This window comes from Mercenaria mercenaria, chromosome 6 (genome assembly GCF_021730395.1).
Source record: "Mercenaria mercenaria strain notata chromosome 6, MADL_Memer_1, whole genome shotgun sequence".
NCBI lineage: Eukaryota > Metazoa > Mollusca > Bivalvia > Venerida > Veneridae > Mercenaria > Mercenaria mercenaria.
This window is the reverse complement of record NC_069366.1, coordinates 28,691,677-28,980,034: the sequence shown is the minus strand read 5'-3', so window position 1 is coordinate 28,980,034 and position 288,358 is coordinate 28,691,677. Positions and strand designations below refer to the sequence as shown.

General features: G+C 35.4%; 4 protein-coding genes across 13 annotated transcripts; 1 reads left to right on the top strand and 3 right to left on the bottom strand.

Annotated features, from left to right (window-relative positions):
- Positions 1-18,152: 18,152 nt before the first annotated feature.
- Positions 18,153-22,404, bottom strand: LOC128558110 (uncharacterized). The gene is made up of 2 exons (XM_053546955.1): positions 21,984-22,404; positions 18,153-20,401 (listed from the first exon to the last, which is right to left on the bottom strand). Exons 1-2 carry the CDS (start codon positions 22,319-22,321, stop codon positions 19,066-19,068), a joined length of 1,674 nt encoding a protein of 557 aa, XP_053402930.1. The 5' UTR covers positions 22,322-22,404; the 3' UTR covers positions 18,153-19,065.
- A 38,118-nt stretch (positions 22,405-60,522) lies between these two features.
- On the top strand, positions 60,523-260,844 carry LOC123549315 (adenylate cyclase type 2-like). 9 transcript variants are annotated; one of them, XM_053545483.1, is made up of 29 exons: positions 60,523-60,602; positions 74,910-74,973; positions 76,106-76,163; positions 144,655-144,844; positions 175,914-176,290; positions 180,837-180,977; positions 193,559-193,915; positions 195,827-195,976; positions 197,120-197,256; positions 198,955-199,066; positions 206,697-206,824; positions 207,857-208,015; positions 208,561-208,699; positions 209,704-209,733; positions 211,800-211,946; positions 216,768-216,832; positions 217,346-217,429; positions 232,407-232,583; positions 233,647-233,731; positions 237,508-237,633; positions 238,166-238,261; positions 239,038-239,201; positions 239,750-239,834; positions 241,085-241,237; positions 249,836-249,985; positions 250,745-250,846; positions 251,235-251,349; positions 252,538-252,662; positions 253,152-260,844. In XM_053545483.1, exons 4-29 carry the CDS (start codon positions 144,805-144,807, stop codon positions 254,358-254,360), a joined length of 4,653 nt encoding a protein of 1,550 aa, XP_053401458.1. In that variant the 5' UTR covers positions 60,523-60,602; positions 74,910-74,973; positions 76,106-76,163; positions 144,655-144,804; the 3' UTR covers positions 254,361-260,844. The 9 variants fall into 9 exon arrangements, with proteins under 9 accessions (XP_053401458.1, XP_053401461.1, XP_053401459.1 ...); XM_053545486.1 differs by lacking the exon at positions 209,704-209,733; XM_053545484.1 differs by lacking the exons at positions 60,523-60,602; positions 74,910-74,973; positions 76,106-76,163 and adding an exon at positions 99,797-100,009.
- LOC123557259 (uncharacterized) lies at positions 102,815-107,648 on the bottom strand. Its single transcript, XM_053546732.1, has 4 exons — positions 107,364-107,648; positions 106,702-106,824; positions 106,353-106,459; positions 102,815-106,021 (listed from the first exon to the last, which is right to left on the bottom strand). The coding sequence occupies exon 4, from the start codon at positions 105,761-105,763 to the stop codon at positions 102,815-102,817; it is 2,949 nt and encodes a 982-aa protein (XP_053402707.1). The 5' UTR covers positions 105,764-106,021; positions 106,353-106,459; positions 106,702-106,824; positions 107,364-107,648.
- A 6,590-nt stretch (positions 260,845-267,434) lies between the features above and the next one.
- LOC123549317 (protein O-linked-mannose beta-1,4-N-acetylglucosaminyltransferase 2-like) lies at positions 267,435-276,837 on the bottom strand. Of its 2 annotated transcripts, none has more exons than XM_045337307.2 (3): positions 276,594-276,837; positions 270,896-270,999; positions 267,435-269,676 (listed from the first exon to the last, which is right to left on the bottom strand). In XM_045337307.2, the coding sequence occupies exons 2-3, from the start codon at positions 270,980-270,982 to the stop codon at positions 267,826-267,828; spliced, it is 1,938 nt and encodes a 645-aa protein (XP_045193242.2). In that variant the 5' UTR covers positions 270,983-270,999; positions 276,594-276,837; the 3' UTR covers positions 267,435-267,825. The 2 variants fall into 2 exon arrangements, with proteins under 2 accessions (XP_045193242.2, XP_045193243.2); XM_045337308.2 differs by having other exon boundaries at positions 276,598-276,837.
- Between the last annotated feature and the right edge of the window lie 11,521 nt (positions 276,838-288,358).

Here is a 288,358-nt window from a genome sequence, read left to right as displayed (position 1 = left end):
GAGCTAAAAATAGAAAAACCTTTAAACGAATTCTTCTCATGAACCGCTTGATGGATCTTCATCAAACTTGGTCTGTAGCATCATTATAAGGTCCTCTTTCAAGTTTGTTCAAATGGGGGTTTAAAAGGGGCCGCTAGAGCGAAAAATAGAAATACTTTTAAATGACTTCTTCTCATGAACTGCTTGATGGATCTTCATCAGATTTGGTCTGTAGCATCAGTATATGGTCCTCTCCCAAATTTGATCAAATGGGGGCACTTGACCCCTTTTAGGGGCCGCTAGAGCTAAAAATAGAAATTTGTTTAAATGACTTCTTATCATGAACCGCTTTATTGATCTTCATCAAACTTGGTCTGTAGCATCATTGTATGGTCCTCTCCAAAATGTATTAAAATTTGGGCATTTGGCCCCTTTTAGGGGCCGCTAGAGCTAAAATAGAAATACCTTTCAACGACTTCTTCTCATGAACTGTTTGATGGATTTTCATCAAACTTGGTCAGTAGCATCATTATAAGGTCCTTTCTCAAGTTTGTTCAAATAGGGGCACTTGCCCCCTTTAAGGAGCCGCTAGAGCTAAAAATAGAAATACCTTTAAACAACTTTTTACCATGCACTGCTTGATGGATCTTCATCAAACTTGGTCTGTAGCATCATTATATGGTCCTCTCCCAAGTTTGTTCAAATGGGGGCACTTGGCCCCTTTTAGGGGCCACTAGAGCTAAAAATAGAAATACCTTTTAAACAACTTCTTATCATGAACTGCTTGATGGATCTTCATCAAACTTGGTATGTAGCATAATTATATGGTCCTCTCCCAAGTTTGTTCAAATGGAGGCACTTGGCCACTTTTAGGGGCTGCTAGAGCTAGAAATAGAAATACTTTTAAAAGTCTTTTTTAATTTAAAATTAAAAAAAAAAATTAATTCTTTTTTAAATTTTAATACTTTTTTACACGCAAGATCTAATTTGGTCAAAGTCGGCCTCAGGTGAGCGACTTAGGCCCACTTAGGCCTGTTGTGTACATAACTTGTTTGTATGACTATTCTTAAGGTAAGTATGATATTTTGTACGTGAGAAGCCTCTTGTAAGCATTATTAAGATGTGTCATATAGCCTGTTATTCAAGTAATTAGAGCTTAATTTAATTCCATTATGCTATGCACTGCAAAGAAAAAAAAGTTAAGAAAAAAATGTACATATATATAGCAATTGGTAATCCGCCTCTTCCAAATGTGGATCACTGCTGTGTACTAGTCCATTAGCAGGGCTCCGGAAATTTTGATAACTCAATCGGTCCGAAACGAAAATCGTGACATCGGCGCTACCCCCCCACCGCATTCCCAATATTACATATTTTGTAAAACGTGATAGAGTAAAGAAATAAGCATGTCATGCATTAAAACTAAGTTACCGGTCACCACGAGTTACCATACAATGAAGACAGTGTTTCAGTGTTATGTGTGATCGTTACTTTGTTTAAATTTCGATGTTTTTCCTGCTTTCCTGCAGAGATAAAATTGCCGGCATTGACACCGTGTACGTAACTAGTCTAAAAGCCAACGCACGTGACTTTGGTACCGTATACACGGCAGATACTTTGTGATGTTTCCTCATTCTTTGACGGAATTCTATAAATTACAATGCGTCAAAGTGAATTACACGACATATATTCTCTGCTAAACAGCCTCAGTATTTTAAGAATACTCTGCCGCGGACCGAATGTGTATGTTATGTGAACGCTGAGATCGAATTTCCCCGCATGTATAGTACCAAAGGGTCACGCGGGTTGGCCACGCATATTTCATTTCACTTACGTTGTACTTCAATAAGCAACTACATTATAGTTATATGTCCTCTTCTGATGTAAACAAAATTTCATTCTGAAACGTTTTTTAAAAGACCAATTTGATAAACAGCGCCACTTCGGTTTTCTTTATCATTCATGTTTGCCGGTCCATTTTTTTCTTTTTCTTTTTTGTACAGTCGGGTTTCAAAGACGATTTTCCGCACTTGTTTCAACTTGAGCCCCAACAAATGAATCATGTAATTTTTTCAAATCAAGTAATTATAAAAAATATTTTTATCGTTTTTTCGTGTGATGTCTTTTTAAATCAAAGACCTATAATGTACATGATTAAATGCAGTGACCATTTGTTTTTTACCCGTGATAAAACATAACCTTTTTAAATAAACCATCCGGCGGATTCTAAATAAAAGAAGTGGATCCCCGTCGAAATGATTTGGATCCAGTCAGAAACATTTGGAAACCAGTCAAAAATGTTTAATACATGGCAGTCGGCTGTCTGCTAACATTAAAGGATGTGCCGCGTGAGCGCTGATTGCGTCACGTGCTAATTACGGACCGATTATCAAAGTGACAATCAGACTGATTGACACGTTTATTGATTATCTGAGGGTGCGACCAACAATTTCCTGCTTGGCAGGTGATCGTGTATTGAGATATCAGACCGAAATTTATACTTTTGTCCATTTTTACGGGACCGATTTTTTTCATTTTTTCTCTTCACGAATCGGTCTGAAAAGTCAAAAATCGGTCCAAAACCGACAAACCGGCAAATTTCCGAAGCCCTGTCCATTAGTATACAATATTGTACTCAACACTGTTAAATAACATCATTATATAACATGAGCAAGAAATCAAGACGACTTGTTAAATTGCTGGTGGATGTATGAACCAGAATCAGTGACGTGGCTTCCTAGAATATGTTGTTACCAATAAATTTTGATATACTCAATAGATGTATGAGAAATATAGGTATGTTTGTAATACAAATTAAAAAAAAAATAATGAAGAAAAAATCATAGATCAAGCCTTTTGTCTAGTCATTTTGAAAAAGAGTGTATTCTTTAATGTAAATGACAAAATCTGAGATTTAGACTTTGTCATCATTTTGAAAAAAAAATGTCAACAAACAGTGTTACAAAGGGAAGCAATTCAAGATCTACTTTCATGTTTTCATAATTTTTGTTTTCTCTCTCTTTGCATAATTATATATTTTATAAAAAGACAAATGTAATCAACTTGTAGTTGTTTGCTTTTTATCCCCCACCGATGAAATCGGGAGGGGGGTATTGAAATGGCATTGTCCGTCCGTGTGAGCGTCTGCAGCCATTTCTCAGTAACTACCAGGTAGAATTTTATGAAACTTAAAATAAACATGAACCAACATACTGTGATGATGCCCGTCAAGTTTTTTATGATTGGTCAATTTCCTTTAGAGTTATTCCCCTTGATTTAATGAAAAATGCCCAAAAATGTCCGTCCGCAGCCATTTCTCAGTAACTATCAGGTAGAATTTCATAAAACTTGAAATAAACATGCAGCAACATACTGCAATGATGCCCGTCAAGTTTTTTTTTTTGATTGGTCAATTTCCCTTCGAGTTATTGCCCTTGATTTAATGAAAAATCCATGTCTGCAGCCATATTTCTCCGTAACAAGCTGGTAGAATTCCATGAAACTTGAAATAAATATGAACCGACATACTTCGATGATGCCTGTCATTTTTTTTTAATTGGTCAGTTTTCCTTAGAGTTATTGCCCCTTAAATTTTAAAAAATTTACAGATTTGTACATAACAAATCAACCAATTGGTAGAATTCATTAAACTTCTTCCATTCTTTTCTATGAACATTTATTAGAAACATGTAAAGTTATGTACCCACACCGGGTCACCACCTTGCCTTGGTCCCCCCCCCCCCCCCCCCCCCCCCCCCCCACACACACACACAAAAAAAAATCATTCTTGTTTAGTATTTTTTTTCAAACCGTCCATGAATATTTATCAACATGCAAAGTTGTACCGTTCCCCCACCTTACTCCTCCACCCAGCCCACCACCCCGATCATGCATCATCTTGCACCCCCAACCCCACACCCATTTTTTTTAGCTCACCTGTCACATAGTGACAAGACAAGGTGAGCTTTTGTGATCACCCTTCGTCCGTCCGTCCATCCGTCAACAATTTCTTGTCTGCACGATAGTGGTTTCATTTATGATTTTATTTTAACCAAACTTGCACATAACTTGTATTACCATAAGATCTCGGTTCCTTTCTTGAACTGGCCAGATCCCATTATGGGTTCCAGAGTAATGGCCCCTGAAAGGGCCAAAATCAGCTATTTTGACCTTGTCTGCACAATAGCAGCTTTATTTATGATTTGATTTTTACCAAACTGGCACACATCTTGTATCACCATAAGATCTTGGTTCCTTTCTTGAACTGGCCAGATCCCATTATGGGTTCCAGAGTAATGGCCCCTGAAAGGGCCAAAATCAGCTATTTTGACCTTGTCTGCACAATAGCAGCTTTATTTATGATTTGATTTTTACCAAACTGGCACACATCTTGTATCACCATAAGATCTTGGTTCCTTTCTTGAACTGGCCAGATCCCATTATGGGTTCCAGAGTTATGGCCCCTGAAAGGGCCAAAATCAGCTATTTTGTCCTTGTCTGCACAATAGCAGCTTTATTTATGATTTGATTTTTACCAAACTTGCACAAAACTTGTATCACCATAAGATCTTGGTTCCTTTCTTGAACTGGTCAGATCCCATTATGGGTTCCAGAGTTATGGCCTCTGAAAGGGCCAAAATCAGCTATTTTGACCTTGTCTGCACAATAGCAGCTTTATTTATGATTTGATTTTTACCAAACTGGCACACAACTTGTATCACCATAAGATCTTGGTTCCTTTCTTGAACTGGCCAGATCCCATAATGGGTTCCAGAGTTATGGCCCCTGAAAGGGCCAAAATTAGCTATTTTGACCTTGTTTGCACAATAGCAATTTCATTTATGATTTGATTTTAACCAAACTTGCACACAACTTGTATAACCACAAGATCTTGGTTCCTTTCTTGAACTGGCCAGATTCCATCATGGGTTCCAGAGTTATGGCCCCTTAAAGGTCCAAAATTAGCTATTTTGGCTTTTGCAGCCATATAGAGTCTTCATTTATGGTTTTATTTGATACAAACTTCTAAAATATCTTCAACAACAATAAATCTTGGATTCCATGACAAATTAGATCCAGGTAGGTTCCAGAGTTATTTTATATCTGATTACCTCCCCTGATTGTAGTCAAAATGGATTTATATCAGTAAGTACTTATAGGACTTATTTGAAATTTCATTGTTGTCATTAGTTGGACTGAGCCAATCAAAGTAGATAACTATGGACTGATTTTATGTCAAATTACCTCCCTTTATTTCAAATTAAAATGGGTATATCTCCGTAACTAATGAAGATAATGATCTGAAATTTCATTTATGTCAACAGATTTATTTGGCAGTTTCTTCTTTTGATCACTTACAATAATTTTCTTTTAATTACTTCCCTTTTACGTTAATATAAATAGCTTATTTTAGTAACTTTTTTACTATTGGCTGTAGGGAAAAATCGAGACCAGTTTTCTATGGTACAACATGGATGGTACCTCCAATTTTTAGGTGTATTTTGACATATCTGTACCTTGTAAGAATTTTTTTTTTCTTTTTGGTTAGATTTCTTCCCTTTGTTGTTCCTGTCCTTTGAACTTAGATATTTTTTCTGAGGACCTTCTTGTCCTCAAGTGCAATGATAACAGGTGAGCGATATAGGGCCATCATGGCCCTCTTGTTTTTTGTTTTTTTCATTTTTAATTTTACGTCAATATTTATAATCAACATGTGATACTTTGTACCCCCCCCCACCTCCCCTCTCCCAACCAAAAAATAGCATTCATTTTCTGTTAAATTGATTTTGACTAATGAAATTATTTGCTTCTTAGTAACATCCTTAACTTCTTCCTGGATTTATTTTTTGCCAATCCTCACCACAAACCCTTTCGGCGAGGGATACCAATTCATCGAATTTGCTTGTTATTATTACTTTTAAAATTCTTTCTTATGAAATAAAAGCAGTAAAATAGATGACACAAAACTGACTTCGATAACTTCAGTATGTAATTTAGGAGTAAAATAAAGATAGCAACTGCATGAAATGTTAAAAGATACAAAGGCATTATTATGTAATGAAGTGTTTTTATAAATTATTTCTGTGACAGTTACCATGTCAAGTAGGACAAGAGGAAGTGATGACAGGTAAGTTCCTCATCAGTGCATTTTAAAATAATGTTAACATTTTTAGGATGAAAATGATAAAATTTAATGTTTGTTTGGAAAATTTAAGCAACAATGGAAGTCTTGTTTTAATCCTAACTCCCTGCAACAGAAGGTTATTCACTATCTTCAAAAATTACAACATTGGTGCAAAGCAACACAAATGTTAAAAAATGTACATCTAGCAATTGGTAATTTGCGTCTTCCAAATGTGGATTATCACTGCTGTGTATTCGTCCATTTGTTAACTTTCCTTATCTATTTTTTAATGTAATCACATTAGCATACTTCTGAAAAAATACTCTAATCAATACTGATAACAAATTTATAAAATGAAACTGCTTTTATGTTAGCTACGGCAGGTAGTTTTAAACAGGAAGAAATAACTTCCTATAGTAGTAAGAAGAAAATAAACACCAGTACTATTGTCATCTTAAGTGTCTGCATCCAGGGAGAACAGTACTGCCATTTTTTTTTATATGTTCAAATTAAGTTTTGAGATCAGTCTAAAGAATACTGCTTTGCCAGTGGTCAGTTTCAATATTGTGCTCAACTTATCAGATGCTGGAGTTCTTAGACTGGTATTCATACTATGTTTATAAACTCAGACTGGTGTAAGTGAATCAAGCTTTAACATATACAGAAACAGGTAAATGTGAACAAGTCTTGCATTTGCCTTTCTATTCTCTCGAAAAATTGTCCCTCCCCCTTTGTCAGGCTATTTTTTAGCAACTGACTGGAATTCAAGGAAATATCATGAAAAGAAAATACCCGCATATTTTCAGCAGATTCAAGCCAGTTTTGTGGAATTATGGTGAAAAAGGTAGTTTTTAGCTCGACTATACGAAGTATAAGGAGAGCTATCCTACTCAACCCATCAGCGTCCTTCCGCGTCCCCACCTTGGTTAAAGTTTTTTTACACTTTCTCTTTTTTCTTCTTATCTCTGTAACTACTGGATGGATTTGATTCAAACTTAAAATAGTTATTCCTCATCATCACCCACATCATCTGACATAAGGGTCATAACTCTTGAACCAATATTTCATGATTTATTCCCCTTTTCACTTAGATTTTCAGGTTAAAGTTTTGATGCACTTTCACTCCATCTCTGTTATTACCAAATGGATTTGATTCAGACTTAAAATAATTGTTCAACATCATCACCCACATCATATGACACAAGGTGCATAACTCTGGCACAAATATTTCATGAATTATTCCCCTTTTTACTTAGAATTTCAGGTTAAAGTTTTGATGCACTTCCACTCTATCTCTGTTATTATTGAATGGATTTGATTCAAACTTAAAATAGTTGTTCAACAACATCACCCACATCATATGACACAAGGTGCATAAATCTGGCACCAATTTGTTATGAATTATTCCAACTTTTTACTTAGAATTTCAGGTTAAAGTTTTGATGCACTTTTACTCTTTCTATTTTATTACTGAATGGATTTGATTCAAACTTCAAATAATTGCACAAAGTGCATAACTCTTGCACCTATTTTTCATGAATTATTCCCTCTTTTTACTTAGAATTTAAGTTTAATTTTGTTGCCCTTTCACTGTATCTCTTTTATTACTGAATGGGTTTGATTCAAACTTAAAATAATTGTTCCACATCATATGACACAAGATGCATAACTCTTGCATCAATATTTTATGAATTATGCCCCCTTTTTGCTTAGAATTATACTTATATGGTGTTTTGATACACTTTATCTTTATCTCTCTTATTATTTAATATTTTTGACACAGACTCAAGCTATTGTTCAATATCTTCATCCACCATTGGAGTCATTAAACACTCCAGTGACAGCTCCAGTTTCCTCAGATGTGCCCAGTTTCACTATCCTGCATCAAAATAGTCGATCATGCTTTCTCCTGTGACAGCTCTTGTTAAATTTGTCCCTACTACTTCTACCATATTATTGGTAGATTTTAATTGAAACCTCATGGGAATGATTGGTATGAGGCCTTGTGTGTGCAAGGCCTGTCCCAGTAAATCGTAGGCATTTTGAATAAGTCATTTTTATTGATGCCCGGTTAAAATTGTAACATATACATATAATTTGTCCATTTCCAAGAAAGCTTTATTATCAGTTAATAACTTTACAACAAAATGTTTTTGAGTTTTCAATACACAAGGGTGGCAGAATCTATATGGTGCAACAGCATAGAATGTGCAATCCCAAGACGCATCTTCAAACAATAATAGCAATGCAATGTTGTCAACATATTCTTTAATGTTCATATATTATGTTAGGGCATAAAATATTCTGCCACCACACTTCAAAATTTCAAATAAATGACATCAGATGTTGAACTGTGCTTGTTACACACAAACGAGTGATCAACCTCTTCTTGTAAAATGGTTATTTGCATACATCCTTGTAAAATGGCCACATTGGAAGATGCCCTTGCTCACTGTATAGTCGTCAGATTGATATACTTTGAAAAAGCTTCAGCATGTAGGTAGGAATCAGAATGTTTCATGGGCACTCATTTACCAGTGGCATCACAGACTATCAATGAGACATTCAGAAACAACCTGAATGCAGACAGAGGGCAATTGCAAAAATTAGCAAAAATTACAGGACTAACAGCAACTGCTTACCAACAGTTTACATGGATACAAGTGTTACCTGGTGATGTGTTCCCTGACAGTGAATACAGTGAGTGTTTTAAGAAAGTTTGAACATAAAACTTCATGCTCCGCTTTTTTGTAAATTCATTATTTTGAAAGTTATCTCATTGTAATGTTATACATTAGATGAAAATCTTGTGAATTGATGAGAATTCTTGTTTTTTTGTCACTGGTTTTGTCTACAATGTAACTGGATGGCTCTCATTTATTACATGGAGTTTTACTGAGTTATGGCTCTGTGATATATAGCTGGACTATTTAAAGAATAGTGAGAGATATTCTACTCACTGGCCCTAGGTGCCATGCCTTGGTCAGGGTCATAAGAAACCATTGCATGTATTGCATTGAAACTTCACACAAAGCATATTAGTCATCAAACCTGCTGAAATAACCAAGTAAGATAACTCTTGGTTGATTTTGGTGGAAATTATGATCCTTTTTCCACTTTGTAAATTCGGTCAAAGTTTTGCCTGCAACCAACTATCTAGCTCTCAGTAACAATTATACGTGTTGGATTGAAACTTTACTCAACACCTACTGAAATAACCAAGTTTGAGAGCTCTTGGTTGAATGTTATATGAATCCTGGACCTTTTTGACTTAGTTTTTTGGTGCAACTAAGTTTCAAGCTGTATATATTAGTATTAACTTCATGTATTGGATTGAAACATCACACTATGCTTCCCTGTCATCAAACCTACTGAACTTCTAACCAAGTTAAATAACAGTTGGTTGAATTTGATGTAAATTATGACCCTTTTTGAATGACAAAATTAGGTCAAAGTTCAGTGGGCAGCTAAGTATCAAGCTGAATCTCAGAAACACCTATATGTATTGGATTGAAATTTCAAGCAATGATTCCCAGTCATTAGTCCTCTAAAATATGGGAAGTTTAGGAGTTACTTGCCGAGAACAGGTTTGTACAAGTACAGAATCCAGGAACACGGGTTAGGTTAACTGATATGCAGTATGCTGGCACCATAACTCTATTCAGCTTTTTGTGGGCACTGTCCATGTGTCAGTCAGTTCGAATGGTGTCATGCATACCTCAGGAGTATTTGACCTAGAGTTGTCAAACCTCAAAAGATTGTTAATTTATTTTGCATATATATATATATATATATAGTTATTTGATCCAAGTACATTTTATTTTTAAAGAGAAGTAAACTATACTATGTATAGTGTGTAAGATATATGTATTATGACTTTTCCATAAGTTAAAATGCACAGAATTTCATTTTTTTTAAGGTCTGAATAACACCAACTTCCGAGGAAAAGAAAAGCTTTGACCTAATGGGCAATTTACATGCTGCCATGAAAATCCACCTTCCAGCTGACAACATGTAAGAACAACAATGTTAATTTATTATGAAGTATATATAATGAAAGCTTTATTTACTTACACGAGATGGATTTGGTTACAGAATTATATGTTTATTAAAATGAGGACTTTGTGGGGTACACTGAGACATTTTTTCTTACAAATATAAGTGATATTAGAAAAATATGTTTTACGATTTCGTACAAAAATGTATGCTTTACATGTTAAGGTATTCCTTACATTATAAATGTAAGTGATATTAGAAAAATTGTTTCAAAATTTTAGACAAAAAATACACATTGGCAAATGAAGCAGAGATGAATATACTGTGAGATCATTAAAATTCGCTGGCATGAAATTTCGCGCAAACGTGAAGAAGGACTGTTTAGCGCGGGCTTAAATTCGCGCATTTTCAATTTTAGAAAGGAGAAATATAATCAAAAAATAATATTAGCACGGTCTTAAATTCGCGCATGTGTCCTAGCGCGAAATACGCGTAAATTCGTCCCACGCGAATAAAAATGATTTCACAGTATATATATATCTATTGGAAATGTTCCAGGAACCAGCAGATATCCAAAGTTTAAAGAGGTGAGTCTCTTCTATTAATATTATTATGAATGTCTGAAAAGGTAAGTTTAATACTATAACAGCAGACCAAACTATGTTTTATCCTTCTCCCTTTAGATGGTGTCTTAATAACTATATAATTAAGGGGACAATACATACAAGAAAAGCAAAATGGGACACTATACTGGCAAGATGTTTTTAAATACAAATTCGAATGGTTATGTTTCATAGTCAGTCCTATTAGTCATAAACATTCTGTCAAACTCAAAAATGCTGAATGATGTTTTATCTTGGGGATGAACAGTAATGTTGTCATCGTGGTGCCTGTAGGCATAGTCATTGTAGTCTATGGATGTTTTTTGTTCACTGCCATCATTTACCAGTCCTGTGGACGAGCAGTAATGTGGTCATTTTGGTGTCTATATTTATTCACTGCCATCATTTACACTTATATTCTACTCTGTAAAAGTGTAGTAAACTGCCTTAGTAAGTCGGACATTGTAATTCACATGTATAAATTAATGCTTATAAGAATCTTTAGCTTACAGGTTACTAAGTTAGTTCTAGTTCACAGGCTGTCTAGCGTCCCTAAAATTCCTACTTTTTCCTATTTTTTTTCAATTTGGCTAAAATTCCTATTTTTTTTAAAAAATCAAAGGAAATTCCTAAAAAGGCCCTATTTTTTCACAAAGATTTCTAATTTTTTAACTTTTTTGCAATTATCAAAAAGAGAAAATGTTTTAAATGTTGTTTAAAAGTTCTTCTAATTCAGAAAAATACAGCCAACAATAGCTGAAAACAGTGGAAAGCTGGTAGACGTCTTTTCTGTAAAGCACTATTTGTGAGTTACTTTTATGTCAATCACATAAAGGTAAGCACATTACATGGTCTTTAAAGTCCATATTTTAATTTGAAAATTCCTAAATTTAGCCCTAAAATTTCCTTAAAATTGTACCAAATTCCTAATTTTAGCCCTATTTTTTTGTATAAATTGCCCTAAAATTAGCCCTAATTTTTTGTCAGGGTATGCTAGACAGCCTACTGTTCAGTTTTGATAGAAGTTTAGATGATACATTTAATTGTCTTGACACTGGTAAAAATATAACACGGTAATGGAATTGCAATAATTTGATTTTGAGGGTGCACAGTTAGGACAAGCCTAATCATCTATAAGGTCCTACTTGTACACACACAGGTCAGTTGGGAGAGCAAAGATTTATGGATTGCAGGGTCTGAGTTCAATCCCTGGTGCCGCAAGGTGTTTGTTCACCATGATGATTTGGTAACAGATGTGTCAGGAGTCATTTCATCCTCCACCTCTGAATCATGTGGAGAAGTTGGCAGTTATACTGACAGAGAACAGGTAAGTACTGGCACTGAACCCATTAACAACAGGCTTAACAGGAAAATATTCCAGTGAGGAACGTAAGTATAGTTCTTGCATGCAGGTTCTGTTGTCAGTTTTGTATCAAACCCGGGATCTGTCCAAGTTAAATGTTCAATCCACAGGCTGTTATTAGTCCCCTACTGGTTGAAAACCAGTTTCAGGGACTGTAGGAATGCGCTTTTCTGTCCGTCTGTCATTCCGTCCGTCCGCAATTTAGTGTCCAGTCCATAACTCTGTCATCCATGGAGGGATTTTAATATTACTTAGCACCAATGTTCCCCATGATGAGACAATGTGTCATGCACAATTTTCAGACCCCTACCTCAAGGGTCAAGGTCACACTTGGCAGTCAAATGTTAACATGGCATGAACAGGGTCTGTTTCGTGTCCGGTCCATAACTCTGTCATCCTTGAAGGGATTTTAATATTACCTGGCACAAATGTTCTCCATGATGAGACGATGTATCATGCGCAAAACCCGGACCCCTAGCTGAAAGGTCAAGGTCACAATTTGAGGTCAAAGGTCAGCAGAGCTTTTTTCCTGTCCATAGCTCTGTCATCCATGAAGGGATTTTAATATTACTTGGCACAAATGTACCTCATGATAAGAGGATGTGTCATGCACAACTTTCAGACCCCTAGCTCAAAGGTCAAGGTCACACTTGGCAGTCAAATGTTAACATGGCATGAATAGGGTCTGTTTCGTGTCCGGTCCATAACTCAGCCATCTATGAAGGTATTTTAATATAACTTGGCACAAATGTTCCCCATCATGAGATGACATGTCTTGTGCAAAAACCTGACCCCTAGCTCAAAGGTCAAGCTCACAATTGGAGGTCAAAAGTCAATAGGGTTTTTAGCTCACATGTCACAAAATGACAGTGTGAGCTTTTGTGATCGCGCAGCGTCAGTTGTCCGTCGTCTGTGCGTCCGTCCGTGCGTCCGTGTGTAAACTTTTGCTTGTGACCACTCTAGAGGTCACATTTTTCATGGGATCTTTATGAAAGTTGGTCAGAATGTTCATCTTTATGATATCTAGGTCAAGTTAGAAACTGGGTCAACTGCGTTCAAAAACTAGGTCAGTAGGTCTAAAAATAGAAAAACCTTGTGACCTCTCTAGAGGCCATATTTTTCACAAGATCTTCATGAAAATTGGTCAGAATGTTCATCTTGATGATATCTAGGTCGAGTTCGAAACTGGGTCACGTGCCGTCAAAAACTAGGTCAGTAGGTCAAATAATAGAAAAACATTGTGACCTCTCTAGAGGCCATATTTTTCATTGGATCTGTATGAAAGTTGGTCTGAATGTTCATCTTGATGATATCTAGGTCAAGTTTGAAACTGGGTCAGCTGCGGTCAAAAACTAGGTCATTAGGTCTAAAAATAGAAAAACCTTGTGACCTCTCTAGAGGCCATACTTTTGAATGGATCTTCATGAAAATTGGTCTGAATGTTCACCTTGATGATATCTAGGTCAGTTTTGAAACTGGGTCACGTGCCATCAATAACTAGGTCAGTAGGTCAAATAATAAAAAAACCTTGTGACCTCTCTAGAGGCCATATTTTTCATGGGATCTGTATGAAGGTTAGTCTGAATGTTCATCTTGATGATATCTAGGTCAAGTTCGAAACTGGGTCAACTGCGGTTAAAAACTAGGTCAGTAGGTCTAAAAATAGAAAAACCTTGTGACCTCTCTAGAGGCCATATTTTTGAATGGATCTTCATGAAAATCAGTCAGAATGTTTACCTTGATGATATCTAGGTCGAGTTCGAAACTGGGTCACGTGCCTTCAAAAACTAGGTCAGTAGGTCAAATAATAGATAAACCTTGTGACCTCTCTAGAGGCCACATTTTTCATTGGATCTGTATGAAAGTTGGTCTGAATGTTCATCTTGATGATATCTAGGTCAAGTTCGAAACTGGGTCAGCTGCGGTCAAAAACTAGGTCATTAGTTCTAAAAATAGAAAAACCTTGTGACCTCTCTAGAGGCCATACTTTTGAATGGATCTTCATGAAAATTTGTCTGAATGTTCACCTTGATGATATCTAGGTCAAGTTCGAAACTGGGTCACGTGCCGTCAATAACTAGGTCAGTAGTTCAAATAATAAAAAAGCCTTGTGACCTCTCTAGAGTCCATATTTTTCATGGATCTGTATGAAGGTTAGTCTGAATGTTCAACTTGATGATATCTAGGTCAAGTTCGAAACTGGGTCAACTGTGGTTAAAAACTAGGTCAGTAGGTCTAAAAATAGAAAAACCTTGTGACCTCTCTAGAGGCCATATTTTTTAATGGATCTTCATGAAAATCAGTCAGAATGTTCACCTTGATGATATCTAGGTCAAGTTCGAAACTGGGTCACAGGTCAGTAGGTCAAATAATAGAAAAACCTTGTGACCTCTCTAGAGGCCATATTTTTCATGGGATCTGTATGAAAGTTGGTCTGAATGTTCATCTTGATGATATCTAGGTCAAGTTCGAAACTGGGTTAGCTGCGGTCAAAAACTAGGTCATTAGGTCTAAAAATAGAAAAACCTTGTGACCTCTCTGGAGGCTATACTTTTGAATGGATCTTCATGAAAATTGGTCAGAATGTTCATCTTGATGATATCTAGGTCAAGTTTGAAACTGGGTCATGTGCCATCAATAACTAGGTCAGTAGGTCAAATAATGAAAAAACTTTGTGACCTCTCTAGAGGCCATATTTTTCATGGGATCTGTATGAAAATTGGTCAGAATGTTCATCTTGATGATATCTAGGTCAGGTTCAAAACTGGGTCACATGAGGTCAAAAATTGGGTCACTATGTCAAATAATAGAAAAAAATGACGTCATACTCAGTTCAAAACTGGGTCATGTTGGGACAGGTGAGCGATTCAGGACCATCATGGTCCTCTTGTTTTCCTGTCTGGTCTAGAACTCTGACATCCATGAAGGAATTTTAATATTACTTGGCATAAATGTTCCCCATGATGAAACAACGTGTCATGTGCAACACCCAGAACCCTAGCTTAAAGGTCAAGGTCACACTTAGAGATCAAAGGTTAATGGGACATTTTTCTTGTCCGGTGTATAACTTTGTCATGCAAAACAGGATTTAATATTACTTGGCACAAATGTTCACCACTATGGGAGGGAGTGTCATGCACAAGAACCTGGTCCCTAGGTCGAAGGTCAAAGTCACACACAGATGCCAAAGATCAGATACAAGAATGACTTTGTCTAGAACACTTCTTCTTCATGCATGGAGGGATTATTATGTAACTTGGCATAAATGTTCACTATCATGAGACAGATTGCTGTGCGCAAGAACCAAGTCCCTAGGTCTAAGGTCAAAGTCACGCTTAGATGTCAAGTGTCAAATTCAAGAATGACTTTGTCCGCAGCATTTCTACTTTATGCATGGAGGGATTTTGATGTAGCTTGGCACAAATGTTCACTTACTTATTACAGGCCATAGGGAAAAATCGAGACCAGTTTTCTATGGTACAACATGCATGTTACATCCAATTTTTAGGTGTATTTTGACCAATCTGTACCTGGTAAAGATTTTTTTGTGGACTTATATGGATTTTTTCTTTTTTTTTTACTATAAATAACGTTACCTTTTTGATAATTGGCCAAAAATGCTATATGAAAACAACTATAGGGTTTAATATATACAAATTTTAATCCAAGTCTTTTGTTTATAACATACTATATATATATAGTACAATATTGTTTATACATCATTGACAGATATCAGTTCATTATGCTATACTGCAGAAGAGAAAATTAGGTGCCTTCCAGTAGGGGACTTTGTATTGCATGGCAATACTTCATTCACTTTAAGAAGCTGACATAAGTACTCAGGTTCTCAAAAATTTAATGTTCAGGATGACCGAACTGACTTAATTAGTCAAGAAAAAGCCAGGAATAATTTTAAAACCACTTTCTGGGTTATTTCTAAGTGTTTTTTTAGCTCACCTGTCACAAAGTGACAAGGTGAGCTTTTGTGATCGCGCGGTGTCCGTCGTCCGTGCGTACCTGCGTCCGTGCGTCCGTAAACTTTTCAATGTGACATCTCTAGAGGTCACATTTTTCATGGGATCTTTATGAAAATGGGTCAGAATGTTCATCTTGGTAAATTCTAGGTCAAGTTCGAAACTGGGTCACGTGCCGTCAAAAACTAGGTCAGTAGGTCTAAAAATAGAAAAACCTTGTGACCTCTCTAGAGGCCATAATTTTCAATGGATCTTCATGAAAATTGGTCAGAATGTTCACCTTGATGATATCTAGGTCAAGTTCGAAACTGGGTCACGTGCGGTCAAAAACTAGGTCATTAGGTCTAAAAATAGAAAAACCTTGTGACCTCTCTAGAGGCCATAATTTTCAATGGATTTTCATGAAAATTGGTCTAAATGTTCACCTTGATGATATCTAGGTCAAGTTCGAAACTGGGTCACATGGGGTCAAAAACTAGGTCAGTAGGTCTAAAAATAGAAAAACCTTGTGACCTCTCTAGAGGCCATATTTCTCAATGGATCTTCATGAAAATTGGTCAGAATGTTCACCTTGATGATATCTAGGTCAAGTTCGAAACTGGGTCACGTGGGATTAAAAACTAGGTCAGTAGATCTAAAAATAGAAAAACCTTGTGACCTCTCTAGAGGCCATATTTTTCATGAGATCTTCATGAATATTGGTCAGAATGTTTACCTTGATGATATCTAGGTCAAGTTCGAAACTGGGTCATGTGGGGTCAAAAACTAGGTCAGTAGGTCTAAAAATAGAAAAACCTTGTGACCTCTCTAGAGGCCATATTTCTCAATGGATCTTCATGAAAATTGGTCAGAATGTTCACCTTGATGATATCTAGGTCAAGTTCGAAACTGGGTCACGTGCGGTCAAAAACTAGGTCAGTAGGTCTAAAAATAGAAAAACCTTGTGACCTCTCTAGAGGCCATATTTTTCAATGGATCTTCATGAAAATTAGTCAGAATGTTTACCTTGATGATATCTAGGTCAAGTTCGAAACTGGATCACGTGGGGTTAAAAACTAGGTCAGTAGATCTAAAAATAGAAAAACCTTGTGACCTCTCTAGAGGCCATATTTTTCATGAGATCTTCATGAATATTGGTCAGAATGTTCACCTTGATGATATCTAGGTCAAGTTTGAAACTGGGTCAGGTGGGGTCAAAAACTAGGTCAGTAGGTCTAAAAATAGAAAAACCTTGTGACCTCTCTAGAGGCCATATTTTTCAATGGATCTTCATGAAAATTAGTCAGAATGTTTACCTTGATGATATCTAAGTCAAGTTCGAAACTGGATCACGTGGGGTTAAAAACTAGGTCAGTAGATCTAAAAATAGAAAAACCTTGTGACCTCTCTAGAGGCCATATTTTTCATGAGATCTTCATGAATATTGGTCAGAATGTTCACCTTGATGATATCTAGGTCAAGTTTGAAACTGGGTCAGGTGGGGTCAAAAACTAGGTCAGTAGGTCTAAAAATAGAAAAACCTTGTGACCTCTCTAGAGGCCATATTTCTCAATGGATCTTCATGAAAATTGGTGAGAATGTTCAGCTTGATGATATCTAGGTCAGGTTCGTAACTGGGTCACTTGCGATCAAAAAATAGGTCAGTAGGTCGAAAAATAGAAAACCTTGTGACCTCTCTAGAGGCCATATTTTTCACGAGATCTTCATGAAAATTGGTGAGAATGTTGACCTTGATGATATCTAGGTCAAATTTAAAAGTGGGTCACGTGCCTTCAAAAACTAGGTCATTAGGTCAAATAATAGAAAAACCTTGTGACCTCTCTAGAGGCCATATTTTTCAATGGATCTTCATGAAAATTGGTCAGAATTTTTTATCTTGATGATATCTAGGTCACATGTGCTCAAAAACTAGGTCACTATGTCAAATAATAGAAATAACGACGTCATACTCAGTTCAACACTGGGTCATGTGGGGATAGGTGAGCGATTCAGGACCATCATGGTCCTCTTGTTTATAATTCTAAGTGCTGCATTAATAAATCTAATTGGTATTCTACCACTTTGACTATAGATAAGAAAAATCACACATTCTTAAGTAAACACCTAAGAATAAATCCAGTTTTATAAATTTATTTTTAATCTCGCTCATAAACACACATTCATAACTGCAAAGTTATAATACATAGGTATATTATATACAACACATTGAAGATAGAAAATATGATGGCAAAACATGAAATATGCATTTAGGAGCAAGTACTTGTTTCTACAGCAGCTCAGTCCAGGGTGGGAAAGTTATCAATATCAACCAGATTAGCATGAAACTTTCACCACAGTTGCATAATGAGATGCTCCCTAAGTCAGTGTCTTTAAAACAGTGCAGAATAGTATATTCACAAGGTTATGAACAAAGATATTTACAAAAAGCAAAACCCAGGTTTACCTCACATACCGTTGAAACTAAACACATTTACAAAGAAAATGTAAAACTAGATTAAAACTATATCATGTCCTGAATTAACAGAAATCATAAAAGATGATTGTTTAATTGGAGAACTATTTAAAAGACATTTGATACATTTTCCTTTGATGAACAGGAACTTCTTTTTAAAGCTATTTACATTTGTAGAAGTTTGTATGATTTCTGGAGTGAGGTCCAACAAGTAGGTTATGTTCTTAGAAATGTCTCATGATATTGATTGTTAGGTGGGGGTAATTCCTTGAATATCAAGAACAATACAGGATATTTTTTTCACTTCATTTTTGTTATGTTTGATATCAATGTGTATTTTATGCCTAAAAAATTAAATGATTTTACAGTTATGTAGATTCTTTAAATTGATATAATTTTGTTGCATCCATGTGTGCAACAATTGTTTTGATAGTATATTCAAGTAGCAACAACTAGTAAAAAGGCTCAAAAGAGGACACACATTGATGTGATGGACTAATAAAGTCAAAATGGCAGGGAAATAGGGAATGGATTCAGCTAAACACATTGATTGTTTTAATTTCCTGTATACTGTATCAGATTATATCATATACTTCAATGTTGTTATCATGTAACCTACAGATGATCATCTTGGTCATTTGCTGATTACAAGCAACAACTTGACATCCACGTTTTCCATCATCAGGTTTGATTACCTCCCCAATAAGTTGTCCTGTAGGTCCAAACTGCAGCACATTGCTGCTACCTGCGGAGGCAACAAGCAAACTACCGCTGCTGGTCTGAAATATTCCACAGGGATTTTGTAACTCTGGACCATTGAATTTCCTGACAACCTGTCCATTATTGTCTAATATGATGAGTCCATTATTCAAGCAAGTAATATACATTTTGGAACCATCCTTATTGACAGCCAGTCTGGGTAGATTAAATTTGAACTGTCCTGAAGGGTCCATACTGATGCATTTCAGCTTTCTGCCTGATACACTGTATACGTAAACTGATGTATGCTTGTCTGAAATGTACAGATTGCCATCTGCATGGGCCAGACCACGACATTCAAAGTCAGTTTTTATTTCATTTGTTTTTCTCATTTTATTGCTGTGGGAAATAAGATGAATTTCTTTTTTCATATACACACTCACAGCAACTTCCTGCTTATTGATGGGACACACTTGCCACGAAAAGCAAGGAAGATCATAATACTCCCTAACAGTGTAGGAGGAACTGTCTAAATGTTTCAGCTTCTTGTTGTTGTTATCACACAGTATTAATGATCCATCTTCCAGATAGCAGACAGAGGTAATATTACAGACATGTGTATCTGATGGAATTTTCACCGTAGGTGTCTTTTTATTTTTTGCTTGAAGCAGAGAATCTTTCTCTGCTACTTTCAACAGCATATTCATTTCTTTCAGCATTGGCAGTATTATCTGATCAGGGATGATTTTAATATCTTTCCTATGAAATCCAGCTTTACTGTCCTCTACACAGGCTTTAGCATTGCGAGCAACTTTTCTCCCCTTCTTTCCATTAACAAACTCCTGGGAAACATTACTTCTAGCTGATGCATATTTATCTTTAGCTGAAGTAATACTAGCTTTATTTTTCAGCAACAGTTTCATTCTGTCTTCTATCTCTTTTATCAGTACTTTGTATCTATTCTCTGTATCAGCTACAGAGTTCTGCTCTATTTCATCAAGCCTGGCATTAATTTCTTGTCTAAATTTTCTGATTTCTTCAATTGAATCTGCCTTGCTTTTCAAGATTTGTTGTCTTTCTTGTTGAAAGTCGTCAAGGTATTCATCTAAGATCTTGGCAGAAGTTTCAAGTTCCTGTTGAATGTTCTTTGGATTTACTATTCTTGCATTATTCTGTATGAAGTCTGGTATGTAGAAAATATCCTGACATAACCTGAAAAATAAAACAGTCTATTTTAGATACCTTTAATTTTTGTATACCTGTTTTTGCCCTAAAGATCTAGTGTCTGTACGTTTTATACAGCCATTAGGTCTATCAACATTTGAGTACAGTTGAACTTGCATAAGTGGCCACTTGTATTAAGCAGCCGGTCAGATAACTTCCCAAACTGACTTTTTATTATCCCCTTCCCAAGGTGGAGGGATATAGTTTTGGCATCTGTCCATCTTTCTGAACAATAGTGAGGACTTGTTTTTTGAGTACCAAGGACAATAGGTAACATTAAATTCATTCATTCCATACTACTTACTGGGTACTTTCTGGAACTTGTTTGGTACTTTGTAACAAAAGAAATACTCAATAAATGTAGGCTTGTAAAAATGTCCATCTGTTTGTCCTTCTGAAGCCATATTTATGACAAGGTTTGGAGTATTTGCATAAAACATGGTAGAAATGTTAACTGCTTAAGAGAAATGCAACCCTGCAAGTTTTGGCCAGGTTGCCTTAGTAAGACAAGATTTATGGTCCTTTTTAAATAAAAATATATTACATAAATAGTGTTTTCATTCCATTTTTGTACGTCCAGAGTCATATCTCAGATATGGTTTTAATTTAAGGATTTCGATAAAACATCGTAATAATATTAATTGTAATTGGGAAACATAGTCCTGCAAGTTTCAGTGAAATTGCTTAAGGAACATACGAGCTATAGCCCTAGTTACAAATAAAATGTTTTCTATGTAGGGTATGTCTTTGCAAATTTAATGGCAATTCTGACGCCCATTTTTGCTATAGGATATTGTTATCAAGCTAAGAACATATGTAACTTGGATGCAGATGTACTATATGCATTCTTGTCACTGGGGTCAAGGTCAAGGTCGCTGTCACTGAAGATAGAAAAATTTATTTCTGCTCAATAAATTCAGTAAGGAATAGGGTGCTGAATTTAGGAGGCTTGTATGGAGGGTCAAGATCATTGTTTATACTAAAATAGAAAAATGGTTTTCTCACAATAACTTCAGAGCAGACCAAACCTGGTAAATAGGTGTTTATGAAGACCAATGTTTTTGTTTGCATTTTGGGTAGCTTGGGTCAAGGTATTTGTTACTAAATATAGAAAAATAGTTTTCAATGAAATGAGTAGCTTTCATAGAGATCAAAATTCAATTGCATTTAAGTGCCCTTTTTAGAAAAGAAAGCTTTTTCAAGGCTGGAACCTTTATCCCGTTCAGTTTGGAATACCAATACCAATTCACTGATTTTGTTTGTAAGCAGCCACCTGCCTTAAAGCAGCCAGAATGTGCAGCTTCCTTGTTGGATGCTTAATACTGGTTTGAGTGTATATTGTAAATGATGTCAGCATTTAGGCAGCAATTAAAAATGAATGTTACCACAAACCCTGAAGAGAAAAGAAATAAACAAAAAGTATTCAGAATTTTGAAAACATGTAGTGAAGCAGCATACTAAAAAGTCGTTTAGTTTGGAAATAAAACTTTTTGGTTTGACAAAAATGGTTATTATGGTTATTAAGATGCAAATGTAAGAACTGTGACCAGTCTTATAAAAAATAAAATACCTGTGTTCAATAGCCATACATGTTGAACAACCAACATCATCGTGATTCTGGCAGTACATATCTACATGTTTATGACTGTGTTTGTCGCATCTTTCTGTTGGAACTGGTGGCTGTTTACCAGTAGACATTGACTGAAACTGGCCCTTACCGAGAATCTTATGCCCAGTCAGTAATGGGACATCATCGTGAACTTTGACACAGGTTAAACAATAGTAGTCACCACAATCAACACAATATTTTTCGGCTTCTGTATTTTTTCCTTTACGTTTACACACTGTACAAAGTAAGTCAAATGTTTCATCTGATAATCTACATTTGTCACTTCCTCCAGTAGCCATTTTGCCTTGGCTTATTAAAGTTTATCCCACAATGTTCTCATGTCCAAAATACAGTGTAAAATAAACTGTTATCACCTCCAATTGTGTTTATCATCTACGATCATGTGATTCATATGATTAAAGATATATCAGACCGAAGTCCATATTTGAAAATATGAAAAATTAACATTTTGTTTACATGTGTTTGGTTCTCAGACGAAATGATGACCATGGTTGGCATTGTCACCACGGTTTTTGATGGTTTAACGTGGTCAACCATTAAATACCATGGTGAAAACATGGTCAGGATCATGGTCAGCCATGGTCAACCATGGTAAGATAAGAGAAAAGACGATCAACAGTTTGACCATGGTCTACCATGGTAATTTTTTTTCCAGCCATTGTTGACCATGGACTACCACGGTCATGTTAGTAATTTTCACACTTATCAAGTTTTACAATGCACAATAGACACCTGACTGCATTTTGGCTCCAAAGGTTTTCTAGTTTATAGTTTTCCTGCATTTATAGACAGATTCAAAGGTAAACTTTCATAGTCTGACTATAATTTGTTGTCATCTTAGGAATTTTATGACAAATAAATGACTGACTTGCAAAAATAGATATACACTGCAATTGTCATGTATTTTCATGATTCATTTTCAAATTCATATTTATAAAATTTTTGATAGTCAATAATCACCACGGTCGACCATGGTCGTGGGCATTGGTCGACCATGCTTGACTGTGGTCCACAACCACGGCCGACCATGATTTTTGACCATGGTCTGATACAATGTTTAATGACCATGGTGCCAATTACCACAGCCATGGCCAACCATGTTAAACCATTGTCCCATGACCATGAACAACCATGGTAATAAACCGTCAGTTTCGACTGGGTTTGTTCACCAAATACATGTATAGCACAGCTTGAATGTGTACTGCCTTTAAAAAAAAATGGAAGTTGTTTTAAACGTATGTTGGGTAGACATTTAATTGTGAATGTAGCTATACAAAAACAGATTTATGTATTTATGAATTAATTCATTTGATGAAGATTTTTAGCTCGACTATTCATAGAATAGTAGAGCTATTGGACTCGCCCATGCGTCGGCGTCTGCGTCCGCATCGGCGTCCACGTCCCAATTTGGTTAAGTTCTTGTATATAAGCTGGTATCTCAGTAACCACTTGTGGGAATGGATTGAAACTTCACACACTTATTTACTGTGATAAACTAACTTACATTGCACAGGTTCCATAACTCTATTTTGCTTTTTTACAAAATAATGCCCCTTTTTCGTTAGCTCACCTGAGCACAAAGTGCTCAAGGTGAGCTTTTGTGAACGCCCTGTGTGCATCGTCCGTCCGTCCTTCTGTCGTCAACAATTTGACTGTTAACACTCTACAGGTCACAATTTTGGCCTAATCTTAATATAACTTAGTCAGAATGTTACCCTCATAAAAATCTTGGACGAGTTCGATATAGGGTCATCTGGGGTCAAAAACTAGGTCACTAGGTCAAATCAAAGGAAAAGCTTGTTAACACTGTAGAGGTCACAATTTTGGCCCAATCTTAATGAAACTTGGTCAGAATGTTACCCTTGATAAAATCTTGGATTACTTTGATATTGGGTCATCTTGGGTCAAAACTTAGGTCACCAGGTTAAATCAAAGGAAAAGATTGTTAGCACTCTAGAGGTCACAATTTTGACCCAATCTTAATGAACCTTAGTCAGAATGTTACCCTCAATAAAATCTTGGACAAATTCGATATTGGGTCATCTGGGGTTAAAGACTAGGTCACCAGGTCAAATCAAAGGAAAAGCTTGTTAACACTGTAGAGGCCACATTTATGACTGTATCTTCATGAAACTTGGTCAGAATGTTACTCATGATGATCTCAAGGTCCAGTTTGAATCTGGGTCATGTAGGGTCAAGAACTTGGTCACCAGGTCAAATTAAAGGAAAAGCTAGTTACCACTGTAGAGGCCACATTTATGACCTTATCATAATGAAACTTGGTCAGAATTTTAATCTTGGTGATCTATAGGTCATGTTTAAATCTGGGTCAGGTGGGGTCAAAAACTAGGTCACCAGTTCAAATCAAAGGAAACGCTTGTTAACACTCTAGAGGCCACATTTATGACTGTATTTTTATGAAACTTAGTCAGAATGTTAATCTTGATGATCTTTAGGTCAAATTCGAATCTAGTCATGTGGGGTCAAAAACTTAGTCACCGGGTCAAATCAAAGGAAAAGCTTGTTAACACTCTAGAGGCCACATTTATGATGTATCTTCATAATACTTAGTCAGAATGTTAATTTTGATGATCTTTAGGTCTAGTTCGAATCTGGGTCATATGGGGTCAAAAACTAGGTCACCAGGTCAAATCAAAGGAAAAGCTAGTTAACACTCTAGAGGACACATTTATGACCTTATCTTAATGAAACTTGGTCAGAATGTTAATCTTGATGATCTATAGATCATGTTCAAATCTGGGTCAGATGGGGTCAAAAACTAGGTCACCAGGTCAAATCAAAGGAAAAGCTTGTTAACAGTATAGAGGCCACATTTATGACTTTATCTTCATGAAACTTAGTCAGAATGTTAATCTTGATGATCTTTAGGTCAAGTTCAAATCTGGGTCATATGGGGTCAAAAACTAGGTCACGGGGTGAAATCAAAGGAAAAGCTATTTAACACTTTAGAGGCCACATTTATGACCATATCTTAATGAAACTATCTTGATGATCTTTAGGTCAATAAGTCAGGTGAGGGATACAGGGCCTTCATGGCCCTCTTGTTTGGTTAAGGTTTTGTATGTAAGCTGGTATCTCAGTACTCACTAATTGGAATGGATTGAAACTTCACCCACTTGTTCACTGTCATGATCTGACATGCACAAAGCAGGTTCCATAACTTTATTTTGCTTTTTTACAAAATTATGCCCCTTTTTCAACATAGAAATTTTTGGTTAAATTTTTGTATGTAAGCTGGTATCTCAGCATCCACTAATGGGAAAGTTTTGAAACTTCACACACTTGTTCACTGTCATGATATGACATGCAGTGCAAAGGGTCAATAACTCAACTTCGCATTTTACAAAATTATGCCCCTTTTTCAACTTAGGAGTTTTGGGTTAAATTTTTATATGTAAGCTGGTATCTCAGTACCCACTAATGGGAATGGATTGAAACTTCACACATTTGTCCACTGTCATGAGCTGATAAGCACTATTTAGGTTCCATAACTCTATTTTGCTTTTTTACTAAATTATGCCCCTTTTTCGACTTTCATATTCATTCAATCGACAAGGCTGTTGAATAGTCGAGCGTTGCTGTCCTCTGACAGCTCTTGTTGTTAAGTTACAGTACCTAAAGAAAAAAAAAAAAAAATTCAATTTGTGTAAAGATGCACATTGGATATCTTTAAATCAGTGTGAAATCAGCTGTTATCACCTTCTATCATTTGATTCAAATGATTAAAAGTCTGAGTATCATGTTCTGAATAGATTATTTTTTCTTTTTTAGCTCACCTGAGCACGAAGTGCTCAAGGTGAGCTTTTGTGGTCGCCCTGTGTCCGTCGTCGTCCGTCTGTCCGTCAGTTGTCCGTCCGTTGTCAACAGTTTGACTGTTAACATGCTAGAGGTCACAATTTTGGCCTAATCTGAATGAAACTTGGTCAGAATGTTACCCTCAATAAAATCTTGGACGAGTTCGATATTGGGTCATCCGGGATCAAAAACTAGGTCACCAGGTCAACTCAAAGAAAAAGCTTGTTAACACTCTAGAGGTCACAATTTTGGCCCAATCTTAATGAAACTTGGTCAGAATATACTTTCCATAAAATTTTGGACGAGTTAAATATTTGGTCATCTGGGGTCAAAAACTAGGTCACAAGGTCAAATCAAAAGAAAAGCTTGTTGACACTCCACAGGCCACATTTATGACTATATCTTCATGAAACTTGGTCAGAATGTTAATCTTGAAGATCTCAATGTCCAGTTTGAATCTGGGTCATGTAGGATCAAATACTAGGTCACCAGGTCAGATCAAAGGAAAAGCTTGTTAACACTCTAGAGGTCACAATTTATGACCCAATCATAATGAAACTTGGTCAGAATGTAACCCTCAATAAAATCTTAGACGAGTTCAGTATTGGGTCATCTAGGGTTAAAAACTAGGTCACCAGGTCAAATCAAAGGAAAAGCTTGTTAACACTCTAGAGGCCACATTTATGACTATATCTTCATGAAACTTGGTCAGAATGTTAATCTTGAAGATCTCAATGTCCAATTTGAATCTAGGTCATGTAGGATCAAAAGCTAGGTCACCAGGTCAAATTAAAGAAAAAGCTAGTTAACACTGTAGAGGCCACATTTATGACCCTGTCTTAATGAAACTTGGTCAGAATGTTAATCTTAAAGGTGGATAATCAGATTTTGGCCATGTAACGGATTTGTTCGAAACTTTAGCATCTGATCATTTACACTCATTTATGTTCACTTAATACAAATCAGATTTTCACTGGAGGTATTTTTAAAATTTCATTTTCCTATCCTGGTTGCCCAACCAAGATAGAGTTATTTTATCATAAGTATAAATTTGATAAACATACTTTGCCTAAGGAAATGTATAAATATTAGACATATTGTAATATATTTGTAAAATATTTGCATTAAAAATTATGTATTTAGATGGAATTCATTAGAAACACAAGTTTGAAAAATTATTATTACCTCCCTTTGCTTATCTTGGTTGCGCAACCAAGATAGATTGGAAATAACTGAATTCAGAAGCTACACACAGCTTTTAAACTTGCATTTTGGTTCAGATTGTTCAATAGTTGATATGTCTATCAAATGCAAATGTAAAACTAGACATTGTATCGAAATAAAAAGAAATACCCAGCTTTTTATACACTTTCATATTAAAGGGGAGTAATTACAAAATTTTATAAAAATAATAAAATATACATTTCAAATAGGAATCTAACTCTATGTAATCGGTCTTTTTGTTCCTTAAATAATTCTCTACCAGAATATACAAAAAGTAAAAAATGTCATTAAATGTTGTTTAAATGTGATTGACCACCTTTAATGATCTATAAGTCAAGTTTAAATCTGGGTCAGGTGGGGTCAAAAACTAGGTCACTAGGTCAAATGAAAGGTAAAGCTTGTTAAATTTTATGACTGTATCTTGATGAAACTTAGTCAGAATGTTAATCTTGATGATCTTAATGTCAAGTTTGAATCTGGGTCATGTGGGGTCAAATCAAAGGAAAAGCTAGTTTAACACTTTCGAGGCCAAATTTATGACCATATCTTAATGAAACTTGGTCATAATGTTAATCTTGATGATCTTTAGGTCAGTAGGTCAGGTGAGCGATAGAGGGCCTTCATGGCCCTCTTGTTTGTGTGTAAATTTATTTTAACCATACCTCAGTAAAAAGAACCTGAAGTATACAATGGGAATGTTATTTTTAGCTCGACTATTCTAAGAATAGGGGAGCTATCCTACTCGCCCCGGCGTCAGCGTTAGCGCGAGCGTTGGCGTGAGCGTCACACAAATGTTAAAGTTTGCGTACCACCCCAAATATTTTCAAAGTCCATTGAGATATTGCTTTCATATTTTGCATGCTTGTTTACCATCATGACCCCAGTCTGTAAAAAGGAGGAGGAAACTCTATCAAGCATTTTGACTGAATTATGGCCCATTTTCGACTTAAGATATTTGAATAAAACTTGGTATGTATGTAGCTTATATCAAGACAAAGGCTGGGATTGATTTTGGGGTTTCTGGGGTCAAGGTCAAGGTCACTGTTACTTAAAATAGAAAAAGGGTTTCCGGTCAATAACTTAACTTAGGAATGAGCTATCATGATGAAACTTGGTGTATAGAAAACTTATATAAAGTTGTAGCTTGGGATTGATTTTGGGGTTTCTGGGATCAAGGTCAAGGTCATTGTTACTAAAAATAGGGTTAGGGTTAGCATATCTTCTACATGCATGGAGGGATTTTGATGAAAGTTGGCACAATTGTTCACCATCATGAGACGGAGTGTCATGCGCAAGAACCAGGTCCCTAGGTCTAAGGTCAAGGTCACACTTAGAGGTCAAAGGATACAAGAATGAAAACTTTGTCCGGAGCATATCTTCCTCATGCATAGAGGGATTTTGATGTAACTTGGCACAATTATACACCATCATGAGACGAAGTGTCTTGCGCAGTTCCCTTTTTAAGATTAACTTCCCTTAGTTGTTACTATAAATAACTTATATTGTAACTTTTTTTATAATTGACCGTAGGGAAAAACCAAGACCACTTTTCTGTGGTACAACATAGTTGTTACTTTCTAAATTTAGGTGTATTTTAAGGTATCTCTACCTGGTTAGGAGTTTTTTTGTGGACTTAGAAAAACAAAAGAATTACAATGATTACTAAACAACCACAAAATTAAAATAACATCTGCAAATACAGGTGCTAGAGTAAAGAAATTTCCTGTGACGGGCGTATATTGTGACATTCTGGCACTCTTGTTTATTCTTATGAAAAGTGTTGAAAACCTGGTTTCGTGGCATTGCCGCGTTTCTTGTTTACATTTCTTTATAGATGCCTAATATTTAACCAAACTAAAATCTTATTCATCCCTGCTTACCTAACCTGTTCTGCAGCCATTTGCCTTAAGCAATAATTCAGCTTACTTTCAAATTTGACTTTTGTTCCAATTTCAACTTGCCTTAAGTAGTCACTAGCTTTAAACAGCCAGATTGTGCTGCTTCCGTGGTTGGCTGGTAAACGCGTAAATAAGATATATCATGTTTAGCTGTGCATTATTAAGGATGACTTTATGTGGAAAAAATTGCACAAGTAAGAACTTTCAGTGTGAACAGACCGTTTAGTTAACCCGATTTTTGAGTCGGCTAAACGCTGTCAAGCATTTGACGAGTCCTTGCTATCGCCCGATTTCTCATTCTTAAATGGCCTTACAACACAGCGAAGTGATGTAGTTCCATTAGATTGTTTCTAATTTCAAAGAGTTCATTGATCGAATGAAGTTCATTTATGTCAATCCTATTTGCTATGACCAATATACGATGTAATCTGTCATATTTATGACTTGTAATTGTGCAATACTCGAATAAAGCCACGTATTTTCTTCCGCGGTAACTCATTAAGCATAAACACGCATAACGATTCTGCAGGATTTGGTAATACATTTGCGCATATGATTATGGTGACGAATTTTATGCCCTTTTGTCACAAAATAGCAAATATGATGTTCACAAATTCAAATAAAAACTGCATATTAACTTATTAGCCAAATTATCCATTTGTTACCCTGTCCGTTTCAAAAAATAATCTTTAAAATCATTGCGCAAATAACAAATTTATTGCGCTGTACATTTTATGAATTGCACAGGCTTACAAAGCTTGCATAACATCCAGCGAAAGACAAAATATAGTTCCAGAACATACTGCTAGTAATTTATTGAGTGGGTACCTCTGAAAGCATTTGAATGTCTCTTATCAAAGAGCTTACCACATCGATGAAATTAAATTATGACAGCTTCATTTTAAATGACCCGAATAAGATATGTGCAGTACGTTAATTCTACCGCGAGACTTCACGGATGAATCCTAACTACATTCTGGACACTTGTCGGCGAACACGCGTGACCTGTTTATAACAACGCTTCTACGAGTTTGCGTGGGTTGAATTTTGCAGTCAGTAAACGGATAAATTATCGGAAGAAGAAGCTCTTACTGGTTTGTTTAGTTACTACTGATATTAAAAATGATTTTATTTCTTATTTTTCGAGAAATAAACAAATCGGCGAAACATTAAATTGTGTTTTCTTGTAGTTTTTGAAATCGAAAGTAGATTGTCTATGTTTGGCTGCTTTGACGAAACGAAACAACGTTTTTATGAAAATATTTAAATAAGAGGTAATTTAACCGTAAACTTCAATGTCAGATACTGCCAATACTGCTAAATGTCATCGTATCATCACAATTTGTAAAATATATTGTTGAAACTGGAGAAAAGTGTAATCGTATCCGGTTATAATATTTTGGGTAAATATCTAGCTGTGTTATGAAATTTTAACATTCAAGTAACATACATGATAGATATTATTGTAACAGAAATGATTCTAGAATTTATTTTTATTACACCTACATATAATCTATATCAGACTCATATTCTAGTCCTGAGGCATGATCTGAAAGTAAAAAGATGAAGTGACAGTCATACTTTGGATATTGTAATACTAGAAAGAATCTAGGTAATATTTAGAAATTGGAACAGAAGATTTTCAGTTAAAATCGCACCAAAGGCTGTATCAAGGGTCTACATATTCAAAAATTTCTTGTGGTAATACCCCAAACCCTACTTGCAGGAGGGGGTATCCTCCCACACCCTTCCCCCATATTGCCACTTTACAGTTTGATACATTTGCCCTTTTACCACCTGCCGCAATGCCCATTTCAAAATCTGACTGCAATTTAAAGCGGAAAGAAACACCCCTCCCCACACCCACCCTGCTACCGACCACGTAAAAATGGCTCAAACATTTTTCTGCCCAGTCTGGGCCTGTCTGTCTACATGAATCAAAATGGATAATTGAAAGTGGATGGACTTCGGGATAACAGACATGATTTTTAAGGGGTTAACAAGTCTGAAATAGAATAAATGATAGTTTTAACTAAAAAAGAACTGCATTTATTAGTATCGGTTACACTATATATTGACACTCAGCAACATTTACATACATGTATCTCTAAACGCAAAAGTAAGTATACAATGTACTTTAAATTGACATCACTTATAATATGATTGAACAATACCTAACATATGACAAGGCTATCGCCAGGCCCATTATAATATCTGTAAAATATCAGTTCTTTCGTCCATCCGTTACAAATTGTATGTGGCAATCCGCGCTGTAAAATTTTAATATTATAAATTGTCATATTCAAATTTTATCATGTGCGAATATATACCAGCCGATAATAATTATTGCCTCTTTTGGCAATGCCGGAGGCAAATGTTTACTGGAAAAATATATAAAGTCATGGGCAGTATCTTAGTGTCAGCTGTCAAATTGTAGTTTGTACTTTCAACATTTTTATTTCTGCGAACCACTCTTCAATTTTAGAGAAATATATTGGGTTTAAATACTTGTATAATGTCAATCAAAGTTTTACTAGGCATCGACCGAATGTTCATTTCATTTATTGTAACAAAATCTCTCTTTAGTTGGGGAAAAAAACTAAAAACAAACTGAAACTGGTAGACTATACTGTCAGTACATCAATCATTAGCCGACTCAGGCCCTTCAGGCCTTTGATTGTTATTATACCCCCACAAAACGAAGTTTGGGGGGTATATAGGAGTGAGCTTTTTGGTCGGTCGGTCCGTCTGTCTGTCGGTCTGTCGTTCCGTTGGTTTTCATGGTTTCCGGATGATAACTCATGAAAGGCTTGACCGATTTAAACAATTTTTGGTACACAGTTGTAACATCAGAAAATACAGGTCACATTCCACTTTGGGGTCAGTAGGTCAAAGGTTAAGGTCACAGTGACTTGAAACTGTTAAACGATTTCCGGATGATAACTTGAGAACGCTTGGGTCTAAGATCATAATTTTTTATACACAGGTGTAACATGGTAAAATACAGGTCAAGTTTGACTTTGGGGTCAGTTGGTCAAAGGTCAAGGTCACAGTTACCCTGAACAGTAAAACGGTTTCTGGATGATAACTTTAGAACACTTGGGCCTAGGATCATAAATTTTGGTACACAGGTGTAACATTATGAAATACAGGTCAAGTTTGACTTTGAGGTCAGTAGGTCAAAGGTCAAGGTCACAGTGACTCTGAACAGTTAAATGGTCTCTGGATGATAACTTGAGAACGCTTGGGTCTAGGATCATAATTTTTTGTACACAGGTGTAACATGATAAAAATACAGGTCAATTTTGACTTTGAAGGTAGTAGGTCAAAGGTCAAGGTCACAATGACACGAAATAGTTAAAGGCCAGTCTGGTGTAGGCCCTACACCCAAATTGTAGGAGGAGCTTCCTAAAAATATGTGAATGTGAGTGAGGTCAAGAAACGGTCAGTTTGCTCCTTCCAGGTGAATCAGCTGACTGACCCTGATAAAATATATTAGTAGAGTATTTGATCCCTGTTGGTCAGCTACAAATGTACATTAGGTCAGAGGAAGTATTTATAATTTACTGCTGGAATTTAGGTGATTGAAGAAAAAATGGAAGATGCATAAGTGAATTGTGTTACTCTTAAACTCGTTGAATAACAGTTGAATTCTAAACATTGAAGGCATTTTAGTTGTAGTGTACAAAGAATCACTTTCAGGACTTTCTATAATAAGATATCTTCTGGATTTAATTGGTACATGTATATTATTTAACTTTATCACATTTTGTGATTAGAAGTGTGAATAGTCTTTGATATAGACTTGTGAAATGTTAAAAGTACAACATATTCACCCACTGTAAACATCAGTAGGAATTACAGTAACAAATCTGAACTAATTTAAACAATAGTAGCATGATACATATCTTATGAATTTGTTTTTTGACAGAGTAATAGACTAGGGTCATTCATCCTTTTTTTTTACATAATTTATAATTACCATTGATTATCTAGAATATCACTGGAACTGCAAGATTAGGCGTAAAAAAAAAAATTGTTTGTTTCCGGTATCCCGACCTACCCTAAATTTTTGGCCCGACCCTAAATGTTTTTATGGCCTTGAAGAATATTTTTTTCAACTTTTTAACAAAAAGATGCAAAACTGCACTTTTTATGCTTTAAACATGGCCAGTGATGTTAGAAATCAACTTACTGATGCTCTAAAGGCATAACCCCCTTATTTGTAATCATTTTTTGACAAATAAATAATTTCCGAAAAGTTTCCCTTAATAAAAAAATCCAAAAAAAAAATATTTTCCGACCTACCTACCCTAATTTTTAGCTCACCTGAGCAATGCTCAGGTGAGTTTTTCTGATCGCTCGATGTCCGGCGTCCGTCGTCCGTCGTCCGTCGTCTGTCGTCTGTCGTCTGTCAACATTTAGCTTGTGTATGCGATAGAGGTTGTATTTTTCAATTAATCTTCATGAATATTGGTCAGAATGATAACCTTGATGAAATCTAGGCCGAGTTCGAAAATGGGTCATCTCGGGTCAAAAACTAGGTCACTAGGTCAAATCAAAGAAAAACCTTGTGTATGCGATAGAGGCTGTATTTTTCATTTAATCTTCATGAATATTGGTCAGAATGATAACTTTGATGAAATCTAGGCCGAGTTCGAAAATGGGTCATCTCGGGTCAAAAACTAGGTCACTAGGTCAAATCAAAGAAAAACCTTGTGTATGCCATAGAGGCTGTATTTTTCAATTCTTCTTCATTAATATTGGTCAGAATGATAACCTTGATAAAATCTAGGTCGAGTTCGAAAATGGGTCATCTTGGGTCAAAAACTAGGTCACTAGGTCAAATCAAAGAAAAACCTTGTGTATGCGATAGAGGCTGTATTTTTCAATTGATCTTCATGAATTTTGGTCAGAATGATTGCCTTGATAAAATCTAGGCCGAGTTCGAAAATGGGTCATCTAGGGTCAAAAACTAGGTCACTAGGTTAAATCAAAGAAAAACCTTGTGTATGCAATAGAGGCGGTATTTTTCAATTGATCTACATGAATTTTGGTCAGAATGATTACCTTGATGAAATCTAGGCCGAGTTCGAAAATGGGTCATCTGGGGTCAAAAACTAGGTCACTAGGTCATATCACGTAAAAACCTTGTGTATGCGATAGAGGCTGTATTTTTCAATTGATCTTCATGAATTTTGGTCAGAATGATTACCTTGATGAAATTTAGACCAAGTTCGAAAATGGGTCATCTGGGGTCAAAAACTAGGTCACTAGGTCAAATCAAAGAAAAACCTTGTGTATGCAATAGAGGCTGTATTTTTCAGCTGATCTTCATGAAATTTAGCCAGAATGATTACCTTGATGAAATCTAGGCCGAGTTCGAAAATGGGTCATCTGGGGTCAAAAACTAGGTCACTAGGTCAAATCGAAGAAAAACATTGTGTATGCAATAGAGGATGTATTTTTCAATTGATGTACATGAAATTTGGTCAGAATGATTGCCTTGATGAAATCTAGGTCAGTTTTGAATATGGGTTATCTGAGGTCAAAAACTAGGTCACTAGGTCAAATTAAAGAAAAATCTTGTGTATGCGATAGAGACTGTTTTTTTCAATTGATTTTTATGAAATTTGGTCAGGTTGATTGCCTTAATGAAATCTAGGTTGAATTTGAATATGGGTCATCTGAGGTCAAAAACTAGGTCACTTGGTCAAATCAAAGAAAAAACTTCTGTATGTGATAGAGGCTGTATTTTTCAGTTGATCTTCATGAATTTTGGTCAGAATGATTGCCTTGATAAAATCTAGGTCGAGTTTGAACATGGGTCATCTAGGGTCAAAAACTAGGTCATGTCTAAGAAAATGCTTGTTTTATTGCAAGAGACCAATTTTTTGGTCCAATCTTAATGAAAATTGGTCAGAATATTTGTTTCCATGAAATCACTAGGTCAAACATGTTTTACACTGTTATGGAGTGTTTCTTAGGTGAGCGACCTAGGGCCATCTTGGCCCTCTTGTTTTGAGCATGTTACCGGAAACAAAGATTTTTTTTTTTTAGGCCTTATCAGTAAAGTAGCCAGTGTGATAAATCACTATTGAGTATAACAAGTGCCTTGTTACCTGACATGACCTGTGTGTTTACATTTTCCTGCTGACTGCTCTGCTTTATCACATGACCAATGTCAGAGCTCAGATTTCAAATTTCAACTGTCAAATTTTCAAATTCTTGTTATTTTGCAATCAAAATAACTCCTATGAGATATTTTTGTATACCTTAAATTTAATATCTTTAAATAGATTAGAACTTAGAGAATTGATGAGGCAAAATATATTTAATAATTTTCATTATTATTTGAGTTATTTAGAAAAAATTGTCAAAAACTGAAGGATGTCTGAATGGTTTTTGAATATGCAATGATTGACATCTTGTGGGTGGAGCCTTTCCTTTTATACTGAGCCCTGGGGTTTAAACAGTTTCTGGATGATAACTTGAGAACAATTGGGCCTAGGATCATGAAAATCGATAGGGAGGTTGGTTATGACCAGCAGATGACCCCTTATAATTTTAAGTCAGTAGGTCACAGGTCAAGGTCACAATGACCTGGAACATTTTAAATGGTTTTCAGACAATAACTTCAGAACTAGGATCACGAAACTTAATAGGGAGGTTGGTCATGACCAGCAGATGACCCCTATTTATTTTCAGTTCCAAAGGTCAAAGGTCAGAGTGACCCGGAACATTTAAACATTTTCCGGACGATAACTTGAGAACGCTTGGACCGAGGATTATGAAACTTAACAGGAAGGTTGATCATGACCAGCAGATGACCTGTATTGATTTTGAGGTCAGTAGGTCAAAGGTCAAGCAAGTTCAGCTTTGACATTGGCTTAGGTCTGTGACAAGGCCATATTGTGGGGGTATAATTCGTCACTTCTGTGACAACTCTAGTTCAAATTGTAGTATTGTAATCTCATCCATTATTTTTATGCCTAAACCTCCCCCCACCCCTACCCCCCTTCCTGGGGGGCAGCATATAGTAATTTCAATATCCTTCCATTTGTTAGTTTGTTTATGCCGTTTTCGTCTCTGGTCTGTAACTTTGTGATTTATTGATGGATATCAAAAAGACTTGGCAGTATGACATGACGATGTGTCATCTGCAAGAACCATAAATCTACCCAACTCTGTTGTTCAAGGATGGATTAAAAGAGAACTTTGCAACAATGATCAGCATGAAAAACAAAGTATGTCATGCAAGAACATTAGATCAATTTCTCTTACTTCTTATACGCCTGTCTCTGAAAGAGCGGGGCATATTATGTGAACATCTACAGCGGGCGGCCGGCAGGCAGGCGGTCGGCGTCCAAAGCATGTCCGCTCTCTAAGTCGAACAGTTTTCATCTGATTTTTCGCCAGACTTGCTGAAAGTGTTTGTGGGCATAATATCTCGGCCAAGTTCAATAAACAGCAAAATCGCCCCAGGCACTCTTGGATTATGGCCCTTGAATTAGGCAAAGTTCGATGATGGGCATATTTTGTGACAGTCTGGCACTCTTGTTTTAATTGTTTCCCTTTATTGAATGTCCATCCGGATTTCCTGTCTGGTCTCTAACTTTGTCGTTATTGGATTGATTTAAAAAAAAATGGGCAGCAGTAATCAGCATGATATATAATGTTTCATGTGCAAGAACCATAACTCTACCTTTCATCCTTTTTGAGTTATCTCCTTGTATTGAATGTTCTTGTCCAGGGCATCAGTCTAAAACTACTGTAGGGAATATAAGCAAGTTGCACACAATGATAAAATATATTTAGAGGAAGTGTAGTGTACATTGACCTTAACTCTTCCAGACTTATTTTGTCAGTTATCTCCCTTATTGATTTTCTTTATATGATTCATATTTGAACTTAGTATTATTACACTGAATAAAAGAACACATTTTGGAGACAGTTTAAATATGAAGACTGTCTCAGACTTAAAACACTGATATGACATATTGGGGTAATAAATGGAAAAATGGAAAAACGATGAAAAGCAAGTATTGGACAAGCCTTATTCCCAAGTTCAAATGATTGGGCACCAACAAGGTATAGATATACACTGTCTTTCATCTACAAAATCCTACTTATAAAATACATTATTGTACTGGTATCGGACCTGTATCCGAACAGTACCAGTATCCGAATTCTCGTAATTTCTCCTTTCATATAACCCTTCATAAAGGGAGTACTATATGATTTGGAAGGCTGTTTCACAAGCAAGCATCGGGCGAAATTTCGTTCATCAATGACAAGTGTTTACAGAGAAATTCTACATTCTTTATTAAGAAATCAACTTTCTGTTTTGTTTACATCTGAGGGATTCCACATGACACGCATGCGTGGAAGACAAACACATGTTAGTCCAAATCCTGGGAGGTAAATCCTGAGCTTATGATTTGCACTCCGTTGTAGAATTACTCTCCCTTTATTATTGGATAAAGTATTAAGGAAATTATATTGCACTTGCATCACATGGGTGTTTAGTAACAAGGTAGAGTGCTGGCCTCAGGTGTGAGAGGTCGTGGGTTCAAAATCCAGTCAACTCTTAAAATTTTTATCTTTTTTTTTTTTTTTTTTTTACTTTTTTTTTAAATATATATTAACACAGCTTAGAGACTTAAAGTCTATATAAAACTGCTATATACCGAGAGTACAATGTATACAGTAATCAAATAAACTACTGTCTACAAGCTAGACAAATACACAATGTGAAAGGTGTTTGTCTGAAGTGTTACATAATATGATTATACAGGTGCTGTACGATACTGTACATAACGGAACGGAAGATAGCCACACCCTGTACGATTTATGGGAAAAAGTAGTAAAGGTTAATTACATAATTTAAAATCAAAGTTATAAAAGATTTTCAGTCACAATAATTTTAAAGCTGCTTACAAAACCATTTGTCGGAAACTGGTACTGTAGATAAACCAATTAACGTTAATTAGACTGCCCTTTCGGAGCCCCTGTTTTTGGACGCATGCGCAGATAAGGCCGGTATTGTTTACATCCTTGCAAAGAGTAAAGACTAGGGTTTAACAATTTGTAGATTATTTTTGTAAACAATTTGTATTTAAAAATAAATATAATGAAAACCCTCATTTTTTATCAGAAACTGGGCTGAAACCAGTAGCCCCCTCCCCCACAAAAAAGCAACAAAAAAAACCAAAAAAAAACTTTGGGCATGTGACACAAGTAATATTTGTACACTTTTTTTAGACATATTTTAGGTCTGCCCTATGTGTGTAGTTTTCATCTTTGGTTTAAGATTTTTCACAAGCAACATAAATAAGATTAAACAAGCATTTAGTAAAGTAAAATGTTATTGAAAGATTGACGAAACATATACCAAGATATACCCAGATATTACATGTCCGGTACCACTTCCATTCAAATGAAGCAGTATGGAGGGGGTGCACTTTTAAAGTTTACTCTAAACAAAAATGTTACCATTAATGAGTCAGGCATCCGCCCGCTTAACTCAGTAGGGAGAGCATTGGTCTACGGATCGCGGGATCGCAAGTTTGATCCCTGGGCAGGGCGAATGTTCTCTGTGACAATTTGATCAAAGACATTGTGTCTGAAATGATTCATCCTCCGCCTCTGATCATTCATGTGGGGAAGTTGGCAGTTACTTGCGGAGAACAAGTTTGTACTGGTACAGAATCCAGGAACACTGGTTAGGTTAACTGCCCGCCGTTACATGACTGAAATACTGTTGAAAAACGGCGTTAAACCAAACACAAACAAACAAAATTAATGAGTAAGTGTGCAATACATATATTCAAGGTCAAACGAAGAACATATGGACATTATGACCCTCTTGTTTCTATCTTAAGTTGACCTGGTTCAGATCAGGGTGAGCAATTGGTATAGGTTGATGGTCTGGTGTGCATTATCCGTCGTCCAGCATTCACATTTTGCATAAACATATTTTCTTCTGAAAATACTGTTCAGAATTACACCAAACTTGGTCTGTAGCATCCTGGCAAAGCCCACTCTCCAGTTTATTAATCCCCCGCCGTGGCGGAGGGATTATAGGAATGGTCTGCGTCCGTCCTTCCGTCCGTCCATCCTTCCGTCCGTCCTTCCGTCCTTCTTTCCGTCCGTCCTTCCGTCTGTCCTTCCGTCCATAACAAAATCGTGTCTGGTCCATATCTCCTAAACCCCTTGAAGGATTTTCATGAAACTTGGGTCAAATGATCACCTCATCAAGACGATGTGCAGAACCCATGAGTCAGCCTTGTAGGTTCAAGGTCAAGGTCACAACTCAAGGTCAAAGGTTTGAGCCTGCCATTTTGTGTCCGCTCTATATCTCATAAACCCCTTGAAGGAATTTTATAAAACTTGGGTCAAATGATCACCTCATCAAGACGATGTGCAGAACTCATGGGTCAGCCTTGTCGGCTCAAGGTCAAGGTCACAACTCAAGGTCAAAGGTTTGAGCCTTCCATTTTGTGTCCGCTCTATATCTCCTAAACCCCTTGAAGGAATTTTATCAAACTTGGGTCAAATGATCACCTCATCAAGACTATGTGCAGAACCAATGAGTCAGTCATGCCGGCTCAAGGTCAAGGTCACAACATAGGGTCAAAGGTTTGAGCCTTCCATTTTGTGTCTGCTCTATATCTCCTAAACTCCTTGAAGGATTTTCATCAGACTTGGGTCAAACGATCACCTCATCAAGGCGATGTGCAGAACTTATGAGTCAGCCATGTCGGCTCAAGGTCAAGGTCACAACTGAAGGTCAAAGGTTTGAGCCTTCCATTTCGTGTCCGCTAAACCCCTTAAAGGAATTTTATAAAACTTGGGTAAAATGATTACCTCATCAAAACGATGTGCAGAAATTATGAGTCAACCATGCCAGCTCAAGGTCAAGGTCACAACTAAGGGTCGAAGGTTTGAGCCTTCCATTTTGTGTCCACTCTGTATCTCCTAAACCCCTAGAAGGATTTTCATCAAACTTGGGTCAAAGGATCACCTCATCAAGAACTCATGAGTCAGCCATGTCAACTCAAGGTCAAGATCACAACTGAAGGTCAAAGGTTTCAGCTCTGTATCTCCTAAACCCCTTGAAGGATTTTCATGAAACTTGGGTCAAATGATCACCTCATCAAGATGTTGTGCAGAATTCATGAGTCAGCCATGTCAGTTCAAGGTCAAGGTCACAGCTAAAATCAAAGGTTTACCCTTTCACTATCCATAGCAGTGGCGGGGGATTTAGCTGTCCTTCAGACTGCCTTGTTCAAATTGTTTCACTTCCATATGAACCTTTCTTGTGGCCATTACACCTAAAAATAGAAAAAAGCATTTAAACAGTGTCTCATTGACCGCTTGCTTTATCTTTATCAAACTTGACCTGTAGGATTGTTATGAGGTCTTGTCCCAAGTTTGTTCAAGTGGGGGCACTTGGTCCCTTTTAGGAAAACAGAAATGCCTTTAAAGGACTTCTTCTCATGAACTGCTTGATGGATCTTCAATGTCCTCTTCCAAAATTATTCAAATTGGGGAGTAGGCTTCCTTTTTGGACAACTAAGGGTTATAAAAGAAAAACCTATATGAAATTAAGTCTCGTGAACCTCTTGATGGATCTTCATCAAACATGGGTTGTAGCATCATAATAAGGTTCTCTTCCAAATTTATTCAGGTTAGAACACCTGGCCCATTTTATGGGCTGCTAAAGCTAAAAAAATAAGGATACTTTTTAAAAGACTCACTCTCTGGAACTACTTGATGAATCTTCAACTATGGCTTTAGTATCTTTGTAAGGGTCCTCTCTCACATTAAATTTTGTTCAAATGGTTCTGCATGGTCGCTTTTAGTTCTCTTCAGGTTAGTGAATTAAATCTACTTGGGCGTGACTTTGACCTTGAATCCAATTACCTTGAGGAATACTTTAGTCTCCAAGAAAGGTAACATTAGTTGCAGTTTCTTGGCAAGAATTGAGCTATGTCATTTGCAAAGTAACTCATAGTAACACAATAAGTACTGAAAATCCATTAAATGATTAAAAAATAACTTCTTTCAATATTGCACTTATACAATTAGAGCCATAAAGGGAGGTGATCATAAACAATGGATTCAATAAGACTTTCAACTATACTGGTTCGAGTCGTAAATTCGGACACTTTTTGCGGTTTTTCATAAATATTTCTTTCTTGATACAATTGATTTGTACAAAATTTCTACCATATGTGCTTTAATACAAACAACATTGATTGTTATCATTAACGGCCGTTTACAGTATGGTAAACAATAAAACCGTGCTTAAAATAATGGACAGGTATAGCCTCCACATTTTACCTTCTAGAGGTTGTAAATATTGGGCCACTTTTTAGCTCGACTATTCGAAGAATAAGTAGAGTTATCCTAGTCACCACGGCGTCGGCGTTGGCGTCACACCTTGGGTTAAGTTTTTTCGTACCAGTCCACATTTTGACAAAGTCTTTTGAGATAAAGCTTTGAAACTTTCAACACTTGTTTACCATCATCATGGCCAGTTATAGGCAAGAGCACATAACTCCATCAAGGATTTTGGCTGAATTATGGCCCCTTTTGACTTAGAAATCATGGTTAAGTTTTTCATACCAGTTCATATTTTGACAAAGTATTTTAAGATTAAGCTTTGAAACTTTCAACACTTGTTTACCATCACCATGTCCAGTTATAGGCAAGAGCACATAACTCCATCAAGGATTTTGGCTGAATTATGGCCCTTTTTGACTTAGAAATCTGGGTTAATATTTCGTACCAGTTCATATTTTGACAAAGTCTTTTGAGATAAAGCTTTGAAACTTTCAACACCTGTTTACCATCACCATGTCAAGTTATAGGCAAGAGTACATAACTCCATCAAGGATTTTGGCTGAATTATGGCCCCTTTTGACTTAGAAATCTTGGTCAAGTTTTTTGTACCAGTTCATATTTTTTGTAAAGTGTTTGACGTATGGCTTTGAAACTTTTATCACTTGTTTAGTATAATAGTCTCTATCTGTAGGAAAGAGAACATAACTCTGTCATCTATTTTGGCTGAATTATGGCCCTTTTTGGACTTTGAAATTGGTTCTGTTTTCATACAAGTCCATGTTTTGTCAAAACTATGTGACATATGGCTTTTAAACTTTGAAGACTTGTTTATCATTATGATTTCCATCTGTAGGCAAGAGTACATAGCTATTTTGACTGAATTATGGCCCTTTTTGGACTTTGAAATTGGCTCATATATTGCCATTTAGTGCAAGACTTATCGAAATCAAAGTAATACAGGAACATTGTTTGTCTAATCTATTTATTTCTTCTGTCTGAATATCCGTGGAAATATTTTGACCCCATTCTTCAATCAATTCTTCGAATAGTCGAGCGCGCTGTCATCAGACAGCTCTTGTTGGTTATATGTTCAACATTGTCTTGGAAAAAAATCAATGCTACAGCCAAAATCGTTCTCTTTTTAACAAACTGCAATCAATTTTCAAAAGCATACCTCATTGGAAGTATTTGCCAACAGAGATTTGAAAAAACGCCTGTCATCCTTCTCTCACCAGCATGACATAGTTTAATTTTTACGTCACTGTTTATCACACAGTCTAGCATAAAACTGCTGTTCTTGTCCATTTTTGGGGGTGTTTTAACAGGACAGTAAAGAGATTCACACGCTAACATGCTGTTATAACACCTTTTTATATATGCGCGTTCCGTGGGAAAGCATAAACATATCTTGGCCCCAAAACAGATAATTCAAAAGGAAATGACGTCAACGTGAAAAAACAACGTAGACATTGAAATTCAATGATGCTGAGGGACAATATATTCATTTACTAGGTTTTAACGCGTTTCATGCTAGTTAGCGCATGTTCAAAGCATTTTCTTTTCGTGTTATAAAGTTTAGATTTTAATTAACCCTTGTCGGGCCTGGTAAATTTCGTCTCACAAAATGCACTGAGATACATTCATTTGTTGACAAAAATACAAGTGTACGGGACTACGCATTTCTAACCGGAAAGATATGGTACGATGGTGAAAACGCGATGGCACGATGGTGAAACAACGATGGTTCGATGATGATAACACGATGGTGAAAACACGATGGTACGATGGCGAAAACGCGATGGCACGATGGTGCGATGGTGAAAACGCGATAGTACGATGATGAAACACGATATTACATCTACATTTCACCATCGTACAATCACATTCAAAGACGCTTTACATATAGCAAACGCAGCCACACAGGGCGCGAAATTCATCCTCTACTAGTACAGACACAGAGCGATCTGACCGGAGGGACAGAGTGAGATAAAGCCCCCCTGGTGTATAGCACCGATACACGCAAAGCTGTCTTTCCTGGGAAGAACCAGTACAGGCCTCTTAGTCAGGTGGTAGACACTCAAGAGCATTTCAGAAATTTCCAGTTCCTGGACCGGGATTCGAACCCCGGACCTCTGGATTGGCAGTCAAGCATGTTACCACTAGACCACTGGCCCACCTTTTGATTTATCAACAAACAGACATATTTTATGGTTGTAACAAAACTTGTAGCTGCCAGATTTTAAACAAAGGCTTTATGAGTGTGTCAATGAAACTTACAGGGCAGCATTTTCCTGTAGCACTTAACATTTCTACATTTCTACCCTGTTATATTAATTAAAATTCTCTTATTCATATCATAGATACGACTCCAGACGGATGAAAAGGCGGAATAAAAAACAATAAATTATATATGTGAGCTAAAGATAAGTACTAAGGACAATACCTGTTGCCTTCATCAGGTAATCTGACTAAAATTTACAGAGCTGAATTTCACTACAGCAATTTACATTTCTGCCATGTTTCATTGAAATCCTTTAAATAATGTATAAAATATAGCTTCAGCTGGATTGAAAATGGAATAAAAACACTAAATATCTACTTCATATTAAAGTACATAGGGCCATAAATCTTATCTTCTTCAAGCAATCTAACTAGCACTTGCTGGGAAGCAATTTCCTGTAGCAGTAAACATTTCTATAGAGATTTATTGAAATCCTGCATACCATGTCTAAGATATGGCTCCAAATGGGTGAAAATTGGAATAAAATACCATAATTATATAATATTACAGAATGAAGGACAGACAAGGCCAATACTGTATTCCCCCTCCTGACACAAATCTTAAGGTTAAAGGTCAAGGTCACACTTAGAGGGCAAAGATAAAAAAGGTTACATTCTTGCCAGTTCAGTATATTCAAGACCCCTGGAATGGTTTTCATTAAAGTAGCATCAGTTCTAAACCTCATGCAGATGACGTACAGCGTGCATAGCCCATACAAAGTCCAAGGTCAAGGTCACACTTAAAGGTCAAACATCATCTAGCTTAGATTTGTGTCTTCTCCATAGCTTCTTAACCATTGGAAGGATTTTCCTGAAACTAGAATCAGTTGTTAATCTCATCAAGTTGACCTGCAGAACACACAAACCAGGTCACAGGGTCCAAGGTAAAGGTAACACTTGAAGTCAAGTATCATGATATCAAAATATTACCTTCCTTGTATCAAAGCAGTGTCTGGGAATATTAATTGCTTTTCTCAGTGATAGCTCTATTTGACAAGTGACACTGTAAAAATTGCTCATGAATATAAACCTGATTCCATTATCCAGGGTTTTTTCTCTCCGACAGCTAGGGATTCCGTCTGGATCCTTCATCTCAGCATATCTCTTTCATTAAAAATGCTACATTTTGGTCCATTAGTGTGAAAGAAAGCCAATCTTTCTGAAAAACATGCATGATTTCACAAAACTTCAGTATTTCCTCATGGAAGTAGCAACAGTTTACATTTCCTGGTTCTTCCCTAATCAAAGTGACCCATTGTTTTCATACCCAGGCATTTAGCGGCCAGGGACCTAGATGTGTAATTGGTTTTCTTAATCTAGAATTATATGGAAATTTCTCATGAAAATGTCTCCACCACATGAGAAAAGGAAGAAGGAAATGTAACAAGAACTGATCAGAAGTGTCTCACAAAGCAAGATGGTGGGCGGCAGAATGGAGCAGAAACATACAAGACCTCTGTGCTGTGGCCGAGACATAAATTTGCCAGTATCTGATACTGGAGATCTTGTGTAGTTACAGAACGAGGATTACAAGTATATAATGAGCTTTATGTAACGTAATTAATAAATGAACCTGGAATGTTCAAGAATTAGTTCTTTCTTTGGATGATTCCCTAAAAATCAAGAGTGCCCCTTGAGTCAAAGACCTGAGAGTCCTTTGGAATCCTTGGAAAAACATGTTACGCTGAACCCTGTTCTCACAACCTGTTTTGATGGAATGCTTGAAACTGTCACATAATTAACTTGTAGTACACTCAGTCCGACACTCGATCTGATACTCAACTGGAATTTCCTCCTGTTCTACTTGTTAGAATTTCCAACCAAGAACAATCTCTATCTCAGTGGATAAAGTTCAGCAGAACTGGTTGACCATGTACAATTGGAGAAGACAACAAAATGCTTGTAATGATTTTCTATGGGCAAGTATAAATAGTAATTACACTGAGCCCTGTAACTGCTTCCTAGTCAGTTTTATTGGATTTATGATAAGATGGTTCAAGTTGATGACACAGTAATAGGCTAGAAATTTCTTCTCTCTGTTGAATATCTAGATTGATAAATAGGCATGCCATATAAGGGTCCTAATATGTGGACATAAATTTGTCCTGTATTTTGCACTTTTATGTTTTGCTTAAATGGATTCTATGAGGTGTGTCAGTTGGCAGATCATGTTGTGTGTCAGACAGTTTGTGAATAAGCTGGTTTATCATGTTGTGAGGTTTGCCAGTAAGTTGGCTAATCATGTTGTGGTTTTTATCAGTACATTGTCTAATCATGTTTTGAGGTTTGTCAGTAAGTTGGCTAACCATGTTGTGAGGTTTATGAGTAAGTTGGCTAATTATGTCTCCCACCACACAGTGGTGTGGGAGACATATTGATTTACTCCTGTCTGTGTGTGTGTCTGTCACAAATCTTGTCCGCACTCTAAGTCGAACATTTCTCATCCGACCTTCACCAAACTTGAACAAAATGTGTTTGACCATAAGTCCTCGGCCAAGTTCTATAACTAGCTAATTCAGCCCAGGCACTTCGGAATTATGGCCATTGAATAGCACACTCTCGTGTTCTATAAATAGAACATACAGCAGTTATACCATAATGCACTGCGCAAATTGCGGACAAGGGAGCATTTTCTGTATATAAGATAATCATCAGCTATCTGGGAATTAAAAAAGTAACATGCCACCTGTATAAAATTGTCGCACCTGTTAAGTGAATAAATGAAAATATAAATAACTTACTAAAGAAATATATTGGAACGAATGTTAGGAATATACAAAATATATAGATATATTATTTTAACAAGACGATTCAAAGCGGCCTACTAAGCAAATAAAGAGCACTATTTAGAAGCATGTAGTATGCATATATTACCCCATATTATACTATTTAAATCTTGCATCAGAAGAATGGTTTACAGTCTTAATAACAAATTATAGTATTTTCGAATGCGACACACCGAAGAGCACTTGTAGTTGAAACTTTTAATGCTAATCATTTTGATTCATGACGTCCAAAGAATGTACCAGCAGAATTAAAAACATAACTCATATAACTACATGTTTTGTTTTTTTTCACTTTAAACAACTGATTCACACAACACAAGACGAAAACTCATTTATGTTCACGATGTCAGTAGTCGGTGTGGATCTGTCAAATATTGCCTTTTTAAAAATACATATATATATATATGCATGATTTGGTAGAAAACAATGGTGTTGCATTAGATTCGAACATTATTTATTAAATTATTATCAGACAACATCTAAATATTACTATCAAAAGTCAAATATCTTTAATTTATTATGTCACACTAAGGGGTCATTTGTAATAAAACACAACATATGTATATCACAGAGGTGTTAATTGTTTCAACTGAATATGTGGCCGAAAATAATAATGTGGATGACAGTTTACATTAAAATATATACATGTTGTGTATGTTGTTCATCACATTTAAAAAATTTCAATGAATTTAAATTATACGATCATAAGATTTCTTTTTACATTCACAGATAGATCTGTTAAATTAAACAATTAAAACGGAAGATTTTTTTACGAAAATATAATGTTAATATAATGACGGTAACTAAGAAGAACAATTTGGATATGTGAATACATTTTTGTTTTAAATAACGCTTTCCATTTGGTATTGATACATTTTTCTGAGTTATTCTACTTTTTATAAATATTCTTTTTTAAAACTGGATGTCTCACAAAAAGAACAGAATTATTTAATAACATCATCCATCCGAACATATATATTAATGAAAAAGCGTTAAATCTAACATGGATATAAAATAAAGAGATTCTCGGCTAGTTTAGTGAAATAAAAAGTGAACAAAAACATTTGTGCACGCTAAAAACCTGAACAAAAATAACGAAATAAATGCAAAATTTATGGTTACTTATTCTATATTGTACAATGAATGCACTGGTTGTTTGTCCGCAAATTGAGTGCTGTGATAGCAGACCTTATCGGTGATGTCACAGATCCTTACATACGAGAGTGTGCTTTTACTGAAAATCGGCCTTTTTATTCTTGTCCGCACTCAAAAAGTCGAACATTTCTCATCCAATCTTCACCAAACTTGAACTAAATGTGTTTGACCATAAGTCTTTGGCCAAGTTCGATAACTAGCCAAATTGGCCCAGGCACTTCGGAATTATGGCCCTTGAATTACCAGAAATCGGCTTTTTTACTCTTGTCCGCGCTCTTAAGTCGAACAGTTCTCATCCGATCTTTACCAAACTTGAACCAAATGTTTTTGACCATAACTCCTCAGCCAAGTTCATTAACTGGCCAAATCGCCCCAGGCACTTCAGAATTATGGCCCTTGAATTACCCAAAATCAGCCTTTTTACTCTTCAAAGGTATATTTGTAGTGAGTAAACAATATATAAAGACTGACTTACTATTTAGATGATTAGACAGTTGTGGGAGACATTTTTCTCAAAAGCAGCTCTAGTCTTGTTATATGGTTGTCAGTAAATTGGCTATTTAAATCACGTGAGGTTTGTAAGTAAGTTGGTTAATCATGTGGGGTTTATATGTAAGTTTGCAAATCATGTTTTGAGGTTTGTAAGTAAGTTGACTTATCATGTTGTGGGGTTTGTCAGTAAGTTGACTAATCATGTTGTATCGTTGTCAGTAAACTGGCTAATCATGTTGTGACGTTTGTCAGTTTGGTGACTAATCATGTGAGGTTTGTGTGTAGATTAATCATTTTGTGAGGTTTGTCAGTAAGTTGACTAATCATTTTGTGAGGTTTGTCAGTAAGTTGTCTGATCATTTTGTAAGGTTTGTCAGTAAGTTGACTAATCATTTTGTGAGGTTTGTCAGTAAGATGGCAAATCATGTGGGGTTTGTCAGTAATTTGGCTAATCATTTAGTGAGGCTCGTCAGTAAGTTGGCTTATCATGTTGTGAGGTTTGTCAGTTATTTAGCTAATCATGTTGTGAGGTTTGGAAGTAAGTTGGCTTATCATGTTGTGAGGTTTGTCAGTTATTTAGCTAATCATGTTGTGAGGTTTGGAAGTAAGTTGGCTTATCATGTGAGGTTTGTCATTTATTTAGCTAATCGTGTTGTGAGGTTTGTAAGTAAGTTGGCTAATCATTTTGTGAGGTTTGTCAGTTATTTAGCTAATCATGTTTTGGGGTTTGTAAGTAAGTTTGCTTATCATGTTTTGATAGATAATTCTTGGTTGAATTTAATTCAAACTTGGACCAATTTCAACTATGAAAATTTTGTAAGTTTTGCAAACAACTAACTATTAAGTTGTATTTAAGTAACAACAACATGCATTGTACTGAAACTTCACACAATGCTTCCCATCCATCAGACCTACTGAAGTAACCAAGTTAAATAACTCTTGGTTGAATTTAATTCAAATTAAGGCTCCTTTCAGCTTAGAATATTTTATTTAATTTTTGCATGTAACTATCGAGCTGTATATCAGTAATAAAAACATGTATATGTACTGGATGGAAACTTCATGCAATGCTTTGTTAATCCCCCGCCACAAGTGGTGGGGGGGTTATAGGAATGGTTTGCATCCGTCCTTCCATCTTCCATCCTTCCGTAACATTTTGTGTCCGCTCTGTATCTCCTAAACCCCTTGAAGGATTTACATTAAACTTGGGTCAGATGATCCCCTCATCAAGAACTCATGAGTCAGCCATGTCAACTCAAGGTCAAGGTCAAAGGTTTGAGCTCTGTATCTCCAAAACCCATTTTAGGATTTTCATGAAACTTGGATCAAATGATCACCTCATCTAGGCGATTTACAGAATTCATGGGTCAGCCATGTCAGTTGAAGGTCAAGGTCACAGCTCAAGGTCAAAGGTTTACCCTTTCACTATCCATACCAGTGGCGGGGGATTTAGCTGTCTTTCAGACTGCCTTGTTATAAAATAACATTTTACATAAATCTTGCCAAGTTATGCCCCTTTTTCATCTTAGAAAGTGTCCAGTAGTCGATGCTGCTGTCTTATGGACAGCTCTTGTTCTAGAAATACAGAGGTTGAAACAGTCTGATTTTATGTTTAAGTTTGTTTTCATTGTCAACTAATGTAATTTAGACACAACTATGCTATTGCTTTCATATGGATAACCAAATTTGCATAATCATGTACCTTATTTACATCATGAAGTATGTCCAGGGTTTTTTAGGAGATGGTTTGTTTAAGGACACAATTTTAGTGGATTAATAGTGTAGAGGAAACATGTAAAGAAGTAACTTCAGTACTGAAAACTACTAAACCATTTGAAAACCTTATTCTTTTGAAATTAGGTTTCTTCCATTAGAAAGAAAATCGAACTACCTTTAAATAAAAAGTGACTTTAGTAAAAAGTAATTTCCTTTGTTAGTAAATGTAGAAAACTTGAGTTATTTATTGTTTAATCTGATGACTGAGAAACCCGCATATAATTATTACTTACTAACTTGATCTTTATCTTGCGCTGCACAAAAGGCCATCACAAAAGAGCATTAATGATGCTTGCCCTTGTACTTGACCATGAAACTTCATCTCATTGTCTTTTGATCTTCTCCAATATCTTCTGGTCATCCCCTGTTTCTTCTACCTATTGGTTTCCATCCCATGGAAGCCTTTCGTATTACTGCCTCATGCACATCCTGTGTACATGGCCAATCCAAATCCATCTCCTGTGTAAAATCAATAGAAGGTGGCAGCATTGTGTTTGACCTGCCATAGGTTTCTTTGTTCAAACTTGTGCCAGGGCTTTTCATCAGGAAATTGGGAAGAGGCCCTGACCTTTCAAATTGGGAAATTCATACGCAATAATTGCTCATTTTGGGAAAAGAGCATTTTATTGAAACAGGGTCTTTTTTTCCTTCTGCAAAAGTAGTATGTAACAAAGGACACAATGTGGTGGTTTCCTAATCATAAATGAACTCATTGCTTCCTATTTGTGAAATATAATTGCCCCCCCCCCCCACCCACCCCCCAATTTTTAGGCCCCTTCTTTTGGGGGAGTATATAGATTTGCCCTTGTCCGTCAATCCTTCCGAGAATGTTATGTCGCACCTAACACCAAAAGTATTTGACGTAGAGTCACAAAACTTTACAGCAATGTTGGTCAGCATGTTTAGTTCTGCACCTGGGGTTTTGCATCCGGATTCATTCAGACATGTAGGAGTTATGGCCCCTGACTTTGTAAAAATTGGTCATTTTAGTGTTTTGTCGCACCTAGCTCCAAAAGTATTTGACTTAGAGTCACAAAACTTTACAGGAATGTTGGTCAGCATGTGTAGTTATGCACCTGGGGTTTCACGTCCGGATTCATTCAGTCGTGTAGGAGTTATGGCCCCTGACTTAATTAAAAATTGGTCATTTTAATGTTTTGTTGCACGTAGCTCCAAAAGTATTTGACCTAGAGTCACCAAAGTTTACAGGAATGTTGGTCAGCATGTGCAGTTATGCACCCGGGGTTTTGCGTCCGGATTCATTCAGTCCTGTAGGAGTTATAGCCCCTGACTTAGTTAAAAATTGGTCATTTTAATGTTGTGTCGCGCGTAGCTCCAAAAGTATTTGACCTAGTGTCACCAAAGTTTACAGGAATGTTGGTCAGCATGTGCAGTTGTGCACTTTGGGTTTCGCATCCGGATTCATTCAGTATTGTAGGAGTTATGGCCCCTGACCTAGGAAAAAATTGTGTCCTTTGTCATGTAGTGGGGGCATCTGTATCCCATGGACACATTTCTAGTGTTTTTTTTTTACATTTTGGGAAGTTCCTCTGCCACAGTTGGGAAAAAATGACCTTATTTTCAATTGGGAAGTGGCTGAATATCGGCCTCTGTTATATAAGGATGAAAAGCCCTGAGTGTTTACCAGCAGATCTGTAGTATGCAGGCAAGGGTATCTTGTTTGAAAGACATCACAGCTTTTTGCATATTAACTAGCTTTGGAAACCCTGTCGTTAACATCTTTCTCTGAGTTTCCATCTATGGTGAGCTTACGGCCAAGGTGTAAAGTCCTTCTAGTTTTCATTTATTGTAAGCTTACAGCTGAGGTATATAAATTTCTTCTAGATTCAGTCAACAGTTAGCTTGCTGCTGAGGTATATAAATTTCTTCTAGATTCAGTCTATAGTTAGCTTGCTGCTGAGGTGTACAAATATCTACAGTAAACTTGCTGCCAAAATTCCCTCAAAAGTATAAATACTTTGTCTATCTCAGTGTTGCAACCAGGACAGATTAATTCCAAAGCTACATGCTGTTATAAAACTTGCCTTTTGTTTCAAGTAGTTGAAATATCTCAATTTTTTATCAGTTGCAAATATAAAACTAGAAATTATATTATAATCTAAAGAAATAGATTATATTTTAAATACTTCTATATTAAAGGGAGGGAATAACAAAATTTTATAAAAAGTAATGAATTATATATTTCCAGTAGGGATCTAACTCTTTGTAATAGGTTTTTATGTTCCTTAAATAAATCTGTAACAGAACATATGGCAACTGAAAAATGTCATACATTGTTGCTCAAATGTGATTGACCACCTTTAATCATTACGAACAATAAAAACATAAAAAAAACAATGGGTCATGGCATTTGGAGACAATTGTACCATATTTTAAATTTGTTTGTAAAGGTGTTTTTCATGTTTTAAATAAAGGTCAAGTTAAAAAAAAAAAGGTGTTCGTAATATATTTTAAAATCTTAGTTTGGTACCTTTTTATCAAATGAATACAAGGAAATATTTTAAGATTGGATAAAAAAATACATGTTTAGATGTCAACTAATGAGTACTTTTCATTATTACTGAACTTTGAATTTGATTGGGAGTAAAATCAAACAGGTGTATTAGTCAGGTTCATCAGACAGGGAGTAGGAGGACAGTTCAGTATGTCAACATATCAAATATATATATATATATATATATAAGGTCAATGTAACATTTGATGAGAATGTTACAGAAAAAATATATTTCCTTGTTTTCTAAATTTGTAAAAAATCTTGCTTCATCCTTTGTTGAATAGATTTAAGCATGATACCAATTTTTGAGCTTCATGTGCACTATTCATTGCCAAATCAGAATTTATCATATTTGTGTACACAGGGTCTGATCCAAATATATAATTGCCATGATATTCAATGAACAAATGAAAACGTGCTTTGGGAACATTTTTTAATGAAGAATTTTGCCAATTAAGGAATACTGAAACCAAATCAGTTTATTTATGTCTCCCCCAGGAGACATATTGTTTTTGCCCTGTCCGTCCGTCCGTCCGTCCGTCCGTACGTCACACTTCATTTCCGAGCAATAACTGGAGAACCATTTGACCTAGAACCTTCAAACTTCATAGGGTTGTAGGGCTGCTGGAGTAGACGACCCCTATTGTTTTTGGGGTCACTCCGTCAAAGGTCGAGGTCACAGGGGCCCGAACATTGAAAACCATTTCTGATCAATAACTAGAGAACCACTTGACCCAGAATGTTGAAACTTCATAGGATGATTGTACATGCAAATTAGATGACCCCTATCGATTTTGGGGTCACTCCATTAAAGGTCAAGGTCACAGGGGCCCGAACATTGAAAACCATTTCCGGTCAGTAACTTGAGAACCACATGACCCAGAATGTTGAAACTTCATAGGATGATTGGTCATGAAGAGTAGATGACCCCTATTGATTTTGGGGTCACTCTGTGAAAGGTCAAGGTCACAAGGGCCTGAACATGGAAAACCATTTCCGATCAATAACTAGAGAACAACTTGATCCAGAATGTTGAAACTTCATAGGATGATTGGTCATGAAGAGTAGATGACCCCTATTGATTTTGGGGCCACTCCGTCAAAGGTCAAGGTCACAGGGGCCTGAACATTGAAAACCATTTCCGATCATAATTAGAGAACCACTTGACCCAGAATGTTGAAACTTCATAGGATGATTGTACATGCAGAGTAGATGACCCCTATCGATTTTGGGGTCACTCCATTAAAGGTCAAGGTCACAGGGGCCTGAACATTGAAAACCATTTCCGGTCAGTAACTTGAGAACCACTTGACCCAGAATGTTGAAACTTAAAAGGATGATTGGTCATGCAGAGTAGATGACCCCTAACGATTTTGGGGTCACTCTGTGAAAGGTCAAGGTCACAGGGGCCTGAACATTGAAAACCATTTCCGGTCAGTAACTTGAGAACCACTTGACCCAGAATGATGAAATTTCATAGGATGATTGGTCATATAGAGTAGATGACCCCTAATGATTTTAGGGTCACTCTGTTAAAGGTCAAGGCCACAGGGGCCTGAACATGGAAAACCATTTCCGATCAATAACTTGAGAACCTCTCGACCCAGAATGTTGAAACTTCATATGATGATTGTTCATGCAGAGTAAATGACCCCTAATGATTTTGGGGTCACTCTGTTAAAGGTCAAGGTCACAGGGGCCTGAACATTGATAACCAGTTCCGATCAATAACTTGAGAACCTCTCGACCCAGAATGTTGAAACTTCATAGGATGATTGAACATGCAGAGTAGATGACCCCTATTGTTTTTGGGGTCACTCCGTTAAAGGTCAAGGTCACAGGGGCCTGAACATTGATAACCAGTTCTGATCAATAACTTGAGAACCACTTGACCCAGAATGTTGAAACTTCATAGGATGATTGAACATGCAGAGTAGATGACCCCTATTGATTTTGGGGTCAGTCTATTAAAGGTCAAGGCCACAGTGGCCTGTTCATGTAAAATCATTTTTTGGAAATAACTTGAGAACCACTTGACCTACAATGTTGAAACTTAATAGGATGATTGGACTTGCAGAGTAGATGACCCCTATTTATTTTGAGGTCACTTGATCAAAGGTCAAGGTCACAGAAGCCTGAACAGTGACTTGAGAACCACTAGGCCAAGAGTGTTGAAATTTAGCGGGATGATTGGACATGCCAAGCAGATGATCCCTATTGCAGCCAACCATCAGTGTCTCTTTGACTTTTGCTCCTGACCCCTATTGACTTCTTGCCTATAGGACTTTGCATTGGGGGAGACATGCGCTTTTTTACAAAAGCATTTTCTAGTTTTATATTGAAATTTAAGTCTTGTGTTGATTACTTAGTAACCACTGAAATGAGAATAGACAGTGTAGAATAGAAATGAAATGTACAAATAATATATTATTATTGCCTTATTTTGAAGTTTTGGGTGTTTCCATGGAATCTAAATGGAGGTTAAGGCTGTCTAATGATATTTTAACTAGACACCTGTGTTTCCTACTTGACAGGAAATCAAGGGATGTAATTACATGTCCTGAATCATCCAAACTTGTTTTAAAATATTTTCTTTTGTAGGCAGGTGTCAAATGGTAAGCTCAGAAGACAGGATATCACTTTGGTTAGCTCAGAAAAAAGAGTATGACATTGGTAAACTCAGAAGAAAGAAACTCAGAAGAAAGAACATGATATTGGTAAGGTTACTGTCTTTCTGAACTTTCGTTTCCCTGGCCTGAGTTAGAGAAAAGTTAATCCCCTGAGGATCTGGTGAAGGAGATAAACTATTTTATATATAAGCAGCAAAGAACAAAGCTTTCTATGTTAGGTCTTCTATTTCAATCTCCTTTTCCATAACAAAGTTTTTTGTTGATTTCTCTTTAAATATAAGACACTACCATTCATATTACACATTGTTCGAAATGAATTCCAGGGATAGTCATAGAAAAGATTTTAAATTTTCAAAATACATAGACTTGTTTTTATGCCCTCAGCATCTACTGATGTGGGAGGCATATAGTGATTGTCCTGTCCGTCTGTCCGTTCATTCATCCATTCGTCCAACTGTCCGTACGAGGTTAACCAAATGGTACCGTTCCATCTAGCATCAATACCCCTTACTAGAATGACTTGATACTAATGCAGATGTAACCTGTGACCATTCCTCATCTTCAGACATCACCTGACCTCAGTTTGACCTTGACCTTGACCTCATTTTGGACTTAGGTTGCTTTATATAGGCCATCTCTTGGTTAACCAAATGGAACCATTTCGTCTAGCATCAATACCCCTTACAAGAATGAACTGATACTAATGCAGATGTAAACTGTGACCATTCCTCATCTTCAAACATCACCTGACCTAAGTTTGACCTTGACCTCGTTTTGGACTTAGGTGCAAAATCTATTGACAAGGATGCCACCGGGGGCATCAGGCATTTATTGAACGCAGCTCCTTGTTTAATACATCATTAAAAAACATTTTTGCAGGAAAATTTTAGCTGTTATAGACACAAAAATGGTCCCAGAAATTAAATTTCAGTTCTATTTGTTGTTGTTTTTTAGCAAAATTTTCCTCTGAAAGATTTCATTGGCCATGATACATTTGGAAAATACATTTCTGGTAATGATAAGATGTTATTTAACATATGAGCCATGCCATGGGAAAACCAACATAGTGGCTTTGCGACCAGCATGGACCCAGACCAGCCTGCACATCTGCGCAGTCTGGTCAGGATCCATGTTGTTCGCTTTTAGAGCCTACTGCAATTAGAGAAACCGTTAGTGAACAGCATGGATCCTGACCACACTGCGCGGATGCGCAGGCTGGTCTGGATCCATGCTGGTCACAAAGCTACTATGTTGGTTTTCTCATGGCACGACTCAATTATCTTAAGATTGAAAAAAAAATCCTACTACAACTTGAGAATAGATTTAAAAAAATACAGGGTTAGAATTTAACAGTTTTTTGCACTTGCAATTTTTTGCGAGTTCAAAAAATGGTTGCAATTTTGTTCAACTGTTTTGGGCAGAAACAATACTCTGTCCGCCATAACACTACTGGTAAGCATGTGTAATACAATACACAGTTTTTCCACAAATATCATGTGCGCGCATACCTGTAGTTACCGTGTTGCGTAATCAAAATCTCCAAACAGTCGACACACTATGTAAAAATGTCATCAATCGGTGCATACTGTGTGAAACCTCAACATTAAATGCGTACTTACAGCAGATTGAAACTGAAAATTAAAGAAATTAAAACCATCATAATTTCTACTTGAGATTTTGCACTCTCAAAATTTTGCAAGTTTGAGCAAAAGTACCTCGCATTTTTCAAAATGTATTTGCATTTTACGAGTATGCGAGCTTAAATTCGAACCCTGAAATAGTGCAGAAATTTACAAAAGTTGGTGGATAGAAAATAGGCAGTATTTCTTTGTAAAAACGCAAGACAGTTTTAGATGTTGTCTGTATTTAGAAACGCACTGAAAAGGTTTTCTCAGAAAGTTTTTTCCTGCATGTGACCCAGTATAACAGTAATTAGTTAGCTGTACTTTGAACCATTCTCATAAAATATCGACAGATAATGCTGCTTCTTTGATTCTATATATTTCATAGAGCTTTTTGCATTGTTTCAAAAATTATGATGTTCTCATATCTCAATACCACTCCTTAGAAACCTAATAAATTTGATTGTCTCTCTTTGTCTGGTGACTTCAAAATATAATATAGGAAGATTTAGAAAGATTTGTGCTTTCATATATATATTAATCATCTGAAATTTATTAACAAGAGTTTGATTTAAAAGGCTATTGATTTATACAAATTTGCTTTTTATGATGAAATAATTGTGTTGTTGAAAGCTTTTCATGTGTTACCTTCCCCAAGATACAAAATAGAGACTGCACATTGCATGCATGTCTGTTTGGTTTTCCATCTGTTTAGCTTTCTGACCATCAGTCATTCCTGTCCACTTCATATCTTCCTAACACCCCCCCCCCCCCTCCGCAGAATATTTTCATGAAACTTGCTACAATCATTATCAAAACAATCTGCAGAGCAGTTACCCAGGGCACTGAGTCCAAGGTCAAGGTCACACTTGAAAGTCAAAAGGTCAAATGGCTTGACTTCCTGTCTGTGCATTATTATCTAAACTGTTTCGAAGATTGTCATAAAACTAGCATCATTTGTTGATCTCATCTGAACTAGCATCATTTGTTGATCTAATCAAAATTTAATGTGCAGAGCCTATAACCCAGGTCACTAGGTTCGAGTTCAAGGTCATACTTGGGGGGGTCAAAGGTCAAATAGCTTAACACTGTGTCTGCACCATTTCAGTAAACTGCTTGAAAGTTTACATTAAACTAGCATCAAATATTGACTTCATCAAGACGACATGCAAAGCACATGACCTGGCTTTCTAAATCTAAGGTCATACTAAGAGGTTAAAGATCAAGTAGCTTAAACAAAGAAGTATAAAATAAGAAGTATAAAATACACAGAATGGCAACAGGAGATAATCTTGCGTAAGCTTGTGTCAGCGCATTATCTTATTGAAGCGTTTGCTGACTTGATCACTCGTGATCAGATCAACAGACGCTTATTAAAGTATTACACTGGCGATACGGCAGGCACGTAATAAACTGAATCTAGTCCAATTTTCAAACAACAACAGTACTGTTGATTTCTCAGACTTCCAATCATAAATTCATTCCTTACCCGTGTAGAAAATACTATTAACATTAAAAAGACACCATTATCATTATAAACAAATGATCTGATAGAAAGTTTTTCACGACACAAATTTTGATCCTTCTGCTGTCTGTTTCATACACAGGTAAAATGAGATCTCATTCAGTTCCCACGTGATGTTGGTGAGATTTGCTCTCTATGCCTTTCAAGTTGTCGGTCTATTTATTTTTATAGCTCTTTGGCTTAAATTTGTGTCTGCTCCGTATCTTGTAAGTCACAAGAATGAATTTTATAAAATTAATATCAATTGTAAGCATTATCCAGATTACATGTAGAATGCACAAGTGAGATCACTAAATCCAAAGTCAAGGTCACACTCAGAAGTCAAAGATGAAATAGTTTAAGTTTATTTCTGCTTCATCTCTTTTAAACCGCTGGAATAATTTTCATAAAGCTAGCCTCAGTTGTTGGCCTCATCAAGACAACATGCAGAATGCACAACCAAGGTCACTGGATCCAATGTCAAGGTTACACTTGAAAGTCAAAGGTCATGATGTCAAAATTTTTACTTTCCCTGTATCAAAGGGATGTCTGGAACATTAATTGCCTTTAGTGATAGCTCTAGTTATATGTATTACTAAGGATTGAGGCAATGAATTGAAATCTTCAGCAGTACGAGACCGAAATGGAGGAAGAATAGCAATGTTAATCATGTTGTTTTGACTTAAAAGCTAACTCACAACCCTTGTCCTTCTAATGAATTAAGTTACTGCTTTCTCTTAGATTCATGTGGGGAAGTTGGCAGTTACTTGTGGAGAACAGGTTTGTACTGGTACAGAATCCAGGAACACTGGTTAGGTTAACTGCCCGCCGTTACATGACTGAAATACTGTTGAAAAACGGCGTTAAACCCAAAACAAACAAACAAATATTTTCTCTTCTCTGTGCTTCATTACTGCAAGACTTAATTTCTTTCGAAGGTCAGTAAATGATCGAGAAAGCTTGCAGAAAGTTGTTAGTTTTCCCTGGTGCCTGCCTATGACTTGTATAATGTCTACCTTGGATACCTGGGATATTCCTCTGATTGGTTACCATAGTTGGTATGACTTAAGAATTAGATCGATATTTGATGTATAAAAATTTGAACATCACCAAATCATAGAAAGAAAGAATTGTTTTACATGGAAATTGAACAGCTTATAAATTAGGTATATTAGTCTAGAAACCGACTTTCAATCAACTGATTGATGCTTGAATTCCTGAAAAGGGACCTCATTAAGGGTCCACCCTTCTGGACAGTGTAGCGCGTTTAAAATCTCACCATTTTCAAAGAGATGTTGCAAATCTTCGTTTTGATGCATTTGCAACAATGTACGAGTGCTAAAATGTTGCAAATGGCAATCTGTCAAATACATTTGGCGTACCAATAGAAAAAAATAAGTGAATCAATGAAAAACTTACATATTTTATTTTTCAGTTTTAGTACTGTGACTTTCTATTTGTCCATAATAGGCAAAATTTCACAGTTTTTCGTTAATTAATAAACAAATGAACACACTGACTTTCGTGATTTCATAAAAAAAGATATAATGAACCGTAAACTGAATGTCTAACAATTATTGGTAAGTGAACAACATGTTTACCAACAATGTCTGTCCAATACGTGTTTAAACTTTTTGTCCTGTTCTGTCTCGAACATCAGATATTCTCAAGAAGTTGTCCCCCTTGAAAAAAGAATTCCATTTGTAAAGAAATAAAATAAACAATTTTCAAAATGTCTGAAAACGATGTTTAACCAAACAAAATTTCAGCACTCGTACATTGTTGCAAATGCATCAAAATGAAGATTTGCAACATTTCTTTGCAAATGGTGAGATTTTTAAAGGAACTACTCTGTCCAGAAGGGTGATCCCTAAATGTGGTCCTTTTTCGGGAACAGTAAATTGACAATTGTTTATTAGAATATTGTACTTATTTTATATGCTGTGCAATTTTCATGTAAAACAACTGATTTGGTGATGTTCAAATTTCAAAACGTCAAACATCCACTAACATCATTACCATATTCCCCCAGAATAAATGCCCATAGGGGTGTTTATTTAGATGCACAATTAAAAACTATATGATTGTTTTAATATGCTGAGTTTATATTCTCTTTAAAGCTATAAATTAATCATTTATAAATGAATTTTTGGATTGAATAATGTTGAAATGTACTGGTAACAAAATTGTTCCTTTTTTTCCCCTTGAAAGTAGGGAAGGGGTGTATGTATAATAGTGGGAGCATTTAATAGTGTGTAAGGGCCTTCATACTGCGTGACCTGACTTATTTTGGGTGCAGTAATTACTGTTGTGTATAAAGTTGCGCAATTGTGAAAACTGCTTATGGTGAATTAAATTACAGGTTTTTAACGAAAAACAGGAAATACGATAATAATAATAATAGCATATTCTATTTCATTTGGTTGACATTTATTGTAGGCGTTTTTAGAGTTTTTATAAACTTTAAGTTGAAAAGTAGAAACTTCATAGAAATGGATATTATCTCTCGGGTTAGTTCATAAAGTATTAATTTTACTCTTACAGTAATTTTGCGTCTTATTTCATTCATTTAAAAAAAAAATTATCAAAGATTTGCGTGACCGGTTCAGACCAGGTTTTATGGCTCATCAGAGTAATTAGAATAGCATATTAATCCCATACATGTGCAAGTTTTATGGACAGTTCATGAACTGTTCAAGAATACAAGTTCCTGAAATGTGCATGAACAGTCCATGAATGACAAATGGTTGCATTGTTCATTAAGAACAGTTCATGAACCTGCATACTTTATAAATAGGCAGTTATACTTTGTACATAAGATATATAAAAAGACTGTAGTGTTTCAAATAAAGTACAGATTATCTTGTAAAAATGCAATAATATTTCACAAATACACAAAAAAAAATCTTATTTATAAAATATTGCATTTTCATGAAATACAAGTCATAGAAATGAAATGATAATTTGTTTTTATGTAATGATAAATTGTTTTTATGCAATTATACTTTGTATTTTCAAAATAATATTTCATTTTTACAAGATAAAAAGAATGTAACATTTAAAATAAAAGTGCTATGTTCAAATATTACATCTTTTTATCAGCCAGCTTATTCAAGATCTCCATTTCACACAGCAAGTTACAGAATCTGTATAAAATTATGTTAAATAATTTTTACATACATAATCAGACATTTAGACATATTTAAATGTAAGGACATTTTACTGTTGTTCATTACCTGCAAATTCACTTCAATTTTATTTCACTTATATTTATTTTGTAAAAAATTCAAGAATTTTGTTGATTAAAATGCCTTGTTTACATGACCTCCCATGTAGCCAAAAAAAAAAGAAAAAAAGCTGAACAAATTGTTTTCAACACAAATTCAATACTAAACAATTGTGTTATGTATGTAAATAAATGAGAAGTTTTCCCTGGATTAAGTAATTGCCTTGCTTGTATGTTGCCTTAATTTGATTGAGTTTGGACTTATTTGATGGTTACTTGCATGTCTGTGTTATTTGTGGTAGTGGTGCGGGCGTTAATGTAATGAACATTTTATGTAAAATATCTGGGGATGTCATAATTTGCCATTAATTAATTGTAGGAAGTGAACTTTGCGAAGTAAGTAGGAACATTTTTTGTATGATATTCTATTTGGAAGAATGATTACTGATAAATTGAGTAAGTATTTAGTATTAGTATAGTTGGGATTGCTTATGTCCTCATAAACATATTAATTTTGTTCTTCTTATTTCAGTAAAGTTATTTTTTTTTTAGGAAATATAATCCAATATAAATCTTGTATTTTCATAGGATAATGTTATATACTATTGTCTGTAAATATTTACCTGGCAGTCGTGAGTATTCTATGTTTCCTTCAATAAATTTTTAGTGTCCCAACCTAAATAGTGATATTACTATTTATAAATCAGTTCTGAAATGACATCTTGACATGTAGGCAGATAGCTGTTTTGATTCAAATTTCTGGTTATAGGTTCGAGTCTTTTGTCCTGCCCTATCCTTTTTTTTTTCAACAGTAAAATTGACAGCTGGGAAAATCCATGTTTATCTTAACTTTTGATGGTTGATTTAATGAAAGCAATACCCTAATATTTATCATTCATTTGTATGTACCTTTTAAATGTATGTCGATCTTTACCTGTTGTAGAAAATTTCAACCAATGTTTTATTGTTTATCTTATGCATTTATTACTAGTAATATGTTGTTTGTTTGTTTGTTTGTTTGTTTTGGGTTTAACGCCATTTTTCAACAGTATAGTAATATGTTGTAATAAAGATGTGAAAAAACAGAAATAATGAATTTAATTGAAAATACAATTGGAACTTTTGAGTACATGTGTTCCCTGTTCACACTGTGAAACTTTTGATCCGAGTGCAAGTGTTCCCTGTTCAAACTATGGAACTTTTGACCCAAGTACAAGTGTCTTCCCAGTTCCCTCTATGGAACTTTTCATCCAAGTACAGGTATTCCCTGTTCAACCTATGAAATTTTTAGTACATGTGTTCCCTGTTCCCACAATGGAACTTTCGATCCAAGTAAATATGTTCCCGGTTCCCTCTATGAAACATTTGATGCAAGTTCAAGTGTTCCATGTTCACACTATGGAACTTTTGACCCAAGAACATATGTTCCCAGTTCCCACTATAGAACTCTTTACCCAGTTACATGTGTTCTCTGTCCACACTATGAAATTTTTGAGTACATTCTGTTCCCTGTTGCCACAAAGGCACAGTTGACCCAAGTACATGTTCCCTTTTCCCACTATAGAACTTTTGACCCAAGTACAAGTGTTCTGTATTTCTCTGTGGAACTTTTGACCCAAGTACAAGTGTTTACTGTTTGCCTTATGGACATTTGACTCAAGTACTAATGTTCCCAATTCCCACTCCTAGTCTGTGTGTTATCTTTTTCCACTATTGAACTTTTGAACGAATTGCATGTTTCCTGTTCCTTGTGCGTTCCCTGTTCAAACAGTGGAACTATTGACCCAAGAACATGACTGTGTTCTCTTTTCCCTCTATGGAACTTTTTACCCAAGTACACACTAGTACCACTATGGGACTTCAGACCAAAGTACAAGTGTTCCTGTTACCACTATGGGACTTTAGACCAAAATACAAGTGTTCCTCTTACCACTATGGGACTTTAGACCCAAGTACAAGTGTTCCCTGTTCTCACTATGGAATGTTTGGTCCTAGTACACGTGTTCCCTATTCACACTTTGGAATTTTTGACCCTAGTACAATTGTTCCCTGTTCCAAGTATTGAACTTTTGACCCAAGTGGAAGTGTTCCTATCCCACTATGGCATTTTTGCCCAAAGTACATGTATAAAGGTAATGATTGTCTTGGTAAACTTTTGGCCAAAGTACATGTGTAAAAATTTAGTGTTTTATGTCTCTTATTAAAAGTTTGACCCAAATACAAATGTTCTCTGTTCCAAATATGGAACTTTGACTGAAGTACATGTTCATGCATACCGTACTTAGTTTTCCAAGTTCCATATTTAATTTTTGACCAAAGTTATTGCTTAGAATGTAGGTGTTCCTTGTACCTGTTTTAAATTTTTTACCAAAATACATGCCTTAGAATTACATGTAGGTGTTTCATGTTCTTGATGGAACTTTTGACCAATGAACATGTTTAAGAATTACATGCTTCCTGTTTAAATACTAAAATATGACACTTTTGAACAGAGTTCATGTTTATGAATTAGATATTTCATACTCCTTATGGAACTTTTGACCAAAGTGCATGTTTTCAATTAGGTGGTGTTTTTTTTTTTGTTCCTATGACACTTTCGGCCAGAGTACATGCATAATAATTAGGTGTTCCATGAGAATTTTTAACCAAAGAACATTATCTACCAAGATTGTGCAGATTATTCTAATTTGTTAAAAAGCATAGCTGTCTGAGAGTTATAAATAGAAAAATTTACAAACACTGACTCCTGCTAAATTTTTACTGATATCCCTTTAAAACATCATTTAATTTAGTTTCATTTGTTTTTAATGGATTTTCCTCAATGGTTGCATATAGATCCATTGAAGTGTGTTCTCCACCTGTATTGCAAGTGGAGAAGTTGGCAGTTGTTATTTGCTTATTTAGAATGCATTAGAAGGGCTGTTAACCTGAAATACTGTTGAAAGCCAGTTTGTGCTCATTAATTCTACTATCAGCAATACCACAAAGTATGAATGATGGAGTGAATTATCTCTTTATTATCTATTATGTTTTCCCTGTCTTGTCACTGCTACAATGTTTACACCTTCAACACAATTATAAAATATATGTTGCAGAGTTTAATCAAAGTTACTCACATAGCAGACTCTAAGTAAGACTTTTTAAAGTACTTCTTTAGCTGATTCTTAACATTTGAATTTTATATTGAATATTTCAACATAATTGATGAAAAACTGACTTTTGCTGAAGAAACCCCTACTTTCATTAGAACCCTGTAGAATCTCACTGATAACTGGGTTCTGCAAAACACCTCAACAGGTATAGGGGACTACTGGCTCAAGCACCAGAGCTGACTTGAGAATTTCTTATGGTCCCGGCCGTTTCCTTATACAGTTGAAACTAGATAACTCGAACTTGCTTATCTAAAAAGTTTTGATATCTCGAAGACATTTTCAAGTCCCATACCGAAAACTTGTGCACAAAATATCATTTTAAGTTGAATTTCGGTTATCTTGCAGTAAAATGTTCCGTCCCTTGGAATTTTAGTTACTGGGTTTCAACTGTATTTTGTATGTTCAGATAGCTTGAAACTTTGGATAACTCTCAGCATTTTGTTTATCACTTTGCAACTTCTAGGGAATTGTTTTTTACTCCCATTAAAAAAAATCAAATAGAAGATATTACATAAGAGTCTTTTCATATTGAATTTGTTAAAGAAGTTGAATAAAATAATAAAATGAGAGGTTCTGCTGAGCATTTAATTATTCTATTAAACTTGTTTATTAAATTCCATGTGTAATTTTCTTTTTACCACATGAAGAAATATCAAAATTTCTTGTTTCTTTACCTATTATAGACCAAATCAGTTTGACCTTTTATATAAAAGTTGGTCATATTTTGAACATTAGAATAAGAGTTTTTATTTCTAAACTATTTTAAAAATGCCAAATCAAGAAAAAAAGACGACCGCATCAGGAATCGAACCAAGACGGCTGAGTAAAGAAGTTTTCCACTGTCGCTACCAATAGAGCTATGGAGGATTTAGTGCGTAAAATATGCGTATTTATAATCGAGGCAATTTACCTCGAGTAAGGCGTTACAAACGCTTTTCGATTTTCACCATAAAAATGAGTAAAAACAACTAATTCTTATGTGTTTCAGTAACATATAGTGTGTTAGTAATTTTAAAGTTTCAAAGCATTCATAAGAACTATAGCATTAATTTCCAGATATCTAACAAAAAATATTTTTTTTATCGAACTTTTGGTATAAGGCGTCGGGGGTGAGTGGTGTCGTTCAATAACTATGTGTGCGAGCTGTCTTAAAGCTTTCCACTGTCTCTGCGCATGCAATACTGTCTTCCAGTCTATTCCAATCCTGCACTGCCTTAATAAAGAAAGAATGTTGTATTGATCTTAATTTGTGTTGTTTACTTTGTAACAGTTTGAGTGGTTATAACAAATTTTTTCTGCAATGTTCGAACTGATGCTGTCACTTATGATTTTGAGACGTATTCGTCTTCTATTAAGTACGGGTGTAAGATAACTATTTTTGTCAATTGCCGGCACCATACCTATAATGATTTTGCAGATAAAAATTAATCTTGTCTGTTGTCTTCTTTTCTGCAGGCTATCCAGGTTGAGTCTTTGTAACATGTCAGTAACACACCCACCTTCTCTGGAGTGATAGTCTTTTGAACCTTGCCGCGTGGCGTTGAATTTTTTCTAGGGAGTTGATATCCTTACATAGTAGGGATCCCAGATAACTGACCCATACTCAAGTGTAGACCGAACAAGTGAAATATATGCAAGTTTCCTACAAATTAAAGTTTACCTCAAATGAATTAATGAGACATAACTCTATTATGATAATATACAATTGTCTAAGAATTTATGTGAATGAAGAATGAATGTTTTTGTAATAAATGTTATGTAAATAATTATTCGGTGATTTATTTTTCCTGACTTTCACAGACAGCAAAAATAGAAAACACATTTAACATTGTGCCACAATTTTCTATCTGATGTCAAAATGCATACAATATTTGACTGTTATTTCAGACATTATGCATATTAGATAAAATGTCAGCGGAAAGTAAATAATATTGAGGCAAAACAAATTATGATTAGGTTCTCAAGCATGTTTCAGTTTTATTTTTGTACTGGCTCGACAATGGTGACAAAGTGCTAGGGTGACCTAAGTTATCATGTAGAAATATTAAAGAAACTTGTGAAGCTGAATGTTTCAACTTGTTGTTTTACTGTTTAATGAAATACATTACAAAGAGAAAACATTTTCAGTATCAGTTCTTAACACCAGCTTAATACTGTGAAATCATTTTTATTCGCGTAGGACGAATTTTCGCGTATTTCGTGCTAGAACCGATGCGCGAATTTAAGACCCTGCTATTATTATTTTTTGATTATATTTTTTCATTACTTTATTTGAAAATGCGCGAATTTAAGCCCGCGCGAAACAGTCCTTTTTCACGTTTGCGCGAAATTTCATGTCAGCGAATTTAAATGATTTCGCAATAGATGCTGCTTAAATTACTTAAGAAATGATTCATAGCAAAAGAGTGTTTTAACACTATTATGCAGGATGGGCGGTTATACGTTGGGCATAATAATTTCACAAGGGCGCAGTATAAATTGTGTTAAAACACGGTTTTGCTATAAGTTATTTCGATTCTAATATGGCCATAATCTATAACTGTAGCGTTCTTTCTTGGTCGCAACAAAAACATTGACGTCACTGCATGTTAACGTGACGTCATTCTAGCGTAAGCGTGTTTTAACAGAGATAAGTATATTAGAATTTGTAATAATACCACAAGTAAATTAAGCAAACAGTACTAAAACAACCTGTGAAACAGATTATATGTCTTTGTGTTGTAATACATTATAACTATATAAAATTTCAGTAGATATATTTCAAGTAGATTTGTTTAGACCGATCTCTGACATGTTTTCTAATACTACATCTCCTTTGAATTATTTACAGTGTTTTATCACGTTTTCACTTCAGATGTTTCCTTTGCTTTTCGAAACCTCTTTCTCATTGACCCTACATTTATTGCAACTCAGTTATTGCCCATGAACCCTTTCAATGTTTTCCACTTTCCCATAGTTGCAGCAAATGTGAGTTTGATCCCCTGGTGGGGCATATGTTATGATTTGATAAAAGACATTATGTCTGAGATCATTCGTCCTCCACTTCTGACTCATGTGGGGAAGTTGGCAGTTACTTGTGGAGAACAGGTTTGTACTGTACAGAACACAGGAACACTGGCTAGGTAACTGCCCACTGTAACGAAACTGAAATACTGTTGAAAATTTTCATGTTAAACCCAAAACAAACAAACAAAAGAACTGAAATATGGTACTGCTATAGTTTAAAAACACTTTCCAGGAGTCCATTTTCTTCTGACTTCTGTTTGAGTTCTTAAAAAGATCGCGTATATATCCTCTACATGAATAATCTAGAAATTTCCTAACACATTTCTGTCAGGTTCTGAAACTTTCTGGTGAGCATAAATGACATGAGCTTTGTCACAGTCAACACAGTAAAAGTGCATGTGTTACAAATGTCTTGGCTGTCTGAGCTGATGGTGAAAATAGTATCTAGTGTCCTATATGCCGTTTCCAGACTGCAGATGACATGTACATGTACCCTTCCTATGTATTGGTGCCGTACACATCCTGGAAAAGCTTGTAGTGATCACCTTCACCTGCAGATTCCAGTACAACTCTTCAGTGTAAAACAAGAAGGTTGTTGTTTCAAGACAAGAAAAGAAACATAGGTTTTCCCAAATTGCAATTAACCTCTGAGACTGACATTTATTAAACTTGAACTGCTGTAAACATGCGATATTTTTATGATCACAACCAGATGAACATTATAAATGTCTTTTCGTTTAAAATCCAAATGGTTTAAGACGTGCTCAATAGACTTAAAATATAGCTACAAAAAGTGACCTTGGCTTTGACGCTGAAACTTGCATCTGTACATTGTCTTGCTTTACTGTGAACATAATATTATGTGTCAAGTTATTTCAAATTCCTTCATGATATACAGTATGAGGAAGATGTTATTCATTTTTGATATGAAGAACATATGATAAACAAAAACAGATAGATTTTGGCTTGAAAATCTTGAAACAAATATACAGTAACTGATGTCTTATTTTATATTTGAAATATTATATTACTTTTGCTTGAATTGGAGAAGCAGACTGTGGGAGCTTGATGCAACCTTTTTCACGAAAGTTGCAAAAATATCAACCAGCATAAATTTCAATGTCATTATAGTCTAGTAAGGATAAACAGACTTGGCTTTGACTATTAAGTTTTCTCCGATTCACGAATATTTCCACTCATGAAACATCTGGAACTGGCAATTCTCGAAAATTTTGACCCCCAAATATATTCACTTATACAGTTTTCAGTGTATACATTGTCAAAGTCTTTATGTCATGGTCTACCTACCCTGTTTTAGGTGCTAAATTTTCTGGGAACACTATTGAATAGTACTGTCCAAACTGAGTTACAGGAAAATCTGTTTCAAAACTTTGAAAACTTATTTTGCAGTCATACTGAATATAGATTTTGAAATTTTTGGAACAGTTTTCCAAGTGTTGTATAAATCAAGCCCATTCCAGGCAATGTTCAAGTGTGTCTGTAATTTTATTGTACACCACTAAATCATTCATAATCTTTTCTCTGTCTATATCATACTGTTCCTGTAGGGACTGTTTTTGGAAAGCATTCATAAGCACATCAGATGCAGTTGATGCAGACGTCTTTGGAATGTTTGAATGCTCTGGAAGAATGAGTTGCTAGAACTAGTAGACATTTCAGAGAACACATCATCTACATACAAAATTGAAAATCTACCAAAGGTAGAGACAACATTAATCCCTTTCATGTAAAAGTCTACAAAGTGAAAACTTGATGCCTTAGAAATACCAATCTTGGCAACAGACAAACAAAACTTATCAAGATGTATTCGGATGGACCTGAGTTTAATCCCTTGTCTAGACAATGAGGTTTGTCTTCTGGTGAGCAGCAGGAACAACATGTACACTGGTCCATTCAGCTGATGATCTATCATCATGTCATGACTTATCGTTTTAACAACTTGGATAATTTTGCTAATACTGGCATCATTTTTGTACCTCACTGTGATGGCATTGCCTAGGTCACTAGGTTCAAGGTCAATGTCATACATAGGGGTAACAGTCAAATAGCTTAGCTTTGTGTCCATTCGGTATCTTATTGAGCTGCTGGGATGATTTTTATAAAACTAGCATCAATCATTTGCCTCATCAACATGACATACAGAGTGCACAACCTAGATCACTAGGTCGAAGATCATGGTCACACTTGAAGGTCAAAATTCAAATAGCTTAACTTCATGTACACTGCTTATATATTGTCTGAACTGCTTTAAAGATTTTCACAAAACTAACATTAATCGTTTACCCCATCAAGACAACACATAAACCACAAGGCCCAGGTTACAGTCTCCAAGGTCAAGGTCCCATTTGGAGGTCAACTATCAAATAGCTTAAATTTGTGTCCTTTCCATGATTGTCTTCTAAACAACTAGAATGATTTCCATAAAGTTAGCATCAGTTTTTAACCTCACTCAGACAAGGTGCCCATTACACAGATCACTAAGTCTATGGCAAAGGTGACACTTGAAGGTCAAAGGTCCAGTACCTTTACTCCATGTCCACTCCATATTGTCTCCACCACTTGCAAGAATATTATAAAACCAGTGTTATTTTTACCTCGTCAAAATGACATGCAGAGCACAAGACCCAGGTAAAAAAAATCCAAGGTCCAAGGTCACCCTTAAAGTTCAGAGATCAAACAGCTTTAATTTTCGACCACTCCAGATCTTCCAGACGACATGCAGAGTTTACAACCTAGGTCATTAGGTTCAAGGTCAAAACACACTTAAAGGTCAGCCATAGGTCAGATAGCTTAAATTTGTGTTCCCTCCATGCTGGAAGGATTTTCATAAAACTAGCCTCAGTTGTTAAACTTTTCAAGACAACATGCAGTGTGCACAACCCAGGACACTTAGGTCACACTTAAGGCCATACCAAATTGATTCATAGTTCTTCGGAAAATTTTCCAAAAAAATGGGAGCGAGCGAGCGAAATTTTTTTTTCTCTCTCAATTTTGAATTTTTCAGAGGCGGGTAGCTTTTACATGGAGCGAGCGGGTATTATACATGAAGTTAACATTTCTTTAAGAATAACACAGAACTTAAACATTTAGTGTGACTAACACAGTAAATAGCTTTTCTATATGTTTTAAAGACTACATGAATGGTTTTGCAAATAAATTCTTGCTAAAACTCACTGAATCACTTTGTTTTTATTTTGTATTTATAATTATGTCTCGCCCAGGAGACATATTGTTTTTGCCCTGTCCGTCCATCCGTCCGTCCTTCCGTCCGTCCGTTCGTACGTCACACTTCATTTCCGAGCAATAACTGGAGAACCATTTGACCTAGAACCTTCAAACTTCATAGGGTTGTAGGGCTGCTGGAGTAGACGACCCCTATTGTTTTTGGGGTCACTCCGTCAAAGGTCAAGGTCACAGGGGCCTGAACATTGAAAACCATTTCCAATCAATAACTAGAGAACCACTTGACCCAGAATGTTGAAACTTCATAGGATGATTGGTCATGAAGAGTAGATGACCCCTATCGATTTTGGGGTCACTCCGTCAAAGGTCAAGGTCACAGGGGCCTGAACATTGAAAACCATTTCCGATCAATAACTAGAGAACCACTTGACCCAGAATGTTGAAACTTCATAGGATGATTGGTCATGAAGAGTAGATGACCCCTATTGATTTTGGGGTCACTTTGTCAAAGGTCAAGGTCACAGGGGCCTGAACATTGAAAACCATTTCCGATCAATAACTAGAGAACCACTTGACCCAGAATGTTGAAACTTCATAGGATGATTGGTCATGAAGAGTAGATGACCCCTATTGATTTTGGGGTCACTCTGTCAAAGGTCAAGGTCACAGGGGCCTGAACATTGAAAACCATTTCCGATCAATAACTAGAGAACCACCTGACCCAGAATGTTGAAACTTCATAGGATGATTGGTCATAAAGAGTAATTGACCCCTATTGATTTTGGGGTCACTCCATCAAAGGTCAAGGTCACAGGGGCCTGAACATGGAAAACCATTTCCGATCAATAACTAGAGAACCACTTGACCCAAAATGTTGAAACTTCATAGGATGATTGTACATGCAAAGTAGATGACCCCTATTGATTTTGGGTTCACTCCATTAAAGGTCAAGGTCACAGGGGCCTGAACATTGAAAACCATTTCCGGTCAATAACTTGAGAACCACTTGACCCAGAATGTTGAAACTTAATAGGATGATTGGTCATGCAGAGTAGATGACCCCTAACGATTATGGGGTCACTCTGTGAAAGGTCAAGGTCACAGGGGCCCGAACATTGAAAACCATTTCCGGTCAGTAACTTGAGAACCACTTGACCCAGAATGATGAAACTTCATAGGATGATTGGTCATGCAGAGTAGATGACCCCTAACGATTTTAGGGTCACTCTGTTAAGGTCAAGGCCACAGGGGCCTGAACATGGAAAACCATTTCCAATCAATAACTTGAGAACCTCTCGACCCAGAATGTTGAAACTTCATAGGATGATTGTTCATGCAGAGTAAATGACCCCTATTGTTTTTGGGGCCACTCCGTTAAAGGTCAAGGTCACAGGGGCCTGAACATTGATAACCAGTTCTGATCAATAACTTGAGAACCACTTGACCCAGAATGTTGAAACTTCATAGGATGATTGAACATGCAGAGTAGATGACCCCTATTGATTTTGGGGTCAGTCTGTTAAAGGTCAAGGTCACAGTGGCCTGTTCATGTAAAATCATTTTTTGGAAATAACTTGAGAACCACTTGACCTACAATGTTGAAACTTAATAGGATGATTGGACATGCAGAGTAGATGACCCCTATTTATTTTGAGGTCACTTGATCAAAGGTCAAGGTCACAGGAGCCTGAACAGTGACTGGAGAACCACTAGGCCCAGAGTGTTGAAATTTAGCGGGATGGCTGGACATGCCAAGTAGATGATCCCTATTGCAGCCAACCATCAGTGTCTCTTTGATTTTTGCTCCTGACCCCTATTGACTTCTTGCCTATAGGACTTTGCATTGAGGGAGACATGCACTTTTTTACAAAAGCATTTTCTAGTTACTAAGGGATTAGTGTCTTATTTTTAATTTTGATTGTTCTACATTAATCTGAAGGCGTGCCCATTTAACGGCAGAGGATGAGAAATATTTAAAACAAAACAGGCACCCAAGTGGAATAACGTATCTTCTGAAACCCAGTTAGATGGCTTCAACACATGAGCAACTTTGTGCCCCTAGTGAAACTCCAAACGGTAGAGGTGAGGGGAAAGTAATTAATCACTTGACCAGTGACACCAAACGGAGTTGGGCACACAATTAAATGCTTCGTCATTGCTGGAATCCCATTGGAATAATTTCTTAACAGATCAGGCTAGCTTAAGTTTTTGTGGTAGAGGTTCATTTCAGTCAAAAATGATAACAGACGGACAAAAAAATGATCCCAATATGGCCACTCTTAAAAGTGTTATTTGTTGTGCTTTGACTGACCAAGGTCTGTTTTTTCAGATTCTTTCTTTCAATCAATTCACAGCAAATTAATATACAAACAGTAAAAATTGGGGTTACATACAACAGAAATTATTTTTATATCTACACTACTTATATGAAAAGCTAAACATTTTTTTAAATTGAATATATGCATTTTGATAGAATATCTGACTGCAGTACTAAAGAAGATTCGTTCAAAACTTTTGGGCCCGAGACAATTAATGTGATGGATCTGAAATAAGTCGGGATCTGTGAACAAACTTCTTTTTTTAAGAAAGCACTGGCTTTGGCTCTAGATCTAAAATACTGAACTAAACAACTGATAACAAATGGTTTGAAAACTTTATCTGAACAATATTTCTATGTTTAATCAAAACATTTTTAATTGAATCCCCGTGCACGTCTTACAAGTCGGGCTTTGTTCTTTTCACTGTATTGAACAGTCGTAGAACGTGCCTACTTCATCACTTACCGGCAAATCGAAGGCCATATTGTGAGGCACTAGCACAGACACTCCAGATTTAAAACAAATGATGAACAACATCATAATTCCTGACTTTTTGAGTTTGAGTCATCAGCTACATGTATTACGTACGCATGAATTCCGATCAATATCACTTTGATGCATTTAAACAGTGATAAAACCTGTTTTGCCGTTATCATTCCAGACCGCGTAAGCAGAAAAAATTATTTTTTTTGGAGATTTTTATGTAGGTGCAGGCGGGTGAATTTTTTTTCTTTTTCTCGGGAATGAAATCATTGATGCGGTAGTTCCGACAAACGACAAATCAATTTGGTATGGCCTGAAGGTCAAGGTCATGATCACAACAGTTTACTCTCCCTGTATCAAAGCTTCAACTTGGAGTATCAAATGCCTTTAATGATAGCTTTAGTTTTAGATAAACCGATAATCTTTAAGGTTTTTTTTCACTGTCCAGGTTGAAAAAGAAAGAGATGCTTTATACATAAAATATAAATCTGACATTGAGAAATAAGAAACAATCAATAATTGTGGTGCTTTTTTCATTTCTTCTTTTCATTAAAAAAAAAGAATAAAGGTATTTCATTTTGGTTTTGCTGTTAGAAAATTTTCAGGCATTGCATCAAGAAATTCATTTCAGGCAAAGAATAATTACACACATTTCTTATTTTCATGGAAATTTAAGTCTTAGACTTCCACAAGAGAGCATCCTTATTTTCTTTTCTGAATTGCCATTTAGATCTAATTTATATGTTTTGGAATGCTGAAAAGTGAAGCAGGCATATTCTATAAGTTAATATAATAGACATTTTTAGAAAACTATTTTTGAACTGCCTTTTTTGTTGTTCATAGCAACAATATCTATGGGGGTGTTCTTTGTGAAGAAATCAGATCTATTCTTTATCAGGGTAAACTTGATACTGTTGACATGTTTTCTCTCACTTTACTGAATTACATATTTTTAGGGTCTTTAAGAATGGACTAACATGGCAATAAATAGCTTATTTACATCACAACTGTAGCAGAATGACTCAGAGAAATATTATATGTGTGTGTGTTTGTGTTCAGGTTTAACGTCTTTTTCAACAATTTTTCAGTCATATAAATGACAGTGTCTACTTGTAGCAGTGAGCACAATGCCCAACTTTATAGTGCTGCCTCACTGGAATATCACGCCGTAGACACATGGCATGATACCCCACCAAGTCACATTATACTGACACCGGGTTGACCGGTCCTAGCACTATCCCCTTAATGCTGAGCGCCAAGCGAGGAAGCTGCTAGTACCATTTATTTACGTCTTTGGTATGACACGGCCGGGGATCGAACCCACGACCTCCTGCACTCGAAGCGGACGCTCTACCACTAGGCTACCGAGGCGGTATAACTATTATATGTAATAATTTTGTCGATATACTGTAACCTTTCCATTTTCAGGTACTGTGTGCACTGGATGAACTATTGGCTGCTGGAAATGGAAGTGATCTGTATTAGCAAAATGGTAATAGAAAATAAGGAAAGGCATATATAAATGCAAATGAAATATTAACAGCTTGGAAACAACTTTGAAATAACTGGACCTCTTAGGATGGTTGCCTGCGGTCAGGAGAGGAACCCTGTTGTTTTGTTGCTCAGAAGGTCAAAGGTCATAGTGATCTTGGCTTGAAAACACTTTGACCCACACTGCTTTTAAAATTCTGTAGTCAGTAGATGACCCTTTTTTGGAATGGAGGTCTGCTGGTCACAGTTACCTGAAAATTGTATTGCATCAAAAACAAGAGAATGATTTGGCCTGTGATCAAAAGATGATCACTATTGTTTATGGTCAAAGATCAAGGTAACGGTGATCTTGAGTCTAAACATTGTTACTGATCAATACTCAAACATGCTTTTAGCATATTGCTAAAAAAACTTCATATCATAGCATTATTGGCTATTGTCAAAATTTTTGTGTCAGAGGTCAAGGTCACAATGACCTCATGACTGAAATTAGCTTCTGACGAATAATTGAGAATGTTTTGTCCTAGGACTGTAAAACTTCAAAGGATGATTGCATGTCAACTTATGTTTAAGGATTCAGTATTTAAAAGCTCAAGGAAAAGCTGGATAATTCTTCAGTATGATGGCCATCAAACTTTATAGAAGAATTTTCTATGGACAACAAATGACCCATATTATTTTTAGGGTCGGGAGGTCATAAGTCAAGGTCACAGTGATTGTGAGATTAAAATCTGTTAATCTATGGCCATCAAACTGTATAGCAAGGCTTGTCTCTGGTCATTACATGACACTTTTTTGGGTACAAGACTAAACTGGTGTCTCGTAAAAAGTAATGATATTTTTCTATTTCTGAATGAAGTAGCTTTCAACAATATTTATGGACAGTGCAATGGCTTTCAGTGATTGGACTATTTCATCATAAAAACTATTATGTTCATAAAATAAGTATGATATTATTATAATTGCTTGTAACAGCTTTCCTTCCCTAATTAATCAGTTTCTGGTATTATATTCAAGAGAGATATTCTGTTGTGATTGGATATAAAACAATTGGCTATTTTTTCTCTTTGAAACAAAGTTTTGTAATATTTAGTTATGTTTGTATCTGTAATTGGACATTTGGTCTCTTGTAGACTCTGGTGATGTTTCTAAGCTGCCAGTGCTGAATGGAATTAAAATGGTCTGATACTTGTAAGTATACAGTAGTTTTTATATTTTCTTGGATATGTCATTAAAATAGGTGTGTTTCCTCTAGTTTTCCACTAACCATATTACCTAGAATTTCTTATTCTTTATAGACAACATTGAACATAAGGTAAAAAGTATATCTTTCAAAAGGTTTCTTTTTCACACAATAGTTAGGAATAGTAGAGTAGAAATTATTTTCCTAAATATATGTACTGGGTGTAATTTGGGGGATATTTTTTGGATATCACATTTTGTATTTATGCAAGGTTGTGGACTGGTTCCCTGTGGTCAGAAATGACACCTGAAATGACAGAGATATAAAAACCTGTAAATATAAATTTGTTTCCTTATACAAATATATTGGACTTGTTTCATTGGCACCAATGTCAGTTTATATGAGCCGTGCCATGAGAAAACCAACATAGTGGCTTTGCGACAGATTCTCTAATTCCAATAGGCTTTGAAAGCGAACAGCATGGATCCTGACCAGACTGCGCGGATGCGCAGGCTGGTCTGGATCCATGCTGGTCGCAAAGCCACTATGTTGGTTTTCCCATGGCACGGCTCATATAGTGACAAATTGATTTCTAGCATGTTTCATTGCAATTAAGTCTCTGACTTTTCCGTACCAGTATTTTTGCTCCCATCACATTGAGTCGCTATCTTTGTTTAATCAAAAATGTAATCTCATGTGAAATACAGGAATTTTGATTTGGGTGTCTAGGTGTATTCATAGTCACCGCTGGTATCCGCTGTATGAGCGACTCCTTTAGAAGAAGTTGTTTTGGTTGAAGGATAGTGCAAGCTGTGGAAGCTCCAGAAGCTTCCCTGGTTCTCTAGCATGCCAGGTGTAAAGTACCCATACATCGTACTCTTATCTGAAGTTTAGTGTTTTAGTTGGGGGACTAAACTCATGAACCTTGGTTTTGAAATCTGGTGTGTAACCACTGCACAGCTGTGTCTCAAAATCTGGTGTGTAACCACTGCACAGCTGTGTCTCAAAGTCTGGTGTGTAACCACCAGACAGCTGTGTATCGAAGTCTGGTGTGTAACCACTGCACAGCTGTGTCTCAAAGTCTGGTGTGTAACCACTGCACAGCTGTGTCTCGAAGTCTGGTGTGTAACCATTGTTTGGTGTGTAACAACTGCATAGCTGTGTCTGGAAGTCTGGTGTGTAACCACTGCACAGCTGTGTCTCGAAGTCTGGTGAATTACTAAAGCACAGCTGTGTTTCGAAGTCTGGTGTGTAACCACTGCACAGCTGTGTTTCGAAGTCTGGTGTGTAACCACTGCACAGCTGTGTCTGCTGTCATCACTAGCCATATCTCTTGTGTTATCTGAGCAGTCGTTTCCATAATTGGTCATGTCCAAGCTCAGAGAGCCCTTTATCTAAATTTGGAAATCCTTTTTAGCTCACCTGTCACATAGTGACAAGGTGAGCTTTTGTGATCACGCAGCGTCCGGTGTCCGTTCGTGCGTTAGTCCGTCCGTCCGTAAACTTTTGCTTGTGACCACTCTAGAGGTCACATTTTTCATGGGAGCTTTATGAAAATTGGTCAGAATGTTCATCTTGATGATATCTAGGTCAAGTTCGAAACTGGGTCACGTGCCGTCAAAAACTAGGTCAGTAGGTCTAAAAATAGAAAAACCTTGTGACCTCTCTAGAGGCCATATATTTCACAAGATCTTCATGAAAATTGGTCAGAATGTTCACCTTGATGATATCTAGGTCAAGTTCGAAACTGGGTCACGTGCCATGAAAAACTAGGTCAGTAGGTCTAAAAATAGAAAAACCTTGTGACCTCTCTAGAGGCCATATATTTCACAAGATCTTCATGAAAATTGGTCAGAACGTTCACCTTGATGATATCTAGGTCAAGTTTGAAACTGGATCACGTGCCTTCAAAAACTAGGTCAGTAGGTCAAATAATAGAAAAACCTTGTGACCTCTCTAAAGGACATATTTTTCATGGGATCTGTATGAAAATTGGTCTGAATGTTCATCTTGATGATATCTAGGTCAAGTTCGAAACTGGGTCACATGCGGTCAAAAACTAGGTCAGTAGGTCTAAAAATAGAAAAACCTTATGACCTCTCTAGAGGCCATATATTTCATGAGATCTTCATGAAAATTGGTCAGAATGTTCACCTTGATGATATCTAGGTCAGGTTCGAAAGTGGGTCACGTGCCATCAAAAACTAGGTCAGTAGGTCAAATAATAGAAAAACCTTGTGACCTCTCCAGAGGCCATATTTTTCATGGGATCTGTATGAAAGTTGGTCTGAATGTTCATCTTGATGATATCTAGGTCAAGTTCGAAAGTGGGTCACGTGCCTTCAAAAACTAGGTCAGTAGGTCTTGAAATAGAAAAACCTTGTGACCTCTCTAAAGGCCATATTTTTCATGGGATCTGTATGAAAGTTGGTCTGAATGTTCATCTTGATGATATCTAGGTCAAGTTCGAAATAGGGTCATGTGCGGTCAAAAACTAGGTCAGTAGATTTAAAAATAGAAAAACCTTGTGGCCTCTCTAGAGGCCATACTTGTGAATGGGTCTCCATAAAAATTGGTCAGAATGTTCATCTTGATGATATCTAGGTCAAGTTCGAAAGAGGGTCACGTGCCATCAAAAAATAGGTCAGTAGGTCAAATAATGAAAAAACGTTGTGACCTCTCTAGAGGCCATATTTTTCATGGGATCTGTATGAAAGTTGGTCTGAATGTTTATCTTGATGATATATAAGTCAGATTTGAAACTGGGTCAACTGCGATCAAAAACTAGGTCAGTAGGTCTTGAAATAGAAAAACCTTGTGACCTCTCTAGAGGCCATACCCTTGAATGGATCTTCATGAAAATTGGTCAGAATGTTCAACTTGATGATATCTAGGTCAAGTTTGAAACTGGGTCATGTGCCTTAAAAAACTAGGTCAGTAGGTCAAATAATAAAAAAACCTTGTGACCTCTCTAGAGGCCATATTTTTCATGGGATCTGTATGAAAGTTGGTCTGAATATTCATCTTGATGATATCTAGATCAAGTTTGAAACTGGGTCAACTGCGGTCAAAAACTAGGTCAGTAGGTCTAAAATTAGAAAAATCTTTTGACCTCTCTAGAGGCCATATATTTCAATGGATCTTCATGAAAATTGATCTGAATGTTCACCTTGATGATATCTAGGTCATTTTCGAAACTGGGTCATGTGCGGTCAAAAACTAGGCCAGTAGGTATAAAAATAGAAAAACCTTGTGACCTCTCTAGAGGCCATATTTTTCATGAGATCTTCATGAAAATTAGTCAGAATGTTCACCTTGATGATATCTAGGTAAATTTCAAAACAGGGTCACGTACCTTCGAAAACTAGGTCAATAGGTCAAATAATAGAAAAACCTTGTGACCTCTCTAGAGACCATATTTTTCAATGGATCTTAATGAAAATTGGTCAGAATTTTTATCTCGATAATATCTAGGTCAAGTTCAGAACTGGGTCACATGAGCTCAAAAACTAGGTCACTATGTCAAATAATAGAAAAAACGACGTCATACTCAAAACTGGGTCATGTGGGAAGAGGTGAGCGATTCAGGACCATCATGGTCCTCTTGTTTATACCCCCACCAAACATGTTTGTGGGGGGGGGGGGCCTATATAGGAGACAGTTTGGCATCTCACGTCCCATCGCGTCGCATCCCGAAATCCATATGCCTGGAAGGATTTTAATTTAACTTCACATTATTATTCCTCAAGACCAGATGACGTGTTGAACACATCCCCTATGCCTGATGGTCAAAGGTCAAGGTCAAAGGTTAGATATTTGGTTTTTGCTCCATAACTTCTATGTGCCTGGAAGGATTTTATTACTAAATGTATTTAATTAAAACTTAAAATAGTTGTTCAACATCATCACCCATATCATATGACACAAGGGCCATAACTCTTGCACCAATATTTCATAAATTATGCCCCCTTTTTACATAGAATTTCAAGTTAAAGTTTTGATACACTCACTCTATCTCAGTTATTACTAAATGGATTTTATTCAAACTTAAAATAGATGTTCCACCTTATCACCCGCATCATGTGACACAAGGTGCATAACTCTGACACCAATTTTTCATGAATTACTTAGAATTTAAGGTAAATTTTGATGCATTTTCACTATATCTCAGTTATTATGAAATGCATTTGTTTCAAACTTGAAGTAGTTGTTCCACATCAACCCACATCATATGACCCAAGGTGCATAACTCTTGCACCAATATTTCCTGAATTTCTGAACAAACACATGGTTGCCGGACAATAACTCACGAAAGGCTTCACAGATTTAGATAAAGTTAGGTACACAGGTGTAACATCAGAAAAAACAGGTCAAGTTCGATTTAAATTGCACCTTCTTGTGGCCATGTCTTTCTTATTGTTGCCATTCTTCTGTGACAAGACGGTATTGTGGGGGTATTCGTCACTCCAGTGACAGTTCTAGTTTTATCTGTTTGTACCAAGATATGAAAGAACATTATAGCTATCAAATTAATTCTTAAGCAAAATATGCCTAACCATAATAATTGAGTAGTCTTAACTGCAGGCTTGTCTGTATTCAAGCCCATAAAAGACTGCATCTTATACCAGTGAAGTAATAATTAGTCGGCCTATCAGTGTCTATCACTGCAATTTAGAGAGCTAATTAAACAATAGTTTTAAAGCAAGGTAAACAAAAAACAGTTCTAAATTTGCCAATGCAAATTATAGCAGAGAAACTAATCAATGAAGTCTCATGACACCAGGTCATTTTGTACACTGAATAAACTATAGAAGTCAGTTCCAAGGCTTGTTTGTTCAGTATCTTTTCACCTCTTGAAATGCTTTTTGTAGAGAATATGTCAAGCTCTAATCACATCATTTTGGTGAGGCATCGATTTTGAAGCTAATTGCCTTCAGATTTAAGTTTATAATCCTGCGATTTTGAAACACAGTTTGATTTTGTTGCACATGAGACTTTTAGTTCAGTATGCAGCCAAATTTCTTTTTCAAAAGTTTCAATGAAAATCGTGTATTCTACTTTTGTGTCATTTTCATTTTGAAATTTGAGGGGATTTTGATATACACTCGATCGACAACGCTATTCTTTTACTTGTTACACTTTTGGAGATAATGTTGGTTAATATACATGACTGCTTTAAATTCCCAAGTCACTCTTTTCTCAATAAGTAAGGAAAAATAAACATTTGCAAGATTTTTAGTTCACAATTGTATAATGATTGTATCTTTGATCTAAGTAAGAAGTGGAAGAATTAGAAGGTCTAGTATTGTATTAAAGGGAATCATATTTCAAGCCCCTTTAATGTACTTCCTGCTTGATTCTGAGAGTCCCTTACTCATAATGTCAAATAACTGAATCAACTATTAGTACTGCAAAGAAAAAGACATTGAAGCTTAATAAAAAAATTTAGATTTATTTTATGCTTTAAGTAAGATGAATGTCCATGAAAATACAAGATAAATTAATGTGTTTTGTCTGACCATTCATACAAACATTAAATTTGAAATGTAAGAAAGTGGCAGACTGTATAAATTTGATATGATCTTTAAGCTGTTATAACATGTCTTTTATCTTGTTATTAGTTTAGAAATGTTTATGAAATTGTAATATTAAGCAGCTTTTCACATGAAACACTGGGACTGAATCAGGGTGGGCAGCCATCCTGACTTTTCAGTATCGTACACACAGAGAAAATGGCTCAATTCAGGTTCCAGTTTTTGCTTATAATTTCCTAATTACTTGACAGATTTTGATAACATTTAAAGCCTCAAAGACAGGAAAATGGGTGCTTTCCTTGACACAAAGTGTCTGCCAGAAATTCTTGACACTTTTCTCAAACATTTTGCCCTAATGTTGTTTTTTTTTTCTCTGGTCAAATGTGTAGGTAATGTACAAACTTGAAGTTGGCTTAAGTGTTTGAAAACATTATCGATTGTGTGGCTAACATTTAGTGTTGAGGAAAATGCTTGCTTTTGTGGCTTCAGTGCATTTTATTTTATTGAATTCCATCAAGCAACATGGCAGTTACAAAATGAATCTGAAAGTCACATGAGTTGTCTACCCTGTGAACACAGTAACTTAAAACTGCCCGAGAAAAGAAAGTCTTCTCAGAAATTGAGGTTAGTGCTAAGATTTGTTTAATTATGACAAGATGTGTGGCATAAAAATTAGTTTACAGTGGTAAAGTGAATATAATTAGCAACTGATCAAAGACTTTCCTATCAATTATTAATAGGAAGTTGTTTACGAGAATTGTCTGTGATATATCTAAACAAGCAAGGTCACAGAACACCGACAGCAGTTAACTGTAAGGTTAAAGACCTCTAATTTATTTCTCCTCATTTTATTATAATTTGTTTATTTCTTTTGATCAACAGTTTATTATTTCATCTGATTTCAAATTGATTTTTTGGCAATTACAGCAGTTTTGAAACTATTCATTCTCTTACATAAAGTCTACACCTGGAGTAGATTTCCTGGAGCTATATTTATTAGCTATTGTTTAACTTAAGCAGGTGGGAGTAGTTTATACTTTGAAAATGCAAGTTTGATGAAAAAAAATAAAATTGGAAGCAACAGTTCTGCAGTAGTTTAGAAATATTTATATCAGTAATGGAATAAATGATTGATTGATCACATTGACCAGTTTGAATGATGCAGATAAAATGTAAAAATAGTTTTCACTAGATTAAACAAAATACACAATAGTATAATTGTGTTTTAAATAGTGTCAGGTATATACTTAAGGTCCTCCACCTTTTTTATCAGTAATTCTAAGGCAATAACTTGGGGATTTAATGTCACTTTACAAAGTGAAAGATGACAGTGAACACAATTAAAAGAACCATATCTCTGTCACGAATATCAAATTATAAACTCTCTTTCAATGTAAATCAACATTGCATAATTTAAAACAATAACTTTGAATCCATTGAAAGGAATTCCATGTATTTTTTATACATGGATATATGAAAATGAACTTAATTGAAAGGCATAAGAATAAATAAAGAATTATCTCCAAGGTACTGTGAATATCAATCAAAGGTAAATAGTGATGATTATTTAGAACTATTCTGACCTTTTCAAACAATACTTTTGTTTGGGGTATAAATCACATTTAGTAAAACCTCTAGTTATTACAATTCAAATGCAATACAAGAGTCCCCAAGAAACCAAAACATAGTGTGTCCAGTTACTTTAGTAGGTAAAGTGTAAAACTAGGAATTGTGAAGCTTGGTTAGTCTTCCATCTCTGTTCTATGTGGGCAGTTGCTTATGTACTCTCACACCAATATTTCATGAATTATTCCTCCTCTCCCCATTTTTACTTAGAATTTCAGGTTAAAGATTCACTCTATCTGAGTTATTACTGAATGGATTTGATTCAAACTTAAAATAGTTGTTCCACATCATCACCCACATCATATGACATAAGGTCAATAACTCTAGCAGGTATTTTTAATGAATTATGACCCCTCCCCCCTCCCTTTAACTTACAATTTAAGATTAATTTTGATGCATTTTCACTATATCTCTGTTATTAAAGAGAGTAATTGATTTAAACTTGAAATAAATGTTCCACATTATCACTCACATCATATGACACAATGGCCATAACTCTTGAACCAATATTTCATGAATTATCCCCCCCACCACTCTACTTAGAATTTCAGGTTAAAGTTTTGGTGCACTTGCTCTCTATCTCAGTTATTACTAAATGGATTTGATTCAAACTTAAAATAGTTGTTCCACCTTAAAAACCCACATCATATGACACAAGGTCAATAACTCTGGCACCTATTTTTTCATGAATTATGCCCCCCTTTTACTTAGAATTTAAGGTTAATTTTTGATGCATTTTCACTGTATATCTGTTTTTTTTTCAAACTTAAAATAGTTCTTCAACATCATCACTCACATCATATGACACAAGGACCATAACTCTAGCACCATTATTTGATGAATCAACTCCCCTTTTTACTTAGAATTTCAGGTTTTGGTGCACTTTCACTCTATCTCAGTTATAATTAACTGGATTTGATTCAAACTTAAAGTAGTTGTTCCACATCATCACCCACATTATATGACACAGAGTGCATCACTCTTGCACCAATATTTCATGAATTATGCCCCCTTTTTGCTTAGACTTTATCTCTCTTAGTACTTAATACTTTTGACACAAACTCAAGCCATTGTCCAATATCTTCATCCACATTGGAGTCATAAAACACTCAGTGACAGCTCCAGCTTCCTCAGATGTGCCCATTTTCACTATCCAGCATGGAAATAGTCAAGTGCACTGTCTCCTATGACAGCTCTAAGACTTCTTGTTTTATCTGCTCTTACCAAGTTATGAAAGAACATTATAGCTATCAAATTAATTCTTAACCCTTACCCTGCTAAATATCTAAAATGGATTGGTCCATCTTTGAATTTGGACAGTACCATTTATCATTTGAAGGGGTGTTTACTGAAAATTTACAGACTGAATAGCGAACAGTGCAGACCATGATCAGACTGCACGGATGTGCAGGCTGATCTTGGTCTGCACTGGTCGCAAAGGCAGAATCACTTGCCGCCAGCAAGCTAAGGGTTAAGCAAAATATGCCTAACTTTATAATGCTTATTGAGTAGTCTCAACTGCAGGCTTGTCTGTATTCAAGCCCATAAAAGACTGCATCCTATACCAGAGAGGTAATAAATAGTTCGCCTATCAGTGTCTATCACTGCAATTTAGAGAGCTAATTAAATATTAGTTTTAAAGCAAGGTAAACAAAAAACAGTTCTAAATTTGCCAATGCAAATTATAGCAGAGAAACTAATCAATAAGGTCTCATGACACCAGGTTATTTGTACACTGAATAAACTATAGAAGTCAGTTCCAAGGCTTGTTTGTTCAGTATCTTTTCACCTCTTGAAATGCTTTTTGTAGAGAATATGTCAAGCTCTAATCACATCATATTGGTGAGGCATCAATTTTGAAGCTAATTGCCTTCAGATATATAAGTTTATAATCCTGCAATTTTGAAATGCAGTTTGATTTCGTTGCACATGAGACTTTTAGTTCAGTATACAGCAAATTTTTTTTTTTCAGAAGTTTCAATGAAAATCGTGTATTCTACTTTTGTATTATTTTCATTTTGAAATTTGATTGAAAACTGCTGTTACACTTTTAGAGATTATGTTGGTTAATTAATATACATGACTGCTTTGAATTCCCAAGCCACTCCTTTCTCAGTAAATAAGGAAAAAAAATATTTGCAAGATTTTTAGTCTGCAAAAATTGTGTGTAATGATTGTTTCTGTAATCGTAGAAATAGAAGGTCTCAGGTATAACAATATTATACATGTATTAAAGTAAAACATATTTCAAGCCTCTTTAATGTACTTCCTGCTTGCATCTGAGAGTTCTGTACTCATAAAGTCATTTGCTTGAAACTTAATAAATGATGCAACTATTAGTACTACAAAGAAAAAAACATTGAAGCATATCAAAAATTAGATTTGTTATAATTGCTTTATTTATCCCCCCGCCAAAGGCGAAGGGGATATTAGAAATGCTCTCCGTGCGTGCGTGCGTCAGGCCATCCGTCCGTGCGTCCGCAACGATCTTTGTCCGGAGCATATCTCCAAAAGTACTGGAGGGATTTTCTTCAAACTTCATATACTGATAGAACACATTGGGAGGAAGTGCAGTGTGCAAGAACAATAACTCTACCTTGCCAATTTTTTGAGTTATTCCCCTTTATCATATTTTCTTAAACATTTTTGTCCGGAGCATAACTCCAAAAGTACTGGAGGGATTTTCTTCAAACTTCATACACTGATAGAACACATTGGGAGGAAGTGCAGTGTGCAAGAACAATAACTCTACCTTGCCTATTTTTTGAGTTATTCCCCTTTATCATATTTTCCTAAAGCATTCTGTCCGGAGCATAACCCCAAAAGTACTGGAGGGATTTTCTTCAAACTTCATACACTGATAGAACACATTCGGAGGAAGTGCAGTGTGCAAGAACAATAACTCTACCTTGCCTATTTTTTGAGTTATTCCCCTTTATCATATTTTCTGAAAAAAATTTGTCCGGAGCATATCTTCTTCATGCATGGAGGGATTTTGATATATCTTGGCACAAATGTTTACCACCACAAGGCGGAGTGTCCTGCGCAAGAACCAGGTCCCTAGGTCTAAGGTCAAGGTCACATTTAGAGGTTTAGGATACAAGAATAAAAACCTTGTCTGGAGCATTTCTTCTTCATGCATGGAGGGATTTTGATATAACTTGGCACAAATGTTCACCACCACGAGACGGAGTGTCATGCGCAAGATCCAGGTCACTAGGCCTAAGGTCAAGGTCACACTTAGAGGCCAAAGGTCAGATACAAGAATGACTTTGTCCGAAGCATTTCTTCTTCATGCATGGAGGGATTTTGATGTGACTTGGCACAATTATACATCATCATGAGACGTAGTGTCATGCACAGTTCCCTTCTTTAGAATTACTTTCCTTTGTTGTTACTTTAAATAGCTTTTATTGTAACTTTTTCATTACTAGTCGTAGGGAAAAATCGAGACCACTTTTCTGTAGTACAACAAGCATGCTAAATCCAATTTTGAGGTGTATTTTGAGCAATCTCTACCTGATAAAGATTTTTTTGTGGACTTGCAATTTTTTTTTTTTTTTTTTTTTTTTTTTTTTTTTCTTTTTTTAAAGATTAACTTCCCTTAGTTGTTACTATAAATAACTTATATTGTAACATTTTTATAATTGACCCTAGGGAAAAAACAAGACCACTTTTCTGTGGTACAACATAGATGTTACTCTCCAGTTTTAAGTGTATTTTATTATATATAAGGTATCTGTACCTGGTAAGGAGTTTTTTTGTGGACTTTAAAAAACAAAAGACTTACAATGATTATTAAACAACCACAAAATTAACATTTCATTTGCAAATACAGCTGCTAGAGTAAAGAAATTTGCTTTGACGGGCATATATTGTGACATTCTCGCACCCTTGTTCCCTGTTAGCTTTCCATTCCTTCTTTTTACAGTAGCCATATAGAAAAACATCATAGCTATACTGTTCATGAAAATTAATAAAATTTAGCAGTAAACCACCTCACTACTGACTTATTCTTTCTTCCACATCTTTAAAACCCCTGATGCGGACCACAACTAAACGGTTCTTCAAAGCTTTCCCCAAAATTAATACTTTCAGACACTAACTTTCCAGGAACTTTAGCCTTCAATTATATTAAGCCTGGCGGGAGGATTAGCCATGTGTAACATGGCTCTTGTTTAAAGTAAGATGAATGTCCATGAAAATACAAGGTAAATGAATATGTTTGACCAACCATTCATACCAACATTAAATTTGAAATGTAAGAAAGTGGCAGACTGTATAAATAGATCTGATTTTTAAGCTTTTATAACGTATGTCTTTCATCTTGTTATTAGTTTTGAAGTGCTTGATAAGTTACTTACCTGAAATGTTAGTTTTATGCAACTATTCACAACAAACACTGGGACTGAATCAGGGTGGCCAACCATCGTGACCTTTTGGTATCGTACACACAGAGAAAATGGCTCCATTGAGGTTACATTTTTGTTTATAATTTCCTAATTACTTGACAGACTTTAATAACATTTAAAGCCTTGAAGACAGGAAAATGGGTGCTTTCCTTGCCACAAATTGTCTGCCAGAAATTCTGGATACTTTTCTCAAACACTTCCTTCGTTCATTCACAATTTCTTGTGAACACAATAGAGACCACATTTTGCAACTGATTTTAATCAAACTTGCATACAAATTGTATTGGTGTAATATTTCGGTTCATTTCAAAAACTGGCCAGATCCTATCATGGGTTCCAGAGTTATGGCCCCTTAAAGGGCCAAAACTTGCTATTTTTGGCTTGTGAACACTAGAAACCACATTTTGCAACTGATTTTAAAAAAACTTGCACACAACTTGTATTGGCATAATATCTCAGTTCCTTTTGAAAAATGGCCAGATCCCATCATGGGTTCCAGAGTTATGGCCCCTTAAAGGGCCAAAAATTGCTATTTTGGCTTTTGCAGCCATATAGAGACTTCATTAATGGTTTGATTTGAAACAAACTTGCAAAATCTCTTTAACAACAATAGATTTTGGATTCCATGATGAAAACGGCAGATTCAATCATAGATTCCAGAGTTACGGCCCCTGATTGACCCTTGAAAGAGCGAAAATTTGTTAATTTTACCTTGTGAACACAATTGAAGTGACATTTTACATTCGATTTTAACCACACTTACACACAATTTAAGTCACAATAATATCTCAGTTGCTTTTGAAAACCAGCTAGATTCCTACATGGGTTCAAGAGTTACTGCCCCTGAAAGGGGCAAAATTTTCAATATTAGCCCTTTCAGCCATATAGAGGTTTTGTTTTTGATACAAACTTGCACAGAATGTTTATCTTGATGATCTCTAGGCCAAGTTTGAAACTGGGTCATGTTGGGTCAGAAATTAGGTCACCATGTCAAATCAAAGGAAAAGCTTGTTAACACCCTAGAGGCTACATTTATGACTCTATCTTCATGAAACTTAGTCAGAATGTTCATCTTGATAATTCCTAGACTGAGTTAGAAACTGGGTCATGTGGGATCGAAAACTAGGTCACCCTCTCAATTCAAAGGAAGTGCTTGTTAACACTCTAGAGGCAATATTGATGAAGCTATCTTCATGAAACTTGGTCAGAGTGTTTATCTTGATGATTCCTATGCCAAGTTCAAAACTGGGTCATATGGGGTCAAAAACTAGGTCACCCGGTTAAATGGAAGGAAAAGCTTAACACTCTTGAGGCCACATTTATGACCCAATCTTCATGAAACCTGGTCAGAATGTTCATCTTGATGATTTGTAGGCCAGCTTCGAAACTGGGGCATGTGGGGTCAAAAACTAGGTCACCCGCTTAAATCAAAGGAAATGCTTGTTAACACTAGAGGCCATACCTTTGACCCTATCTTCATGAAACTTGGTAAGAATTTTTATCTTGATGATTCCTTTGCAAAGTCAGAAACTGGGTCAAAAGCTAGGTCACCACTCAAATCAAAGGGACAGCTTGTTAACACTGTAGAGGCCACATTTATGACCCTGTCTTCATGAAACTTGGTCAGAATGTTTATCTTGATGATTCCAAGGCCAAGTTTAACAGGTGAGCGATATAGGGTCATCATAACTCTCTTGTTATTTTATCGAATTCCATCAAGTAACAAGGAAATTACAAACAAAAATGTTACATCAAACTAACGCTGTTCCTTGTGTGAACGATACCTAAAATCCACATGCGTTGTCCACTCTGTGAACACAGCAAATTAAAACTGCCAGCTTTGTACCCGAAAATAGAAAGTCTTCTCAGAAATTGAGGTCAGTGCTAAGATTTGTTTAATTATGACAAGATGTGTGGCATAAAAATTAGTTTACAGCATGAACTGAATATAATTAGCAACAGATCAAAGACTTTCTTATAAATTATTAATTAGAAGTTGTTTAGGAGAATTGTCTGTGATATATCTAAACAAGCAAGGTCACAGAACACTGACAGCAGTTAACTGTAAGGTTAAAGACCTCTAATTTATTTATTCTTGTCTTTTATTATGATTTGATTATTTCTTTTGATCAACTGTTTATTATTTTGTCTGATTTTCAAATTGATTTTTTGGCAGTTTTGAAACTATTCATTCTCTTACATAAATTCTACACCTGGAGTAGATTTCCTGGAGCTATATATATTAGCTTTTGTTTAACTTTAGCAGGTGGGAGCAATATACACTTTCTAAATGCAAGTTTGATGAAAAAAATGAAAACTGGAAGCAACAGTTCTGCATTAGTTTAAAATTTTACATCACTAATGAAGTAAATGATTTCTTTATAGTCACATTATCTTTTAAATGATGCAATTAAATGTAAAATAATTTTACACACTTGATAAAACAAAATACATCAAAATAAGAAAAAAAATACATTCTTAAATAGTGCCAGGTATATACATTTAGGCATCACTTTATTCGTTCCTGTCGAGCCTATCCCATCCCATCCGGAATTGTTATCCTTGAATATTTTTGAAACCCATACAGATGTCATATTCAACCTCGCTTCAAGGTCAAGGTTACATGAGTGTGTTCCATGTCCGCTCTGTAACTCTTGACACCCTTGAAGGATTTCAAAGAAACTTGACACAAATGTTACTACATCGAGATGACGTGCAGAGTGCATGTTCTGGATGGCTTGTGTCAAGGTCAAGGTCACATTTAGGGATCAATAGTCATATTAGTGTGTTTTGTGTCTGCTCTGTAACTCTTGAACTATTTGAAGGATTGTAAAGAAACTTAGCTTCAAGGTCAAGGTCACACTTAGCAGTCAAAAGTCATTGCTGTGTAACTCTTGAACTGCTTGAAGGATTTCAAAGAAACTTGAACACAAATGTTCACCACATGGTTAGCTACAAGGTCAAGGTCACACTTAGGGGGTCAAAGGACATACCTTCAGGCATATGTTGCTCCGCATTGCAGTGCTCTTGTTCTATTTGGGGCAGCTGACTGTTACTTGTGTGTCTTAAGTCATTTCTCTTCCACCTTTGTTAAATGTTGGTCAGCTGACAATAACTTGCGTGTCCTAATTCATTTGTCTTCCACCTCTGTTAATTTTTGGGCAGCTGACAGTTACTTTTGTGTCTGAACTCATTTATCTTCCACCTTTGTTTTATGTGAGGCAGGTGATAGTTAATTGTCAGTCTTAAGTCATTTGTCCTTTGCCTCTGTTCCATGATCATAAATCCGTGTGGTACAGCTGACAGTTACTTGTGTATCTTAGGTTGTTTGTCCTTCACCTCTGTTCCATGATCATAAATCCATGTGGTACAGCTGACAATTACTTGTGTCCTTCACCTCTGTTCCATGATCATAAATCCATGTGGTACAGCTGACAGTTACTTGTGTGTCTTAGGTTGTTTGTCCTTCACCTCTGTTCCATGATCATAAATCTATGTGGTACAGCTGACAGTTACTTTTGTGTTTGAAGTCATTTGTCTTCCACATCTGTTCTATGTGTGACAGCTGACAGTTACTTGTGTGTCTTAAGTCATTTATCTTCCACCTCTGTTCTATATGAGGCAACTGACAGTTACTTGTGTGTCTTAAGTCATTTTTCTTCCACCTTCAATCTATGTGGGGCAGCTGACAGGTACTTATATGTCTTAAGTCATTTGCCCTGCACCTCTGTTCAGTGTGGGACAGCTGACAGTTACTTGTGTGTCTTAGGTTGTTTGTCCTTCACCTCTATTCCATGATCATAAATCCATGTGGTACAGCTGACAGTTACTTGTTTGTCTTAGGTCATTTGGCCTTCACCTCTGTTCCATGATCATAAATCTATGTGGTACAGCTGACAGTTACTTTTGTGTTTGAAGTCATTTGTCTTCCACCTCTGTTCTATGTGTGACAGCTGACAGTTACTTGTGTGTCTTAAGTCATTTATCTTCCACCTCTGTTCTATATGAGGCAACTGACAGTTACTTGTGTGTCTTAAGTCATTTTTCTTCCACCTTCAATCTATGTGGGGCAGCTGACAGGTACTTATATGTCTTAAGTCATTTGCCCTGCACCTCTGTTCAATGTGGGACAGCTGATAGTTACTTGTGGTCTTTAAAGTCATTTGTCCCCCATCTTTGTTCTGTGTGTGACAGCTGACAATTACTTGTGTGTCTTAAGTCATTTGGCTTCTACAGTTACTTGTGTGTTTTAAGTCTTCGTCTTTCATCTCAGTTCCATCCGGAGCAGCTGACAATTACTTGTGTGTTTGAAGTCATTTATCTTCCACCTTTGTTCTATGTGGGACAGCTGACAGTTACTTGTGTGTCTTAAGTCATTTGTCTTCCACCTTTGTTCTATTTGGGGCAGCTGACAGTTACTTGTGTGTCTTAAGTCATTTGTCTTCCACCTTTGTTTTATTTGGGGTAGCTGACAGTTACTTGTGTCTTGAGTCATTTGTCTTCCACCTTTGTTCAATGTCAGAGAACTGACAGTTACTTGTGTGTCTTAAGTCATTTGTCTTCCACATTTGTGCTACTTTGGGTAGATGATAGTTAGTTATACATAATTTATTTTAGGTCAATTGTGAAGGAAGTTCTACAACTTATATTAATCACTCTCAACACCTCATTCCTGATGTAATCCATCACCACGAGGGTGTGAGAGAAGAGGCCCGTTTCCCTTTTACTGCTGAGCGCCAAGCAAGGGAGTTACTGGTACCATTTTGCACGTCTTTGGTATGACACAGCCGGGGATTGAACCCACGACCTCCCGCACTCAAAGCGGACGCTCTACCACTAGGCTATCGAGGGGGTCAATAGCTGATAGTTACTTGTATGTCTGAAGTCATCTGTCCTACAGCTCTGTTAAATGTAGGACAGCTGACAGTAACCTGTGTGTCTTAAGGAGGTAGGTTACCTTCATATTTGTATGTGCGCATATCCAACCGGAAGCTAATGTGACGATTTACGATGACGTTTACGACAAACCAAATGTGTTTATATAACCATTCTTTAGAAAAAAAATCACGAACCTGTCTCCAATCTCATGCTTAATGGTTTAATAATGCAGAAATAATTAATAAATTGTCGCAGAAACGCTTCAAAACATTGATGCTTTAAAATGACGTCATTGACGTCAAAACATAACGTGTCAGTTACCGCGCAAAATAAAATTTGATAGCTTTTATTTTGAAAGTACGTAATTCTGTGCATTTTCTTTATTTGAACTATTTTTTAAACAGCCATTATTTACTGAAATGTTTTTATGTGTCTTTCGCTCTGAATAATAATCAGTATTTTGCTTCTTTTATATAGTTATATTGAAATGTTATGCGGAATGTAAGAAAATGGATGATGGTAACCAATGTTATTGGGAATATAGCTGGGTGAAAGGTTACTTTATACGGCCATTTTTAAATAAAAATTGGACAGTTTGATTTCTAATACCTATTTTTCAGTTTCTGTTGATAATTTATTACTTATATATTAAAACTAAGCTCTAAAATTGTCCAAATTTCACTAGAAAATTGTGGTTTCTTGAATTAAAATGATGTTACCATGGAAACAAAGCCCGTGACCTATATATCTAAATGTAAAATTCAAAAGCGTTGATACTGATCTATTTGAGGAACACAGCTTCGGCATTTTATTTTCATTTCAACAATATCCATAATAACAATAGCAGCATGCAGAACGATTTTTCCATAAAAATGTCAGACGAGGGGTGCTGCTGTAAGTATCTTAAGCTGTGAAATTTGTTTAAATAAGTGTAAATAACACGAAAATATTACTTACATGAGAATTAAAATGTTTTAAAACTACATTAACAAGAAAGATATCTTATTTAATATTTTTTTATAAGAAATTATGATAAAAAGCAAGATATAAGCTATTTTAAACATCTCTGTTGCCATGGTTACTTTAAACTTTAAGAAAAATAAGGTACCATGTAAAGTGCTTGGTATTTTGCTAATACCCAAATATTCCATGTTGGTCATTAACAAAATTGCACTGAAGCCACCGAAAAACCCGTTTTCATACATAGTTGTTTAGAAATGAGAGAAAATGCGTTACCATGGAAACACGAGCCCCGCGACATATATATTTCAAGCTTATATTAGAAAGCTAACGCGCATACTAGAAAAAATATTAATTATGCAGACTTCTACGAATAACAATAAAACCAAAATGCACTGAAAACTGTTAAATGTACGTATTTTCCTTCTACTTTCTATATAAAATATCTTTAGAGGGTCATGTTCTTCAAACCTGTATAAAAATTGTACTTGAATAGCCAGAGATAAAAGAAATAGAGATTATAACAATCAAAACATTAAATTACATGTAATACAAAAAAAATCTGTGGTTAAACTAACTTGAATTTACCCTGGTAACAAGGTAACCTACCTCCTTAAGTCATTTGTCTTCTACCTTTTTTCTATGTTGGGCAGCTGACAGTTAAATATTTGTGTGTCTGAAGTCATTTGTCTTCCACCTCTGTTCAGTGTGGTGCAGCTGACAGTTATATGTGTGTCTGAAGTCATTTGTTTTCCACCTCTGTTTCTATGTGGGGCAGCTGACAGTTATTTGTGTGTCTGAGGTCATTTGTCTTCCACCTCTGTTCAATATGGGACAGTTGACTGTAACTAATGTGTCTGAAGTCAATTTTCTTCCACCTCTGTTCAGTGTGGTGCAGCTGACAGTTACTTGTGTGTCTGAAGTCATCTGTCTTCCACCTCTGTTCAAGTAGGGGCAGTTGACAGTTACTTGTGTGTCTGAAGTCATCTGTCTTCCTCCTCTGCTCAAGTAGGGGCAGTTGACAGTTACTTATGTGTCTGAAGTCATCTGACTTCCACCTCTGTTCAAGTAGGGGCAGCTGACAGTTACTTATGTGTCTGAAGTCATTTGCCTTCCACCTCTGTTCAAGTAGGGGCAGTTGACAGTTACTTATGTGTCTGAAGTCATCTGTCTTCCACATCTGTTCAAGTAGGGGCAGTTGACAGTTACTTATGTGTCTGAAGTCATCTGTCTTCCACCTCTGTTCAAATAGGGGCAGTTGACAGTTACTTATGTGTCTGAAGTCATCTGTCTTTCACCTCTGTTGAAGAAGGGGCAGTTGACAGTTACTTATGTGTCTGAAGTCATCTGTCTTCCACCTCTGTTCAAGTAGGGGCAGTTGACAGTTACTTATGTGTCTGAAGTCATCTGTCTTCCACCTCTTCTCTAGTAAGGGCAGTTGACAGTTACTTATGTGTCTGAAGTCATTTCACTTCCACCTCTGTTCCATGTTGGACAGCTGACTATAACTTATGTGTCTGAAGTCATCTGTCTTCAACCTCTGTTCAAGTAGGGGCGGTTGACAGTTATGTATGTGTCTGAAGTCATCTGTCTTCCACCTCTGGTCAAGTAGGGGCAGTTCACAGTTATGTATGTATCTGAAGTCATTTATATTCCACCTCTGTACTATGTGGTGCAGCTGACAGATACCTTTATGTTTGAAGTCATTTAACTTCAACCTCTGTTCCTTGTTGGGCAGCTGACAGTTACTTTTGTGTCTGAAGTCATTTGTCTTCCACCTATGTTCCATATAGGACAGCTGACAGTTGCTTGTGTGTCTGAAGTCATTTATCTTCCACCTCTGTTCAATGTGGGAAAGCTGACAGTTGCTTGTGTGTCTGAAGTCATTTGTCTTCCACCTAATTTCAATGTAGGGCAGCTGACAGTTGCTTGTGTGTCTGAAGTCATTTGTCTTCCACCTAATTTCAATGTAGGGCAGCTGACAGTTGCTTGTGTGTCTGAAGTCATTTGTCTTCCACCTAATTTCTATGTAGGGCAGCTGACAGTTGCTTGTGTGTCTGAAGTCATTTGTCTTCCACCTAATTTCTATGTAGGGCAGCTGACAGTTGCTTGTGTGTCTGAAGTCATTTGTCTTCCACTTAATTTCTATGTAGGGCAGCTGACAGTTGCTTGTGTGTCTGAAGTCATTTGTCTTCCACCTAATGTCAATGTAGGGCAGCTGACAGTTGCTTGTGTGTCTGAAGTCATTTGTCTTCCACCTAATTTCAATGTAGGGCAGCTGACAGTTGCTTGTGTGTCTGAAGTCATTTGTCTTCCAACTCTGTTCAATGTGGGAAAGCTGACAGTTGCTTGTGTGTCTGAAGTCATTTGTCTTCCACCTAATTTCAATGTAGGGCAGCTGATAGTTACTTGTGTGTCTGAAATAATTTGTCTCCCATCTCTAGCTGACAGCTACTTGTGCAGAGAAGAATAAAAAATTGAAATACAATGATAAATTCATCAAACAAACTTTTCTGGTCTATCTAGGGACCAAAATGAACCTCTGATGGATCAGAATGAACTTTGATTATTTATTGAGAGTAATTAATATATCAATATCTGATAATATACAATTTATAAAGTTGTTTATTATTATCATTATGACCCACAGATAATAATCTTTATGACAACTAAAACTTATCTATCATATATCTACAAAGGAAAATCTTTATCTTCTAGGTCTTTTGGGACGGAAAACTGCACATGGAACAAAAGCGTCTAGTATTGTGTGTTATTATTTAGGAAGAAATATCTCATTGAATCAGGATTGATGAATGTAATTCCATTAATGATGAAACTGGTGTCAGCATAAATGAGACATTGATCTATTTGAGAGAGAAATTTTACCCTAAGTCTATATTGTTCTCTCTAATTAGATAGAAAAATAACAAAAATGGAATATTCTTGTAAACAGAATCTGCCAATTGGCATGTTCATTGAAAGAATCTGAAACAAATTTTATTCCTTGAAAATCAATACTTACTTCTTAGAAAAAATGGGAAAATAAGGAATTTGATACGATAAAATGAAATAATGAATGAAATATAAATGAAATGTGATAAATATTACACATGCTGTGGACTTCTTATGTCTCCCCATAGGTGAAGAGATATAATTAATTTTGTCTTGTCTGTCTGTCAATCTCTGTCTGTCAAAAAAGTTTGTCCCAACTACTCCACTGAAACAGTAGGCAGAATTTCAATCAAACTTTGTAGCGATGCTCAGTATCATGGCTAGTTTTGTATATTTGACATTGCCGTGGTTGAAGTTATTGCCTTATTGCTAATTTATATCAAGATTAATAGCCATATATCTCTCTATATAATGTTAGATTGCATCATTAGACGTATTTTTTTTGCCTCGTCCCTCCGTCCCACTTCATTTCAGATCAATAACTTGAGAACCTATTGACGTAGAACCTTTTAAATTTTATAGGGTGGCAGGGCTTATGGAGTATACGACCCTTATTGATTTTGGGGTCACTCTAATAATGGTCAAGGTCATGGGGGCCTAAACGTGGAATACCATTTCCGATCAATAACTTGTGAACCACTTGACCCAGAATGTTGAAACTTCATAGGATGATTGGACATGCAAAGTAAATGACCCCTATTGATTTTGGGGTCACTGTATTAAAGGTCAAGGTCACAGGGGCCTGAACATGGAAAACCATTTCCAGTTCATAACTGGAGAACCACTAGGCTGAGAACGTTGAAACTTAGTGGGATGATTGGACATGCCAAGTAGATGATCCCTTTTGCAGGCAACCATCAGTGTCTCTTTGACTTTTGCTAATGTCCCCTATTGATTTCTTGCCTATACGACTATGCAGTGGGGGAGACATGCGCTTTTCTACAAAAGCATCTTCTAGTTATGTCTCCCACCACACAGAGTGTGGGAGACATATTGATTTACTCCAGTCTGTGTATGTGTGTGTCTGCCACAAAGCTTGTCCGCACTCTTAAGTCGAAATTTCTCATCTGATCTTCACGAAACTTGAACAAAATGTGTTTGACCATACGACCTTGGCCAAGTTCAATGACTAGCCAAATCCGCCAAGACACTTTGGAATTATGGCCCTTGCACATAATTACCAACAAGCACCGGTGCAGCATTGTAGATGGTTACTCCCATCCGCTTCAGCCGAACAGCATTGTACACCGACACAGCATTGTAGTCCAGATGATAAGGCACTTGTGGGAGACATGCGCTTTTCTCAAAAGCACCTCTTGTTAACCTTTAAATTTCTAAAATGGATTGATCCATTTTTCAGTTTGGGTTGTACCACTTCTCTAGGTTATATTGCCGTAATTCGGTCAACAATGTGCTTCCATGGTGTAGTCAAAAGAAGTCCCTAATAATATAGATCCTAATTTTTCCATTTTTCGCGCATTTGTGCGTAAATCGGGTGCCAAATGGACATTATTTCACTCATGAAATGAATTTTACATAAAAAAAGGAAACTTTTCATGCTAATATTCGTTGTTTACTTGAAAATGAAAGTAGGGTGTTTATTCTGCGGACCGCTTTCTGAAATTCGGCAATATGAGGATACCTGACTTCAGTTGATTTGCATTTCACTGCATACTATTCAACACTCCTTTTTCTTTTCGTTTTCTTGAAGCAGATGTATGGATATCTTGTGTAAAGTAGGTCTACGACGGAGTGAAAATCTAGAAACTGTAACAAAATTGTTCTGAAGTAGCTGGATTTTATATGAAATAAAGAACAAATTCTGTTATTGGTATAGTTATAGCCCGTCTAACACATAACCTGTTTATATTCAGATTTCTTTGATTATTGAACAGCAGTTTAGAAGAAAGCCAGTTTTCTTGCAACAAGTATTGTAGAATAATCAGGAGATAAGGAATTGTCATACTAGCTGTCAACATTAATCTGGTAAAAAATCTCAGTATTTACCAGGAAAAATATAAGGGAATTGTAGGCTTATATCATATTTCTAGAATTTAATGGGTATTATGACACCAAATTGCTTTTTTTTCTCTCTAACTGCTTGTGTCAAAACTTTGCGGTCTATAGCTGCTATAAATGTAAAAAAAAATGAAATGTTGCAAAAACTTTTAGAATCTAGAAAGTATTTGAACTCTTCCCTTCTTATTCAACATTGTTTTAATATGAGCCATGCCATGAGAAAACCAACATAGTGGGTTTGCGACCAGCATGGATCCAGACCAGCCTGCGCATCCGCGCAGTCTGGTCAGGATCCATGCTGTTCGCTTTTAAAGCCTACTGCAATTAGAGAAACTGTTAGCGAACAGCATGGATCCAGACCAGACTGCACAGATGGGCAGGCTGGTCTGGATCCATGCTGGTCGCAAACCCACTATGTTGGTTTTTCCATGGCACGGCTCATATATGTTTCTGTATTTTCAATTTCATAACATTATTATAAGGCCCTTTACCAAAATTTGCAAGTGGGGACACCTGGTCCCTTTTAGGGGCTACTTGAGCTAAAACTAGAAATACCTTTAAACCACTTCTTCTAATGAATGGCTGTATGGATTTTCACCCGACTTGGTCTGTAGGACCATTATAAGGTCCTCTCTCAAATTTGATCTAATGGGGGGAAGTTGTTCCCTTTTAGGGGTTGCTAGTGAAAAGTAAAAGTAAAGATACAATTTTTAATGACTAGTTATCGTGAACCACTTAGTTGATCTTCATCAAACTTGGTCTGTGGCATCACATAAATTTGTTCAGTTTGGGGTGTTTAGCCCCTTTTAGGGTCAGATGGTTATGGTCCTCTTTGGTAGAGTTTTTTTCCCAATGAAAAATATATTTGATATTACACTGTAATACTTTGATAATTGAAAAAAAAAATATAGTAGAAATTGATAAGCATAATTATTTTTTATCTTGAATATTTAATGAAAAGAGCTCTCAGTTAAATATGTTGTTCACATCTTTTTAACAGCCATAAATTTTGATCCAGTGAAAGGATATACCTGAAACTCAATCTATCAGATAGTACATTAAAAATACAAAAGTTGTATTTTAAATGATACAATGAGTCTTATTTATGACCATTATAAAACAGAAGGGTGGGGTATGAATCACCCTTAGTGATTATAAGCTCTAGTTTGGTATGCAGTAATATTTCATTGAGGGGGAAAAAAGAGACAAACAAAATATTTGTTATGCTATGGGTTATTTTCTAGGTCCATGACTAATATATACAGCAAAATAGCAAAAAAAGAAAGAAAAATATACGTGTCCAGAGGGTTGTCGTTACTCTGTAAATACGTCTGCTTGTCTCCAGTGTAATAATCAACACATTATTGGACATTTTAATCACATGGCCGTTCACAATTATTTTGCGTATTGGCGGACATTTCTGTGAAGTACTGCTCTGAGAAAATATTGGACTTAATTTCTGTCTGTTATTAGGTAAATGATTTTTTGTCTTAATAATTATTTTGATTATTTATGAAATGAATATGCACATTTATAAAGTAAAATATAATTTTTTACCATTATGAACAAATTACATTTTTTTTCTTTTTATCATTTCTTTGTATTATTTACAACATCAAATGAAGGACGTACACTGTCATTATAATTTCTTTTATCTTTTGTTTTTTTAATTTATTATGTGCGAAAAGATGACATTAGATTAAAGGGTTGTGTACTGTTGATGAGTAAAGACAGAGGGGACATTAAACATTTCTTTTTTGGCTGACAAAAGTGGCTAAATATACTGATTCACAGTTTAAGGTAGTTTTGCATGTTTGGATCAAAATTTTTCTATAATGTTGAATTCGATTTTACCTTGATTTTTCAAAACTTCAGAAGATACATAGAAAATATAAGCAAGTAAAATAGATAAGTTTGTATGCTTAATTTTTCGCTAGATTGAACTAAGAAAATTGGACCTTTAGGCAAGTCATTCTATCAAAAATATAGGCCCTACCTTAAACAAATTCCAACAGAAACTTTCTTCATTTCCTTACAATCTTTAGACATTGTAGTATTGTAGAAAAAAAGTCCTCAAAAAAAATCCTGTCGGAAACTCAGAAAATGCATCATGTTTAATGGCATCCTTTATTCCTTGAACGATTCTCATAAATTCTTAGTTGTACTGTCAAAATAATAAGCATACAAGAAAAACAAACATTTTTGTGTGATTTATTATTTTTATATAATACTTATGCTATTCTGATATTTCTATAACATATTTTTCAACAAGAAATACATTTATCTCCAGTAAATTTTATACCAGTGGGGTCAAAATACCCCACCCACTTGCATTTACATTGCAACTCAAAGAGCACTAAATAATTTGCCCAGTAAAACTAGCACATCAGTAACAGTTTCAGGTTGCTGTATTAAAGACTAAACAAAAAGTATGCATGTGTACTTAAATAGATAACAAATCACTATAAGATGAACCACATCATAGCAAAAGGGGCCATATGATATGATATTTCCTTAACAATGGGAAGTGTTAAAAATAGTTATTTTCGCATCATCTTTATCATGTTACAATAGCAACCGGTGTTCAAATAACATTATTATAATCATAAAGGAAACCCCTTAGTATATTCACTGTTCTTTACTATGAGCTTTTAAATGTATTATGCACAGTGTATCATTGTGAACAAAACACAAGAGCAGCCCAACAATCTAACCTGCTTAGCCTGTATTATAGAATAATTAGATAAAATATGTATAAAATTTCTTATCTGAACATTCCATTGTCAAAAAAATATATTAATACGTACATATGTATTAACTTTTATGAATTATATATAAATTACAATGCATTTAAATAGTGATGCTGCCTGTCATATCAGGCTCACGTAGGAGTATGTGATTGTCGGAATATTATCCACCTTCAATTCAATCTCAAAGTTAAAATATTCCTAGATCTACATTTAGTTCTCGTTTTCTTTTGATTACAACAGTTGGCAAATAACGTTCACTTAAGTAAATACAACTGTATCAGCTAATAATTTTCAAACAGTTAAGCGTACTTAAACAACACCAACATGTTCGAATTCTTCACTGTCAACCTTCATACTGTTTGAACAACAGATGCCTCTACATCCTCCACATCCTACAGAACAGGAAAGTCCATGTTTCCTGCAAGAACATCTTTTTGTATCACAATTGATTTTACAATTACATTTAATGATGTTAAGCAACCTTTCTGGTGCAGCGGACAAATGTGTTTTAAATGGAACAAGTTTATCACCGGTTGAACACCAGCCCCATTCCAGAGGGTTTATTGTATTGCCAATCCACGTTTGAACTTGATGGTACACTCTATAGCTATGGTACTTCGCGGCTGCTTCTGTCGGGGGTAATGTCTGTACCTGAACTACACATGTGCTTGTAGCTGCTTTAGTTATAAATTTTCTGTACCTTAAACTGTTCAGTGGTGTTTCAATTAATCCATTGTACAAACACTTAAATGAATTTTCTCCGGCTTTCGCTACCTGTTCATGGGATGAACTATTATTTACAAAAACATGTGCCTGTTGTCTAAAATAAGCATCTGTTGCTATCTTCTTAAACACCGCACCTTTACCAATGCCATATATTCGTGATGTTGTATCACACCCGCTGAAAGCATGAACAAATGGTAATAATCTGCACGTTTCTGAACCTAATGCACATTTTGTCTCTTTTATATCCCATATTCTCTTCTTTTTCATACAATTCTTCGAGTCGGATGTGAAGTACAAGCTGTTGTCTGATTCGTTTGCATGATAAAGAAGTAAAACGAGTAGATCGGTGTCCTCACCAACAACAACAGTTGGAAAATCCTTCGCTAATTTTACTCCTGTTTCAGCTATCAGAACATCAGCATCACCACCAGCGTTTAAAACACAAATTTCCCGGTCTTGCATATGCTTTGTTAGAAGATTGATAAATCTTTGTTTGTTTTCTTTGTTTGACAAAACTGACTCCTTTTTTGTTTTAAATGGTGTTTTCCCATCAAATTTTACTTCTGTTCCAACGACCCCCCTTGTTCTTCGCTCATGAGTTACGTCTTTTGTTGACTGACCGTTGCAGTAGCCATCAAACACTACATGTGCTTTACCATAGCTCCTCTCGACGTAATCTGTATATCTTGAACAAATTGAATCAAACGATGATCCACATGACCAAGGAATTCTTTGAATTAACGAGCCACCATCTAAGACATAATGAACAGTTTCATCTGATATAATGTCTGTACCACATTTGCTATGGTCCCATATAGCCTTGGCCAATAATGGTTTTTTGTGGTTCGCGCAAAAGTCCAGCAGAATCAAACAGAGATGATGGGTTGCCACAAAGTTCATACTGGAAAATATCTTCCTTCTCATCTAATGTTATGTCAGCAACAGCAATAAGACGTTGGAATAGAAGTTGTGAATCAACATGTATTTCCGCTCCGTCAACTTTCACACTGTTCTTTTTTCCTAACGTTACAGCTTCATTCTTCCTTTTAAATGTATACTCGATAACTTTTTGATCTGTCATCCCCTTTATAATACCCTCACCAACTTCTTTTGCTGTATCCGCATTTACATTTTTATCTGCAATAACTCCTGTTTCAATGTTTCTTAACTCTACTTCTTCTGCGAATGGATTTCTTTCTTTTAAAAAGTCTATAAATGTATTTCTGTCCAGTTCGTCTCTTTTAATTCTTGATTCTGTACTTTCCTTATGCTGCTCACTTGTTATTAATCTATGCTCTGTAAATTCCTGCATTGCATTATTAATCTCAGCCATTGCAGGGACAGAAAGTAACCAATGTGCTCTTTGTGCTTCTGTCATCCCTCTTCCTCTAGTTAGACCACCGACCGACTTAACACTTCGCATTAAGACCTGCTCTATCGCCAAATCCGTTGAAAGACCTCCCCAGTAGCGATCGCTCCTACGTACAACATGAAACCCATTGCAAAATGAGTTATGAAGTTGTGGGTTGCTATCAGGAAGACTTATCATCTGTTGCAGATACAGATAAGCTGATTTCAGGTACAAGTTGTGACCGGCTGCTGCAAAGAATGGCAGCATTTTCTGCATGGATTTCAGATGTAGACACCAGTTTCCAGTTCGCTCTGCTTTGATAAATGATTTTAGTATATCTATCATTTCCATATATTGCAGCCAAAGCCTAGCAGTTTTATATTTCAAAAGGTCCAACTTCATTTGTTCATAGCTTTCCATCAATTCAAGTATTGTTTTGTTATTTTGCAGAGATTCCGGGGCTCGTCTCTTATTCAATATATCATGAAGGATGTCTTCTACTTTAGGAATATCACTGTGTTCTGTGCTTTTTTCTTTGTTAATGTCACTTTGTCCCCTTTCTTCTACCTTGCGAATGTCATTTTGTTCTGTGTGTTCCACTTCGTGGATGTCACATTGTTCTGTGTCTTCTTCTTTGAGAATGTCACTTCCAGTTTCTGGTTCAATGTTATCATTTGTGTCGTCTTTAGTTTGGATAGAATTGTTGTTACTATCCGAAGATTGATCTTTCTGTGCCAGCATCTTTTCAAGCAGCAGAACATTTAATGCGTCATCTACAAGAAAATGTCCTCTGATTGCCCTGTTTATAGCTTTGCCATCAAGCATATGTCCAACTGTATTTTCAGCATAAGCAGTCGCAAGAAGTTCTTTCAGGCCAGTATTTTCCATTATTCTGCCAATGCACCCTAAAAAGCTCATCTCGGTATGAAATCCACCCAACCGTACCACGACTGATTTAATCTTGCTTTCACTTGGTTCATTTTCTATAATATTGAGTGCCTTCCAGTACAGAGGCTGATCGAAGGTAAGAACCGGGGTTGTATTCGATTGGTTAGATTGTGAAACTACAAAGTGCAGCGTTGAAAAGATACAAGACAGGTCACTTGCACTCATATCAATCATAGGCATGAACACCAAGGATGACTCTCCGGGATACTTTCCATGATGTACCATCTGCATAAATCCGGACCAACCTGGTGACTGTACTCCCAACGGTCGTGCAATTTTAATCAGGAAGTCAAGTTCTCTCAGTGGTTCTTCAATGTCTGCTAAATCAATTAAATGTTTAAATATCATCTCTTCCATTTTGTTACTCTTTTGTTTGTAGAAATGAATGTCAATTTTTGCAATATCAGTTACCTCTTCATTTGCTACATGCACACGTGGGATAATTTGATTCGTTTTAAGTCTAGGAGTAACAGCTGCAATTATGCCCATCCCATGAAATGTGTTCAGTCCATCCAATGTACAAATGTTATGATCGACATTGTCGGCTATGTATTGCACAAATTCATTATTAGTTGTGTGAATAGTTGTTCCCTGTGTAACTGCAGCACAAGATTCATATTTCAGAACTTCTTGATAAGAGGAACAGAAACCAAGACTATGTAAAGATTCAAGTAGCATTTTAGAGCCAACTAGATGATGGACTTGCACACCTAAACCTATCTGTAGTGGTGCGATAACACTCCTTGGGCAAGCAGCTTGCACAATTGCTTGACCTATAGATGCAATCTTCTTTTCTCCTTGTTTGTTATCAATTATCTTATTTAGGAATATTTGGAGACTTTCAGGGACATACTTAAGGTTAGATTCAAGTGACATAATTTCGGATGCTGTTGGATAAATTTCTTTTGAATACTCGCCAGACTTTATATCACTGAAAATAAGTTTTGCTGCTGTTAGTATGATAGCTTTCTGTTCTGATTCACTATCTTGTTTGCCATTTCTATTATAAAAAGAATGTAAAATGGAATGAGCTGTACTTTTAAATGTTACAACGTCATGTTTCCCATTCAGTTCTGATATAATGATAGCATCCCCAAAATGTTCAATCATTCTTTTTTTCATATAAGCTGTACCATATGCTTCATCATCCCCACACAGCTCTGACATAATTTTCACAAGATCTGACAGTGTTACCTGATCATGTTCATGATTTTCAAAATACTTCATGGTATCAAAGAATGCGTCTTCTATTTCTTTTTTAGTTGGTCTACCTTTTTTTCTTTTTTGGAGAATTAACAGGAGATTTATATGGCGTAGGAATTTGATAACCTGTCCTAAAATTAACGCTACAAACTTGATGATATCGAGCTTCAGCAGCTGGAAGGTCGTGTACAAATTCAAGCCTACAAAGTACATCATTTCCCCATTCATCATTTCTCTGTTTACACACATTTTTTATTGTTTGCTGAAATTCTAGAGTTCTAACTGGGAAAACGTCATAACCTCTTTTATTTTCATTTTGTTTTGCGTCAGTACCACAAAAGATACATTTACTTTCAAAATCAAATGCTGTTTCACCAGATTTCCGTGTCTTTACACTAGAGCTTAAATCAGACTTTTCTTTTGATGTTCTAAGCTGGTTTGGGTGACAGTAGACCCTCCTACACTCAAGATGTACTATCTGGCCCGGAGAAACACATAGCAGATCACCTGAAATTGCAAAGAAAACTTATCATTTAGTACATACCTGATTTGACAAGTACTTCAATAATCTACAGTCTAATATTACCAGTGTTCACTAGGATCAAAGTATGGATTATATTTTACTTATGCATGAATTATAAATTGACATAATCAAATTATGCATTATTCGATGCATGCTTTTAATTACATATATAAGGTAAAAAAAAATTAAGTTGATAATAACAAATAATTGTTCATGTATAAAACAGGACATAACTGGCTTCATTGTTCTTCCATGTCCTCTGAGAACTGAAATCTTTCAACGCAGAATAATTAGAAAAATATAAAAACTGTGTACCTTTCTTCTTGCTAACTGTCACTAAACTCATGCACCCCTTTGTACCAAGCTTGGCAGTAGGACCTTCATCTTTTACTTTACAAATAACACAGGCTTGCTGCTCAGTGCTGGAAAACAATATGGAGAGTTCTTTAATATATCACAGCGTACTTCGTTAATACTTTATAATGACAAAAAAAATGGAGACATCTAGTGTACATATCGCATTGATGTGAACAGACTTCCGTTGCAATAGTTACCTGGTTTGAAATAAAAACGAAATCATTATTCTTTTTTTCAAAACTAAACTAAGTTTCATGAATGCCGTTCAGATATAACTTATAAAATTTCAAAATCATTATGGTCTTACTTCATGCTCATCGCCAGAAAAAGCAGTAAGCAGCAGTAATCAAAGATAATGTACATCTGTTTCATCAGCTTCTCTTTAACAGTGTTTCAAATATAATTAATCGTGCTACGCATTCCATATTTCCTGAAATGAACAAAAAATAAATAAAATAAATTTACTTTTTTTCGTTTTAAATAGAAATAAATGGGTTTACTATGTTACAATTCACTACAATTAAAACTTTACAATGAATCATAATATCTTTTCTTAATCAATTTAACGAAAAACAAATATTATTTCGAATAATAATAATATATATTCGTTACTTTCAGTCAAAAATAAACGCAATAGCCTATTTGCAGAGTTTTTCCATTTTTAAATTTATGACCCAAAAACGCTTCCGTAGATTTATTTTTTGGTTATATTCCTTATTAGGCAACGTGTTTTTCTATTATTTTTTTCATAAATACCTGTTTTTTTTCATTACGATTATAGATATAAATACGTATGTTTACTGTACTAAAGCATATGTGGCCAATACTGGACATAATAAAGTGTATTAGCCTCTAGTAAACAAATCGCGAAAACATAAAACATTAAAAGACCTTGCTTATTTTCGCCTCTTTAAAAAGTCATAGTGGCGTAAATGTTGTATTTATTGTTGCAAATAAACGTATATTTACCAATCCTTTGAAATATATTCGTCTTGGTGGTTAAATAAACGGATAATGTAACACTTTCACAGTAAACTTTGCAGACGCTTTGTTTACGTCAGAACCGGAAGTAGGAAAACGAGCGATATGGTGTATGGTAATGGACATCGTCAGAAAACGAACAAAACATAAACTTTCCGACGTTGTATCTGAAAACCCTGTCGCCCGATTTTTGAGGACTTTTTTTTAGTGTTTCACTTCATATTAAAGAACATATTTATCATAAGAAAGTTTCTGTTGGAATTAGTTTAACGTTGACATTCAGAATAACCGGCCTACTTATACAAGTTTTCATAATGGGAATCTGTGGAAATGTCACAATTTTAATGACATTTTTTGTGAGCAGAAATTGTTCTACAATTTAGATTTTAATGAAATTTCTCACAATTGAAAACTAACAAAAGAACTGTTATAAAGTAAAATAAAATTTATAAGTCTGCTGCATGCTTATTTTTAAGATATTTGCCTATGATGAAAAAGACCTGCTCATTTCACATTATTTGGACAAACTATAAACTATCGTATTTTACCTCTAGGAAGATAGTATGTTGCCACTCACAAGTTGCCATTAATTCATAAAATGATTTTTGTTTCTATATGCCAAGTCAAGGCTTATATTATATTATGAGTGACTTTATATAATATGATAAACAGTAGATCTTCTTGTGTTTATACAGTTTGCATTAGAATTATATTAATTAGGTATTGGACCCATAATAGGGTATCTCCTTTTTGAAGAGTATTCAATTCCTACTATAAACCTACTTTGACTGCAATTTTCAGGGGGGGGGTGAGGGGGGGGGCGTAGGTTCAAACCCCACAAGGACCAAATTTTTTTTCCATGTTTTCCTTTTTTTCTAGTAAGACTTTACTTCTTTCAAGACTATTTATGAATGTATTGTACAAAAGTGGAAAATTTTCGTTTTATAAGCGATTTTTTGCTGTTCAATGTGAATTTACCTCTGAATCAGGAGGGGTAGAGTTAGACATCTTTAAAAATACTGAGTTATGTGCGGTAAATGTTCTCTATTTTGCCTTCATTCTTTAGATTACATATTGTGGAAGAAATGCAGGTAGGTTTTACTATTGCCCCAAGGTTATTTTTGAATGAAGTGAGCAAAATTCAAAACAGACCCACAGGATTCGACTTTAATTTTTCAATGTTGGAGTTAGAACTCTGTCTCATTAAATCTGTTTACTTGAGGCACTCTAGAAATAAATGATTTTTACAGTTTTATTTTGTGTTTTATAATTGTTTAACAATAGTTTGATGTTTCTTTTATCAAAATTAATGCTGTAATGAATTCTCTGCAAACGTTGAATTTTGTCTCTTTTTGAGCGTGAGGAAATACCATAAATTATACAAAATTTACAAAAAAAACGGCACAGTAAAAAGTGTTTAAAATTTGCAACACAGTGTCAAACATGATCAACTTTAAGAATATACCAAGCAAATGCCATTTTTTAAACATTACTATTAGGGGTCCAATACCTTAAATTAATAATTTATACTGTTGAAACTCAGTTCTCAAACTTGCTTATCTCAAAATTTTTGCTATCTCATAGAAATTTTCAAGTCACTTCCTTGAAAACAAAATACAATGTATATCACTTTAAGTTGAATTTTGGTTTACAGTAAACCTCACTTATAAGGAACTCGGATATAAGGAACACTCGGTTATAAGGAACAGTTTTTAATTCCCCAATCTAATTCCTTCTTTATTCAATGTAAAAATCCTCGGTTATAGGGAACTCGGTTATAAGGAACACTCGGTTATAAGGAACACTTTTTCCAGTCCCAAAGTACGAAATTCAATGGAAAACCCCTCGGTTATAGCGAACAGACATAAAGAATAAAAATATTTGAAAACTGAAAATATCAGGAGAATCGCTGGTGACGTCGGAGTAACGTCGGCACTTACACGGGCTTTCATGCATATGAATAAACACAAATTATTTCATTTAGAACTATGATCTTTAGTTTGTTAATTTGCGGATACAATAAAAAGAAAATATACTATATCATCATTAACATTTACCAAATACTAGACGATAGTAGACTTATATTTACTCAAGATTTTGTTCGAGGGCTACATGTATTGGGTATTTCCTGTGACACATTGGTGAGTGAAAATCAGTAACGGTCACCAAACCTTGGTATATTGATATTGGTCATTATTGTCTCATACTAGCCTAAATAAATGTGCTAATTACGTATGACTAACAATGGCAAACAATCCAGTTTACCAAATTTTCAATTGTAAACATTATAGCAGGTGATAAAATGGACAAAAGGAAAACTATATTGGTATAATTTACACTTTAATCCGTATGTATTGGTCTGATTTTGCTATATTAATGACGGTTTCTCCTTATGTAGATTTGAGTCCCTTGTACATGTACATGACAATTAATGTGTGCAAAATAAAAATTTGAACATTTATTTTATATTAGTATTGATGCCTATTCTCGAGTAAGGTAAGGGGAGAAACTGCAACATGTCTTACAGTTATAACGTAGCACTCTCTAAAAAAAAGCAGATAGAAATAATTGACAAAAAATAAACACAAATTACGGCCATTCTTACCCACATACATTTTGGCTTAGTTTAGGTTTAACGCCATGTTTCAACACTGTTTCAGTCATATACATGCAGGCAGTTTACCTAACCATCTCTCCAGGAAAGGACCGGTACTACTACTAGGTTCGCAACTTTTTCATAAAGATTCATGGTTGGCCCACCAGAGTGTGAACACATAGCCCTTTTCAAATGTCAGTCAAATTGCATTCACTACACAAATTGTGTTCGTAATACAAATCTCGGTTACAAGGAACTAGTTCGCTAACAGATATAAGGAATCTCGGTTATAAGGAACAGTTTTTAGAGGTCCAAAGCTGTTCCTTATAAGCGAGGTTTACTGTATCTCTGAATAAAAGGCTTGATCTCTTGGAATTCGAGATACTGAGTTCCATATGAATATGTAAAGTCTACTGTATGTGTTAGTACCTGGTTTGAAAGTGAAACCTTGACTTTCCTCATGATTTATAGAAATTTATGGAAAGGATCTATAGAACATACTGTAAGGCCAGTGAGTGAAACCTTGACTTTCCTCATGATTTATAGAAATTTATGGAACATACTGTAAGGCCAGTGAGTGAAACCTTGACTTTCCTCATGATTTATAGAAATTTATGGAAAGGATCTATAGAACATACTGTAAGGCCAGTGAGTGAAACCTTGACTTTCCTCATGATTTATAGAAATTTATGGAAAGGATCTATAGAACAAACAAACTGTAAGGCCAGTGAGTGAAACCTTGACTTTCCTCATGATTTATAGAAATTTATGGAAAGGATCTATAGAACATACTGTAAGGCCAGTTAGTACTAAAAGTGCTTCCAAATAATCACGACATTGTGAGTTATGTCCAAGTAATGTATGCTTAGTACATCTTCGATTGCTAAAATGAAGGTATGCAAGTAAAATAATAAAACATGCACAAGACATGCTGGTGCATATTTCAAATCCTTTTCAGATTTTTTTTGTGGTCTTTTTAACACTGTTACGCTTTTTTCTGGCATACAGTCAGTGGGATGCATCTTTGAAGAGAAAAAAACAACAGGTATAGATAATACTGCAGCCAATTATTGTTTGCTAATAGCAGACTCTGAAGCTGACACAGAGACAGATAATGCAAGTGAAAGTCAGCTCGGTGTAGAGTTTAGAATTCGCTATAAAATTGAACTGAAATGCAATAAATTAATATTTGATAAAAATATAAAAAAGTAAGAATAAATAATAATCCTCGTAAATTAAAATAGTTTGAAAACAAGTGCAATACAATTATGTAAATTGAAATGATTACCAGTAATAAAATAAAATGAGCCGCACCATGGGAAAACCAACATAGTGGCTTTGTGACCAGCATGGATCCAGACCAGCCTGCGCATCCGTGCAGTCTGGTCAGGATCCATGCTGTTCGCTAACCGTTTCTCCAATCCCAATAGGCTTTAAAAGCGACGAGCATGGAGCCTGACCAGACTGCGCGGATGCGCAGGCTGGTCTGGATCCATGCTGGTCGCAAAGCCACTATGTTGGTTTTCTCATGGCACGGCTCAAATGTTAAATGACGTACTTCATCATAGGATTCAGAATATTTTGTTTTGATGTCTACATACTCTACTATTCAGTCATTTTCTAAATACCGTCTGCTAAATAAATCGGTATCTGCTGAATAAATAAATTGGTATATTAAATTTTAATATATTGTTTTCAGCAGACGGTATTGCTAGTTTTAAAAATAAACCCGATGATTTAAACTGGATAATTAAGGGTTACTAGGTCCTGATGATAATAATTGTTGTTCTATGTTGAATGCATGTAGAAAATGTACTAGCTAGGATGTCCTTGCATGGCTATGTTGTCAGGGTGTTAAAAGCGAGAAAACCATGTTAATTAATTTGTTGTACAGAATGGAAGTTGTATTTTCCTTGGGTCAACAAGTATAGCTACATGCATACTGTGTGCAGTCTGCATGTTCAAATTAATTGTATGCACTGAAATTCTTGAACGTTTTGTAGTTAATGATATATGCTCATGAAATGTTTCTCTTACATATATACGTAGAGTGGTATTGTCAGTATTAAAGTATTGACTTGACATTCATTAATCTTTGCCAATATTTTAGGTTTTTTTTTTATTATTTTATGTGATTTTTGTATATCCTAGCTGAAAATATCTTTATTAATAGAATGACCAATTTAGTTAACCAAATTTGGCATGGTGGCTTAGTCCTCATTCTGTCTGACTTCTAAACACGTTACCATGGGTTCAAATTCAGTTTAGACTATTTCTTTTACTTTAATGTAATGTAATTGCATCGATATTACTTTTATTCTAATATTACTTTATGAAACATAATTATCATTTTTAGCTCATCTGATTTTTTGAAAAAAGAAAAAAATGAGTTATTGTCATCACTTGATCGGCTTTGGCGTTGGCGTTAGCGTTGCCTGGTTAAGTTTTATGTTTAGGTCAGCTTTTCTCCTGAACGATCAAAGGTATTGCTTTGAAACCTGCAACTCTTATTCACCATCAGTAGCTGACCCTGTACAGCAAGAAACATAACTCCATCCTGCTTTTTGCAAGAATTATGGCCCCTTTTGGACTTAGAAAATATTAGATTTCCTGGTTAAGTTTTATGTTTAGGTAAACTTTTCTCCTAAACTATCAAAGCTATTGCTTTGAAACTTGCAGCACTTGTTCACCATCACATGTACAGCAAGAAACATAACTCCATCCTGCTTTTTGCAAGAATTATGGCCACTTTTGGACTTAGACAATCAGATTTCTTGGTTAAATTTTGTGTTTAGGTCACCTTTTCTCCTAAACTATCAAAGCTATTGCTTTAAAACTTGCAACACTTGTTCACCATCATAAGCTGATCCTGTACAGCAAGAAACATAACATTGTCCTGCTTTTTGCAAGAAATATGGCCCCCTTTGGAAAATATCAGATTTATTGGTTATGTTTAGGTAAACTTTTCTCCTAAACTATCAAAGCTATTGCTTTGTAACTTGCAACAGTTGTTTACCATCATAAGCTGACTCTGTACAGCAAGAAACATAACTCCGTCCTGCTTTTTGCAAGAATTATGGCCCTTTTTGGACTTAGAAAATCATTGGCAGGACAATATTTCTATTATACAGATACAAAAAAATCAGACGAGCGCACCTGCAAGGCAGTGCTCCTGTTCTATTAAAAATGATATGGTCAGACAGAGAAATCCAACTGACAACCTCGAGATTGGTAGCTTAACCTTTTTTCCGCACAGCTATATCTGTGAATTTGATAATGATGTTAATTAAGAAATGTGTATTCTTGGTTTTTCAATAGTTATATCGTTATCTAGGTTCGGACACTAAAAGTTAGTTTACGAAATTCTGTAAAAGTGGATATCTTCACTAGTCAAAAAGTTAGCGAATTTTGAATTCCTGACATTTAGCGCACGGAAATATTAGTGAATTCCCAATTTCCAAGTTGCGTAAATGTAACACGACATAAGAATCACATACTAATTTGTCTGGCACATTATAACTGCACATTGTTTATTTGCCATTGTAACAGGTGATTAACTGCATTGATTTTGCCAAGTTAAGTTAAAAATGCATATTATAGTACTTAAATTCCATAAAATACATATTGCCATAACTTTTTTAACAACAGTAAAATCATTATAATACTGTTCAACTATCAGCTGAATTGTTATTATGAATGAGAAATAAAGTTATTCAATCGAGTTTTTCTTTTGATGTTATTCGTCCCAAATTTTATTATACAGTAATTTCTTGAATTATAAAGATGCTAAAGTGGTTAATAAAACCAAATACAAGTACTCGCACAATGGATAGTAATAATATTTGATTAGCTGCATCGTCTTCTCAGCTAGCTGAAACTTTTAATTCTGTTATAGAAAGAGAGTACCAAACATTTGTTATGCCAGATTTGCTGATAATTTAAACTGGAGAAAATATTTTAGCGAATTTTGTCAATTCGTGAAATTCACCAATACTTTAACCTCGCTAACTTAACCACTTGTACCAAAATCGTGATTGCCAGGTCAATACTTACAGACAATAGTTCAGTTTAAACTCATTCATTGAAGCAGTGTTGTTTCTTTAGTTTGATTGTTTTATTAGGTGTTAAGCTCCATATTTCAACAGTATTTCAATTATATAAAATGGTCAGTTCACTCCACAAGTAATGGACAACTTCCTTCCATGAGTTTGTTATGTACTATAGTGGTCAGTTCACTCCACAAGTAACTGACAACTGCCTTACATGAGTTTGTTATATAGTTTTACAATGGTTAGTTCACTTCTCAAGTAATTGACAACTTCCCAATAGGTTGAATGACTTTTTTTTGTGGATTGTTGTTGAGAATGTGAGTTTGACCGAAGATTCAAACCTATCATCCTCAGCTGTCATCATCGTGGGCATTATTATATGGCAGAACACTAATGACTTCGTTAGTGTTTAGTCAGGGATTGCAGGGTGAGGAAAAGTGACATAATTATACTTTTATCGTTATTACAAGAGGCCGTAGGAATGGTTTAATAGAATTATGGTACAAGCTCTGCTTGATAGGTGCTCTAGCCTCCTAGCGGATATTGGACTAAGGAATTATAGGTGGGTTAATGAAATTTATTTCTCTTTGATTACTTAGGGGTTATGAATTATTAATATAATGGAGAGGTCTGCATTGTGGCGTGAATGAATATTTGAAATATGGTTCATAAAACTTTCCATTACACTAAGTTGATGAACAGTAGAATAATGGATTCTTGATTAAGGCAATGTAATACATTTTTGTACTTTGTAGCACCTCTGTTGTGCTGATGGACGTGTGGAAGCTGCAAGTTTTCCAGTCTGATTTTCCCCATGGGTTGTCTGCCTCATAGTAGTAATTAACCTAAAGAACAGCAATGCAGCCAAAGGCAGCATGTGGTTAATTTGAAGCGTATGAATACAAATTATAACAATAAACATTAAGGTGGGATTACTGCAATCAACAAAAAGTTGTCTTATAATGCTTAATGAAATATTATTCGTTCGGTTTCCCTGGCTATAACTCTCATATACTGTGGTTGTTGGTGTTCTCTGCTGTAACTTGAATGGTATCGTGTTCTTTGGTGGTCTGTTCTTCAACAACATTACTACGATCAGAGGGAGGAGAGGGTGATCTTGGAACCTTCCCCTGTCCCCTGGCCTTACCTTTCCCAGCATTCGTAGACTTCGCTTTTCGCATTTTGGAATAACTTCAGCACGTGTGATGTCTGAGCGAGTGGAAACTATTGTGCCGGAACAAAATATATCGGACTCTTTATACCCATTTTGTCTGTCACGTGACCGGTAGAAATACATTCTCATGTGTTTTGCTTACGTTTTACGTGGTACAAGTCCGTTACTGGTATGGTGATGTCCGTTAATTGAATATTATTTGTCCTATAAATATGCATTGATCTTGCAGTCATTGTGCGTTTTGTCCATTTTACACCAGTTGCGAGAGTATCGAGCAGCAGCGGGAGATGCCTTTTCCAGATAACTTTCTGCTGCAATTTTTCTATACGTTGGGCATCTGTCAACGCTATACGGTGTAGTATGACTGACCCAAAAGCTTAGGGGTTGAAATTCAACACAAGGCTTCACAGTCACCAGTGTTCTAAAATAAACAAATTAGATAATTTTTTGTAAAATATGTAAATCATGGCCCTTTTTCGACGTAGAAGTTTTGCATGCAACTGCTGTAAACCAACTTTTTTTAGTGCCAATTAATGTTCGCGTTTTGCCGATCTCTGAATGATTCGTGGATATAAATTTTCACGTTTTTGTAAAAAGTTAAAAAATAATTTTTACAAATTTATATCTTAAGCATCTTTTTACCTTCACTTAAAAAGCAAACTGTAATATCTCTGATGACGCATATTTTCCACTGAAAAATTAGCGCATTTGAAGTTATATAGAAAAGCCCAGCAATAATCCAGCTAAGATGGAGAAAAGCTGGTTCATTAAGACACTAGTTAAAGCCCAAAATCAGAAACATGCACAATTTACAGTGGTGTCTATTGACAGTTGACAGATCACAGCTATTTCAGTGATATGTACCTATTAGCTGTTTGACACATTAGTTATCTCTGATTGGTATTAGCAGTTAGGAGTGACCTGTCACTTTTATTTTTAGATTTGGATTTTCCAGACTGTTCCATTTATTGAATAATAGTTTGAAAGATATTTGACTTTTTTACAACTATAAATATCTTTCAAATAATGTACAAATTGAACATGCATCGGTAGCTCAGTTGGTACAATTGAGGAATCTTGTTAGTGATTTAACTTTTGCGATTAGGATGTGGGTTCGAATCCCACACAGGGCGATTTGTTTTATGATTGAATTTGTTTTATTTATATTTTTCATGTATTTTTTTCTATTATTTCATTTTATTTCATCATTTCAATTTCATTTTCAATTTCATTCGTACAATTTCAATACATTCAATACATTTCAAACACACACGTCCAATGGAGGATCTTCACACTCGCTGGCGGTGTCGGTTTCTTCAGAATCAGTGTCATCAGCTAGTTGAATGACCAAACTGTCAAGAGCTATGTCAACCATGTTGAATAATATCAAGAAGATATTTGAAAAACCTATGTTATATGCGAAAATAGCAAAATGACACATTAAGAAATGCGATTCAAATACATGTTTAACATTATAATCATTTTCAAATGTATGTTAGCAAAATATAAAATGAAAAAAAATATAAAATGAAAAAAGAAAAATCTTGATTTCCAACTCCGTTGGAATTCGAACTCGCAAAAGTTAGATTCTAGAGCCATCACGCTAACCACTGCACTACGGCATCTACTTGTCGAAGAAGGCAGTCATTTAAATATTTATTACAAAAATAAGTTATAAAAAGGTAGGATACCCCTTTACTGAAGTGGTTTATTCCAGTAACCTTTCAAATCTATTAATAAAAGCGACAGGTCACTCCTAAATGCTAGTACAGTGCTGATTGTTGATTAAATATTAAATTATAATGTGTTATTATTATTCGTACTGAATAAAGTTTGACATACCTATATACATTATGCAGTTACTTAAAAGACGGCTTACAGATACGCAGGTACGACGATTATTGTCGCACGCTACAGGAAGGACTAGTGCGCAAATTAGTATTTACAGCCAAAGTGAAACTTGACGTGAAAATTTTATGTGTGTTGTAAGGAAAAACTTATTCGCGTATACTAATATTCGCAGAAGGGTGGCTTCCGCGAATAAAGGAAAATAAATTGGGTGCAGATACACGGGTACTAAACAGTGCCTGAGGTACTGACTGTGCCGACGAGGATTGAAGGCACTTTGCTTCCTGTACCGCAGGTACTTCGTCAATGTTTACAAAACGAGCGAGATCGGTGAGTGATTTTTGTCATTTTTGTCATTTTGTAACTGCATGAAGCATTTTTTTCAAAAATCGGGGAATGTAGCGGGGTGTAGATGTATGTTATCTACATATCCGTGCTAAAATTTGTGGCAAAAGATCAATTTCCTAGAAACGTAAGGACAAATAAGTTGGGAATGAAACGTGATTTTTTCACATCAGTGACTGTTTAGACTCGATTTCTTTTCGCTGACCCAAACGATGTCGTCTCTGCCATCGTAAATTATATTTATAAATGACATGTGATCTGCTAAAACATAAAATTTGTCCAGAAAATTCCGAATTTGAACGTTATGCCAATTTTGGAAAGGTGCCGCAGGCATTTCCACGATGCCGCAGCCCCTTTGAGGTGCCGCAGGCACTTTCAAAGTATCGCCGCGCACATAATTTGCCCGAAACTAGACAAATGGAAGAGCAGAGAAATAGAAGGGCAGAAACTAAATGCCCCCATGATACTGTAGTAAATTGACTTTATAGTTGTAAAATAAAAGGGACCAAACCTTTGTAAGGCTTTAAATATCAATCCATTATGGTGGTATAGGCTATATACCAATAAAATAAAAATTTTCAGATAAAATTCAGCTACTTCAGAACAATTTTGTTACAGTTTCTAGATTTTCACTCCGTCGTAGACCTATTTTCCACAAGATACCCGTACATTTCCTTCAAGTAAACGAAAAGAAAAAGGGATGTTTAATAGTATGCAGTGAAATGCAAGTCAACTGAAGTCAGGTACCCTCATATTGCCGCATTTCAGAATGCGGTCAGCAGAATAAAAACCCTACTTTGTTTTCATGTAAAACAACTCGAAAACATGTGAGTATTAGCATGAAAAGTGTCCTATTTTATTTAAAATTCATTCCACGAGTGAAATAATGCTCATTTGGCTCCCAATTTACGCGCAAATGCGCGAAAAATGGAAAAATTAGGATCTGTTTACTAGAGACTTCTGCCATGAGATAGGCAGGTAGCTGTCGCGATACTTCAAGAAATTATCGTGATAAAGCGAAGTTTTCTAATAAGAGTCTCAATAGTCAGAAGTTTCCTGTAAATATTATTGCGATGATTCACATTATAATCTCGATACCATTTGTGTAAGAGCCCATTGTGGACAGCAAACATTTACTAGCTAGACAGTTATTTCGGTATAAAATCAGAAACTATATTGATGTTGAAGTTTTCTGTAGTTATTTTAATAGCCTAACGTTTCCTGGAAATATTAAGTATATCTACAAAAAATATATATATATATATTGTAAAAATGTTTTCAGAAAAATGGAGAACTTAATAAGTATAGCTCATAAATGATCAAACGGGAGAATTTTTACATGTACGTAAAAACCTATTCGTTTCCTGCAAACAAAACTTTGAAAAAAAGAATAACATATCGGGCAGCATAGGACGGACAGAGAAGGCAATTTTCAAAAGGCATAATGTTTGGGAAATCAACTGACCGGAACAATCGCGTACTAGAGTTTAAGATTACCTGCGAAGATAAACCGATTGCTATACTTTTTTATATTTGTGAATATAAAATATAATCGTACGAATGCGAGTTATTTGAGATTTGGTTAGTTATGGGCCAAATTTATGAAACTTTTAGAAGTGCCTGCGGCACCTCGAAGGGGCTGCGGCATCGTCGAAATGCCTGCGGCACTTTTTCAAAATTGGCATAACGTTCAAATTCGGAATTTTCTGGACAAATTTTATGTTTTAGCAGATCACATGTCATTTATAAATATGATTTACGACGGCAAAGACGGCAACGTTTTGGTCAGCGAAAAGAAATGAGTCTAAACAGTCACTGATGTGAAAAAAATCACGTTTCATTCCAAACTTATTTGTCCTTACGTTTCTAGGAAATCAATCTTTTGCCACAAATTTAAGCATGGCTATGTAGATAAGATACATTTACACCCCGCTACATTCCCCGATTTTTGAAAAAAATGCTTCATGCAGTTACAAAATGATAAAAATGACAAAAATCAATCACCGATCTTGCTCGGAAATTGACGAATATGTGTAGGAAAATCCTATTTCGCACAGGATCCACGATTTTGACTGCGATTAATTGGTTACAATATGACTGTATCTCAATAACCTACATGTGTCAATTAAACTGCACACAACAAGGCTTCCACTGCAGTCACAACTATTAATAACCAAGTTAGATACCTAATCATTGATAGGAATTATGCCTATTTGGTTTAACATGATATTTTTGTATGCTGTATCTCAGAAAAACTGCTATATTGGACTGAAACAAGGAAGACAGTCGTAGGTGCAAACTGTTGTCGACCTTTTGCCTCTTGCATAATTTGAAATCTACTAAATTATATAATCACTGAACATTACCCATCAAATAACTCCTTACCAATAGACATTTTTGGTTAATCAGTCAAATTATGGCCTTTTTGGTTCAATCATTGCCATAATGAAATGATAATTTTTGTAATGAGATAACTCAGTTACCTAAGACTTTCCAGAATATATTTAAACTTAAGGCCCTTGTTTAGACTTAAACTGTGGAATAGTGGAGCCCACTGTCTTATAGGCAGTTCTTGTATATATATATTAGTTTTCCTATCTTACAAAACTCCAAAGTTTTCCTTATCTCAATATAACTCAAAATATTGAGGAGATTCAATGAAACTTGAATAATTTGTAGATACCAATAAGAAGGCATGCTGATTCAAAAATAAAAGCTGTATCTTTCAATTACCAAATTAATATTATTTGTTACAGTTATCCTTGTTCAAAGTATGACTTTCGAACAGAAGAAATTTTTAGAAAATTGATGCTGAAAGATAATTTTTGATTCAGTCTGCAATGCATAAGAACCATTACTCCTATCTTGAATAATTTTTAGATTATGTCCCACTTTGTACTTAGTTTTTCCTTTTCGGAATAATAACGTCAAAAAAAAACCCCAGAAGAAATTAAAATGAAACTTAAAATATAGATAGATACAAATGAGAGGGAGTGCAGTGCTTACAAAACATTGCTCTTTGTTCAATATTTTTCAAATTATCTCCCTTTTTGTACTTAGTTCTTTTCCTTATCCTGAGCATATATCCAAAAGTACTGAACAGATTTCAGTGAAAGAAACTTTAAATATAGACTTAGAATTTAGATAGATATAAATCAAAAAGAGGGCAGTGCACAAGAACCATAATTCTGTTTTGTGTATTTTTCAAATTATCTCCCTTCTTACAGTTAGTTTTCCCTTGTCTGAAGCATTACTCCAAAAGTACTAAAGTGATCTCAAAAAACTTTAAATATAAATAGAAACAAATGAGAGGCCAAAAGAGTCATAACTGTAATAACTTAATATTTTTCAAATCATTAATGAATTTTGCCTTGTCTGCAGAATAATGTTGAAAGTACTGAAAAGATTTCAGTGTAACTTTGGAGTATTGATACATTTAAGGGAGAGGAAAATGCTGAGTTCAGGAATGAACCATTTCTTTTTTTAATGATTTTCAAATTGTCTCCCATTTTGTTTTATTATTTTGTTCGTTTGTACGGAATATTTCTTTTGCAAACGTTAAGAATGTACTTAAAAATTGTAAATATAAAAGAACAAGAGAAGTACAGTGTGGTAAAAGCATCTTTCTGAAGTTATTGCAATCAACTCTCATTAACCTTTAGCCAGCTGCCGGCAAGTGATTCTGCCTTTGCGACCAGTGCAGACCAAGATCAGCCTGCACATCCATGCAGTCTGATCATGGTCTGCACTGGTCGCTATTCAGTCAGTAAATTTTCAGTGTACACCCTTCGAATATAATGGTACTGCATTGCCATATATTTGCATGTAGACATCATTATACATTTTAGCAGGGATAAAGGTTAAAATTGTCACAATTTATGCAAGGGAAGCGAAATAAACCATGTGGTATTTTTTGTGTTACATTTAGTAGTATAACATTTCATTAAATGAAGCTGTTTTAAAGCTAGTTGACATGGTCAGAAATGAAAGATGAATTCATGGATTGATCATGGTTACATGTCGTATTAATAAACAGGAACACTCCATTTCGATTAATAACATATTTACGAATTAATAATAGACCTTTCCTATGATTAAAATTTACAGTAAAGTAATTTTGTCAAGTTTTCTAGAGCAAAAAACACATTGTATTATTTAGTGTACATTGTGTATAACAATATGAATAAGATGAACTGTTTATGTTTAAACATTGTCATCATAATTGAAAGACAAAATTGGATAATGATCATGTGAAAAAAAGAAATACAGTATTAAAATATATACAAATTTTTGACTATTAAAATTATAAAATTAACCACATTTTCTTTCCACTTGTTAAATTGAAAAGTCAACTTATATTTCTGCTTACAGGAATAAGTTGCATCATCAGTTCCACAATACACTTCGGATTGAAAAACTTTTCCAGAAAAGCAAAGGTTAATATTCTTTCTAAAACAAGCCTTCGAAGTTTTAAACAAAGGCCTTTACACCTGCCTATTAAAGGTCAAACCATGATATTGTAAATGAGTGTGAAAATAACTTGTGAAAATGAGTTGGAAATAGTAAGTGAAAGGTTAAAAGTTCCAGTTATCAAGAGATTGTCACTTTCAACAAAGGTTATGTTCATTGTTAAGTCAACTTCATGTCATACCTTACCATGTTCTTACTAAAGAGACAATATTTATTAATTCAAGTTTCAGTATTTATAATGCCACCACATGTCAACCACAGAAGATTTTTGAAGGGTCCTCAGAGAAAATGAGAAAATATTATAAAGTTGTTGCCAAAAAATAGCACAATCTTGCCTAAAGGCTTTGAAGCACTATGGAGGGCTAGTTTTGTATTAGGCCTAATAAAAAATTTCTTTGTTTCCGGTAACATGCTCAAAAAAATTAAGGTTGGTAGGTCGGCAATCTGACTAAAGTACTTATCTTCTAAACGATCTGAGGATGACCCTTCTGTATATTTGGATTTCCGATATTGCTATTTTTATTTTCGCAAATCTCTTTTTAGCTCACCTGTCACAAAGTGACAAGGTGAGCTTTTGTGATCGTGCGGTGTCCGTCGTCCGTCGTCCGTCCGTGCGTGCGTGCGTGCGTGCGTGCGTGCGTGCGTTTGTCCGTAAACTTTTTGCTTGTGACCACTCTAGAGGTCACATTTTTCATGGGATCTTTATGAAAATGGGTCAGAATGTTCATCTTGATGATATCTAGGTCAAGTTCGAAACTGGGTCACGTGCCATCAAAAACTAGGTCAGTAGGTCTAAAAATAGAAAAACCTTGTGACCTCTCTAGAGGCCATATATTTCATAAGATCTTCATGAAAGTTGGTCAGAACGTTCACCTTGATGATATCTAGGTCAAGTTCGAAAGTGGGTCACGTGCCATCAAAAACTAGGTCAGTAGGTCAAATAATAGAAAAACCTTGTGACCTCTCTAAAGGCCATATTTTCCATGGGATCTGTATGAAAGTTGGTCTGAATGTTCATCTTGATGATATCTAGGTAAAGTTCGAAACTGGGTCACGTATGGTCAAAAACTAGGTCAGTAGGTCTAAAAATAGAAAAACCTTGTGACCTCTCTAGAGGCCATATATTTCATGAGATCTTCATGAAAATTGGTCTGAATGTTCACCTTGATGATATGTAGGTCAAGTTCGAAAGTGGGTCACGTGCCATCAAAAACTAGGTCAGTAGGTCAAATAATAGAAAAACCTTGTGACCTCTCTAGAGGCCATATTTTGCATGGGATCTGTATGAAAGTTGGTCTGAATGTTCATCTTGATGATATCTAGGTCAAGTTTGAAAGTGGGTCATGTGCCTTCAAAAAGTAGGTCAGTATGTCAAATAATGAAAAAACATTGTGACCTCTCTAGAGGCCATATTTTTCATGGGATTTTTATGAAAGTTGGTCTGAATGTTTTTCTTGATGATATATAGGTCAAGTTTGAAACTGGGTCACGTGCCTTAAAAAACTAGGTCAGTAGGTCAAATAATAAAAAAACCTTGTGACCTCTCTAGAGGCCATATTTTTCGTGGGATCTGTATGAAAGTTGGTCTGAATGTTCATCTTGATGATATCTAGGTCAAGTTTGAAACTGGGTCAACTGCGGTCAAAAACTAGGTCAGTAGGTCGAAAATAATTAAAATCTTTTGACCTCTCTAGAGGCCATATTTTTCAATGGATCTTCATGAAAATTGATCTGAATGTTCACCTTGATGATATCTAGGTCAGTTTCGAAACTGGGTCACGTGCGATCAAAAACTAGGTCAGTAGGTATAAAAATAGAAAAACCTTGTGACCTCTCTAGAGGCCATATTTTTCATGAGATCTTCATGAAAATTAGTGAGAATGTTCACCTTGATGATATCTAGATCAAGTTCAAAACAGGGTCACGTACCTTCGAAAACTAGGTCCATAGGTCAAATAATAGAAAAACCTTGTGACCTCTCTAGAGACCATATTTTTCAATGGATCTTCATGAAAATTGGTCAGAATTTTTATCTTGATAATATCTAGGTCAAGTTCAAAACTGGGTCACATGAGCTGAAAAACTAGGTCACTATGTCAAATAATAGAAAAAACGACGTCATACTCAAAACTGGGTCATGTGGGAAGAGGTGAGCGATTCAGGACCATCATGGTCCTCTTGTTATTTGAACCAATCAGACAACTTGTTTCAACAAACATTTGGCTGAACCATCAAAATAGTGTCGAATGTCAAAGGGTGAGAAAAATGTGCAGTTAGTCCGGGGCTTGAACTCGGAACCCCTCGCTTACAGGGCAAGTACTCTACCGACTGAGCTAACCGGCTGCCTGACACCTTACGTGACCAAGTTCGTACCGTGACATGATTCCTCTCAAAACACGAGGGCGCAGTCATGATGTGGTTGTCATAAGAATTGTAAACATGAAAAACCCAGGCTAAATATAGATTTTTTAAACTTCTACTTCCACTTTCAATATGTTGAAAGCAAGGCTCTTATTGGCTAGCAGAAGGGTAGTCAGAATGAGGCTGTCAGTAGCATGTGTTCAGATCCAAAGCGTAGTGTTAAATGGAGATGTACTTTAGTCAAATTAGGTAGGTCGGAAAATTTTTTTTTGATTTTCTTTTTATTAAGTGAGACTTTTCAGAATTATTTTTGTGTCAAAAAATGAATACAAATAAGGGGGTTATGCCTTTAGAGCATCAGCAAGTTGATTTCTAACATCACTGACCATGTTTAAAGCATAGAAAGTGCAGTTTTGCAACTTTTTGTTAAAAAGTTGAAAAAAATATTCTCCAAGACCCTTTAGGGTCAGGCCAAAAATTTAGGGTAGGTCGGAATACCGGAAACAAACAATTTTTCTTTTTATGCCTTATACAGTAAAACCTATAATGGGGGCTGCTTAAAGCATCATAATGCCTTTGTTTAAAAGGAGGTTGCCACATTTTTTCTTACAAATATATATTATTTTTTTGTTAAAACATATTTTGATAACTGTTTTCTTATATATTTGTCACAGGTTTTAATATTTGATGAACACAGTAGAAAATATTTATGAATCCACCGATTTGATTACTTCCCTTTATGGACTATATAAGGGCATATAACAATGAAACTAAGATTTTACTAACCATATAATTATGTTTATTCTCTGTTTGGATACCTGCTTTATCTGCTGTTAACAATAAAATTTAAAGCATTATGGGACTTTAAGACAGGTGGCTGCTTAAGATAGTTCTGCACGTTTGGATCAAATTTTTTTTCTACAGTGTAAATTTCTATCAAACTGTGATTTTTTTTAAAAATTTCGGGATAGGGTCATGTGCTTGATTTTTTGCTGCACTTGTTTGAAAAAAGTATACCTCACACTAGTTTTCAAAATGGGAGTCTATGGGAATGACATTTTTGCAAATATGAATTTTTCTTCATTGTAGATTTTACTGCATCTTCCCACAGTTTTAAATAAACATATGGGCTATAATTTGGTGAAATGAAATATATAGATCCATGCGCTTGTTTTTTAGCTCACCTGTCACGTAGTGACAGGGTAAGCTTTTGTGATCACCCTTCGTCCATCGTCAGTCCGTCCGTCCGTCCACAATTTCTTGTGAACAAGAAAGAAACCACATTTTGCAAGCAATTTTGATCAAACTTGTATTGGCATGATATCTCAGTTCCTTTCAAAAACTGGCCAGATCCCATCATGGGTGCTAGAGCTATTGCCCCTTAAAGGGCCAGAATTTGCTATTTTTGTGCGTCAACAATTTCTTGTCTGCACGATAGTGGTTTCATTTATGATTTTATTTTAACCAAACTTGCACACAACTTGTATCACCATAAGATCACGGTTCTTTTCTTGAACTGGCCAGATCCCAGTATGGGTTCCAGAGTTATGGCCCCTGAAAGGGCCAAAATTAGCTATTTTGACCTTGTCTGCACAATAGCAGCTTTATTATGTCTCCCCCAGGAGACATATTGTTTTTGCCCTGTCCGTCCGTACGTAACACTTCATTTCTGAGCAATAACTGGAGAACCATTTGACCTAGAACCTTCAAACTTCATAGGATTGTAGGGCTGCTGGAGTAGACGACCCCTATTGTTTTTGGGGTCACTCCGTCAAAGGTCAAGGTCACAGGGGCCTGAACATTGAAAACCATTTCCGATCAATAACTAGAGAACCACTTGACCCAGAATGTTGAAACTTCATAGGATGATTGATCATGAAGAGTAGATGACCCCTATTGATTTTAGGTTCACTCCATCAAAGGTCAAGGTCACAGGGGCCTGAACATTGAAAACCATTTACGATCAATAACTAGAGAACCGTTTGACCCAGAATGTGGAAACTTCATAGGATGATTGTACATGCAAAGTAGATGACCCCTATCGATTTTGGGGTCACTCCATTAAAGGTCAAGGTCACAGGGGCCTGAACATTGAAAACCATTTCTGGTCAGTAACTTGAGAACCACTTGACCCAGAATGTTGAAACTTCATAGGATGATTGGTCATGCAGAGTAGATGACCCCTAACGATTTTGGGGTCACTCTGTGAAAGGTCAAGGTCACAGGGGCCTGAACATTGAAAACCATTTCCGGTCAGTAACTTGAGAACCACTTGACCCAGAATGATGAAACTTCATAGGATGATTGGTCATGCAGAGTAAATGACCCCTAACGATTTTAGGGTCACTCTGTTAAAGGTCAAGGCCACAGGGGCCTGAACATGGAAAACCATTTCCAATCAATAACTTGAGAACCTCTCGACCCAGAATGATGAAACTTCATAGGATGATTGGTCATGCAGAGTAGATGACCTCTAACGATTTTAGGGTCACTCTGTTAAAGGTCAAGGCCACAGTGGCCTGAACATGGAAAACCATTTCCAATCAAAAACTTGAGAACCTCTCGACCCAGAATGTTGAAACTTCATAGGATGATTGTTCATGCAGAGTAAATGACCCCTATTGTTTTTGGGGTCACTCCACTAAAGGTCAAGGTCACAGGGGCCTGAACATTGATAACCAGTTCCGATCAATAACTTGAGAACCACTTGACCCAGAATGTTGAAACTTCATAGGATGATTGAACATGCAGAGTAGATGACCCCTATTGATTTTGGGGTCAGTCTATTAAAGGTCAAGGTCACAGTGGCCTGTTCATGTAAAATCATTTTTTAGAAATAACTTGAGAACCACTTGACCTACAATGTTGAAACTTAATAGGATGATTGGACATGCAGAGTAGATGACCCCTATTTATTTTGAGGTCACTTGATCAAAGGTCAAGGACACATGAGCCTGAACAGAGACTTGAGAACCACTAGGCCAAGAGTGTTGAAATTCAGCGGGATGACTGGACATGCCAAGTAGATGATCCCTATTGCAGCCAACCATCAGTGTCTCTTTGACTTTCACTCCTGACCCCTATTGACTTCTTGCCTATAGGACTTTGCATTGGGGGAGACATGCGCTTTTTTACAAAAGCATTTTCTAGTTTATGATTTGATTTTTACCAAACTGGCACACAACTTGTATCACTATAAGATCTTGGTTCTTTTCTTGAACTGGCCAGATTCCTTTATGGGTTCCAGAGTTATGGCCCCTGAAAGGGCCAGAATTAGCTATTTTGACCTTGTCTGCACAATAGCAGCTTCATTTATGATTTTATTTTAACCAAACTTGCACACAACTTGTATCACCATAAGATGTTGGTTTCTTTTTTGAACTGGCAAAATTCCATTATGGGTTCCAGAGTGATGGCCCCTGAAAAGGCCAGAATTAACTATTTTGACCTTGTCTGCACAATAGCAGCTTCATTTATGATTTGAATTTAATCAAACTTGCACAAAACTTGTGTCACCATAAGATCTTGGTTCCTTTGTTGAACCGGCCAGATCCCATAATGGGTTCCGGAGTTATGGGCCCTGAAAGGGCCAAAATTAGCTATTTTGACCTTGTCTGCACAAAAGCAGCTTCATTTATGATTTGATTTTAACCAAACTTGCACACAACTTGTATCACCACAAGATCTTGCTTCCTTTCTTCAACTGGCCAGATTCCATCATGGGTTCCAGAGTTATGGCCCCTTAATGGTCCAAAATTTGCTATTTTGGCTTTTGCAGCCATATAGAGACTTCATTTATGGTTTTATTTGATACAAACTTCTAAAATATCTTCAACAACAATAAATCTTGGATTCCATGACAAATCAGATCCAATCGTAGGTTCCAGACTTATTTTATATTTGATTACCTCCCCTGATTGTAATAAAAATGGATTTATATCAGTAAGTACTTATAGGACTTATTTGAAATTTCATTATTGTTATTAGTTGGACTGAGACATTCAGGGTAGATAACTATGGACTGATTTTATGTCAAATTACCTCCCTTTATTTCAAATTAAAATTGGTATATCTCCATAACTAATAAAGATACTTATCTGAAATTTCATTTATGTCAACAGATTTATTTGGCAGATCCTTTTTTTGTTCACTTACAATATTTTTTTTTTTTTAATTACTTCCCTTTTACGTTACAATAAATAGCTTATTTTTAGTACCTTTTTTATTATTGGCCGTAGGGAAAAACCGAGACCACTTTTCTGTGGTACAACATGGATGGTACCTCCAATTTGTAGGTGTATTTTGACATATCTATACCTTGTAAAAATGTTTTTTTCTTTTTGGTTAAATTTCTTCCCTTTGTTGTTCCTGTCCTTTGGACTTAGATATTTTTTCTGAGAACCTTCTTGTCCTCAAGTGCAATGATAACAGGTGAGCGATATAGGGCCATCATGGCCCTCTTGTTAGAATTTGACCATGATTAAAGAGACCCTCGCATTTCAAGCTGATTTTATGAGATGTGGAACCATTTGACATGTCAACATATGCAGTAACATATTTTATCTACAGAAAGATAGTTACATCGTGGTTTTAATATCTTTACTCACGGGTTGCCATTAATTCATGAAATGAGTTTCATTTCCATATACAGAGTTCAGGCTTAATATTATGTTATCTGCCAACTTAGCTCAATAGGGAGAGCGCAGATCTATGGACTGCGGGGTCGCGAGTTCGATCCCCAGGCGGGCCATATTTTCTCTGTGACAATTTGATAAAAGACATTGTGTCTGAAATCATTCGTCCTCCACCTCTGATTCATGTGGGGAAATTGGCAGTTACTTGCGGAGAACAGATTTGTACTGGTACAGAATCCAGGAACACTGGTTAGGTTAACTGCCCACCATTACCTAACTGAAATACTGTTGAAAAAGGTGTTAAACCCAAAACAAACAAACATCTATCTATGTTATCAGGATACATGACTGGCTGCTTAAGACAAGTGACTGCTTAACACAGGTGACTGCTAAGGCAGGGTTCAACTGTATAAGTTGACCTGTACTAATTAAAATGTTATCACAATTTTCAAAGTTTTATCTACCCAGCTGTCATGTTATATGGTGATCAAGGATTCTTTGATTTATTCAATCACTTGAGGATAATGATACTTAAAATAGTTGTCACATGCAACAAGATTAAACAAAAACAAGTCTTTCTGTTTTAAGATACACTTTATCTCCAGTACTATTGATGATTGTGAAGAAAGCATACCTTTAAACAAAAGAAAGGAAGAAAAATATTTAGGTGATTTTTTATGCTTATTTATATAGATATCATTGTCAGGAGTTATGCAATAACATGACTATCATAATGTAAGTATCATAATTTTGCAATAACACTATGATTAATATTGTCATTGTCAGGAATTATGCAATAACATGACTATTGTAACATATAATTTTGCAAAAACACAATGAATTATATCATCATTGTCATGAAATATGCAATAACATGACTATTGTAATGAAATGTATTGTTATGCAGTAACAAAATGATTTATATTATCATCGTCTGAGGAATTATGCAAAAACGTGACTATCGTAATATAAGTATCATTTTGCAATAACACAATGATTTATATTATTACATGCAAGTGTAAAACAATGCCACATGTCTCCACATAATACTGTTGAAATTGCTTGGGGTAACTTGGTCCTTAAATTCTATTATTAATAAATGAAGTAAAATATGTATTAGGCAAAAAACTAATGATTTAGAATATTTCGTGCTATTTTCCATATGTTGCTTTGTGATGTTGGTGAAGTTGCCGGAGGTTATTAATTTTGCAGTTTGTTTTATTAGCAGGCTGTTACCTAACGAATTAACAAAACACATGAATTATATAGGAGATAGACAAGTCTCTTAAATTTAATGGAAATTGTTTCTGTTTTTATCAGATGTGGTTTAGCCATTTTGATAGAATTATTTTGAATAGCTGTACGAGTTGGGCATAACATGCAGTTCCAAATAGTTTTTTTGTGTGTGTGTTTCAGGTTTTTCACCAACAAGAGAAATTGTGCTATGTTTCATATAAAATTCAGCCATTTCAGATCTTCTAGATTTACACTCCATGAGAGACCTATTTTCAACAAAATATCCATATATTTTGCTTCAAGAAAAGAAAAAGGGGTGTAAATAGTATGAGGTGATAAGTCAGCTGTTAAAGTCAGGTACTCACTTATTGCCACATTTGAGAGTGGTCCACAGAATAAACACTCTACTTCTATTTTCAAGTAAACAACTCGAAAACATGCGAATATAAACATGACACATGTCTTACTTAATGCTTAAAATTAGAAATTCAGAATCAGTTTTAAGGACTATTTTAAACTACACCATGGAGCTTATATTTGACCGAATCGCTGCTACCTGAATTCAAATTGTGAGTAAAAGGGTTTGAGTTGTGCCCCTTACCTAGAGCCAGACAAAATGTGAAAAGATCTTTTTACTTCAAATGATTCAGCGGTCACTTAACTTGTTTCAGACAATCCAGAAATTGCTGTGATGAAAATATGCACTTTATTTCCTTAAATATCATTAGGAAGTATTTTATGAACCTATTTGTATAGATTAAGTCGTATAAAGTTTGAATGTTTGATGTAGTCTATAACCTTTAAAGACTAGAGACATTTTTAACCTGATGATTTACATAATTATCTCATCTGTGTAGAATCTTTAAAACAAAAAGGTAAGACATCATTAGCATTTTAGAAAGTAGAAGAAGAGAATATATTATAATTAGAACAATAAACAGCTGTCACCTATAACACACCTGAGCACAATGTACAGCGAATGATCACAAATAGCTTACCTGATCGATTGGGTCAAGATTGGCCCTGTCTTAGGGTTCACTTGTTTTACATAGACTAATACAGTAAAAACATTTTTAAAAAATCTTGTCTAAAACCTCAAGCTGTTGAGCTGTAGCTTTGTGTAGTGGTCCTATACCAGATCTTTTCAAATCATGCCTCTGGATTATACGTTTTGCATAAAGGTAATTATAAACAATACTTCAGATATCTTCTGAAGCTACATGATCAAGAGCTTACATATTTCATATTTAGCATCATCTAGCAGTCCTCTATTAAGTATGTTCAAATCATGCCCCTATGGTCAAAACTGGTCCACCCTGAGGCTCAAGTGTTTTCACCAGGTCTGTAGCGTCCTTGTATAGACCTCCTCTCCTATTTGGTCAAATGGTTCCCCATGGCTGCTTTAAGGTGCTGCTACAGTAAAAAAAAAAGAAAAAAAGAAAAAATTAAGACAGAAAAAAGCACTTGAAAAAAGCTTTAATGAATCAAATGATCTTTTTTTTTTGAACTTGGTAAAAAGCAATGGTCCTCCTCAGGTAAGCAACTTAGACCCATTTGGGCCTTAGATATAATGTTAATAGTTTACTTTGCTCAAAGTTTACAAAATATACCATGTTGTACTCTTTTCTCCCCCTCCCCCACCCCCATATTTTGGTTCAGTTTAGAAAAAAAAATTTTGTTGTTACAAAATGCCCAAAGGGGACAGAACAACTTCACTTCCTGCCTTGATGGTCATTGGTTTGTTACTATATATAGATGAAATGGTTACGAGGACACACCTCCGCTGAATTCTCATGTCATGTAAACCTGTCAATTATGCATACATGTGCGTTGACTGGTCTTTTTATTAATTTTGTTTACTGACTTTCAGTGTTTTATTGGGATTTTATTGTGGTTAATGGATTTTGGACATACTTGGAGCAATGAGAACAGTGTAATATATATTTTATTTTTTATTTTATATTTAAGTTCTAAAAAAAATCCATACTTTTTACAAATACATGGTACAGTTGTTCTTGAATTTTATACAAGTCTGAGAGCTTCTTACCCCTTTTATATAAAAATCGCTTTCAATTTACTGCAGTGATAAAATATTTTAAGATGTTTGTTTTTTGCTTTTAATTTGTATTTAAGTACTTGAAACTTGATAAAAAATATTTTAAAATGTGTTAAAGTAGAAAAGTGGGAATTGTGTGGCTGCTTTAACATTTTATTTACTATTTTGATATTCAGAAAATTCATAATAAATGACATCAAATGCTATTAAAGTTGCATAAGGCTATATATATAAGTTTTTTGTTAAACCAGACAAAGTAGCTTTCCAGATAAAGAGTATGCATAATTATATGGTAAGTAAAACTCTAAATTCAGTACACATGAACTTATATACAATCTGAGCGATAAAGGGAGGTAATCAAAAAAGTGGATTCAGTAATACTTTCTACTATGTTAATCAAATGTTCAAACGTACGACAAGTATTTAAGAAAATGCAGGGGTGTAAAATTCCACTCGCCCGCTCGCATTGGCGAGTTAAAGTCTGAATAGGACGAGTGGACCTCGCTGTATACTCGACCGATTGGGCGAGTGGTTTTTTACGTCCTTACTTTACCAAAATTCAGAAATTACAACTCCAAAACGTCAACAAACTTTGAGATGGTTCAGTCGCTACCTGGATTGACTGGAATTTACCCGCGAATCGTAAAGATATCAAAACGTCATGCCGGTAATTTTCCATTCCACAAGCACGTGCGACCTATCGTATTAAATATCTAATTTACATCGACACGTACACAAAAATCGTGCGTAGTGCATTCATTTTTTAACTTTTTCGCCTCAAGTTTTCAACACCTCTTGAGAAATAATACTATTTGAATTCTATAATGATTTTAATAAGATATCGACAGAAATGTAGGCAAAATTCTATAAAAACGGTCGAATTTTCATATAATCATTTGTAAAAATTCAAACAGCGCGATCTTAGTTACTTATTTCTTTCTAAAAGTAAATAAATGATGAATACTCTGGGCATAAAATTCAGACTTTTGACCAGAAAGAACAAAAAACAGAATAAAAAAATCTTAAAGAATGAAAAAGCGGCAGCAATTACAATACATGGAGTAAAACGATTTTTGGCAAACAGATTTCTGTTAGTGCGGCAGAATAGGTTACGTGACCTCGTGAACGTAAATAGAAATGCGATTTTAAAATAAAGCAATGTGATGTCATTGCGGTTTTTAATAAGTTTTAAATGAATCTTTGTACATGTATTTTTTGACCAACAATTTAAAAGTTTTTTTTTTGTCAAACAATAATGTAAATTCCTTGAGGGCAAACATGATCAATTACTTAGTTTATCAACTGAATAATTACCCTTTTTTTTCATCTCTTTCAACACGGGTGGATGGACGATGATTATTGTGTCCAAACTTTTTAGACACTTTTCAAAATAAATATTTTTCGGGAAATAATACTATCGTACATAATACTCCTTTCATAAAAGTGACAGTATTAAAAGTGTCAATTATTAGGGCGAGTGGCTGTTCACTAAGGGCGAGTAGATATTACTGGCTATTAGTCCTGCAGGGCGAGTGGTGTGAAAAATAATTTTACACCCCTGAAATGGTTGCATAAAATAAGATTTACCAGGAAAATAATATATTTTATATTCATAACAAAAAATGGGGCAGCCATGTTTTAAGTGAAGGCTGAACGACCCTTTGTGGTGTCGAATAATACTGCCAGCTATGCAAAACAAGTGACATCAAATGCTATTAAATGATGTTGGATAAATTTAATTAAATGATGCAACCCTGTTGAGAAATTCATGAACAGTTCATGAATAATCCTTGAACTATTCCAGGACTTTGTTCATGAACAGTTCACGAATAGTTCATGAAAGTTCGTGAACTACAAATGGGACTTTTTACGGCATCAAAAATTCATGAACTGGGCATGGTTCATCAAGTTCATGAACTGGACTGGTTCATGAAATTCATGAACTGGATGTGTTCATCAAAGTTCATCAATTGATAGGTTCATGAATTTGATGAACCAGAAATTCGTGAACTTGATGAACAGTTCATGAATAATTCTTCAACTATTTGTGAACTATTCATGAACAGTTCATCAACTACAAATGGGACTTTTTGCGGCATCAACTATTCATCAAGTTGATGAACCATAGTTCATGAACCAGGGTTCATAAACTGAAAGTAACAAGATAAATGGAAAGTTGATGAACCTAGCTGAATTAGAAACAGTGATTTTGACAATAGTGACGTTACTAAAGCAACTGCCTGATAAAGCCTGTCTGAGAAAAGCAGGCTTTCTCAAGTCAGTGACTTGAGAACACTTTACACTGTTTAAACCTGTTATTAAATCCAAAGGACATCCGATTGTGTCCATTTTGCATTTAAAAATTATTACGCCCTCATACGACACTGAAAAAGGTCTTTAAATTCCAAAATATAAAAAAGCGGAAAAAACAACAAAATCCCAAGTGAAATTTTATCCAAAATTCAGTTGCTAGACGGTCTTATTTGATTTTATATTTTTAAAATGAACAATTCATGACAACACCATAATTACTTATTTGATATTCAGTATACTCATGTTCCTTTTAAACCATTCCTTACTGTAGTATGATAAATATTTCCTTCTCATTTGCTGCACAAACTTCTAAAGAATTGCTGAATCACATGTGCAAAAAATTTCCCAGCATGCAACAAAATAATGGAAACTGATCATGTGACATAAATTTAATGTTCATGAACACTCATGAACAGTTCATGAACTTATTCATTTATTGTAAAAGGAAAACCTAAGTTTTATGTTTAATGAGTGAACAGTTCAGAAACTCCTTATTGGGTTCAAGAACTGGTACTGAACTAGAAAAAGGTTTTGAATTTTTAGTACCTTTATTGAATCTTAGATGACTTTTTCTTAAGAACATATCAAGAATGTTTTAAGAATTTAATATTCTTAAACTGCTCATAAAATGTTCATCAGTTTTTTTCAAGAATTTTTCTTGAATTCTATAGGTATATTGACATTCATGAAAAAATCTTGATTCATTCTTAAACAAGTTCATGAATATTTCAAGGATTTCTGGTATGAAATGAAAGACATCAATAAATTCACCAACCAAGTATCAGTGTACACCATTATTCTTTTCCAGTGACATTTTCTAAATTGCCAAATAATGATGAAACTTCTGTTAGCTATCCCCATGTTTAATCAAAATACAAAATACATGTAGTAACATTCCTAGTCATATGTATGTTATCAGTAACTCTGGTATTAGCCATCAGCTGTAAATACTAGAAGCTTTTGCAAGTAAATGGATCCTGTTTTATGAATTTTATGAATTTCAGACTTTATTGATCAATTCATTAATTTGAAGTTCATGAACAGTGTATGAACTTCAGGTTCATGAACCTACCCTTATGAAAAACCTTCCCTATTGTCAGTGTGTGGTCAGTTTATGTCCAGTGTGTTTCCAGTCAATAATACTCTAAAATCCAGTTACTTGCCAGCCTATTTCCAGAGCTGACAATAAACTGATCCAGTGTGTTGCCACTTAATAACCATCATGTGTCCATGTGCTTGTCAGCTGATTTCCAGACCTGAAAACCAGCTGTAAAATTTAACTTCCAGTCTGCTGTCAGTTTATATACAGTTTGTTGTCAGTGATGTTTGTAATGACGTTTTAACAAAATTTCATTGATTTTTCATATAAAACTATTTGAAGGAGCTAAATTATATAGAGGTATCTGGAAATAAACACTGACAACAATCTGGCAACAAACTGGTATGCAATGTCAATCTGGCAATACACTGGATACACAACTGACAACAAGCGGCTTTTTGGACTTTCCAGTCTGTTGTCCTTGTATTGTCAGTGCACAGCCAGTCAACTGGAAATATTTTTCTGACAACACACTGGCATATTGCCAGTGTGTTGTCATTGTATTGTCAGTGTATAGTCAGACACAACATGCCAGGCTCTCTTACATGGACAAGCAAACATACATTTAGCAAACTGGAATCATTATTTAAAGTTTTAACTAAATTCCTTTATGCAGTACAAAGTTATGAGCACTTAATACATGAGTGTTTTTTTGTTTTGGGTTTTAACGCCGTTTTTCAACAGTATTTCAGTCATGTAACAGCGGGTATACATTAGTGTGGCAGATGGACTAGTTTTGTTTGTTTGTTTTGGGTTTAATGCTGTTTTTATGCCCCCGAAGGGAGGCATATAGTTTTTGAACCGTCTGTCTGTCGGTCTGTCAGTCTGTCGGTCTGTCCGCATTTTTCGTGTCCGGTCCATATCTTTGTCATCGATGGATGGATTTTCAAATAACTTGGCATGAATGTGTACCACAGTAAGACGACGTGTCGCGCGCAAGACCCAGGTCCGTAGCTCAAACGTCAAGGTCACACTTAGACATTAAAGGTTATTGCATTGATGGGCGTGTCCGGTCCATATCTTTGTCATCGATGGATGGATTTTCAAATAACTTGGCATGAATGTGTACCACAGTAAGACAACGTGTCGCGCAAGACCCAGGTCTGTACCTCAAAGGTCAAGGTCACACTTAGACATTAAGGGATAGTGCATTGATGGGTGTGTCCGGTCCATATCTTTGTCATCGATGGATGGATTTTCAAATAACTTGGCATGAATGTGTACCACAGTAAGACGACGTGTCGCGCGCAAGACCCAGGTCCGTATCTCCAAGGTCAAGGTCACACTTAGACAATAAGGGATAGTGCATTGATGGGCGTGTCCGGTCCATATCTTTGTCATCGATGGATGGATTTTCAAATAACTTGGCATGAATGTGTACCACAGTAAGACAACGTGTCATGCGCAAGACCCAGGTCCGTAGCTCAAAGGTCAAGGTCACACTTAGATGTTAAAGGTCTTTTTTCATGATAGTGCATTGATGGGGGTGTCCGGTCCATATCTTTGTCATTCATGCATGGATTTTAAAATAACTACGCATAAATGTGTGACACAGTAAGACGACGTGTCGCGCGCAAGACCCAGCTCCGTAGGTCAAAGGTCCTAAACTCGAACATCGGCCATAACTATTCATTTAAAGTGCCATCGGGGGCATGTGTCATCCTATGGAGACAGCTCTTGTTCAACAGTATTTCAGTCATGTAACAGGGGGCAGTTAACCTAACCAGTGTTCCTGAATTCTGTACCAGTATAAACCTGTTCTCTGTAAGTAACTGCCAACTTCCCCACATGAATCAGAGGTGGATGACTAATGATTTCAGACACAATGTCATTTATCAAATAGTCACGGAGAACATAAGCCTCGTCCTAAGATCGAACACACGACCCCATGATCCGTAGATCGACGCTCTACCTACTGAGCTAAAGATGGGCTAGTATCCCAATATATCGCTTACTACTCAGTGTTACTAATTTTTTTTATTTCCCCCTAGGAAAATTGTCTTTATTACCATTGTATTGTCATAGCATTGTCAGTGTATGGGAAGTTTGTTTCCAGTTTAGTGTCAGTATATATTTTTTTCTATTTGTCCTTATTAATGTTTAATATGAATTTTAATGTGACTTAAAACCTTCATTTGCTTGTGACTCAATTTTAATACAAATTCAGATTTGCAATATTTCAGTTATCAATAATATAATATTGAAACCAAAGGAAATTTGACAAAGATTATGGTAAATCTGCAAGTTTAATTTTACAGGGTAGCGAAAATACATGACTTTTAAATTTCTGTATCTGTTTAGCAAAATACTTGTTGCGGACAGAATCTGTGTTACAATGAAAACAAGTAACTGTATAATGATAAAAAAGTACCTTTACATGTGCCCATCAGTGCTGGAAAACTATTGAAAACTGAAAATAGTTTTGGAGGGAAAAATGCAACACTTGGCCATTTTGATAAGGTGTCTTGTAATATTTGTTTTGCTGTGAAAATTGCTAAGATGGGTATATTGCCAGTGTATTGCCATTGTGTAGCCAGTGTATTGTCAGAATCTGCTCTGAGTAATTTATATCCAATGTACTGTCAGACAGACAGCCAATCCATACAATATTGTCACTTATGTAATTTTTATCTCGATTATACAAAGAATAGAAGTTATTGGACATGCCCCTGTGTTTTTTTTTGTTTTTTGTTTTTTTTTTTGTTTTTTTTTTTTTACAAAATTACAGATTGAAACTAATTACACACTTGTTCAATGTCATGACCTGACATGTACTAAGCAGGTCCCATAACTATACTTTTTTCCAAAATTAAGCCCCTTTTCCCACATAGCATTTTTTGCTTAAGTTTTTGTATGCAAGCTGGTATCTCAGTACTCATTCAATTCGATTATAAAAATTATGTTTTTTATTTCCAGTTTCTTGCCATTTTCCTGCCAGATTTCTTCCAGACACTAGAAACAAGCTGACAATATTGTCAGTGTGTTTACATGCTGATTGTTATGAGCCAGTTTATTGTCATATAGTTTGCAGATTATTCCCAGAAACTGGAAATAATATGGAAATAGTGTCCATATTATTTTCAGCTAAATTTTTTTTCTTGGAAGTTTGTTCCCATATAGGAGTCAGATTATTTCCAGTTACCTTTTTTTTTTGACAGACTGTTACCAGATCATTGACAGTTACCTTGCAGCTTAATGCCAGCTTGTTTCCATGTTTCATTTTCGTAAGGGCATCAGCATAATTGAAATAAAATCAAATACTGCACTGGAGTTCTGAATGAAGTCACTTGTTTGATTACTGAACTTATAATTCGTGAACTTAAAATCATGCACCAAAGGTGAAATTTTTGAAGAACCAGTTCATGAATAATTCTTGAACTTTAGGTTCACAGACCGTTGGTGAACTTTTTCAGGAATAGTTTCATGGACAATTCATGAACTTTTGGTTCGTGAACAGTTCACAAACTTTTTGAGGAACATTCATTGCATTGTTCACGAATGGTTCAGGAATTTTCATGAACAGCTCAACAGGGAAGCTAGCAATAGCTGTCTGTAGTATAACATATAGACATGATTTATGTAATAGTACAAATAAATGTGAAATGTAAAATTTTAGAAAATCTGTTTATTTCTCTAGATTTCAATGAAAATCCCAGTTTTACATTCCCATTTCATAGATATTGAAATATTTCAACAATCTGAACCAAAACACAGGTTTTTGAACAGTGTAAAGTTTTGTTTTTAGATCATTTTCAATAGCAATGATAGACAAAAGGGAGGTAACAATTATTTTTTTTATTTCTTGCATTTCTTACAACCTGGAAATTTTAATGGCAGTCCAAATCGTGTCGAATAATACTGCAAGCTATGCAAAACAAGTGACATCAAATGTTATTAAATGATGTTGGATAAATTTAATTAAATGATGCAAGCTACAGCAATAGCTGTCTGTAGTATAACATATAGACATGATTTATGTAATAATACAAATAAACGTGAAATGTAAAATTTTAGAAAATCTGTTTATTTCTCTAGATTTCAATGAAAATCCCAGTTTTACATTCCCATTTCATAGATATTGAAATATTTCAACAATCTGAACCAAAACACAGGTTTTTGAACAGCATAAAGTTTTGTTTTTAGATCATTTTCAATAGCAATGATAGACAAAAGGGAGGTAACAATTATTTTTTTTATTTCTTGCATTTCTTACAACGTGGAAATTTTAATAGCAGTCCAAATCTTTGACAATTGGAATAAATTGCATTCATAGTCAAGTCATACATTAATTATGTTAGGTACATTTATCAAATTTTAATACCAAGTTTTATGGGGGAAAAAATCTTTTCTTGTTTTGGCAAATGGGTCAGTTATTTTGAAAATACTTCAGTTGAAAATGTAGCATGTGTTAAGTGTTCTATGTACATGTATGTAAATAAGTGTAAATGAACAACTCTATTACATGGCCAAAATCTGATTGACCACTTTAATGTCCATTGATTTAATTTGGTGTAAAACTTATCAGTGTTAACATGGTATCATGAATGTTTATGAGTTCATCATCAAGACCTTTGTCAAAGAAAACTTTGTTAAATTTGTCTCTTGTTACTACCAAAGTTCCTCAATGGCTTTTATGAAAAACTGGTGAAAATTTAGCATTTATATGTAAACATAAAAAAATGGGTCCCAGTCACCTCACACTCACAGAGCATTGCTGTAGTCTGTCATAAATATTCTGAGAAAAATAATGTGAAACCATGCAGAGTATAGAAGGACTTCAACACCAATGCAGAAAATGCATGCTTTGACTGTGTATCCTAGTGTGGGTTGCATGGTGCTGTGGTTTGTTAAGAGAGTGCCAATGACCCAGCACCTCTGACTTCAACTCTCAAGATTTTCTATCAGGGTTACCTCACCCTTAGCACCTGGCCAAAATACCTACCCCAGGAGCACACACTTGTTTTGTAGAGTAATATATACGATTTCATTACAAAAACTACAAAACATGTGTCAGTATACTGATATAAACATTGAATTCCGGAAAAAGGACTGCCTAAAGGGGTCCATCTTCCAGACCGTCAAACGCCTTTAAAAACTCACCATTTTCAAAGAACTGTTACACAAGTTTGTTTTGATGCATTTGCAATAGCGTGCGAGTGTTGAAATTTCACATAACTAGGTGGAACACAGTTTTCAGCAATTGTTTATTTTTATTTCTTTACAAATGGCATTCATTTTCAAAGGGGGACAACTTTTTCAGAATATTTTAAGTATGGGACAGTACGTCAGAACATGTAATGGTCAGTTAAAATATTGGTAACGATGTTGTTCGTTTATCAAAAATTTCTGTGTTTTGGTGGTATACTCCTAAACCTTAAAGTTTTTTATTATCAAATCTTCTTTGGTCATTGTCACTATAAAAAATTGTTCTAAAACTTTGTGACAAACAGCCTTCAAAATGCATTCCCTTTTGTCCTTAGTACTATTTTAAATTTGTATGAAATTACCTTTCCTATATTGTACATAATATATTGTAAGACAGTCTTAAAAAGGTAAATGAGAATTACTTCCCTTTAGTTTTGGAATATTCCTTGAATCTGTGGTGGTTATTAATGCCCTCCTATGCAAAAAGGATAAGATCAGTTTTAGAAATGTTCTAGCATTGTTCTTGAATAGTGTTCAAGAATTGTACTAGAACTAGTCTTAATGCGTGCAAGATCAATTCTAGTCCAAATATTTAGATGTGGAAAAAGTTATTCTACCTTCAACAATTCATTTTTGTGACATTTTTCATTTTTTACTATCAAAGCTTTTTTCGACATGGAAAATAAGAAATGTAAAATATCAGTTAAAATGAACTTATAAAGTGATAGGAGTTATGTAAGGTCTTATATTTAGGACTAGAACAATTCAAGTACATTTTTAGAAATGTTAAATTGGACATTTTCAGTTCAAGAACTTTGTTTTTGGAACAATTGTCCTAGAATTGTTTCTAAAATATAGTTCTTGAACTGAAACTGTAACATTTTTAAGAACAATTGTTCTTGAAAATTTGTCCAGTTTATAATTTCTAAAAATGTACTTGAATTGTTCTTGCACACTTTAAGACTAGTTCTAGTACAGTTCTTTAACACTATTCAAGAACAATGCTAGAACATTAAAATTTTCTAAAACTGAACTTACCCTTTTCGCACAGGTACAAACAATATTTTGTTTTTGGAAACAACAATATTTTTTTTTTTGTCTAGCAGGTACATCATATGAAATCTGACAGCTGTAGGTCAAAGTGCAGTACAGTTAGTGCCAGAGACTGTTTATTGAATCTAAGTCACTGTGACAATGATATTTTACCCCCTTAAAATGACACGAGTAGAACAGTCAACTTGGAGGGGGTGGGGGAGGGGGCATAATAAGAAGTAAACAATTGCTGCATAAAATACAAAACATAAAGTTAATATCACAATTTACTTGAATCTCAAGATTAAAATTCAGATACTAACCTTTCTTCAGGGTCGTGAAAACTTGTGACATTTTAAAAGGATTCTGTTTTTTTTTAGAATGAATGATAATGACAGTTAACACCATAATTACTTATTCAATATTCAGTGTCCTAATGTTCTAAACCATGCCTTGCTGCAGTACAATAAATGTTTCCTTCTTATTTGCTACACAAACTTCTCAAAACTTGCTGAATCACATGTGCAGAAAATTTCCCAGCATGCAACAAAATGATGGAAGCTAATCATGTGACATTATGTTTTTAAAATGTGCAAGAAATGTGTATAAGAATACTTAAGGACAAAAGAACACCAGATGCTCACAAACCATTCTTAAAATGTGCAAATATTGTTATCAAGCCACTTCAGGAAATATGAAGAACACAAAATGTTCAAAAACTGTTCTTGATATGTTTAAAATTGTTTATAAGAACATTTTAAGAGTAAATTTAGTTTGTGAACTGTTCTTAAAATGTGCTAGACTTCTTTAAGGACTGTATAAGAACACCAAAGATTTTCAAAAAGTTCAAGAACTGTTCTTAAACAAAGTTCTTGAAGTGATAAAGTACAACTGTTTTTAAACAGTCAGTTGCAGTTCTATTAGTTTTGCACAGTTTTTGAACACTTCTTAAACATAAGAACATCATTTCGCATAGGCTTGCCCTTAGTAAATTGTTCAGTTTTTTGCATTATTTGCTCACCTGAGCACAAAGTGCTCAAAGTGAGCTATTGTGACCGGTCATTGTCCTGCATCGTTCGTTGTGTGTCATCTGTCAACATTTGCCTTGTTAACACTCTAGAGGCCACAGTTGTGACCCAATCTTTATGAAACTTGGTCAGAATGTTTGTCCTGATGATCTCTAGGTCAAGTTTGAAACTGGGTCATGTGGGATTAAAAACTAGGACAGTAGGCCAGAGTTTTAAGTTTGAAACTCATGAGAATTGGTTCAAAACACTGTAGAGGCCACATTTTTAAACTATCTTCATGAAACTTGGTCAGAATGTTTATCTTGATGATTCCAAGGCGAACTTTGAATCTGCATGATGTGGATTCAGAAACTATGTCACTCGCTCAAATCAAAGGAAAACCTTGTTAACACTCTTGAGGCCACATTTATGACCCTATTTTCATGAAAGTTGAGAAGATTGTTTATCTTGATGATCCCTAGGTCAAGTTTGAATCTGGGTCATGTGGGGTCAAAAACTAGGTCACATGCTCAAATCACATGAAAAGCTTGTTAACACTGTAGAGGCCACATTTATGATCCTATCTTCATGAAACTTGGTCAGAATGTTTATCTTGATGATCTCTACGCCATGTTCGAATCTGGGTCATGTTGGGTCAAAAGCTAGGTCACCCGGTCAAATCAAAGGAAAAGCCTGTTAACACTCTAGAGGCTGTTGGCCCAATTACTCCTCAGGTGAGCGATCCAGGGTCATCATGACCCTCTTGGTTTTTTACATCTGTTTTTACTCATAATTCCTCATAATGTAATACTGCTGTTGTCAGGTACAGGACTGATCAGTTAACCTGGTGCAATTTTGGCAATACCATTTACTTTTGAAAGGGATGTTCACTGAAAATTACTGACTGAATAGCAGACAGTGCAGAATATGATCAGCCTGCATGGAGGTTCAGGCTGATCTTGGTCTACACAGATCGCAAAGTCGCCAGCAGGCTAAAGGTTAAAAATAGTGTTATATTTTTTTTTTTTGTTGATCATTAAGGAAAAATGCCAAAACATCATAGTTGTTACAGTGTCATTGTACAGCAATGCTGTAAAAACTTCCTTATTTTGCTATAAATTATTTCCTTGTTCTTTGTAATTGTAGTTAACAAATGTGAGAAACAAGAAGAAAAATAAATTTCAAGAGCTGAATGAAAAACTGATGTAACTCCTTCTTCATTTAATATGAGTTAAGACGCATTTCCATTTAAATCCTCAATATATATACAGTCTCTAAAAGGCACTATTAATACAGTTCCCATTCGGGTTTATCCCCAGTTCAGGAACAAGGAACTTATACTAAATATAGTAACTAAAATGCTCAAAAAGCACAGGTTTTTTTATTTGTTTCTTTCAAAATGTTGATTTTGAATTCAATGAGGTTATCTTATCCTTCTTAAGAAAAGCAAATATACTTCTGCTTTATGATGATTTTTATTATGATGTACATGTATACAACATTTGACTTGACTTTACCTTTTAACTTGGCTTCTTGACTTGACTTGACTTTCATTTGTGACTGTGCTTGTTTATTTACGATTGCAATGTTATTGTCTCTAGAATGGGTAGAATCTTAGATAGTATTAGAGTTGTAAATAGCAAAAAAAAAGAAGAAAGAATTTGCTAAAGAAGTTTTAACAAACATGATCTTAAATGTCCTTACATCTACATCTGAAATAAAGTGGTATTGATGATGATGATTTTGTGAGTGAGTGCCAAATGTGACCCATTATTTCAGTGCCATATGTGACCCATTATTTCAGTGCCAAATGTGGCCCATTATTTCAGTGCCAAATGTGACCCATTATTTCAGTGCCAAATGTGACCCATTATTTCTGTATATTACATGTTTAGTTTGCTCTTCTATTTTTAGAACATGAAAAGCGGATCTTTACTGATGAAGAAAACGTGATAAAGAAATTGTGAGATAATGACATTGGATATGTTGGAAAGAGAATGATTAAAATTATTGTACATGTACCAAGTTTCATAAAGACTGGACTAGGGTGATACATTTCTACAGATGAAAACAACCATGGATATACAAGAGAAAAGTCCTGGAGGTAGAGATTTTAGTTTATAAATGGATATCTGATTTATTTTGTGTGTTGCAGGGTAGGCTCGAAGAGGGTTGGGGGCTATAACGACCATTATTCTATTGTGCTGTTAAGAATTAAATGGATTTTTTTTTATTTATATTTCTTCAAGTTCTTCCAAGAAGTCCCAGTGTGGTTTATACCCATATCAAGGTACAAAAAATAGCATTAAATTCTGATATTGATATTTTTATGGTAGCTTGCTACAAAAATAAATGATTTGCTTTCCATAGGTATCAGAAAATTAAAATAAATATCAGGATATTGATCTTCTCAACATCTAAATAGAACAGCCAAAAAGACCTGCCCACATTCAATGGTATATTGTTTTGCAGATGTCGGTCAGTCAGTTGTTCCTATGATTGGTCTGTTGGTCGGTCCCTAGACCAATCAGTTTCCATATGATAACTCAAGAATGCTTGGGCCTAGGATCATGAAAGTTATAGGGAGGTTGGTCATGACCAGCAAATGACCCTATTGATTTTAAGGTCAAAGGTCAAGGTCACAGTGACCCGGAAAAGTTAAATGTTTCCGGATGATAACTCAAGAACGCTTGGGTCTAGGATCACGAAACTTACAAGAGAGGTTGATCATGACCAGCAGATGACCCCTACTGATTTTAAGGTCAGTCAGTCAGTCAAAGGTCAAGGTCACAGTGATCTGGCACAGTTAAACCATTTCCGGACGATATCTTAAGAACCCTTGGGCCTAGGATCACGAACTTAATAGGGAGGTTGATCATGACCGTCAGATGACCCTTATTGATTTTGAGGTCAATAGGTCAAAGGTCAAGGTCACATTGACCCAGAACAGTAGAACTTTTTTTGCAAAATAACTAGAGAATGCTTTGGCATTTGGTCTAAGATCTCATTTGATACGGAGGCCACCTATGACTGGTAAATGATCCATAATTATTAATTTGAGGTCAATACGGCAAACGTCCAGTGCACAGTGACCAAATAATTTCTGTTCCTTGTGCAGTCAATGAATGGACGCCATTTACTTGTTCATGTTTTAGGTGAATGACATCAGATTGTGCATGCAGCCTCATGCAAAAACTGTCCTTGATATTATTACCTCAGTGTTGTCTATACGAAAAAAGACACTTTTTTCTTTCCATACAAAATGTCCAGTTAATGTAAATATATAATTATAGTTAAGAGGACAAAAGAAATTCCTCAATAAAATATTTTGATATTTTACCCTTTATACATTGAGGAGATTTTGATTTTTGTGTTGTTGTTGTTTTTTCAATAGTAGGCATAAAAAAGAAACAGGTAAGATTCAATTTAAGATAAAATGTGATAAACCTACACCAGATCTTGTCAAAAGTAAAACATCATTTTAAAGGCTTATGATGCATTTGGTTTTGATGCGGCCAGTGCCACATTTTTTGTTTTGAACATGAAATATTTATTAGTTTCTTGCTAAATCCTTAATACTTTATAATCATTTTCTATAACATTTGCCAATGGTTTAAACAGAAAAGTAGGTTTTATTGACTACATTGATTTTTTATTACCTCCCTTTATGGCTCTAGCAAAATAAGTTCATGTGCACTGTTGAAAGTAGTACCTGCCTAAGCATGTAATTATGCATAACATCTATTTAGATAGTTGTTTAATCTGTTTTTATTATCAAATTTTAAGCCATGGAAATACCTAATATACATAATATTATATGGCTCTGTATTGTTATGTAACTATAGGGTGTATGACATTGGTTTCTTTTTTCTTTTATTTTTCGCACTATATTTTGTTTTACACTTCCTTAAATATTTTTAGCAGGATTGGAGATAAAACTGATCAGCTTTTATATAACATTTGACCAGTTTTTACAGGACTTTTACTATTTATAGAACTCCTTAAAAGACTATTTTGGATGTTTTTTTCAAACTGCTAGGTAAGATGGATATACGTGTAACTAATTTAATGTTTGTTATTTTCAGTTGTAATGAATATTTATTTACCATGTAACAAAAGATTATAGTTTTATTAATGAGGCCTGTTATCCTGGATATTTATTTTTGGTAGGTAGAATTATTTTTTGTGTGGAATATTTGTTTCATTTGGCAAAAGGGTATACATTCACTGAAAATTTACTGGCTGAATAGCGAATGGTGCTGACCTTGATTTTGGTCTGCACTGGTCGCAAATGCAAAATCACAAATGCCGCCAACAGGCTAAAAGTTAAATATACAAACAAGGTATAAGGCAACCCACACAAAACCATGATTTAAAGTTACATCATTTTACCTTGGGGAGAAGGTGAATCTTACTCATGACTGCTGGTTTTGTAGTCTGTCGCCTAAAATCACTGTATCTCTGCATCCGTTCTGTTAGGCATGAATACACTAAATAGCTGGTTATCTTTCTTCTGTATAGAATTAACAGACAGCACACTTCAGGACTCATTTAAAGTGTCTGTAACTTACATTTTCTTGAAGAATATTGTCAGGACTGAACAAAAATCAAAAGGAAAGTTGGGGGGGTCTCCGTGGCCGAGTGGTTAAGGTCGCTGACTTCAAATCACTTGCCCCTCATCGATGTGGGTTCGAGCCTCACTCGGGGCGTTGAATTCTTCATGTGAGGAAGCCATCCAGCTGGCTTACGGAAGGTCGGTGGTTCTACCCGGGTGCCCGCTCGTGATGAAATAATGCATGGAGGGGCACCTGAGGTCTTCCTCCACCATCAAAGCTGGAAAGTCGCCATATGACCTTAAATGAGTCGGTGCGACGTTAAACCCAACCAAAAAAAAAAAAAAAAGAAAAGTTGGGATCATATTTGATGAAAGAAAAATATTTTCAGTCAGACACAAACCACAAAATCAGCTAAAAAATGATACCCCGTATTGTAGTAGTCATGCATGACTTCAGTTTCCATGACAAATTATTCCATTCTATTATTTTATTATAAAAATCCTCCCTAAATGTCAAGCATAGATCTGTCATGTGATATCAGCCAAAAAATTGCAAAGAAAATCAGGAAAATAGCTCTACAGAGAAAAAAACTAAGTACATTTTGAATCCACCATCATGACTGTGACTACCGCGTCATTTTCCTATTTTCTAAGGAGACGAGCAATGTAATAATAAATATACTTGATTCATATTCAGCTCAGTATAGCTTTCATGTGTTGTTTGCTTACTTGGGTGCAATTATTTTGTAAATACATTCTATCACTGAAGTATTTTTTATGACAAATATGGTATTTGTGTTTTATTTATACTAATGTTATATAAATTATGGCAACAGATGAAAAATAGGTAATTAAGGCTAGCTGACATATTGTTCTACATTCTATGAATATATTTAGACTTTTTCATGTTTCGTGTAAAATATTTTATGCATGAAAAAGACATAATAGGAATATGACATGAGGAAAAGTTTCGAAATGCATTTACAGTTGTGGAAATGTAATTATTCAGTTACTTTAAATTGTCAGAAAAGGATTTTATTTTAAAATACCGTGATATTAACTATTCAGTGATTTTGAAATTTGGGTAGGTTTTTCTTCAATCTTTAAAATGTTGTAATGGAATAAAGCTGTTTGTTAGTAAATTGTAATTTAGGGAGTTAATGATAAATTGTTGTAAAGTTTAAAATATTTATTGAAAAAATTCATCATAGATTTGGTAATCAAAGTAAATCCATAAAAAAATCACAGATTTGGTTATCAGTGTAATAAAATCCATGAAAATCTTCACAGATAATTAAATCCATGAAGGCAATATTTTTTGTTATGAATACCAGTAGTACCATTTTGGAGTTCAAAATGCTCATTGATTATACACAAAAAATCTGAATATTTTTTAACTGTTATCTGAACAGTTGCTGCACATTTTCTGAATTTGTCTGAAAATCCCTTCTTTGCTCAGTTCTGAATATTCAAAAACATTCAGACATCAATCTAGAAATATCATTCAGACATAGTTCAGAAAACCTCAAACATAAATTCAGAAGAATTCAGCCATTCAGAAAATCTCAGACGCTCTATGCATTTGGACTTACCTTACTAATCAAGAACGTGTACTTATGTATTTACCATTAGCCCTTAGCCTGCTGCAGGCGAATTTAACAGCCTTTGCAAACAGCTTGGAACCAGATCAGACGCCGATTAAATCGGCATCTGATCTGGTTCCAAGCTGTTTGCTACGCTGACAATATTTCTTCTAATTTTGGAGCAAATTGAATGAACTTTACAATTTTAGCAGACGACATTTCCAGCAGACGACAATTTATCTAGCATGCTAAAGGTTAGGAAAACTGGAACTATTTTTACCGTACGGCTAGTACTGTCTGAATGTAGTTCTACATACACAATTAATTTATGTATATAGTAAAATTGAATACATTTGATGAGGATTTTCTGCATCAGAGATAAAATATTTCAGTGAAAAATGGGTGTAGGATATCTTTAATAAGTTTAAAAGGCAGTGTAATGGCAGTTCAGTCAGTTTTTTTTCTGCATTGAAGGACTTGAAGCAGCAGCAGCAGCAACAACAACAACAACAACTTTTATTTCTCTTACTTCTTGTGCAGCTTACATTATAGGCATGGTGGATATTTTGAAAAGATTGTTGGTCAATATTAGAAAATTAGAATTTAGTACACATCATGAATAGATAATTATAATTATGTCAACGAAGTGATGTAGTTTGCCATTAAATAGAATGTCATTAATGCCAACGATGTCATTAGCAGAAACATCATTAACTATCATTTAACATTTGTAATCGAAAAATCTGAATTATTAATTGTAGGTATTAGTTTAAATGACTTTTTAAAGGCAGTCAATCTGATTTTTATCAAGTAGTGGATTGGTTAGAAACTTTAGGCCATTTCATATACTAAACCTCTACACCTTTATGGAACGTATAACAGAATACAAAGTGAAACAAAATAAGAAAGCATTATGATCAGGGAACCACTTAATTCACTGCTGAAGTAAAAGGAACCTAGATGAGTTACTGAATTTGGTCCGGAATGGTGAAAAAGGTTACATTTTTCCACAAACAGGTAATTTTAGACATTTTCGCCTTGAGTTCAGTTAAAAATTTGGCGTATATGTGAAAGCTGTAGCCGATTCCTAAATGAAAAATGGCATTGATTTTGTCACAGTTTAGATTCAGTAAATAATCTTAGTAGGAGGATTATATATAGTGCAAGATACAGGAGACGCTCCAATTCCAGAAGCTTCCCTGGTTCTTTAGCGTGCCAGGTGTAAAGCACGCATACACGGGACTCTTATCCCAATGTTATTCATTTTTAGTTGGAGGAGCTGGGGCTCGAACTCCTGATCCCTGGTTTCGTAGTCAGACAGTGCTACCAACAACTGGACCACTGCGTCCACTCATATATAAATACCTCCCCAGTACCATCCCTAATCACAAATGTGTATTTATATACACAGGTTTAGACTAGTTTTAAATTGTTTATTTTTTGCTATTCCAGAAAAAGGAACTCTGCCCTAAAACTTTCTAAGCTATAATTGAGCCGTGCCATGAGAAAACCAACATAGTGGGTTTGCAACCAGCATGGATCCACATCCGCGCAGTCTGGTCAAGATCCATGCTGTTCGCTTTCAAAGCCTAATGGAATTAGAGAAACTAATAGCGAACAGCATGGATCCTGACCAGACTGCACGGATGTGCAGGCTGGTCTGTATCCATACTGGTCGCAAAGCTACTATGTTAGTTTTCTCATGGCACGGCTCAATTATAGATTAATGTTTTATTAAAGTCTTATCCATATGAATACCGATTAAAATACACGTATATACGTATCACATACAATATATAGAATTATAAGTATGATTGCGGTTAGGCCTAAAAAAAAAATTCTTTGTTTCCGGTAACATGCTCAAAAAAATTTGGGTAGGTAGGTCGGAAACTTTTTTTGGGGGGGGGGGAATTTTTTTTTTATTAAGGGAGACTTTTTGGAAATTATTTTTTTGTCAAAAAATGATTACAGATAAGGGGGTTATGCCTTTAGAGCATCAGTAAGTTGATTTCTAACAACACTGGCCATGTTTATAGCATAAAAAGTACAGTTTTGCATCTTTTTGTTAAAAAGTTGAAAAAAATATTCTCCAAGGCCATAAAAACATTTAGGGTCGGGCCAACAATTTAGGGTAGGTCGGGATACCGGAAACAAACAATTTTTTTTACGCCTTTAATATGTTTTGTATAAGATATTTGATTTTTGTTTTGAAGAATCATTATTAAGATACTAATTATGGATTGAGTATTATTTTTAACTAAGATCAAACTGTCAACAACAAAACTGAAATGAGATGACGCAGAACAACTAATTACTGGCTGTTTGATCTTTAACACATCACAACAAAAGACAATCACACTTTTGTTACCAGTTTAAACATAGAATCTATATTTGCCATGACTACAAATAAATCACAGTTAGAGAAACTTGATGATCACTTTGTAAACTGCGACTTCTATAATGACTCTCACTTGCAGAAGTAAATTTGATCTGACAGCGGATGTTTACATTTTTACAAGTTTTTCAGTTTTTTTTAGCTCACATGTCATGTAGTGACAGGGTTAGCTTTTGTGATCGCCCTTCGTCCGTCCACAATTTCTTGTCTGCACGATAGTGGTTACATTTATGATTTTATTTTAACCAAACTTGCACACAACTTGTATCACCATAAGATCTTGGTTCCTGTCTTGAACTGGCCAGATCCCATTATGGGTTCTAGAGTTATGGCCCCTGAAAGGGCCAAAATTAGCTATTTTGACCTTGTCTGCATAATACCAACTTTATTTATGATTTGATTTTTACCAAACTTGCACACAATTTGTATCACCATAAGATCTCAGTTCCTTTCTTGAACTGGCCAGATTCCATAATGGGTTCCAGAGTTATGGCCCCTGAAAGGGCCAAAATTATCTATTTTGACCTTGTTTGCACAATAGCAGCTTCATTTTTGATTTGAATTTAATCAAACTTGCACAAAATTTGTGTTACAATAAGATCTCGGTTCCTTTTTTGAACCAGCCAGATCCCATAATGGGTTTCAGAGTTATGGCCCCTGAAAGGGCCAAAATGAGCTATTTTGACCTTATCTGCGCAATAGCAGCTTCATTTATGAATTGATTTTAACCAAACTTGCACACAACTTGTATCACCATAAGATCTTGGTTCCTTTCTTGAATTGGCCAGATCCCATAATGGGTTCCAGAGTTATGGCCCCTGAAAGGGCCAAAATTAGCTGTTTTGACTTTGTCTGCACAATAGCAGCTTCATTTATGATTTGATTTTAACCAAACTTGCACACAGCTTGTATCACCATAAGATCTCGATTCCTTTTTTTATATGCCCTCATATTATGTTATCGCCTCTGTGTCCGTCTGTCTGTCTGTCTGTCTGTCTGTCTGTCTGTTGGTTAGCAATTTCCCTGCCGCTCTGTAACTCTTGAACCCCTTGAAGGATTTCAAAGAAACCTGACACAAATGTTCACCTCATCCAAACGATGTGCAGAGCGCATGTTTTGGATGGCTCACTTCAAGGTCAAGGTCACATTTAGGGGTCAAAGGTCATATGGCTTTGTTTTGTGTGTATATTGCTCTGCGTTTGTGTTGCATTGCAGTGCTCTTGTTTTTATTTGGCAGATCCTTCTTTTGTTCACTTACAATAATTTTTTTTTAATTACTTCCCTTTTATGTTACTATAAATAGCTTATTAGTAACTTTTTTAATTATTGGCTGTAGGAAAAAATCGAGACCACTTTCCTGTGGTACAACATGGATGGTACCTCCAATTTATAAGTGTATTTTGACATATCTATACCTTTAAGAAAATTTCAACTATATTTTCTCATGATTCTTTTGATTGATCTTGATTATGATTTTTTGATCTTCTTGTCCTTAAATGCAATGATGACAGGTGAGCAATATAGGGCCATTATGACCCTCTTGTTTTGTCTTTCCATCTGGATTGACCAAAAACATTTTTTTCAAAGATTTTAGACTCAAATTGAGGCTTCTCGTTATACAGGGGTGCGCATTATACAGCTCGTTTAAATGGGTCAGCCGTGTTGTTGTACTTATATAATAGACTGACCCGGTTTATAGGTTGGTCAGAACAACGATATATGTTATATTTTGCCATCAAAATATTTCTATAAAATGCTTCTTCCCCTTTGGTTTGGATACATCCATGTTTACAAACACGTTTGTTTGTTTTATGGACTGTACATCGATATCTATGGTGTGCTTGTATCTATCTATGTTTGCTGGATAAAAATATTTGTAGTTAAAATAACTGGAAATCATTTTTGTTAGACAAAAGCACGAAGAAGCAAAAGATGCTCCAATTGCAGAAGCTTCACTGTTTCTTTACCCGGTTGCCCAGTACAAATGACTTTCATCTCAATAATAGTAATTTTAGTATGGAGAAATGGGGGCTCAGCCCATGAGCCCTTCTTTTGTAATTTTGCATTTTGACACTATAGAACTACATCCACAATGTTGAATCAGTCAGTAATTCTTGTATCAATCATATATGGAATTGTATGTCTGCATTTATCACACCCTTACTGCTATTAAAAATGTGGATAATCTGGGCTTAGGTAAAATGCTGTAAGAGTATTAGCAACATAAAAAGGCATTTCCAACATGTCCTTGACTTCATTATAGATAGAAGTAACCAGTCACTAATTAAACATTTTATATGGATTTGTCTGGTAAAAGTATTAGAGAACATCACATTCACCTATTCATTATAAGAATCTTAAGAGAAAATGCATTTCATTTATGTAAAATCATACAATCATAACAATTTGTCACTTCATTGCAAGAAATAGTTAACTGCTTCTTTGTGTCAGTGCCGTTAGTTTTGTTGACTGCTTCCATGTGTCTGTGTAGTTAATTGGTTAACTGTTTCTTTGTGTCAATGCAGTTAACTGGCTAACTGCTTCTGTTTGTCAATGCAGTTAAATGGTTGACAGCTTCTTTATGTCAGGGCAGATAACTGGTTGACTGCTTCTGTATGCCAATGCAGTTATCTGGTTAACTGCTTCTGTATGTCAATGCAGTTTTCTGGTTGACTGTTACTGTATGCCAATGCAGTTTACCACTTATTTAGATCTGTGTCACAGTCCTAACCATAATGTTTTATGTTATCATTTACGTCAATGTAAATGATGTCATAAACACACTAAAATGGCTGCCTCCATGATCAGCCATTTTTGTGCCCCCACCATTAAATTTGGGTGGGGGGAGGGGAGCATATAGTTTTACCCCTGTGTGTGTGTGTGTGTGTGTGTGTGTGTGTGTGTGTGTGTGTGTGTTTATGTGTTCCTGAAAGGGTGGTGTTCCTGTCTGGGCCATAAATTTGACATGCATGGTCTGATTTCAGAATAATTTCAAACAAATGATAAGCATGGATAGACGATGTGTCATGCCCAAAAACCATTTCCCTAGCTCAAAGGTCAAGGTCACAGTCCTTGGTTGAACTTAGCCAATTTTCACTACATATATACTGATAATGTGGTCTTCGTGACATGCATGGTCCAATTTCAAAATAATTTGACACAAATGATAAGCATGGATAGATGATATATCATGATATGTCATGCACTAAAACCATTTCGCTAGCTCAAAGGTCAAGGTCACAGTCCTTGGTTGAATTTAGCCAATTTTCACTACATATACAGAATACTAAATTTTCTGGTTTTCCTACAATATTTTTTTGTGTAAATAAATAGGGCCAAGGGTCCTTCTTTTAGTTTGTGAGCAGTACCATGCCTGTGACCTTTCTCATGTTACTGGGGCATCCGTGTCGGTGACACATTTCTAGTCTTTAATTTCAAACTGCCGTATCGTTTTCAATAGTGATCCGATTTTAAAAATTCTTGAAAGGATTGAGAATGACTTTCACATAAAATCAACTTATTTTCAGGCATTCCTTGCCCTTTAAGACTGTTGCTGATTAAATGGTTGAAACGCCTTTTTTTCTACGGTCTTAAATTTTAAAGATTATGATAATATTTATATATCCCATATTAGGCTTTAAATTTGATATATTAACCTTTAGCATGCTAGATAAATTGTCGTCTGCTGGAAATGCTGCTAAAATTGTAAAGTTCTTTCAATTTGCTCCAAAATTGGAAGAAATATTGTCAGAGTAGCAAACAGCTTGGAACCTGATCAGACGCCGATTTAATCGGCGTCTGATCTGGTTCCAAGCTGTTTGCAAAGGCTGTTAAATTCGCCTGCAGCAGGCTAAGGGTTAAAAACAACTGATAAAGCTTTCAAATTAGAACTTGTGCATAATTACATGTTAAGAAAGGCACAACTTAAATACTGCACATGAAAATATAGTTAGAACTATAAAGGGAGTTAATCATAAACAGTGTATTCTGTACTATGTTAATCAATATCCAAACCTTTGACAAGCATTAGTGAAAACAATTATTGAAAAGTAGGATGTAACAAGAAATAAATATATTTCAAATTCGTAATAAAAATGTGGCAGCCACATTTATGAACAAAGGCATTAGATCAGATTTATGCATTTTTTCCCTACATTTGAAATGTTTTAAATGGTAACCTCATTATTCTGGAATTAAAATGAGGACCAGTTGACAGCTCTGATACTGAATACCTCCACTGCTTATTGTATTGACTATATATTGTTGATGGACAGAATGAATGGTGACAGAAAGGTCTGACAATTTTTGTCATCTACTGTCTGTGAAATTTATTCTGAAACTGTATTTTTTATGCCACCCCTCCCCCCCACCCCCCCGAAGGGAGGCATATAGTTTTTGAACCGTCTGTCAGTCTGTTGGTCTGTCCGCAATTTTCATGTCCGGTCCATATCTTTGTCATCCATGGATGGATTTTCAAATAACTTGGCATGAATGTGTACCACAGTAAGACGACTTGTCACGCGCAAGACCCAGGTCCATAGCTCAAAGGTCAAGGTCACACTTAGACGTTAAAGGTCATTTTTCATGATAGTGCATTGATGGGCGTGTCCGGTCCATATCTTTGTCATCCATGGATGGATTTTCAAATAACTTGGCATGAATGTGTACCACAGTAAGACGACGTGTCGCACGCAAGACCCAGGTCCGTAGCTCAGAGGTCAAGGTCACACTTCCCCGCAGTCTGGTCAGGGTCCATGCTGTTCGCTAACACGTTCCCTAATTGAAATAGTCTTTGAAAGCGAACAGCATGGATCCTGACCAGACTGCACGGATGCACAGGCTGGTCTGGATCCATGCAATCGCAAACCCACTATGTTGGTTTTCTCATGGCACGGCTCAAATGTATTTCAGGCTATTACTGATCATTAAATACCTTTAAGGATATGGCAATATTTAGGTAACACTGATGTCATATACTTGCTCTGTAATCTTTATATCAAAATATGCATTACGTCTGTATAATATTTGCATCTATTTTCAAATGACAATTTGAATCAAAAAAGATCTTCATGTTGGCATGTTTTGTTGATATTTGTATTTGTCAACATAAAAGTGGATACATCAAGTAAATACAGGAAACATAAATATGTAACATTTACGTCTAAATATTGTAGTTAAAAAGAAGATCTAATAAATTTATTGTTTAACCGTCAAATATCATTTCCCGAAAGATAATTATATTTGATGAATATCATATTAAAGTGTTTCAAAAACGTGTGAACGATACAATAGGCTTGCGGTATGGAATATAAGGGCATATATGAGGCATTTTAAAATTAAAATGTCATACATAATGCAGACAACTATTAAGTACTCGAAACAGCTCTTCACATGGTATATTATACATTTCATTAGTTTAAAGATCCGAACAACAAGTATTGTCAGTGATGTCAAGGACCACTTAAGTAGTCAATAAAAGTGAAATTAAAGGCAAAATGTGTTAGAAGGGATATTATCATGTTATTAGTACGATATACGTCAATGGATGATGTTTATTCGTGCATTTGAGAGATGAATTGTGATAATCGGTGATTTAATTACACTACTGTGATATATGATCATAAAAGGTTATGATTAACAAACTTACACTGTAATAGTGATGTTATTCTAGTGTGAAATCATAAAGAAATAAATATGCAGCAAAATGTAACTTTGCGATTGCAAACTTTTCTTAAAATATTTTCGCATTCTGGTGTATAGACTTGTGAATTTTAATATACCTCATAACTATCTGGCTGATTTTTTATGACAAATTATATGCATATGCACGCGTGTGCTGTAAATGTCATAGAAAGTGTATTAATTCATTTGAATCTACTTTAATTGTGCAATAATTTAATGGACTTATTCTTTCATCTAATGTTAGGATTATATACTACACAAGATGTAAGTTATTTTAAGAATTTTTTTTTGGTTAAAATACTGAAACTTTCATTGTTGTTTTAATCAAAGTATGCCAAGACACAGTTGTAGTTGTCAGTTTTGCATCTTCCTAGCTATTATTTGTGCCCTAGTTTGTGCAGTCACATGCAGAAGTGGGCAGTTCCGCAGACAGACAAAGGTCAGGGTTCAAGGTCATTTACATTTTTTACTGCCAGACTTTCCACATTAGTTTTTCTTGCATAAAGTTTCATTAGGTTGGACAACATTTATAGTTTAAAGGGTGCTGCCTCATGTTTCAAATACATGATATTATTCTGGATTTTATTTGTAAGGAGATATTTACAACAAATCATAAGTTGATGTATAAATATATCACTTGGCAAGTACTTGCATACTCATTTTTTGTTTGTTTTAGGTCCCTTTTTTGTTTTGGGCTTTGTGCCAATTTTTAACAGTATTTCAGTTATGTAATGGTGGGCAGTAATACCCTAACCAGTGTTCCTGGATTCGGTACCACAGTACTAACCTGTTCTCCGCAAGAAACTGCCAACTTCCCCACAAGAATCAGAGGCAGGGCACAGATGATTTTAGACACAATGTCTTTAATGAATCATCACAGATAACATGTGCCTTGCCTAGGGATCAAACTCACTACCCTGCAATTTGTAGATCTACGTACATATTCGTACCACCATTGTTTTGCAATTTCATTATGAAACACATTTATACTTTATAATCGTAAATGAAAGTGATTATTAACATTGTTATTCTTTTCGATTAATACATTCAATGGGAAAGCTTTAAATTGTCAAGTGTTTTAATTGCGGGGGAAAATAAACAGTTTGAGCATCATTGACCTTTAGTATAATATACTTAATTTCATATTTAATTCTAGTTTAATATTTTTCCAGATTTCCACCAATAGAATTGTCCCGCTAAACGAAACTCATACAGGAAGATTTTTAGAGCTTTTCTAATGCATATTTATATGTTAATTATTAAATTCAGGAATATCAACTAAAAATGTTGATATTGTATTGTTGCTAAGAAACATTTATAAATATTTTTGAAGTGTATCCTTCACATTTTTAGGGGAACATTTTTTTTCTCAAAAAGTGTGGGTGCTGTGAAAGTGATCAGTAGTACAGGCTTATTGACCAGTCCTTTTCCATCCGTTTGGGACAACACCGTTGAATTGTCAAAAATGTTAATAAATTGAGAAAAATTGAAACTTATCATAATCCATATAAAGATGGACTTTTTTTATCATTTTGGAATGGCAGTTTTAATAATAGTTAAAGCTACACACCCACAGTTTGGGTGAAATTTTCCATCAAGTTCATTTCCATCAAGTTTGGCATAGAATATATGTGTGTGTGTTTGGGTTTAACATCTGTTTCAACAATTTTTCAGTCATATAAACGACGGTGTCTACTTGTAGCAGTAAGCACAATGCCCAACTTTATAGTGCTGCCTCACTGGAATATCACGCCATAGACACGTGACATTATACCCCACCCAGTCACATTATACTGACACAGGGCTGACCAGTCCTAGCACTACCCTCTTAATGCTGAGCGCCAAGCGAGGAAGCTACTAGTACCATTTTTACGTCTTTGGTATGACACGGCCGGGGATCGAACCCACGACTTCCCGCACTCGAAGCGGGCACTCTACCACTAGGCTACCGAGGCGGTTATATATGACACTGAAAAATGATAAAGTGGGTGAAAATAAAAGTTAAATATTGGTGAAAATGCAAGAAGAATGTAAATTTTCTGCATTATTTCAAAAGTGTTGCAACGGTTTACTTAAAACTTTCTGCACAATATTTTTGATTATTGAGAATATCTTGCAAAAATCTTATTTCAATAAGTTTGTACAACTAGTCTTTACTGTGTACTCATTTTTATGCCCCCGAAGGGAGGCATATAGTTTTTGAACCGTCTGTCGGTCTGTCAGTCTGTCGGTCTGTCAATCTGTCAGTCTGTCCGCAATTTTCGTGTCCGGTCCATATCTTTGTCATCGATGGATGGATTTTCAAATAACTTGGCATGAATGTGTACCACAGTAAGACGACGTGTTGCGCGCAAGACCCAGGTCCGTAGCTCAAAGGTCAAGGTCACACTTAGACATTAAAGGAGAGTGCATTGATGGGCGTGTCCGGTCCATATCTTTGTCATCGATGGATGGATTTTCAAATAACTTGGCATGAATGTGTACCACAGTAAGACGACGTGTCGCGCGCAAGACCAAGGTCCGTAGCTCAAAGGTCAAGGTCACACTTAGACATTAAAGGATAGTACATTGATGGGCGTGTCCGGTCCATATCTTTGTCATCGATGGATGGATTTTCAAATAACTTGGCATGAATGTGTACCACAGTAAGACGACGTGTCGCGCGCAAGACCCAGGTCCGTAGCTCAAAGGTCAAGGTCACACTTAGACATTAAAAGGATAGTGCATTGATGGGCGTGTCCGGTCCATATCTTTGTCAACCATGGATGGATTTTCAAATAACTTGGCATGAATGTGTACCACAGTAAGACGACGTGTCGCGCGCAAGACCCAGGTCCGTAGCTCAAAGGTCAAGGTCACACTTAGACGTTAAAGGTCATTTTTCATGATAGTGCATTGATGGGCGTGTCCGGTCCATATCTTTGTCATTCATGCATGGATTTTAAAATAACTACGCATGAATGTGTGGCACAGTAAGACGACGTGTCGCGCGCAAGACCCAGCTCCGTAGGTCAAAGGTCCTAAACTCTAACATCGGCCATAACTACTCATTCAAAGTGCCATCGGGGGCATATGTCATCCTGTGGAGACAGCTCTTGTTTATGGAGTTTTAAGAGAAATTATTTTTCGCCTGAAATGTGTGGGTTAGTCCCTTTAACTGTTGTTTACTCAATCTAAATAAATACACATGAAAGCTTACAAAGTAGCAAAACAATTGTAAAACAGCAAAAAGCCCAAGCTAACAACCTTTTAGGAATTTTTAGTTCAGAATTGGTAAAACACATACTTTTTGCTTTTAAAATACCAGAGGTACCTTATAATATAGGGGGAAATAAAGCCATGTTGACACATGAAATTTACAAGATACCCTAAAAAATTATTTAAAATATTGTACAGAAAAGAATAAAGTGTTGCAGCACTGGGAAAATCAAAACTTTGTGGAAATGAACATGTTGAAAAAATTCAAACCAGCTGTATGCTAGCTGCTTTAATACATATACAAAATGGTATTGAGTTATTTTGTCTGACTTTTTCTAGTTCCCTTTCAGTTTTAATAATAGCTCATATACTTTAATTCTTTTAAATTCCATGTATGCCATCATTACTTTACAATTGGTATATTAAATTACTTCTGTTATTTTTCTATCAATTCATTCATTTACCTTGATAATTTTCAGTTTTTCTTATCATTTTTAGCTCATCTGATTTTTTGAAAAAAAATGATGAGTTATTGTCATCACTTGAGCGGTTGTCGGCGTCTGCGTCGGCGTCGGCGTCTGCGTCGGCGTTGCCTGGTTAAGTTTTATGTTTAGGTCAGCTTTTCTCCTAAACTATCAAAGCTATTGCTTTGAAACTTGGAATACTTGTTCACCATCATAAGCTGACCCTGTATAGCAAGAAACATAACTCCATCTTGCTTTTTGCAAGATTTATGGCCCCTTTTGTACTTAGAAAATATCAGATTTCTTGGTTAAGTTTTATGTTTAGGTCAACTTTTCTCCTAAACTATCAAAGCTATTGCTTTGAAACTTGGAATACTTGTTCACCATCATAAGCTGACCCTGTACATCAAGAAACATAACTCCATCTTGCTTTTTGCAAGATTTATTGCCCCTTTTGGACTTAGAAAATCAGTTTTCTTGGTTAAGTTTTATGTTTAGGTCAGCTTTAATCCTAAACTATCAAAGCTATTGCTTTAAAACTTGCAACGCTTGTTCACCATCATAAGTTGACCCTGTACAGCAAGAAACATAACTCCGTCCTGCTTTTTGCAAGATTTATGGCCCCTTTTGGACTTAGAAAATATCAGATTTCTTGGTTAAGTTTTATGTTTAGGTCAACTTTTTCTCTTAAACTATCAAAACTATTGCTTTGAAACTTGCAACACTTGTTCACCATCATAAGCTGACCCTGTACAGCAAGCAACATAACTCCATCCTGCTTTTTGCAATAATATTGCCCCTTTTGGACTTAGAAAATCATTTTCTTGGTTGAGTATTATGTTTAAGTCAACTTTTCTCATAAACTATCAAAGCTATTGCTTTAAAACTTGCAACAGTTTTTCACCATCATAAGTGGACACTGTACATCAAGAAACATAACTCTATCCTGCTTTTTGCAAGAATGATGGCCCTTTTTAGACTTAGAAAATCATGGGTAGGACAATATTTCTATTACACTAAAAAAAAATCAGATGAGCGTCAGCACCCGCAAGGCGGTGCTCTTGTTTACATTTTGTTATCGTTCTTAGTTTCTGTTCCTTTTCACCTTCAGTTGTTTAAAGTATTCTGAATCTTCATTGACTTTGTCTTCAGTGTTATCTACTTGAATGTCATTCTTCAGTTTATGATACTTTACTTCCTGTACACTCTCTACTTGTTCTATTCCTATTTTTCAATCCTCTTCCTGATTCTTTTCCTTCAATTTACCATTTCTTAAATGATGCTCTTAGTAACTTCATTCAGACTTGCAGTGCATTTTAAACTTGGTATCGCTGTCAGGGTAATAAATAAGCTTGCGAATGCTTGTGCAGTGCAAAGACGGCATAGTTGTCAATGACTTACTTCATTCAGACAGGAGTAAAAACATGACATAATATGCTGCCAGTAATATAAATGCTTTTAGACTACATCGCCCGTCAAATGAATACTCATACTTCATGAAGTATTCATGAATTTTGCATGATTACTTCACGCAGGACTTCATGAAGTCTTCATGAGGAAGAAGTGAACTGAAAATGAGACAAATTCATCAGCAACTCATGAAATGTAACTTCATGAATAATTCATGAACAACAAAATGCATAAAAATGCATAAAATCAAGCATGTATTGTTTGCATGAAAAATTCTTGACCTATGCATTAATTAATGTTCATGAAGACTTCATGCAATTATTCTTCAAAAAACACTTCATGAATAATGCATGAAGTTTTTGTTCTTAATTTCATTGTCTCATTTTCAGTTCACATGTTTTCCATGAATAGTTCATGAGTTATTTTCAGTAAAATTGATGGATGCATAAAAATGCATGAAATCAAGCATGGGTATTTTGCATGAAAAGTTCTTGAACTGTGCATTAATAATTATTCATGAAGACTTCATGTAAATATTCTTAAAAAACACTTCATGAATAATGCATGAGGTTTTTGTTCTTTATTTCATTCCCCTGTCAAATGTTTATTCATACTTCATGAAGTACTCATGAAGCATTCATGACTTCTTCATGAACTAGTCAAGGTAACCAGTGGTAGGAGTGAAACCTGAGAGATCTGCATGTAATGGGATTCTTTGAACAATATCTGTATAGCTTGATACAAGAAAAAATCCTGTAGGTCAAAGTGTTGTTCAGTTAGTGGCTAGAGATTGTTTTAGTCTGTGCTGAGTCACTGTGACAATGACATTTTCCACCCTCGACAAATGGAATGTTGAGTCAAACAGTAAACTGGAGTTGGATTGGGAGCATAATAAGAAGTAAACAATTGCTGTATAAAATACAAAACATAAAGTTAAACAATGTATAATTTACTTTAATCTCAAGATTGAAATTTAGATACTAGCAAACTTCAGGGTCATGAAAACTTGTGACATTTTAGAAGGAGTTTATATTTTTAAAATGAACAATTTATAACAATACCATAATTACTTATTTGTTATTCAGTATACTCATATTCCTTTTAAACCATTCCTTACTGTAGTATGATAAATATTTTCTTCTCATTTGCCGCACAAACTAAATTGCTGAATCACATGTGCAAAAAATTTCCCAGCATGCAACAAAATAATGGAGACTGATCATGTGACATGAATTTAATGTTCATGAACATTCATGAACTGTTCATGAACTTATTCATTTATTGTAAAAGGTAATAAACCCAAGTTTTATGTTTAATGAATGGACAGTTCAGAAACTTAAAATTGGGTTCAAGAACTGGCACTACACTAGAAAAAGGTTTTGAATTTTAGTACTTTTAATGAATCATAAATATACTCATTAAATATTCATGACTTTTTCTTAAGAACACATAAAGAATGTTTTAAGAATTTAATATTCTTAAACTGCTCATAAAATGTTCATCATTTTTTTCAAGAATTTTTCTTGAATTCTATAGGTATATTGACATTCATGAATATTTCAAGGATTTTATGAATCTGTCAGTAATGCTTGATATCTTCATGAAGTAGATCAAATGACACTTCATGCATAAAATTTCATGAAGTTAGATTAAGAAGTAATCCAGAACAGTTCATGAATAATTCATAATGGTGATGAAAAATTCATGATTTCATGAATTCCATTTTGCCGCGGCATTTAGTCATGCAGTCCATACTTGACATTATTGTCAGTAACATGAATGCTGTACTTCATTCAGACATGCAATGAAAACTTGACGACTGCTTCATTCAGACTTGCAGTGCATACTTGACATTATTGTCAGTGACATGAATGCTGTACTTCATTCAGACATGCAATGAAAACTTGACGACTGCTTCATTCAGACTTGCAGTGCATACTTGACATTATTGTCAGTGACATGAATACTGTACTTCATTCAGACATGCAATGAAAACTTGACGACTGCTTTATTTAGACTTGCAGTGCATACTTGACATTATTGTCAGTAACATGAATGCTGTACTTCATTCAGACATGCAATGAAAACTTGACGACTGCTTCATTCAGACTTGCAGTGCATACTTGACATTATTGTCAGTAACATGAATGCTGTACTTCATTCAGACTTGCAGTGCGAACTTGACATTACTTCAAATATATAAATGCTCTTAGACTACTTCATTCAGACTTGACATTATTGTCAGTAATATAAATTCTGTACTTTATTCAGACATGCAATGAAAACTTGACATTGCAGTCAGTAATTTATATAAATAGCCTTTACTCCATTTGTTTGGACTTGCAGTGAAAACTTGACATTACAGTCTCACAAATATAAATCATGACTGTGTTCAACTTCTTTCATACTTGCCATGCAGACTTGATATTGCTGTCAATAAAATACATAAATGTTCTACTTCATTCAGACATATATTTCAGACTTGATGTTGCAGTCTATGTATTAACAAAACGCGATAACTGTGGCCTTTATTTACTAATACCGGATTAACCCGTAACAATGAAATAGGCAATTAAGTGGACACATTATATGACAAATATCTTATATCGCAAAACCAATGCAAGTTGCGGCGTGGTCTAGTGGTTAACACGTATGATTTGTAAACTTACGGTACCGGTTCGAATACAGGACCAGCTATTTTTTTTTATTTTTCTAGCATGTTTTTACCTGGAGAAGGAATTCATGTAAAACTATTTATATCATGATTTCCTCGTGCACTTATACTGATTACTTATTGACATTTTTCATAGGATCTCTTATTAAAATAGACATTGAATATATATACATTGCAATACATAAACAAAATTAATACATAAATAAAAAATAGAAAAAATACAAAAGACGATACAAACAAAAACCTGCAAAATAGAATAAGTAAAAATCATTTTAAAAAAAAGAAGGGCTCGAACCTACACCATACAAACATAAAAAGAGTAGATGTCCGGCACACTATCCATTAGACTACAAATCTGTTTTGGAATAAAGGATCGTATTTAGAGTGAAGAATACTACATTATACAAATTAACACCACTTATCGGATAACATACCTGCTTTACCTGTTTTTGGATTTTACCGAGTACCGTTAAAATGAAATTATCGCGATCCATTAATAATATAAATTGCTACAACAAAATAAATCTTACTGTTTCTTTTCCTGTGTTGTAGTTTGGTGTTCCATTCCTTTTAAGTATAGTTAACCCCCGCCGATGAAATCGGGAGGGGGGTATTGAAATGGCGTTGTCCGTCAGTCACGTCCGTGCATCCGTGCGTGCGTGCGTGTGTCCGTCCACAGCCATTTCTCAGTAACTAGCAGGTAGAATTTTATGAAACTTGACATAAACATGAACCAACATACTGCGATGATGCCCGTCAAGTTTTTTTTGGATTGGTCGATTTCCCTTAGAGTTATTGCCCTTGATTTAATGAAAAATGCCCAAAAATGTCCGTCCGCAGCCATTTCTCAGTAACTAGCAGGTGGAATTTCATGAAACTTGAAATAAATATGAACCAACATACTGCAGTGATGTCCATCAAGTTTTTTTTTGGATTGGTCAATTTCCCTTAGAGTTATTGCCCTTTATTTACTGAAAAATCCACGTCTGCAGCCATTTCTCAGTAACAAGCTGGTAGAATTTCATGAAACTTAAAATAAATATGAATCAACATACTTTGATGATGTATGTCATTTTTTTTTTTTCAATTGGTCAATTTTCTTAAGAGTTATTGCCCTTTATCACCACCTTGCTTTCGTCACACCCCCCTCCCCCCACCCACCCCCCCCCCCCCCCCCCCCCCCCCCCTCCAAAAAATTCTTTCCTTTTTATTATTATTTTTTTCAGACTTTCATGAATATTTATCAACATACAAAGTTGTACTGTTCCCCAACCTCACTCCTCCACCCAGTCATCCCCCTCCCCCCCCCCACATTTTTATTTTTTTTCATTTTTAATTTTCCATCCATATTTCAATATTTATAATCAACATTGATGATCAATGACAATAATCTATGTTTTGTACCCTCACCCAGTCACCCCCGCTGCCCCTCCTCCCCCAACCAAAAAATAGCATTCATTTTCTGTTAAATTGATTTTGACAAATGAAATTATTTGCTTCTTTTGCTTCTTAGTAACATCCTTAACTTTTTGCCGGATATATTTTTTTGCCATTCCTGACCACAAACCCTTTCGGCGGGGGATACCAATTCATCGAATTTGCTTGTTAAACTTCACTTGTTCGAACACCACCCTTTGCTCAAACTTATAAATTGACAAGACCTGGCAAAATCTGTATATAAAGTATATTTCTGAATGGTGCGAACTGCTCATTACTTGAACAAATTGTTTTGGTCTCGTTGATTTGGACCAAATAAAGTCCGACTGTAATACAACGATTGCTGGCAAGAAAAATAATTTACCTATCTACTGATTTTTGCAACCCAAGCATTGAAAGTATAAGAAAAAGTCCAGGGACCACATAAATCACTTGATTCAACAATGGTGATTGGCTGCCACTGATGCTAAGGGGGGAGTGTTACACTGCATCATAATAATTGAGCCGTGCCATGAGAAAACCAACATAGTGGGTTTGCGACCAGCATGGATCCAGACCAGCCTGCACATCTGCGCAGTCTGGTCAGGATCCACGCTGTTCGTTTTCAAAGCCTATTGCAATTAGAGAAACCGTTAGCGAACAGCATGGATCCTGACCAGACTGCGTGGATGCGCAGGCTGGTCTGGATCCATGCTGGTCGCAAAGCCACTATGTTGGTTTTCTCATGGCACGGCTCAAATATTCCATCAAGCATTTTCAGGTTTGGAGTACAACGTTGACATCAATCTTGATCTGTTGTGTGATTATTCTTATGAATTATGGGAATTACTGACTTCAAATCTCTTCCCACTCACTGACGTCGGCTCGAGCCTTTAACCTGGGGTGTAGAATTCTTCATGTGAGGTATAGCCATAAAAAATTCAGCTGGCTTATGGAAGGTTGGTGGTTCTACCCTGAGGAGCCTGTCAGTGATGAAATCATGCCCAGAGGGGCCGGTACCTGGAGTCTTCCTCCACCACGAATAGCTTGAAAGTTGCCATATGACCTGTAATCCTGTGGGTTACAAATACCGTTAAACCCAACCAAAACGAAAAAAAGGAATTATCATAATAAGTCCATGCAGATTAAAATAAAATACTTTTCAAATCTCTACTTCAAATATTTTGTCTACAAATTTACTGTTTATATATTTTAATATTTATATATAATTTTAGCCAGTTATATACAGACCTTAATATGTTATAAGACAAAATTTAATGCCTGGTTAAATAGAAGTTTTGTATCTTTTAATATGTACTTGTCAGCAAATGTTTTTAATAAATACATAATCTTTATTATCATGATTAAGAACTTTAAGAATGTCTTTTGACACTGTCATGCTCTGATTACTTTTTTTTGTATCAGTAATAAAATTGTAAGGTTTTGTTAACATTACTTCAAATGACAACATTTTTTCATATTTTTTTTAAAGTTGAAAAGCATGTGATAAGTTCTGATAATAGTTTTAGTGTATAAAAATGACAAAATGTTATGTGAGGAACATTTATGTGTAACATCATTACATGATTCAAGGAACAACTTATACTTTTAATAAGGTGTAAGAAAGATCATGATACCATGAACAATTTAAAAAGTTAAAATGACCTGATATTATTGTATTATGTAATGTAACTTGTAAGGAACAAAATTTTATATATGTATAAAAGGGAAGAGTGCAGAACTGTTATGATAGGGTAACAAGTTTGATCCTCAGGCAGGATGTATGTTCTTCATGACAGTTTGATAGAAGACTTTGTGTCTCTGAAAAAATTTGTCCTTCACCTTGGACTTATATGGAGAAGTTGGCTGTTACATGCACAGAACAGCTAGCAAGTGTAATACTGGTATAGTATCCAGGAACACTGGTCAGGTTAACTGCCTGCAGTTACATAATTGAAATACTGGTGAAAAACAGCTTTAAAAGAAACAAACAAGACTATAGTTACTTACTATACTCAACCAAACGAGTCCATGGTTTGTGGATTTACTTTTTCACATTTTGAGCATTTAAGATTTAATGTAGAATTCTGCAATTATAGGTGGTAACAAGAGTAATGAATTATTATAAAAGTTTTATTACCCTAACTCTGAATGATTGTAAATTTGTCTCTGACTAGTTTCACCATGTTACAACTCAGCAAGGAAAAGATATTATGTGGTTTCCATTTCATATTTATAAAATATCAGAAATGATATATAACTTATTTGTTTTTGACACTGACATTGAAGGCCTAATATGAATGGGAAATTAAATACACAACATTACGGAAATAGATATTTCATATGTATATATTAACACAATAATTTAGGAATTTCTTGATGGTGAGAGTTTAGAAAATGTGGGTCATTCTTGGTCTTTAAATAATGATGTCAGATTTTTGTTTGATTTGGAGAAGCTGTTAAAGTACTTGTGGAAATCTGTGGAAATAGTAGGTAAATATTTTGAAAATACGGTACAATTCGGAATGTTATTAATAAAAATGTAATATTAACCTTTTTTTTACTATCAACAATACAAACTGCTTAAGTTACTGTAGTGTTGTATACACAATGTACATCACTCCAAAAAATGAAAGGTCACAGGTTGTAGAATACGTGAAGAATTTGATGTGTACATTAACAAATAATGTATAATATGCATTCATTTGTGAACGTGATTTAATGTTTTCTTTAAAATGTAATCATTTTAATGATACTTTGGATTTCTAAATTCATACGTTCAGAATGTTTAACCTTTAGCCTGCTGGCGGCAATTGGTTTGCCTTTGCGACCAGTGCAGACCAAGATCAGCCTGCACATCTGTGCAGTCTGATCATGGTCTGCACTGTTCGCTATTCAGTCAGTAAATTTTCAGTGAACACCCCTATGAATAATAAATGGTATTGCCCAAATTGAATGATGGACTAGTCTATTTTAGAATTTTAGCAGGCTAAGGGTTAAATAGATGACATCCATCAAAATAGCAGGTAGATATTTTGAAATATGGGTCCAGTTGTCACGGAATGTTACTGATAAACGTAATATAACCTTTTTTGTACAAAGGGAGCAGTAGTCTAATGGTTAAGATGTTGGCTGCTCAACCTGGGGGTCGTTGGTTCGAGCCCCATTGGTGTCATGACCACTCCTTCTCAAATTACATCAGTTCCAGTTTTTCCAGGAAGCAGACTTGAGAGTGGTTCAAATAAGCTTAAAGCTTAAATTCACAAGGACGAGCTAAAATAAATTAAAGTAAATAAACTAAATAGAGGATAAAAGTAGGCGGTTTCTTGTCGCCTGGATATAGATAACTCTTATTTTTTGTGCAGTTTAATGTTATTTGTTTTCCGGTATTTTGTAAATAAATACCCTATATTCAATTAAAACATCCAGTACAAAATATTATAACTTTTAAAATGTTCGAATACAGTGGGATGATTCCGAGTTGAGGTATTGTCCTCGTTATTCAGTTATTGCTTTATTTTTGAAAAAAATAGAAGAATAATAGCTAGAGATAGAAGAGAGCATTTCTGTTTATTTTAGTAATATGTTTAATTTGCATTTTCATTAGAAGAGCTAGCATTAACACATACTCAAGCTAAAGAGGACAAGTTAGTTAGTTGGGATCGTTGTCTTTAAAGCAGCATGCCTCCAGATTTGGCTAAAAAAATAATCTTTCTTTCAAATTGAAGTATTGGTCATATTTATGGATTTTTGTTTCTAAAATATTTTAAAAGTTCCAAATCAAGAAAAAAAGATGACCGCATCGGGAATCGAACCCCGGACTGCCGCGGCAATAAAGACATTTTCCTGTCGTCGTAACCAATAACGCTATAGCTAAGTAGTGAATAATGACTTCAAAATAAAGATATTTGTAATCGAGACAGTTTACCTGGAGTAAAAGCGTGACAAACGCTTCATGATTTTCATCGTAAAAAGTGTGTTTCATGTGTTTCCGTAACATAAAGTTTGTCAGTAATTAAGTTTTAAAGCCATCTTAAGAAATATAGCATTTATTTCAAGATATCTAAAAAAAATATTTTTTTGTTGTTGTCGAACGATCTGGAGGCATGCCGTTTTAAATTTGGCTTGTTTTATTTCTCAGTCAGTAAACTGTAAGTTCCAGTCAGTTCAGCAGTTTAACCTTTAGCCTGCTGCTGGCAAGTGATTCTGCCTTTGTGACCAGTGCAAACCAAGACCAGCTTGCACATCAGTCACGGTTTGCACTGTTCGCGATTCAGTCAGTAAATTTTCAGTGAACACTCCTTTGAATAAGAAGTGGTACTGCCCAAATTGAATGATGGACCAGTCCATTTTAGAAATTTAGCAAAGGTTAAGTTTTGTTTGTAGCTGTAAAGTAAAGGTACATGTAAATTTTATTTGCCGTCACTTTGTGGTACAATGAACATAAACTCTGTAGAGATTTTGAACAGCCCATTTTATTTTACGAACTGTTCTTACCACTATGCATTGGGAGAGCACAGATCTACGGATCGCAGGGTCATGAGTTCGATCCCCGGGTGGGCGGTATTGTCACCTTAGTGCCAAAAGTGAATAAGTCCTTCTTTAAGTCAATGCAGTTATCCACTTCTTGCGTTAAGCTGACGCAGGCTATGTTCTCCGTGACAATTTAATAAAAGACATTGTGTCTGAAATCATTCGTCCTCCACCTCTGATTCATGTGGGGAAGTTGGCAGTTACTTGCAGAGAACAGGTTTGTACTGTGGTACAGAATCCAGGAACACTCAGGTTAGGTTAACTACCTTCTGTTACATAACTGAAATACTGTTGAAAAATGGCGTTCAACCCAAAACAAGCAAACAAAACCACTATGCGTTAGTTGCTGCTGTCCAAAAGGTTTTAACCTTTACAGGCTGATCTTTGTCTGCACTGGTCACAAAGGCAAAACCACTTGCCGCCAGCACAGGCTAAAAGTTAAAGAAGCTGGTCTAATTGGAAGGAAAACAGAGGTGCATTTGCTGGTGTCATGAACATAGCATAAACCAAAATGTCAACTTCCCTTTCAACATGAACACTCAGGAATGTGCACATAAATAATAAATGTTTATCTACTGGAAATGATTTAGTATGTCTATTTTTGCTCCAGTTTTCATGCTGAATGATTTAATGATTTAAAAATTAGCTGAAGTAACATTATAAACAGTCATTTGGTACACCCTAATCACTTCCAAACATCGTTAATTGGTGGGTCATTCAAATCTGGGACACTTTTATTTTACAATGTTTGATGGTATAGTGGACACAACTTGACCCCAATGGTTGACCTTTGCATTATAATACATAATGAGGCACAACCTATTATGAAAAGGAGTGTACATAAAACACGAGCTGCACGAGAAAAAGGATATATAATTTTGTGTAAATATAAATTAGTGTATTGGAAAGTTTTAATTAATCAAATATAGATCTAAGTATATATACTTTGATACTGCACTGTATACAAACTAATTCCATATAAATATACACGGCTACCCTAAGCACCCTTGATTTCTATAATGAAATAACCGATATGAATAATCAGCCCAAGGTCAACCATCACGGTCAAGTTGCGACTACTATATATAACTTATCACTGTATTCATCAATTTTGTTTTCACTGAGCATTTAAGTTTGCTGTATACTAGGAGTTAAAGTCCATAATGCTTTAAAATTTTATCTTAAAAACAGATGAAACAGCTTTCCAAATCAACTTTTAATATTCCACATGAATTTTATAGTTAGAGCATTAAAGGGAGGTAATAAAAACAATAGATTCAATAAAACATTCTAGTATATTCAGCAATATTCAAACCTTTGACAAATATTAAAGAAAGTAATTATCAGAAATAAGATTTAACAAGAAATTAATGTATTTTAAGTTCATAGCCACATTTTAAACAAAGGCATTATGAGCCTTTAACACTGTTATTAAAGTTAACTTAACTTTGACCTCAGCAATGACCCCACCAAAACTATCAGTTTCCGCTCTAGTTGCATCATATAACCTACATTTTCTACACGAGTTCAACCTCGGCTGTAGTATAGAAGGTACAGTCTAAAACGCCTTTCTTCAAAGAGACTAGGTGGGCTCATTTGGTACAGCATCGTGCTATCCTGATCATGAGATCAGTGTACCAAAATGTGTCATGATGTTTCGATTGGTATTTTCGGCATATCCCACATGTGTACCGAATTGCAACTAGCTTGACTGAAACAAGCACGTATCAGGTGTAATTGGTGTACCCGGCAAAACACATTAGTTTACCAATATTTGTATCCTGAAAATCTCTCTATTTAATACTAAGATAACCTATATAAATAAGTAATGACACAGTGGCGTAGTGGTAAGGTGTCTGACTTCCACACACATTACCATGAGTTCAAAATCACATCTGACCATTTTTGTCGAGCCCGCTTGCGGAAGCAAAGACATAGTCGTCCAATTAAATGGCTGTTAGGTGAATGTTAGTGTATCAGTGCATACATGCATGCATCTAGATTTGTTTGTCCTGACCATAACTTTGACATGCATTGAAAAATCTTGTTTATATTTGGCATGGATGTTGAACTCAATGAGACGGAGTGTCATGTGTAAAGCCCGGGTTCCTATCTCCAAGATCAAGGTCACAGTTAGGGGTCAAAGGTCATTTTAAAGCTTGTCCAGGCCATAACTTTGATGAGTATGGAGCAATCATTTTTTCTTTGGCTCTATGAGACGGAGTGTCATGTGCGAACCTTGGGGCCCTATCTTAAAGGTCAAGGTCACACTTGGGGGTCAAAGGTAATTTTAGACAGCTGATGGGCTTGACTTGTTGACCGTGGGTATATAGTTTTTAATTCAATGTAATGTTACGTTATCGATATTGCTTTATTCTTACAGTATTGATGTAACATATTTCATACCCTTATTGTAATCAATTTCTGGGTATGCTCACAGGTGACAAGTATACCTTGTCTTTTTATCTCAGATATTTTTTTAAAGATTTTTTTATTCAACATTTTCTACAACGATTAAATTGACTACAAGTGTATTTCTTTCAAGAAATGGACTGTCAAGTTTGGTCAGATAAATGTGGCAGTTTTTCTGCCTGTTAAGTTTACAGATAAATTTGAAAAAACATTTGGTCAGACGCAGGACTCGACTACACAACCCAGAGATTGGCAGCTAAACGTTTTGTCCGCACAGCTGCTTGCACATGCAACATTGCGTAAATTGTAAAGAAATACATACACAATAGTTATATCGATATATCAATATTTAGCTTCGGACACAGAGAATTAATTTATGGAAATATACAGAATATTCATAGGTGCCAGGTCAATTCTTACGGACAATAAATAATTGCTTGGTTTATTTAAAACATTAATTGAAGTTCAAATTAAGCATTGTTTCCAGTTTTCTTCCATGATATTAATGCTGGAATCTATATTTAGCCTTAGCAAGACAGCCACAGGTTGAATCCCATAAGAAATAGGAAATTTAAAACAAGAATATAGAAACAGTCATCAGATGTTTTCCTTCGATGTTTCTCCTGAATTCTATGTCAAAAATAAGTAGTTTTACTAAGTAATTCATTACTTCTTTCCTAGAAAATTGTCTGCATTGTTTCGATAATTAATTTGGGTTTCAGTTCTTGTTGTGTGCAGATTTAAATCAATTGTGGTCTTTAAAGTATCAGCAATTATTGTGAATTCTGAATAAAGCAGTTAATTCTCTAAACAAAGGGAATTGAATTTGAAAGTGGTTATGAAATTCCAATTGATCAAGCTTATTGTATAATTAATGAATCAAGGAAGTGGAGTGCTGTCCAAACAAACATTATAATACAATAGGATATAAACAAATAAAATTATCTGATGTCAGTTTTGAAGCTGTAAGGCAGCATTCTCATTTATTCAGGAGCCTCTGTGGCTGAATAGTTAAGGTCTCTGACTTCAAATCACTTGCCCCTTGCCGATGTGGGTTCGAGCCTCGCTTATGGCGTAGAATTCTTCATGTGAGGAAGCCTTCCAGCTTCAGTGTCTGAGATGATTCCAAGTTGATCTTTTCTGTAATATTGTTGTTGAATTTACATGCAAGTTGGTCAGCAAGATCTATAGTAACTGTTGTTATTTAACCCTTGCCCTGCTAAATTTCTATAATGAACTTGCCCATCTTTCAATTTGGACAGTACCATTAACTGTTTAAAGGGGTATGGCTTACCAAAGAGTTACTGACTGAATTGTGAACAGTATGTATCATGATCTACACTGGTTGCAAAGGCAGAGAAATTCGTGTCTAGCATGACAAGGGTTAAGAAAAAATTTACAGCAAAACCATGTTTCAACAGTATTTATACACGATGGGCAGTTGCGCCCCCATGAAATTATTTCGAACAACGTAAAACCGCCAGAGTGTATAAATAGTGTTCAAGCACGATTGATTTTAATATGTCTTTTATTTTTAAATTTAGATCAAATATGATAGAAATGTTTCTTTGCGCATACATGGCGCCAAATGGTAGGTAGTCATGCTCCTATGTATACACGTCAGGACTGGAAAAGGTTATACGTCTTGCGGAAGAGTTCAGTTTGGGCTAAAATGATGGCGAATTATTCTGCAAAGCGAATAACCACAACTCAGTATGTGTGTAAATTAATCAAGACAGTTGTGCAATGTGACATGCTATTAAGTAAAATATTTGATCAGTGCATGGTCTTCAGTCAGTAAATTTTCAGTGAACACCCCTTTGATAAACATGTGGTACTGCCCAAATTGAATGACAGATCAGTCCATTTTAGAAATTTAGCAGGGTATGGTTAAAGTATATTGCAGTGTCTTTCTAAACTCCAGATACAAGGTTTAGGGTAAAGTAAAGTTTTTACTGAATATTACTTAGAATGACTTATTAGTATGACAGAAAGTGTTTGAAGTTTTTAAGTTGCAAGATCTCAGTTTGCAAATTCACAAATAATGTACAACAGTAACCTACAAGCTATAGACCTTGGTGGAGGGCTGCACATTCATTTTTAACAGGATCGAGCCTAATTAACTATGGTAATGGACATTCATTTGTGAAAACTTAGTATTTAGGTACTTTAACCTTTAGCATGCTAGATAAATTGTCGTCTGCTGGAAATGTCGTCTGCTAAAATTGTAAAATTCATTCAATTTGCACCAAAATTGGAAGAAATATTGTCAGAGTAGGAAACAGCTTGGAACCTGATCGGCGTCTGATCGGCGGGATTTAATCGGCGTCTGATCTGGTTCCAAGCTGTTTGCAAAGGCTGTTAAATTCGCATGCAGCAGGCTAAGGGTTAAAGTAATCTTATATTTCAAACTTTGTAGCACCATACATGTTAAAAGAAGATAAATTTACAAAATGTACTGTAATTACATGCTAATAAATGCAAGTTCAGACATAAAAGTAAAAAAATATAAATGAACAATCGAAAAGTGTGACAAAGTTTGCATTAATTCTTGTCTTCCTAGGTTTCATTTAAGAAAAAAATCAATATAAAATATCTAGTTTGCACACCTTTTCTAAACAAAGTCAGTGAATCAATAATTGTTTTCTTTAATTGATTATTTAAAGAAATCCAGTAAAATCAAGTAAAAACATTATTTAAAAAAATGTTAAGGAAGAAATTTCTCCTTTGATCAGGTAGAGTCAGTTTACAAAATGGTCTGCATCCAGTGATGAAGACAGATTGCGATGAGAATTATGTTTTTTTATCAATTAATGCAAAATAATCTTCTTTTTTTATTTTTGTATTTAAGGAGGACATCGTATGAATGGAGACAAATTCCAAAGATTTGCCAAATGTAACAGCCTTGAACCCATCTCTGATGACGTCAATCAAATTTCCATAGTAACCAGTGGAGATAACGTCTTCATTAACGGAGAAGCTGTGAACAGTCGCGTTGAAACTGACTTGTTTTGTAACAACGGCACAAAATACACGATGGATAAAAATAACGACCGTATGAATAATAACGAGAAAGGCGGATTTCTCTTTAAGAAGCAGACTAGCAAGGAGGGTTATGGACTGGCTGCTATTATGAGAGGCGAATCTATCGATGAGAAACGGAAAAAGCTGCGATCTGCAAGTAAGATGTCGACACTCTTTGAGGAGTACTCCCTGTCCAAAATAAGGGTATGTGTTGCTTTGGTTTGATTTCAGTTTTTAGCTCGACTATTCGAAGAATAGTCTAGCTATTCTACTCACCCTGGCGTCGGCGTCGGCGTCACACCTTGGTTAAGTTTTTGCATGCAAGTACATACAGCTATCATTTAAAGGCATATAGCTTTGAAACTTATTTATTCTTTTTCTAGGTCATTTACCAACCTCACTGGGTCAAGTTCCATAACTCTAACATGTATTTTGAGCAAATTATGCCCCCTTTTGGACTTAGAAAATTCTGGTTAAAGTTTTACATGCAAGTTAGTATCTCCAAAACTAATGCAGATATTGAATTGAAACTTCACATGTGTCTTCGGGGCTATAAAAGTAGTTGATAGCACCAAGTCCCATAACTCTGACCTTCATTTTGGCCAAATTATGCCCCCTTTTGGACTTAGAAAATTCTGGTTGAAGTTTTGCGTGCAAGTACATACAGCTATTACTAAAAGGCATATAGAATTAAAACTTATTTTTTCTTTTTCTAGATCAATTACCTACCTCACTGGGTCAAGTCCCATAACTCTGACATGTATTTTGGCCAAATTATGCCCCCTTTTGGACTTAGAAAATTCTGGTTAAAGTTTTACATGCAAGTTACTGTCTCCAAAACTAATGCAGATATTGAATTGAAACTTCACATGTGTCTTTGGGGTTATAAAACTAGTTGATAGCACCAAGTCCCATAACTCTGACCTTTATTTTGGCCAAATTATGCCCCCTTTTGGACTTAGAAAATTCTGGTTAAAGTTTTGCGTGCAAGTACATACAGCTATTACTAAAAGGCATATAGATTTTAAACTTATTTTTTCTTTTTCTAGATTAATTACCTACCTCACTGGGTCAAGTCCCATAACACTGACATGTATTTTGGCTAAATTATGCCCCCTTTTGGACTTAGAAAATCCTGGTTAAAGTTTTACATGCAAGTAACTATCTCCAAAACTACTACAGATATTAAATTGAAACTTCACATGTGTCTTCAGGGTTATAAAACTAGTTGATAGCATCAAGTCCCATAACTCTGACATGTATTTTGGGTAAATTATGCCCCCTTTTGGACTTAGAAAATCCTGGTTAAAGTTTTGTGTGCAAGTACATACAGCTATTACCAAAAGGCATATAGCTTTGAAACTTATTTACTCTTTTTCTAGGTCAATTACCAACCTCATTGGGTCAAGTTTCATAACTCTTAACATGTATTTTGAGCAAATTATGTCCTCTTTCGAACTTAAAACTCTTTTGAGTTTTAACATTTTGGGTAATAATTTCCTGCTTCTGTGACAATATTTCGAATAGTCGAGCTTGGCTGTCTTACGGACAGCTCTTGTTTTCTTCCCTAATTTTTTTGCACTTACATGTACATAGAAAATGTTGATATAAATCACAAAAAACTTTACAGAATTTTTTTTTTGTGCATCATTAATCTTATCATGACATCACCTTACATCAGGGGTCCTAACTGACCAATCAGAGAGCTGCATATTCGAGTACCTGCCAGTTTCCACTTGGGTATAACGAAGTATATTTACAATGAACATAATTATAGTGACTTTAGAAATAAATATACACTATTTTAGATTTTTCACTCCACATGCCCCAGATGATGCTACAAACAACAAAATTTTGAAGTTTCATTGAAATATTATTTGGATTTAATACCTTTATTTTAGTTTAAAGTTTGAGATTTTACACAGGGAGTCTATGATAAAGTCCGAGTAAAATGTAATCATTACCCAAGTAAAATTAGTATCATTCCACAATGTTTTGGACATGTTAAAATTATGAATACAATCAATTTTCTACCTGTGCATGTACTAATGCCAGTTGCCTCGGATTATTTGAGATTGAACTGTTTGATGTCTCATTCCTTGCATGTTGGGGATAGATTTAAGGAAGTCTTAGCACAAATAGATTCTGTTAAATTATTCATGAAATAAGATTAGAAGATGTCAGGTCTGTGTCTCGGAGATTCATATTTGTTTATTCTGTGTTAACAGTTATGAAAATGAGATTTTACTGGCCTTTTTATTGATTAAGTTTTATAGGCAACCAAATGGTTGACAGCATGTAAAATTTGAATAATTTTGCTGCCAAAGCAAAACTAGTTGATCTTTATCATTACGTATATGTCATGTGTATTTGAGTGCATTATAGCAGATCATTTGTACCAAAGGTATATAATAGCTGAGATTGGTTTCAACAATAGCTTTTAACACCCACATATACATGCATGCACAATTTATTCCATTATAAGAAACAATATATAAATGACAAAACTAAAAAAGTAGCAAGATGATTCTTGAAGAAACTGACTGTTGGGCTATCAGTTTGGATGTGTGACATCATAATGTCACATAATGTGATGTCACATATGTGGCATTTACTTTTTGTAATTGAAAAGTTGCGCACTGTTTAGAGTTGTATTTAGGGGTGCAATATGACTGATGCTTCATACTTTTAACCATTGTGATATAGGAAATGCAGGTTGGGGATAATAACTATAGGTTATTAGCTTTGTATAGAGAAATTATGCACAAATTCTGCAGCGGAAATATCGCACGACTATATAGGAGTGCAATATTATTCCGCTAAAGAATGCATGCATATTTCTCGATGCAAAGCTGTAAATCTTTTTATGACATTATGTACACATATTGATATTATTTTTAATAAATATTATGAATGAATGAAAATGACAGTACTGAGGTAAATAGAAACTAATTAACACTTACTAATACCTCCATCACACCAAGCTCGTTTTCAGTACGTTCTAAAAAATGTAGCCGAACAGGCTCAAACTGTGTGGCAACGGAACAGACGTAGAAGCAACATTCTCCAGTCTGTCTAAGAACTTTATGGACTGGCTCGGACGGGGTTGAACGGGAATGGTGCTCCAGAACTTCGAGCCTACGTAAAAATTTCTGCCGATCATTCCGTCCTACAGTTAGTCAGACTGACAACGTACTTAAAACGAGATGGACGTACTAAGAACTGAACCGCCGTACTTCGATCGTACTAGAGATGTGGTATGACGTAATGCGATCGGGCATCAATTCAAGTACGTGTGCACATCGACCGGATCCATTTGTAGCTCGTTTAACCCGTTCATAGAAAGACTTAACTCGACCGCATTACATCCTTAGTGCCTCGTTATTCCATCTGAATACGATCAAAATAAAATACTAAGTTTGCAATACGTTTCTAAATAGTTCTATGAATTTGCAATACGTTCTCAGCACGCTCCGCACGTTTTTAGTACGTTTAGTACTTTTATTCACAGTTCCTACAACGTCGATCCCGTATGCAGTACAATTACACCAGTTAGGGTATAAATACATGCCGTTGCCGTACAGGTTCAAGATTTGGGCACAAGATTTAGCCAAGTTTATGCCTTTGCTTTTTTCTTCTTTGGTTTCTGACTCAGTCCTCCTTCATCCTCGGACTTGGAGACAGAGCCGTCAAAAGGTGAAGGGAATAAATTACGACGCTCATCCTCTCGAATTTCACATTCAGGGGCTGACTCAGGAGACTCTGTATCGGCTTCTGTGAGACATGGATCTTTTACTGCTTTAACACTTTACACCCCATCTCTGTTTGGCTTCACTTTTCTTTGCCAATTGCTGTGGATTTTTTTGTGTCTTGAGAGGTTGAAGAGACAAACGAGAATGAGAACAGGGCGAAACGTGATGAACGTGATTGCAATTTACATTCTGAACGTACTAGGGAGAGATGAGAGCGTAATCAGAACAAGTTAAACTGTCTGTGAACGAGTTGGTCGAGTTAACAACTAGTTAGAACGTATTTCGACGTACTCGGAACGAAGTACGACTAGTAATGAACTTCTTTAATCTGACTACAGACGGACTTGGACTGCCTACAAACGGTGTCCACATGAGGTGAACGGGCATCTTTTCCGAACAGAACTTAACAGATTTCAGACGGGATAAAGACGCGATGAACGAATCGAGAACTGTTTAAGAACTAACTACATCGCATTATGGATATTTTCCGGCCAAAGTACAATCGTTCTAGCCAGATTGCAACCCGTTTTACAATATTTTAGGACGGGTTGGGACGTTTTGAGAACTAGTTTGGTGTGATGGGGGCATAACGATGCCATGCACCCGATATGATATTCAGATGTCGCTATGGAAAAATAATGACTTTTTCTGTTCCATAATGTAACTAACTGTAGAGTAAAGAGGAGTATGTAATAATACAAAATATATTGTAAGGTAGAAAACAATGGTACCCACTCAGTATAACGGACAAACCAACTTTAGTGACCTTGACTCACTTTTTTACCGAAGTGCTTATACTGAAATAGAGAAATGAAAGTGGTTAAAAAGAAGAAAAAACAATAGAGGTTTTAGAATGCATTCATGTACTCATAATTTATATGTTAATTTTTTAAGTTTTTGAAGGGTGTGAGAAGGAAATGAACTTCTAATGTAACAGTATGACTATTAATGTAAAATATTTTTCTTTTGGAATTGAATGAGTTGTTTTATAATTTCAGGCATCGTTCAAGGAACTTGAGATTGAGGACATGTACCAGAAGTATTGTCTACAGATGAGGCGGTCTTTGGTTTTTGTTTTGCTCGTGATTATCACGTGCATCATTATATCACTTCTGATTCTTCATCTAGCGGAAAATAAGGTACTTAACCCTTACCCTGCTAAATTTTTATAATGAACTTATCCATCTTTCAATTTGGACCTCACCATTAACTGTTAAAAGGAATGCATACCAAAAAGATACTGACTGAATGGCGAACAGTGCAGATCATGATCAGACTGCACAGATGTGCAGGCTGATCCTGATCTACACTGGTCGCAAAGGCAGAATCAATCGTGTCCAGCATGATAAGGGTTAGTTATATAATAGACATTTCAGTGTCAGCTATTCAAAGGCACTGGCCGCCAGATTTTGGCAAAAAATGATCTTTCTTTAAAATTGAATTTTGGCCATATTATGGACATTAGAACATGAGTTTTCATTCTAAACTATGTTAAAAATGCCAAATCAAGAATAAAAAACATGCTTGAGTCGGGAATCAAACCTGGGCCACAGCAGCAATAAAAAGTTTCCTATGTTCTTGACCAATATCCCAGGGACAGAGGAATACATACTTGCCAGTCCTAATTAAAAAGCTGTATAATTAATACCTCTGATACCATGTTACAAACGATTTTCAATTTTGAATAGAAAAATTAGTGAAAATAACTATTTCTTATTTGTTTCCTACATCTCGGCTACACATGTTCATTGCAGAGGATAACAATAAAAAGTTTCACCTCTTCTGTAAGACTGGTAAAGTCGTGAGAAGAATAAGATTTCCTAAGCAAAATGTTTATGATATCTTTCTAGCATAAAATTGGTCCAGCTTCTATGATTTTTCCATGACTTCTTGTTTTCACTATTTGTCAGTTTGTTCAGTACAATATGAATTCAGCTTTCTAAACTGAATGAAAGCAATTACAGACCTAAGACTAGAAAGCCCTGTAAGGATGTCCGACAATAATACTTGAGTCACACCATGAGAAAACCAACATAGTGCATTTGTGACCAGCATGGACCCAGACCAGCCTGCACATTCGCACAGTCTGGTCAGGATCCATGCTGTTCGCTTTCAAAGCCTATTGCAATTAGAGGAACTGTTAGCGAACAGCATGGATCCTGACCAGACTGCGTAAATGCACGGGCTGGTCTGGATCCATGCTGGTCGCAAATGCACTATGTTGATTTTCTCATGGTGCGGCTCACTTGTAGTTCTTGCTCATGTTTTCGCTATTCTTATTATTATTTGGAACTCTTATGCTCATGACTATTTAAAGTTCTTGAATGAAAATATTGTTTTTGTCAAATAATCTCTGTTTGCATTGGTTTTCATGGCATTTATAATGTTTATGACTACTTCCACACTTCTTGTTGTTACCATTATGCAAGAATGGTGTTTACTTGAAATAATTACTTTGACATTTCTAGGAAATGTCAAAGTAATTAAAAAGTAGACTACTCATTAGAGAATACTGTATCAAGGACTGTTGACCAAGCGTTCACTTATAATCAATTGTTATAATGTTTTCCAAGTATTGTGGTGTTTTTATTGGAAGGCACAATTACTGTTGATAATTCAAGTAGATGTTGGAAATCTTTCTTGAAAGAAAAACTGAAAGGAAGACAGTCCTGGCAATTGTTTAAACCACAATTTTTACTCCATTGATTTCAGCAAGGTAGATGGGTAGAGCATTTTAAAAATAAAATAAGTTTAATGATATGTAAATATAAAGATATTTTCCCTCCCTGTAAGAAGTATGTATCGGTGATTGAATTATATAATAATGTCATTATGCTCTGTAATGTCAGTCAGGCAAATAATTATGTCATATACTCATATTAAAACAAATAGTTCATTGACATTGTCAGAGACTGATAGTTAAAAGGCTGAATGTTTTACTGACTAGGGTTTTCAGAGATTAGGTTTGTGATTTTTGTTGTGTAGGAGGGTGCGTGGGTGGGGGAATGGATGGTAGCATCAAGATTTTTTTTTTGGCACAGTTAGCATACTGTAAAATCATTTAATTGCGTGGGCATGAAATTTCGTGGTTTTGGTCAGAACTATAATTTCGTCTGGATATGAATTCGTGGATTTCAACTTTTGAACATAAAATGAATGGGAATTTTACTTGTTCATTGGGATTAAATTTCGTGGATTTACTCAACCAAGAAATCCATGAAAATTAGTCCCCCACGAATATTAATGATTTCACAGTAAGTTTGGGTTGAGATATTGAAATGAAACTTACCCATAGGTGGCTTATAGTAAGATTAATGCTGGGATTGCATTTAGGATCTATGGAGTCAAGGTGACTGTTACTAAAAATAGGAAAGCAAATGTTTCCACACAATAACTGTACTTTAGACAGAGATATTGAAATTAAACATGGCATGTACGAACTATTAGCTATTGGTCAAGTTTGAAAATGGGTTATCTAGGCTTAAAATCTAGATCAGTAGGATAAATTTTTGGGGAAAAAAACATATAGTATATGACCCAAATTTTTACTTAGTTTACATGAAATCTGTCAAAATGTTTGTTTTTATGGCAACTGCAAACTAGGTCACCTCGGTGTAAAATCTAAATCATACCCTAGAAAAAACAGTATTAGAATAGTAGAAATCACATTTTATCTGGAGCTCATGAATCTAGCTTCATACTGAACATAGTTGTTTTCTTCCATGATAGTAGCACATCATGATATATATTCAAGGTCAAAGTGTCAAGGTCAGATGAGTGGCTTGGGGCCATCCTGGCTCTTTTGTTGTTGTTTTATGTAAAAGTCACAGCATCTTAGTTGAGTGTTGCAATGCTTCTAGGTTTGGCCTGAAATTATAAATGGGAGTCAAACTTTAGCCAATATTGATATCTATTTCCAAACCTGAGTTATACAATTTGAAAAATAGCCTTGATTTGATTACCTGGTTATTTCAGTTTGTGATATTTCAAGAATAAAGTTATATTGTACTCTTGTCAGAATATTTACAATCTAAAGCTGTTAAATGTGGTTTTCATTATGCTAATGCAGATTGTGACATTTAGAAAGATTGTTTTTGTTGTTTGTTTCAAATCTATGAACATTTGAGCCGTGCCATGAGAAAACCAACATAGTGGGTGTGCGACCAGCATGGATCCAGACCAGCCTGCGCATCCGTGCAGTCTGGTCAGGCTCCATGCTGTTCGCTTTTAAAGCCTATTGGAATTGGAGAAACTGTTAGCGAACAGCATGGATCCTGACCAGACTGCGCGGATGCGCAGGCTTGTCTGGATGCATGCTGGTCACAAAGCCACTATGTTGGTTTTCTCTCATGGCGCGGCTCATATATACTTTATTACATTTATATACCATATACATGTAACAAGTATGTACATATAATTTTCTTAATATTTTAAGAATTTAATCAGTGAATTGGTACCAGCACTGATAAATTATGACTGTTACAACATTACAAAAATATATATCTAAAGTTGAAAAAAAAAATCTTTGCGAAAAAAGAATACTTAAATAAATGTGCTCATTTTAAAATGTATTTCCTCTTGGACGTTGGGATATGTTATCATTGTATTTTTTCCATGGCTCCAGAATGTATGTAACATTTTTTCTGGAAAACAAATCCTCTTAAGTCTTAAGTTTTATCGTTGTATTTCTAACTTTTACCTTGCTAAATTTCTAAAATGGACTGGTCTGTCATTCAATTTTGGGCAGTACCATTTATTATTCGAAGGGTTATTAACTGAAAATTTACTACCTGAAGAGCGAACAGGTCACAAAGACAGAATCACTTGCCGCAAGCTGATACATTGAAAATTATCGATGAATTAAAATTTCATGATGAAACCTTGAATTTTCTGTTCATTTTATAGTGTATAATATGTTGGAAAAAACAGCATGTTTTAGTGAAAATTACCATAATAATCAGAGAAAAAATCTGTCTTCTTCAGATATGATATGATAAAAACATAATTCTGTTAAAATAAATCTGGAGGCATAAAGCATTTGAATATCAACATTTTGAATGTCTCCCAGAAATGTCCCTGGAAACAGTTTGTCTCTGTATAGAATGATTTGCATATAATCTTCCATCACATTTAATTCATTGTATAATTATGTGTTTTATTGTTAGTTTTTCAAGCGTTAGATTTATAGCGATGTTATTTGACATTAGAATTGATGGTATCTCACAAAAAAACTCGTAATTAATGCAGAATTTTTTGTTACATTACTGATAAGCAGTGTTTGTTTACTATTAAATGTAGTATTGATTGCCTGGTGATAAATCTATTTTATTGTTTGTTTATTTTACCCCTGTTCATTCCCTTTTCTTAAGCATACTTTAAAGTTTATTAACTCATTAATTTTAAAGTACATTATTCTTTTTATTTTTTACTTGTATCATTAAATGTTTTTTGTTCTTTTTATGTGAGTTTATTTCTGTCTTATTTTGATATATATTTTCGCAGGCTTATAACATACCTTATAATCATGCCTAAGATATGGTAAGGATTGGACCCTTACAACTGTCATTTTTACTGACGGGGAGGGAGGGATGGGGTCTCATACAACTGTGATTTTTAATGTAACAGTTGACGATGGGGGGGGGGGGGGGGGGGGGGGGGCTGGTATAATTTTTTTGACATTTTTGCATTCTCATTTCACCATTCTGACTACGAGATAGTTACTTTAATTGCAGATGCCCCACTGTATATATTACAGTAGAAAAAGGAAAGAATAAATTTGTTTGAGTGAAATATGACATTTCTCATAAATAACTGGATAACAGTGCTTCATTATATGGAGGAAAATACAGGAAAAATGCTTCAAAACATTAAACATTTTATTCTTAATGACTGATATTGAATATTTTTTAAAGGATTTGAATGTGTATAGTTTTGTTAAGTTCAGCATCCATTGGTTAGTTTATGGAAAACCGTGTAGAGTTCATATTGGTTTTTCTTTTGTCACAACCTTTAACCAGCTGGCAGCAAGTGATTCTGTCTTTGCGACCAGTGCAGACCAAAATCAGCCTGCATGGTCTGCACTGTTCGCTATCCAGTCAGTAAATTTTCAGTGAACACCCCTTGGAATAATAAATGGTATTGCCTTAAATGAATGATGGACCAGTCCATTATTGAAATTCAGCATGGTAAGGGTTAAAAGTAAGAACAATTGGTCATACTTCATAGTATCTATGTGAACATTAAAATAAAGCTAGTATTTCCACAGAAATTTCATTATAGAAAGAAATTGTTCTACTTGCACGTGGTTCATTAATTTTGTTTTCAGTACTGAAGCAGTGAAAGTTGTTAAAGTTTGGCACAGTTTGAAATCTCCACACAACCACTAACTGTTGTCCATGACATTTAAGCAGTTATAAAAATAGCAGAGTTAATTTTGGCTCATGCACAGACATCTGTTTCAAATGTAAAAAGTGTCAATATATTGTCGTAATATATATATATAAGAACAATTAACAATTATGTGGAAAAATAATTCATACTTCGTACACCAAAACATACAAGTTATAGAGTCAAAATAACTTAGCCAAATCTCGGAACTGCTACTTCCAGTAGCCTTGTTGATTGTTACTTGCGGAGATTTTTTTGATGTATGGGAAAATTGACAAAAATACTATACTTTTAATTTCATGTTCTAAAAATAGGATTCGGTACTCCATGAAAATCAGTGATCACAAAAAGTGGAATTTGAATATAACAATATTATTGCTATTTGCGTAGTCTGAGATTATAAATGAATGATGAAAATCCTTACAAGTCCATAAATCCTTGCAAGTCCATAAAAGGTAACTGGTGTATAAACAGTACAGTGTGTAAGGTTGCCTAATACATGTATATCTAAGTGCAGTATAAATGTGTCATACTACCACTATTAAGGTATAGGTCCATGTTTCGGAGAAAAAAGTTCGAACGTCATCAAATCATAGAAAGAAAGCATTGTTTTACATGAAAATTTAATAGCGTATAAAACATTTATATTATTCTACAAAACCATTGTCAATTTACTCATATATATATTGAATTCCGGAAAGGGACTGCATGAAGGGGCCACACTTCTGGACAGTTCAGCGCCTTTAAAAACACCATTTTTAGCTCACCTGTCATAAAGTGACAAGGTGAGCTTTTGTGATCGCGCAGCGTCCGTCGTCCGTCCGTGCGTTCGTCCCTCCGTGCTTAAACTTTTGCTTGTGTCCACTCTAGAGGACACATTTTTCATGGGATCTTTATGAAAATTGGTCAGAATGTTAACCTTGATGACATCTAGGTGAAGTTCGAAACTGGGTCACGTGCCCTCAAAAAGTAGGTCAGTAGGTCTTAAAATAGAAAAACCTTGTGACCTCTCTAAAGGCCATATATTTCACGAGATCTTCATGAAAATTAGTCAGAATGTTCACCTCGATGATATCTAGGTCAAGTTTGAAAGTGGGTCACATGCCTTCAAAAACTAGGTCAGTAGGTCAAATAATAGAAAAAGCTTGTGACCTCTCTAGAGGCCATATTTTTCATGGGATCTGTATGAAAGTTGATCTGAATATTTATCTTGATGATATCTAGGTGAAGTTCGAAACTGGGTCACGTGCCTTCAAAAACTAGGTCAGTAGGTCAAATAATGGAAAAACGTTGTGACCCCTCTAGAGGCCATACTTATGAATGGATCTCAATAAAAATTGGTCAGAATGTTCACCTTGATGATATCTAGGTCAAGTTTAAAAGTGGGTCACGTGCCATCAAAAACTAGGTCAGTAGGTCAAATAATGGAAAAACGTTGTGACTCCTCTAGAGGCCATATTTTTCATGGGATCTGTATGAAAGTTGGTCTGAATGTTTATCTTGATGATATCTAGGTCAAGTTCGGAAGTGGGTCATGTGCCATCAAAAACTAGGTCAGTAGCTCAAATAATAGAAATACCTTGTGACCTCTCTAAAGGCCATATTTTTCATGGGATCTGTATGAAATTTGGTCTGAATGTTAATCTTGATGATATCTAGTTCAATTTTGGAACTGGGTCAACTGCGGTCAAAAACTAGGTCAGTTGGTCTAAAATTAGAAAAATCTTTTGACCTCTCTAGAGGCCATATTTTTCAATGGATCTTCATGAAAATTGGTCTGAATGTTCACCTTGATGATATCTAGGTCAGGTTCTAAACTGGGTCATGTGCGGTCAAAAACTAGGCCAGTAGGTATAAAAATAGAAAAACCTCTAGAGGCCATATTTTTCATGAGATCTTCATGAAAATTAGTGAGAATGTTCACCTTGATGATATCTAGATAAAGTTCAAAACAGGGTCACGTACCTTCGAAAACTAGGTCAATAGGTCAAATAATAGAAAAACCTTGTGACCTCTCTAGAGGCCATATTTTTCAATGGATCTTCATGAAAATTGGTCAGAATTTTTATCTTGATAATATCTAGGTCAAGTTCAAAACTGGGTCACATGAGCTCAAAAACTAGGTCACTATGTCAAATAATAGAAAAAACTACGTCATACTCAAAACTGGGTCATGTGGGAACAGGTGAGCGATTCAGGACCATCATGGTCCTCTTGTTTAAAAGCTGTTACATGTCTTCATTTTGATGCATTTGCAGCATCGTGCAAGTGTTTAAACTTTACATAACTAGGTAAAACATCGTTTTTGACACATGTTTACATTTATTTCTTTACAAATGGTATTCTTATTTAAAGAGGGACAACTCATTTAGAATATTTTAAGTATCCAACTCTGTGGGACAAAACAGTAAAACATGTATTGGACAGATAAGTTGTGTGTCAAGATACTGCTAAACCTTAAAAAACTGGAAGTTTTTGTAACAGATGACTCTGAAGCATGCTGTTAAATTGTGAATGTAAGACTACAAACTTAGTTTATATATCTAGTCTAGTTAACTTCATTTTTTTGAGGAATTTCCACATTAAAAGTGAAATATACTAGTGAAAGATATGCACAGGATATCTTTAATCTATGACTTTGCAAAACTTCCATTGATGGTCATATTTCATATCTTCTCTAATTAGACATTCTAATGATATTTCAGCTACATCAAAGGCAGAATTAATAAGATGTTTCTAGTTTCACTGCAAAAATAGCTTGTACAACTATTCTTGATACTGACATCCTGTCAATTGAACTTTTATACATCAAGTATTTGATTATTTACAAGGAAGTTTTTTCCTATTTTCAAATGACATGAAACAGATGCCATGATTATATATATTAAAAAAGGATATGTAATTTGCTCTGGCTGTGCATCTGAAGGAAGATAAAAAGGTTATTTGCTTTTGAGAATCTTATACTTCTATTTAGGGTTGTGATTTATTCATAAACAAATAAGAACCGGTCTGTTTTCATTTTACTTCAGATACGCCCTGGGTAGCACTGATTTTCTGCTATTATTATTTAAATACATATAAATACTCCCTGATTACTGCTGATTTTTCTGAATGCTGATATGATATAACTTATTTTATTGAGCAAAATTAAATAAACAAAGTGACAAAAGTTGAAAGCAAGATGATGAAAACACGAAACCACAATATGATAACGAGTTTTGATCATCAGGGCTTCATGATTTCGACTTTCACCACCGTAGTTTCAAGATTTCACCATCGTGATTTTGACATCCACCATCTTGTTTTCAACTTTCATCATCATTACTTGTTTCGTGATTTCGACTTTCCAGGTATGGGATTCAAATATAAAAATATTGATGGTCCAAACGGAACACTGTAGCATCTTCTTCTGTTAGTTGTGTGGGATGTGATACAAAATTTATTTAAGTAGACAAACTGGTCCCTTTGAAAATATAAACCAAAACTGTTGAGGGGAGTGTTGATAATATATGAATAGCTGGTAATCACACTGTAAATTAAACTGCACTCCTAAGATGACAATATTTCATAAATCGTTAAGGTGATAAGAAAGCATTCATCTGTATAAGTGAGCAAAAACAGTTAAGTAATCATAAATTACTAGACTATTATTCATTCAGGATAATGTGTCATTTGATGAAAGCAGTGTATACATATATTTATACTAATAAACTTTGATAATGTGGCAGTTGACCTCAATACAGTTGACACTGTTTATTTTCCAATACAGGTAAATCCAATAATTGCTTTACAATAGACCTCTGACGGATTATCTTTGAACACACCTGGACTTATTGGGCTCAACTGCCACATTATCAAAGCTTATTAGTATATAATGTGATATTGGAAAACGCAACTAATATACTTTGATAATGTGGCAGTTGACCTCAATACAGTCGACATTGTTTATTTTCCAATACAGGTAAATCCAATATTTGCTGCACAATAGATCTATGAAGGATTATCTTTGAACACCCCTGGACTTATTGGACTCACCTGCCACATTATCAAAGTTTATTAGTATTTTTCAGACGGATAACAAGATGTTTACAAAACTATAAATTTGTTTTTTGTTTGTTTTGTTTTGGTTTTAACGCCGTTTTTCAACAGTATTTCAGTCATGTAATGGCGGGCAGTTAACCTAACCAGTGTTCCTGGATTCTGTACCAGTACAAACCTGTTCTCCGCAAGTAACTGCCAACTTCCCCACATGAATTATCAGAGGTGGAGGACTAATGATTTCAGACACAATGTCATTTATCAAATAGTCACGGAGAACATACGCCCCGCCCGAGGATCGAACTCGTGACCCCGCGATCCGTAGACCAACGCTCTTACCTACTGAGCTAAGCGGGCGGGCTAAAACTATAAATAGATTTATAAATAAAACATAGGAAACATTTTTGTAAAATTGTCAAAATCTAGATATTTCTAGTACTCTTACCACCCAGTCGAGATAATGTTCATGATTTCATGTACTTTCATGAACTGTTCATAAAGTGTGTTCATGAACAGTTATTCATGAAAAGTTCATGAAGAGTTTACTGTCTTACTCATGTCATTTGTTTAGGGTGTAAAATGTCATTGTTACAGTGACTGAGACTAAAAAAAAAAAGTTTCTGGCCACTAACTGAACAACACTTTGACCTACAGTTTTCAGATTTCATAGGATATGCCATTGGCTTAGATGGTCACTGCTAAATAATTGTAGTTTCCAAAAAAAAAAAGAGTTGTTTGTAGCCCCTGCTAAGATCTGAGGTTCATGAATTTTTTCGACAGGGTGGTATTTAGTGCCTTTGCAACAGGTAACTTGAAAGTTTCATGAATTATTCATGAAATTTTCACTGAAAAGCTCATGAACTGTTCATGAACTGAAAATGGGACTTTCCAGTTTATGAACTGTGCATGAACACATTATGGAATTTGTTCATGAACAAAATCCTAAATTGTGTTCGTGATCTGTTCATGAACAGAAAAGAGTTCCATTTTCAGTTCATGACTTCATTCATGAAATAATTCATGAACATTTCATGAAAAGCTCATGAAATTTTCAACAGGGTAAGTTTCTGGGAAATACTGTTAAACAGATTTGTTAAATGCGAATGTAAAAACACTATTAAACATATAAATTGAAATGTGTTACATATAAGGGATAATTATACATACGATAACAACAATAAAGTATGATTTAAAAAAATCTTCAGGAGGATTTGAACTTGTACAAAACAATTATATGATTAGCGACTGGTATCACATTGCTATTTTGCCATATACATATTTAGCAGTTACAATGAAAATAAACACTCGCTAAATTATGTACTCACCAATATGAATTACTGGTTCATTAAAAAGATGTATCCTTGCTTTATGCACAGGAATCACGTTATCATTAGGTGTAAGTATTGAGACCCTAAAAATATTTTGGTCACCCATATCAGATTATAAAAATGTTTATATCAATCTGCTCCACTGACACTCTCTTAAAACATTAATATTATGTATGATTTCATTTATCAAGGAAACTGTATACACTTAACATTATTATTAAAGTTGGTTTTTTGGCACCCATTTAAAAGGCAGTCCATTCTAGCTTTATCTGTCCTGAAGTCGTACTGTACTTAATTATGTCACTAAAACAGGCCATGCATTTTAGCTTTAAAACATTTTCAAATCCTGTCCCAAAAACACATACACAAGGTATCATTTTAAGTCGAAGTAAAGCGCTGGCAATCCCTTGGAATTTGTGAAACCTAGTTTCAGTTGTATTTGCAGTTCTTATAAGACTGCAACAAGTGCTGTTTCCATTCTGCTATTTTATCTTGCATCATTCTCTCCATTGTCATCCTTCAGAACTCCTGATATTTAAGCCCAGCTCCGTGACTCTTCAAATTCTATTGTGTGTATGCAACCCATGATTACAAGAGGTAACTGTTAATGGCCACACGCCACACTTTAGCACGCAAATCCACAAGTATTTTTTATAGAATTTTATATAAAATAGACTCTATTTTGACAGGCGTCACTGTTCATAGTCAGGATTTACATGCTTTTTCAGTGACATTTTAAGGTTAAAAGGTAGGACTGGAGAAGGTCTTTAAGTCATTGCAGCTTATCAGGTTGTTTTTGTATTATAGGCATAGGAAATAGAGATCAATATAATTGCACCTTTACTAATCCTACCAGGTGTTCTGTATTACAAAAGTGGATCTATTGTGACATTTTGTACAATGCAAAAACTGTATTATCTGCACTATTATTTACTACTGGTACTTCGTTTTATTATGTTGTAAAAGTTAATTTATTACATATGTAAGTTGACATGAATCATAGGCAACCATTCTTGAGGGTTAATCAACACATGAAAATCCTTAATGATTTTTGTGCAAAAAGTATGATTTGTCTTAAACAGTTTTCATTTTCCACTCCAATTGTGTAATGGCAAGGAATGTAAACTAATGATCTCGACTTATAAGTACTGCCCAAGGCAAGAGTTGTCATTCTTTGTGATCACAACTTAAATTAAAAATTAAAACTTCTGTTATGATATTAACAAAAGTATCATAAACTTCACATTTGTGAAATCATTTTTGGTTATTTCAAGGACTTGGAAATTATTTCTTGACTTTATTTAATGTAAGTTCTATCATTGAAAATTTTAGGGCCTTTTCTTATGTATTAGGTCTTTGCTTTTACTGTTCTTCTGAATTTGTTCTTTTTTATGGTATCACCTTAGGTTAAAGTCTCACCGATGTGGGTTCGAGCCTCATTTGGGGCATTGTAATCTTCATGTGAGGAAGTCATCCAGCTGGCATACGGAGAGTCAGTGGTTTAACCAAGGTACCGGCCCTTGATAAAATAATACCTGGAGGGGCACCTGGGATCTTCCTCCACCTCCACTCTGAAAAGCTGGAAAGTCCCTATATGACCTACAATTGTGCCAGCAAAAACAAAAACAAAAATTAGATTTAGGTAGTGAACCCGTAATGTCAGTCATTAGTTTCTGCACAATTTCTTATTCTTGGCCGTTATTTTAGCATTCTTCTGCTGTAAATGTAACTCATACAAGCAGCAGTTTCCGTAACAACCGAAAGATGCCAAAATCACATACGGAGTAAATGAAATCGAACGGACATTATCAGTCTTTGTTATGATACATTACCTTAAATCAAGTCACGTTTTTGTTTGTTCTTCAGATGTTGGACTCAGGTATCAAGACACTTTCGAGTTGTATCTATAATATTTCTGTTGCACGGAAAAGTTCTGAAAAACTGAGACAATTTTTCGTACATTTCAGGTTGTTAGAGATGGATCGCCAGAAGCTGCGTTTATTGTTCTATGTGCCGGCCTCCTAATAACAGGCCTCTTCTTTCCCCTAGTCATTGTACGGAAATTCTACAAGAAAGCTCCGAGTGTTATCTCCGCGGGAATATGGGTGGATATGTTACTCATTATAAATACATATATGGGTGTGATGCAAAAGACGTCATCTAGTGACGATTTACCCGCTGTGTTTTTTGTGATAATAGTGCTATATACAATGTTACCATTGCCAAAGAAAATTTCAGTGGTTTTTGGTGTAATAAGTATGACAATACAGTTACTTATGGCAGGATTTTTATCAGATTTGAACAGAGATAATCTAGTCTTCCAGGTAAGCAAATATAATATTATATTGTTTTATTAAAGGTAACATTTTTCAGTTATATTTTTGATTTTGATGGGGTGTCAGAAAGCTGTTCATGATTGAGTCAAAAATTGAACATATGAAAAAGGTCAGTGTAAGGCAGTGTTTAAAAAAGTCCTATCAGTTTGAAAATCAAATTAGTAAATCAAGCCAAATATTTGACATTCAAAATAGGTAATAGTGTAATGGGACAAAAATTGAGTACCACATCGCAAGAGAAACTACATGGTTATATTTTGCTGTTCTTAAAGGTCTTTGTTTTTATAAATTTACGAAATAGATTTTCACAGGTATTATAAATCTGCATTTTCTACATTAAGTATATACTGTTTAAGCGGGACGAAAAACATCTTGTCCATTCTGAGAGTCTTAGAGCAAAAAAAATGTTCTTATTCACTTCCACGGGTGTACTTTTAGCTCAGTAAGCACAGCATAAAATAATCAAAATTATACATACAGATAATATACAGATACTCTGATATTGTAATGTTCATACAAATAATGAAATATATACATGGGTTTTCCTGTTTTGGTTATTAGTCAAGTATCAGTGATACAGATCAAAAATTCACTCTTGTTGAACCTGTCATATGGTATATTCATTGCACATCACAGTAGGTTATCAAGTAGAATCAGTGACAAATCTGATGATTTTATTGATTGAAAAGTAAAACTTAAGTTCATCTTTCTTAAATTTCGTCATTTTTCGAAGAACAACATGTTTATAATAATAAATTTTGAATTTAAACTGGCACAAAGTATTGGTAGAAATTTATAGACACAAAACAATGACATTTAAGTAAAAGTGCTTCCCAGTCATCAGAGCTCCTGATATAACCAAGTTAGATAACTCTTGGTTTTTTGGCCATTTTTGTACCCCCCCGACAGCAAAGTTGTAAGGGGGGTACACTGGTTTGTCTGTCTGTCCATCTATCTGTCTGTCTGTAGACACAATCTTGTGCGCACCATCTCTCCTCATCCCCTTGACACAATTTAATGAAACTTCACACAAGTGATCAGTAACAACAGTAGTTGTGCATGGGGCATGTTAGGTTCTTTCAGAAAAAAAATTTGCAGAGTTACGGGACTTTGTTTTTTGTTACTGTACTATAAACATAGACACAATCTTGTGCGCACCATCTCTCCTCATCCCCTTGACATAATTTAATGAAACTTCACACAAATGATCAGTAACAACAGAAGTTGTGCAGGGGGCATGTTAGGTTCTTTCAACAACAAAAATTGCAGAGTTATGGGACTTTGTTTCTTGTTAACATACTATGTACATACAGTCTGCATATGCAATCTTGTGCGCACCTAATCTTCCAAACTCTTGCACACAATTTAATGAAACTCCACACAAGTGATCAGTACCAACCCTAGTTGTGCATGGTGCATGCTACATTCTTTTAGATAAATATTCTGCATAGTTATGGGACTTTGTTTTTTGTTACTATACTGTATACATACAGTCCATATATACATACAGTCAACATAATTATGCAATCTTGTGTGCATCAAATTGCAATGTACTGTGTCAGTGCATGCAGGGGGTACATTCATCACCTTCAGTGATAGCTGTAGTTCATTCAGAAAATTTGGTTGAAGTTTTGCATGCAAGTTGTTATCTTGCCATAATTACATTTGTTATCATTTGTAATTAAGTAATACCAAGTTATGGCCCCTATTCGACTTAGAAGCTGTCAAATAGTTGATGAGTTATTGAAATTTCAAAGAAATCCATTACTTGACCAAAACATGATTAACCACCTTTAAATGGTATGTGAAAATAGAAATAATTAAATAGATTTTAATTGAAAAAATGGCTTTATATAAAAAAGACCTTGCTACAGTTCAATAAATTTTCTTGTTTTTCAGCTGTTGTCCAACTTTGTGCTTTTAACTGGTGCAAATTTGATTGGAATTTACCATAAGTATTTAACAGACATTACTCACAGACATACATTCCTAGAGGCAAGGAAATCTATTGAGTCCATGGTCAAACTTGAAAAAGAGAAAAAGGAACAGGTAAAGAGACAATTTAGATTCTTTATCAGTTAGTTAACTTTTGATCCTAATAGCTCACTCGTAAGCGAATATTTTTACGGTTATATTTTTTTTTAAAGAAAATACCATGCCTATAACCTAGATTTATAATTTTTGAGGCTATAACAGTTAAAGCCCTGCTCCACGGCTATTCAAATTCTATTGTGTGTATGCAACCCATGATTACAATAGGAAACAGTTAACGGCCACGCGCCACACTTTAGCATGCAAAACCATGTATTTTATATAGAATTTTATACAAAATAGACTTTATTTTGACAGGCGTCACTGTTCATAGTCAGGATTTTCATGCTTTTTCAGCGATAATTTAAGGTTAAAAGGTAGGACTTGAGCAGGTCTTTAAGGTGTTACTGTATAAACTACTAGTTTCATTACAAAATTAAATATTTTCAGTTCATCTTAACCTGTGAACAAAGATCATTTGCACATGGAGACCTCATTTTGGCTTTCAGTCATATACAGGTTTGACTGTATATACATGTGCATGACAGAACTCTTATCATATGGTGGCTGATCAGTGCCATATCATTCTGGTGTATTCCAACACGCCAATATGCCAAATTTACAGTTGTTGTTTTGGCGACTGAACCAGAACAACAAATACCTTTATCTGCCATATCAACATGCTTATTTATCATTCTGACATGTTGGCACCCTTCAAACACACAGTCATACACATCAGAGCTACAAATAAGCCATGCCAGTAAGGTATTTATTGGCACACTATATGAGCTGTGCCATGAGAAAACCAACATAGTGGGTTTGCGACCAGCATGGATCCTGACCAGCCTGCGCATCCGCGCAGTCTGTTCAGGATCCATGCTGTTCGCTAACAGTTTCTCCATTTCCAATAGGCTTTAAAAGCGAACAGCATGCTGGTCGCAAACCCACTTTGGTGGTTTTCTCATGGCGTGGCTCAATTATTGTCATTCTGAGGAGTGCCAACAGACTAGAACAAAAGGGCAAAATTCATTCCACCATACTATCAAGCTACTAGTAGTCATGATCCTTGTATTTTTCTACAGACTTTTGTTCTATATAGATATCCATGCTATCAGTGTTTCACTATACTGTAGTTCTGTAAAGATATTTTTTGATTGACAGGAGGAGTTACTGACAAGTTGTATACCCAAAGATTTAATGAACTCTATGAAAGAAGATCTCACCAAGAAGATGATGAGCAAAATTCCAAAGATTACACCATTTCATGATCTCTATGTTAAACACCATAGTAATGTCAGGTAAGTGTGCCAATTAACTGCCTTTACCCAGCATTCCAAGATTTTATGACAATTACAAACTAAAGCTGTACCATAAAACACATAGTAATGTCAGGTAAGTGTGTGAAATGACTGTATTTACCTGACATTCCAAACACCATAGCAATGTCGGGTAGGTGTGACTGTCTTTAAAAAATCTGCCATTCCAAGATGTTATGTTAATTTTAAACTAAAATGACTGTATTTACCTGACATTCCAAACACCGTAGCAATGTCCGGTAGGTGTGACTGTCTTTACCTGCCATTCCAAGATGTTATGTTAATTTCAGACTGAAATTATGTCATGTAAAATGATAAATTTGAGTTGTTAATTGAAATTAAATGTACTTATGTCAAGTTAATGTTCTGAATGACTGTCTGAAGTAATTGCTTGACATTAAAAGATATTATATTAAATTTAAATCAAAGTTCTGTCAGGTAAAATGATGTTAGTAGTAGTTAATTGACATTAAATGCACTAATGGCAGGTAAGTTGTAAGCTGATTGTCTATACCAAACAAAAGTTATGTCCTGTAAAATGACTATGTTGGTAGTTGACTGACATTAAAAGTACTAATGTCAGGTAAGTTGCTGAAGGACTGTCTGAAGCATTTACCGTACATTCCCTGTAAATTTAAACTAAAGGTATGTGTGGTAAAATGACCGAGTTCATGTCATCAGATCATGTCATCAGTTAAATTGATTGTTTGAAGTTGTCATATAACATGTTATACTTTAAATTTGATGGTAATGCCATATAGTTAATTTATTGACATTTAATAAATTAATTAACAGACATTCCATCATTTTAAAGGTCAATTACTAAGGGAAAGTGAGTTGGCAATTTTTTTCATAGCCAGTGCATAGACTTCTGCAAGACACTAAATAATGAAGATTGGCAGGTCAAAATTTACAGAAGGTCTTTGGAACTCAAAGAAATGTATGTGTATTATGTTGAAATTTCAATGAATCGACAGAATGACCCCCCAGGTCTTTTTAACTTTCTTCATACTTCATAGAAAAATAATTGTACATATACTGCGATTTATTTCGAATTTCTACATACCAATTTCATTTTCCAATAAAATGAAATAGTTTCTGTGCTTTTTAAAAGAAATTAAAATGTTCACTTTCCTTAGTATTGGACCTTTAAGGAAGGTTACCTTTGACAGTCTCCATGTTAATTGGCCTACCATGCTTTTATGTTACATGTCAATGTATTGATTAAGGTTATTTGTCAGTGACTGAATCAGAATTATACCTGCATGAAGTGACATTATTACTATTTTATTAATGTTTACTTGAGATTACATGATAAAAATCACATAGACATTATTTTGAAAAATCATAAATATGCACAGCACATTACTCATATATATATATATATATTTGTATATTTTATGAACAAAAAAAAAACTATGTAAATTTGTTCAGTTTTCAATATTGTACTGCCAAGGAGATGTCATCGGAATGAAAAACATTGTATATGATACTAGAATATTAGAAGGGGAGTGGTGGTCTAGTGGTTTAGGTGCCAGCCCCTCATCCCAGGGGTCGTAAATTCGAGCCCTACTGGTGTACCAGTAGTGATTCAAATAAGCTTCAAGCATTCATCAATTGAGCTAAAATAAATTTATATAAACTACTAAATGATACTAGAGCTTTGTTGTTTTCTTTCAGTATACTGTATGCAGATATTGTGAACTTCACCCCACTTGCTGCAGAGTGTACAGCTCAGGAGCTTGTCAAAATGTTGAATGAACTGTTTGGGAGATTTGATCAACTAGCAGAGGTTTGTATTTCAGTTTTGTTAAGTGTCCACTTTCTGATGGTTTGTTTTGGGTTAATCGCCATTTTTCAACAGTATTTCAGTTATAAAATGGGAGGCAGTTAACCTAACCAGTGTTCCTGAATTATGTACCCGCACAGACCTGTTCTCCATGAGTAGCTGCCAACATCACCACATGAATCACAGATGGAGGGTGAATGATTTCAGACACAATGTCTTCTATCAAACCATCACAGAGAACATTTGCCTCGCCCGAGGATTGAACTCACAACTCCTCGATCTGTAGACCTCTCTCTAAGCTAAGCTGGTGGGGAAAGTACTGTATTGCAAAAATAAAAGTGTCTCTGAAGTTTCTGGTTCCCACATTGTTGCAAAATGTGTTTTATATTCACTAGAATGGTGTTATGCAGGATATAAGTAAGGGAACCAGTCTCTAATCACTGATCTTACCATTTTAGAGTACAGTTCTGAAATTCACCATTGGCAATCTAGACTAGGCCCAAAATTGTAAAACTGAGTTAGGAACCAGTCTCACAACTCAAGCATCTGATTGGTTGATTTTGAACACAGGGTAGAAATTGACCAATGGCAAGGCAGCATTCTTAGACTGTTCTTCAAACTTACTTTTGTAACACTGGAGCTATCAACTTAAATTTAGCATCTACTCATTCATGAAAACAGTAACTTGAGCCTTATTTTTCATGGATGGAATTTATTAAATAATTTTTATTTTGAATGATTTATCGGTTAACAAAGTATAAAGTATTGCAGGTGTTATCTCTGTTTCAAATATAAAAAAATATGTTTACCTACCTCCCTTGAATTAAAATATGAATGGAAAAATGAGAGGAAAGTTATGTGTAGCAATAAGGTACTGTTTATTAGCGTACAAAATGCAAAGTCATTTAATGTCCAGCCTATACAAGATTGTATTGATTAATGCTGTTAGGGAAGAAAAAACTCATTATATGACAATGCTTACTGCTGCAGATGTAGTTGTTTGTATAATACTATTAGTAATACAGATTGTATTTGACTTGAATTTTGTCTTACGTAACTTTTATCTAAAACTAAACACAGGTTACAGATTTGTCACATTTCTACTAACAAGTCAATACCATGGTGTAGGTGGAGACCTTCTCACCCCCATTGTGAAAGTGTGGGGTCAAATCCTGGTGAGGAGAATCTGATTTAGATCTCCGGAATCCTTTAATATGTGCCTGACCTGGTTAGCTCAGTGGGACAAAGCTGTAAGCACAAGTGAGGAGGTTTTAGGTTTGAATCAGTGGTGAGGTTTTTGGTATGTTTGATGATTCAAGGAAGACAATATGCTCCACCTCTGATTCATGTAGGAAAGTTGCCAGTTATTATCAGAGTAGACAGTGTGCCTAAGATCATTCATACTCCACCTCTCTGATTCACGTAGGGAAGTTTCTAGTTACTTTCAAAGTAGACAGTGTGCCTAAGATCATTCATGCTTCACCTCTTTGATTCATATAGGAAATTTGCTAGTTACTTTCAGAGTAGACAACATCCCAAAGGTCATTTATGCTCCACCTCTTTGATTCATGTAGGGAAGTTGCCAGTTACTTTCAAAGTAGACAATGCCCCAAAGGTCATTTATGCTCCACCTCTTTAATTCATATAGGGAAGTTGCTAGTTACTTTCAGAGTAGACAATATCCCAAAGGTCATTTATGCTCCACCTCTTTAATTCATGTTGCTAGTTACTTTCAGAGTAGACAATGTCCCAAAGGTCATTTATGCTCTACCTCTTTGATTCATGTAGGGAAGTTGCTTGTTACTTTTAGAGTAGACAATGTCCCAAAGGTCATTTATGCTCCACCTCTTTGATTCATGTAGGGAAGTCGCTAGTTACTTTCAGAGTAGACAGTGTGCCTAAAGATCATTTATGCTCCACCTCGTTGATTCATGTAGTAAAGTTGCTAGTTACTTTCAAAGTAGACAATGTGCCAAAGGTCATTCAGGCTCCACCTCACTTTATTAAGCAGAGTTGCCAGTTACTATCAAAGTAGACAGTGTGCATCAAGTCATTTGTGCTCCACCTCTGATTCATGTAGAGAAGTTGGAAGTTATTTTCAGGGTAGACAATGTGCCTTAGGTCATTCAGGCTCCACCTCTGATTTATGTAGGGGAGATGCCAGTCACTTTCATGGTACATAAGGTAAACCTATCACCATAATTAGATCACTAGAATACAGTTGAAAAAGCAAAAAAAAACAAAACAATTGAGCATACAGGCTCCAAATGTAGCTGTTTTAAAAGTAAATGTAAAAATAAATAGGTTTAGTTGAATGTCTTATCAAGTGAAACTAAAATCTCTAAAATATCCAGTTATCTAGTAACTCTAAAATATCCAGTCATCTAGTAACTCTAAAATATCCAGTCATCTAGTAACTCTAAAATATCCAGTCATCTAGTAACTCTAAAATATCCAGTCATCTAGTAACTCTAAAATATCCAGTCATCTAGTAACTCTAAAATATCCAGTCATCTAGTAACTCTAAAATATCCAGTTATCTAGTAACTCTAAAATATCCAGTCATCTAGTAACTCTAAAATATCCAGTTATCTAGTAACTCTAAAATATCCAGTTATCTAGTAACTCTTCTAAAATATCCAGTCATCTAGTAACTCTAAAATATCCAGTCATCTAGTAACTCTAAAATATCCAGTTATCTAGTAACTCTAAAATATCCAGTCATCTAGTAACTCTAAAATATCCAGTTATCTAGTAACTCTAAAATATCCAGTCATCTAGTAACTCTAAAATATCCAGTTATCTAGTAACTCTAAAATATCCAGTCATCTAGTAACTCATGAGATCACTGTCGTAAAACATTTCATTTCTGTAGAAAAATCTGAACTGATCAATCATGCTGGTAATTAACGGTTACATTACATCATAATATAGAAATATTATCCTATCAGTTATGTAATCCGATTCTTAGAAAATGTCAGTCTGTGATTTATATACAAATAACAGTACATCAGCATTTTTGAAGCTTGGTCTAAAAATGAATACAAAACGTAAAAGTAACACAATTACTTTGATACTGGGGTAATGCTCTAGTGCTTTGATACTATGCTCTAGTACTTTGATACTATGCTCTAGTACTTTGATACTAGAGTAAGTTTGTACTTTGATACTGGTGTAATGTTACTGCTTTGATACTGGCACAGTATCTGATACTGGTGTTATGGTAGTACTTTGATACTGGTATAAGGCTAGTACCTTGATACTGGTAAAAGGCAGGTACTTTATTACTGGCACAATGCTAGTACTAGATACTGGTGTAATGCAAGTACTTTGGTACTGGTGTAATGCTAGTACTTTGATACTGGTGTAATGCTAGTACTTTGATACTGGTGTAATGCTAGTACTTTGGTACTGGTGTAATGCTAGTACTTTGGTACTGGTGTAATGCTAGTACTTTGATACTGGTGTAATGCTAGTACTTTGATACTGGTGTAATGCTAGTACTTTGGTACTGGTGTAATAATGCTAGTACTTTGATGCTGATATAATGCTACTGCTTTGATACTGGTGTAATGCTACTGCTTTGATACTGGTGTAATGCTAGTACTTTGATACTGATGTAATGCTAGTACTTTGGTACTGGTGTAATGCTAGTACTTTGATACTGGTGTAATGCTAGTACTTTGATACTGGTGTAATGCTAGTACTTTGATACTGGTGTAATGCTAGTACTTTGATACTGGTGTAGTCACTAGTACTTTGATACTGGTGTAATGCTAGTACTTTGGTACTGGTGTAATGCTAGTACTTTGATACTGGTGTAATGCTAGTACTTTGATGCTGATGTAATGCTACTGCTTTGATACTGGTGTAATGCTACTACTTTGATACTGGTGTAATGCTAGTACTTTGATACTGGTGTAATGCTACTACTTTGATACTGGTGTAATGCTAGTACTTTGATACTGGTGTAATGCTAGTACTTTGATACTGGTGTAATCACTAGTACTTTGATACTGGTGTAATGCTAGTACTTTGATACTGGTGTAATGCTAGTACTTTGATACTGGTGTAATGCTAGTACTTTGATACTGGTGTAATCACTAGTACTTTATTACTGGTGTAATGCTAGTACTTTGATGCTGATGTAATGCTACTGCTTTGATACTGGTGTAATGCTACTGCTTTGATACTGGTGTAATGCTAGTACTTTGATACTGGTGTAATCACTAGTACTTGGATACTGGTGTAATGCTAATACTTTGATACTGGTGTAATGCTACTGCTTTGATACTGAAGTAATGCTACTGCTTTGATACTGGTGTAATGCTAGTACTTTGATACTGGTGTAATGCCAGTACTTTGATACTGGTGTAATTACTAGTACTTGGATACTGGTGTAATGCTAATACTTTGATACTGGTGTAATGCTACTGCTTTGATACTGGTGCAATCACTAGTACTTTGATACTGGTGTAATGCTAGTACTTTGATACTGGTGTAATCACTAGTACTTTGATACTGGTGTAATGCTAGTACCTTGATGCTGATTTAATATCATGAAGTTAATATTCATATGGTATTTTGGTTCTTGAGTAATGCTGGGTCTTTGATGCCAGAGTAATGCCAGTACTTTGATATTAGAGTTTTTCCCAGAGTAATGTACTTAGATACTAGAGTAATGTTAGTACTTTGATATTAGTTTTATCTTACATTGTGATTTTGCTTTAAAGAGACATACCTTCATATGTGAAATTATCAGAATTTAGAAATTGCCTTTATTCTCTAATAATAGAAAATATAAATGAAATAATTAAGAGTAAAATGCTCTATATTAGAAATATATAGAAAAGCTCCTAGAAATCATTAACTTGTCACACAGTGGAAATGCGATGTTAAAGGAAGGAATTTAGCCAAACTCGTGAAATATCAACTTAATGCTTAAAGACTAATTCATGATGAATATATTTGTTTTATAAATCTTGATTATGGAGACATGCCCCTTTAAAACTGTCCTTGACCTTTGAGGACATTTTAAGCAGGTGTGATATAACCTTTCCAGACATAACAACCATATGTACATTACATACATGTTTAATGGCTTGTGTCCAGACATGTTAACATCTGTTTTTACAGCTTTAAGAACATAATGTTATGAACATGTTTAATGAGACATCAAATATTGTCTGTCTCATGTGTTAAATACAATAGAGCTTTGTAACCAGTGCAAAACTAATACCAAGACAAATATAAAATTAAGATAGTTGCCAAGGCCCAGATCCAGAGCCAGGCTGAGGGGTCTCCCCACCCCCACCCCACCATTTGGCTGAGAAGTGACCTATACTCATCAAAGTTACACTCAAAATGTACCAAGGGCCACCATTTCATACCTTTATTTTAAGTTATTCCAGGGGAGAGCCCCTTGACCTCCTAAAATGAGGGAAACCCCCGTCCCATAGTTCAAAATTTTGACCCAAAAAATGCACCAGAGGCCACTATTTCATACCTGTATTTCGAAAATTTTCTGGGGGAGATCACTTAACCCCACTATTTCAAGCTGTCTCATTTCTAACACCTCTGTTCTGGACTGGTGCCACCCCATCACATATTTCTAGATACGGGCCTAATGCCTGTGTTTAAAAGCAGTGTAACCCAAAAAAGACAGCTGGCAATTTACTTGCAATTATGTATTCTCCTTTGCTATCTCAGAGTTATTTTGCTATAAACTTAGCTTATTTAACACATTTCTGCCCATAAAAATTGGTTAATGCCAAAGTTACATACAGGGAATATGTAATCAAACACAAAGTATGGATCCATTACATTAAAGATATTCAAAGGTCCAGTAACCCAGATGAACATTGCAAACAATGATTTTAAAGTTGTGTAATAGTTTTTACAAGGCATAATAAAATAAGAAGTTCATGACAGTTATACACTAAATATTCCTGTTACACCAGTGTTACTATAAGTTAGGCAGTTGCCTCTTGTTGCACCAGTGTTACTATAAGTTAGGCAGTTGCCTCCTATTGCACCAGTGTTACTATAAGTGAGGCAGTTGCCTCCTATTGCACCAGTGTTACCATAAGTTAGGCAGTTGCCACCTATTGTACCAGTGTTACTATATGTTAGGCAATTGCCTCCTATTGTACCAGTGTAACTTTAATTTAGGCAGTTACCTCCTGCTGCACCAGTGGTACTATAAGTTAGGCAACTGTCTCCTATTGCACCAGTGAAGTTAGGCAACTGTCTCCTATTGCACCAGTGTTACTATAACTTAGGCAACTGTCTCCTATTGCACCAGTGTTACTATAAGTTAGGCAATTGCCACCGATTGTACCAGTGTTACTATATGTTAGGCAGTTGCCTCCTATTGTACCAGTGTAACTTTAATTTAGGCAATTACCTCCTGCTGCACCAGTGTTACTATAAGTTAGGCAACTGTCTCCTATTGCACCAGTAAAGTTAGGCAACTGTCTCCTATTGCACCAGTGTTACTATAACTTAGGCAACTGTCTCCTATTGCACCAGTGTTACTATAACTTAGGCAACTGTCTCCTATTGCACCAGTGTTACTATAACTTAGGCAACTGTCTCCTATTGCACCAGTGTTACTATAAGTTAGGCAATTGCCTCCTATTGTACCAGTGTTACTATATGTTAGGCAATTGCCTCCTATTGTACCAGTGTAACTTTAATTTAGGCAATTACCTCCTGCTGCACCAGTGTTACTATAAGTTAGGCAACTGTCTTCTATTGCACCAGTAAAGTTAGGCAACTGTCTCCTATTGCACCAGTGTTACTATAACTTAGGCAACTGTCTCCTATTGCACCAGTGTTACTATAAGTTAGGCAATTGCCTCCTATTGTACCAGTGTTACTAAAGCAGTGTTACTTTAATTTAGACAATTGCCTCATGTTGCACCAGTGTTATTTTAATGTAAGCAAGGGACTCCTCCTTATCAGTGTTAATATATTTGAGGCAATTGCCTCCTAATGCACCATTGTTACTCTAACTTAGGCAATTGCTTACACCAGTGTTACTTTACTCATGTTGCACCAGTGTTACCTCAGTGTAATCATGTGACTCCTATTGATCAGTGTTACTATATTTGAGGCAATTGCCTCCTATTGCATCAGTGTTACTATATTTGAGGCAATTGCCACCTATTGCATCAGTGTCACTATAACATAGGCAATCATCTCCTATTGCACCAGTATTACTTTAGGGTTACTTTACTCAGGAGACTCCTATTGCACCAATGTTACTTTTACTTAGACAATTGCCTTATGTTGCACCAGTGTTACTTTAGTGTAAGCAAGTGATACCTGTTAATCAGTGATACTATAATTTAGGCAATTGCCTCCTTTTGCACCAATGCTGCTTTACACTAACCCTGGCAAGTTACTCCTGTTGCACCAGTATTATACCAACAAGGCAAGTTAATTAAGGCAAGTGCTACCTATTGCAACAGTGTTACTGTAATTTAGGCAATGGTCTCTTTAATATTGCACCAGTGCTACTATAATTAAGACAAGTTAATAATAATTAATATTTGCAAGGATTTCAAACTCTTCTCTTTCTGCCAGTGTTGATTAGTGTGAATGTTATGTTATTGTTTATCTGTTGCAGAAGAACAACTGTATGAGGATCAAGATTTTGGGTGATTGTTACTATTGTGTTTCTGGTTTGCCAACAGAGACAGAGAAACATGCCGTCAACTGTGTCAAAATGGGTCTCAAAATGATAGAGGCAATTAGGTAACTTTTGCTTTACCCCCATTTCATTGACTGTAGTTTGCAGCTTGTGAAATGCAATTGAAATGTTTGTCTTTCTTTGAAGTGCAATGCATTATGCATATGCTTATTTGTTATTATTTATACGTTTATAATTATGAATTAGAAAGCTATATTATATTATAATGAGATCAATTACGCCGTCTGCTGTGGAGGTAAAATGTATTACCAGTGTCAATGTAAACTCTACTTCATTTTCAATCTACCTCAAAATTTACCCCCAAAAAAGTATTGGATGCGTTTTATACACGGATGCTCATTATACATGGGTATCTATGGTAGCTTCTTATTAAGAACAGTTCGAAGATTCTAAACATGTGACTTCCTCTTGTATAATGATGTCTTTATTTGTAAATGTTAAATTCTTATAGTAGATTCAATAATTAAAGATTAGTTTAAATTGTGAATAGAGAATTAATTGCAAGCATAGAGATAAATATAAGTAATTCAGTCTGAATTAGAATGTCGTTTTTATGTGCTTGAATGTTTGGATATGAGTCAGAGGTTGCTTAAACCTTTTTAAAAGCAGCTGGCGGCAAGTGATTCTGCCTTTGCGACCAGTGCAGACCAAGATCATGGTCTGCACTGTTTGCTGTTCAGTCGTAAAATTTCAAGTGAACACCCCTTTGAATAATAAATGGTACTGCCCAGATTCAATGAATCAGTTCATTTTAGAAATTTGCAGGCTAAGGTTAAAGGATAGAACCAATTGCAACATGCTTCTTTTCTGATGTTATATGAGCCGCGCCATGAGAAAACCAACATAGTGGCTTTGCGACCAGCATGGATCCAGATCAGCCTGCGCATCAGCGCAGTCTGGTCAGGATCCATGCTGTTCGCTTTCAAAGCCTTTTGCAATTAGAGAAACTGTTAGTGAACTACATGGATTCTAACCAGACTGCGCGGATGCGCAGGCTGGTCTGGATCCATGCTGGTCGCAAAGCCACTATGTTGGTTTTCTCATGGTGTGGCTCATATTGTTAATCCGTATTGCAGGAATGTTAGGGAAGCTACTGGGGTAGAGGTTGACATGAGAATTGGAGTGCACTCAGGGACTGTACTGTGTGGTGTGCTGGGCCTCAAGAAGTGGCAGTTTGATGTCTGGTCAGACGATGTCACCATTGCTAATCACATGGAGTCAGGAGGGGTTCCTGGGTAAATATCAGTCTGTTGCCTTTTTGTCTTTAAAAGTCAGTGCTCAAGGTTGTAAAAATGAGTTTGAAGATCATTCTGAGAATGAAGTCATGCAATTGCACTATTTCTGAAGACAGAGTTAAGTGAATATTTCTGAACATAATTAATTTTAATTTTGATTTTGTTGTTGAATAATTTAAAAAAAAGGGAATGTTATTTGTTAAACAGATTGCTGGTACATTTATGATTTGGCATTAAGCCCAATACACAGGAAGGTACTCTCTGCAGTCAGATTTTAACTACAGTACAACCTCTCCAGAGTGGCCCTCTCTTAAGCAAGAAACTCTCTATAACAACATTATCAAAATTTCCCTAAGCTAAAATATACTATCAAATTTACCTCTCCAGAACAACAACCTCTACATAACAGTCAATATTTGTATCTCCCAAAGGGTGTTGCTCTACAGAGGTTGCACTGTATTTGTATCTTCTGTCTGGTGTTATACTGGAAGGATTGAGAATAAAAATAGTAAAGTCCATACAAAACCATTTTCTTTTATTTTTAGACGTGTTCATATCTCCAAAGCAACTCTTTCATATCTCCACGAGGAATTTCAAGTGGAACCTGGTGATGGGTACAAACGTGACTCCTTATTGAACAGCAGGGACATAACCACATTTCTGATAGTTCCAGTTGAGAAAAGGGTAAGGGATACATTTGAGGGATTGTCTTTGATAAATTTGACATTGGGTTAAGGTCAGTTTGAATTGCCGCTAGATTGTAGCTTTCAGAGTCTGTCTACAGATTCAGACATATACCATAATACCTGATATTTTTAGGTGACCAAAATTTTGCTGTAGTCTAATGATGCAAGGATAAAGCTGTTTGAAAACTGTGCAAGGACAAATTTTTGTGAAATGATGAACAGACACAAAATCAGGGAATATTAATTCCTTGCAAATAAAGCCAAGTTCACAGCATGCAAAAAAAAAAGAAAATTGTGTTTAGTACATATTCACCAAAAATCTTCCAAGATTATTCTCTGCAGATAGAATTTATGCTTTTCTTGTAGCTATCTGAAGTAAAGATATATTTAGGGAATGGTGGAGAGAGGATGGATAGGGTTGAAAAATGTTATATAAGTTTTTGGTGGTCTTTGTGGAAATGAAGTTACAAGCAATTTGTTGACAAGATTGGCAGTCATCTGATGACATCACTTATGTATTTTTGCAGCTTTATGTAAATTAAATCATTTTGTGGTCAGTGAAATGAAGGTCTTGTGTCCTGCATGCAGTTCATTAGATTTTTCGTATAATTGGTGGAAAAAAAGACTTGTTTTCAAAATAGTATTGGTTTTATCTCTTAACTTAACCCTTACCCTGCCAAATTTCTATAATGAACTTGTCCATTTTTCAGTTTGGACAGTACCATTAACTTGTAAAAGGGGTGCTTAAGAAAATGATACTGACTGAATGGCATACAGTGCAGATCATGATCAGACTGCAGGGATGTGCAGGCTGATCATGATCTACACTGGTTGCAAAAGCAGAATCAATCATGTCCAGCATGGTAAGGGTTAAAAGGGGTAGATGTAAAGTGTAATCCTTTGTGAATGATATCTTAAAATTAGTATAAATGTGAGTGCACCCTGCCTGTAGTCGGTGAAATTTATAATTTCATGAACTGTATATTATTCTATTATTTTTAGAAAAAGAAAGTTACTATCAATGTAGAAGAGGTGAGCTCTCCAAAATCAGTTCTTTTATCTAGTTTTTGTGAAGTATCTCTTAATAGCATGTAAAAGAGCAGAACGGAACAGACTGTTACAGCAGATTGTACATAAATGACTCTTTTCTATGACAAAGCATCTTATGCTGATGAAAAAATTTCTGCATTATTTGATTATCTGTCTTTTCATATACTTTCATTTCTCTATTTTTATCAAGGTTGCCATGAACAACATCTGTCTTTACCAGATTATAAACTTATGATTTAAAATGCAAAGCATAATGTTTACAGTATCAATCAATTTTCTGATGTCTTTATTATATTTGATAACAAAAACCACTGTGTAATTCCTGTACACAGTAATAAATGGATTATAACTATTCTAAAACATTAACATAGCATACATTTTGCTGAAATACGCGATTCAGAACTTTCAAACCCATGATCAAAGTTTTCCATACCAATTAATTAATGCATGCATATATTTCTCAGTGCATCAAAATTAGTAACTACATTGTTACTTTTTTACTTACTGCGCATGACAGGATATTAAGAAAACTGAAATAATAGCTTTATTTCTTTTGTCTGTCTGCCTGCACAAAAGTTTATCTTGACTACTCCTCTAAAACTACTGGTGGAGTTTCCATGGCTAGTTTGCATATTGTTGCCTTTTTCATGTCCTAGTCATCTATTTTTAGATCAGTAGCCATTTCTATTTTTAGATTACAGGTATGATATTTAATAAAGGGAGATAATATAACTAAAAAATATTAGAATTACTATTGGTTAACCTTATCTAGATAAGTGCGTTGTGAATCAGATTATAACAATAAGAAAATAAAAATCTGCAGGAAGATCTGTAAGATGAAGGAAACCTATATTTTTGTATAAGTAATCTAGTATATATTCTTCTTTCTAGGCATTAGCCATTGTCCACTAAATTTTCTAAAAATAGTTCTCAAGTGCTAAAATCAATGCACAAGAGTGATATAATCTTAGTATGCAGTGTGGCACCATACGCATTTTCAAAACCGAATAAAATATAAGGTTAAATCTGTGGCAGTAAAATGATATTACCTACTTAATAAAAGTTATGCACAAAATATACATTTTCATTACCTAACTAGGACAGATATAATTGTTGCTGTCGTGATTTTCCTCTCATTTATGTAATTTATGTGTAATATTTACATAAATTTTCCTCCTGACATGATTCCTGTGCTTCCTGCATGTATTTATATACGATAATAATTATCATTGTCAAACAGGTCCCTGTCTTCTCCTGATGTTTGTCTACATCCTTTTTTGTCAAAATCTTCCTTAATAATTTATTATAGAAAATTTACAGTCAGTTGCTGACAGTTATATCCTTATCCTTTAGCCTGCTAAATTTCTAAAATGGACTGGTCCGTCGTCAAATTTGGACAGTACCATTAACTGGGTGCTTACTAAAAAAATACTGACTGAATGGCAAACAGTGCAGACCATGATCAGACTGCACGAATGAGCAGGCTGATCTTGGTCTGCACTGGTCGCAAAGGCAGAATCACTTGCCGCTGGGAGGCTAGGGGTTATAAAAGCATGAGCGCACGTTTTACATTTTCATGTAGTGTTATACATATATAGGATCTTCATTACGGAGTCATTACTTTGTTCAAATTTTAAAAAATTATTTTCATCAAGTACAAAATAGACAAAATCATTTATCAGATGAATATAAACAACATTTGCATGACTTTCTCATAGTAAACAAGAGCTTTGATTGGAAAGCAATTTTTAACAAAGTTCTTTTGACCAAAGATTTAATAATTGAAGTCATTTGTCCTGTTTTATGTTGAGAAGTTGTGAGCAGATGAGAAAGAAATCTAAGGTGACGAATAAGCTTCATGCATGCCAGGATGAAACAAAGAATAATGATATTTGATATGATAAACAAAACCTGTCGAGCAAAAATATGTGTGATTTGAATAGCATATAATTTAGACCTTAATTCTAGCAAGCTTGGTAGCGTTGTATAATCTGAAGAAACATTTATTTAGTTTTGTATTAAAATGAATCATTTCATTCAACTTTCAGATGGAAGGAAAGCCAATCCGGTCCCGTTTTCAGAGCAATACTCGAGCATCTGTCCGTGTGTCTCAATATTTGGAAAGCTGGGGCATTGATAAACCATTCTCAAATCTTCAAGTGAGCAACATGGCCACAAAACTCCTTAGTGTTACGGTAAGTTGATAACCATTTTTAGCTTGACTATTTATAGAATAAGGAGCGGGATTGTACTCGACCTGGCATTGGCATTGCCTTTGCATTCAGGTTAAAATTTCATGCCAAGCTTTTAAGTTTCGCTATATCTTCTTAACTACTGCCCCTATTATCATCAAACTTCATATAACAGCTAGTCATTGTTAGGTACAGACATGTGATACAAATCATTAAGGGCCAAGGTCACTTTGGTCAAATGTTGTAACAGTTTTATGGCAAGCTTCTCATTTTCAGAAACATCTCATAATATTTCTTAGTACCTTGCCTCTGTTTCTAACCCCTACCCCCTACCCCCATGCACATCCATTACACAATCCATATACACCAGTTACAAAAGAAAAAAAGAAAATAATTATGTTTCTGAAACTAGCATATTTCATAATATTCCCTCATACACCTCCCTGCCCTCATTCAACACCCTTCTGGACCCAACAACCCTTACACAGTTACTAGTAAAATATTTTTAACATCCCTACTAACTTGTGTCTCATTCTGTTTCTTACATTACATGGACTCTATGCCTCAAAGCCCACTCCACACACACATGTCCAGAACCATCCATCCTTCCACAAACATGTTTTTCTTACATTCCTCAGACTTCCTGATAATGTCAAAATCCAAAAAAAGTATTTTTTAAAGTCCACACAATAGCTTACACCTTGTTTGTTTCTTACACCTGCTCCTGTCTCCCTCCTTCCAAACCCCACTCACAAAATCTCTTTACATTTCTGACATGTATTTAATATAATAATATCTTGGTAAACATTGTTGAATAGTCAAGCAAACTATCCTTTCTACAGCTTTTGTTTTTTATTCTTTTTTTTTTAGCATGGTTTTAATTCAGTCACCCATTAAAAAAGAATTTGATCATGCATCCCTGCATGTCTTGCTTCTTCGTATTTTAGTTTATACCACAATACCATAAAAATGGCTGGTTCAAGAAAAGTTTGCTTTTTTGAGCATAATATAAGGAATGTATATGAGCCGTGCCATGAGAAAACCAACATAGTGGGTATGCGACCAGCATGGATCCAGACCAGCCTGCGCATCCGCGCAGTCTGGTCAGGCTCCATGCTGTTCGCTTAGCCTATTGGAATTGGAGAAACTATTAGCGAACAGCATGGATCCTGACCAGACTGCGCGGATGCGCAGGCTGGTCTGGATCCATGCTGGTCACAAACCCACTATGTTGGTTTTCTCATGGCATGGCTCATATATAGAAATTTTTATTTTTTTTTGTTAGACAAAATATTTATGCAGAAAATATGATAGGATTAGGTATATGAAATGATATATGTTACAGTTTGCGAATAATATTTGTTTTGTATACTCAGATGTAATAAATTTGTCCCATGCTGTCTTTGAAATTATTGTATGCTACTTGTTTGCAGCAATGCTTTTCATATAAGGCAGTGTTATTTCTGCAGAGAATTTCAGAAATAAACATTTATATATACTTTGTGTTTGATCCATCTTTTCGATAAAAAGGGTTTCCCTTGATTTGTCTATAAATATAAAACATATATACATCATTCTAAAGGACTGCTAGGGGCCTCCTTGGCCAAGTGGTTAAGTGATGCTGACTTCAAACCACTTGCTCCTCACCTATGTTAGTTTGGTGCCTCACTTGGGGCATAGAATTTTTCGTGTGAGGAAGCCATCCTGATTATGGCTTACGGAAGGTCGGTGGTTCTACCCCGGTGCCCGCCTGTGATGGTGTAATGCCCAGAGGGATACCTGGGTTCTTCCTCCACCATGTAAAGTTGGAAAGTTACCAAATGACCTATAGTTGTGTCATGATAATTTTGTAAAATGTCAATAATCTACATTAAGAAATTCTAATTTTGCCTGACTTTTACAATGGTAAAAATATAATTTTTGGCCATAAGACTGACATAATAACTGGCTGGGAACCAGTGTGAGTTTTAGTTTTGTCTAATATTTTCTGAGAAAATAATGAAGGAAAAACTTAAAAATTTGTCCAGCTACCAGTTCCTAGCCAGAAGAGATGTTTTAAAAATTTAAACGTACACTACTAATCAAGCTTGGAGACCTTTAGAATGATGTTTAAATCATATCTGGATCTTGCAGAATGCAGCAATTCACAAAAAAATCCTGTAAAGGATTAGATAGATCAAACATTGTTAAATGTTTGATTAAATTTTCAGACCATATTGATGCATGACCAACTTCCGAATCATAGCCATGGGACCTGGTGTCATTTCTTAAATTTTAAGTCTTTGCTTGTTTGACTAAAATGTATTTAGTTTTTATTTATTTTTCTTTTGTTTATCAATTATTTCAGCTAATAAATGTAAGTTTGTTGAAATTTGCAAACTCACAGCTAACCAGAAAATCTGCATTGAGATTTTTGTATTTGAATGTCTTTGCAAAAAAAAAAGGAGATGCTTTTAGCTCACCTGAGCATGAAGTGCTCATGGTGAGCTTTTTAAGATCATTGGATGTCTGTCATTCGTCCATCCGTCATCTGTCTTCAGTTTCTTTAAAAAATAGCTGCTTCTGAACTTCCAAATGGATTTCAACCACACTTCACAGGAATGTTCCTTGGGTGGTTCCCTTTCAGGGTCATTCAAATCTAGGTCATCCATTTAGAATTCTGGTTGTAATGTGAAACAAAAAGAAAAACTTTTAGAATTTCCTCCTTGGATGGCTTTCCACCAAATTTCCTTTAAAAAAGTCACTTTTAGTTAGTTGCAATTTTTGATATTTCGCTTTGTATCACTTCAGCTTCTCTTTCATCCACATTACGCGAGAACCCTCCCAGAAAACACTGGCCCAATTTCAGAATAATTTCAAAGATATTTTTCTTGTATGACCCTCTACCAAAACTGTTCAAGCAAGCTGTGAAACTCAGTTGAGCAATCTAGGGCCATCATGGTCCTCTTGTTTATAGAAATTTTAATCCTATATTTCTGACCACTACTTTTTCTTTGTTGAAATATTGTTAAGAAATTAATTAATATTAATATAAATCTGTAGGTAAATTGATTAATTAAGATATCTTTATAGAATTAACACTTGATAAGCGACTTAACGTAAATTGTCAAGACTTTTTACTGGTTTGTTTCTTGCAAAGACATTTACAAGTTTTGTTTGCTAATTTTTGTTTTTGTTAACTAACAAAAAATGTAACACTGTTCAAATTAATTAACACCAGTAAATTTAACACAGTGTTTGCTTCTGTAAAACAAAGACACAAGTGAGGGTATATTTTATGTAATATATATGCTGGCTTCAACTCATGGGACAGTGGTATGCAGGCTGATCTTGGTCTGCACTGGTCACTACGGCAAAATCACTTGCCGCCAGCAGGCTAAAGGTTAACCTTGCTTTGGTAACTTGTATAGCTTCAGTTATAGATAAAGGACTATTTCTAAGGTAGTAAGAACATAATTACAATCGGCAAATTATATTCTCTCTGTATGTGAGATTAATTGTGCTGAGCTACATTGACATCCTCAGAATGCCGAATTCTTATCACATGAAAATTGTCCAGAGTCCTTAATATAATATTACAAGGGTTGAACGCAATACTGTCATAAGTCCTTCTTTATTTAATAGGAGTTATTGCATTCAGCCCTCATAATATGTATCTGTTACCTTAACTGCTACTTGGATATATTAAAACTAATGATTTCTGTAACCAAAATATGTATATGGAAATTGTCGAGCTTTATAATGGGAGTGTACTTAACTGTAACTTGAATATATTAAAACTAATGAATTCCGTAACCAAAATACGTAATCATACAGAAATTGCCAAGATTCATGACGGGAGTATGTAACTTGGATATATTAAAAACTACTTATTAAAATGATTTAAAACTACATAACGAAGGATTAAAACCTTTTCATACTTCATTGGTAAAAATTGAAAAACTTTTCTTTCATGTCATATGGTTTAATTCATTGCAAAAGAAAAAGTCTTATATGCTCTTTTGCCTAGGAACTGTAGCAAATATTTAAGAATAAGATTTCCATTTACAAAGTACCAAATAAGTTACTGTAAAATTCCTAATCATTTTGTATTCCAGCCAGAACTCCCTGTTACCTCATGTAATACCCATACTCTCAGCTAGAAAGTGTTACCAAGAATATCAAGTCACATTCAATTTTAGATAATAGAAATAGTCTGTTTTCTTCTAGTCAGAAAATCTCAGTTAGTCAGAAAATCTCAGTTAGCCAGAGAATCTCAGCAAGAAAATTTCAGTTAGCCAGAGAATCTCAGCAAGAAAATTTCAGTTAGCCAGAAAATCTCAGTTAGTCAGAAAATCTCAGCGAGAAAATCTCAGTTAGCCAGAAGATCTCAGTAAGCCAGAAAATCTCTGTTAGCAAAAAAGTCTCAGTTAGACAGAAAATCTCAGTTAGCAAGAAAATCTCAGTCAGAAAATGTTAGCAAGAAAATTTCAGTTAGCCAGAAAATCTCAGTTAGCAAGAAAATCTCAGTTAGCCAGAAAATCTCAGCAAGAAAATTTCAGTTAGCCAGAAAATCTCTGCAAGAAAGTCTCAGTTAACCAGAAAAATTCAGTTAGCCAAAGAATCTTATGGAGCTCACTATTTAATCTAAGCTTGAATACTTAGCTTTTGGCAACTTTGCATTTATTTTCAAATTCATGGTTAAAGTTTAAAAATTTCAAGTCTTAAATGTGATAATGTTTTTTAATGTTAGAATGTGACAGAATCATATATCTTTATTTCTTGTTTCTTTTATAACATCCTTAAATTAACTGTTTTATCAAAATGTATGTAATTTTATTTCAGAGTTTAGCATTTTTAGACTCGAATTTGGCCATGAATCCTGCAGGATCAGGAAAAGATAATCAAAGGTATTGTATATAATAGATTAAAAGGTTAATTAAACGATTTTGTAAATGTGTCCAAAATTAGTCACAATGTATCCATGCCCCATACCTTTGGTGGTTTTTACTTACGCCTTTCCAAATCAAGGAACATTTAGACTTTGATGTTTTTTTGTTTGAAATAGGTAAGTTAAGTTTTATGTAAAGTAATATGGAATAAATTTGACCAAAAAATTATCTAGGTATGATATATCAGTTAACATTTTATCTGGGTAACAATTCCATTCAAATGATGCTGTATTTGGGAGAGGGTGTGTTCTTTTTCAAAAGCAATTTCTTGTAAGTTTTTATGAGATTCATTGAAATAGTGAAATATGAACAATAATATGCAGTAATAGATTGATGGTGTTTTTTTTTCTCGTTTTTTCTGCTGTATTGTAGATCTATTTCTTGAACAAGTATGATCATTTTTGTTGTCACTTAAAACTAAAGGAATTTACAACACACAGTTGATACTAAAATATTAGTTTCATTTTACAGCAGTGCTGCTTCTTTGACAAAACATTTCAACAATGAAGTGAATAAAACCCTAGCCAGGAAATCACAAGATCTTGGCTTCTCAAGGTAAGGGTCTGATATGATTTCTATTTTTCATATTTAACATATTAAACATAGTTACATGAGCCGCACCATGAGAAAACCAACATAGTGCATTTGCGACCAGCATGGATCCAGACCAGCCTGTGCATCCGTGCAGTCTGGTCAGGATCCATACTGTTTGCTAACGGTTTCTCTAATTGCAATTATTGGCTTTGAAAGTGAACAGCATGGATCCATACCAGACTGCACAGATGCGCAGGCTGGTCTTAATCATGCTGGTCGCAAATGCACTATGTTGGTCTTCTCATGGTGCGGCTCAGTCATATGTTTTCCTAGCTCTCTAACATACATTTGTAGCCATCACAGGGCAGAATGAATAAAGTCAGTATTCCATGTACATGTTTAGGATAATGACCTAAGTGTGACAAAATAAGTGCTGTAAAGAACACTGTAAAGTGTGTTCCCTGTATTCATTCACAAGTCGATTGCAATACATGTATACATAGCCACTACCAAACATCACAAATATGTGAACATTTGGTAGGGGTAAGAGTAAAATGTTAGCACAAACATTGAGCTGTCACTTAACAGCTGACCATATTTAAGAAAAGTATAATATATAGGAGAACTATGTTTTGATATACTTAAACAGGATAAGGAGGTAACAGATGCCTGCAGTATGATTTCAAGAGGGGGTAATTTGAGTTAATTATTCTATGTAGGGTACAATGAAATCAGAGTGTTCATATATATTAAAACATGGTTTTTATGCCCCCAAAGGTGGGCATATTAATATCACACTGTCCGTCCGTCCGTCTGTGTGTCTGTGTAAATTCTTGTCCGGGCTGTAACTCTGCCATCCATAAAGGGATTTTGAAATAACTTAGCATAAATGTTCACCATAATGAGACCATATATCATGCGCAAGACCCAGACACCTAGCTCCAAGGTCAAGGTCACAGAGGTCAAAGGTTAACAGGGTCTGTTTCGTGTCCAGTCCATAACTCTGCCATTCATGAAGGAATTTTGAAATAACTTGGCATAAATGTTTACCATATTGAGATGATGTGTCATGCACAAGACCCAGACCCCTAGCTCCAAGGTCAAGGTCACACTTAGAAGTCAAAGGTTAACAAGTGTCCGGTCCATAACTCTACCATTCATCAAGGGATTTTGAAATAACTTGGCATAAATGTTCCCTATAATGAGACAACGCGTCATGCGCAAGAGCCAGACCCCTAGCTCTAAGGTCAAGGTTATTCTAGTATGTCTTTTATTAGTCCAAGTCTGTGACTATAGGTACCTCCCCTGATGGTCTGTCCACAGAGTCACAAGCAAGGGCTGTATAAAATCAGCATATTTGAGGTACTTCAGTCTTTCATATATGAGCCGTGCCATGAGAAAACCAACATAGTGGCTTTGCGACCAGCATGGATCCAGACCAGCCTGCGCATCCGCGCAGTCTGGTCAGGATCCATGCTGTGCGCTGACAGTTTCTCCAATTCCAATAGGCTTTAAAAGCGAACAGCATGGATCCTGACCAGACTGCGCGGATGCGCAGGCTGGTCTGGATCCATGCTGGTCGCAAAGCCACTATGTTGGTTTTCTCATGGCACGGCTCATATGATTGTTAGCATAATGATGATTTAATGGCAAGGAGAAAAATATTTCCTGACAGCAGATTTATTCTTGTGTTTGGTTTATGTAATACGCAATAATGTCATGTCATTAGCAATTCACAGTACCTGAAGGAAGTCACCCACTGACCTATATTATCAATTTTTTTTCCTGCCATTGGTGACATTACAGTTTTATTACATCACTGCTGGCACATTTCATTCACGGTCATGTACTGGTATTGAATATCAGTTAATGGGGAGCACAACATGGCCGGAGAGGGATAACGACAACAGGCCGGCATGGTTGCAAAATGCGCATGCGTCAATTAGTTACTTTTATAGATGTCGGAAATTCCAATATTTACATATCATTTAATTTCCATTGTGACGTTACCTACCGTACAGTATGACTTAGCAGGTTGTTAACGTTATGTAACATACAAACAATGTTTATAGCCTGATTTTGTCTCATTTATTTCCGTTTATGTGGCATTGAAAACTATGAAGTGGACACGCCTGCGGATGAAATAACGATGTAGTAGTTTCATTTAACTGGAAGTGGTTAGTGCAATTTGAATTCGTATATTTTTTCTTATATACATAGGTTACACTTACCCATGAAACTGCCACGTTTAATGCAATTTTGTTCAAAATAATTAATTCCCTTTTGAAATAGAAAGTTGCGAGGTATGGTTCAAAATATTTATTCATTAAAGCAAGTAGACAGATATACAAATAAACAAAAACGCCAGCAGAACATTTAAAATAATGTTTCAATATAAAACATATGCAACAAAACTCCCTGTAACTTAGTGTTTCCTTTTGTAGACATCTTTGTTTCAAGTTAAAATTGTTAGTTAGACATGCACTTTAGAGGAAGCAAAACAGCATGTATTTCTAAACCTAATTAGTTTATACTAATTGTTTTAGCTCGATTGTGATGAAAGCTTAAAGCTTATTGGAACACTATCGAGCCCGCTTCCTGGAAAAAACCAGTATTGGTGTCATATGAGAAGTCATGGTCGTGACCCCAAAGGGTGCTCGAACCAGACCACGGATTGAGCAGACGACACCTTATCCACTAGACCACCGCTCCCCTTTCTACCTAATTGTGATGTTTATTTGATTAAAATTCTAATCTTACATATCCCTTAGAGTTATTGCAGCCTTTCACAGTCCACTCCCCTTGTGTAACTAACGAGAAAAACGAAAGGCCGTTCTCTAAAATTCCAAACTATGTTTGAAGTGGATAAAATGTGAAAGGGGATCGGGTAGCTCTGTCAAAAGAGTTGTCCGGGTAAGCGAAAGGCCCGTGTTCGAGCCCTGGTCACGCTGTACATTTTTCTCACCAGTGACATATCCCTATTGGGCAGCTATAAGCCACTTACGAGGCAAAAAACGGTATCATAAGTTTACTTTTCGGGCAACATACATTGAAATGACTGTTTCAATTTTTTGACATATCCCATGAAGATAAGGTCTCACAATTCTTTCTACGACACGCACCATTTGAAATATTTAGTGCTATATCGAATGGTATACACAAAAGTTAATTGTGCAGAATTTGATCATATTTTGCATCACTTTTTTCTAAAAAATTATTTGTATGTTCTGAAATTACTTTAGCCATGCCCCCACTGTTGTCATGGTCAGAGCAAGATCTGTATCATAAATACAGACAAAAAGACTCCAATGAGTCATTGGTCCGGTAACACAGCTAAAGTAGGTCTGTAAAAGTAATATAGATAACCAGGCCCCACTGTTGCATGGTTGTGTAACAACAGTTAGAGCAGGGTGTGTAAAAGTACTATAGATAACAAGGCCTCAACGTTGTCATGGTTGTTTTAACAAAGGCTAGAGCATGGTCTGTATTAGTACTATAGATACGAACGATCAAACTTTTCTTATGGTTGTGTTCAACAGCTAGAGCATGGGCTGTATCAGTACAATAGATAAACATGCTGCGGCTGTTGTCATTGACCGGTAACAACAGCTAGAGCATGGTCTGTATCAGTACTATATATACCAGGCCCCAACTGTTTTCATGGTTGTGCTACAAGAGCTGGAGGTATAGTAAAAATCAGTACAATAGATAGAAATGCTCCAGCTGTTGTCATGGTTCGGTTAAAAACAGATAGACCCATGGTTGTATCAGTACTATAGATAACAAGGCCCCAACTGTTGTCACAGTTGTGTAACAACAGCTAGAGCTGATCTGTATCTGTACTAAATATAACCAGGTCCCAACAGCTTTCATGATTGTGTTACAACAGCTGGAACATTGTCTGTATCAGTACTTTAGATAACCATGCCCAAACTTTTGTCATGGTTGTGTTACAGCAGCTACATCATGGCCTGTATCAGTACTTTAGATACCAGACCCCAATTATGTCACGGTTGTGTTACAACAGGTTTATAATGTCTGCATCATTTCTTTAGATAACCAGACCCCAACTGTTGTCATGGTTTGAGTTACAAAAGCTACAGCATGGTCTGTATCAGTACTATAGATAATCGACCCCAATGTTGTCATGATTGTGTAACAGCAGTTAGGGCATGGTCTGTAGCAGTACTACATGTAAACAGGCTCTGACTGTGGCCATGGTCCGGTAACAATAGCCGGAGAATAATCTGTATTAGTACTAACGAAAAAACTGGCCCCAGCTGTTGTCATGGTTGTGTTACAACAGCTAGGCATGGTCGGTATCATCACAATAGATAAACCTGCCCGGCTGCGTCTTTGTCCGGTAGCAACAGCTAGAGCATAGTCTGTATCATTACAATAGATACACATGCTGCGACTGTTGTCATGACCGGTAACAACAGCTAAAGCATGGTCTATATCAGTACTATAGATATCCAGACCCCCAAACACTGTTGTCATTGTTGTGTTACAACAGCTGGAGTATGGTATAAATCAGTACAATAGATACACATGCTCCAGCTGTTCTCATGGTCCGGTAGCAACAGCTAGAGCATGGTCTGTATCAGTGCAAAAGATAAAATGCTCCGGCTGTTGTCATGGACCGGAAACAAAAGTGGAGCATGGTCTGTATTAGTGCTATAAATAAACAGGACCAACTGTTGTCATAGTTGTGTAACAACAACTGGAGCATTGTTGTATTAGTACTATAGATGAACATGCTCCGGCTGGTCATGGTCCGGTTAAAAACAGCTACAGCATGGTCTGTATCAGTAATGTAACAAGGCCCCAAACTATCTCATGGTTGTGTAACAACAGCTAGAGCATAGTCTGCATTGATACTAAGATACCAACCCCCCCAACTTTTCTCAGGGTTTGTGTTACAACAGCTAGAGCATGGCCTGTATCAGTACAAAGATAAACCTGTCAGTCTGTTGTCATTCCCCCGGGTAGCAACAGTTTGAACATAGTCTATATCTTTCCAATAGAAAAATATGCCACGGCTGTTGTCATTGACCGGTAACAACAGTTAGAGCATGGTCTGTTCAGTACTAAATATAATCAGGCACATCATGGTTGTTCATTATTTTAGATAACAAGATCCCAAATTTGTCATGGTTGTGTTACAACAGCTGCAGCTTTGTCGCTTCAATACTATCGATAACCAACCCAACGTTGCCATGGTTGGGTAAAACAGTTAGAGCCTGTTTTTGTATCAGCACTTTATAAACCAGACCCAACTGTTGTCATGGTTGGGTAACAACAGTTAGAGCATGTTCTGTATAATTTTATAGGTAAACATGCTCTGCTGTGGTCATGGTCGGATCAATAAGACGGAGCATGGTCTGTATCATGCTTAAGAAACCTGGCCCCAACTGTTCTCATGGTTGTGTAAAAAACAGGTAGAGCATGGTCGGTATTAGTACTAAGAAAAACAGGCCCCAAACCCAATTTATATAAGTACTAATATTTACCATACTCCCACTGTTGTTCTGAACCAAAAACAACAGCCAAAAAACATGGTCATCTGTATTCTGATATATACCATGCTCTTTCTGTTGTTACCAAACCATGACAAAGTTGGGGCATGGTTATCTATATTTACTCATATTTCCATGCTCCCACTGTTGTTACTAAACCCACAACAAACAGCCGGAACATGGTCATCTGAAATTTACTGATATATACCATGCTCTTCGTGTTGTTACCAAACCATGACAACAGTTGGGGCTTGGTTATCTATAGTACTCATATGTACCATGCTCCCAATTTTTTTACTGAACCACAACAACAGCCAAAACATGGTTAACTGTAATACTGATATATACCATGCTCTCCTGTTGTTACCAAACCATGACAACATTTAAGCCATTGTTATCTATAGTAACTTTATTCACCATGCTCTCACTGTTTTTACTGAACTACAAAAAAAAACACCAGAACATGGTCATCTTTTATTACTGATATATACATGCTCTTCACGTTGTTACCAAACCATGACAACAGCTGGTGCATAGTTATCTATAGTACTCATATTACCATGCTCTCACTGTTTTTTACTGAACAAACAGCCAGCCAGAACATGTTTATCTGTAATACTGATATTACCATGCTCTTACGTTGTTACCAAACCGTGACAACAGTTGGGCATGTTTATGTATAGTATCATATTACCGTCATCCAGCAGTTGTTATGGAACCACAACAACAACCGGAAAAACATGGAAAATTCAAATAATGATATTTACCATGCTCTTCCTGTTGTTACCAAACCATGACAACAACTGGGGCATGATTATCTATAGTGATTATTTTTACCATGCTCCCACTGTTGTTACTGAACCACAACAACAGCCAGAACATGGTTAACTGTAATACTGATATTTACCATGCTCTTTCTGTTGTTACCAAACTATGACAACACTTGGTGCATGGTTATCTATAGTACTCATATTTACCATGCTCCCACTGTTGTTACTTAACCACAAGAACAGCCAGAACATGGTCATCTATAATACTGATATATACCATGCTCTTCATGTTGTTACCAAACCATGACAACAGTTGAGGCATGGTTATGTATATTACTCATATTTACCGTCATCCAGCAGTTGTTATGGAACCACAACAACAGCCGGAACATGGTCATCTGTAATACTGATATTTACCATGCTCTTCCTGATGTTACCAAACAACGACAACAGGTGGGGCATGGTTATCTATAATACTTATATTTACCATGCTCCCACTGTTGTTACTGAACCAAAACAACAGCCAGAACATGGTTAACTATAATACTGATATATACCTTGCTCTTCCTGTTGATATCAAACCATGACAACAGTTGGGGCATGGTTATCTTTAGTACTCATATTCACCATGCTCCCACTGTTTTTACTGAACCACAAAAACAGCATGAACATGGTTATCTGTAATACTGATATATGCCATGCTCTTCCTGTTGTTTCCAAACCATGACAATAGTATGGGCATGGTTATCTAAAGTACTCATATTTACTATGCTCCCACTGTTGTTACTGAACCACAAAAACAGCCAGAGCATGGCCATCTGTAATACTGATATATACCATGCTCTTCCTGTTGATACCAAATCATGCCAACATTTAGGGCATGCTTATCTATAGTTCTCATATTTAACGTGATCCAGCAGTTGTTATAGAACCCCAACAACAGCCAGAACATGGTCATCTGTAATACTGATATATACCATGCTCTTCCTGATGTTACCAAAACATGACAACAGTTGGGGCATGTTTATCTATAGTACACATATTTTCCATGCTCCCACTGTTGTTACTGAACCATAACAACAGCCAGAACATGGTCATCTGTAATACTGATATTTACCATGCTCTTCCTGTTGTTACTAAACCATGACAACAGTTGGGGCATGGTTATCTATAGTACTCATATTTCCCATGCTCCCACTGTTGTTACTGAACCACAAAAACACCGGGAACATGGTCATCTGTAATACGGATATATACCATGCTCTTCTGTTGTTACCAAACCATGACAACAGCTGGGGCATCGATTTCTATAGTACTCATCTTTACCATGCTCCCACTGTTGTTACTAAACCACCAACAACAGCCAAAAATGGTCATCTGTAATTCTGATATATACATGCTCTTTCTGTTGTTACCAAACCATGACAACAGTTGGGGCATGGTTATCTATAGTACTCATATTCCCATGCCCCCACTGTTGTTACTAAACCCCACAACAACAGCGGAACATGGTCATCTGTATACTGATATTACCATGCTCTTCCGTTGTTACCAAACCATGACAACATTTGGGGGCATGGTTATCTATAGTACTCATATTTCCCAAATGCTCCACGTTGTTACTGAACCACAACAACAGCCGGAACATGGTCATCTGTAATACTGATATATACCATGCTCTCCCTGTTGTTACCAAACCATGACAACAGCTGGGGCATGGTTATCTAAAGTACTCATATTTACCATTCTCCCACTGTTGTTACTGAACCACAAAAACAGCCAGAACATGGTCATCTGTAATACTGATATATACCATGCTCTTCCCATTGTTACCAAACCATGACAACAGTTGGGGCATGGTTATCTATAGTACTCATATTTCCCCCATCCCTCCCACTGTTGTTGTGAACCATAAAAACAGCCAGAACATGGTCATCTGTAATACTGTATATACCATGCTCTTCGGTTGTTACCAAACCATGACAACAGTTAGGGCATGGTTATCTATAGTACTCCATATATATCGAAAGACAAGAACAGCAGGCCCATATTCATCTGTAATACGGGATATAAACTATGCTCTTATGTTTTTTACCAAACCATGAAAACTGTTAGGGCATGGTTATGTATAATACTCATATTTACCGTCATCCAGCAGTTTTATCGTCCCACAACAACAGCCAGAACATGGCATCTGTAAAACTGATATTTACCATGCTCCCACTGTTGTTACCAAACCATGACATCATTGGGACATGGTTATCTATAGTACTTATATTTCCATTGCTCCCCAATTTTGGTACTGAACCACAACAACAGCCAGAACAATGGTCATCTGTAATATTTGATATATACCATGCTCTTCATGTTGTTACCAAACTATGACAACAGATAGGTCATGGTTATCTATAGTACCATATTTTCCCGTGCTCCTGCTGTTCCTACCAACCACGACTGCCACAAAGGTCAAATTAGGGTTAACTAGAGTACTGATATATATCATGCTCTAGCTGTTGTTCCCATACCGTGACAATAGTTGGGGCATGGTTATTTTTAGTACGCATATATACCCTGGCTTAAGCCCGTTGCAAATTTCATTTGGGTCATAGTAAACTATAGTACTGATATATACAATGCTTCATTTTTTCAAAACCAAGGGAAAAGTTAGGGTATATTCTCATATATACCGTACTTAATCTGTTGCTACCGAACCATAAAATACAGCTGGGTCATACTTTAACGATAGTGTGATAAATACTATGTTCTACCTGCTGGTACTAACCATGATAACAGTATCGGCATGGTTATATATAGAACCTATATGGACCGTGCACAAGCTGTTGCTACAGAACATCATACAGTTTTGGCTGGAGATAACTATAGTTCTGAATTTCACAAGCCCCAGCTGTGCAACAGAAACACGACAACGTTGGGCATTTGGGGAACTATTGTAATGATATCTGGAAGTAGCTAGGGGACCGGTTACCCACAACTAGACCCGGGGTCTAGAGGTTTTTGTTACTGGACCACTAGACAATAACAGGACATGCAGAGGTCTGTTAATCAATATGAATACTGATAAAATTTCAAAGAGCAAAAAATATTTTATCTATATAAATAAAGTTGACGATTTTAAAAGTTTGTTCTCGTATTTTTCTCATTGCTTTAATGTTAGATGTATGGTAACTCACAGGAAACAGAAGCATTTATAATTCTTCAATCCCGGAGAAAAACACGATTGCGATTCGGCAAATAATTGTAGTAAAAACGTAGGCCGAGATCGGAAGGTTTGGTTATTGTTCTCTTTGTTTTTTTTTCTTCTCGGGACTGATGAATAAAAATAATAAAACTCCCTACGTTTTCTTCAGTATTTAAAAAGTTTTGTTCAATAGTTGTTGAATTCGTTTTACTGTTTGAGTAAATGAATAACAGTGACTACCGGAAACGCTGTTAAAATTTCATATTCATCATATGCGTCGAACCTGAGCGAGAGTTATATATACTCAGCGTCAACTGAAAAGTTACCATGTAATATATACCTCTTTATATTTCATACAATATCGACGTCACCTTTTCATGGCCTTGCGCGGTCTATTACTCATGGACCCTGTCTGATCATGTACCTAACCCATTTCATGACTGTCAGGTGAGACAGCATATACGACGTTCACTTTCGCGACATGAAAGTTCGGCGTCACCATGCCAATGGCCTGATGGCGTTTATCGTGCCTTAAACGTGGCATTCTTAGCAAGGATATTCTGTTTTTTAACGTATTCCTTTGAATCTGTCGACAAAATTTCAAGTGCGATGAATGATTTGAGATACAAAAGTTGTACATGTCCACATTGCTGGAAAAAGTCATTTTGCACGTGCAGCCCGTGCCCCAAATGGAGTTAACGAATTTGACTAACTTTACACCAGTGACGACTCAGCTGCGTCAAAAATGTAGTCCTGTTATACTTTAACACCCGTCCAGTGCGATTTTTAAAATATAATGGCCATTAGAGTGGTAACTTTTCAGTGACGCTGAGTATATATATAAAATTTTTCAAAAACAAAAGTAATAAAACTTTTTGACAACTAATCATAACGTTTACCGCAATTTCCTTATAGAGCTCTACATGGGATTACAGTACATGATAGTACATGTATATTAATTTTGTGAATTTGCGATCGTATTTTTCCCATGAGGAAAAAATAATAAATACCCATTTCCCGTGACTAACCATGTATTTAAAAACAAATTTTTGAAATCACGTTCGTTTTAAAGATAAAAATAGTATCCGAATCTTTTTTTTATCAAATTTTATACCGTTTTTCAGTGTTTTTATTGATTACCGGACCCTAGCCTGCCCTCTGGGTTATCTAGAGGTCCGGTTACTGGACCCCTAGTCCCCTTCCATGAAAATATACCATGCACCAGTGGTTAATATCTAACCAGGACAACAGTCAGGCATGGTTATCTCAAATATTTATGTATTACCATGTTCCAGCTGATGCTTTGGGAAACACGAAAATATGCGGAGATATCTATGGTACTCACAGATACCATGCTCCAGCCGTTTGCTATCGAACTACGAGAAACACTTAGGGCATTGTTTACAGTACTGATACAAAACCATGCTTGTCTGCACTTAATTAAGCCCAACAGACGGTAGGTTCAAGTTGTACAACACTAATTATCTAAAAATGTTTCAATTTTAATTTGTACATTTGTCAAATAACAGGGCAGTATTCAACTTCCATATAAAACACAGATATTTACTTAGTTAAACATAGTGATCAGTGATATTTCCTTTCAAAGTCTAATGCATTAGAGAAACCGTTAGTGAACACGTGGACCAGACTGCACGGATGCTGGTCGGAAACGCACTGTGTTTGTTTTTCATGGCGCGGCACAATCATTTAACTTTTTAGTGTCACCCTTTTTTTCCATTATGCATTGGGAGCCATTTTATATTCAGATTTGTGTTATTATTTGGGAAATTTTTTCTGGAATTTAATTCACCTGCCTCTTACTCAATATTATTTACCAATGTGTTGCTTGTCAACGTGGGTGGTACGTAAGGCTAAACTTACGAATAGAAACATGTCCTTTTTGTAAGTCAAGACTTAAGATTTACGAAATCATAACATGGTTATATTTATTTTGGGTGTACATGTTAAATTTTATTGTTAAAATTTAAAGGATTTAATTTAAATGTTAAATTAACAAAAACCTACCGTCTGTTGAGGGCTTTACTGTTTCTGAATACTTCTGAAAACAGTCGGTGAATGTTTACTAATTGTTATATAAAATGTTATTTTAGCAGTTTCATTTCAATTCACTATTGCAGTTTAAAACCACTTATCAACATACTTCATTACTTGTGCGGCCCCTTTGGGGCTGACATACTGACATTGCACTCTAACAATAATTTTTTTACTTTCGACAAAAATGTTCGAACTGTTTACTGGATCTTGTTTTCCCAAAAATGATGTACACGTTGAATATTCAAAGTCCCTCAATGACATTTTTGCTTGCTCTTTTTGATACAACTGAACCATAATATGAATCTCTCTTCCAAAAGAATTCCTTATCCCATTCCATGATGATCGAAACCGGAAACGGACAATTTATCTAAAAATATTTCTAATGGGATCCTACATGTACGGGCTAATTTTAGATGGGCTATTTTTACACGATAATTGCACATGCGCACTTTGCAACCATGCGCGGCCTGTTGTCGTTATCCCTCTCCCCAACATGGCAGGCTAATTCTAAAAGTATAAGTGAAATATTATCTGCAGTTATATGCTGCTTTCTCCTTGATTCAAGCCTCTTAAATCTTTTAGGGTTGTGCATATTTTTGTAAACCTGTTCAATTAAATTTGTTTTTTTTTTTTGGTACAAAAATATTTGCATTTAACAATGGACAATAAGAATTACAATGTTATCATCTTTTATATGATTTTTTTTGCAAGAGAATGAAGGAGGTCAAACACCACATCATTTTAAAACTTTCTCATCGATTTGAGCCCTTTGTTTGGTAGGTCAATATTAAAGTGTTGATGCTTGCACAGTCTATTTCCATAAAGCAAATTTCTATAAAGATTGACTTCTTATTCAGTTGTTACAACAGTCGAAATATGCTCGGGATGCTTTTTTAATTTGAAATTTTGGGTCACAGTATTGCCCACTGTGTAATTTCCTTTTGAAATAAGCAATTTTTGATGTAAAATATTAAAAGAGGTATTAACTCAAATTTCCAGTGGTTTCATGACTAATATTATCCAAGGCATTTTAAAATGTAGAGGACACAAGTTTCTGATGGAAGAACATGCTACATCATAGTACATGAGCATGAATTTTACTAAAACACAAGGGCTCGAATCGATGAGAAGGCTCAAATCGATGAGAAAGCTCGAATCGACGAGAAACAGGCATACAAGGATCTAACATTATTGACAGTGTTTTAAAAAAACAAAACATATTTGAGTTGAGATCTTTTCATATTTGTTTTTTGTGTGCTTGTTCCTTCATGAAAACCCATGATAAACTTTGATGGACAAATCAAGCAAAAGTTTACATTGTGCTAAATACAGTATGTTCATGCATATATTTAATAGTGGTTGATGTAATGTCAATGTTACAGTGTTAAAACAAATGGAAGAGGTTATATGCCCCTCAGAATAATTTAGAAATACATAGAAATCTGGTGAATTAGTCTGTGTGCATAATGATAATAGTCAGTTTAGAGTTTGTGAACTACTTGTAAAACTGTCCTATTATATCTTTTACAATTTCGAAATATTTTCTTTTTATATATAAAATAGAACCATTTCTTAGTGCAAATAGAATGCAAGGTTGCCATGTTTTTATGAAAATAGACAGGATTTTTTTTATATTAGATTGAAGGTTCAGGATGGGAGCTTTTGCAAGTTCAAAGCATATTTTGATGTTTTTAGCTATTCAAAATATGTTCTGTTTGACCTTTAAGTCAATTTATTTGCATTTTTTAAAAGGGAGGAGATAACCCCAAAAATGTCAAGATGTAATTTATATGCAGTACTCATGAACCTTCAACAATACTTACATCTGTATTGCAAGAAATTTGTCTTATATGTTCAACCACCTGTTCTATCAGTGAAAAAAGGAGTTTGATCTTAATGTGCCAAGGCCTGCAGCAAATTAGTTTGCATAGTTCAGCTTTATTTGCATAAAATTGCAAATGTAACCACAGATATTTGAACAAAAGTTAAGGTATAAGTGCCAGATGGTAGTAAGTACCCCCTTTTATTTGAATGTACTTAAAACTTTCTGGCTCTAACCCACCACCATATAGATCTAGTTTCTGTAAGTATGGCACTGCAGATATAATTAGAACAATTACAGATAGGTATTTGCATAATTTAGTGAATTGTCTGCCTCCAGTTACATAAATTAGCATAATTATACAAGTTAAAATGACACAAAATTAGAATTTATGATCTGTTGTTTGATTGTGAAGGGTAAGACATTTATGTGAAGAACAGTGCATCTTCTTTGACATGTTTAAAGCAAATATACCTGAAATTAATTAGTGGTTCTGTTAATATCTAAGGGTAAAACGATTTTATATATGAAGATAAATTGTATGTGTGTATGTATAAGGAAGTATAACTTGATATAGAAGTTCAGAAATATTGATAAAGCACTTGCAATACATATATATATATCTGAATTAATGAAGCACTTCCAATACTTAAATCTGACCTGATGAGCATCAGCAATACCCATATCTGAATAAATGAAGCACTTGCAATATCCATATCTGAACTGATAAAGCACTTGCTATACATTATCTGAATAAAGGAAGCACCTGCAGTAAGTATGTCAGAATAAATGAAGCACTTGCGATACTTCTTTCTGAATAAATGAAGCACTTGCAATATCCATATCTGAACTGATAAAGCACTTGCTATACATTATCTGAATAAAGGAAGCACCTGCAGTAAGTATGTCAGAATAAATGAAGCACTTGCGATACTTCTTTCTGAATAAATGAAGCACCTGCAATACCTATATTAAATTTTGAATAAATTAATCACTTGCAATACCTATGTGTGTATAAATTAATCACTTGCAATACCTTTGTTTGTATAAATTAATCACTCGCAATACCTTTGTCTGTATAAATGAATCACGTGCAATACCTTGTCTGTATAAATTAATCACGTGCAATACCTTTGTCTGTATAAATTAATCACTTGCAATACATATGTCTGAATAAATGAATCACTTGCAATACATATGTATAAATTAATCACTTGCAATACCTATGTCTGTATAAACTAATCACTTGCAATACCTTTTTCTGTATAAATTAATCACTTGCAATACCTATGTCTGTATAAATTAATCACTTGCAATACCTTGTCTGTATAAATTAATCACTTGCAATACCTTTGTCTGTATAAATTAATCAATTGCAGTACCTTTGTCTGTATAAATTAATCACTTACAGTACCTTTGTCTGTATAAATTAATCACTTACAATACATATGTCTGAATTAATGAAGCTTTTACAGTATCCAATCTGAATTGATAAAGCACTTATAAGATCTATATTTGAATCCAGTACCTCTATCTGAATAACTAACTGAAGCACTTGCAATACAGATATCTGAATTAATAAAGCACTTGCAATATCATCTAATGAAATCCTCAATTTTGTTCTTCATTCCAGTTTCTGGTCTGGTACTGGTGGACAAGGTGAATTTCAGTCGAAGATGTTACTATTTACTGATATTGATGTAGAGCAAGACTACATACAGCGTATAGATCCTGCCTTCAAATTCTGTGCATTATGTGCAGCAGTATTATTTTCCTGTGTAGGAATTGTCCAACTTCTAATTATGCCAAGGTAAGCTCATTTTTTCGAGTGTAGGAATTGTCCAATTTCTAATTATGCTAAGGTAAGCTCATTTTTTCGAGTGTAGGAATTGTCCAACTTCTAATTATGCCAAGGTAAGCTCAAATTTCCATTGTAGGAATTGTCCAACTTCTAATTATGCCAAGGTAAGCTCAGTTTTTCCTGTGTAGGAATTGTCCAATTTCTAATTATGCCAAGGTAAGCTCAGTTTTCCTGTGTAGGAATTGTCCAACCTCTTTGTGCCAGTTTAAGCTCAATTTTTCTGTTTAGGAATCGTCCAATTTCTAATTATGCCAAGGTAAGCTCAAATTTCCTGTGTAGGAAACATCCTTCTAATAATGCCAAGGGAAGCTCAGTTTTACTGTGTAGGAATTGTCCAGCATCTGAGCTAGTCTTTGTGTAGGAATTGTCCAACTTCTAATTTTACCAAGGTAAACTCTGTTATTCCTGTGTAGGAATTGTCCAGATTCTAATCATATTAAGATAAGCTTAAAGTTTTTTCTGTGTGGGCATTGTCCAGCAACAAAATATGCCAAGGTAAGCTAAAAGTTTTGCTGTGTAGGAAATGCCCAACTTCTAAATATGCCTAGGTAGGATAAAGATTTATAGTATGAATTGTCTAATTTCAAGCTAAGCTAAATTAAGGTCAAAATTTCCTGTAAAAGAAATGTCCAAGTTTGATTATTCCGTGGTAAGGTTAGTTGGAATAATTCAATTTCTGATTGCATGAGGATTAATTCCAAGCTTTTCCTGTATGTAAATTGTTCAAATGCCCAATTATGCCAGCCCAATATAAAAATGTTCAATGTTGGAACAATCATATGATCAAACAAACAAGGTCAATTCACATCCATGCTGGCTGATAATGGTCTACACTGTTCACTATTCAGTCTGTAAATTTTCAGTAAACATCCCTTCAGATAAGAAGTGGTAATGCCCAAGTTGAATGATGGACCAGTCCATTTTAGAAATATAGCAGGGTAAAGGTTAATCTGAATGAGCTTCTTCAAACTTAATTAACCCTTTCATTAACTTTATTTTCTTTTGTTTACAGAGCAGCATCTGTGATAGTTATATTTGTATTGGGAGAGTTGTTCTTCATCATCCAAGGCTTCATGTGCTTTGCTGACAGGCTCATGGTAGGTGCAGTTTCACCTTATAAGTTATAAAAATTGTTTACCTGGAATAATTGGCAACAAGTGTATTTTGTATAACGGTCTAGGGAAAATGTGTAGCCAGGTGTGTCACAGTCTAGGGGAAATTTGTAGTGTGGTGTCTGAGTCTATGGGACTGTCTAGGGGAAATATGTAGAGTTGTTTTGACAGTTTAGGGGAAATGTGAAGCAAGGTGTATAACAATCTAGGGGAAATGTATAGGCAGGTGTATAAAAGAATAAATGTTGAGCCAGGTGTATTACAGGGGAAATGTATAGATGGGTGTGTAAAAAAAGAAATGTTGAGCCAGGTGTATAACAGGGAAAATGTGTAGATAGGTGTATAAAAGAAGAAATGTTGAGCCAGGTTTATAACAGGCAAAATGTATAGACAGGTGTATAAAAGAAGAAACGTTGAGCCAGGTGTATAACAGAGAAAATGTGTAGATGGATGTGTAAAAAAAGAAATGTTGAGCCAGGTGTATAACAGGGAAAATGTATAGATAGGTGTATAAAAGAAGAAATGTTGAGCCAGGTGTATAACAGGGGAAAAGTATAGTCGTGTTTATAACAGGAAAAATGTATAGACAGGTGTATAAAAGAAAAAATGTTGAGCCAGGTGTATAACAGGGGAAATGTATAGATGGGTGTGTAAAAAAAGAAATGTTGAGCCAGGTGTATAACAGGGAAAATATATAGATAGGTGTATAAAAGAAGAAATGTTGAGCCAAGTGTATAACAGGTGAAATGTGTAGCCTGGTTTATAATGGGAAAAGTGTAGCAATGTGTGTAACAGGGGAAATGTGTAGCCAGGTGTATAACAGGGGAAATGTGTAGCCAGGTGTATAACAGGGGAAATGTGTAGCCAGGTTTATAACAGAGGAAAAGTGTTGCAAGGTGTGTAACAGGGGAAATGTGTAGCCAGGTTTATAACAGGGGAAAAGTCTAGTAAGATGTATAAGAGGGGAAATGTGTAGCCAGGTTTATAACAGGGGAAAAGAGTAGACAGGTGTGTTACAGATGAAAGAAGAAATGTTGAGCAGGGTTTATAACAGGGGAAATGTGTAGCCAAATTTATAATGGGGGAAAAGTGTAGCTAGGTGTATAACAGGGGAAATGTGTATTCAGGGTGTGCAAACGAAGACATTGAGAAAGGTGTATAACAGGGGAAATGTGTAGACATGTGTATAAAAGAAGAAATGTTGAGCCAGTTGTATAACAGATGAAATGTGTAGCCAGGATTATAACAGGGGGAAAGTGTAGCAAGATGTATAACTGGGGAATTGTGTAGTCAGATGAAAAAGAGAAGAAATGTTTAGCCAGGTTTATAACAGGGGAAATGTATAGACAGGTCCGTAAAAGAAGAAATGTATAGTCTAAAGTGTATAACAGGGAAATTGAGTATCCAGGTTTATAACGAGAAATGTTAAGCCAGGTGTATTACAGGGGAAATGTTAAGCCAGGCTTATAACAGGGGAAATGTGTAGCAAGATGTGTTACTAGGGAAATGTGTAGCCGGGCTTATAACAGGGGAAATGTGTAGCAAGGTGTGTAACTAGGGAAATGTTAAGCCAGGTGTATAACAGGGGAAATGTGTAGCCGGGCATATAACAGGGGAAATGTGTAGCAAGGTGTGTAACTAGGGAAATGTGTAGCCGGGCATATAACAGGGGAAATGTGTAGCAAGGTGTGTAACTAGGGAAATGTGTAGCCGGGCATATAACAGGGGAAATGTGTAGCAAGGTGTGTAACTAGGGAAATGTTAAGCCAGGTGTATAACAGGGGAAATGTGTAGCCGGGCATATAACAGGGGAAATGTGTAGCAAGGTGTGTAACTGCGAAATGTGTAACCGGGCATATAACAGGGGAAATGTGTAGCAAGGTGTGTAACTAGGGAAATGTGTAGCCGGGCATATAACAGGGGAAATGTGTAGCAAGGTGTGTAACTAGGGAAATGTGTAGCCGGGCATATAACAGGGGAAATGTGTAGCCAGGTGTGTAACAGAGGAAATTTGAAGCCAAGGCACATGTGTCATTGTCATTTAATGCCTCTAATACATGACTATCACACATTGGTGTGAAAAACATTTCTTGATTCACTAATTAGAATAGATCTCTTTAATTCCCATAACAATGCTTATTATATGTATATAATATGGTGTACAAAAGGGTTAGAGCTGAAGGGCAAGAAATGAGAAATCATACAGTTTAATTAATGAAGGACCCCTCAAATTATGTTATTATCATAATAAAGATATGACCAGCAACAAATGTATTTATTCCCCGCCCGCTTAGCTCAGTAGGTAAGAGCGTCGGTCTACGGATCGCGTTGTCGCAAGTTCGATCCTTGGGTGGGGCGCATGTTCTCCGTGACTATTTGATAAACGACATTGTGTCTGAAATCATTAGTCCTCCACCTCTGATTCATATGGGGAAGTTGGCAGTTACTTGCGGAGAACAGGTTTGTACTAGTACAGAATCCAGGAACACTGGTTAGGTTAACTGCCCGCTGTTACATGACTGAAATACTGTTGAAAAATGGCGTTCAACCCAAAACAAACAAAAAACAAATGTATTTTAAATTTAGATATCTAAAGTGAAAGAAGTCTAAATTGAAAAAGTGTATCTTAACTCCTACCTATATAAGAATGCTATGACATGTACTTAACATTCCTGAATGTCACAGTAACCCACATTTCATGTGACTAGTGTTCATGTATCTTTCAGTCACGCCAAGCAATTAGCTTATGTATAATGCCTCGTTACACACCGTGGCAGCTGATTACTTAAGATATAATTAATAGATGGTTGTTATATCTATTGATTATTGTCATATAATAATTTACATTTTTTTATGTTTCATCCTCCTTTTATATGTGTAGTTGTCCCTTTTAAAATGGTAAATTAGACAGTTTGACATGAAATGTTAATGGGTCATTAAGATTTGATATAACAGGTAAAATGTGACAGTTTGGAAGGGCAAAGACTCAGGAAAAGTTTAGGACTTTTTGCAATACTTATATCTTAAATAAAAGTACTTTTCAACTGCACATTGGTTGCCAGTGGTAATATTTTACTGCAGCATTTGGCTCTGACCTGTGTTCTTGAATGTTGCATGATTCAACTCAAGAATTAATTTTAAGGTTTTTAATGTAGCAAACCTAATTCGTACATCACACATGAGTACCTGTGGAATGAGAATCATGATTTTCTTATTAATGTCTGTTTCAAAGTAAAGGATATGTTTCAGGGGCCTCTGTGGCTGAGTGGTTAATGTCACTGACTTTGCCGTTTACCAGTCTGGGTTAAAAAACTGGCTGCAGGTGTAGAATTTTTCATCTGAGGCAGTCTTCAAGCTGGCTTTAGAAAGTTTGTGTTTCTGCCCAGTACCCGCTCATGCCTGAAACAGTGTATAGGTCTTCCTGCATCTTCAGGAGGAAAAATTGCCATATGAACGAAATTGTGTCAGGGTGACTCTAAACCCAGCACAGACGCGCTATGAGAAAACCAACATAGTGGCTTTGCGACCAGCATGGATCCAGACCAGCCTGCACATCCGCGCAGTCTTGTCAGGATCCATGCTGTTCGCTTTCAAAGCCTATTGCAATTACAGAAACCGTTAGCGAACAGCATGGATCCTGACCAGACTGTGCGGATGCGCAGGCTGGTCTGGAGCCATGCTGGTCGCAAAGCCACTCTGTTGGTTTTCTCATGGCACGTCTCATATGTTTTATTACAACTTTAAATATATTTTATTTTCAGAGGGTATCAAAATGCACGCAGCCGTTAACGAAGGTGTCAGAATATATTTTAGACAAACATTGGTTACGGACCATCCTAGCTTTCATCTGTGTATTGTTCACAGCTATCATGTCAACTATAGGCCTAGTAAGCTATGAATTTTACTTATACTGAATTTTACTTACAGAATGAGTCCTTTGAATGCATTTATTACTGCGAAATCAATTGATTTTGTTGACATAAATGTTCATGGTCATATAATGGGCACATGAATTAGTGGTATTCACAGTTTTAAGATGAAATAAATGAGAAGGTAATTTTGTTGATTGGTGCAACAATAAAATCCGTTAAAATTAGTTCCAAATTAACATGAAGAATAATGTTTATAGTGTTCATATTATTCATTCTTTTGGCAGTGATGTAATGTTAATGGGATAAAATGGACTTCTTATTTCTTAATTAGTCTTTTTTAATTATTTTGTTTCATTCATTATCATAAAAAATAAACAGTTTGTTACCCCTATGGGGTTCAAACTTGCAGTGTCCATATAGACAGTAAAAACAAATACGCTACACCACAACTTCCCTAAAATAGCCATCATATTCATACTCTATGATCTTTTTTACTTGTATAGCAAAAACATTGGTGAAAATGTTTTTTTGTTTTTTATCACAACAGGCAGGATGTAGAGAGATCATTGAAACCTCCAGCACCAACAGTAGCAACACTAGTCAGCTTTCACATGATCTCATTGATGAATGCAGTTATCCTATGGTAATTGTTTATAATTTTTGTATTATACCAGTAATATGCAAAACTGTTTGCCCAAGGTTGGAATAGCTTACATGTTAATAGTCCAAACAATAAGCACAGATGCCTGTCAGTAATCAAAATTATTTATTTAAGTTACATTGACAGAATTTTCCTTATACTGAATATTACTTTTACTTGTACTGAATTTTATTTTTACTGAATTTTACTTATACTGAATATTACTTATACTGAATATTACTTTTACTTGCACTGAAGTTTACTTATACTGAATATTATTTATACTGAATATTACTTTTACTTGCACTGAATTTTGCTTACACTGAATTTTAGTTAATATGTTACTGTTGAACTTCATTCGAACTCATTGAGACCGGCAAAATTTGTTCGAGCTATTGATAGTTCGAGCCATAGAAAATTATACATATTCCTGTAAAATCATTTAATTTCGTGGGCATGAAATTTCATGGTTTTGGTCAAAACGGCAATGTCATGGGGATATGAATTTGTGGATTTCAACTTTTGAACATAAAATGAGTGGGACAAATTGTCCATTGGGATTAAATTTCGTGGATTGACTCAACCACGAAAATGAGTACCTATATTAATGATTTCACAGTATAGTTTGAGTAGATGGTTATTGAAAATGCCAGTTGTTTAGAATTTTATACACAGTAGTAACTGTACTAAATATTCTATTTTCAGTGTGTGATATGTCTCATTTTGACATCCATTCATCATTTTTCTTATTATTTAGCAATCTTTTTATGTGTTTTCAGTATACCGTTGTGTGCAGCCTGTGTGTCCTCATCTGCAATTTGATATTTTTGAACGTTGCATTCTTTATCAAGTTGTTACTCAGCGTGACCATCTTCATTGTATATAACGTCATCTTCCATGTGGGGAAAGACACAATTCTCCCAGAATCCTACTCTACTGCAAGGTAAATACTACATAGTGTATAAACTTATCTTCCGTGCCAGGAAAGACACCATTCTTCCAGAATCCTACTCTGCTGCAGGGTCACTATTTCTTTATCCATTGTCTTTCATACTGAGAAAGACACAGTTCTTTGAGAATACCACTCTACTGCAAGGTAAATTCTTCTTTGTATATCAGTTTGTCTTTTCGTGCTGAGACAGACAGTTTTTCTAGAAGCTCACCCTGCTGCCAGGTAAATACTTAAAGTACTATCAAAGGAATGTATTCATGCTGTTGGAGTATAAAAAATTTATTTCAGATGGCACGGCCATTGTTTGTTAGAAATGATTTGAACACTGCAGAAGTTTGCTTTATGCATTTATGAGCAACTTTTCCATGTAAAGCTGGGAACATGTGTAAAACTTGGTGGAACAACATTCTAATAGATACCTGATACTTCCTTGGTAAATTCACTGAAGTGTCATTCAAAATTGCAAAGATTTGGAAATTGCCATTATTATATTGTATAAATTATAACCAGTTTGTGAATGTCTGTAATGTTCATTTCAGGTATTTTGCCTCAATGAGTGTTGGTGATCAGGCCTCCATGTATTTGACAATATTGTTGGTGACAATCGTCATACTGGACAGACAGGTATGTTGTTGTTGTTGTTGTTGTTGTTGTTTTTGGGCAAATTTATTGCTAATGAATTGCAGCAATTTTCTAGCTCTGTCATTTGTTTATTTTGGGTTTAGTGCTGTTTTTCAACAGTATTTCAGCCATGCAATGGCGAGAAGTTAACCTAACCAGTGTTCCTATATTCTATACCAATACAAACCTGTTCTCCCCAAGAAATTGCCAGCTTCCTCATATGAATCAGAGGTGGAGGACAGATGATTTCATGCACAATATCTTATCTTAAATTGTCACGTAGAACATGCTCCTCGCCCGGGGCTTGAGCTCCCGACCCTGCAATTCGTAGATCTGCACTCTTCCTATCCAGCTCCATCAAGACACGATGGTAGGCACAGGATGATGAGCTCACCCTCAGTTAAAGCAAAGCTGATAACAGCATAGAGTCTCAAATGGTAGAAGGCAAAAGGGAGGTGGTGGTGTGTGTGTGGGGGGGGGGGGGGGGGGGGGGGGGGGGGGCGGGACTCAAGACAATTAAGCTTTTCATGTTGGTGAAGATAAAGACCTATGTTAGAGGCATTTTCTGGGAAATGCTTTAAAGCAGCAGATAAACTAAATACAGTATATATAATGTGTCAGGTAATTGCCTCCTGGTAAGAAAATGACTAAATTTTTCCCAGGAAGTGAACTAAGAGACATTTATTGATCTAGTAACCGTAAAGCTAGGGCTGTCATCGATAGAAACGATATCGATGTATCAACGATATATTTTTGTCGATCGATTATTGATTCCCATTTTCAAAAATCGATATTTTACAGAGAGAAAAAACTATCCAGATAAACACCCAGACCCTCAAAAACAATTAAGTTCACAAAATTGTACATTTAGATAAATGTAAAAGAGAAGTGAAGGCAAAATAAAAATGAAAGATTTTATTAATTTTTATTTCTTTTATTTCATAAATACAAATACAACACAATCAAACAGTAATATGATAAGTATGCAATAAAACTAAAAATAGCATTTACAGGACGGTATATAGTATGCATATGAACTAAAAGGTTGTTAATCTAACTTAATAATCGGTATATCAATGTATCGTCGATATTTGTCTTCTGATATATCGGTATTGTCGATATGCCTAAGACCCAATCAATGACAGCCCTACGTAAAGCTTTCATTTAATACATGGATTAGGTATAAATTGATAAAAAATTTAGATAACATGTATTTACAAGATGGAATCATATTCTCCATGTTTATAATACAGGTTGAGTGTACAAATCGTTTGGACTTTATTTGGCGGAGACAGTGTCAGACGGAGGAAGAGGAAGTGAAAACTACCGGTGCGCTGAATAAGATGTTACTTGAGAATATCCTGCCAGTGCACGTGGCTGAGTACTTCCTTGGAAACACTAGAAAAGTAAATACTTAGTTACTGTAAATTGGGTTCAATTCCCGTCAAAAATATTTTTCTGTTTCACAGAAAATATTATAAAACACTGTTGATGATAAATTACAGTGTCTTATAGTCATGTATATATTGGGATATAAATATTGTCTGGTAATATTTCTGACTTTTCATACCTAAATAAAAGTTGCCAGTATTTGGGAAGAATAAAAAATCAAAACAAGGATTATACAATCCATAGCAATGTTACAAATACGTTATATCTTCCTGTTCGCATTTTCACCCAGTTAATTAAAAGGTTCTCCTTTCAGATACTGTAACTGTTGGATGAGGATTTCTGTGTACATTTTTTATTGAAGAGTTTAATTAACGCTTTCAATTACAGAAATGTCAACAGATATTTACCACAGAATTTTCCTCTATTAATTTTGTAATCTTTATACAATCAATGTATCCAGGAAATTATTGGTGTTGTGAAGCAATACAGCTGTTACTATAATAATTATCTAAGTCGAAAATTGATTCCATTGTGGTGTTATTACTGCCCTTAAAACAATTTGTCATGCAAGTGGTAAAAAAGTTTCACTTTATCACAAACCCAAGTTTATTTTACTGAAAATATACATAACCATGGGTGTGGGTAAACTGTCAAAAAGTTGAATAAATAACATTCAGGAGGTGTGGTCTAGCGGTTATGGTGTAAACTGCCCTGGAGAGCAATTTCAGGTGCAAACTGTGCTTAGCTAAGGACCACCTACTCACAGAAGGTAAATGGATTCAAAACTAGAAAAAAAAAGCATATGTCCCCAAAAGTGTTAGGTCTTGTTAAGGCAGGTACTAGTATGTTAGTAAATAGAGTGTGGGAGTAATTTTTCACTTATTGCTGTGCAATACATTGAAACTTACAAATTGTACAATTTCATGTATAAAATGAAAGGATTTTAGGTATAAAATCAAAGGGAAGCTGTAACTCATTGAAAACTCATTTTACCATAAAACCTGAAATATTTGCGCAACAATGCTTTGACTGATCATTCCTGTAAAGTTTCAATCAGATTCCACCATTAGTATAGGAGAAATAGTCCTGAAAAATTTTATTTAAAATTGATTTTTAAGGGGCCGTTAGAGCCAAAAAAATCTAAACAGGACATGTCGATGATATGCATAACTTTTACCCAAAACATTATAATCTCTAGTATTTATGGATAAACCTTCCCTAGCAGCTTCCTGTATTAAACAGCCACTTGCCTTGGGCAGCCAGTAAGCTAACGTCCCAAATCATTTTTAGCTCACCTGTCACAAAGTGACAAGGTGAGCTTTTGTGATCGCGCGGTGTCCGTCGTCCGTCGTCCGTCCGTCAGTCCGTGCGTGCGTCCGTCCATCCGTAAACTTTTGCTTGTGACCATTCTAGAGGTCACATTTTTCATGGGATCTTTATGAAAATTGGTCAGAATGTTCATTTTGATAATATCTAGGTCAAGTTCGAAACTGGGTCACGTGCGGTCAAAAACTAGGTCAGTAGGTCTAAAAATAGAAAAACCTTGTGACCACTCTAGAGGTCACATTTTTCATGGGATCTTCATGAAAGTTAATCAGAATGTTCATCTTGATGATATCTAGGTCAAGATTGAAACTGGGTCACGCGCGGTCAAAAACTAGGTCAGTAGGTCTAAAAATAGAAAAACCTTGTGACCACTCTAGAGGTCACATTTTTCATGGGATCTTTATGAAAGTTGGTCAGAATGTTCATCTTGATGATATCTAGGTCAAGTTCGAAACTGGGTCACGTGCCTCAAAAACTAGGTCAGTAGGTCTAAAAATAGAAAAACCTTGTGACCTCTCTAGAGGCCATATATTTCACAAGATCTTCATGGAAATTGGTCAGAACGTTCACCTTGATGATATCTAGGTCAAGTTCGAAACTCGGTCACGTGCCATCAAAAACTAGGTCAGTAGGTCAAATATTAGAAAAATCTTGTGACCTCTCTAAAGGCCATATTTTTCACTGGATCTGTATGAAAGTTGGTCTGAATGTTCATCTTGATGATATCTAGGTTCAGGTTCGAAACTGGGTTACGTGCTGTCAAAAACTAGGTCAGTAGGTCTAAAAATAGAAAAACCTTGTGACCTCTCAAGAGGCCATATATTTCATGACATCTTCATGAAAATTGGTCAGAACGTTCACCTTGATGATATCTAGGTCAGGTTCGAAATTGGGTCACGTGCCATCAAAAACTAAGTCAGTAGGTCAAATAATAGAAAAACCTTGTGAGCTCTCTAGAGGCCATATTTTTCATGGGATCTGTATGAAAGTTAATCTGAATGTTCATCTTGATGATATCTAGGTCAGGTTCGAAAGTGGGTCACGTGCCATCAAAAACTAGGTCAGTAGGTCAAATAATAGAAAAACCTTGTGACCTCTCTAGAGGCGATACTTGTGAATGGATCTCCATAAAAATTGGTCAGAATGTTCACCTTGATGATATCTAGGTCAAGTTTGAAACTGGGTCACGTGCCGTAAAAAACTAGGTCAGTAGGTCAAATAATAAAAAACCTTGTGACATCTCTAGAGGCCATACTTTTCATGGGATCTGTATGAAAGTTGGTCTGAATGTTCATCTTGATGATATCTAGGTCAAGTTTGAAACTGAGTCAACTGTGGTCAAAAACTAGGTCAGTAGGTCTAAAATTATTAAAATCTTTTGACCTCTCTAGAGGCCATATTTTTCAATGGATCTTCATGAAAATTGATCTGAATGTTCACCTTGATGATATCTAGGTCATTTTCGAAACTGGGTCATGTGCGGTCAAAAACTAGGCCAGTAGGTATAAAAATAGAAAAACCTTGTGACCTCTACAGAGGCCATATTTTTCATGAGATCTTCATGAAAATTAGTGAGAATGTTCACCTTGATGATTTCTAGGTAAAGTTCAAAACAGGGTCACGTACCTTCGAAAACTAGGTCAATAGGTCAAGTAATAGAAAAACCTAGAGACCATATTTTTCAATGGATCTTCATGAAAATTGGTCAGAATTTTTATCTTGATAATATCTAGGTCAAGTTCAAAACTGGGTCACATGAGCTCAAAAACTAGGTCACTATATCAAATAATAGAAAAAACGACGTCATACTCAAAACTGGGTCATGTGGGAAGAGGTGAGCGATTCAGGACCATCATGGTCCTCTTGTTTTTTAACAGTCACCTGCCTTTAACAGTCAGACTGTGTCACTGCTTTAGCTGGCTGCTTAACACAGGTTTACTGTTATCAAATCAGCATTCAAAAATAGAACAAAGGCATATATTTTCTCTTTGCCAGACAAGTTCCTTTTCAAACAGATAAGTCTAAAACAGTAACCAGTACACTAAACAAATTTTAGTTTTCCAAGAAGTGGTAGTGCTGCTTATAAATTGAGCTAAATGTTTGAAAAAGCGTACAAATCAGTGACTAGCCTCTTTTTGATTTGGTAACCAATGTTATATGAGCCGTGCCATGGGAAAACCAACATAGTGGGTTTGCGACCAGCATGGATCCAGACCAGCCTGCGCATCCGCGCAGTCTGGTCAGGATCCATGCTGTTCGCTAACAGTTTCTCCAATTCCAATAGGCTTTAAAAGCGAACAGCATGGAGCCTGACCGGACTGCGCAGATGCGCAGGCTGGTCTGGATCCATGCTGGTCGAAACCCACTATGTTGGTTTTCTCATGGCGTGGCTGATATGCTAAATAGGATTTTGTAGCGCCATAAAACTGTCTATCATAAACAACATTATTACACATAGATAGAAGTTATTTTCTCTCTAGAGGTATTATTTTAATGCATTCAATTGTTCAAAAATATTCAAATCAGTGATTATTTCTCTAGAGATTGATATGTTATAAATATTTTATATTATTTGGTTTTGGATAATATGTTATTGACATGGAAAAGTTCTGATAGAACTATAATTTATAATTTGTTTATCTGTTGGGCAAAATGACAATAGTTGTGTGTAGCATGTTAGAAATCTTTCATGTTTGTTTTCATTTTCCAACAAGAGAGTTTATTCTCCAATAAAACATGTCAAACAGAAATCCCTGGAGCTCTTTCTTTGTTCCATACATAAAACAGGTTTGCTTTAGATTAACATCTAAATAAGGAATAAAATTTATCTTTATATGGAATGGAAATGTTTTAGAAGTGTATGCTGCAACTGAGTGCAAATGCTTGAAACATTATATAAATGAATACTTTTGTGTCACAGAAACTTTAATAGTGTCTGAAAGAAGACATTTTACATGTGGAATGTTTGCAAAAAAAAAAAAATGATTTTTAACTTTACAGATTAAAGTCTTCTTTTTTCATTAAATGATTTTTATGCCCCCACTTTGGGGGGGGGGGGGGGGCGGGGCATATAGATTTGCTTTTGTCCGTCCGTCCTTCCGTCCGTCCGAAAATGTTGCGTAGCTCTGAAAATATTTGACGTAGAGTCACAAAACTTTACAGGAATGTTGGTCAGCATGTGTAGTTGTGCACCTGGGGTTTCGCGTCCGGATTCATTCAGTCATGTAGAAGTTATGGCCCCTGACTTTGTAAAAATTGGTCATTTTAATGTTGTGTCGCACCTAGCTCCAAAAGTATATGACCTAGAGTCACAAAACTTTACAGGAATGTTGGTCAGCATGTGTAGTTGTGCACCTGGGGTTTCGCGTCCGGATTCATTCAGTCATGTAGAAATTATGGCCCCTGACTTTGTAAAAATTGGTCATTTTAATGTTGTGTCGCGCCTAGCTCCAAAAGTATATGACCTAGAGTCACAAAACTTTACAGGAATGTTGGTCAGCATGTGTAGTTGTGCACCTGGGGTTTCGTGTCCAGATTCATCCAGTCATGTAGGAGTTATGGCACCTGACTTAGTAAAAAATTGGTCATTTTAATGTTGTGTCGCGTATAGCTCCAAAAGTATTTGACCTACAGTCACCAAAGTTTACAGGAATGTTGGTCAGCATGTGCAGTTGTGCACCTGGGGTTTCGCGTCTGGATTCATCCAATCATGTAAGAGTTATGGCCCCTGACTTAGTAAAAAATTGGTCATTTTAATGTTGTGTCGCGCATAGCTCCAAAAGTATTAGAGTCACCAAAGTTTACAGGAATGTTGGTCAGCATAGGCAGTTGTGCACCTGTAGTTTCGCGTCCGGATTCATTCAGTCATGTAGGAGTTATAGCCACTGACTTAGTTAAAAATGGGTCATTTTAATGTTGTGTCGTGCATAGCTCCAAAAGTATTTGTCCTAGAGTTTTTGGACCCTGACCTGGGAAAAAATTGTCATTTTAATGTCATGTAGTGGGGGCATCTGTGTCCCATGGACACATTTCTAGTTAATGATTACTTGTTTACTATCAGCTAATAAGTTTATGTTATCATTAGAGCAACTTAATGATAGAAATTTTTGGTTAAGGTTTTGTATGTAAGCTGGTATCTCAGTACCTTCTAACGGGAATGGATTAAAACTTGACACACTTGTTCACTGTCATCATCTGACATGCATTAAGCAGGTCCCATAACTCTACTTTGTTTTTTTTTTTATTCAAAATTATGCCCCTTTTTCGACTAAGCAGTTTTTGGTTAAGTTTTTGTATGTAAGCTGGTGTTTCACTATCCACTTATGGGAATGGATTGAAACTTCTCATACTTGTTCACTGTCATGATCTGACATGCACTGTGCAGGTCCCATAACTCTACTTTGCTTTTTATGCCTCCGAATGGAGGCATATTAGTTTTCAACGGTCCATCCGTTTGTTAGTTAGTCACAACGTTAACTTTTTGCATGAAGGCACTTTACTCGCGAACCACTGCACCCAGGACCTTCAAACTTCACATGCTGATAGTACTTATTGAGTACACCACCCCTACTGACTTTGGGGTCACCAGGTCAAAGGTCAAGGTCACAGGGGCCAATGTTAAATTTTTGCATGAAGGCACTTTACTCGCGAAGCACTGCACCCAGGACCTTCAAACTTCACGTGCTGATAGTACTTATTGAGTACACCATTCTTACTGACATTGGGGTCACCAGGTCAAAGGTCAAGGTCACAGTGGACAGCGTTAACTTTTTGCATGAAGGCACTTTACTCGCGAACCACTTCACCCAGGACCTTCAAACTTTACATGCTGATAGTACTTTATAAGTACACCAACCCTACTGACTTTGGGGTCACCAGGTCAAGGTCAAGGTCACAGGGGCCAACGTTTACTTTTTGCATGTAGGCACTTTACATGCGAACCACTTCACCCAGGACCTTCAAACTTCACATGCTGATAGTACTTATTGAGTACACCACCCCTACTGACTTTGGGGTCACCAGGTCAAAGGTCAAGGTGCTGCGGGGGCATTTGTCACCATTAGTGACAGCTCTTGTTTTCAAAATTATGCCCCTTTTTGACTTAGCAGTTTTTTTAGTTAAATTTTTGTATGTAAGCTGGTATCTCAGTATCCACTAATGGGAAAGGATTGAAACTTCACATACTTGTTCACTGTCTTGATATGACATGCATTGCAATGGTTTAATAACTTTACTTTGCATTTTACAAAATTAGGACCTTTTTTTCAAATTAGCAGTTTTTAGGTTAAATTCTTATATATAAGCTGATATCTCAGTACCCACTAATGGGAATAGATTAAAACTTCATTTATTTCCATTGTATGTGACCTTCACTTTTGCCAAGGGAGTTAATTCTCTAATTTCACGGTACAGCATACGACTTGATAAAGCGCTTCCTGCGAAAGTGTTAAATGTATCAGACCCCAGTATTTGAAAAATAAGTCCGTGAGTAAGACATTAATAATTATTGCAATATGAATTTAAGACAGTGACAGGGTAACTTCGTCAAATATTTGAACAACAAATATTTCAACAAGTAATTACCGATTTTACTTTGTTCAAATGATCAACGAGGGTATTTAAAAATAATTAACCTACTTTTACACAAATAGGGTGTGAAATGTAATCAGCTTTCAAAGTAGGTCAAATTTGTTTCCAGTAGGTAGGGCTGCACATAGTTGTTCTCGTAAAAATCAAATACTGCGAGACCAGGTGAGTAACTCGAAAATAGCAGCAAGAGGTATAAATGCAGAAATAATAATGTTTTCTGTGCAGATTAATGAAATAGATTCTCCAGCTTTAAAGACACACTTGGCTTTAACTTCTGCATGATTTTAATTTTGAAGATATTTGAGTTGATTTTAAAATCATGAACATTTCCACTGCACAAAATTAACCACAATGAGAAATGAGATATGAAACAGGATACATAATTGAGCCATGCCATGAGAAAACCAGCATAGTGCGTTTGCTACCAGCCTGGATCCAGACCAGCCTGCGCATCCGCACAGTCTGGGAAGGATTCATGCTGTTTGCTTTCAAAGCCTATAGCAATTAGAGAAACTGTAAGCAAACAGCATAGATCCTGACCAGACTGCCCAGATGTGCAGGCTGGTCTGGATCTTTGCTGGTCGCAAACACACTATATTGGTTTTCACACGGCGCGGCTGAATTAAAGTCATTGATATCGTATTGAAAATGCATAAATCACACATGATGCTGTAATGTATTCTGTTACATTAAGAGTAATATTTTGAAAATAATGAGAAAAGTGATTTATTATTTGCGTGATTCTCTGAAATGAACTCATATTGTAGAAAATATTGTTGATATTTGATACACATAGTATTTTAGAAAACACATTTTAATAAATCATAAATCTAGTGGATAGGAAGGAAGATCAAATCACTTGCAGCGAAATCATTAATATTCGTGGGGGACTAATTTTTTATGGATTTTGTGTCTGAGTCAATCCACAAGTTAATCCCAACAAACAAGTAAAACTCACATTCATTTTATGTTCAAAAGTTGAAATCCACGTATTCATATCCCCATGAAATTGCTGTTTTGACCAAAACCACGAAGTTTTATGCCCACCAAATTAAATGGTTTTACAGTATACATTTTTTTTAATATATTTACAAATTGAATATTCTGGCTGGCCATAATATGCTAAGTCATGGGAGAGAACTCTAGGCATGAATGAGGTTGACTCAAAGATACAGCATTTTGTTATGAGTTGTAGTTTGAAAAAGTGAAAGAGGCAATTTGGCAATTTTGTTTGGCGATTCCTTCACCTCCTCAGTTCCGTGGTAGCCGGGTGAGGGTTGGGGATGGAAAGTTTGCATATACTATATTAAGACTAAGAGATTACTGCTTTAGTTCTGCTAACCTTAAAGAGTTTGAAATACGTCTGTACTAGTATTGTACAGTTAAAAGATTCTTCATGTCATGGTGGACCTTGTTTTTCCCCAAACAAGACTTTTGTATTAATGCCTGCTGAAAGTTATGTGGAAGGCTGAGCACAAAATTATTGTAAGGGTAAATAAATAATGAACAAGGTACAATTATTTTGCTCTCAGTCATTGACATGTAGTTAAGTCAGATCAGATCGCTGAAATGATTTGAAACTTTTTTCTAACTAGCAGAATTTGTTTTCTTATCTTATACTTTTTTGAAAATCACAAATTATAATATCTCATCCACAACTTGCAAGAAGGAATACATGAACAGAAATATTGTTTCAGGAGTTATACTACAGCGAGTCCTACGAGTATGTGGCTGTGATGTTTGCTTCTATACCAAACTTTAAGGAGTTTTACCAGCAGAACAGCGCTAATAAACATGGCCTAGAATGTATTAGAGTCCTGAATGAGATCATTGCTGACTTCGATCAGGTTTGTTCATGATTTATGTTGTTTTAAAACACTGGTAGAAGAAGGAATATACCATTAACATTGAACATAGGACAAAGTCCATTTCGCTGAATTTGACCAATGCAGACAAATTTTGTACAGTTGAAAGTCGATTTCTCATGCTTGCTTTTCTCAGAATAACCATTTTCTTGAAGGCTTTTTAAAATCCAATCTTGTATTTATTTATTATTTATTTGGGTTTTACGACACACCAACACAGTATAGGTTATATGGCGCCAAACAGGACTACAAATATTGGTACCACATCTCATTTACATCGAAATAAAAACATGAGGTATGGAATCAAAATTTGCATACCTGCTGGAATCACAGAGTTATTGCAAAACCAAGTGTTAAGACCCTATTAGTCGCCTCTTACGATTATGCAAGGGTAAGGCAGTGGTTCCAATTCTTTTCATACAGATTGTCCCAGAACCACATGGGGCAAATCCCATCTTGAGAACGTGTACAAAAATATCTCAATCGCTTTGAATTCAGGAAACTGAGTTATAACTATATTAAAGAAATAAAAAAAAATCATAAATTTTAATTTTTATATGCCCGTCACTGAAACAGTTTCTCTAATTGCAATAGGCTTTGAAAGTGAACAGCATGGATCCTGGCCAGGATCCATGCTGGTCATAAAGCCACTATGTTGGTTTCCTCATGGTGCAGCTCATATCATGTTTAGGTATATATAAATAAAATTACAATAAACCAGAGTTTTGATTATGTTTCTAGTTATTATCACGAGCTCGTTTCCGTGGTGTTGAGAAGATCAAGACAATAGGAAGTACATACATGGCTGCCACTGGTCTACAACCTGGCAGGGAAAAGTCTGAGGTAACAGTTAAGACAAATTATTTTATCTGGTACCAAAGTGAACTATCTTCATTAAATTGTTTGACTCTATATAGATATTGTGAGGAAGGAAACTGTCTGCAGTATAATATTTGTAAATTAAAAAGTCAGGGGAAAAGTCACCTTAATCTGTTAAATAAAGAATAACAAGTGATTTTGTCATCTTTAATATTATTACAATGGTAAAGTACATGTATAGGATAATATTTGTATGTGCTCATAATGTTTAAAACAGAATTTAATGTAATTGACTATCTTAAATTGTGAAAAATTCATAACACTGACACCAACATCAGTTCTGTTTTTATTGGAGAAAAGAACTTTGCATAAATTTTCAATGATAAAATTAATCCCTCATTGCATGATACAGGACCCGGAACAAAGGGAGAAGAATGTTGTCACCATGACAGGCTTCGCTTTTGCTATGATTAAATTCTTAGATGACATCAACTATAATTCTTACAACCAGTTCCATCTCAGAATCGGTATACATTTAGTTATATTTTTCTGTTTGTTAGCTCACCTGAGCAATGCAAAGGTGAGTTTTTGTGATCGCTCAGTGTCCGCCGTCTGTCTGTCATCTGTCCATCAACATTTAGCTTGTGTATGCGATAGAGGCTGTATTTTTCAACTGATCTTCATGAAATTTTGTCAGAATGATTACCTTAATGAAATCTAGGCCAAGTTTGAAAATGGGTTATCTGGGGTCAAAAACTAGGTCACTAGTTCAAATCAAAGAAAAACCTTGTGTATGTGGCTGTATTTTTCAACTTAGGTTCATGAAATTTTGTGGGAATGATTGCCTTGATGAAATCTAGATTGAATTTGAATATGGGTCATCTGGGGTCAAAAACTAGGTCACGATGTCAAATCAAAGAAAAAACTTGTGTATGCAATAGCGGCTGTATTTTTCAATTGATCTTTATGAAATTAAGTCAGAATGATTGCCTTGATGTAATCTAGGTTGCAGCTGAATATGGGTCATCTGGGTTCAAAAAGTAGGTCACTAGGTCAAATCAAAGAAAAACCTTAGATATGCAATAGAAGCTGTATTTTTCAATCGATCTTCATGAAATTGGGTCAGAATAATTGCCTTGATGAAATCTAGGCCATGTTTGAATATGGGTCATCTGGGGTCAAAAACTAGGTCATATCAAAGAAAATACTTGTTTAAACTCAAGAGACCACATTTTGGGTCCAATCCTAATGAAAATTTGCCAGAATATTTGTTTCCATGAAATCACTAGGTCAAACATGTTTACACTGTTATGGTGTGTTTCTCAGGTGAGCGACCTAGGGCCATCTTGGCCCTCTTGTTTTTCTTATCACTGACTTTTCTCAGTTAAGATTTTGATAACTTTTGAGGAAAATGTTGTCACATTGTGAAGAAAGTACGGTAGTTACTATAGTTTCTGGTCAGAGACTTGCTGTATTGATGCTTTATAGCTTCTAAGTACCTTGTTACAACAATTGTATGATTCTTTTTTCTGATTTCTTGGTATGATTTTTTTTTTTATAAAAATAAAGTAGATGTGCTTAATGCAAATTCTTTAAAGAACAGTCTGTTTATTTTAGTAATAAAATACCAATCTACTTCTCCCATAGTTCAGTGTATAATACTTCTGTCAAATACGATGAGTATGGCAATAAGCTTGTTTATGTTTATCATTCAGGGATCAACCATGGACCTGTTATGGCTGGAGTGATAGGGGCAAGGAAACCCCAGTATGATATCTGGGGAGACACAGTGAATGTTTCCAGTAGAATGGAAACCTCAGGAAAGGAGGGAAAAGTACAGGTAAGTAAAGTTGTGGATAGAGATGTAGAGGTTATAAAATGTTAGTATGATATGGTGGTGTACACATGAAACTGAAATTTGGAGAAGAAGCAGATGTTATAGAGATAGTGAAACTTTGCATGATAAGGTTTAAACTCATACATGTAGTTTTGTATGACATAAACACGAAGAACTCTGTTTTTTGCTGGACTAAGGAATGGGGGGATAAAAGTCAAACAGTCAAACAGTATATATATATTTTATATGGAAAAAGAACAAAAATAGTAGGAAATATGCAAAATTTTCATAAATAATTGAAAAATATTAAGATCAAATCTGTAGATCTAATGTTCTTCCATTTCGTAAATTTGGTCCATGCTTTACTTAGAAAAATAGAGACTTTATCAAAAACGTACTCCTTACTTATTCAAGTTTTACTAAGCAAAAATACTTCGATCTACATCAGTGAGAATAATATCATCAGAGTGAGTATTAATATTTGTTTTACAGGTGCCTGAAGAAACAGCTGAGATTTTAAAAAGACATAATTTTAAGTGGGAATACAGAGGTGTTATAAAAGTAAAAGGCAAAGAACCAATGACAACATACTTCATTACCGGCATACCAGATGATAACGATCCATTAGTTACTTCCCCTGTCAAGATTAATGACTCCGCAGTTATTTCCCATGATCAAGTAAATGTTGAGAATGTAACAGAGGTATCTGAAGAACATATTCTTCCTGCTGGTAAGGAAAGAAAGCCGCTTGGAGAACGAAAATCTGACTCCATACTTTCGCAAAGTGGATCATTCTTTATTGAGAAAGGTCTTTATGAGCAGAAAAATCAAGTGTGTTACAAACCAAATAATGTTTCAACTGCAAGTTTATCACTGAGTAGACAGAGTATAGATGAGGAGGAGGAAGATAATTATGTTGAAGACGATGAAGATGAAGTGGATGTGGTTTTTGATGTGAATAATGCTGATGAAAATGCATCAGAAGATGAGAAAGAAAGTGAAATGGAAAAGCAAGGTGATTTGGAAATAGATGAAGAAAGTGAGAGTGATGATAAACATGTGGTTGATTTTAATGCAATTGAAAATGCACCAGGAAACAAAACAGGGAATGCTGTTGTTAATGAAAGTGGTAAGACAGTAAATGAACAAGGGAGAAATGATGATAAACATTTTGAAGAAACAGTAGTATTTATTGAATCAGAAATAGGAAGTGATAAGAATAAACAGGAAAAGAATAAGGCTGAAGATGTGAATGTTTCTGAACAATGTGATGGTGGAATTGAAAGTAAACAAAACTCATCTAAAGCACATAAACAAGATAAGGCCAAGTTTAATACTGAAATTACTACTAATGGAGAAGTTGAAAAGAAAAATATAACAAATGCCAAATGTGAAGTTGAAAACAGTGAACAGTTTACTTGTGAAGAAGATGAAAAATTAACAGTTAATGGAGATCATTTGCAGCAAGAACCAAATGAAACTTTAAGCTCTGAGGAAAAAAGAACTAAAATTTCTGAACCCAGTGAACCTGTAATAATCAGTGAACTTAAGGCTAATGGTGCATCAGAAGTAAATTTGGAAGTAAATAAATGTATAATTCATGTAAAATATGAAAGAGACAGCAAAGTATTGGAAAAGTTAGAAAAGCCTGTACAAATTGTGAATGGTTGTATATCTGTGAAAAACTCAGAGATGTCATGACAGCTTTGAGTATGCAGATGAACCTTGACAACATATTCAAATGCAGGGCTATACATAGATACAACAGAAACGTTATTGGGTATTTGTTTATTAAAAAATGCCAATATGTTCATTTTCTTCGGAGTTTTCTCTGATTTTATTAGCATTTTAATACTCTGGATGTCATTTGTTAAATGTTGGCATGTTTATTAATGTTAGATTTTTTATCTAGTCTGTTTTTAACTATTCAATTCTGTATAATAATATGTCTAACAGTTCTGAACTTCTTTGTATTTTATTACTGGTAACCGTAGCAGTTTAAATTTGTTCTTAAAGATGTATCACTTTAAATCATTATAGAACATTAGAAAAAAAAAATCAGTTTTAAGGTGGATTTTACTAACATTTTTATAAAATGTCTAAAACTGTGGATAGTTGGTTCAAACATTATTACACACTTGAGGAGAAATATTTCTGTTGATAATTAAGGATGGCAAGGGTTTTAGAAAAATAAATCATTTTAAAATAAAGCATATTATGACTGAAAAGTATAATTTTCTCTTTATGTTTAGAAATATTGGGGAAACATTTTGTGCCAACTACAGAGTTAATCACTTGAATGTAGAGGGCCTCAGTCATTTCCATATCTATTGTTTGTGAAGAATGACATGTGTACCGGTACCTTAGAATTTTTCAAAGATATTTTTCCCCTGGATTTTGGGTTAAAATCATGGGTGCATTTATACACATGTGCGCATTATACATACGTATCTATGGTATTAAAGATATTTTAAAAGAAATATAATCACACAGAAAAATGCACCAGGATCTTTTACCTGACTTTTATAATGTCTTTATATCTTGAAACATTCCTTTAAATAAAATTAATTTAATCATGTTAACAGGTGTATGAAGTATTTTGTCAGTTGAATCTTTTCATTACAATACTCACTAATGGGAGGATAGATTTACAATGTGTTGCTATAGTTATGTTTCATATGTTCATTGTTTCCATGGCTCCATGTTCTTTGCTATTTTCAGTAAAAAAAAAAGTCTGATATAGAGGATATTTGTTTGTTTCAGTGCAAGATTGAAATTTATTACATACTAGAGCAAATATACTTCATATTTTCACACTGAAAAATATTAGATATATTTTTCACAGGTAAGAAACTATAAAATGGATAAATTTAGTCAAGACATGAAATTGAAACAAAATTTGTTTGTTTTACATGTAAGTCTAATATATCTTTCGCTCATGAACACCATATCTTACATTTTCACTTGTGGCTATGCCCCTGGCAAAAATATTGCATCTGGTGTTCACTCCTGAAAGATATTTTAATCTTGCACCAAAACGAACAAATGTCCTCTATTTTGTCTTTGCTTTTTTTGGTAAAAAGTCACATACAAGACTATCATGTCACTCGCAAGGATTATATACCGTAATGTAAACCATGACATATAAGTTGAATGTCATTTACAAATACATCATGACGTTTGAGTTTAAACAATATCATTTTCAAGTGAATAAATAGTCACGCAGTTAGCCTAATAAATATTTCATATGATAGATATGTAAAAATATATAGCCTTTTTTTACATTTCATTTTTGTGAATGAGTGGGTATATATTCATCATGTTCATTATTTAGCATGTGTTTTTGGTATGTTATTTTCATAATTATTATATCAATATGATATGTTACTTGTGTCCGAGCCAGTTTAAGTCCTCGTCTTTCTCCTAGTTTAGAGATTTTTTGTTAGCAAACGCAAAAAATTCCTGGGATTGTTTGTAAATATATAAAGATGTATATAGATGTCAACAGATTATTCTAGTCAAAGATATAGCATCAAACAGTCTCGCATACCCACTATTGTAGGTTCAGCTTTATCTTTAATCTACGCTTTAACCCATTCCATGCTGGGCACGATTGATTCTGCCTTTGCGACTAGTGCAGATCATGATCAGCCTGCACATCCGTGCAATCTGATCAAGATCTGCACAGTTCGCCATTCAGTCAGTATCTTTTTTGGTAAGCACCCCTTTTAACAGTTCATAATTTTAGATTATTATGTCTCCCCCAGGAGACATATTGTTTTTGCCCTGTCCGTCCATCCGTCCTTCCGTCCGTCCGTGCGTCACACTTCATTTCCGAGCAATAACTGGAGAACCATTTGACCTAGAACCTTCAAACTTCATAGGGTTGTAGGGCTGCTGGAGTAGACGGCCCCTATTGTTTTTGGGGTCACTCCGTCAAAGGTCAAGGTCACAGGGGCCTGAACATTGAAAACCATTTCCGATCAATAACTAGAGAACCACTTGACCCAGAATGTTGAAACTTCATAGGATGATTGGTCATGAAGAGTAGAAGACCCCTATTGATTTTGGGGCCACTCCGTCAAAGGTCAAGGTCACAGGGGCCTGAACATTGAAAACCATTTCCGATCAATAACTAGAGAACCACTTGACCCAGAATGTTGAAACTTCTTAGGATGATTGGTCATGAAGAGTAGATGACCCCTATTGATTTTGGGGTCACTCCGTCAAAGGTCAAGGTCACAGGGGCCTGAACATTGAAAACCATTTCCGATCAATAACTAGAGAACCATTTGACCTAGAACCTTCAAACTTCATAGGGTTGTAGGGCTGCTGGAGTAGACTACCCCTATTGTTTTTGGGGTCACTCCGTCAAAGGTCAAGGTCACAGGGGCCTAAACATTGAAAACCATTTCCGATCAATAACTAGAGAACCACTTGACCCAGAATGTTGAAACTTCATAGGATGATTGGTCATGAAGAGTAGATGACCCCTATTGATTTTGGGGTCACTCCTTCAAAGGTCAAGGTCACAGGGGCCTGAACATTGAAAACCATTTCCAGTCAGTAACTTTAGAACCACTTGACCCAGAATGTTGAAACTTAATAGGATGATTGGTCATGCAGAGTAGATGACCCCTAACGATTATGGGGTCACTCTGTGAAAGGTCAAGGTCACAGGGGCCCGAACATTGAAAACCATTTCTGGTCAGTAACTTGAGAACCACTTGACCCAGAATGATGAAACTTCATAGGATGATTGGTCATGCAGAGTAGATGACCCCTAACGATTTTAGGGTCACTCTGTTAAATGTCATGGCCACAGGGGCCTGAACATGGAAAACCATTTCCAATCAATAACTTGAGAACTTCTCGACCCAGAATGTTGAAACTTCATAGGATGATTGTTCATGCAGAATAAATGACCCCTATTGTTTTTGGGGCCACTCCGTTAAAGGTCAAGGTCACAGGGGCCTGAACATTGATAACCAGTTCTGATCAATAACTTGAGAACCACTTGACCCAGAATGTTGAAACTTCAAAGGATGATTGAACATGCAGAGTAGATGACCCCTATTGATTTTGGGGTCATCTGTTAAAGGTCAAGGTCACAGTGGCCTGTTCATGTAAAATCATTTTTTGGAAATAACTTGAGGACCACTTGACCTACAATGTTGAAACTTAATAGGATGATTGGACATGCAGAGTAGATGACCCCTATTTATTTTGAGGTCACTTGATCAAAGGTCAAGGTCACAGGAGCCTGAACAGTGACTGGAGAACCACTAGGCCAAGAGTGTTGAAATTTAGCGGGATGACTGGACATGCCAAGTAGATGATCCCTATTGCAGCCAACCATCAGTGTCTCTTTGATTTTTGCTCCTGACCCCTATTGACTTCTTGCCTATAGGACTTTGCATTGGGGGAATTTTACAAAAAATTTTACAAAAGCATTTTCTAGTCTTTAAATTACTTTGGTGCAACTGGCCTTGATTTTGGTATAGATATGAAATCTCTCTGGAGTATGCATCCTTCTATCTTGGTCTGAGGTTTTGCTGCCATGATTTAATAAATGTTATTTTTTTATAAGTTATATTTCCAGCATCGAAGGGAGATAAAAAGTGAAAGATAGTTGAAGCTGGACTAGTGTTAAAGATGCACCACAAAATAACTGTATTCTTTTGTATTTCCATGATGGTAATTATACATGATTTGCCCTGGGAAAAAAAGAAATATACAAGTATTTAGTTACAAATGTTTTTGGCCAAGACAGTGTTTGTAATGTCTTAACATTTTATTGAATTACTGTAGCAAACTAGCAATATGTACAGAAATCAAGTGTATTTAGTCAAATTTCAATCACATTTTGTTTCTACAGTGTAAAATAGTTATTCATCTATATTTTTGTACCCACCCGACAATAAAGTTGTAAGGGGGGTATACTGGTTTCAGGTTGTCTGTCTGCCCGTAGACATTGTACAATCTTGTGCGCACCATCTCTCCTCATCCCCTTGACACAGTTTAATGAAACTTCACACAAGTGATCAGTAACAACAGTATTTGTGCATGGGGCATGTTAGGTTCTTTCAGAAAAAAAAATTGCAGAGTTACAGGACTTTGTTTTTTGTTACTATACTATATACATAGACACAATCTTGTGCACACCATCTCTCCTCATCCCCTTGACACAATTTAATGAAACTTCACACAAGTGATCAGTAACAACTGTTACAGTAGTTGTGCTTGGGGCATGTTAGGTTCTTTCAACAACAAAAATTGCAGAGTTATGGGACTTTGTTTCTTGTTAGTATACTATGTACATACAGTCTGCATTATGCAATCTTGTGCGCGCCTAATCTTCCGAACTCTTGCACACAATTTAATGAAACTTCACCCAAGTGATCAGTACCAACCCTAGCTGTGCATGTTACGTTCTTTTAGATAAATATTCTGCATAGTTATGGGACTTTGTTTTTTGTTACTATACTGTATACATAAAGTCTATATACATACAGTCCACATAATTATGCAATCTTGTGTGCGTCAGATTGCAATGTACTGTGTCAGTGCATGCGGGGGGTACATTCATCACCTTTAGTGATAGCTCTAGTTGAAACTATGCTGAAAAGAGATTGACTGAATAAGTATGCAGATGAAGTTGTAAATAAAATCTGTAAAAAGATCCCTTTGAAGCATAGAATGCAACCAAAAAAAATAGTAGCAGACACGGTTTGATCAAGTGGTTTTATAAGTGGTAATAAAATGTGCAACACCTCCCACACCCCCTAGAACCGGCTTAAGCAGAACTCTATTACATATCTATTGAATGGACTCCATGATCCCAAAGGACCAGAAAATATAAAAACACTGAATCCAAGTACGGGGAGACTTTTTACAGCCACATGGCACTTAAAGATTGCTGTTGTGATAGTAAACACATTTATTCAGGAAGGGCCTAAATTGTCCACCTGAAAACTTGTAGTATAGCTGTACATTACTTGTATTATAAGAATGAGTTTTTGTGGGTGAAGTAAGTAGGTCACTAGGTTGTGGTGGGTCTTTAAGGAGATTTTTTTAGCTGTTTTCTTAGTGATCACCCATATAACAACAAATTCTGAGAGCACAAATTCATATTTTTCATGACATCATATGGTTATAATCTATCAGTTTTAATGATATGGCATTTGTTCTTTAAAGGCATTATTCTGTTTGAATCACTTTTGTATTTTATCACTCTTACTAAAACAATATTTTAATGTTGAATAACTCAAACATGTATAATACCTAGTCATCTAAATGTTTAATACCTCTTTACATTTTGATCTAACCAGTAATTTACTCATAAAATGTTTCTCCAAGCAGAAAAAAAAAATCTTTTAAAGGACTGTTTTTGTATTTTTATTAACTGCAAACTTAAAGAGTGTAGAATGGGCTTGACTAAATTTTGAATAGTTTTCTTTGCCGCATTCAGTGCAATATAATCTCCTTTGCTCCAGACATGTGATTCTAGTCGCACTGTTTATGTCTCTTTCTCTGTTCTTTAATTTTTTTACTTTTTTTTAAACGATTTTGTAAAATTATTATACTTTCTTATTACTTCTATTAGTTTTAGAATAGGAAACTGATAAATGTTATTTTTTTCTAACAGAAATAATGACATTAACATTTATTCACAATATTTTGCAATTAAAGGGAGCAATATCATTTGGAGCATTGTAAGTGTTGGCTATGCAAGATTTTAGTAACATACGTAGTAATTTGTTTTTAATTCTAAAATAACATGTTGGGATGTAGCTGTTCTGAGATGAACGTTTTTTTTTGTCATTTGTTGTACTTCTATTATTTTATGATATTTCTTTAACTAAAAACAAGTACCGGTAATGTTTGTATTAGTACTAGTGTAAAAGCCATGACACAGTCTGCTTTATTTTGTTATCTTTGATATTTCCATAGTTTTACTACCAGTCTAAATCTCTGTTTCATTTACAAAAGCAGTGACTAGGGTTCCGGTAACCAGACCACTAGACCTGAAGTCTAGAGGTTCAGTTACCGGATCCTTAGACAACTGTGTAAGGCTGTCTAGAGGTCCGGTAATCAATATGAATACTTGAATGGTATTTGCAGAGAGGAAACTTCCATTTATCTAGCAAAAACAGCTAGGTGATGATTAAAAGGATTTTGCTTTGGGTCTTTCTTTGTGGTTTTAAATACATTGCAAGTGGTGAGAAACAGAAGTATTTCAAATCCTTGCATCCCTCCCCCCACCAAAAAAAACAACAAGAGCTGTCCATAAGAAAGCCAAGCTCGACTATTCGAAATATTGTCACAGAAGCAGGAAATTATTACCCAAAATGTTAAATATCAAAAAAGTTTTAAGTTCAAAAGGGGACATAATTTGACCAAAATACATATCTGAGTTATGGGACTTGATGCTATCAACTAGTTTTATAACCCCGAAGAAACATGTTAAGTTTCAATTCAATATCTGCATTAGTTTTGGGGATAGTAACTTGCATGTAAAACTTTAACCAGAATTTTCTAAGTCCAAAAGGGGGCATAATTTGCTCAAAATACATGTTATGAGTTATGGAACTTGACCCAGTGAGGTTGGTAATTGACCTAGAAAAAGAATAAATAAGTTTCAAAGCTATATGCCTTTTGGTAATAGCTGTATGTACTTGCACGCAAAACTTTAACCAGGATTTTCTAAGTCGAAAAGGGGGCATAATTTGCACAAAATACATGTCAGAGTTATGGGACTTGCAGCTATCAACTAGTTTTATAACCCAGAAGACACATGTGAAGTTTCAATTTAATATCTGCAGTAGTTTTGGAGATAGTTACTTGCATGTAAAACTTTAACCAGGATTTTCTAAGTCCAAAAGGGGGCATAATTCGGCCAAAATACATGTCAGAGTTATGGGACTTGACCCAGTGAGGTAGGTAATTGATCTAGAAAAAGAAAAAATAAGTTTCAAATCTATATGCCTTTTAGTAATAGCTGTATGTACTTGCATGCAAAACTTTAACCAGAATTTTCTAAGTCCAAAAGGGGGCATAATTTGGCCAAAATACATGTCAGAGTTATGGGACTTGACCCAGTGAGGTAGGTAATTGATCTAGAAAAAGAAAAAATAAGTTTCAAATCTATATGCCTTTTAGTAATAGCTGTATGTACTTGCACGCAAAACTTTAACCAGAATTTTCCAAGTCCAAAAGGGGGCATAATTTGGCCAAAATGAAGGTCAGAGTTATGGGACTTGGTGCTATCAACTAGTTTTATAACCCCGAAGACACATGTGAAGTTTCAATTCAATATCTGCATTAGTTTTGGAGATAGTAACTTGCACGTAAAACTTTAACCAGAATTTTCTAAGTCCAAAAGGGGGCATAATTTGCTCAAAATACATGTTAGAGTTATGGAACTTGACCCAGTGAGGTTGGTAATTGACCGAGAAAAAGAATAAATAAGTTTCAAAGCTATAAGCCTTTAAATGATAGCTGTATGCAAAAACTTAACCAAGGTGTGACGCCGACTCCGACGCCAGGGTGAGTAGAATAGCTAGACTATTCTTCGAATAGTCGAGCTAAAAACATGATCGTGAATTTGATAAATTATTAATTGTAGTTTTAAGATTGAAATAATAAACTTATGCTTTTCCTAATATTTTAAATTTGAATTGTGCTCATAAATTGCTGAATTCATTTTACTGCTAAACTAAATAAAAACCAGTATTTACAAACAAGAGGGCCATGAAGGCCCTGTATCGCTCATCTGACCTACTGACTTAAAGATCATGAAGAGTAACATTCTGACCAAGTTTTATTAAGATATGGTCATAAATGTGGCCTATAGAGTGTTAACTAGCTTTTCCTTTGATTTGACCCAGTGACCTAGTTTTTGACCCGACATGACCCAGATTCGAACTTGACCTAAAGATCATCAAGATTAACATTCTGACTAAGTTTCATAAAGATACAGTCATAAATGTAGCCTCTAGAGTGTCAACAAGCTTTTCCTTTGATTTGACCTAGTGACCTAGTTTTTGGCTCCACCTGACCTAGATTTGAACTTGACCTATAGATCATCAAAATTAACATTCTGACCAAGTTTCATTAAGATAAGATCATAAATGTGGCCTCTACAGTGTAAACTAGCTTTTCCTTTGATTTCACCTGGTGACCTAGTTTTTGATCCTACATGACCCAGATTCAAAATGGACCTTAAAATCATCAAGATTAACATTCTGACCAAGTTTCATGAAGATACAGTCATAAATGTCACCTCTACAGTGTTAACAAGCTTTTCCTTTGATTTGACCTGGTGACCTAGTTTTTGACCCCAGATGACCCAATATCGAACTTGTCCAAGATTTTATTGAGGGTAACATTCTGACCAAGTTTCATTAAGATTGGGCCAAAACTGTGACCTCTAGAGTGTTAATAAGCTTTTCCTTTGATTTGACCTGGTGACCTAGTTTTTGACCCCAGATAACCCAATATCAAATTCCTTCAAGTTTTCATTGAGGGTAACATTCTGGCAAAGTTTCATTAAGATTGGGCCAAAAATGTGACCTCTAGTGTTAACAAGCTTTTCCTTTGATTTGATCTGGTGACCTAGTTTTTGACCCCGGATGAACCAATATCGAACTTGTCCAAGATTTTATTGAGGGTAACATTCTGACCAAGTTTCATTAAGATCGGGCCAAAATTGTGACCTCTAGAGTGTTAACAAGCTTTTCCTTTCGTTTGATCTGGTGACCTAGTTTTTGACCCCAGATGACCCAATATCGAATTCGTCCAAGATTTTATTGAGGGTAACATTCCAACCAAGTTTCATTAAGATTGCACCTAAATTGTGACCTCTAGAGTGTTAACAGTCAAATTGTTGACGCCGATGGACGACTGACACAGGGCGATCACAAAAGCTCACCTTGAGCACTTTGTGCTCAGGTGAGCTAAAAATGGCAACTTTATGACAGCTTATTACAGCTTTTCCTCAGCTACATGTATTATCATATACATTGGTGACACAGTACGTAACAATACAATTGTATTGATTACTGGACCTGTAGCTGACTTCGGGTCCACAGGTCCGTTTCCTGGACTGCTAGCCACTTCCATTCACGTAACACTTTAAACCCGTTTCTCACAATTTCTTGGTATTGTGTAGATTATATATTTATGCATACTGAAATATATAATATGCATTTTTATAGGTTTTTTTTGTTTTTTTTTAAATATTGCTAAGTTTTTTTCATATTCTATTTTCTCATGCATTTCTTTACTTGTAGATCTTTAAAGAGTTATTTCATTTCTTGATAGTACATTGATGTACTTTATTCTGTCCAAAGGGAGTTGCCAAAGAGGGTTGCCCCAGGGGGTTGCCCTGGAGGAGGAGCTGGTTTCTTGATTTTTCTTTTGTTTCCATGACATTTATCTTTTTCTACATGTCTCCTTATTTTACCATAACGGGGGATAAATGGGAAAGAGGTCTATGTGCATATAAACAAAGAAGCACTTAAGACTTTTTTTCGAATTTATCCCTCAATTTACATATGAAATGTATAATGATTATATAAACTTGCTTGTTCTTTGACTTTGATTATGAATTCAGATCTACTTTTCACTGTGGCGATTTTAATTTCCTGAAAAAAAACTTAACAGAAATAAAACTTCACTGTACAAGAAGGGTCATTAACATTATTTTTTATGATTTATCTTGCCATATTATTAGACGCATTTATCTGTGTGTATGAATCTTTTTTACACAACATGATTTTATGTGTACATGCATATGTATTGTTGAGTTTAGAAACCAACATTGTTTTGTAATGCAATATTAAAGGATATAATAAATGACCATTATTGTTCTGTTATTAATAGTACAAGATTAAATCTTATGTACACAATGATGTTTTCACTTTTAGTTATAGACTAAAATCCCAGCTGTTGGTGCTACAGTCAGTTAGGACCCAATTGCCCAATTAACATGATAAAATAAACTGCTAAACCTCTAACTAACAAGGGCTACATCTAACTACATGTAACTAATAGTCTGATTCACCAAGTTTTTGTAGAATTTCAAATTTATATTGCAAGATCCAGATATGGAAGAAGGTGCACTGTAAAATCATTTAATTTCGTGGTTTTGGTCAAAAGGGCAATTTCGTGGGGATATGAATTCGTGGATTTCAACTTTTGAACATTAAGTGAATGGGAATTTTACTTGTTTGTCAGGATTAAATTTCGTGGATTGACTCAACCATGAAAATTAATCCCACACGAATATTAATGATTTCACAGTACATTGTTCTTAAGGTCTCCTGGTAGTAAGAATTTTATGAATTTTAAAAATATCTTTTACCGTATTTTGGTGTTTATAGGTCGCGGTAATGTATAGTCCGCATCTAATTTTTGCTCTGGAAATGGTCGGAAAATTTAAGTTCTAGCGTATTAGTCGCAGTTAAATTTCGGATTTTTTCCCCAGCAATATTTAATATTTACCGGCAAATAAGTTATGGCAGTGGCCATATTGATGCCGCGGACTTAATTATTATCAGAACCTGATTGGTGGAAATCGGACAGTGTTATTTTCGATCCCAACCGTTTCGTACCAACAGTAGTATCGGTAACAGACTACATCAAAGAAAAGCGGCTTTTTGACACTAATTGGCAGCAGACGATTTGCGTTTACATTCTGTAATTATGCAAGTTTAAGTGTGAATTGTTTGCAACGCAATTATAACACCTTTCCGTGTAATGTAATTAACCACAATTGCCTAATCATTAATAGCAAGTCAGTCTTTTTACTGTTTATCAATACAATTTAAGGCCAGAACACAAATGCCTGACCGATTTGGATCATTATCGAACTTGTCGAGATCTTATGGTCAAAACATTTTATTCAAATTTGGTGAAGATCGGATGGAAATGTTCGACTTAGAGTGCGGACAAGAGCAAAAATGCCGTTAACAGAGTAAAAATGCCATTTCGGTAATTCAAGGGCCATAATTCCGAAGTGCCTGGGCCATTGGTAGATACGAGCTTGGCGAGGTCTTATAATCAAACACACTTTGTGAGTTTGGTGAAGCTTGCACTTAGAGTGCACATAAAGTGCCCCAAAGTGACTCCTATACTACTAATGATTAGTAGTATATAGGCTGTTTTAGCACCCAACACCTGAGCATATTTCGGTAATTCAAGAGCCATAATTCTGAAGTGCCTAGGGCAAATTTGGGTAGATATTGAGCTTGGCCGAGGTCTTACAGTCAAACACATTTTGTTCAAGTTTGGTGAAGCTTGTACTTAGAGCGCACATAAAGTGCCCCAAAGGGACTCCTATACTACTTAGTAGTATATGGGCCGTTTTAGCTCCCAAGACCTGAGCATATTTCGGTAATTCAAGGGCCATAATTGCTAAGTGCCTGGACCGATTTGGCTAGTTATCGAACTTGGCCGAAGTCTTATGGTCAAACACATTTTGTAAAAGTTTGGTGAAGATTAGAAATGTGCGACTTACGAGTGTCGACAAGGTTTGTGACAGACACACACACAGACAGACAGACACACAGACTGGAGTAAATCAATATGTCTCCCACACCACTGTGTGGTGGGAGACATAATTAAACTGGTGGTCCAAATTTCTTTGCTGTAGCTTCAAAAACAAGAAAGTAGGTCAGTAGTTCAGGGTTACGAATATTAAAGATTAGTATTAAAATCAGGATCAAAAGTTAAAAACGTGGTCCTAATTTCCATGCTGTACCTTCAAAAACAAGAAAGTAGGTCAGCAGGTCATGATTAAGACAATTCAAGATGAATATTGAAATCTGTATCAAACATTATGCTTCTGGTCCAAACTTTTTTGCCACCGCTTCATATGTAAAACAAGGGACCACCCAGGTCATGATTTGAACAATCTTTGTAGAGAACCACTAGAACATAACACATACTAAATATCTAAGCTCTGGGCCTTATGGTTAAAGACAAGAATTGTTTTAACGGTTTTTCCCTGTAAAAGTCTATTTAAACCATGTGCCCCCAGGGTGGGGCCATATTTGACCCCAGGCGGATAATTTGAACAATCTTGGTAGAGCACCACTAGATGATGCTACATACCAAATATAAAGCCCTATGACCTGTGGTTTTGGAAAAGAAGATTTCCTTTCGGTTGCCATGGCAACCAGAGTTCTGCATGGATTTGAATTCTTTGGCCACCCAAGGATCATTCTTGTGAAGTTTGGTGTAAATCTGCCCAGTGTTTTTGAAGAAGATTTTTTTTAGAAATTGTTGACACATGATGCACGACGGACACGTCTTTGAAGGCTTGGATGACTTTTATTTACTTATTTAAAATCGATTGTGGAGAAATTTTCACAACTTGTGTTTATTACACTCAATGAATCCTTCCTGGACTGTACTCAAACCCCAATGAGGGACTGGTGTCAAAGTCTACATGCATCCCAACTGAAACCTGACACCTCCAGATCCAGAGTCCATCACTTTACCCCTGTCTTACTATGCATTCAACATGCAACTGATAACACCAATAGATCACCTTGCTAGCTGTGCAGTAACAAGCTAGAGTAAAAACTTTTGAAGGGAAAGGCAAAGTTTTTCTCAAGTTAGTTTCATCAGCTGGGATTTCTTAAATCATTTAAAGAAGTGGAAGAATTTTCAAAATCGAAGTAAAAATGAGAAAGTTATGAGCATTTAAATATTTGGTCAAATTGGTGGCCATTTTGTTTCCATGACAACAAAAAACAAAATGGCAGATTAATTAAATTTTTATATACACATCTGAACTGTATTTACTTATTTCTGTAAAATAATTTCTCAACTTTTTCCAGCTATAATGAAAGAAGTGATGTCTTACACCTTACACTCAAGAAACATATGAAAATTAATCCAATAAAAGGTTATTTGCTAAAATAAAGTATTCAGCAGTGTGTAAATGACGTCATAAACACACTAAAATGGCTGCCTCCATGATCAGCTATTTTCTTAAATTTCAAACTGCCATACCTTTTTCAACAGAGGTCCGATTTTAAAAATTCTTTCAGCGTTATGAATGGCTTAATGATGGCTTTCATATAGAATTAACTTGTTTTCTGGCTTTCCTTACCCTTTAACAAGAATTTATTTTAGAACCAGTACATTTCAAATTTTATGTGAGATCATTATGGCAGAATGTAGCTTTACTATAAGGACCTGTATAATTATTATTTATCACAGCTCTCACCCAAACGTAACACTGCCCTGAGCAGTCGGCTTCTACAGCTAATTTGTTAATTCTTGACTTAAAGGACAAAATACTGTCTGTATTCAAATTTTGTAACAATATTTCATAATGTAAACTTTCAAGTTCCATGTAAAATGTTGTCCATGGTATATTCCATTTCAATTTTAAGGGATCTGTCACCATTCCTCCCTGAGTGCGTTTTCCTGAGGTATCGGTATGTGAAATATTACAAGATACATTCTGGACTCTCGATGGATGCAAAGTTAACCCTGTATTGTTCTCTGCTTCAGATTTTGACCGACTTTCTGATAAAGCCTCTTTTACCAAAGTTGAAATCTCACTGGTATTGACAAATGTATCTTGATAAATATGATACAACCAAGAAGGATCATCACAACATAGATGTGGCAGAACTTCTGTTTGCTGTAAAATTATCTCCCTTTCATCCTCTTCTAAATGATTTAATCCACCTGACTCAGGCGGCCAATCAGGATGCCCGATAGAGTTTTCTTTAATATGATTGGTCCATGACTTGTAAATCAAACCCATTCCTTTCAGCTGTGAAAGTGTCTTGTAAGGAGTGTAATTTGAAGGATTCACAGCATATGGGAAAAGTTCCATGACAAAAGAACCTGGTTTTAAAAACATACTTAAGATTAACAATGATCCATGCATAGCTATTACACCTTTTGACTTGCTTGTGTAAGAAATGAGCTCCGATACGGAATATGATTCAAAGTTAAGATTCATGACTTTCATCCCAACCGTCCTCAAAATTTTTAACGTCAACTCTAAATCATTCATAATTTTTCTGTTCTCCTTCCTTGTGAACATCACAACATATTCCTGAGAATTGTAATTATCTGATGCAAGGGGTAAATGCTGCCTGAGATATGAAACTGCACTATTTATGTGTGAACTGTCAACTTTGGAGTCTGATAAAGGTCCCTGAGGATTTGAAAAGCCATAATCATACCACGTTGTTGTTTTTGACAGGCCAATGAAAATTGACCTAAAACATATCAGCCCATCTTCATCTTGGAAGTCTGTCTTTGACTTGATTTTAAATCTTGAAAAAACTTCATAAAACTGTTTAATTTCATCATCAACATTGAATTCATCATCAAAAATGAACAGCTGAACTTCAAATGGATGTTTTTCCTCTTGTTGCATATCACCCATTGTTATTAGTTTTAATGTATGATGTAATGGGATGATGTCATCGTGGAACATATGCATAAGGTTGCCAGATAAAAAGGGTTTGAAAACCAGTGTTGTTTCATTTATCCACTTAGTTTTAAATCTTGAGAAAGCATCACTTGGTAGACTAATAACTGACATATCCATAGCATTATGATTTTTAACTGAAGATAAGTCCATTGTAATAGAACCATGTTCTATTTTAACATTTTCAAATGTGCTTGATTTATGTTTAAACAAGGCAAACTCTTCAGCTTTTGAGTTGTAACAAATGTTTTCAAACTGGCACACTTGATTAATACCATCATGACACCAAACAGAAGAATACACAGAACCAAGTTCTACATAATCCTGACCAGCTACAGGAATACTCTTTGCTACTTCCCCTCTTTCCACTGAATCATTTTTCCTACTTTCTTTTCCAGTTTTATCAGACAGTTCATCTTCATTTTCAGTATTATGAGCATCTTCAGAAGTATCAGAAGTATTTTTATTGTTCTCATCACATTCTCTGACATGCTCGGCACATCCAAGAGTGTCCCTCATCTCACCAAGTTGACCCTTTAGTTTATTTACCTACAAAAAGACAGAAATATATGCAATAATGTAGTAATTAGTAATCATCTGACTAGTACTTCCTTTAGGGGCCTCTATGGCCGAGTGGTTAAGTTTACCAACTTCAAATCACTTGCCTGTCATCGATGTGGGATCAAGCCTCACTAGGGTGTTGAATTCTTCATGTGAGGAAGCTATCCAGCTGGCGTACGAAAGGTCAGTGGGTCTACCCAGGTGCCCACTCATGATGAAATAATGCATGGAGGGGCACCAGGAGTCTTCCTCGACCATCAAAGCTGGAAAGTAGCCATACATGTATGACCTATAATTGTGTCGGTGTGACGTTAAACCCAACAAAAACAAAACAGTACATCCTTGAAAAATGAATTGTATACTGAGTAATCTACAATGAGTATAGTAATTTTTACATTTCTAACTAACACATTTAAATTAAAGATATAGTCATGTTTGCCTGTATTTAGCTGGGCAAATTGGTTCTCTGTGACGATTTGATAAAAGACATTGTGTCTGAAATTATTTGTCCCCCACCTCTAGGACATTGGTAGTTACTTGCGGAGACCAGGTTTGTACTGGTACAGAATCCAGGAACACTAGTTAGATTAACTACCTGCCGTTATGTAACTAAAACACTGTTGAAAAACATTGTTAAAACCAAAACAAACAAAGAAAACATTTTTTTAAAGTCTTATATCATAGCATTCAGTAACCCTAACTACAGTTCTTGCACTTAAAATATGTATACTAGTGCTGAGTTGGTCCTTGCATGTCACTGTAAATTTCCCAGTGTGTGAAACATGATAGTGGAGGACATGAACCTGAAAACTTCCCCACACATGAAAAAAGACAGTGCAGTCTTAACCCTTACCCTGCTGTATTTCTATAATGGACTGGTCCTTCTTTCAATTTGGACCGTACCATTTATTATTCAAAGGGGTTTGCACTGAAAATTTACTGACTGAATAGCGAACAGTGCAGACCATGATCAGACTGCATGGATGTGCAGGCTGATCTTGGTCTGCACTGGTCGCAAAGGCAGAATCCTTTGCCGCCAGCAGGCTAAGGGTTAAGCAATGAACACACAATACCAAGACAATTCAAACACTCAAACCAGTTCAATGAATCTGTTTCGTAAGGCTGGTGACCATCTAACCTTATAAAATATTATCATGTTATCTATACTTTATGGCATTAACTCAACATGCATTATTTATTATCTTACTTCAGCATTTAGTTCCATGATCTGTTTCACCAGAGTAGCAATCACTGCCATGGCAACCATGTGACCTAACATGTGAAGTGATGGCATCTTTGTACACTTTGGAGCTGTAAAATGTATAAAACAGTACACTGTATTCACATTTGCTTGTACTGGGCTACTTATGAAGTACTTTGGTGTAAAGCAAAGCAGAAATCTATACCAGAACAAAAGAGACTGCTTTCTGATTAAGGCCTGGTGCACAGTAAAGTGCCCAATTCAGCAAAAAATCATGTACATAGCTCCATCTTTCAAACAATACATGATAGAACTATGAAATAAAGTTTATAAGTAAGGTATGATACAGATATAGATGTGGAGATGAACATTTATCATGAAAATTTAGAAATCAAGTAGTGCACCAAGTTTAAGTAGGCAAAAATTAGCCATTTTTGCATGTAACGGGTTAGCATCTAAAATTTCATCATTTTTGTAAGCTGTCTCACAGAAATTCTGTTCTTTTTTACATATTCACTATTAAATTTTATGAAAGAGAAATATCTTAGCTTTCATTTGATATATAACATCATGTACTTCTGTAATTCTTGTTCTGAGAATCATGGTTTGAACCAAAGTTGTATGGATGTAACGCCCTAGAAATCTGAAAAAGCTATACTTAAAAAAGTGTAGAGAAAAGTAGTATCTTTTGGTGCTAGAACATGTGAGATAGCCTTGAAAAGTTTGAAAAATATTTAAGTTGAAATAGTCAAAGTATCATTTCTGTAAATCAAGTCTATATATAAATATGGCCGAATATCTCATCAAAAGTTAGTTTGTGACTAAAAATCCGTAATGTCCGTCCCCCTACCATAAACTTCATTTAAGTGTTATAAAACTAGAAATTTACAGCATATTTTTATTACATATGATGACATGAGTAACATTTCCAAAAATTGTTGAAATCCATCAAGCAGTTTTTTAGATATTGACAAAAGTGTAAAAGTTATCTGTAATGTCCGTCCCCGTAATGTCCGTCCCCACTTATCATTGATTTTGAATGTTGTATATATATTATTATTTTCTATCAAATTCAATTCCTTTTCTTTCTGTTTTACCAATAAGAACTGAAATTTGAAGAAAATGCATTGAAAATCAGTAATATACATTATTTTGTGACATTTTTTCTTAAAAACACAGTGTGTGTAAAAAAAATGTCAAAATTTGTTGAAATTTTCAGCAAAATGAATCAGTTTCATACATGAATTTTACTTTCATACAAAGAATTCATGCAAAAACATGAAAAAAGACTAATGAGTATATATATATAAAGTAAAACTTTGCCAAACATTATCTATAAGCACATTTAAAGTGTTGGGGGACCGACATTACATTTTTGGACTAAAACTACATGTTGAAAAAAGTAAGTAGAGTTTCAGTCCTCAGTCTTCTTGAAATTTATAGTCTTGTAATTTATAGGTTTTAACATCATATCCAGAAAACTCTGCCCCTCTTTTGTCCCTAATTAAAATAAACTTTTTGAAATGCTACCATAAACACTTGATCCCCCTCCCCTAGTGCCCTATTGTATATTTCTTATCTTTTATATTTTCTCTTACATTTTCATCTACAAAATAAAGGGTCATAAGATGCATCAAAATCATTCCTTATTAAAACAACATAACTAATTAGTGACCTATTGAGATGGCAACAACATGCCATAAAACACAGGTGGCCACAGAAGATCACAAAATCACACTTTCTCAACAGGGTGCCAATATACAAGGGACCATAAAACCCCTAAACTGGATCTTAATTGATCATTATGGAATCTTTACCTAAAACAACACTCTTTGATGTAAGTGTTATAATCCTGTGCATTGTATAAAATTAAAACCCCTAGTAAGGATATATTTTGCCTTTTTTGCCAAAGACTTCCCCCTTTAAAAAAAAAGAAAAGGCATATAATTAAACAGTGAAAAAATAAAAGACTGGTACAAGTATACAAAAAATAACAATGTGTTGAAGTGTTATATTTTTTCAATCATAGACAGAACATTATTATGTTATCATTATTTCTTTCTGTGCCATTAACACAGCACTGATAGAAAGCTAAACTGATACAGTAATATTATGGTCTTCTACATACTGGAAGTTGTTAGATATGGATTAGTTTTATGTCAATGCTTGTACCGCATGTTTTTTTTTTCTTTGAAACAGAACAGTACTTGTATATATTACAATATTATGCAGTGAAGAATTGATTGTAAAGCTGATTTTGACAAATACTGCTTAATACTAGTAGAATACTTTTTGAAAATTAGTAAAATACTTAGTAAATACTTCAATCTCGCTAGCTTTTTTAACTGCTATTTAAATGAATGTTTGAAATGAATTTCTTTTTGACATTTAGTAAAACCATTTACTATATTTATGGACATATTACCTATTGAAATGACACCAATGTTTGCTTAGTTAAGAAATTTGAATTTCAGAGTAATTTATGTTTCAAAGTAGTTACAAAAGCTGAACCAGTCATTTTATGTAATGTCCGTCCCCCATTTCCGGTACTATTTATTTATGATATTTTCTGCTTAAATGTAATATAAATAAGAGTATTTATGTTTCTACTTTGTTGTTTGTATTAATTACTTGCTTTAAAGGTGTTTTCCTGCTGTAAATGTTCCATTTTCCAAATTTTATATTAAAGTGAATTTTACAATCAACAGAAAATGATCGTAATTTCAAAGAAATTAGCTATATTTTTTTACAAAATGGAAAAGCAAAGAGTAAAGGCTTATAAATTCTTGATCTGTGACCTCAGACTATTAGAAAATACACATAAAAGAAGTGGTTTTGCATAAAACATTTACAGCAGGAATCTAATTTGAATGAAGGTGTAATGTCCGTCCCCAACCCGACATGGCAACTTGAATCCACTTTTTTGAAAAAAAGTCCCAAAAAGTTATCTATTTGGGTACTGATCCTTGTGCACAACATGTTGAAGTGTAGAAAAAAGGTATTTTTCAGGGCAAAGTAAAAACTTTTTTTTTTGACTTAGATGCTAACCCAATTGGGCACTTTACTGTGCACCAGGCCTTAAGCAATTATTTCTGTTATGATATCACATAAAAAAACATACTTATAAATCTCTAGGAAGACATGAAAGAACATTTGAGCCGTGCCATGGGAAAACCAACATAGTGGGTGTGCGACCAGCATGGATCCAGACCAGCCTGCGCATCCGCGCAGTCTGGTCAGGCTCCATGCTGTTCGCTTTTAAAGCCTATTTGAATTGGAGAAACTGTTAGCGAACAGCATGGATCCTGACCAGACTACGCGGATGCGCAGGCTGGTCTGGATCCATGCTGGTCGCACACCCACTATGTTGGTTTTCCCATGGCACGGCTCATTTTATTTTTGCTCTCCAATGCTATCCTTATCTTAAGAAACCTTACCTTATTGAAGTTTTTAAGCTGTTACATGAAAAAGAAGACTATGATTTTTTAAAAACTCTTTCAACTAAGTGATTCAAACTCAAGAGGTTTTTTCCTCTCATGCTTTTTTGCATAGCCTCTCATGCCGATCTGGTATCTTTTATTTTTGTTTTTTATTCAGGTTATTTATAAAAAGTAGGTATTACAAACAAGAAAGATGAATAACTGTGTTTTGATTAGCTTATTATACTTGTAGGAATTATTTCCTTTTATGTAGCTCAGTAGTATTTATTATACTATGGTATTGCTTTGACCCTTGTTTTGTTTAACACAATTGGTTTCTGCTATTGAGACCAGTGTAGATCTTGATTAGCCTACACTGCAGTGCAGTCTGATCAAGATCTGTGCTGTTTTTACGCCTATTGGTCAGTATTTTTCGGTAAACATCTTGTAATCTTCATAGTACTGTTCGAACTGAAGGACAGACAATTTCTTTAAAGAAGCCTAACATGGCAAGGGTCAGGGCTTTATACAAGTTTTATATAATACAAACTTTTTCAAATAACTCAGTATGTAATTATTTACTTATAGAATATTTCTTATACTATATGCTATATGCTGTTACCTACTTTTGAAAAAAAAAAAAAAAAATCAAGAGGTGTGGCCAAAGAGATCTAAATCAAAGATGGTTTTTGTTTAAATTTCATTGCGGATGTGTAATTTTGTTTTGACATTTTGGTTGAAGAAATGAGAAAAGATTGTATTTGGTGAAGTGAGAGTCAGTTTTAGTATGGCACTACCAGGCCACAGCAGTGTGATTTTGATGTGATTTTACAGTCCCCAAATTATGACAAGGCCCATGACCCATATATATACTTTTCTATTTATTTCATACATAAGTTTTATCATAATTCTTTAACATGACAGTCATGGCAAAAGAGTTTCAAGACTTTTCTGACATTTGGTCAGATGACGAAGGATAACCCATCTGACTGAATGGAAACTGGTCTGACTGAAAACAAGTTTTGTTATGATGTTTTGCTGGAAGTTCTGGAAAAAATGAACATGTGCGTAAAATTGTTGTAAGAAAACAAAACTTTGGTGGGAGAAAAAAACAACCTGCTCCGTATCAGACATATGATCCTTTGCCCTAAAGTTAACCATGGGAGAGAAAATACCAAGGTCCCTATTGGGGCTCGAACCCATGGACCTTTATAGGCGGACACTCTAACCACGCCACTAAAAGGTTAACCCAACAGCAAGGCTGTTGGAAGTGGCCTATAAACCTACTATCACTACACTTCTCCCTCTACTTTTCAGAGCTCACCAGCACTCTCGAATCACCCTTCATGCTCACTGCAGCAGTCCGTCAAACATCCTTGCCGCCATCAAAGTAAACTTGGGAGAGAAATTGCCAATTAAGGTCTCTACTACTAGTATTAGGGCAGGAACCCCAGACTTCGTGATCAGTAGGCGCTACTAGGCGGACACTCTAACCATGTTGCTAAAGGATTAACCCAACAGCAAGTCTGTTGAAAGTGGCCTACAGGAGAGATTGTCGTGACGTCACGCATTAACTTCTATTGATCTGGTGGTGGGCAAAACAAAAGATTTTACATCGTTTGTGTATAGGAGCGGAATTTTTAATAACTTTTTTACTCATTTATGGATTTTCAAAATTTAAAAAGTTTTGAAATACTGACAATATTCATATCTTCGTATTCAAGCATCTTTTTGAAATGAATAACCTTTTTAAATGAAAAATAATTTTAATAGCGGCATAGTGATGTTCAAAACTTTTAGCTAAACACAGTAAGTTAAGCGTTCATAATCAATCCATTTTATTTCGAAATAACAATTAAAAGTAATTAATAAATTGCTTGTTTTATAACCTTTCCATTGACTGAAAAATTATTGACATTATATGAATTAAATTTGTGATTTAAGAAGATTTATACCGTTAGAAAAATATCACTGTTTACAAAAAACATGGACGGTCAGTTTCTGCCCACCCGATCAATGTCTCATCAGTTCTAAAAATAGAAAATACACCGGATTTGTATACAAACACAATCTCTCCTATAAATTTACTATCATTACAGCCCCGACCCTCCACGTCGAACCTAGCCATGTTTAGTCAGACAGGTTCGACTATCCGACGGCATTTCGCAATGACTGAAATACGATTAGGATTTTTCTCTGAAATGGGTCTAGCTACATCTGGCGGGTCTGTGAAAATAATTAGTTGTATATGGAATAGGGAATATACTAAGGTGAATGTGGCTTACATACAACTGTACAAGCACTATCGATAACCCGGTTCAACTTCAGGTGAACGGTTGAAGTTCAAGGCCGTCTATCCTCTACCTTATCTTGCATTCATCATTTAAAACTAGTCAACAGAACGTGTACATTTCAGAGACTATATCTATATATAAAATTCATTTAAATGTTACATTAAATTTAGAAATACATGAGTGTGTAAAATTTTGACATTTATCTTCATTGTGAAGAGTGTTCTCTTGATCACGTGGTTTTGTTAAGGAATGGATAAAAAGCGAAATAAAGTTTTTTTTGCGGAAAAGACTTCACGTCGGAACAATACTTTGCAGACATGACTGCAGACACTATACACAAAGTAAGATTTTGCAGACAACATAGGTAAAGAAGGATATTGGATTTTGCAGACACAATATATAAAGAACAAAATATCTTGGGGGTTTGAATGAATGGTCGTCCTGCATTATTTTTTGTAATATATATATTTTGTCCACACTGTAATGCAAAAGGTGATTTAAATGTCTATATAATAATAAAATAAGATATTTTAAGATAGAAATTGTGGACGGACGGACGAAGGGCGATCACAAAAGCTCACCCTGTCACTACGTGACAGGTGAGCTAAAAACGTATGTACTCAATGTCTTTTCAGAAGACAGAGCAACAAGGGAAACACCCTTTCAGCTGAATTCTGCAGACAAGTAGAAATAAAGAATAAACTTATTACTGTACATATATCAACAGTAACTTCAATTTGCAGACAGATTTCAGTTGAATTTTGCAGACAAGGAGAAATAAAGTATAGCCTGTTTTTATACTGTACATATATCAGTAGAATTTTACAGACAAGTAGAAATAAAGCACTCAGACTGTTTTATACTGTACATATATATGAGTAGAATTTTGCAGACAAGTAAAAATAAAGAACAAACTTATGTAATACTGTACATAAATCAACAGTAACTGCATTTTGCAGACAGATTTCAGTTGAATTTTGCAGACAAGTAGAAATTAAGCATAGCCTGTTTTTGTACTGTACATATATCAGTAGAATTTTGCCGACAAGTAGAAATAAAGAACTAAAACTGTTTTTATACCGTATATATATCAGTAGAATTTTGCAGACAAGTAGCAATAAAGCACTAAAACTGTTTTATACCGTATATATATCAGTTGAATTTTGCAGACAAGTAGCAATAAAGCACTAAAACTGTTTTATACCGTATATATATCAGTAGAATTTTGCAGACAAGTAGCAATAAAGCACTAAAACTGTTTTATACCGTATATATATCAGTAGAAATTTGCAGACAAGTAGCAATAAAGCACTAAAACTGTTTTTATACCGTATATATATCAGTTGAATTTTGCAGACAAGTAGAAATAAAGCATAGCTTGTTCAAGGAAAAGCCTGTCATACCAGTAGCATTTATAATACATGAAAGGAAGTTTCAAGCTTGTCATGAACAGTTTTTCGAAATTGTTAAAGAAAAGGTTCCAAAACTGAAATGAATGTTCGAAACCTTCTGCAATGATGTAAAAATCAAGACGAATTTGAAAGATATGTTACTGAAATTAACACGGAGTGAGGCATTTCTTACATATTTCGAAGAAAACGTTTACTCTACAATAAAATGTTACGAAGCTAGGTGGGTATTGGAAGAAAAAGGAATATATAATCCCTATTCGGGAATAACTAACAATGTAACTGAAAGCCTGAACGCACAATTAAAAAGACTTAGCTACTGAAAGGAAAGAAAAACGCGTTGATGAAATTGTATTATTTTTTTATTATATGCAAGGCAATGCAGTTTCCAATTTATTACTGACATTTTGCGGAGAAAGTGATTTGACTCTTTGCTCACAGTTTAAGTATGCAGCACTTGACCCCGATACACTCATTCTTCCAAATAATGTTTGTCATCCTGATAAACTTATTGAATTAATTATAGGAGAATTAACATTATCAGCCAATCGATCAAGTAAAGTGAAAACAAACAAAGAAGATAACGAACAGCATCATTTTGACAACATATATTCTAAAAACAAGGAAGACGAAATCTCCTCCTCAGAAGGTCCATTAACACAAAAATCATTGGCAGCTAAAACAATTATAGTCAATAATAGTGTTCTTGTTCCTCATATGAAGCTTTTATGGTAAAAGATACAAAAGATAAGAAACATTCTGTTTCTCTGTTTCCTAAAAAATGCACTTGTCCATCTACCAGCAGATGTTATCAGATTTTGGCAGCCATAATGGCAATAGGAATGCCAATAATAGAGAATAAAAAGGTAATCTTAACACAACTGCGTAAAAATCGCCGCCCAAAACAACAGAAAAAAATGTGGAACAAAAAAGGAAGAAAGGGTGACACAGACTTTGAGACAACAATAATTCCTGCGCCAGATTCAGTTATGAAATCAGTAAATAAAAGTGACTTATATGAAACACCAATTAATTCGAAACATGCAAACACAACGAGACACAACACAAATGCAAAAAAAGACACTGTCTGATGATTCAATGCCCAGCACTCCAAAGTCTGTGTGAACAGTACACAAAAAACACCTAAATCAATACTGAAAAACACTTACATTCCAAATCAAGTGACAGGAAGCGAAAACTACATTTTAAGAAAGAAGACAGTATTAAGATACCAAAATTAGATGCTGACCTATCTATTATCAATTAGAACAACGTTTTAGTTGAGTTAGAATCTAGTCGTGACGAAAACACTGAATTACATGAAACATCAACATGGTGGATCGAAGACCTACAGCTACAATGGAGGATAAGTCAGCTATTACAGAAGGGGGTAAATGAAATTCACATCATATGGAAGCAGTCAACAAACTTCTTAGAAAAAAAACAAGTGGGAAATTCTGTCAATGGTTTACAATTAACTGAAAAAGTGCCGGTATTTAATGACAAAGAAAATCGCTGGAAGATTCCCCCTTGATCCAGTAAAACAATCACCAGCATGTCAAATACATCACACCCATAAAGATCACTGGGTTGTTTCCATGTTTCGCAACAATAAAGTGTATTTGTTGGATAGTTTAGGTAATAAATGATAGAAATGTTGACAGAATTAAGCAATGGTCACATTTACGTTCACGCACGTAGTTGGTCGTAGTTCATTTTAAACGTAGTTTGTCGTACGTTGAAGTACGTGTAAGTACGAACAACTACGTTCAACTACGAGTAAATCGGGTAGGGTTAACTAGGGTATCACTACGTCTTACCACGAGTTACTACGTTACACTACGTATATACTACGATCGAAGTACGAACAACTACGACAAATTACGATCAACTACGTTGAGCCACGGAAAAGCGTTTAGCCGTAGTGGAACCCTTGGTTAGTTTAGCCGTAGTGGAGCACTAGTTGATCGTAGTTGAACCGTACTGTCGATGTGTTTTTCTTGTACTACGATCAAGAACTATACACACTACTGTTAAGTACGATCAAGTACGTTTAACTAAGATCAACTACGTTCAACCTACAGTCACAGTAGGGTCAAAATATCGTAGTTAATGGTAGTCAGATTTTGATGGCGTGGTCACACTACACGTAGTTAATCGTAGTAAGGAATGATCGTAGCTGATCGTAGTTGATCGTACTAAGCGTAGTTACACGTAGATAATCGTAGTCAAACGAAGTAATGATCGTAGTTCGAACTTATGATTTGTCCGTAGTAAGCAAATAATTTTTCGACATGTTCAAAATCTGACTACGATTAACTACGATGTTTTGACCCTACTGTGACCGTAGTTTGAACGTAGTTGATCTTAGTTAAACGTACTTGATCGTACTTAACAGTAGTGTGTATCGTTTTTGATCGTAGTACAAGAAAAACACATCGACAGTACGGTTCAACTACGACCAACTAGGGCTCCACTACGGCTAAACTAAACAAGGGCTCCACTACGGCTTAACGCTTTTCCGTAGCTCAACGTAGTTGATCGTAATTTGTCGTAGTTGTTCGTACTTCGATCGTAGTATATACGTAGTGTAACGTAGTAACCCGTGGTAAGACATAGTGATACCCTATTTAACCCTACCCGATTTACTCGTAGTTGAACGTAGTTGTTCGTACTTACACGTACTTCAACGTACGACAAACTACGTTTAAAATGAACTACGAACAACTACGTGCGTGAACGTAAATGTGACCATTGCTTGAACATGTCGAAAAATTATTTGCTTACTACGGACAAATCATAAGTTCGAACTACGATCATTACTACGTTTGACTACGATTATCTACGTGTAACTGCGCTTAGTACGATCAATTACGATCAACTACGATCATTCCTTACTACGATTAACTACGTGTAGTGTGACCACGCCATTATACCTGATGTTTCAAATTTATGGTAGAGATGTAAAGTCTTTCCATATTAATTTACCTAGTGTAATGAAACAAACAAATTCTATTGATTGTGTGTTTTTGCAGTAGCATTTGCTATATCATATTGCCTAAGAAAGTCTCTGTGTTTTGATCTAATCCTTGATATAACAACATTCCGAAGACACTTGATACAGTGTTTTGAAAAGAAACAAATGACAGAATTTCCTTTGACATAAAAGACATTAAGTATTCGGCGAAAAAAAATTTAAGAGTAGTAGATGTAGAACAATATTGCATTTGTAATATGTCAGCATGTATTGCTGATATGGTCCAATTTGATCAATGTCTATGTTGGTATCATAAGTTTTGTGTAAATGCACCATAAGACATTTCAAGACTTGATCCAGACTTTAACTGTGGGTTATGTATGTGTTATTATGTTACATATATCTGAAAAAAAAAGATTTCTCCGTGTAGAATTATATTTTATGTATGACTGTCATATATATAAATATTATTATGCTTGTTAATTTATCCTATTGTTTAAAAAGATGATATCAGAGTAAAAGAAACCAGAAACTGTATTTTCTTAAATAAATGTAATAGATAAGAGATAAATCTACATTTTGATCGCCTTAAATAACATATTTATCTAATTTATCTGTATTATTTTCCAAAAGTCCCTATCTACAGGTTTTCAGATTGGATTGGACCAAAGCAAATGTGACAGTACCGTTTACGAAGGGTGACACCAGCGGACCAGCAAGATGTTCAGAGGGTTTACTTTAGGTTGGATAGTAATCTTTTTCTTTTCAGGAACTGGGGTAGATGATGCCTTTAGGGTGGAGAAAAGAAGAACTATTTAAGCTAAAGAAGAACTATTTAAGCTGAAACTTACTTTGCTGTGGGAATCCTATGAATTGTCAATGACAGTATCTAAGGAGCCAGTAATTAAGTGGATCTGAATGATTAAGACAGCCGCACTCTTGACAGTACCAGCTAAACCTTGAGTCTAAGAATTTTTCATAAGTATGACTGCCAATACCTTCTCAGTATGTGTGGAACCAAGCTCCACAGTTGTCACATAGAATGCTACAGCTTCTATTCAATTATTCAGGTTAGTAAAGTGTTCTTTTCAATATGAATAACTTAGATTTTTATAATTAAAAGGTAACATTTGTTTTGCAGAATTTCAAAAGTTCTTCGTGAAACCGCCAACCTCCTATTCCGATCTGTACTTCTATTACCCAAGTGTAGTAGTGTAAAAGGTGAGGGTGCATTTCCTTACTTTAAATTGGAACAACGTGGAAGTCCTGTGTTCGATTCTCGGTCAGAGCTGAATTGTTCGATATGATTTGTTGAGATCTGTGTCTGAAATGGCTTTAAAATGCGCAATTCTCTTGTAGGTCTTCAAAATTTCTCTGGAGGAACCACGAACTCCTATCCTATAATGTGTCTAAAAATGCACCATTTGTCCTGCAGAATTTCAAAGTTTCTCGAGAGAACCCTGAACCCCTATTCCTATTATGTTTCTTATCATTCAGGCTATATAGTAGGTTGTACATGTCAACCTGATTCATAAAAACTGAAATAGCTTTAAAATGACCCACTTTGTCTTACGGAATTACATAATGTCTGGGACTGGACCAGCGAATGTATATCCATTTATTCAGACTAAAACTGATTTTCTGAGATTATTTTGTCCGAAATGGTTTAAAATCGCATTTGTTTTGTAGAACTTAAATTTTCTCTGGGAGAACCCCCACCCCTACCCGTAATCTTATTATCCAGACTAACTGGGTGTATTCGTTTGAAATGGTTTTGAAATACACCAGTTTTCTTGTATAATTTCAAAATCTCACGGAGAAGATCCCGATCCTCTACGTTAACATCCACAATTCTGTATGTTTCTAAACCATTGCATTGAGATGTACTCTGTGTAATATGCTCATTATTAATGTAGACTTGTTAATTTGATTTTTTTACCTAAGCCCATATATATCCAACCTCCTTTCTCGAAAAGATGTGCCTAGGTGGGCTTTATTTTCAAATCTGGTTACGGCACTGGTCAGTCTGTACCATGACATTTGTGAAAAAGATTCTTTGTAAGCATAGAACGCAATCAAGCAATATAATTATGGACATGGTTTATTTGAGTCTGTTCATGAGAGGTAATGAAATGTGAAACAACCCTTACATCCTCTTAAGCGCAATTCTATTTTAGTAAAAATGAATCTAAGGTCGGGGAAATTTTTTACAGTTGCCACACGGTACTTAAAGACTGCTATTATGATAGCTGAAAGATCCTTTGGAAGCATAGAACACAACCAAGCAACATATTAGCAGATATTATCTGAGTCTGTTCATGAGACGTAATGAAATATGCAACACCATCTCCCCTAACAACTAACGACTTAAGAAGAATTCCTCTTTAGTAAAACCAAATGGCCTCCGTGATCCTAAAGGACCAGAAACTATGACATCAATGAGTCTATGACCTACATACAAGACTTATGTGGAACGAATGACCAAATGCAGAAATAACCATAAATCATACTGTACTAGTATTCTCTCGTTGTGATAATGTCTTTATCAAAACTATAAGAAGTGTACATGTTCGGTTAACCTTCAACAGCATTATTCTTTTATTTTACATTTAATTTTAATTCGAATTGTAGCCATGTCAAAAAGTTACGTCAGGTGTTATTTATTTGACTAACACTGTGTCTACCTTTGTAGAGATTGGCATGACATGACAATAGTCTTTTTCTTAATCTAAGTTTTTTCTACACATTCTTCACTTAGTACACTGTATATTGTAACAGACTTTACCTTTTAGGCAGGATACATTGTTATGCTATACAACAAAAGCATCAAGACGAATGCCAAGAAATAAAGCCAGACAACAAAAAATAGTTTTTGCACAAGAGAGACAGATTGACGCGCTTACCAGATCTTATTGAATTTCTAGACTTTAGAATGACTGTGAGATTGTGAACGAGTCGGTGTCTACACAGCCTGAAACACCAACACATATTCAAGAAACACCATCTCCACTACCAGAAACACCATCTTCACTGTCAGAAACACCATCTTCACTGAATGAAACACCATCTCCACTGCCAGAAACACCATCTTCACTGAATGAAACACACCATCTAAAATGTAAGTTGCTCTGCAAGTATCAACAACCGAAATTTTGCATTCGTTAACTGAAGACAATAGTTTTTTTTTAAATTTTAAACTTCAGTTATTTTACAATAATTACAATACTCGTTATTAAAACTTAATCATGTTCATGCTCATTGGCACAGAAAAATGAGCCAATAAGACAAGTAATAGAATAGGTTGTCAAGGAAGGAATTACAGTCAAACCTGTCCGTAAAGACCACCTTTAGAAACAGCAAAAAGTGGTCTTTGTTGACAGGTGGTTTCTCTTAGCAGGTTAAATGTCATTGATAATGATCTGATTGGATATAAAAATGATATGGGGCCTCCGTTGCCGAGTGGTTAAGGTCGCTGACTTCAAATCACTTGCCCCTCATCGATGTGGGTTCGAGCCTCACTCGGGGCGTTGAATTCTTCAAGTGCGGAAGCCATCCAGCTGACTTACGGAAGTTCGGTGGTTCTACCCAGGTACCCGCTCGTGATGAAATAATGCATGAAGGGACACCTGGGGCTTTCCTCCACCATCAAAGCTGGAAAGTCGCCATATGACCAATAATTGTGTCGGTGCGACGTGAAACCCAACAGAATAAAATAGATTTAAAAATGATGGTCATTGTAGACAGGTAATGATATTTAAAATTACTTCTTTATACAAGTATATGGTTCTTTGTGTATTCTCAGAGCAAGCGAAAGAGATTCACCAACAGCACCTCCAGCTAAACGCCGGAATGTTGCAAGCGCGCACAAAATTGGATTCTATCCAGAGTGGCAGAAAGGTCTACCATGGCTATTCCACAAAACTGAGGAAACTGACGATGGAAATGTCTCCGTGTTATTATGCAAATTATATAAAAAGGTCAATTCCACTTTACTGCATGGATCCAGGACCTGGGTTGATACCGGTTACAGAACAATGAGGATTGACAGAGTAAAGGATCACGAGAATAGAATAGAAAAAGTGGAAACTCCACAGGTCGTTCAACAAGACAAAAACGAAAATGTTGCAGGCTCGGTTTGATTGAGCCTGTTCATGGACGGTAGTGGAAATGCATGCTACCGTCCACGCCCTCTAGCCCCGGGTTGAGCAAAATTCAACATTTACACATGCTAAAAGTACAAAAAGCAATTTAGAGACATCAACAGATGTATTCATAGGGGGTTGCACATGGAATCTTCAATGCTACACGCGTTGTGTCGTGTAATTCTATGAAGAGCGGCGTATGGTCCCCAGATAAAATAATGGGTTTGCCCCAAACGAAATAACAATGAACAGAACTAAACAAACTGAAAGAGGAACATGAAGGAGTTATACGACATCACCAGAATCCTAGCAGGCAAAAAGAGGGCCCCAGAGAAGCCAATAAAGGACAAAAATGGTGTCACTATAACAACGTTGGAAGGACAAGTGAAACGGTGGAGAGAACACTTCAGTGAGCTTCTTAACAGACAAGCACCCGAAGAGAGAGAGCAGATACTGACCCTGCTGAACAGCCACTACCTATACCACTCCACAGTCCCACTTAGGAAGAGATCAAGAAGGCCATCATATCACTAAACAGCGGCAAATCTGCAGGACCTCATGGTATTCCAGCAGCGACACTTAAAGCTGATATAGAAACTTCAGTGGACATGATGCATCCCTTTTTTGAGCAGATGTGGGAAGATGAAGAAATACCGCATGACTGGAAGGAGGGGTACATTGTTAAGTTACCAAAGAAGGGAGACCTGAGTGAGTGCAAGAAATACAGAGAGATAATGCTACTATCAGTCTCGGGGAAGGTATTTAACAGAATTCTACTTGATAGAATGAAAGCTGCTGCTGATAGCCTTTTAAGAGATGAGCAGGCAGGTTTTAGGAAAGAGAGGTTTTGTACTGATCAGATTGCCACTCTGAGGATCATCATAGAGCAGTCACTGGAATGGAATAGCTCATTACATGTCAACTTTATAGACTTTGAGAAGGCGTTTGACAGTGTATACAGACAGTCGCTTTGGAGATTGATGAAGCACTATGGGATCCCAGGGAAGTACACTGACATCATACGGAACACTTATGAAGGAATGATATTCAGTGGACCCTTTGGCACCAGTTTGAGGATCTAGATTATACGGATGTCCTCGCTCTCCTATTACACACTCAACAGCAGATGCAAGACAAGACTTCAACTTTAGAAGCTAATGCGTCAAAGATAGGACTGGGAATAAACAAGGAGAAGACCAAAGTTATGAGGATAAATGCCAAAAGTGACGACAGCATTAGGTTGACAAAGGGAGAGATAGAAGAAGTGGGGTTTTTTACTTATTAACGAAGCATCGTCAATGATACAGGCAGGGCCCAAGAAGACATCAAGGCAAGAATAGCCAAAGCAAGGACAGCTTTCAGCCTCCTCAACAAGGTGTGGAGGTCAGCAGAAATAGCTACTAAGACCAAGCTTAGAATCTTTAATTCAAATGTGAAGTCTGTGCTATTGTACGGGGCGGAGACATGGCGCACAAGTAAAACAACAGACAGACAAATCCAGTCATTCATCAACAGATGCTTGCGTATGATAATGAGGGTATGGTGGCCAAATCGAATCAGCAATCAGGACTTATGGGAACGCACAGGTCAGCTTCATCCTCCACTACAGATAAGGAAAAAAAATGGACATGGACTGGGCATACTTTGAGGAAAGATGAGGGCAACATTACCCGACAAGCCTTGCGATGGAATCCTCAAGGCAAGCGAAAGAGAGGGAGACTCAGAACCACCTGGTACAGACGTCTGGGACAGGAGATGAAAGAAGGAAAACATAGTTGGCACACCGTTGTGACAGAAGCACGAAACAGAAAGAGATGGAGAGAGATTGTTAGCGGCCTATGCTCCATGCCGGAGTGAACAGGCTTAAGTCAAGTAAGTCATATATATATTTTAAACTGGTTTCGTTTTAACAATTCTTTATGGTATTTTTATGAAATAAGTGTTTAGTATTTGTGTTACCATGTCAATTCGTGTAGAAAGTTATTAGACCCTTAGTTTCTGCATATGTTTGTATCATGGTGTCATTGATTTTGTAAAACCTATATAATATGCTAATGACACAAACATCTAAATTTTTAACGTCACTCGTAAGATCATGACGTGTTAACACCTTTGTATTCAAAAAAGGAATACTATTTTAAAATGGAATGTATTAACAACTCTATAATATGTAATATGACAACGTAAGATCTTTGTCTTGTGATTTCATTATCACTTTTATACCATCATGTGACACAGTTTTGTTAAGAGTAATTAGTCAGTTAAGATCTAAATGGGCCCCTTTGGAAATAAGTTTTTGCATGTGAATGCTGAAGCTTTATGAGCAATCCAGTGCACTATCTGCTATCTGATATTATATATACTGGAACAAGTATTACAACTATCTAGAAGTAATATCGATATCGTTTACATTTTGTTTCAGTCACTAGATTATCAAAACAAGAATACCATCCTGTGATAAATTATAATCATTATTATATGATAGATCACATTAGGCGTAAAAAAATGTTTGTTTCCGGTATCCCGACCTGCCCTAAAGTTTTGGTCCGACCCTAAATGTTTTTATGGCCTTGGAGAATATTTTTTTCAACTTTTTAACAAAAAGTTAGAAAACTGGACTTTTTATGCTTTAAACATTGCCAGTGATGTTAGAAATAAACTTACTGATGCTCTAAAGGCATAACCCCTTCTTTTGTATTCAATTTATTCATTTTTTGACACAAAAATGATTTCCGAAAAGTCTCCCTTAATTAAAAAAATCCCAAAAATATTGTTTTTTTCACGACCTACCTACCCTAATTATTTTGAGCATGTTACCGGAAACAAAGAATTTTCAGGCCTTATTATTACAACTGTGATATCTGAGAAACACTGTGATTATTTACTATGCTATGTAATTTGTAAGGCCATGAAGTGCACATATAAAATTATTATTATAAAGAGACATAAACAAACTATTGAACATTAATCTGACACTTAATATAACTTTTCGCCATTAAACCTTATTATGCAATTATGTGGAATAATTAGTAGTATTTAGAAGTTTGTTACTATAAGCGTTTACCTCGTGTATTTATGTGTTACATGAATATATCCATCATTTATCAGCTTATCTTAACAATCCAGGACCTCGCTGCTGGACTTGATGAAGGAGAACAAATAGATGCGATCCTCCTGGACTTCTCCAAGGCCGTCGACAAGGTACCCCACAAGCGACTCCTATTGGAA

What these genes read in the sequence shown, in the direction of transcription:
- LOC128558110 (XM_053546955.1), bottom strand. Translation starts at nt 22,321, where the DNA reads ATGGCTACTGGAGGAAGTGACAAATGTAGATTATCAGATGAAACATTT. An exon ending in TGTATGGCTATTGAACACAG is followed by an intron (nt 20,402 to 21,983) that starts GTATTTTATTTT and finishes TTTATTTTTCAG; the next exon opens with GTTATGTCAGGATATTTTCT.
- LOC123557259 (XM_053546732.1), bottom strand. Translation starts at nt 105,763, where the DNA reads ATGTGTGTAAACAGAGAAATGATGAATGGGGAAATGATGTACTTTGTA.
- LOC123549315 (XM_053545483.1), top strand. Translation starts at nt 144,805, where the DNA reads ATGAAAACAACCATGGATATACAAGAGAAAAGTCCTGGAG. An exon ending in AAACACCATAGTAATGTCAG is followed by an intron (nt 197,257 to 198,954) that starts GTAAGTGTGCCA and finishes GTTTTCTTTCAG; the next exon opens with TATACTGTATGCAGATATTG. An exon ending in TCCTTGGAAACACTAGAAAA is followed by an intron (nt 241,238 to 249,835) that starts GTAAATACTTAG and finishes ATATTGTTTCAG; the next exon opens with GAGTTATACTACAGCGAGTC.
- LOC123549317 (XM_045337307.2), bottom strand. Translation starts at nt 270,982, where the DNA reads ATGCCATCACTTCACATGTTAGGTCACATGGTTGCCATGGCAGTGATT. An exon ending in TCATGGAACTAAATGCTGAA is followed by an intron (nt 269,677 to 270,895) that starts GTAAGATAATAA and finishes GTCTTTTTGTAG; the next exon opens with GTAAATAAACTAAAGGGTCA.